Source organism: Astatotilapia calliptera, chromosome 10, assembly GCF_900246225.1.
Source record: "Astatotilapia calliptera chromosome 10, fAstCal1.2, whole genome shotgun sequence".
Lineage (NCBI taxonomy): Eukaryota > Metazoa > Chordata > Actinopteri > Cichliformes > Cichlidae > Astatotilapia > Astatotilapia calliptera.
The window spans coordinates 5,811,751-6,048,444 of record NC_039311.1 but is presented as its reverse complement, the minus strand read 5'-3'; the positions used below and the strand labels follow the sequence as shown (position 1 = coordinate 6,048,444).

The window sequence follows — 236,694 nt, the reverse complement described above, 5'->3', positions numbered from 1 at the left end:
AGTATTTCTTTAATTGTGTGGATGCTTAAAGCATCCACACTATTGAGTTCCTGTTTCTCTTTATTCTTTATTATTATTATTATTGTGTGGATGCTTTAAGCATCCACACTATTGAGTTCCTGTTTCTCTTTATTCTTTATTGTGTGGATGCTTTAAGCATCCACACTATTGAGTTCCTGTTTCTCTTTATTCTTTATTATTATTATTCTTCAAGTTGCTTCCGTACACTTTTCGCCGTAGAACTACTTCCACAATTTTCAGCCGATTTTCACCGTTCAAATTTTAAACTATTCTGCTATTTTTGCTCTTTCCGGCTATGACTTTTGCTATTTTTTGCTATTATACTTTTTAAAATATTAAGCTTTTTTCCTTTAATTTGTCCCATTGAAATGAATGGGAAACTTCTGCAATTCTGCTAAAATTTGCTTGTTTTTGAAACTTAACTACTTCCTCATACTTTCACCTAGAACAACCATTCAAATTTTAAAATGTTCACAAATTATTGGGCTATTCAGGTATGATTCAGCTTTTTCAAATCTTTTACTGTTTTACTTTTATGCCTCTTAAAGTTTTGAGTTGCAAAATTGTGATTTTTCACAAAATACATGTGTTGTTATGGTTGCTATGCTCTTGGCTTCCAGTGTGCCACTGAAGGTTTTGCAATTTTCACTTCATGTCCGAACAACTTCCTGCTACTTGCTCAATTTTCACTCAACTTCCACAAATTATACATCAAAACGTAGGTATTTTTGCTGGCTTTCAGAAAATGTCACCATCATTGTTGTGGGATTTATAGAATTTTGGCAAATCTCCTCAGACTAACACAAGGTCAGAAAACTCTCCATATAAAGTCAATGGAGAGTTTGTTCAAAATCACCGCTGCATTTCTGTAATGAGAGGCATATTCGAATCGTCATATCTCCTTAACGAAGCAAAGTTAAGACATGAGGCTTGTCCCGGTATATCTTCAGACACTCGTGACGCTCACAATTCAAGAATTATTTTCTCACCTATTACCGTTCTGAAATGAGTTGGACTTGTTTGAGGGTAGGAAATTTGTCCTTCGCTCAGATTTCTTCAGATTTCAAACTGTGGAAATGAACCACTTTTTTCTCTCGTCATAACTTTTTGTTGGATTTCCACAGAGACCTGAAAATTTCCATGATTGTTCACCAAAGCCTGCTGTCTCTTACGGTGAAAGAATGATATCGATACTCCAAATAGATTTAGAGTTAGAAAGCGTTGTTTGAGGGCAAGTCAAGGCAGTTTTTGCTTCGCTCTACTCAGTTATGGTGCATTAGAAGTCAAATATCTTTAATAATTCATATTTTAATGATAAATTGTAAACACTGGAAGATTCCCCCATCTCTTCTGAACAAAACGGTGTAAGAATGACCGCTCTAGCCCCTACGGTTAGGAAATTATTTTCATTTGTTTGAGGGGAGTCCTCACTATGAGAAATAGGCTGCAATAATCCTGTGCCTCTCTGTGCTGCGTGTGTAAAAAGAGGCACATGTTTTGGCGGGAAAAAGTACACAGGCTCTCTGATTGGTGGATTCAAATTCAGCAGCTCCCAGGCTGACCTAGAAACTTACTTCTCTCTCCCTGTGCATTTTTTTGCTGATTTTTTCATTTAACAAGTATATTTGAGGGACCCTCAGCATGTTCAGCATTTTTTCAGCTGTCCATTTTGCTTTTCCAATTTTTCTGTTTAACTTATTACTATTGTGCTAAATAATACTATTTCTGCTATTTTATAAGATTTGTGCCTAATATAGTATTTCTGCTAAATTACAATATTTCTGCTTTTTATACTATTTGTGCTAAAACATAGTATTTCTACTAAATGTAGTATTTATGCTTAATCATACTATTTCTGCTTTTTATGGGATTTGTGCCTAATATAGTATTTCTGCTTTTTATAGGATTTTTGCTCAAACATAGTATTTCTACTAAATGTAGTGTTTATGCTTAATCATCCTATTTCTGCTTTTTATAGGATTTGTGCTTAATATAGTATTTCTGCTAAATTATAGTATTTCTGCTTTTTATAGTATTTGTGCTAAAACATAGTATTTCTACTAAATGTAGTATTTATGCTTAATCATAGTATTTCTATATATTTCTGCCAGGTCCCCAGGCAGCCAATCCTCTGTGAGGACTGAGACATTCAAATTTTCAAATCAGGGCCTGCACGGCTTCCCAGCCAATCATATATGTGTCCTGAGGCATTCAAATTTGCATATTGGGGCCTTCATGGCTTCTAAGCCAGCCAATCATATCTGAGGGCTGAGGAATTCAAATCCACAAATCAGGGCCTGCACAGCTTCCCAGCCAGCCAATCATGTATGTGGGCTCCAGGTATTCAAATTTGCATATTGGGGAATTCGTGGCTTCTAAGTCAACAAGTCATCCATGTCATATATCTCTAAAAATTCATATTTTAATGATAAATTGTCAACACTTGAAGATTCCCCCATCTCTTCTGAACAAAACGGTGTAAGAATGACCGCTCTAGCCCCTATGGTTAGGAAATTATGGTCATTTGTTTGAGGGGAATCCTCACTATGTGAAATAAACTGAAAGAAGCAGGTCTATGTCTCTGTGCTGCGTGTGTAAAAAGATGCACCTGTTTTGGCGGGAAAACGTAAACAGCCTCTCTGATTGGTGGATTCAAATTCAGCAGCTCCCAGGCTGACCTAGAAACTTAGTCCTCTCTCCCTGTGTGTGTGTGTGTGTGTGTGTGTGTGTGTGTGTGTGTGTGTGTGTGTGTGTGTGTGTTTAGTGGGAGAGAGAGGACCCTGCCCTTATTTGACAGCATGTCATTGTAGGATTTAAATTGAACATAGTTAGACTGGTTGACTGGATTAGAGCCTGTGTTTGTGTGTCCCTCTGTGCATTTGTGTTTCAATAAGTTATTACTATTCTGCTAAATCATAGTATTTCTGGTACTTTTCGGTACTTGTGCTAAATACAGTATTTCTGCTAAATCATACTATTTCTGCTTTTCATAGGATTTATGCCTAATATAGTATTTCTGCTAAATTATAGTATTTCTGCTTTTTATAGGATTTGTGCCTAACATAGTATTTCTGCTAAATTATAGTATTTCTGCTTTTTATAGGATTTGTGCCTAACATAGTATTTCTGCTAAATTATAGTATTTCTGCTTTTTATACTATTTGTTCTAAATTATAGTATTTCTGCTTTTTATAGGATTTGTGCTTAATATAGTATTTCTGCTAAATTATAGTTTTTCTTCTTTTTATAATATTTGTGCTAAAACATAGTATTTCTACTAAATGTAGTATTTATGCTTAATAATAGTATTTCTATATATTTCTGCCAGGTCCCCAGGCAGCCAATCCTCTGTGAGGACTGAGACATTCAAATTTTCAAATCAGGGCCTGCACAGTTTCCCAGCCAATCAAATAAGTGTCCTGAGGCATTCAAATTTGCATATTGGGGCCTTCGTGGCTTCTAAGCCAGCCAATCATATCTGAGGGCTGAGGAATTCAAATCCACAAATCAGGGCCTGCACGGCTTCCCAGCCAGCCAATCACATATGTGGTCTCAGGCATTCAAATTTGCATATTGGGGAATTCGTGGCTTCTAAGTCAACAAGTCATCCATGTCATATATCTCTAAAAATTCATATTTTAATATTAAATTGTCAACACTTGAAGATTCCCCCATCTCTTCTGAACAAAACGGTGTAAGAATGACCGTTCTAGCCCCTACGGTTAGGAAATTACGGTCATTTGTTTGAGGGGAGTCGTCACTATGAGAAATAGACTGCAAAAATCCTGTGTCTCTCTGTGCTGCTGCGTGTGTAAACAGATGCACCTGTTTTGGTGGGGAAAAGTGCACAGCCTCTCTGATTGGTGGATTCAAATTCACCAGCTCCCAGGCTGACCTAGAAACTTACTTCTCTCTCCCTGTGTGTGTGTGTGTGTGTGTGTGTGTGTGTGTGTGTGTGTGTGTGTGTGTGTGTGTGTGTGTGTGTGTGTGTGTGACAGAGAGAGAGAGAGAGAGAGAGAGAGAGAGAAAGGCTTTTAATGGGATGATCTCATTCTAAGATTTAAATTCAATATATTTAGACTGGTTGACTGAATTGGATCTTGTGTGTGGGTCTCTCTGTGCATGTGTGTTTCCTCATGTGTACATATTTGTGATTGTGTGGCTGTAATAAATTTTTTTGCAGATTTTGTCATTTAACAAGTATATTTGAGGGACCCTCAGCATGTTCAGCATTTTTTCAGCTGTCCATTTTGCTTTTCCAATTTTTCTGTTTAACTTATTACTATTGTGCTAAATCATACTGTTTCTGCTATTTTATAAGATTTGTGCTTAATATACTATTTCTGCTTTTATAGGATTTGTGCTTAATATAGTATTTCTGCTAAATTTAGTATTTCTGATTAATTATAGTTTTTCTACTAAATCATAGTACAGTATTTCTGCTTTTTATGGGATTTGTGCTAAAACAAAGTATTTCTACTAAATGTAGTATTTGTGCTTAATCATACCATTTCTGCTTTTTATAGGATTTGTGCTTAATATAGTATTTCTGCTAAATTATAGTATTTCTGCCAAATTATAATATTTGTGCTAAAACATAGTCTCAATTTAAAATTACAATATTCATAGTTCATCACAGTGTCTCTGGTAAATCACAATATTTCTGCTCTGTTGTACTATTTTTCTAAATCATAGTGTTTCTGTAATGTTTAAGTATTTTTGGCTAAATATATTCTTTCTGTTATCTTATACTATTTCTCCTAAATTCTTGTATTTTTGAGAAGTTATCATGTTTCTGGTAAGTTACAATATTTCTGCTAAATTCTGCTATGCTATTGTATTTCTGCCAAGTATTATGTTTCCTCTAAGATATTGCAGTTCTGCTAAGTTATTCCATTTTAGCAAACTTCTTTTGCTTCTGCAAAGTTTTTACAATTTCTGCAACTTTTCAGCTTTTTCAGCTACTTTTTGCATACAGCTTCAGCTTTAAGCATCCACACTGCATTTTCGCAGGAAATGCAAATTTTTCTAGTTGTGTGGATGCTTTAAGCATCCACACTATTGAGTTCCTGTTTCTCTTTATTCTTTATTATTATTATTCTTCAAGTTGCTTCCGTACACTTTTCGCCGTAGAACTACTTCCACAATTTTCAGCCGATTTTCACCGTTCAAATTTTAAACTATTCTGCTATTTTTGCTCTTTCCGGCTATGACTTTTGCTATTTTTTGCTATTATACTTTTTAAAATATTAAGCTTTTTTCCTTTAATTTGTCCCATTGAAATGAATGGGAAACTTCAGCAATTCTGCTAAAATTTGCTTGTTTTTGAAACTTAACTACTTCCTCATACTTTCACCTAGAACAACCATTCAAATTTTAAAATGTTCACAAATTATTGGGCTATTCAGGTATGATTCAGCTTTTTCAAATCTTTTACTGTTTTACTTTTATGCCTCTTAAAGTTTTGAGTTGCAAAATTGTGATTTTTCACAAAATACATGTGTTGTTATGGTTGCTATGCTCTTGGCTTCCAGTGTGCCACTGAAGGTTTTGCAATTTTCACTTCATGTCCGAACAACTTCCTGCTACTTGCTCAATTTTCACTCAACTTCCACAAATTATACATCAAAACGTAGGTATTTTTGCTGGCTTTCAGAAAATGTCACCATCATTGTTGTGGGATTTATAGAATTTTGGCAAATCTCCTCAGACTAACACAAGGTCAGAAAACTCTCCATATAAAGTCAATGGAGAGTTTGTTCAAAATCACCGCTGCATTTCTGTAATGAGAGGCATATTCGAATCGTCATATCTCCTTAACGAAGCAAAGTTAAGACATGAGGCTTGTCCCGGTATATCTTCAGACACTCGTGACGCTCACAATTCAAGAATTATTTTCTCACCTATTACCGTTCTGAAATGAGTTGGACTTGTTTGAGGGTAGGAAATTTGTCCTTCGCTCAGATTTCTTCAGATTTCAAACTGTGGAAATGAACCACTTTTTTCTCTCGTCATAACTTTTTGTTGGATTTCCACAGAGACCTGAAAATTTCCATGATTGTTCACCAAAGCCTGCTGTCTCTTACGGTGAAAGAATGATATCGATACTCCAAATAGATTTAGAGTTAGAAAGCGTTGTTTGAGGGCAAGTCAAGGCAGTTTTTGCTTCGCTCTACTCAGTTATGGTGCATTAGAAGTCAAATATCTTTAATAATTCATATTTTAATGATAAATTGTAAACACTGGAAGATTCCCCCATCTCTTCTGAACAAAACGGTGTAAGAATGACCGCTCTAGCCCCTACGGTTAGGAAATTATTTTCATTTGTTTGAGGGGAGTCCTCACTATGAGAAATAGACTGCAATAATCCTGTGCCTCTCTGTGCTGCATGTGTAAAAAGAGGCACATGTTTTGGCGGGAAAAAGTACACAGGCTCTCTGATTGGTGGATTCAAATTCAGCAGCTCCCAGGCTGACCTAGAAACTTACTTCTCTCTCCCTGTGCATTTTTTTGCTGATTTTTTCATTTAACAAGTATATTTGAGGGACCCTCAGCATGTTCAGCATTTTTTCAGCTGTCCATTTTGCTTTTCCAATTTTTCTGTTTAACTTATTACTATTGTGCTAAATAATACTATTTCTGCTATTTTATAAGATTTGTGCCTAATATAGTATTTCTGCTAAATTACAATATTTCTGCTTTTTATACTATTTGTGCTAAAACATAGTATTTCTACTAAATGTAGTATTTATGCTTAATCATCCTATTTCTGCTTTTTATAGGATTTGTGCTTAATATAGTATTTCTGCTAAATTATAGTATTTCTGCTTTTTATAGTATTTGTGCTAAAACATAGTATTTCTACTAAATGTAGTATTTATGCTTAATCATAGTATTTCTATATATTTCTGCCAGGTCCCCAGGCAGCCAATCCTCTGTGAGGACTGAGAAATTCAAATTTTCAAATCAGGGCCTGCACGGTTTCCCAGCCAATCATATATGTGTCCTGAGGCATTCAAATTTGCATATTGGGGCCTTCATGGCTTCTAAGCCAGCCAATCATATCTGAGGGCTGAGGAATTCAAATCCACAAATCAGGGCCTGCACAGCTTCCCAGCCAGCCAATCATGTATGTGGGCTCCAGGTATTCAAATTTGCATATTGGGGAATTCGTGGCTTCTAAGTCAACAAGTCATCCATGTCATATATCTCTAAAAATTCATATTTTAATGAAAAATTGTCAACACTTGAAGATTCTCCCATCTCTTCTGAACAAAACGGTGTAAGAATGACCGCTCTAGCCCCTATGGTTAGGAAATTATGGTCATTTGTTTGAGGGGAATCCTCACTATGTGAAATAAACTGAAAGAAGCAGGTCTATGTCTCTGTGCTGCGTGTGTAAAAAGATGCACCTGTTTTGGCGGGAAAACGTAAACAGCCTCTCTGATTGGTGGATTCAAATTCAGCAGCTCCCAGGCTGACCTAGAAACTTAGTCCTCTCTCCCTGTGTGTGTGTGTGTGTGTGTGTGTGTGTGTGTGTGTGTGTGTGTGTGTGTGTGTGTGTGTGTGTGTGTTTAGTGGGAGAGAGAGGACCCTGCCCTTATTTGACAGCATGTCATTGTAGGATTTAAATTGAACATAGTTAGACTGGTTGACTGGATTAGAGCCTGTGTTTGTGTGTCCCTCTGTGCATTTGTGTTTCAATAAGTTATTACTATTCTGCTAAATCATAGTATTTCTGGTACTTTTCGGTACTTGTGCTAAATACAGTATTTCTGCTAAATCATACTATTTCTGCTTTTCATAGGATTTATGCCTTATATAGTATTTCTGCTAAATTATAGTATTTCTGCTTTTTATAGGATTTGTGCCTAACATAGTATTTCTGCTAAATTATAGTATTTCTGCTTTTTATAGGATTTGTGCCTAACATAGTATTTCTGCTAAATTATAGTATTTCTGCTTTTTATACTATTTGTTCTAAATTATAGTATTTCTGCTTTTATAGGATTTGTGCTTAATATAGTATTTCTGCTAAATTATAGTTTTTCTTCTTTTTATAATATTTGTGCTAAAACATAGTATTTCTACTAAATGTGGTATTTATGCTTAATAATAGTATTTCTATATATTTCTGCCAGGTCCCCAGGCAGCCAATCCTCTGTGAGGACTGAGACATTCAAATTTTCAAATCAGGGCCTGCACAGTTTCCCAGCCAATCAAATAAGTGTCCTGAGGCATTCAAATTTGCATATTGGGGCCTTCGTGGCTTCTAAGCCAGCCAATCATATCTGAGGGCTGAGGAATTCAAATCCACAAATCAGGGCCTGCACGGCTTCCCAGCCAGCCAATCACATATGTGGTCTCAGGCATTCAAATTTGCATATTGGGGAATTCGTGGCTTCTAAGTCAACAAGTCATCCATGTCATATATCTCTAAAAATTCATATTTTAATGATTAAATTGTCAACACTTGAAGATTCCCCCATCTCTTCTGAACAAAACGGTGTAAGAATGACCGCTCTAGCCCCTACGGTTAGGAAATTACGGTCATTTGTTTGAGGGGAGTCGTCACTATGAGAAATAGACTGCAATAATCCTGTGCCTCTCTGTGCTGCTGCGTGTGTAAACAGATGCACCTGTTTTGGTGGGGAAAAGTGCACAGCCTCTCTGATTGGTGGATTCAAATTCACCAGCTCCCAGGCTGACCTAGAAACTTACTTCTCTCTCCCTGTGTGTGTGTGTGTGTGTGTGTGTGTGTGTGTGTGTGTGTGTGTGTGTGTGTGTGTGTGTGTGCGCGTGTGTGAGAGAGAGAGAGAGAGAGAGAGAGAGAGAGAGAGAGAGAGAGAGAGAGAAAGGCTTTTAATGGGATGATCTCATTCTAAGATTTAAATTCAATATATTTAGACTGGTTGACTGAATTGGATCTTGTGTGTGGGTCTCTCTGTGCATGTGTGTTTCCTCATGTGTACATATTTGTGATTGTGTGGCTGTAATAAATTTTTTTGCAGATTTTTGTCATTTAACAAGTATATTTGAGGGACCCTCAGCATGTTCAGCATTTTTTCAGCTGTCCATTTTGCTTTTCCAATTTTTCTGTTTAACTTATTACTATTGTGCTAAATCATACTATTTCTGCTATTTTATAAGATTTGTGCTTAATATACTATTTCTGCTTTTATAGGATTTGTGCTTAATATAGTATTTCTGCTAAATGTAGTATTTATGCTTAATCATACTATTTCTGCTTTTCATAGTATTTGTGCTTAATATAGTATTTCTGCTAAATTTAGTATTTCTGATTAATTATAGTTTTTCTACTAAATCATAGTACAGTATTTCTGCTTTTTATGGGATTTGTGCTAAAACAAAGTATTTCTACTAAATGTAGTATTTGTGCTTAATCATACCATTTCTGCTTTTTATAGGATTTGTGCTTAATATAGTATTTCTGCCAAATTATAATATTTGTGCTAAAACATAGTCTCAATTTAAAATTACAATATTCATAGTTCATCACAGTGTCTCTGGTAAATCACAATATTTCTGCTCTGTTGTACTATTTTTCTAAATCATAGTGTTTCTGTAATGTTTAAGTATTTTTGGCTAAATATATTCTTTCTGTTATCTTATACTATTTCTCCTAAATTCTTGTATTTTTGAGAAGTTATCATGTTTCTGGTAAGTTACAATATTTCTGCTAAATTCTGCTATGCTATTGTATTTCTGCCAAGTATTATGTTTCCTCTAAGATATTGCAGTTCTGCTAAGTTATTCCATTTTAGCAAACTTCTTTTGCTTCTGCAAAGTTTTTACAATTTCTGCAACTTTTCAGCTTTTTCAGCTACTTTTTGCATACAGCTTCAGCTTTAAGCATCCACACTGCATTTTCGCAGGAAATGCAAATTTTTCTAGTTATTCTTCAAGTTGCTTCCGTACACTTTTCGCCGTAGAACTACTTCCACAATTTTCAGCCGATTTTCACCGTTCAAATTTTAAACTATTCTGCTATTTTTGCTCTTTCCGGCTATGACTTTTGCTATTTTTTGCTATTATACTTTTTAAAATATTAAGCTTTTTTCCTTTAATTTGTCCCATTGAAATGAATGGGAAACTTCAGCAATTCTGCTAAAATTTGCTTGTTTTTGAAACTTAACTACTTCCTCATACTTTCACCTAGAACAACCATTCAAATTTTAAAATGTTCACAAATTATTGGGCTATTCAGGTATGATTCAGCTTTTTCAAATCTTTTACTGTTTTACTTTTATGCCTCTTAAAGTTTTGAGTTGCAAAATTGTGATTTTTCACAAAATACATGTGTTGTTATGGTTGCTATGCTCTTGGCTTCCAGTGTGCCACTGAAGGTTTTGCAATTTTCACTTCATGTCCGAACAACTTCCTGCTACTTGCTCAATTTTCACTCAACTTCCACAAATTATACATCAAAACGTAGGTATTTTTGCTGGCTTTCAGAAAATGTCACCATCATTGTTGTGGGATTTATAGAATTTTGGCAAATCTCCTCAGACTAACACAAGGTCAGAAAACTCTCCATATAAAGTCAATGGAGAGTTTGTTCAAAATCACCGCTGCATTTCTGTAATGAGAGGCATATTCGAATCGTCATATCTCCTTAACGAAGCAAAGTTAAGACATGAGGCTTGTCCCGGTATATCTTCAGACACTCGTGACGCTCACAATTCAAGAATTATTTTCTCACCTATTACCGTTCTGAAATGAGTTGGACTTGTTTGAGGGTAGGAAATTTGTCCTTCGCTCAGATTTCTTCAGATTTCAAACTGTGGAAATGAACCACTTTTTTCTCTCGTCATAACTTTTTGTTGGATTTCCACAGAGACCTGAAAATTTCCATGATTGTTCACCAAAGCCTGCTGTCTCTTACGGTGAAAGAATGATATCGATACTCCAAATAGATTTCGAGTTAGAAAGCGTTGTTTGAGGGCAAGTCAAGGCAGTTTTTGCTTCGCTCTACTCAGTTATGGTGCATTACAAGTCAAATATCTTTAATAATTCATATTTTAATGATAAATTGTAAACACTGGAAGATTCCCCCATCTCTTCTGAACAAAACGGTGTAAGAATGACCGCTCTAGCCCCTACGGTTAGGAAATTATTTTCATTTGTTTGAGGGGAGTCCTCACTATGAGAAATAGGCTGCAATAATCCTGTGCCTCTCTGTGCTGCGTGTGTAAAAAGAGGCACATGTTTTGGCGGGAAAAAGTACACAGGCTCTCTGATTGGTGGATTCAAATTCAGCAGCTCCCAGGCTGACCTAGAAACTTACTTCTCTCTCCCTGTGCATTTTTTTGCTGATTTTTTCATTTAACAAGTATATTTGAGGGACCCTCAGCATGTTCAGCATTTTTTCAGCTGTCCATTTTGCTTTTCCAATTTTTCTGTTTAACTTATTACTATTGTGCTAAATAATACTATTTCTGCTATTTTATAAGATTTGTGCCTAATATAGTATTTCTGCTAAATTACAATATTTCTGCTTTTTATACTATTTGTGCTAAAACATAGTATTTCTACTAAATGTAGTATTTATGCTTAATCATACTATTTCTGCTTTTTATGGGATTTGTGCCTAATATAGTATTTCTGCTTTTTATAGGATTTTTGCTCAAACATAGTATTTCTACTAAATGTAGTGTTTATGCTTAATCATCCTATTTCTGCTTTTTATAGGATTTGTGCTTAATATAGTATTTCTGCTAAATTATAGTATTTCTGCTTTTTATAGTATTTGTGCTAAAACATAGTATTTCTACTAAATGTAGTATTTATGCTTAATCATAGTATTTCTATATATTTCTGCCAGGTCCCCAGGCAGCCAATCCTCTGTGAGGACTGAGAAATTCAAATTTTCAAATCAGGGCCTGCACGGTTTCCCAGCCAATCATATATGTGTCCTGAGGCATTCAAATTTGCATATTGGGGCCTTCATGGCTTCTAAGCCAGCCAATCATATCTGAGGGCTGAGGAATTCAAATCCACAAATCAGGGCCTGCACAGCTTCCCAGCCAGCCAATCATGTATGTGGGCTCCAGGTATTCAAATTTGCATATTGGGGAATTCGTGGCTTCTAAGTCAACAAGTCATCCATGTCATATATCTCTAAAAATTCATATTTTAATGATAAATTGTCAACACTTGAAGATTCCCCCATCTCTTCTGAACAAAACGGTGTAAGAATGACCGCTCTAGCCCCTATGGTTAGGAAATTATGGTCATTTGTTTGAGGGGAATCCTCACTATGTGAAATAAAATGAAAGAAGCAGGTCTATGTCTCAGTGCTGCGTGTGTAAAAAGATGCACCTTTTTTGGCGGGAAAACGTAAACAGCCTCTCTGATTGGTGGATTCAAATTCAGCAGCTCCCAGGCTGACCTAGAAACTTACTTCTCTCTCCCTGTGTGTGTGTGTGTGTGTGTGTGTGTGTGTGTGTGTGTGTGTGTGTGTGTGTGTGTGTGTGTGTGTGTGTGTGTGTGTGTGTGTGTGTGTGTGTGTGTGTGTTTAGTGGGAGAGAGAGGACCCTGCCCTTATTTGACAGCATGTCATTGTAGGATTTAAATTGAACATAGTTAGACTGGTTGACTGGATTAGAGCCTGTGTTTGTGTGTCCCTCTGTGCATTTGTGTTTCAATAAGTTATTACTATTCTGCTAAATCATAGTATTTCTGGTACTTTTCGGTACTTGTGCTAAATACAGTATTTCTGCTTTTCATAGGATTTATGCCTAATATAGTATTTCTGCTAAATTATAGTATTTCTGCTTTTTATAGGATTTGTGCTTAACATAGTATTTCTGCTAAATTATAGTATTTCTGCTTTTTATACTATTTGTTCTAAATTATAGTATTTCTGCTTTTTATAGGATTTGTGCTTAATATAGTATTTCTGCTAAATTATAGTTTTTCTTCTTTTTATAATATTTGTGCTAAAACATAGTATTTCTACTAAATGTAGTATTTATGCTTAATAATAGTATTTCTATATATTTCTGCCAGGTCCCCAGGCAGCCAATCCTCTGTGAGGACTGAGACATTCAAATTTTCAAATCAGGGCCTGCACAGTTTCCCAGCCAATCAAATAAGTGTCCTGAGGCATTCAAATTTGCATATTGGGGCCTTCGTGGCTTCTAAGCCAGCCAATCATATCTGAGGGCTGAGGAATTCAAACCCACAAATCAGGGCCTGCACGGCTTCCCAGCCAGCCAATCACATATGTGGTCTCAGGCATTCAAATTTGCATATTGGGGAATTCGTGGCTTCTAAGTCAACAAGTCATCCATGTCATATATCTCTAAAAATTCATATTTTAATATTAAATTGTCAACACTTGAAGATTCCCCCATCTCTTCTGAACAAAACGGTGTAAGAATGACCGTTCTAGCCCCTACGGTTAGGAAATTACGGTCATTTGTTTGAGGGGAGTCGTCACTATGAGAAATAGACTGCAAAAATCCTGTGTCTCTCTGTGCTGCTGCGTGTGTAAACAGATGCACCTGTTTTGGTGGGGAAAAGTGCACAGCCTCTCTGATTGGTGGATTCAAATTCACCAGCTCCCAGGCTGACCTAGAAACTTACTTCTCTCTCCCTGTGTGTGTGTGTGTGTGTGTGTGTGTGTGTGTGTGTGTGTGTGTGTGTGTGTGTGTGTGTGTGTGTGTGTGTGACAGAGAGAGAGAGAGAGAGAGAGAAAGGCTTTTAATGGGATGATCTCATTCTAAGATTTAAATTCAATATATTTAGACTGGTTGACTGAATTGGATCTTGTGTGTGGGTCTCTCTGTGCATGTGTGTTTCCTCATGTGTACATATTTGTGATTGTGTGGCTGTAATAAATTTTTTGCAGATTTTTGTCATTTAACAAGTATATTTGAGGGACCCTCAGCATGTTCAGCATTTTTTCAGCTGTCCATTTTGCTTTTCCAATTTTTCTGTTTAACTTATTACTATTGTGCTAAATCATACTATTTCTGCTATTTTATAAGATTTGTGCTTAATATACTATTTCTGCTTTTATAGGATTTGTGCTTAATATAGTATTTCTGCTAAATGTAGTATTTATGCTTAATCATACTATTTCTGCTTTTCATAGTATTTGTGCTTAATATAGTATTTCTGCTAAATTTAGTATTTCTGATTAATTATAGTTTTTCTACTAAATCATAGTACAGTATTTCTGCTTTTTATGGGATTTGTGCTAAAACAAAGTATTTCTACTAAATGTAGTATTTGTGCTTAATCATACCATTTCTGCTTTTTATAGGATTTGTGCTTAATATAGTATTTCTGCTAAATTATAGTATTTCTGCCAAATTATAATATTTGTGCTAAAACATAGTCTCAATTTAAAATTACAATATTCATAGTTCATCACAGTGTCTCTGGTAAATCACAATATTTCTGCTCTGTTGTACTATTTTTCTAAATCATAGTGTTTCTGTAATGTTTAAGTATTTTTGGCTAAATATATTCTTTCTGTTATCTTATACTATTTCTCCTAAATTCTTGTATTTTTGAGAAGTTATCATGTTTCTGGTAAGTTACAATATTTCTGCTAAATTCTGCTATACTATTGTATTTCTGCCAAGTATTATGTTTCCTCTAAGATATTGCAGTTCTGCTAAGTTATTCCATTTTAGCAAACTTCTTTTGCTTCTGCAAAGTTTTTACAATTTCTGCAACTTTTCAGCTTTTTCAGCTAGTTTTTGCATACAGCTTCAGCTTTAAGCATCCACACTGCATTTTCGCAGGAAATGCAAATTTTTCTAGTCTAAAATAACTATCTGATCAGACACCATGTTTTTAAAATTTTTAGGGCAAAACACAATAACCTCAGTTTTGTCTTTATTCAGAAGTAGCAACTTAGAGGTCATCTAATATAAAAATATTAATTAAAATATCATTTAAAACAGTATTTTCTATTCACCTGGGTTATGTTTGGTTCCTATGTTTTTTAACTGAATATAACTGAATACATAAACCTACATGAAAAAAGTTTTTTCATACCTTGATTACATTTTTTCTGCACTATTTGCTAAAAACAAGTGAAACACAGACATTTTTAAAAGTCTCAAAAAAACTGTTGAGTCTTTACACCAAACCCATTTTAAGTTAAGTATGTGGAAAATAAGAATGCATTTTCTTTGAGGACTTTAAAGCCAACTTACACAAATACATCCACTACCATCTGTTAAAGGGCTAAATCACTGGTTACTTTGGAATATACATACATGATTGCCAGTTAACAATATAATGTTAAATCTCACGTATCACCACAAATCATTTTAATAACAGGGAAGAAGCATAAAGTATGTGCCACCTATCAATGTGAACGTGTGCAGTTTTCCTGTGCAGTACATTACTGTATTACAGACTGTGTTACTTTATAATGTGCCCACACTGTGACTGTGTCTGTGAAAGTTCTCAGTCATCCAGGTCATCGTAGTCTAAGGAGCTTGGAAAGAAACACGTCTGGACAGCAACTTAAAGAAGTTCAGGTGCTTTTCTTTGTATAGTTTGCATACATAGACGTTTTTATGTATAGTTTGCAATTCATATGTCCATGCTTCATTAAAAAAAATCCTTCTCACTTACATGTTTTAAAAGCATAGATCTTAAGATTTTTCACTCCTAAGATTTTTGCACAGCAAACTTGTAACTTTGCAAACTTTTTTCTGCCTTGGTTTGCAATTGACCATTCCTGTGAAGTTATAAAGCAACCACTTAAACCACTGTACTTACCACACCTTTCAAATAACCCTGCATACCTCCATAGCTTAAATGGTTTGAAAAGTGCAGCCCATTGCTGCTCAGCTCCATGAAGCGCACAGGCTTTATCGCAGGCATTGATTTATGGCTTCACAAACATGTCAGATTTACTGCTGTGGTGTAAAGAGCATGAAGACTACAGCCTCGGACTCTCCCCGTCCATTCATTTTTGACAGGTGACAAGACACCAGTAATTATCAGCCACCGAGAATAAATCACAAGATTTTATCACGCCGCTCGCCGTGCCCTTGACAGAATAACAATTTTCAAGCAGGAGGAACCAGTCCAACGCTGCTGAACCTAAGATTTGTAAATCTCTTGCTCAAACCCCCATAATGACTGGTTGTTAGCCGTTTGTTATTAGAGGTCTGTGTGCCAAACATTATAGATGTATATTTCCTAAGGGATAGTTAGGGGTAATAAGTGAGTAAAGTCCAGGCTCGCTAACCTTGGCTTTGCAGTGGTATGTTAATGTATGTTTTTGGTGTCTGCCACAGAATTTTCTCACCTCAATAAAAAGCCTCCTCTCAGATAATAACTTTGTGGTTATCTCGGCCCCTCTGCTATTTCTCACACCACAACTTCTTTCTTTTCTTCATTTGTCTAAAAATCAGTGTGATCAGTGCCAATACTGCCAATCTGTGGTCATTCGTGGCAGTAATTTCATTTGCCACACACTAATCCCCTTTATTGCAAAAACGCTGCAATCCTTTGGAAATATTAGCAATTGGAAACATTAATTTTAAGTAACTGTACCAGAAATACAAGCCTATCAACTTATCCTTTGCAGTAACATCTTATTACACTTTAAACACAAAATAACCAAGTAACATAAGTCATAATCCAAGCATATTGTGGGTTTTATTGGTTTTAACAATACATTTTAGATGGGAGGAACATAGCAAAGTAACACCACGTGAAGGATAAGAAGTCAGGTTTTCCAGAAGAACAGCACATTGTAGCAAAGAGACCAATATTATTCACTTCGCTTCTCAATAGTTTTAACGTTGTGCAGCTGCACAACATGAAAACCAGCAGCTCACTTTTTTGATTTCTCTGTATATATTTTATATGTAAAATCTTCATTTCAAAGCAACTTGCAACTGGAGCTAAAAAGAAAGTGAGAAATTGTTTTTTTTTTAAACTACATTAATTGGTTAACTAATTTTAATATGTAAATATTTATGTGCCGATCAGTATATCTTTGTCATTTTTGCCCCTTGCAAAAGGAGATGATGAGCCTGCTTAGAGTCACAAAGTGAGACCTGACGTCTGTAGTCCGAGCTTCAGCCTGACCTGTGGTATAATCTGTCGGCACACGCTGAAGAAACATACCTGCGTGAAACACACATCCTTTGCTGATGTGATGTGATATTTTTCAAATATGTTAAAAACAGTAAACCAAATGACACAACAATTGTGAATCACTCTGTCTGAAATTACTGGCAGTTACGTGTAATGGGGTGCGGTAATCCCTTTCAGCATACACGTCTGCTATAAAATCTTAGTCGTCGGGTTGAAACGGGTTCGGGTTCTGCGTATTTCAGCACGCACAGCTCACCATTGAAAGTGTTATTCACTGGATATCTGTCACAGTGTTGGCTATTAATCATAGAGGCATGTTGAAGTTTACTCTGCAACATTAGAGACGTTTCCAGTGGTTTATCTCTCTCTCAAAACTTGAAAGTGTTTTGATTTATGAGGCGGAAAAATAACACTCGTAAAGTAGAAGGTTGCTTATCGAGAAGAGTGCGTAGTAACCGGGGTTAATAAATATGTTGTCATCACTTTTCAGTGCAGTTATTCATAACAGCTGAAAAATGAGTGAAAGATCTGAGCAGTTACTTACTTAGTTATCATCGTCCAGATATATACGTGATCAAGTGTTTGGCCTGCCTCTGAGATACGAGCAGCAGCCGATTGAGTTGTTTTTGTTAGAGTCGGGTCAGAAAGGCAGGCTGGTTGCCATGCCAGCACGTGTAATGTTTGGGCCACTAAAAAACATGCACTCTCTAATTTAGCCATAAGCAGAACATTTCTATAACCTTCCCTCAGTGATTTATGTCATGTAACAAAACCTTGCAGATCTGTCAGTACTGATGTCATGACATGTCTAACAGTTTCCTTCGCACAGGAATGTAGGAACACTTCCTCCCCTTTTCCTTGAATCATGATATGAATCACCGGCCTCGGTGTAAAACACTGATTAAAAAACACAATGCAATGAAATCATTGGATTTTTTGTTCTGCTAACTTATTTTCATTTGAAAGTCTGCTGCATGTTGAGTTGCTGCTTCTTTGAAACGCACTCTTAAGTGTTTTTGAGCCGAGGAGACTAATTTGCTGTTTTTGCTTGCTTTAAGATTTCAGCTGCTCAACAGTACGATACATTCTTTGTCACATATTTCATATGTGCAAACTGTTGTCATGTCTGGACCAAGAATCTTTCACTCTTCTGCCATGATGGTGAAATATCTGCAGTGTTTTGTTTGGCAGGCATTGTCTTGCTGAAAGCCTTACTTCAAAGCCTGCATACGTTGCTCAGCAATAATGGGACCTTGGCGGATGTAGAAGTTATTCGTGTAGTACACACAAGTGTGCATTTCCATCATGAATGAATGACTGAACTGTGTGCTAATGCTTACTCTCCTCTTTAGCCTATTAAACACATCGTCTATGATTTCCAGAGTCATTTTCAAATTTGGATATGTCAAAACAAGTGATACTAACCACTTCACCACAGTCCATTATAGTTTTCAGCAGTGTTCCCGAGCTCATGCAGTGATTTCTACTATTGAATTTTGTCTGTTATTAGTGCAGGCCCCTGGTCTACAGGTCTGGAAATCACAGCAAATCCATCCATTTCTTTATACTGTTTTCAATGAAATAAAGATTTGACCTGATTGATTTTACCCTTCAGTTTGCTCAGTTTATGTTTTATGCAGCATGCCAACTGCATTTGAAATGGAGCTGTAATACAAATTACATAAATTGCTACAAAAAATGTTACTTTCCAGGGCAGAAGACACTAAACTCTACACTTAACCGTGATTGATGTTCCTTAGTATTAGTAGTTTTTTTTGCACACAACAAAGATTCCAGGTTTTTAAAAAAAAAAGAAAAGAAAGAAAAAGCAGCGGCGTATGTTCATAGAGCATTCCTTCTAACAAGAAGTCAGTCATTATGCTGGGTTATCATTATAGGGTCCACTTGGAGTGTTGGAACATGTGGTCAAAGTTAAGAGTCTGAAGGATAGTTCCCACACAACCCACAGCAGTTAAAGTGGGGCTCTCTGACCACAGAGCATTGCTATAGCTAGCGAGTTGAACTTTACAAGACTTGGATAAGAGTTCGCAGAGAGCATAGTTGAATTCACCAGACTGATAGTATGAATCATAATCAACCCAGTGATGAGGGGGCGCAAGCCAGTGTACTTCTACTGCCTGTCCCAAGCCCAGATGAAATGGGAGGGTTGCATCAGATGGGTGAAAAAACTAAAAGCTAAATCAAACATGTGAATCACAAACGATAAGTTTTCCATCCTGGATTGGGTTAACAATGACTGTCTCTAATGCTGTTGACTATACAGGGTGCCGGAAGAAAACCCGTAGAAGACTGTTGCTTAGAGTTCAGGTAAGAGTTGAGACAGATTGCGGATGGTAAGGAAGAGTTACCAGATGAGATAGAACTGTGGTGGTGACAGAAACAGCCAAAGTGTTTGGTGTATCCTTTGGACAGGGAAAAGAAGACAGAAAAGAAGAGACTTGATGGTGGCATTGGAAGTACAAAAGTATGAAAGTATGCGAAGGAAGAAGTCAACAAAGAACTGAAGAGTTAGGGAAATGAAGAAAGTAGGCAGGAGTGTTAGGATGCAAGGTGTATACCAAAGAGATGAGAGGGCAGAAGAAAAGGTTTATAATGAGTTGTACCAGAATCAGAAAGACTTTTTTTATCACCAAGGGGCAATTAAGATACAACAGAGCAGCATGACGTTGAAGATAAGGACAGTGCATAAACAGGCAATAAGAGTGAGATAATAAACACACAGAATATACAGTATATATACAGTTTTAAAATTACACAGTTTTGCAGTGTTGGAAGATGACATTTTTAAATTTATTCCACTACAGATTACAGAATATATGGCTCAAAATGTAATTTGTAACGTATTCTGAATACGTTGGATTACTTGATATATTGTCATGCTTTTTATAACTATGTAATGTACTATTGCTGTGTGATTTATTACTATTACCAAGCTAATATTGTTAGCTGGTGTTAGCTGAGGTGCTGTTAGACTTGATGGATAGCATTAACAACCTGCTAGCTGCAAACAGTCATGTGTAGTTCTGAAAGCAGTACCAACTAGATTTTAAAATCTTAATATAAATGAGTAACAGTAGGGTGGACATTAGGTAAGGCTGCACTTTTCGCAGTGATCATCGTATAGAAAACTATTTCTCTGTTAGTAATATGTTTTCTTTCTGTCTACTTTAAGGAACTGCACATGATTATTTGCAGCTAGCAGGTGTAATGCAACCTTCAGTAATTTTAATAAATCACACAGCAATAGCAATAGTCTTTTGACGCTGAGTAGCTTGGTCGCACGGTCAGATTTGTCCCATCCCTTTCTTCTTTAAATGTGAAGTGGTGAAGAAATGTGTGCATTGAAAGGATGTGCAGCAGGTTAAAGTGATTAAAGACAGAAATGGAAACAAGGAAATGTAATAACGAGCGAAGTAAATGGAATGAGAAGATGTGAGAGTACTCACATGTGAGAGTTAAGAAGAGAGGTGACAATCAGTGAGCATCACAGATGTGATGTTTGCTTTGATTATAGAGGTCAGACAGAGGTGCACCGTGTCTTTGTGACTCTAGAGAGAGTATATGGGTACCAAGAGAGGAACTGTGGTGCTGCGTGAGGAAGTCAGGAGTGGCAGAGCAGTATGTGAGGGTGGTGCAGGACATATATGAGGACAGTGAGGCAGCGGTGAGGTAGGAGTGACAGATGGATTCAAAGTGGGGGTTAGATTACATCAGGGATCTTCTTGGTGATGGTGATGGACAGGTTGACAGATGAGGTCAAGTAGGAGTTTGTCAGGAGTTTCCGCGGGCTATGATGTTTGCAGATGACACTGTGGTCTACAGTGAGAGTAGAGAGTCTGGAGGTATGCTCTGAAGAGATAAGGAATAAAAGCTGGTCGAAACAAGACATGATACACTTGAGGTATACAAGAGAGAAGAAGAAGAGAGGGTAGGTAGGTTGGAGTGGGTGGAGAGAAGTGTCCAGGTGATTTGTGAAAGAGGGTCAACAGCAAGACTGAAAGTTCAGCTTTACAAGATGATAGTGACACCTGCTGTGATGTGCGGTTAGGAAACCAGTGGCACTGACAAAAAGACAGGAGGCCAAGCTGGGATTGGCAGAGATGAAGATGATTAGATTGTCACTGGGAGTGAGCAGGATGGACAGGATTAGAAAGGAGTACATCAGAGGGACAGCTCAGGTGGAGCAAAGTTAGAGATGGTTCGGACATGTACAGCGGAGGGACGGTGGATGTAGTGAGCAAAAGATGCTGAATATGGCGTAGCTGGGCAGGAGGAAAAGAGAAAGATGTCAGAGGAGGTTCATGGATGTAGTTTAAGAAGGCACGCAGTAGGGTTGGTGTGACAGAAGAGGATGCTAGAGATAGAGCGGCAGATGATCTGTTATGGCAAAGTGAAAATAATTTACATACAAATCTAAAAACAAATGCACAACAGCTGTCTTGTTGGCAGAGATTGTGCTTGTTTAAGAGCAAAGGAAAGTTAGCTAGACCTCGGAGTTTTGTCATTATGTGGTCACTGCTAATTGCTGCCTTGCAGCCCTGCCCTTCACTTCAGCCCAGCAGAGGTCATAACCTTGTCTCACCTCTGGCTGTTAATCACTCAGTGGAAAAAGCTGCTACATGCACTACAAGTCTCTCTTTTTTTTTAATCTTGAAACCTAATTTGTACCAGTAGTTCAAAAGTGTTTTTAATGTAAGCAAATGAAACATTTTGAAGCTTATAAAAATAATAAGATGCTCATTTGAACATTCAAATAGGACTTGCTGTAATTGTCACAAAAATCCACAGTGATGCTAAAATGAAGAAGTGAGAAGAAGTGAGAATTGTTTTCTAAAGGGTCACCACGAAGCGATCATTAGTGAAAATGAAGAATAAATACACTTTGACCATATTGTTAGAAAGAATGGGAAATTCTGTGTCACACACATATTTTCTTTGTTTGCAAAACATAAAGTCTCTCCAGTTGTTTCATGAGTTAAATATTAAGTACCATGAATGTGTATATTAGATGTGGAGAGCACTTGTACTTGTCTACATACACCACATCCTTACAGGAACAAGAGGTTTGAATGGGGAGGAGTATGAACTTATCTTTACATTGATACATTTTTCTGTTTTCTGGTATAAAGTAAATGTCAAAACACAGAACCTTGACTTGTAACAGACTACAGACCAGACAATGTCCCATACATGTTTGATAAATTTACTTTAATATATAAATATCTACATGCGGTCAGGAGCCAAGATCCTTGTCATTGCAGACGCTCCTCTCTTTTATGTTGTTTTGAACACTTCATTTACCCATTAACTTTTAAACAAAGTTTGCCCTCTAGTGGCAAAAAGACTGCACTGAGCATGAAGTCTTAGAATTATAGTTTCGTATCAACAACTGTTTAACAAACTAAAATCACTGCTTTGACCTACTTTACTTTACTTGGACTTACTCACTAAAAACAGCAACATGTACTAATCTAAATTCTGAAAAGAGAAATTCTCCCACATGTACTTTAAATAAAATAGTTGCTAATTTTATGTCAACTAATCCTGTAATCATCTTGTTTCTTTATGTGGTTTGTGTGCAAAGCTAAATTAACTTAAGCTTTTTAGGTAAATCTAGTGAAGTCAAAATGACAATATTTTACTCTAAGATCGAGCAGAGTACAGAAGCAGAAAGTGGCATGAAAAGAAAGACACAAGTAGTCAAACACATAAGGAAAGTACTTGAATAAACATACTCAGTTACATTCTACCACTTGGGTTTTAAACTGCCTTAAAATTTCTTCCCATTTTTAGATTAAACTCTATCACCTCTGTTTCTATATAGATATACAAACACATTACCTTCCTTAAATGTAAATCAGTGTACAAAGTCTGTATCTCCTTTCTTGAAAAGTTGTGTTGCTGCATTTTCTTTCTCCTACACATGAATTAAATGAAGAAAAAACATGTTCACTTAATGTTATTTTTTCTTTCTGTCCAGCAGCCGTTAAGATAAGTTAAGTTAAAGATAAGAATCTTTATAACGCAAGTAACAACATATTTGTACCTGTAATGTAATTAGACAAATTAGTATAGTAACATATTGCAAATGTTTTTCAAACTCTATAACTGAAAACTGTAATCTTACAGTAAGATGCTAGCGGGCAGAGCATACATGGAACGCCATAACCAAGTGGCATAGTATGCAGGAACACCCTTGATGACTATGGCCTAAGGTAAAAATGGGACACACCCCCTAGGATAAGAATGACCAACCTAAGATTCATTGTAACTTCCAGATACAAACGGACAAACTGGCAAAGGTTAAGCTGAGGAAGAAGGCCCCAGTGATGGGGAGCGATGTCAAGTGACAGCAAAATCAGGAAGAAGGAAGACAAGAAGCTTTACAAATACCAAGGGCTAAGAGAGTAGTTAGAGAAGATGTGGAGAGTGAAGGAAGTCCCTGAGGTAATCGAAGCACTCTGGGTCTCCCAAACTGGGCAGGTGGTTCCAACAGATCCCAGCAACGACACCCAAGATCTCTGTCCAGAAGAGTGCCGTCCTAGAAACAGCAAAGATACTGGGCCTCTTGGGCCTCTTGCTTAAAAGACAAACAAAAGACTATTTATTTATATTTTTATATTAGATATTTTCAGGTTCAGACATACAAACACAGTCACATTAACAGCTGTATTTTGATATATTTCAATATATGTCCCAGTTCAGTTTCACTCGATTTCAATAAATGAGACACAAATCCCCTTTGGAGTTGCGTCAGGAAGGACATCCTATGTAAATCTCTGCCAAATCAAACATGTAGAGCTACACTGTGGTCAGCAGCTGAAAGTAGTTTATTACTGATGAGGGGAAAGTGGCTCAGATCTGAAGGATGAGTGAAGAGTCAAGTGAGTTTTATGGTGTAGCAGAGGCAGTGCATTCACTGGCCCATCAGCCTGCAAAAAGCTCTTCTGTCAGCTGGATGCACAAAGTATGCTGTACAGCTGGTCTGCGGGCCACTCTTACCTTTGCTGTTGTTGGTGAGAGCCAACCATAGAGAAGAGCAAAAATGATCACATACAGAGAGCTGAAGTGAAACATTAAAAACAATGAAAAGTGTCTGCTGCAGCATAAATGGAACATCTGTGCTTTTCATGTTGAACTTTTTTGTTTTGCAGTATTCCCATTCCCAGTGATTGTGAACATGTCACCATTCATACGTTCCACAGATGCATAATCGGGTTGTTGGAAAACTGCAAGGGAGCCCTCTCCCCCTCTGTCCAACCGGAATTGTTTACACAGGTGGGACACGTTTGCAGGACCATAAAGCCAGCTTCACGGGACAAAGTAACAGGTTAAGCGCTGAGCTTTGAGCCATCATAGTTACACACTCTCACAAATAAAATAATGTGTTTTTTCAGGTAAAATTTAGCATTAAATCTTAGTTAGAAAATGTGCAGTAGTCATTTAATTGGCTCCCACTTCAATTCAAAATTGCCTTTAAAATCCTTTTATTAGATCATACAGCTCTCAGTGATTTGGTCTCCCAGTACATCTCTGACTTGCTCAGTGTCTAAGACCCAGTCAGACCTCTCAGGTCATCAAGTGCAGATCTTTTAATTGTCCCAAGAATTAGATGAAATGAGAGTCCAGGTCTTTGGAACAAGCCGCCTGCTGACCTGAGGTCAGCTAAAACTGTGTCTACACTCAAAAATAAATGTAACTTTTTATCTCACAGGCCTACACCCAGTAGCTGAGTGTTGTGTGTGTCTGTATAAACCTGTATTTTACTTCTTAGTAAAGTTTTATTTTGCAGTTTTCATGGTAAATTTACATTGTTTTTTTTTTTTTAATATATTCTGTGTTAAGTAACCATATGTAATAAGGTCAGGTACCAGAATACCTGCATTGTCAACGCCTGTCATGCACAAACTGACAATGAGCATCTTCATTAAGTCCCAACCCAATAGCAGCTTATTAATGCCAAAATAGGGGTTTCCTCTGGTGCAGCATGTTGGCCCATGGACAGTTATTTTTGCAGCTGACCTCATTAAATATGTATTTGTAGGAGTTTCCTTTTCAGACCCTTAAACAATACAAGATGCATGGAGACAACTGAGATATATTTTAAAGTGAGCTAAGTGAGCTTGCAGTGTTTAACTTTATTAGTCAAATTATAGAAATCAGTCCACAATGAACACAAGACCAATCATACAGCTCACACATTACTTTCATGTAGTGTGTTATTCTTCTTCACTCGGAGGTATACAACACTGCTGCACAACACTGGAGCAAGTTAATGTGTAACTTACATGCCTGGGCGGGTCAGGAAATGACGGTATACGTTGTTTTCATGTTCTTCTCTACACAGCGTACAGGCCAGCTGTTACACCGATTTCAGGTTTAGACAACAGAATGGTTTATAATAAAGCAGCTGCTCCTCTGGTCCAAAATGTGGATGAATTCTGTCTGCACTTAAACCGTCAGATAAAGCTATAACATTACCATTAATCTAACTGATTAATTAATTAAAAAGCAGCAGAATTGTAAAACAATCGCCTCAGAATAAGTGAGGGAGAGACGACATCAAAGTTGGGGGCGGGGTGTCGTGAAAGAATGAGAGAAGACACACCCTGTGTGAAAGTAAACTGATGAAGATGGTCAGACAGGTGAGTACTAAACATTTTTTTAAGCTGTAATTTTATAATTTATGTAAAGTTTCAAAAAAATTCACAAAAACTTTTTTTTAATTTTATTTAAAGTAAGCCTGCACACTTGCATGTGACTCAGCTCCAACTTGGCACCATTAAAAAAATAATATTAATATAAAATTGTTTTTGTCGCATTATCTGATGAATATTATGGTCTGCTATGTGATACAGACCTTGAATCAGTTTTTGTGAGTAAAGTTTTAGCGTTTTAGTAGTCCGTTACTTAGCACTAATTAGCTGTACGTTAGGAATGCAGCTTTCTAACTAAGCTAGCTGATAAACTAGCATGTTTTCTTCCATAAAAAGTAACTTACCAAAAACAAATAAATAATTAAAAAACAAAAGCATGATGTTTGCCAAAACACTACATGTGGAAGCTTCAAGGCTTTTCTATAATGCTGGTTTAATTGTCATGGTGCAGAGTGTGTGTTGAAGTGAGGACCCAAATGCAGATACACTGAAAGATGGAGTTTGAAGCAAAAGTCCAGCCATTTATTCGCTGATAAAGTCCAAAATAAAAGGTAACTAAAATACACCGAGGGCTAATTAGGGGTGTGGAAAGGCCAGGTAACAAGAAACTGGTGAAAGTAATCAGTGATAACAAGACCAGGAAGGTAAAATAATCACAAAACACACAATGACTACAGAAATAAAGTTTGGAACTCTATAACTACTTGTCGCATGAAGGAAGTTAAATATATTCAGTTAAAGAGCTCTCTCTGCCTTGTAAACTTTTTTTGTTTTGTTGTATGTTGTTTTTTGTTTTTTGGTTCTTGATACCTGATCAAAATTTTTGACTGTTAGGGTTCCTTTTGTGGACCTCAAATAGTGTTGTGCTTTTTGAAGTGGTGAGACTTTTTGTCTCTCATACAACTACTAACCAGAATCGTTTTTTTATTCTCAGTTAGTCATTGAGGTCTGCAGACGACAGTTTCGAATGTCCAGACTCTTTTCACTAAGGATGAATTCTTATGTTTACTTATGTGCTTTGTTGTTCTTGTGTTTACTTTTTGGATCACACATCAGTACATCCAGACCTGATATATTAATATATAATATTAATCCCCTCCACGAATCACTACCTTATGTGGTGTCCCTGGGATCCCAGGGGCTATGTTGTCCAGGGTCTTTTGCCCCCCAGTAGGGTCTCCCATGGCAAATTGGTCCTGGGTGAGGGACCAGACAAAGAGCGATTCAGACGACCCTATGAGTGAAAGACCAAGGGAACAGTTCACTTTGCCTGGGATAGGGTTACCGGGGCCCCGCACTGGCGCCAGGCTGGGGCAGGGTGCCCAAGCATCTGGTGGTCCATGGGGCCCGGCAGGGCACAGCCCGAAAGAGGGATATGGGCCCACCACCTGGAGGAGGTGCCGTAGGGGTTGGGTGCAATGTGTGCCAGGCGGCAGCCAGGAGCGGAGGCCCTGGCGGAATGATCCCCCGGCTACCAAGACTAGCAATTCTGACATGAAACATCACCTCTCTGATATAGTCAGGCTCACCTCAAACATGGCCTGGGCTCTGGAACCATTCTCCTGGAGAGGGGCTGGTCTCAGTCTGGAGTTCCCCTTGGTGAGAGGATCCCCTCGGCTTGCTGCCTGTACGTTGGACGTTTCTCCTGGTGAACGAGAGGGTTTGTTCCCTGCGCCTTCGGGTCGGGGAACGGGTCCTGACTGTCGTCTGCGCTTAGTGGTGGTTCAGAGTACCCAGCCTTTTTGGAGTCCCTGGGTGGGGTGCTTGAGGGTGCTCCACCTGGGGACTCTATTGTCCTACTCTGAGACTTCAATGCTCTTGTGGGCAACGACAGTGAGACCTGGAGTGGCGTGATTGGGAGGAACGGCCTGCCTGATCTGAACCTGAGCTGTGTTTTGTTGTTGGACTTCTGTGCAAACCACAGTTTGTCCATAACGAACACCATGTTAGAACATAAGAGTGTCCATAAGTGCATGTGGCACCAGGACACCCTAGGCCGCAAGTCGATGATAGATTTTGTAATAGTTTCACCAGACCTGCAGCCATATGTTCTGGAGACTCGTGTAAAGAGAGGGGCTGAGCTGTCAACTGACCACCACCTGGTGGTGAGTTGGATCAGGTGGTGGAGGAGGATACTGGACAGACCTGGCGCACCTAAACGTATAGTGAGGGTGCTCTGGGAACGCGTGGCAGAGGCCCCAGTCCGCAAGATCTTCAACAGCATTCAGAGGGAGAGTGGGGACATTGAGTCCGAATGGACCATGTTCTACACCTCCATTGCCGAAGCCACTGCACTGAGCTGCGGCCACAAGGTGGTTGGTGCCTGTCGTGGTGGTAACCCACAAACCAAATGGTGCCCACCAGGCTGAAGAAGGAGGCCGATCAAGCTTAGTTAGCCTGTAGGAGTTCGGAGGCTGCTGATAGCTACCGTTAGGCCAGGATGTTGTAGGGCTGTCTTGGTTGACATGCCTCTGTAGTGTTGCGTGGAGATCAGGGGCGGTACCTCTGGATTGGCAAACCGGGATGGTAGTTCCTATCTTTAAGAAAGTGGAGCAGAGGGTGTGTTCCAACTATAGGGGGATCACACTCCTCATCCTCCCTGGGAAAGTCTATGCCTGACGAGTTCCTGCCCCAAGTGGAGGAGTTCAAGTACCTCAGGGTCTTGTTCACAAGTGACGGGAGAAGGGAGATCGACAGAAGAATTGGTGCTGCTGCTGCTGCAGTGATGCGGTCGCTGTACCGGCCTGTCGTGGTAAAGAGAGAGCTGAGTATAAAAGTGAATCTCTCGATTTATCGGTCGATCTACGTCCCTACCCTCACATGGGGTCATGAGTCCAGAAGGTGGTTGCTGCCTGTCGTGGTGGTTACCCGCAAACCAAATGGTGGACACCAGAGGTGAAGGGAGCCACCAGGCTGAAGAAGGAGGCCTATCAGGCTTAGTTAGCCTGTAGGAGTTCGGAGGCCGCTGATAGGTACTGTCAGGCCAAGAGGGGCTCAGAGCAGAGCTGCTGTTCCTCCACATCGAAAGGAACCAGTTGAGGTGATTCAGGCATCTCATAAGGATGCCCCCTGGGTGCCTTCCGGGTGAGATGTTCCGGATACCTCCCACTGAGAGACGGCCCCAGGGCAGACCCAGGACACGCTGCTAAGGCTACTGCCCTCGCGACCTGGCCCCAGATAAGTGCAAGTATAAGTGCATGGATGGATAATATTTTTGTTTTTAATTTTGTTGCATTTTTAACTGCTGCAGCAAATGAATTTCCTAAATCTAGAAAAAATACAGTATATCTTATCTTATACAGAGATTACCATGGTTGACACTTTTCTCGTGCCAAAGTATAATGAAGATTGGTAGAACCGTTGGTTGCCCGAGGGACATAATCTTGAAGCCTTTTCCAAAAATCACTGGTAGGAAGCTAGTTTGATACTCCCTATAGAAAAAGTGATCATGTCCAGCTGCAGGTTTCGTCACTATCCGACCAAAATTACCTGAATCAGCAGCAAAAGAAGATCCAAACTACACTTCACGATTGAAAAACATCATCATTAATTCCCTCTTACTTTTGTTGTTTTGTTTCCACCATGATAAAAATCACACTTCCGGCACAGCTCTCTCTCCCTCAGTGTACTTCAAGACCAGTTGACCATCTCAAATCTCTGTTTTCTGCATTATTCACTTGCTTATTACGCACCAGTCTACCGTTGTGTACAGTGCTGTCGGCCGTTATTTTTGTTTGTTTGTTTTGTCAAAAATGACCTCCGACAAGAAAGATGTCTATGAAGGTTCTCAATCATCCAAGTCATTGTAGTCTAAGGAGCTTGGAAAGAAAAGCATCTGGACTTGGTGAAGAGTCCCAGATTTAAACCCTATGGGGGTGTCCCCAAGAGGGTCATGGACCCCTATTGATCCTCTACCTAATCACACGAGTCAAGGTGTGAAAATGGGTGTGGGCCACAATCAGCCAAGGTTTCGGGTGAACCCATTGTGAAACCTAGCCCCACCCTATTATGTGATTTACTGAGGTCAAATGGCCAAGGATTATGAGTAGACGTTAAGTCGTCTGGGAAGGCTCTCAAAACTGGATTATAGATGGCAGACAGTTGGTGTCGTAAGCAGTGTTTGTTAGGGTCCCTGGGTCGTTGACCCAGTGTTTTGTGTTTTTGGTTCTTTGATTTTGTTATTTCATTATATTCTAGCTTTGCTTTACAGGTTTTAGGATTATTCTTAGTTAAGGTTCTCTGGGTGGGGTTTGGTTAGAGTTTTAGTGTTTTGGTTTTCTGTCTGTTCCATAGTTGCTGTCTCCCCTGTCTGCTGTATTCCCACGTCAAGTCAGTGTCAGTGTCTGCCCTGGTCCCACGTCTCTGTTCCCTTTGTTATAGTGCCTGCCTGTGAGTCTGTGTTATGTTTCCTGTTTTACTTTGAAAGTCCATGTCTGATGTTAATGTGTCTGGTTTTGCTTCCCCTTGTCTCGTTAGGCCTGATTTGCCCCAGCTGTGTTTCCCTCCTGTTACCCATTCCCTGATTGCTCCCTCTATGTATTTAAGCCCTGTGTTTTTTTGTGTCTGTGTCGTGATCTACTCTCATTTATGCTGTGTTTTCTGTCTGTCTGGTCATGTAAGTTTATTTGGATTTTTGTTACGTTTTGCCACTTTTTGCCATCCAGCAATAAAAAGCTGAGTTTGAGTTACTTTCCGCCTCCGAGTGTCTGCACTTTGGGTCCTTCTACTTCCACTCCTACCTGCACACAGCCTTAACCTGACAGTGTTGGGGAGTAACGGAATACATGTACCAGCGTTACGTATTTAAAATACGAAATATGAGTAACTGAATTCCGTTACAGTTACCGTTTAAAAGGGTGGTATTCACAATACAGTTATTTTGTTGAAATAAATGGATTACACGGCAGTATTTTCCTGTTTCATATGTTAGGCTATGACATCTCTATTTTTGGTCATTCCACGCCGGTGGAAACCCAAACAAAACACGCATTAAGAGGCTCTAATGCCTGTGTCTCAATCTCGCGGCCCATGTCACCCCTACTTGCAGCCTGCATAATGACGTGAAGAAAATTTTTTTTTTAATTATTCACAAAAATGATTTAATATGAAGGCAATCGGCAGAGTGTTACAGGCATAGCCCTAAAGAATGTAGCCTCATGGGCAGTGTAGTCCGTGCTGCAGGGAGAATGGACTGCCATACCCGCTGTGTGTGTGTGAGCGCGAGGAAGGGAGAAAAAGGAGAGTGGAAAGTAGTTGTCACCACCTCTAATTTTTCATGTGTGTGAGCGAACACACAAACTCCCTGAGCGGTCCCTTGGACCACTGTGAGCAACATTAGACGTGTGCACTGTGGTCACGCCAGCATCGAATCCATCCAGGTTACATGGTTTATTAAAATAATCAAATTACAGCATTTACATTTATGTTAGACTACTTTTAATTAACTGCTTTAGCCCAATTACAATGAAAATGTAAAAAAATCTTGTTCATGACCTGTGTAGCATGTTAACACTATTGTAAGTAAAAATAACTTGAACTCCAATTTTGAAAACACAACTTTCTTTTTTTTTTTTTAATAAAGCTCTGACTTGTATTATGAGTATGAGTCTGTGGTCTGGGAGAGAGTATGTAACTCTCTGTCTGCAAAATACAGTATATGATGACCAATGTTGGGCAATTAATTATATAGTTACTTCTTCAAAAAAGTAACTGAGTTTTGCAAACAAAGTTTTGCAAGCAGCTGTTTACCTAAAAATGCAGCCAAGGCGTTTTTTTTAAATAAACATTTCAAACTATTTACAGAACAATCAGCTGTTCTGCATCACATTTGATGCCACACAAATTATTTGTGCCACTCCAAAATAATTTCTGTCCACTATGAGATGAAGGAGAACAACAGCCTGATACCTGCAGGCCTGACAACAGATGTATCACTGCTGTAACACCTGTAACATTCAGCAGTCGCCTCATTGTTCTGACACACACAACAAAACTATTGACTACACTACACACTAACTACACAAGATTTGCGCTAAACTTCGCAAATCTCTCAAAGTCAAAGTCAAAGTCAACTTTATTGTCAATTCTGCCACATGTACAGGACATAGAAACTACGTTACTCTCAATCCCTAGATAATCTCAAAACACCGCCGTCACTCTTAAAACTTCCCCCTTTCCTAAACAACTTGCCATATCATTTTTTGATTGGTGGACATGGTACTTTTTTTCGACCAATAGGAAAGGGTGGGGTTTTTTGGTTTTGTTTTTGCTCACTAGTGATGGGATTCCCAGCTCTTTTTAGAGAACCGGCTCTTTCGGCTCCCAACCGGCTCTTCAGGTTGTTTTGTTGCTTTAATTAATTTATTATTAACAACAATCTAAAATTATGCACAAAAGGAATTACTAATGTAAAAAAAAAGTGGTTTTATTTATATATGTTTATATATAAATATATACAGTGGCCCTTAGAGGCAAAGCACGTACAAACTCCAAAACACATTTCTAGCGTTAACTGAACTTCCAAAACAGAGCTACCTCGATCACTTAAATTACACAATTGAAAGCATAAGTGTATTGTTTGTGTATTTATACACATCGTTGGTACTTCCTGGCTTGTGTAGCCACTAGGTAACAAAAGCTCAGCACTGCGCCCTAGCATCCTGGAGCACTTCTGTTGTGTTTTGTACGTGCTATGGAGTTTTTACGTGTTTTGTGCTTTGTTTCTTGCGGCCACCGTAAATATACTTTGTTTACATAAAACCTCTTTCTGGAACAAATGGTAAGCATTTTAAATTGTTATGCAATATAATAAATATATTATCAAGAGCAGTTTGTCAAAATTTGTCAAGGCTAATTGGCAGGTGGACTCAAGCACAGGACTCTCAGAGATCACAGTTCAGTGCGTTTATTTACAATAAGAAAATATATTTGCAATAATCAGAGTGGAAAAGGGGGAATGGTTGCAGGGGGTTCCAGGGAGGAAGGGAATCCACACATCCAGTATTTACAGATTACACTTTCTCAGTTCACCGTTAGGTAGGGATGGGAATTGCTAAGATTTTCACAATTACGATTCCATTTTTGATTCTGTTTAACAATTAGATTCTTTATATCGATTCTCCTATCATATTCTTATTTTTTAAAAAGGAGAACACACAGGTCGATTAACTTAGAACTTTGTTTTATGTCTTCTCTTTGAACAAGATAAGAATTTAGGAGTAACATGGCCTTACAAACCCAACAGTGAGATCTTAAGAGATCCACAACCTACGGCTCTTTGATAGGGTGTCACGGTGTAAAATATTAATAAAATAAATATTCTTCTGTAGCAATAACAAAGTATAACATAAATTATTCTGTAGCAATTACACAAAAGTGTCCAATTAAACACATTCACTTACCGAAAATCGGGGGCATCTACTGTGGAAAATGGATGCAAGCCTTTAACCACAAACTTAGTCACTGCTTGGTGACATTCGTCTATCCTGGCCTGAAAGGAGACGCTACCGGTAGACTGCAGCGAGAACTGCCAGCATCTGAGCCAGACTCTGTCTGTCTCTCTCATCATGGTTATCTAAATGCACAGTAATGGCAGGTTTTGCAATAAGGCAGATCGCGCTAACATAATATGCAATGTTAGTTGATTATTTACCTGCCGTATTAACGGGAGAGGACGTGCAAACGTTACTGCTGCTGCTGGGTTGAGATTCACGAGTCCGGAGCGGAATTAAAAACACGACATTCATTTAAGGTTATCTTGTTGTTTCCTCCCTTTAATGAAATCTCTACTTTGCAAGTATTGCAAGTTGCACTGTTGTCATCCATTCTCGTAAATTATAACCAAACTTTTGAGCGTTTGTGCCGCTTAGGCACCATGTTTCCTGCCAGGTAAATGACGCTATGCAACGTGGTGACGTCATTCGAGGCTACTGGAATCGATAGGGGAATTGTGTGCAAAAATGGCAAACAATTCAATTTAATTGAAAGAGTAGGGACCCGGTCCCTAATCATGAGGACCAGGTGGTTGGTTAGCGCAGATGTGTTCGGCCAGAGGCAAGAACCCATGATGAGTCCCGCTCTCGAACACAGAGACAAACAAACAAGCCAAGAAGGACTGAAGGACCATGACAAACTTAGGTTACTCATATTGGTTTGCTTGTGATCGTTTGCAATAACATTAGTTCTTACTTCTTGGCTAATGCTAACTGAATGCTCAGTCAATGTAACTGGTCAGTTGCACCAACAATGTTACAATGGTGTCGGAACACCAACACAGGGATATCAGATCGTGCTCCTTCCTTAAACTGTTTTTTTAAAGATACAAAACTGCCTATTGTTCCTGTTAGAGGATGGGATTTTTAAACAATTTTGTGATATTCAGAGTATTGTAATAACATACTGTATATTGTGATTTATCAGCTTTTTTAATGGCAAATTTATTTTGCAGCAAAATGAGATTGTCAAGCATATCAACACTGCTACTAAAACCTGCCATATATGTTGCCAGGAGTCAGTCTGCTATCAGTCTGATATCTGTCTGCAATTAAATGGGGTCAAGTTGGCAATTACATGCAATGTGTTTCAGATAATACAGCAATTAGCTGTGATAAATCACCAAATGTTGCTTAAATGTTGCTGTCTGCATAGACAGAAGTTCACATTTAATTATTACCAGCTAGCAGTCAGTTAGGTTAAGTTCTACGACTAGTGCTCATTGACAAAACCTCATTCAGACTGTTGATTGTTGCCAATCTGTCTGGATTTATAAATTAGACTGTAGTTATTTGCAAACCTTCAACAATTCGATTGCAGTCATATTGCCATGCAAAATACTGCGATACTATGCTGTATCAATTTTTTTCATGCAGACTTTTTCATAATCATTATGTCAGCGTTGTCTCTTTGATATTTGATATCAAAGACATGCGACCTAATCCAAAATGGGTTAGTTTTAAATTCTTGAATTCAAATTCACTACATCACCAGCTGTTAGTACACTTAGAACAATAGTCTAAATTATTCATGTTTTATAATGCTGCAAATCTTAACAACAGTAAGGTTTGTAAATGCAAGTTTCACAAGTACTTTTTGTGTGGTCTGCTGAAATATGATGAAGTTGGCTTCATTGGTTCGTTGGTTCTTGTCCTCATGTACTGTGTTGTAGTATTCATTAGTTATGAAATATTCCCGGTCAGTTGGTTCAAGAAAATGAAGACAATCCATTGAACTAAACACAAAAACAAAATGCCAGCAGAACCACAGAACTTGGTAGATCGGGGCAGTGCTCCAGTTCAGCCTCCACTCATGAAACTTTAAATGCCACTGAATGCCATGGTGATTCGGTCGGACAAAAATGTTATCTTTAAATAACATTAAAAAGAAATCTAATGCTGCAGCAAAGATGAACTGTAATTGTGATAGCATGTAGCTATCTATAATTCAGAGCTGGGGCTGTGATATTAACTTAAGAGTGAACCCTTTGCATTTAAATGACATATTTGCAGGGGAAGTTTTGCATGTAGGTGCTCTTGCAGATAGTAAATGAACAGTGATGGGAATCAGTCAGCTGCACCGTGGACCATGTGTGCATGCGTCTTCCTTTCCTCTCATTCAGCTGTTTTAAAACGACACCTCCCCCCTCCTTCCCAAACCCTGCTCCCACTCCGAGTGCAGTCATTTCTAGTGCAGAGAAATGTCCCTGGTGACACAGAGGGATGACGCAGGCTCTCTCTTCTTTCTGTTTCACCTCTCCCCCCCACTAACATCATCTTTTTCCTCTTTTGACTCGCTCTCCCATGCTTTTTTTTTTTTGCTCTGGCGCTCCCTCTTTCTCCATTTCCTCTCACTGTCTCCCTTTCCTCCTCCCTCTCCTCCTCCCTCTCTCTCATTCTGGCTCTCTCTCTCTCTCTCTCTCTCTGCTCCGGCACTGCAGTGCTGATTGTGATTGCACAGACACTCACACACACACACACACTCATTCACGCACACACACACACAGAAGCGTAGCTGAGAGGCAAGGACTGCAGCAGCATGCACCAACCACGGCTGAGCTGTTCAGGGACTTGAGGAAGGAGAAGTGAGGAGAGAAAATAGTGGACTATCTCACACCAGCCTGCATGTGCATCTTGCAGCGGTAGGAACGATGCATTTCAAGAGCGGACACCTTATGTTATCCGGCCTCCTCTGCACTGCCTCTGCATCCCATTCACCCTGCTCCTCCCACTCCAACTCTTCCTCCTCCTTGTGTCTACAGCATCATTAGACAGGACTACAGATTGACCGGGACTGGCGAGTGGTGGATGGTCAGGTTTTGCCCCGGCTGAAGGATTCTGCTATGCTACACACACATCACTGATGGTTGGATTGTAACTGACATTTGGAGCTAGACGATAACACACGACCTGCGAGGAATCTTGGATGTGCGTGTCATTCTTTACCAGTGTTGTAATTGGCGCATTTCTTCTTTTTAGCCGGTTGTTTTTGCCATCTCTGAGACTGGCTAGCAGGCACTGCAGCATCAGGACCGCAACACCATGAATTGGTAGGGCATGAGGACCCAGGGGCAACCCGAAGGAAGGGCTTGAGTGTTTCCATTGCTACCATTGCTGCTGAGGTGCTTATCTTGATTTTTTTTTCCCAGAAAAGTGTGCCTGGTGGGGGCTGGGGTGGGTGGTGACAGCACAGGTACCTAGGCCCCTGCAGAGCAGAGCGGGTGGCTCTTGCGTAGAGGAGGTAGGCAGGACGTCCTGTGGAAAAGGGGGGAAGAAGGGCTGGCTCGAGCATTGGGCTCCTGATAGTGGCTATTTTTGTCTCCTCTAGTTCAGTGATTGGGACAGCGGGTGGAAGAGAAGATGCTTATGGCCCGAGACACAGCGCGGGATGAAGCTCAAAAGCTACACAGGAAGTGGCTGAAGCACCAGGCCTTTATGGCAGAACTGGCCCGCAATAAAGAATGGCTGGCCAAGATAGAACAGGTGAGTGGAGGTGATCGAGGGCTGTTTGTGGAAAAGTGGGGGAGGGATGGGGAGGTCAAAGAGGCAGAGCACGTGAGCCAAAGAGAGCACGTGACAAAGAAACGGTGTTGATGGTGGGTGTGGTGGCAGTAAAATCGAATAGGTGAAAGTGGGTGACATGTCATCACTCAGCTTGGGGACATCCTGAATTACAGTGTCAAGGTTACATTGCTACAGTAGCTGTGCTGTTTTCAGATTCACAGGTGGTGTGATCCCTGTGGTTCTTTTGCCTCTTGATGCAGACATTTGACCAGCCTGCTCAGTTATGGAGGTTACAGTGATTCATACAGAGGACATTTAAACATGTGCAGCAGTTATGGACACACATGCAGAAAGTGCAGACACTGTAACTTGCTTGTATGTACTAATTTTATGTGACACAAGTGATATAGGGTCAGTTCACATCATTTTTTTTGTTCTGCTTTCCCATAATGCTTTGCTTTCCTGAAATCCTGACAGAGCAACATCCCATCCATACACAATGTTTTTCAGCTTAGATGTGCTCTAGGCCTGCATTGAAATCTGCTGGTTTAAATCACCGGTACATTATATGTGACATTTTAAATGTTAGTAGTAAATACGAAAAAAGTTTGAATAAATTGCAGTTTTGCACATATTTTGGATACAGTTTTTGTCTTGAGTACAGTATAACACTGTTTGATACTTAAATTATTTTATTGACTCTGACTCCATATGCACTGTGCATGTGTAGTGATGTCATTTAATGCATTCAGATTGATGACCATCCACAAACACTGTGAACTGGTTGAATCAGGCAGTAGTTTGTCCCTCAAGCATCATATGAACATTAGCAAAATGTCATCCAGAAACTACTGCAGTCTTCTAAGGGCTCCATTTTAAGTACTTTAATCACTATTTTTTCCATATTCTGAAAAAAAGGAAGGTTAATGAGCGGATTTCTCATTTCCTATCATACAAAAACCATCATTACTTTGTCTCTTATTGTGTAACGGGTGTTCTGGCAGCAATGTTTTTGACTATTTGATGTCCACAGCAGATGAGTTGCTTCTATCAGATTATGTGAATATATTCATCTGCAGTAGAAATAAATAAATAAGAGAAATTCAGACATTTACCTTTCAGTATGTTTAAGTCATTCATTTTTATTGAATGCATAAAGAAATTAATTGCTTTTAAATTATTAGAGCTTTTTTGTAGGATATATTGAATTATTAGATATTCATAGGGTGACAGTGTAACCAATTGTAAGCACAACCCTTGCAGACAAATCTTACAATGGTATAATGAGGAAATCCTCATTAGCCATCTTGGTTGTCCATGTGTGAAATGCATTTTAAGGTTCATTGTGCTATAGTCTAGACCCTCAGACTGAGACAGACACCTTAGCGTAGTTCAATAACGATGCAAACTAACAAAAACATAGTAGGACTTACATTTCTAGTAATCAGGCTTTTTGGAGATGTTGTTGATGCTGTGGACCAGGGATAGTTGGAGAATCCAAGCAGCCACACTCACTTGTGTTCTCATTAGGGTTATGTACTGTGGTGTAGAAGTGCAGGACACTATTTTTTCTGATCTTACCAGTTGAGCAGTGAACTACTGTAAAAATGTATTTCTACAAAAAGACTCAATTAATGTCACAACACAACTCAAACGACCTAATGTTGTCAAATAGATACAACTTAGGAGTCGTTGTGGTATCTCTTTATTAGAAAGAAATTTGGTTAACAGATTACAAGACAGACGTTGGCAGCTACAGCTTAACTGAGATCTCCCCATAGAAACCCTGTGTTGGACCTTTTGCTCTGTCAAATCTGTTTTGACCTTCATATTTACCTTTTTGGTTTGTATATTGTTCTGCCAAAACTGTACATTCAATCTTGACTTAGTGGGTTTAACTCAGTGTCTCTAGCTAGTAGTGAATGGTTCCAGCTTCTGAACTGCAAACACCTTTCTGCCACACATCTCAATCTTTGAATTCAGGTGTTTTCAGTCCCATTTCCACAGCTGGAAGCACTTTGGCGACAGTGGGAAGGAAAAACTCTCTTTTAACAGGAAGAAACCTCCGGCTGAACCAGGCTCGGGGAGGGGCGGGGCCATCTGCCGCGAGCGGTTGCGGTGAGAGAAGGAAATTAGGAACCACATTTAATAACTCAGCCACAGAGCAGCAGACCATGAAGTTGCCAACTCTTTGCTGACTCAGAGCCCCAAATTGGTGCTGGCGTTAACATCAACACAAAAACTGTGTGCCGAGAGTTTCTATGGCAGAGCAGCACCTGTAGGTGTAATCCATAGGTACACACACAACAATTATTTGTATTTGTTGTATTTGTGCAGAAAACTTTGTAAACCTGTTAAAATTTAATGTCTCCTTTAATAACAATATTTGTCATATTTGGTGATATCTAGTACACATAGTTTTGATAACTAAGATAAGTCTTTTAATCAATCTTTATGTATTCAAATGTGTTATTTATTAGTGTAATGTCATTTGGCAGCTACACTGATAAATGATACAATTATAACACAATATATGTGTTCTGGTACTGCAGTAACTAGAATACAAATATTGTTTTAAAAACAGCACTGAGGCAGTTAAAGGATTAGGCTGGACATGTCTCAGGACCTGCCACTGCAATGTTTTTGTTCATTTTATTTATGCTTTCATGAGCTGCTTTACACAAGCTGGAGGTAGAACATAAAGTGAGACAGTTAAAACATACAGTAAAATCTTGAACCATTTGTGATCAGCTTACATTGCAGTTAAATTATATATTTCGTCCACCACTGGGATAGAAAACTGTTACATTAGAATGAAGGAATACACTTGATGTTCTGCCAACTGAGTTTATATAAGGATGGATATAATTATTAAGGCACAAGCACTGGTATACAATGTCCCTTTTTGAAGTCTTAATTTTAGCATTTTGGCTGTTGCCATCTTGTTTCTGTTGGAGCCAACAAGGGGCCATATTTGGACGAGAGGCATTCACGAACATTTGGTCTTCTTACTTGTATCTTTAATAAGACTGGTTTTTTGTACCGTTGAGCTTATTTTTGCTGTTAAGTTGAGTGTTTTTAACATAAGACTCAAAGGGGGTTGACTCATCTTTGGAGTTGGCTTCAAGTGGTTATTTGAAGAACTGCAGTTTATTAGCCTTGTAGATTGTTGCTTGGTTGTGCCTGTAATGTGAATCCACTTTTACCTCTAAAATGAAAACAGAATGAAATAGGATACTGCTTTTCTTCCAAATCAGTGCATTTGTTTTTAACCTTTCGTGCCAAACAGCAGAAAAACTGAAAGGACTGACACAGAGCGCAGAAGATGGCTACTCCATAAAAACTGTCTAACATGTGCTAACTGCCTTGATTTCCTGTGTTCCCGACAGTGACAGTTTAATCTACCTCTTAATCTACCCCAATGCTATCTCTGTCATTACCTGAGAGACACAGAAAAAAGATGTTGCTGTGCTGGGACCGGAGAACTCTGCGTCCTTTTGGAAGGGTTCCTGTATCAGGCCTTACCTCTGTTCTCTCACATTACTTAATCAGCAGAGCCACAAAGATCCATGTCGGCTCATATATGTGGAGGAACTGTGGGTGTTTCTCTCTTACAGTGGGTGGAATACTAGCTGACCTTGTGCTTTGTCTTGCTGTGGGCTCAGGGGTCAGTGGATTGTAAACAAACACTGTGGAAGTAACAAGCTGGAGAACATAGATCACTGAACGGACACAAATTAGGTAACTAAAAATGGATACCTAACAAATTGGTTATCTGTGTTTTGCTCAAGGTTGGTACCCAGTATATTTTTGCAGTGAGTTGAGATGAACATAGATTTGTTTATATGTCATATTCACAGACAGTGGACATTGATAATATACAAGTATTTCCAGCAGCTCCCCTTTTTTAACAATTGAGATCTAACAGGGGAAAAAACACTTGGACAAAACTGCTTCAGACATCTTAACATACATGATGGATCAATTTCATGTGCCTTCTTTACATTCAAGCTCCTTGGATTGTTTAATCCAACATGGCGTGCTCAGACACAATGCTGTTTTTATTAGTACGGCAAGTCAGAAGAACCAATAGTGTCCTTATCCTGCCTGTGGCTACTATTTTCAGGTATTGTGCACCTGTTGGGAACTGGATTCAGTGACAGATTACAGATTTTTAATGATACATGATGAAAGACTGTTTCCCACTGTGTGGACAGTAAGGTTTCTGACTGTAACAGGGGTATAAGCTACTATTCATCATTCATTGGTACACTGAAAAAAATCCATGTTGGATTTATTTAATTCAATAGTGGACATTGGTTGCACACAACTGTTTTGCTTTGGCAGAAACTTAAACAACTGAGTTAAATCAACACAACTTATTCATATTCAATAAACCTGTGCATTTTGTGTTGATAAAACGCGACTGAAACATGTTTAGATGAAGTAAGGTGAGCTCTTGGAATATTTTAATCCTTCGTAATTTTGACATTTTATCTCAACACTATTCAATAACTTTTAACCCAGTACTACTTGGTCACTCAAATACTACATGTTGTCTTCATATTACATAATGTTCAACAAAGTTTAGAGTCTGGTTAACATGAATGGATCTATTGAACAACTATCATCCTTCTATCTTTATCTAGGTTGCAGGAGGGGCTGGGGCATAACCCAGAAGTGATAGGGTAAGAGGCAGAGTACACCCTGGACAGCTTACCAGTCTATCACATAGAGACAAACAACCATTTGCACTTATATTCACAGGTAATTTAGAATCCAATTAACCTAACCCTAATTCTAACGACTGCATGACTTTTAACTGTGGGAGGAAACCAGAACACCCAGAGAGAAACCAATGCAAACTAGCCAGATTGTGGATTTGAACCCAGGCCCTTCTTCCTGTGAGGCAACAGCGCTAACCACCATGCCACCTGCTGCTTTAAAAAAAAAAAGCAGGAAAGCTATGATTTCAAGGCTTGATGCAGAATTTTCTGTGCCTTTTTGTCCTTGACAGGTTAAACCACAATAAATAGCAATAGCATACACGTGGTGTGTGTGTGTAGTTGTCTGCCTCTTATAACTCCAGTGATTTTCCTGCAGTTTGAAATCTCTTGCGATCTTGTGAATTTCTTACTAGATTATATCATGTTATCTCAACAAGAACAAATTAAGTTGTTGAATTTCATACAGATCCTACATGATTTAATTACATTCAAGACAGAAACATGAAATTTTTGTGTTCAATTTACAAGGTAGACTTTTTTAATGTAACAGCCACCCAAGAGGCGCCTTCCTCAAACCACGATCCAAAGCGCGTGAGACTGAAATCCTGTGCGGTGTCGTGAGATTTAACATTGCTATATTATTGACTTACTTCACTTGAACATGATATGGACAATTTAATCTACCCTCTCTGCATATCATGTAGTTTCTACACTATATAGTTACACTTAACTTGAACGCATGAGGCAATTGTGTTAAATACACTCAAGATGCTTACATAAATCCAAGAGATGGCCAATCCCTTTTTTTCAGTGTAGGATCAGTTTAATGCTCATTTTGAGTCAAAGTTGTTGATAATGAGAACATTTAAGTACTTTGCTTGACATTGTCAATACTCAACAACAAAAATCATAATTTAAAGAGCAGGTTCAACAGGAGTTTTGTGGAGATCATGGGAAATACTGTTTTTTGTTTGGACCATCCATTAATTAATTCCGGGGTTATATAAATAAATTTGGAATAATTTCATGAAGAGTTGGCTTTTTAACCTTAGCATAGATATTGTTATCTTATTTTGTTACTTACTTAACATATAAAGTAGTGGTGCTGATATATCATTGTGGCAGTGGCATGTGACTTTACAGAATGGCAAGCAGAGACAACTTGCACCAGCTCCCAAACAGACAAAAACATCTTCCACAACAATTTAAGTTGGATCAGATTCAAGCATACCATTTGTGCTGCCTGCCTTTCTGCAGTCCTTCCTCGCTGAAGAATTGTAAAGTGTTATTACTTATCTAGACAAATAAATATCTAGTATTTTATTAAAAATTGTACCCTATTGGCTGACAGCGACAATGGGTGGAAGAATTGCCTTCGATGCTTGTTGCCTCCTGGGAGCACGAGGCAGGTCTGGGCCCGCGCTGGAGAGTCGGCGCAGTGGCAGGATGGCTGCTGTGTTGCCTGGGATTACTCCTTATCCCCTACCCAACCCTGTTGCTGGTCATGTGCTCTATGTTGTGTGTGTTAGGTCGGGGGCGGGTTCATTCCACTGCAGGGTAACCTGCCACTGCATGTGGCGAATAAAATTTGAACTTGAACTTGAATTTTTCAAACAATCTATTTAGGAAAAGAAGCAATAAAAGATCATGACAACACCTCAGCAGTGTCGGGGAGTAACGGAATACATGTACTGGCATTACGTATTTAAAAGACAAAATATGAGTAACTGTATTAGATTACATTCTTTTCCTGTTTCACATGTTAGGCTGTGCCCTCTCTATTATTGGTAATTACACACTGGTGGAAACCCAAACAAAACACTAATAATAATAAGAGGCTCGAATGTCTGTGTTTCAATCTCGTGGCCCATGTCACCTTTAAAATTATTATTCAAAAAACAATTTAATATGAAGGCAATATGAGCAGAGTGTTACAGGCATAGCCCTATACCCGTTATGTGCAAAAAAAAAAAGGAGAGTTGAAAAATACGAGTTGGGAGCTGGAAGCATGTAAATATAATAATAACCACTGCAGCCAAAAAGAGAGCCTGACGAGCCCAGCTGAAGTAAGTCGTTAAGACTCGACTGTTGGCTGTGTTCGTGTTTTCCTCCGAAACAATAAGTTCCGTTGCAGCAGCCTTTCAACACCTCTCTCTGTCTCTTGCTAGCAAAGTTGACACAGACAACAAAGTAAAGCTCGTTTTCGGTTACGACACAAAACCCGACGTATTAGCCAGAGGTCCCTTTACTACGGTTCGGAGCCGCGGACCTGTTTTATATTTGCACGGAGTAGTTTTCTATATGAGATCACTGCAAAAAGTGCAGCCTTACCTAATGTCCACCCTACTGTTACTCATTTACAGTGGGGCAAAAAAGTATTTAGTCAGCCACCGATTGTGCAAGTTCCCCCACTTAAAATGATGACAGAAGTCAGTAATTTGCACCAGAGGTACACTTCAACTGTGAGAGACAGAATGTGAAAAAAAAATCCATGAATTCACATGGTAGGATTTGTAAAGAATTTATTCGTAAATTAGGGTGGAAAATAAGTATTTGGTCACCTCAAACAAGGAAAATCTCTGGCTCTCACAGACCTGTAACGTCTTCTGTAAGACGCTTTTCTGTCCCCCACTCGTTACCTGTATGAATGGCACCTGTTTGAACTCATCATCTGTATAAAAGACACCTGTCCACAGCCTCAAACAGTCAGACTCCAAACTCCGCCATGGCCAAGACCAAAGAGCTTTCGAAGGACACCAGGAAAAGTATTGTAGACCTGCACCAGACTGGGAAGAGTGAATCTACAATAGGCAAGCAGCTTGGTGTGAAAAAATCAACTGTGGGAGCAATCATCAGAAAATGGAAGACATACAAGACCACTGATAATCTCCCTCGATCTGGGGCTCCACGCAAGATCTCATCCCGTGGGGTCAAAATGATCATGAGAATGGTGAGCAAAGATCCCAGAACCACACGGGGGGACCTGGTGAATGACCTGCAGAGAGCTGGGACCAAAGTAACAAAGGTCACCATCAGTAACACACTACAACGGCAGGGAATCAAATCCTGCAGTGCCAGACGTGTTCCGCTGCTGAAGCCAGTGCATGTCCAGGCCCGTCTGAAGTTTGCCAGAGAGCACATGGATGATACAGCAGAGGATTGGGAGAATGTCATGTGGTCAGATGAAACCAAAGTAGAACTTTTTGGTATAAACTCAACTCGTCGTGTTTGGAGGAAGAAGAATACTGAGTTGCATCCCAAGAACACCATACCTACTGTGAAGCATGGGGGTGGAAACATCATGCTATGGGGCTGTTTTTCTGCCAAGGGGACAGGACGACTGATCCGTGTTAAGGACAGAATGAATGGGGCCATGTATCGTGAGATTTTGAGCCAAAACCTCCTTCCATCAGTGAGAACTTTGAAGATGAAACGAGGCTGGGTCTTCCAACATGACAATGATCCAAAACACACCGCCCGGGCAACAAAGGAGTGGCTCCGTAAGAAGCATTTGAAAGTCCTGGAGTGGCCTAGCCAGTCTCCAGACCTCAACCCCATAGAAAATCTGTGGCGGGAGTTGAAAGTCCGTGTTGCTCGGCGACAGCCCCAAAACATCACTGCTCTCGAGAAGATCTGCATGGAGGAATGGGCCAAAATACCAGCTACTGTGTGTGCAAACCTGGTAAAGACCTATAGTAAACGTTTGACCTCTGTTATTGCCAACAAAGGTTATGTTACAAAGTATTGAGTTGTATTTTTGTTATTGACCAAATACTTATTTTCCACCCTGATTTACGAATAAATTCTTTACAAATCCTACCATGTGAATTCATGGATTTTTTTTTCACATTCTGTCTCTCACAGTTGAAGTGTACCTCTGGTGCAAATTACTGACCTCTGTCATCATTTTAGGTGGGGGAACTTGCACAATCGGTGGCTGACTAAATACTTTTTTGCCCCACTGTATATTAAGATTTAAACATCTAGTTGGTGTTGGTATGGAGAGTAACCTTCAGTAATAGTAATAAATCACACAGCAATAGGACATTCATGTAGTTGTAAAAAGCATGATGATATATTAAGTAATCCAAAGTATTCAGAATACGTTACTCTCATTGAGTAACGTAACCGAATATGTTACAAAATACATTTTGGGGCATGTAATCTGTAATCTGTGGTGGAATACATTTTAAAAGTAGCCTTCCCAACACTGCACCTCCGTACACATAAAACTGTGTTATTGGAAAACTGTGCATAAAATATCAAAAGTAAAATAATTATTCTGCAGAAAAATGCTCCCCATCAGTGTTAAATGGAATACTGCTGCACATTTTAACTATTAATTAATTTGATATTTTTTAACTATGTTATATTCGTAATCATCATCAGCATATCAACATATGCGTACTGGTGGTGGTCAGAGGGCGTACCGGTGGCGCCAGTGTCCGGCAGCCTTGCCTCTGTAGGTGCGCCCCAGGGCAGCTGTGGCTACAATGTAGCTTGCCATTGCCAGTGTGTGAATGTGTGTGTGAATGGGTGGATGACTGAATGTAGTGTGAAGCGCTTTGGGGTCCTTAGGGACTGAGTAAAGCGCTATACAAATGCAGGCCATTTACCATTCACCATATCCTGTAAATCGTTTTTGTGGTTGGACCATATATCTCTAAAAAAGTTGTTAATTAGCTCAGAAGCAGATGATTTAAAAATAAAAGTGCATTAAGATATATTAAAAGAAAATCTGCTAATTAACAAGCTCGAGCAGTTTGTGACATGGTTTACTGTCAATATCTACAGGTGGATTAAAAATGAAGGTGGAGTGTTGGCAAAACAGCTGGTTAACTGCTTTACATTCAGTCAAGTGATTTCTCATAGATGTTAATCTGAAAGTGCTGCTGTGCCTGCACTGATTACCTTGCCCGTTTTTAGACCAGATGCCTTCCCCTCTTCATTATCGTCAGAAGTGTCTTAGCTAATGTACTGAATGGGTTAAATGCAGAGGAACTATTTCCCCATGGGGACTAACACGCACACTTTTTAAAGGAATTGCTAATCTCAGTCTTTACACGTGTTGGTCAAAGTGGTTAGCAAGAAGAAACTCATCTGTTACTATGCTAAGTAACAGAAGCTTGTTTACTTGCTAATGCTAGTTCTGTTTCAGCAAAAAAGTGCTGGTCATAGCTGATTTCAGAGCAGTGGAAACAGAGCCAGTGGCAGCTTCCAACTCATGATGATCTCCCATCAGTTTACCATGAAAGACTAGAGGTTTATCCAAAGTGCATCCGCAAACCACCAGAAAAGAGCTCATCTTACCCAGCTCATGTCACTGTTAAGGAGACTAACATGCCGGTGAAACAGAGACAGCCGCAGTTTCCTATGAGCACAACACAAGCCAAGTGCCGAGCTTTCCAACTGCAGCCATGAGATGGCAGTAATGTAAAGAATGGATCTAAACAGGACAGAAGTTTTATGAAAGCACTGCCTGAGGAGAAAGGAGAGACTGCAATACTTTCTTTTTAAATAATCTCTAATTTTAGATTTGACAAGTAAATACTGCTTGCCTTGATTGCCCTGAAGGACGGCTGCAGACCAAGAAACATTTTATCCAAATCAAGAGTTAAACAATATTTCATACGGATTTATTTAATAGCACAGTGTTCAATAACCAAATGTCAAGACTGTTTACTGACAGCTGGGCCGTCAAGTAGGTCTCATGCTGTACTACAATTTCGCCTCTGTCAGTGCGCCCCAGGGTGGCTGTGGCTACAATGTAGCTTGCCATCACCAGTGTGTGAATGTGTGCGTGAATGGGTGGATGACTGGATATGTAAAACGCTTTGGGGTCCTTAGGGACTAGTAAAAGCGCTATATAAATACAGGCCATTTACCATTTACTACAATTTAAATTTTTAACTGGGTGCCTATTGTGCTTTTCAGTAGAAACTGTGTGGCCAAAATGTTTCTGTCACTGCTAAAAACACCTGTTACCACTGAGTAACATGGTATCTTTGACAGTTTTGGTTATCTAGCTCTGTGAGATAGTTATATGAGGCCCTCCCACAGTGACAGCCTAGCACAGAAGCAACAAGTCTAGAAATTAAGTTAAGGTGCAATTTAAAAAAGAAAAAGACAAAACAAAACAACAAACACATGTCCTCTATTGGTCACAAGTTATTTTTGTCATCCTCCATCTGTTTTTACTGTTCTTGAATGTAGCAACAGAGTCCCTTCCAGCTTGTAATGTTTTTTTGGCAAGCTAGGATCACCCAACATCCTGTTTGGCCTTATACTTTTGTAAATATGCAAATATTCGATTTTCATTTTTCACAGATGTTTGTGTGTTGATGTCGTGAACTGTCACATTCTGTCTTCTGTTTGCTCAATGATATTTGAAAAAATGATATGCTTCCCAGCACTGTTACATGCTAGTATTTACTTTAGTATAGTCTTCATTAGCCTTAACACAACTTCAGATTTACTGCTATCTTAGCATTATGTCACTTTTTAATGAATTCATTCATTTTTTTAATCACATTTCAGTTTGACAGGTTCAACATAGCCATGCTTCTTGTTTCTGTAGCTGACTCAACAAAAACCTAAAAAACCCAGTCAGAGATGACTGGGATCACATTGGTGGTTATCAATATTCCTTGTTAAGCTAGGCTTCAGACTCTGCTAACTTAATCTATTTATTTTACTACTCATTGTGCACTCAGTTCTGCTGTTTTAGGGCTCTACAAACTATAAACGTGCTACAGATAATTATCAAAAACTACTAAGTCCATTGAGAATAACACTGTTACATGGCATAATGGAGAAGATTTGGAATAGCATACATTTTTGGTTACTGACTGAATATTCTTACTAATAAACAGCCTCCTAAAATCCATCCATTTACATATTGTTTTTTTTGGGCTACATGGGGGCTTCCTTAGGGATTATTAAAGTATTAATATTATTCTTAAAGTATTCTGATTCTGACTGAGCCTAAATGAGCCTTGACAGGTCACCAGTGTATATTTCAGACAGACACACACTCACAATCTGCTAAATCTAAAGACCCAGTGTAAACCAATTAAGAATCATCAGGTACCTTCAAAAGCTTGTCTGAACTGCATGAGGAGCCAGACTACTTGGAGAGAACCTGTGCAGGCAAAAGGGAGAAATTACAAACTCCATGCAGAAGACACACCGAGTCAAACAGGCGGTTTAAACCAGGAAGCTGGTTTAAAACTTTCTTTTATCAGTTGCATTTCAACCAAAGTAAAACACTCTTGGCTTACAGAGTTTGCACCGCATGGTATTATTCAGTGGTATTACCAACATACACCTCGATGAATGTATTAAATATACTCTCTCAGGAAAGAATATTTATTTTTCTTAGAACATATTTCCAGGATAAAAGTAGGTGCAAATGTGGTACTTATAGATTATTTTAAATTGAAACTCTGAATGGAACATCAGGGATTTTCCAGATGAGGTTGTGTTTTAAGCATAAGCTAATGAAAGCTCATCAAACTCACTGTATTGATTGGTTATTTTATGTGATAAAAAGCCTACCAATAGGCACTAATTCATTTTCTGGCTTCTGTTCTGTTTGCTCGCTATTTGTAAAATAGATTTGAGAGGCATGTATAATCTTGTGTCAACCCTACAGGCTCTTTACACTTTTATATCTGTACTACACTGGTTCATTTGATCCAAGTCAAAGGCTTGCACATGCAGGGAGCCGGTTTGGCCCTGTGGGTGAGCTGGGGACCATCTGCCACACAAATGGAGTGCAGCGGCCTGGGTTCGGGTTTAACGCGTGGCCCTTTTCTGCATGTCTTCCCCTTGTTTATCTCCCTGTTTTCCACCTGGTCAACATGGCCAAGCTTTCTTTGCTTTACCTGATTCACAAAACGTAAAAGTGGCTCAAAGCCATGCTTTTAAACCAGGCTGGCTGCCTCAGGATTTGCGCACTGTCACATATACAGTAAGTGGGCATTTGACATGTCATTTCACTCATGCTTTGCACAGAATGGACAGATTGAATGTTGTCTGCTGCACTGAGTGAAATCGTTAGAGAAATCGATGAGAAAGTTGAATAAAGAACGTAAAAAATAAAATGGCAAAAGGCGATAAGAGTTTTGTGCCTGCAATTACATCAGTTAGTGATGTTGCAAAAGAACCATTAATCTTCTGAATTATTGAGTTAATATATTTATTTTATGACTTGTGACTGCTGTTCACCAGTCCTTTACAGATCTGAAACTTGAAACATATTTAGACATTTAGGACATTCAGTCCATTCCTCTGTGGCATTTTCCTGTCTGTTGCCAGATTAAGGTGAAACTAATATTATTTATGTTCTTTGTCACAAGTAACCTACTAATAGACTAGTTAGCTACACTACAGGAAGCAGATTAGAGTTGTACATTAAGAAAACATACAGTTTCCATGTTGTAAAATTGCCGCATGGCTTTCTTCCTCCTCAGGTATGAAGCATATGAACCGACAGAAAACAGCAAAAATCCTGAACATAACCAGCTCCAGACGAGGTTGTGTGTTCAGCACAAGTTACTATGGTGATCTTGCTAGATTAAAAGAAATCACATATATGGCAAAGACAATTCTGGCTTTAGGGTCAACCTGAGCCAGTAACGTGTTCTTTTAGTACATCCATCAAACTGCTTTGTGTTAGCAACTCTAACTCTTTTACGGATACAGAGCTCACTTATTCTTATTATACACCTTTTTAGTTTGTATGGATACACATGTTCTATACATGCACAGCAGATTGCTTTCCAAAGGAAGACATGATCTTCTTTGCCCAATATTTGGACAAATTATTGCACATTTTTCTGTGTATTTGTGCTAACACAAATATTCAGATTAACTCAATCATTCTTCATATTGTATTCTCTAGCCAGATTTCTCCATATGGAAACTCCACTAGCCCCTTTAACTAAGTAATCATCCAAGTCTTGACCTTTTTTCTAATTGTTTACCTATTTTAGAGGTCAAGGGCGTCAAATTCAATTTTACAAATGGCAACAGTGGAAAGTGAAAATCACATTAAAGCCCATCTCAGCCTTGCCTCTCAAAGTTTATCTCAAAAGCCACTGAGCCATCAGTGTGATGTATTCATTTCTAACCTTGTCCATCCTGGTCACTCGCAGTGAAAATCTTAACATCTTCCACTCTGCCACCTCCAGTCTTTTAGTCAGTGCCACCATCTCCAAACCATACATTAGAGGAAGTCACACTGCCATCTTGTACCACATTAAAGGCTCAGCATATATAATTTCTTAATACATGTCCCATATGCTTATATAAGACTGAATAAAACTACTTAAGGGGCATTTACCCCGCCCCTCCCTGAGCCTGGTTCTGTCGGAGGTTCCTTCCTGTTAAAATGGAGTTTTTCCTTCCCACTGTTGCCAAAGTGCTTGCTCATAGGGGGTCATATGATTGTTGCTTTTCTCTCTGTATGTGTTATTGTAGGGTCTGCCTTACAATATAAAGTGATTTGAGGCAACTGTTGTTGTGATTTGGTGCTATAGAAATAAAACTGAATTGAATTGAATAGTGATGATTTGCCACACTATTAACAGTTAATAATGTAATCTCAAATTAAGCGCTTGAATTCAGTGAATTGCTGGAATTCACTGAATTTAAGCGCTTGTAGGGTCTACCTTGAGGTGACTGTTGAACAGAATAACAAATCTTTGTTTTTGTTCTCGCATATGTTTCTTCTAGTCTTACATAATCTGTTTTACTGGTCTGAACATGACATGTGGACTCTACAGTGGGTAAACTGGCCAAAATTCATGCACTTTTTAACCACAATTGTACAATAAGTAATTTTTTAAAGATTCATTAGCGGCAGGTGTTCAGCAGATAATAGTCCAAGTTGCAGAGCAGAAGAGTGTATTCACACCTACAGTGCATCGATCTGTGTGGTGTGAATACACTGTTGTTTTTGCAAGTGGAATGAAACAAGCTCTTTAATCCCACCCACTTTTGAATTATGCTGCATCAGCTTTAAATGGAAGCCTGCAGAATTTGGCAACACAATGCTGCCATAATGGCGTGATTTATTTGTGGTAGCCATTAAAATATGGTACTATGTCAGCTACGATGGCCTCCAAAAATTCCCTTCACAGATACCCTTTGGATCTGACTGTGCCTGGGCTGTATGCACCATAAACCTTTGATTCTTTCTCTTCTCGATTCCCTTCTTCCTTTAGTCTGCCTTTTCTCATCTCCTTTGTCCACCCCCTCTCTGATTTCTTCTCCTTCTGCCTCACTCTGTGTGTCAGTAAAGCCAAGAGAAAAGAGAGTGAGAAAGACCTGCTTTCTGCTGGCTCTGCATTATGAGAGGGAGAGCGAGGGATGTGAGCGAGTGAGCGCTAGCAGCAGTTTAGCAGACTGTGCCAAAAGAAGGAATGCAGCACTGCATTATGAAAGCCATAGGATATAGGTTCAACTCTGTGAAAGATAAATGAGAGAAGCAGGATTTAGAAGATGCACCCCACCATACACATGGCTGATGTGATAATAGGACGGAAGTAAATAAGCAATGCATCATCCAGAGCAAGCCAGAACAGGACGTTTCCTTAAAAAGTGCAGCATTTTCTGGTGCTTCAAATCACGAAGGAGTACCTTGTCATAGAAGGAAAACGCCTCCTACTCCCCTAAGTCTCACTGTAGTTGGAGACTGGTAATTATCTATTCTAGGGAAGAACTGACACAAAGGGAAGCACCACAAGCTTTGATCTCATCAAATCTCCTCATCCACATCATGTCATGAACAGAGCTCAAATATTTAGGGGAGAGAAGAGGAGTATGAGCGAAGGGCGGAACGGGGGTTTATCAGACTTGCCATATACCATTTTTAGGTCAGCCCAAGGCCAAACTTTGCTCCGTACACCTGCCTCTCTGCAAGCGGGGGGCTGCAGCCTTGGCGTGGAGCTCTGTCGTGCTGAGCTATTTTGGGGACAAAACCAAATTTAGCCACTCACTTTCTATCTGTTGTTCTCCCAGCTCCTTCCTGAAATACAAGAATGCATACAGACTTGGGAAAAGGATCTATAGGTTTGTGGCTTAGTGTGTTTATTCAATTCTAAATATTCATTTGGTGAAATGAATCAATAAAAGGTTCATGAAAAAAATGCTTTCAAAAGGAAAGTTGATTTACGATACATGTCAAGTCTGATGAATTTGGTGATTTGGTGACGTATAAATAAAATTGAACTGAATTGAATTGACAGTTGTTTGCAGCATCGTGCAACTTATAGATTTCTAGTAGCAAGCAAGGCGATCTGTAGGAGCCTTCCATTGAAGCAAAACCTGACATTAAAGGAGTGCAAGAGCGAGAAGCAACAAAATCACTTGGCCAGGAAGTGACAGTGCCACACATAATGTAATTTTAATAAAACTTCACGACTATGCACCATTCTCTAAAAACCTACCCTAACACTTGCACTTTCTTTCTGCAGGAAGGTCAGGAGCTGATCCAGGAGAAACCTGAGCTCCGTTCAGTGGTGCAGCAGAAGCTGGAGGAGATTAGGGAGTGCTGGTCTGACCTGGAGACCACGACCAAGGCCAAGGCCCGCCAGCTCTTTGAAAATAACAAACCCGAGCCAGCAGTGAAGAGCTACTCAGACCTCGACAATCAGCTCTCCCACCTGGAGCAGCAGCCCCCCCAGCTGGAACAGGCACACCACCTGCCAACCTTCAATGAACAGCTCCAGAAATTTCAGGCAAGTCCCAAGGCCCTCCTCTTGGTCTGAACTTGTCTCTTAAACCAGCGCAACATAAAATTCAACCAAATGTGTTTAACATATCAAGAAAGCTGTAATTAATTATTATTGGTTAACACCACCTTGGATGTAGGTGCATATTTCCACTGAAGTGTGGAGCCTTCTTGTATAGTTTGGCTTAAATTGCAACATTTTTCTGTATAGTTGAAAATTTTCAATAAATAGCCCACAGCGGCCCTTGTAGTGGCCTGCTCTCAAACATGGGGTTCAGAGGCATTCAAAAATGCACCTGTTATATAACCCTGAAATGTTCTGTTAGGGAAACAGCTGACGTGCTGTGTTTGTCCATCCTTCATATGGTTGTAACATGACCTTTCCTTTCTATCCGGTGAAGGCTATGGAGTCTCAGATAGGGGACTTTTACAAGGATGTGGGAGAGCTTGGAAGCTTGCAGGGGCTCTGCCTACCCCAGCGAGGGCTGATGGCAGGTGACAAGGAGGTCGGCGAGCAGTCAGGCGAAGTGGAGACCCGTATAGTCCGCCTCATCGAGCCCCTGAAGGAGCGACGCCGCATCCTGCTGGCTTCCAAAGAGATGCATCAAGTCGCCCAGGACCTGGAAGATGAGATAGTGAGTCCCTCCTCTTCTTGTTTCATATATTTTGTCTTAAATTTAAACACTGCTTATAAAATGTGCCAGTATGGTTGTTACAATATCATCACACATAATTGCTTTTTCATATTCAAAATTTGCAAAGTAAATATATCATGTCTTTGCCATCGCTTCCGTGTTTGGTCTACGTTTGATCGTAAACATGCCTTCTGAAATATTTAATAACCCCACTGTGGTTGTTTGGCAGCTGTGGATTCAGGAGAGGCTTCCTTTAGCTACTTGTAAGGATTATGGAAACAACCTCCAGAGCGTACAGCAGTATATCAAAAAGAACCAGGTAAGTCAGGGATGACTTTTGGCCATGGTCAGCTGAAATGTAATCCACATTCTGATAAGACTGAGAACTTTCTCATCGGTTCTGTAGGCAATCCAGAGGGAGCTGACAGGGCGGCGGGCTCGTATTGAGGAGGTTCTTGATCGGGCAGCAATCATTGCTTCACTGAGAACTCCTGAGGTGGAATTTGTACGTGAGGGGGCGGGACATGTACGCCAGCTGTGGGAGGTGCTGCAGCTGGAGACGGAGAGGAGGTCTGTGTTGCTGGAAGCTGCGCTACAGGCTCAGCAGTACTACAGCGAAGCAGCTAAAGTGGAATCCTGGCTGTCAGGACAGAAGCTCAACCTGGCCAGCGAAGAAAAAGGCACAGTATGTACCCCTGTAATATTCACACTGCTCTTTACAGCCATAGGTTATCATCAAAGTGATCATGGTGTTTTATTTTTCAGGATGAGGCGAGCACGCTACAACTTCTGAAGACCCACCTGGCTCTGGAGCAAACCGTGGAGACATATGCAGAGACCGTAGGCATGTTATCTCAGCAATGCCAACATCTACTAGAACTAGGACACCCAGACAGGTGTGCCATAATCCCTGCAGATTATCCTAAATTTGTTTTGCACATTCTAAGTACTAAAGTTTAACGGAAAATTGTTTTGAAATTGTAATTGTATTCTTTTGTTTTGTCTTAACTTTCAACAGTGAGCAGATCACCAAGCAGCAGTCCCACATAGACCGCCTCTATGTGTCTCTGAAGGACATGGTGGAACACAGAAAGATGAAGCTGGAACAGCAGTACTGGCTGTACCAGCTCAACAAGGAAGTAGAGGAGTTAGAGAAGTGGATCACTGAGCGTGAAGCAGTAGCCAGTTCCACTGAGCTAGGCCAGGACCTCGAGGATGTCACGGTCAGTATATCTACAAGGTTTTAGCATCTAGTCAAACAACAGGAACACATGAGGTGTTCTAGTCTCAGTCAATTCTGAGCCCAAACTGTGAACCGTGGCAAGGAAATTTCACGACTGCACAGGTGGCATCCTAATACAGTGCCACACCATTCTTTCTCAAATGTTTGTAGAAGCATGCTGCATGCCTGGTTGCTTAATCTTATACACCTGTGGCCATGACAGTTATTGGAACACCAGAATTCAATGATTTGGATGGGTGGGTGAATACTTATATAGTGTATACCATAAAGGAGACAGACGTATATTGTGTTTCAACTTTGATCTCTCTTGGCTGACTGCAACATGTTTGTTCCACCAACAGCCATGGCCATAGCTAGGATCATGTGCTTGAATTGGGAGGGGTAAGAAAGCAAACTCAGTGGACTTCAATCTGCAATATACTGACATCTTGTGGTGAAAACTTTACACCGTGTAACTTTTTTTTTTGAGATTGGAAAATTAATGAGCACAACAGCACCACCCACCTGTTTTTCATGTGTTCTTTCTGTCTGGGACAGCTGATCAGAGAAAAGTTGTTTTAAATGGGGTGAACTGCAGGGGGGCACCATGGCCTGCAAGGATTCACTGGAAGTGGTGCAATTTGGTCCAGTTTTAATCAGCTGCTCAGTCACTCAACAGATTTATTTAACAAACATCTTTTGCATTGATAGGATACATCTGACTTTCCTTTTACGTTCATTGGAGACATTTTTGACGAGGAACTTATTTGTCAGGACAGGAGAAAGCATTCTGTATTTGCAGGGTGGAAATCATCCACTGTGTTAAATTACATTACATTTATGAGAATAAAGAATGATTCATGTTTGTGTGAGTCTCTGTAGCGTTGCGTTGTTTATTTGCGTTTCAGGTCCTTCAGGAGAGGTTCACCAAGTTTGCATCAGAAACCAACAGCATTGGCCAGCAGCGCATGGAGCAAGTGAACAAAATGGTGAACGAGATGATAGACTGTGGCCACTCAGACGCGGCCACTATTGCTGAGTGGAAAGACGGACTGAACGAGTCGTGGGCTGACCTGCTGGAGCTGATGGAGACCCGCAGACAAATGCTGGCAGCATCGCACCAGCTGCACAAGTTTTTCACCGACTGCAAGGAGGTATGGTCACATCCGATATCAGACAGTGACTCAGGTGTGCCCTGTTCTTCCTCAACATTACAGGTAGACTGTCTGGGCGTGAGTTGCAGCTTCTATTTTTAAAGCACTCATGATGACAGCGTTGTCCTGTGTTGTAGGTCTTGGCTCAGATCGCAGGGAAGATGAAGCAGCTGCCAGAAGTGAGGGCGTGCCAAGCCAACATTACCAATCCAGCCACCCTGCAGAGACTCATGCACTCTTTTGAGCATGCCCTTCAACTTCTAGTTGCACAGGCAAGTGATATACTCACCAAACTTGTGTTTGTCACAAAATAGATTATACGTCATAGACAAAGCAAACTTTGACTAAAAACTAAGGCTAATCTTTTATTAATTAAACAGAGTGACGCATGTCTTTATGCAGGTGAGGCAGCTGCAGGAGAATGCTGCCCAGCTGAGGACCATCTATGCTGGTGAGAAGGCTGAGGCTATTATGGTCAAGGAACAAGAAGTGATGGATGCATGGAAAGAGCTGCTGAGCTCTTGTGAGGCCAGTCGTGTCCAAGTGACTTCAGTAACTGATAAGGTCCAGTTCTTCTCAGTGGTGCGTGAAAACCTAATGTGGATGGAAGGAATCATGGGCCAGATAGGATGGGATGAGCCAAGGTAAGGTAGCATATGCTTGTTAAGGTATGGCTCTCCTTTATTACAGTTTGGAAAAGATGAATTAGAGCTTTAGAGAGTGCATTTTGACCTGCAGGTTTCTGTGGTCTTATATGGTCAATGAAGACAAAATGTTAATATTGTCTTCTGTGCCGCTTTGACCTAATTTCATATGACACCTGCTATACCGTTTGTTTTTGTTTTTTGTTGGGGGCTTCTCAGGTTGACACTCTAATCACTGCCTTTATTTGTCATGTTCCCAACCAGTACCACCGTCCAACTTGCAGTATTTTCATATTTGGCCTGAAATCTTTCAGCAGATGTCCACATATCAGCATATGCATGAACATACAGCACTATGGGAGCCACAAAGATGGCGAAACATATGCACATGTAGTGTGTTTTGATGCAGCTAACATTTTTATGCCTCTACAAAAATTGAGCCTTCCTCAACTTTTGATCCCCACCATCCTTTTTTCTCATCACTTGCAGTGCCATCTTTTGGCACAAGCCCTTGAAAATTTTCTTTTTTTCATGTCTGGCTATAAGATTGTGTTCTTCTTATTCTTATTCCTTTTCTTCTTCTTCTTCTTCTTCATGCAGTCTGCTAGTTTTTTTAATATTAACTTTGACACCCAAATGTTTTCACTCAATCCATAGAGAATGTCTGGGGCAGGGTAAGAATGTTTTCACACTCGTCCAGGTAATAAATGAAGGCTGGTGTGATAAAGCCTGACAGTATTGTGTCCCTCCGTCCGGATCAGAGGTTTTTCTGAATTTGTTTGTATTATATATATTGTTATAATATGCTGACATAATATTGGTCAATCACTGATTTGTGTGTGAATCATTCATATACATGGCTGGTACATGAGGCCCTTTGGCAATCTTTTGCTCTTTGACAGATTTGCAAACTATTGCTGCCAATACAATCACATCGCTAATACTGCTAAATAAGGAGACTAATATGGCTGTTAAACAACTGTTTAAGAAGTAGAACTGTCAGGATTCCTTTTTTAAAATATTTTGTGAGGGGGTTAATGTAACCAGAAAAAAATGATCTGTGTTCCTCAGAGATCTGACAGCTCTGGAGGGAATGATGAGACAACACCAGGAGCTGAAAGCCAAAATAGATGGACGCAGCAAGACCATACAGCAGTGTGCAGATCTCGGCAAGATCCTGATTGCTGCTGGCAACCCTGCTTCAGAGGAGGTCTGACAAAAAATATTCACACTGTTAATATAAGAATACATTAAAATCATACAATTACTTTATGTAGTAATGAAACCAACCTGCCTGTCGCCGCAGATAAAAGAGAAGTTGGACAGTCTTCTGACTAAGCAGAAGGATCTTGTTGAAAAATGGGACAAACACCAGGAACGGCTGCAGCGCAGTGAGTAAATAGAATACTTAATAGATGAATACTTAACAAAACACTCTGTTAAATGTTAAATGGGCCTAAACTATAAATGTTTTTCCCTTTCATGCCACTATGTGCATTTAATATATCATGAATCATGTATGAATCTTACTGTTCTTTTCTGGTTGAGCTGACATTGCAGATTCACTCTCAACACAATTTAACCAAAAAGACTGAAATCCAAGCTGTAACATAAATGATAAAATTCCCTCATAATACATACACAAACATGTAAATAACAGATTCTACTGAGTATGCATTAAGCATGTAGTGAGTTGGTAATAGTGTGGCTGGTCTTCTGTCACTTCCAGAGCAAGAAAAATTCCAGTTTGCTCAGGAGACAGTAAAAGCAGAAGCCTGGCTAAAGGCCAAGGAGCCGCTGATCACTACCAGGCATCAAGAGGGAGGAGTAGCCCAAGCCCAAACTGATGAGGTTGAGCAGCTCATCCTTCGCCACGAGGCCTTCCGCAAGGCTGCTGTAACCTGGAAAGAACGCTTCAGCTCCCTGCGCCAGCTTTCTGCTGTAAGCTTGACTGTAGATAAATAATGAATCAGTTTGCCGGAGTCACAGTTTTTTTTTTAAAGTGACTACGTGTTGTGTTTGCTTAGCAGGCATGGGCGCATACCATGAGTTTGCATCATCACAGGCTTTAATCTGGCTCGTGACATTAAGTGCATGTGGTGTACCCTAATCCCACTGCACCCAATCTGCCTTCCGCGCTACATTGCTTAGTGTTTTGTCTGGCATATGTTTGAAATGAACAAATCACTAGCTTTACCTGCATCTTTTGGAACCATCGCATAAAATGTGGCGTTAATCAAGTTTATATGGTGCTATTAGTTATGTAGCTAACTCTCTCTCTAGGCTGAGAAGAAAAAAGAGGAGGAGAAAAGGACCCCACTCTCCAGCCGAAGGATGTTCCCATTATCTTGCCTGACTCCCAGTGTTCCCTCAACCAGTGCTACCTCTTCTTTCCTAAGGCAGACGGTACAGGCCCAAATTGAACCGAAGCCCTTGCAGCCCAGTTTGGATCTGGGTGCCACCTCTGCAAGCCAGAGACTGTCTTCAGCACTGGCCGGCTATAGTCCAGTTATAAATGGATCAGGCTACCACGGACTGGATCAGGGCAGCGGGAAGTTGATGGGTACTTCTTACCTTGGGATGAACCACCCGGCAGCCGGAGGTGGGAGTGACTCTGGTTTCTCAGCACTGACCTCTCAGAGTGGTGGAGTAGACACCTCCACCTATCTCGGTTTGAACCATCAAACTGCTTGTAGCGCAGAAAGCTCTGGGTACTTTGGACTAACTACTGGGAGCATGGGTGGGATGCAGAATCATCTGGGGAGTGGCAGGTTAGGAAGTTCAGGTAACCTAGCTCAGCAGCCAGGCAGTGGAGGTATGGGAAGCCCAGGCTTTCTGTCTCAGCAGAATATGGGCAGTTCTGGATATCTGGCGCAACCGCAAAACATCGGGACTTCCGGATATTTGGGACAGCAGCCAAATTTAGGGAGTTCAGGATATTTGGCACAACCGTCCAACATGGGGAGCTCTGGGTATTTGGCACAACAGCCCAATATGGGAAGTTCTGGGTTTTTGGCACAGCAGTCTAATATGGGGAGTTCTGGATACCTGGCACAGAATTATCAGAGCGCTGGCGGATTGGGTAGCTCAGGCTATCTGGCACAAAATCATTACAGCAGTGGAAGCCTGGGCAGCTCTGGATATCTGGCACAGAGTGGTGGCATCATGGACCCTAAAATGGCATATGCATGGCAGCACCTGAAAGCTGACTTCATGCAGCCTAGAATCAACCACATCCACAAGGCTGTAAACCCTCTTCTCGAAGCCAGCAGAGTGCAGCGTGAACAGTTTGGCGACATCCCGATGGCAGACATGATGGGGCCAGAGTCAGGGCTGGAGCTCCTCCACGGCCGCCTCCAGAGAGATCCCCGTGGCAGCCGCTCTGACCCTCAGATGGACCATCTGAGGAGAGAAAGGGAGTACAAGCTGGGCAGACAGACCTCCAGCGAACAGGAAATTCAAGCGAGGCTGAATGAGCTGCCGCTGATTGTGCGGCAAGAGCGTTACCGGAGGCGCCTGGAGAGGCAGTCGTCTAGTGAACAGGAGGGGAGCGGCAAGCAGAGGCTGCAGAGGCAGGACTCGAGTGACCTGGAGGGCTCTGCTAAGGAGGGCTCTGACAAGCGCTCAGGGTATGTGAATGAGTGGTTTCTTTACAGTTTGCCCAGTCAGCACAGTCCAGCATGATCGTTATCATTTGGAGGTTACGTAACGATTGTGTTTGCTGTGTGGGTGACTCATGTTTGCTGTCCATCCAGGGAGAAGAGAAATACCATGGCAGAGATTGTAGAGCAGGTCCAGGAGAGAGAGGCAGCACATGTGAGTTTACATACTGCACACCACAGTATTGTGGTGTCACTTTAGTTTAAATTATGTATAGATGCAATATTCTCTCTTTTGTTATCGGGTTTTTCAGGCACGAGGAGAGCCTTATCGACCTCCTAGCAGCCTCTCAGCACCCGTAACCCGTTTTGATGGACGTCCTCGTGCCCGAGACCGTCCCAAACCAAGGAGAAGGCCCCGTCCAAAAGAGCCTGAGGAGACTCGACGATCCCGCTCAGCCCCGGCAACTGGAGCCCCAACAACACCCCAGCCGCCTTCACACACTGCCCACAACGAAGGTTCCCTCTACCGAAAAAAGGCCACCAGCTCTGACCTTGAAGCTCAGCAGCGAAGCCCAAACAGGTAAAGAAGTCATGAACAAAAGACAAACACCACCCCAGCAATAACAACTGCCTCATTAAAGGTCTGATCAAAAATTTGCAAACTATGGAAAACTGTGCAAACCAGGTCAAATAGCTTATGGTTTCAGCCAGCAGGGTATTACTTTTGTGTTTGCGAAAAGAAAGCAGGTTGTCTAGAAGCAACCTTCACGCTCACTGTCGTTACTATCTTTGACCAGAGTGAGCTGACTGTCTTCATTGAAGACTAATTTATTAAACTGACCTCAGTCGGATCCAGCTATCATGTTATCAATGCTATCAATGTTAGCATGTGTCATGAACTTTGAAGAAACCATCGACGATTAGCTTTCAGTCCTGGTCAGTCACACTATATATGTGTTATGACACAGAGCGACAGTATAGTTAGATCTATATGTTTTTGGACAGTTAAATATTTTTGCCTCCAAAACCAGCAGAAAGGATTTTCCAAAGATTCATTTGCATGTTTGATTCAAGTGGTTTATCTCGGTTAACGGCATATTTGATTTGGGAAAACAGAGAGCTTGACAGGTTGATTGCAAATTTTCATTGATTTTTATTAGTTATTCTAAAATTTAAATGTGTATTGTTTGAAACAAAAATAACTGATGTGACCCAACTTATCTGCAGAAATGCATTACAAATCTGTTTGATGTCTCATTGTGATTTTCCAGCAAGTCCTGGGTGAACGTATATTGTGTGCTGAAAGATGGAAAGCTGACCTTCTATAAGGATGCCAGGAACCACAACACAACATACAACGGAGAGCCTCCTGTTGACCTTAGTAACTGCTCGTTTGATCCGTCGATGGGATACAAGAAGAAGAAAAATGTCTTCATCCTTCAGTAAGAATTATTCATATTATTATGGCAAATTTTATTGCCAGTAACTGTGATTTCAAATTGTGGTTTTACTGAGTTTATATTGAAAAGTGTAATATGTCTTTAAAGGTTATTGCCTATTAAAAGATTTTAAATTATTGATTAACCACATGGCTATAAAATACATGCAAATGCATAAAAACTGACAAGTCCCTATTGATTTTCTGTGCAACAGAGTGAACGATGGAAACAACTTCGTGTTTCATGCAAAAGATGAGGTAAGATACATTTGTAACTTGGTAAGGTCAATTAACTTACTGGTGTTAGTATGTTAGAACTTAAAGACATGGAGCATTCTGATCAGTCAGTACATTATCAAACTCATGAAAAGACAAAGATCATCAATAAATGTATTTGCTGCTCATTGTTCTGCAAAAACAATTTTGATTAAAGTAATAATCTACAGCATTACACCGGCTGGCTCCTTCCTTCATTATCTTGAACATTACCTTAAACGTGGGCACTGATCTGCACAGGTCGCCCTGCTACCAGACTCAAAATATGCCGAACAAATCAACTATTTACTCCAGTTTCAATAACATTTGTTTAAAAATACACTGTCAAGCTGTTTTAGGAAATCGCTTTTCAGGTAAATACTATATAAAGTATTGGCCAGAAATTTACATACCCTCACCTTGGGCATGAATGGCATGGTCATTTTGGGCTTTTAATTGTTTCTCTGGCTTTTTCTTGTTTCAGGGTGGAACGATTATACAGCATATGTCTTTAATGACATTAAAAGGCAAAAACTGGGAGCACAAGTTTGAATTCTTTTGGATTTTTATTTTCAAAATTGTCAAAATAATACATATAAGCTCACTTTAAACCTTTTAATAAGTGGTGCTAAAGGCTCTTCAATGTCTTAACTTGATAGGTCAAGGCCCTGTTAACTTCTTGTTAGTGATCATGACTGGTTGGTAGTTTCTCTTTACCAGCATAAAAAGGCATCACTCATTGGATTGACCGATACTTGCAACAAAGGGAACGTCCAAGGAACATGATGAATATCTAAAAATGAGGATTAAAGATTTACACAAGCATTTCTAAACAACAGCACATTCCAAGATCATCAGTTTAAACAATTGTACATAAATACCGTATTTCCCGGACTACAAAGCGCACCTAAATATTAGCCGCACGCAACAGGGAAATCTGTTTTGTACATACATAGCCGCACCTACAAGAGCCGCAGGTGTTCAATGTGACTTATCATATGTAAGAGAATATGCACAAAGGGAATTGTCAGGAAGAGATGGCTGTTTGACTCACTTTATTAATATTTGAAAAACAAGTTAGGTACATATTGACATGTAGTACATACAGTAGCCACAGCACACAAGAAATAGATCGGACACTTTAGGCTCAGGTGCGTGACACAGCTTAACAAGAAAAAAGTCAGCTTCACATTTTCTCTCTTCTGCGCATAAACCACCAAGCCCTTCTCCAGGTCGATAAACACGCTCGGATGGCTTCGTCATCCACATTCTCTCTCTTCGTGTCACTTCAAACAAAGAAATCCTCATTGTCAGTGTCAGAGTCGACCCCTCAGAGGGCGTGGGGTGTCCCCTCTCCATAATCAGCAGTCCAGCCCTTCAGAAATCGTTGTGATCGTGATGTTTTCACACTTTCCACGCTGTCAGAATCCCGGTGGATGGGCATAACTGCTTTTTCCAAACTGCAAGTTTATCGCCGCTCATCATCCAGACTCCCGCTGAATGTAGCGCTACTTGAAGTTGTTTTTCCCATCTCGTACGCACTACGTTGCCTGGCGGAACGGACATGTGATAACATACCACCTTGAACCCCGATCTTCGCCAGCAACGTAGTGCGTCAACGCGGAACACCAAAACAAATCGCTTACGAATGACAAAATCCGGACAATCGATAGAAAGCGACCTGACTAAAAGCCGCAGTTCAAGCTTGTGCAAAAAGAGCGGTATAGCCCGACATTTACGGTACAAGTAATTCAGATGTGTCACCACTGGACTAATAGGGTTCTGACCAAAAAAGAAGCCCCTGCTCCAAAATCAGCATCTTTAAACTCAACACCCCTGACCTCAACCATCATGTGTATGGATGGCTCAAAACAGGCCAGAAAACCACCATGATGAATTCTCAAATCTACAAGATGTCAAATGCCCAACCACAGTTCTGCTGGAAGCTTGTTGCTTGTTGATAGCGATCAAAACCCATCTGGTGTCCCTGCAGCTTGCTAAGAGATATTTCACCAAATAGTAGCAGGGTGTTTGAGCTTTATTAGCATTCTGGATCTTCTCATCAAAGATATTTGTCATCTGTGAACCTAGTTGTTGTTTTTAAAGTCAGTGAAGATGTTTGCTGTATAATCATTCCATTACCGTAACATTCATACCCATGATGAGTCTATGTAAACGTCTGGCCACATGTGTATGTGATATGTTACTATTGACAAGAGGGTACTGAAGATCTAGAACAACAGAAATGTTGGTTTTGGTTTGTTAATGGAACTTCACAGATAACAGAATGACGTTTCTTTAACTTGTATCCAACACATTTTCACACATTTTGATTATAATATTACCAGTTTGTCTCTTTTTAATGCCACTGGATTACTAAAATCACACAAGGACAGCATAGAGGAACATGTTGAGCAAGAGAATGATGTTACACAAATGCACCAGTGAGCGACACAGGAAATCATTCCTGCCTGTGGTTATCTCCTTGTACAACTCCTCCATCTAATACACAGTACACAGTGCAATAGTTACACCCTTTTGCACACGCTCTGTAGTGAAAATAACAAATAACAAAGTTTTACAGGTTAGAGTAAAATGTCAGTCATATATATCTAACCTCTGTAATATTCTGGAAATTTATAATTGAGCTATTTGTATATATATGAGCTATTCCTTATATTTTGTAAACTTTGTAATATATTGTGTTATTTAATTAGTTCAGTCTGTTACTGTTACTGTCTTGAAGCCACTGCAGCCACATAATTTCCTTAGGGAGTGTAGTATTCAGTGTAGTATTTATGTCAGCATTATGTTAAAAGTACACCGTTACTGCTTCCATATGAATTAAAGGGTAGGTTGCAGGCAGGTCCTGCTAATCAAATGTGTTAATAGATTAATAGATCTTGAGCAAGTGTGAACAGCTCTATAAATACTGACGTTTTGACTGTTTGGACCATTCAAGTGCATGTTAACACAAAAAGGGAAAGACATCAGCAATGATCTTAGTGAAATAATTACTGGTGCCCATCATTCTTGGAATGATTATGAAGCCATTTCCAAATGTTTTGAAGTTGTTTTGCAGTGATGTGAACACTTTGAGTTGCGTCGTATCCAGAAATATTCTAGGGTCAAATATGAGCTCATGTGTCCAACCACTAAAGCCTGACTCAAATAGGGTCATGCAACAGCACAATGATCCCAGCAGCAGCAGGAAACAATCCTCCACAACACATTAACCATCTCTCAGTCCCTTAGATCAAGTGCAATTTTAAGTAAATGAAATGAAAATACTTCATTTTACATTCTTGCAGTATTTGGCATGTACAGAACCTAAATACTTCTTCTACTCTTGGTTCTGTCTTTATAGTTTGAACTCTTTCCACTTAGTAATTGATGGGTTCGGTTTGTGTGAATGAGGTGCGGCACAAAGCCACAAACCACTGATGTAATAAGAAGAGGTGCAACCTTCAGTCAAAGGCAAATTTGATTACATTGTTTCCCACCTGAAGACACTTTATTCAAATAAAGAAAATGTAGCGTTTCAGCTGGATGGTTTGCATATATCTGCTGCAGGCTCAGATTTGGATGCGTAACAATGCGATGTGTAAATCCCAAACCACACAATGAATCAAATGCAAAGAGAAAAAAGCATTATATGATGAGCAGACTCCTTATATAAGCTCTCTGTCTGATCCTGGTCTCTGTAGGAGGACCTAAAGGCATGGACTTCCACTATCACCACCTGTATAGCTGAGCACGAGGCCATGGGCACGTGGGATAAGCCAGGCACCTCATCTATGGATCCTGACCGCTCTGAGAGGAAGGAGAAGTCGGAGGGAGATGCAGACGCCAGGTCAGAGAGGTCCGAGCTTGTAGAGGGGGAGGAGAGGTCTGAGAAGGAGAGATCAGAGAAAGGCGACGGCTCTGAGAAGTTAGACACATCTGAAATTGCTGACAAGCTGGAGGGTGGGGCGGGGGGCTCCAGCACGTCTGGAAAGAGCAAATGAGAAGCCCTTTTTTGTTTTACTGCTACTCACTGACAAACAGCATAGGAGGCAGGGATGGATGGAGAGCATGTGCAGTTAGGTTTGCAGGTCCTCGGTCACACAGCTGGAACACACCGAGGCCACGGTCCTTTGATTGACTATTGTAACTGTGACAGACTAATCTCTCAGCCTCTCCCCCTTCACCCAGGAAATACATCAGTGCTTGCGGTGGGCCACCTGCTGGTAGATAGGAGGCCGGCCGGGTGGACAAACAGGCAGACAGACTCCAACAAATGGTCCCAAGAATTAGTCACTGTCACTTCCTATTGTTGATCGTTTAATCTCTCGGATTCACAGCATCTTTGTTTATGTATCTTTGACTGATAATGTAATGCTCTGTCTATCTAGACAAACCTGAGAAGTGGCGAATGAAATGTTTCTCAATAGTAAAAAAAGAAAAATGTTTTTGAAGCAATATACTTTTTTATGTTTCCTCTTTGTCGGTGAGAGAAATGGGGGAAAGGAAATAAGAAGTAATGTAGAAGCAGCTGTAAATTCTCTCATTTTTTTGTCACCTCCACGTAAGCTTACTCCAGGCAGTTGTGCACCTTAAACACTTGACACATCTGTATACTAATCATAGTGACATTTAATCCCGACACATGGCTAGCTTTGACTCATCTTAATATAACGGAATGCTTGTGTTACCAACTGACTTCACTGGTGTCATTTCCACAGTTCTTTTCTTTTCACTTCTTCTGATTCTCATTATGATTTATCCGTAACGATCCGTGTCCAGAGAAGAGCATCCCTTCAAATTCTGATCCATCACCCCAAGGCATGTTCAAAGTGGCAACGCTCAAAGTAACACTAAGCCTGAGACGATCCCTTTGTGTACATGACAAAAAATCAGAACATTGCATGAAATAGTCTTAGTGCACCTGTTAAACTTGCCTTTATTTCTGTGTTCTTGGCATAAATCAGGCAGCACTGAAATTGCAATAATCTAATGTGAGCGGGTGGGTGGGTTGTATTTGCTGTCATAGACGACTTCTCAAAATCCCGAGGGTTGTTTGAAAAAGCAGAGTTGTGTTCTCTCTGCAGTAAGCATGAGAGGAAGAAGCCAAATGGCCCTGCTGCTGTTTGTACTGTATCACTGCTATTTCTTTTCCACAGAATGTACTGATTTCAGGTACCCCCCTCCCCATAATGTCAAAACCTGAGCAGGTGTGTGAGAGACGAGACCTCTCTGTGCCCTTTGTCCTTCGTTTGACCTTCAAAGCAATTGGAATCTATTTGTCAAAGACGAGTTACATGTAAGTCATGAAGTGTATAGACCTATCTTTGTATGTATACCAATAAAACCTGTGCTCTAATAAAACCATACTCTGAATCGGTAAAAATTAAAACATTTGTATTAATCCACAAATAAAATCAGTCATCACTCAAATATATTAATGTTTATTACATTTAAATACAAATTATGCAAATTAGGAGTCACTATTAATTATCACAGTGTATATACAAGTACACCAGTATCTAGATGTATTAAATACGTTGTACTGGGGAAGAGCAGCAGGTGTACTGTAGGTATGCTTGTTGTATTTTTATATGCATATATTTATTATATCAGACTGAAGAGTTGCCCCATGTAATATTAGCTGATTGAGTAGCCAGTGTTACTGTGGGAGGTGTGCTCAGTTTATGGATTACACACACAACAGGATCAACTAGCCTGGGCAGTTCACTACCTGCTGCTCAGGGAATAAAAGTATTTTGTCATCACAGTGATTATTTTGTTTTATAAAATAGTGCTCGTTTGTCGTATATGTGAGTTATTTTTCCACACATAGGTCCAAATAGTCTTTACAGTGCTTATTTTGGAGCTAATGAGAAACTGCGAATCTCCTGAAATTTGTGCTGTGAGAATGACTCGCAACACAAAGTTTTTCCATACTGTCGAATTGCACTTCTTCAGTTGTGTAAAATGACTTCTTAACAGTCTTCCTTTCTGAAAACACCAAAAGTCCACTTTCACATTACAAGATTGCGAACAGAGAAGTTTTGCTACAATGTGAATGTTCTTTTGTTTTTTATTTGTCACACACTGTTTGCTTTTACATAAGTGCCATGTCATGAAATCTGCTGGAACAGCGGGAAACAGTTGGTCCTTTAATCATGAATAATGTTTTGTTTGACCTGACACTCGTCTGCCGTTGCAATACATATTCTCAGTCATCTAATTAGATGCTTTGGTATTTTCATGTGGCTGTGATTGTTCTGATTCGTGGCAGATACTTAGCCTGCCTTACCATGTGCATTTGAAATGTTTGCTTCCCATTACTTTTATGAAACACATAGGGGGAGGGGGGTGGGGGGGTATTTTCCACTATGTTACAGCAGTCAACGAACTAAATAGGCAGCATAAACGTGACTGAAGAGAAAAAAAATGTGCAAAAATCTGTTTCCTTCATTGATTGATGGTCTTACATGTGTGTATGTCTTTGTTACCTTACATTAAAACTTGCTGCTATGACATTAAATAAACCTCCAAACTTGCTGATGCAAAACTTGACGTGGAATTGATGTGGACACACGCATACCTGCACACACCCACTGACACCACACACTGATTTCAACTACAAGATAAACGAGTGGTTTATTACCGTCTTTCTTCTCAGAGTTGAGCTGAAAAGCCAGAGCATTATCGTCACAAGGTAGCAGCAGCAGTAACAACTTCATATTCTCCATGCTGAAGCCTTCTAAGGTTGTGTAACAAATGTGGTGGTTGTAATTTGCATATAACAGTAACATACAATAAAGTATTTATGGATTATGTAAACATGGCCGAAACCTTCATTAAACATAGGGTTAGTCTTTGAGTGTACTGCGCTCCTCATGGGAATGAGCTGCAGGAGCCTTCATACTGACACTTTGCTGCAAGAAGGAATCGTTGCTGAAGGGCTCCAGACTGTATCCATACTGAGAAGTCATCCAAATGCTTTACATCTCCTTCTGTACACACAGTAACCAGAGTACCAACAACAACAAAAGATGTATACTGTATTCTTGGCTTTTTCTTAGAGCAACCAACTAAAGTTCTCCTATCCAAGCAGCATACGGTGCATCAAAAAAATTGGACAGATGTGAATAATTAATGTGAGTAAAAATAAAGGTTTGTGCAATTTTTTGGGGCACTCAAGTGCAGCCCTGTGCACGGTGAGAAAGAGCAGCAGTGATGCAGGATCTGTTCTAAAGACATCCATGTACACAGTGCGGCACAAAATCTGCACAAGTCGATGTATATTTGAAGAATGTAAAGCTACATCTGCCAGTATGTATCTGTGAAAATATGAAATGTGGTTTTGTCTCATAAAATCTGTTCATCCCTTCATTTTGCTATTGTCTTTTTTCCCCCTCTGTAGGTGTGAACACATTTTTTATAGATCTTCACGGCGCATTAATATGTTCCCGATAATCTTTTCTGGAATTCTGACACAGATTTGATGATTGCTTTCAAAAATAAATCCTGGACCTCTTCTTGTTCTAAGATACTTGATACATATTGACTCTGTTTGATAAATTGCACTAAAACAATGCATCTTTTCTCTTATATATTATTACAATGCAATTGTATTTTAAACCAAAACAAGACTACAGTAACAATTCAGCAGACACTGTTTCAGGTAGTCTAGTTTCACCAGAGAACATGCCCTCTGTGACATTATAGTCTAGGAATGAGGAGTGGTTAAATTAAATGGATCTTGACCTTTGCTCCACTCCTTCCTCTTCGGTCTGTACCTGGGTGATATACAGCCTGTGACAGGCAGCCTTCAGGCCTTGGAATCTTCTCTCTCTCTCTCTCTCTCTCTCTCTCTCTCTCTCTATATATATATATATATATATATATATATATATATATATATATATATATATATATATATATATATATATATATATATATATATATATATATATATATATATCTGATGTACCAGCAGGGCTTTGGCCAATCATGGGCCAGTATAGTGTTTATATAATCTGAATGTTGGACCTGAGGCCCCAAAAACTGAGACATGTTATATGTTTGATTATTTTTTGTTTACTTTTGAAATAAAAATGCATATTCGGTTATTTTAAAAACTCAATAAAGGCTATTTCGAGATTTTTAAGCTTGTTTATCTGACTTTTTAAAATAATATTAGGCATAAGCTACTTTTTCTATGTGTTGCCACAGCTCTGTAAACAATCCAGATGAAGTGTCTTTTACAATTATATATAATATTTTCTCAAAAGTGTTCTTCTAAAAAGGTGAACTCTACAATCCGGCGCTGACGGCTTCACGTCATCTAGTCCTTACCTATCACGGCTGGAGAGGGGGCGTGGCCTCGCTTTGCTAAGACGAACGCAGTTTAGCCAGCTAGCGAGTTAGCTTCCTGGAAATGGCCAGCTGGGGGAAAGTTACCGCTCTCCTGAGGGGTGTCTTGAGGAGCCCTCGATCTCTGAAAACCTTCGCACAGTACCGTACTGTCGGTCGCGGCATTGTGGCCTCTGTAATTGGCACCGGGGTTGTCTGTTATTACCGGTATCATGTAAACAACAGGACTCTGCCCTTCGCCGTTTATGCTAAGGAAGAAAAAGTAAGTAGACACTTCAGAAAGTTTCTGTCGTCAAAATTCACCGCAAACGAACAGTACCGCTCATATACTTGTCTGTGTTCCTTTAAAGTACGATGTTTCGTAATTACAAGTACAAGCGACACAATAATGTTAGTTGGATATCTACAAAAAGACCGTCCAAATTCATAGTGTCAATTAGTGCCCCCTAGCGGTGCTCACTGAAACTGTTTGTACTTATACACAGTGAATCTGTTCGTCTGACTTATTAGATATAATTTAATAAAATTAATTTTTAACTAACCACTCATTTGTCCATTTAATCATTAAACATATAAAGGGAGGTGCTGTCGAACATGTGTTCTGTAGCTTACATTGGTGTTTGTGCTCCTTGTGCTGTTGCAGGAAGATGCAGCTCCCCAGATGTCTGCAAGGAAAATCCGCTTCATCCAGTTTGCCTCAGTCGTCCATGAAGAGGAGCCCTACATGACCCCCAGAGACTTCCTATTCTCTGTGATGCTGGAGAAAGTTGATCGTAAGCAGCTCATACAGCGTACAACATGTCAAACAGCTCAAAGCCTTCCATAATCTACATCCCTGTTCTTTCTTAACTAAATATATATAGGATGTAATTTGCCAGGTCAAATGGTAGATTTAACTTTGCTAAATACTTTTTCATCCCCACTATGTGTCATGTATGTCAAAGAACAGTGCCCTTATTTTGTGAATCTTTCTAATGCGAATATAGTGAAACTTAAACTGCTCATGTTTACTGTGTTTAACTAATAAAAAAAATGCTGTGTGTGTGGGGATGGGTGAGTGTGGCCTATGGTGTACAGTGCTTTCATGTGTCAGTAAGACTGGACTAGACCATCTGTATGTAGTAGCAGTACGAGAAGACTGAGTGCAGTTCTGACTGGGAAGAGGAACCTCCATGTTCCCACAAAGCAAAACAGAGTAGTTTGTTGTGTGCATGGAACAACTTCACGTGCGCGGCTTGCCTCGTGCCTGTTATTGAATAATTTTGTGCTGTTCTGTTATCAACACATCTTCTCTGGTTTTTGCAGGAAAGCTGCAAAAGAAAATTTTAACCAAACAGGTACATTAACTTCCTAGCAGTGTGTAACCTGCACATGCAGACTTTTCTTTAGGCTAATGGTTCGTTTTATCCCGGCAGGATGTGAACGGTATGCTGGTGGCTGCCTCTAAAGCTCGTGCTGGTAATGATCTCTTCAGAAACTTGGGAGACAAAGGTAAGTTCTCAAAGGGGACTGCAATGCCATACCTTTTAATTGTCAGGTGGATCATCTGTTTAAATCCTCCCCCCAATTTCTCTATTCACTATAACACCAGAATGATCACCAGCTCCTTTTATCATTTTTTAAAGGTGTTGTTGAGCAGTAGTTCTCCAGGTTTTTCAGAAGTCTTTCAAAAGGTTTTCTTTGGACATTGGCTGCTTTTGTCAGTCATTTTCAGTCCAGGGCTCGTAGCTGATAATTTTTAGAGAAACGTTTTTACCCTCAGCTGTAAAAGAGTGATGGGGCATTGTCATGAGTGTGTGAATGCAATAACTCAAGAACAAGGCGTAGGATTTCAAAATTGATGCATCTATTAAAAACCTCAGGCGTTTTGGAGGATTTGTCACGTTTTGGGGCTGCATGTCAGCCGTGGTGTTCATTTCACTGACTGTTTTTCCTGATGACAACAGGACGATAACTAGATAAAAATGAATGCACAGTGATAAAATGTGTTGTCTATGATTAAAAACGAGATGTAAATGTTCTGGAGAGACGAGATCCAATCAGAAGTAATCCCGGGCATTAAGGTTACAATGTCTACAAACTCTGGTTTCATCTTATGTTCTGCATTTGCTTGCATGTTTGCACGTTTCAGTAAATGGCCTATTTCCCATTTTCCTTGCAAAATATAAAGAAAATGAGAGGTCCGCTTTAACCTGTCAGCAGACCATCAACAATCCACCTTTTCATGTTTAATGATAATCCTCTTTGTCAGTGTGTCCCCCTGTTTGTTATCTGAAATGCAGCACAGTGTATTTTATCTCTCACAGGTTTGATATCCTACACAGAGTATCTGTTCCTGCTGTCCATCCTGACCAGTAAGTCTCTCCAATAGTCCAAGCTCCTGCAGGAGATATTGTGCTGACTGGTTCACTCCATTCTGGACTGTTTATTTCTGATACTCTTTGTCTACATGACATAACTACATAACTGCCCTACATTGTTATTGCAGAGCCGCGCACTGGATTTGATATAGCCTTCAAAATGCTCGACATTGATGGCAACGAGCATGTGGACAAAAAGGAGTTTTTGAAAGTAAGAGCTGTGATGTGTTAGGATGTGTTGACAATAAAAGCAGAAGTAGATTATAACAGATCATAATGAAGCAGTAAATTCATGGGCGGACTTATTATACAGGAATATTTGTTCTAAATATCTGTGTGCACTTAATTTCAAACTGTCGCCACTTTTAACGCTTCCTCATGTGCTACAACTCCTGCAGTTGTAAGTATGAACCAAGGCACCACGTGAAGGTGAGGGAGAGCTGTAGCTGCTCGAGTCTTGTGTTTTATCTGTCGCTGCTTGAGTTTAGTGGATTTATTTAAAGTCACCTGACTTTTTTTTTTTTTTCTTTGACTTTTCAACCAGACAGAGAAGATTTGTGTAGCACTCAGGCTTAGAACGATGGGCTTTTGTTTTAGACTGCATGTTGGCACGTCCTTCACCTTGTTATAGTTTCATGTTATGACTTGGTGAACAAGCCAAAGGCATTTAGTGAAAAGTAGAAGTGCATGGATTCTCATCTGCTCTGGTTTCTATCATGTGATTACATGAAAGCCACATCTCTAACTTGATAAGTGAACTGTACCACAGCTTTATATTTGTTTGGACTTGTCTTGTGACTGTTGTAAAGAGAAACCCCTTTTCAAACATGCTGTTTTTTATTTGTTTGTTTTTTTTATTGTCTGTTTGATAATGTAGGATGTTGCTCACACTTGGACAGCCAAACATTTTCAGTACAACTAGTTATTTTGATTAACTGGTTAACTTAAATTTAATTTATTTCTTCTTTTTGTTGCTGAAGCTCAAGAAAATCATGGGAAAAACTAAACTGCGAGCCCCGATAGATACTACAGAGGTGAGTGTTCATTGGTTGATGGGCTAGTTGAAAACATACAGGCTGATAACACTGGCCGAGGACCAGAAAGAATCATCTGTTTTCAAAAGTTTGCAGAAAATTTTAAAATACATGGTTGATTTTACACTTTTACATGCAAAACTTATAATTTTCACAAGTGCTCAATGTGTTTCCCTCTGGATGCACGGCATATGTCCATTCAATATTCAAACACGTCAAATGTGTACAGCTATGTGATACTCACAAATCCTGTCTTTCCAACAGTATGTGCTTCCATTCTCACCAAAACACTATGAAATCAGATGACTCTTCTTGACACACTTTGTATATTACTCTAGTTCTACCTCAAACATTAGCATGTTTTGTTTTGGGGGTTTTCATCAGTATTATGGTGTCATTTCTGCCACTTCACTTTGAATGTTAACACACATGATGTTGTTGAACACTGTCTGCATGTTACCCAGAAAACCACAGAAGAAGGAGAAGGTGTGAACACAACACTACAGGCCTACTTCTTTGGAAGGAAAGGGGACAACAAGTTGCAGTATAAGGACTTCTGCCGGTAGGGATACCCCCTAATAATCACAGTCATGTACTACAGAGCACATGACATTTTCTTTTTCATAAGTAGCAGCTCTGTATACAAATTTTACAATGTAACATTTCTGTCTTTTTGAAATCTCAGACATTGTCAATATTTGAATCTCACCTGTAAGGGATGTAGACGCTCCCTAAATCCTTTGCATGTAGAAATACTGTTTGAACATGTCGTTAGGCAAAGGCAAGGAAAAGAACAGTAAAGCTCATATTAGGCTTGAACTGCTTTCTTAAAAAAAAAGGAGAGAGAAAGAAACTTAAGTTCTCCACGTGTTTCAGGAGCACACATTCTTTCTGCCCAATTTAACTCATCCAGCCAAAGGAGTGTTGAGCTCATACCATAGCGAGATAGTCGTCATCTTTCCATCTATTCGCAGTTCATAAGAATTTTTGCTTCTCCGATAGCTTTTGATCAGATTTTAGTGACACGTGCTAACAGTGATTACCTCATGGGTCTTCATTCAAACTGGGGTCAAGATCATATTTGTCATTTTCATAGTACAACTCTAATGCATACTACATAATGCTGGGGTCTTATTTTCTACAGTTGACAGGCTAACAAACCCTCCTGTGTCAGTGGCAGCTGAACTTCATTCGACCATGGCCTGCAATGACTTTGCCAAATTCTTCACTGAAAAAATCCAAAAAATTAGACAAGCAATTGGTACATCAACAGCAGATCCAGGATATGTACTGTGTCCACCAAAAAACTGTTTAAACACCATGAAACAGTTTCAACCTATTAACAGCAAAGACCTGGAGGACATCTTAGGTCAACTGAACTCCTCCTCCTGCTGTTTAGATGTCCTGCCAACAAGTTTTTTCAAAAAGGTCTCAAAGACTTTAGAGTCAGACCTGTTACAGATCGTCAACTTTTCTTTATTATCAGGTGTGTTTCCAGAATCACTAAAAACTGCTGTAATCAAACCTATACTGAAAAAGGACAATCTTGACAAGACACAAATGAACAACTACAGGCCGATCTCAAATCTCCCGTTTTTAAGTAAGATCATTGAAAAAGCAGTTTCTCAACAGCTCAGTTACTTCTTAAAACAGAATAATTGCTACGATGCCTTCCAGTCAGGTTTTAGACAGAACCACAGCACTGAAACCGCTCTGACCAAAGTGTTTAATGACATATGTCTGAATACAGACAGTGGAAAAATGTCAGTCCTAGTTTTACTGGATCTCAGTGCAGCATTTGATACAGTTGACCACAACATATTACTCAAACGACTGGAGAACTGGACAGGTCTTTCAGGAACTGTACTAAACTGGTTCAAAACATACGTAGAAAACAGGAAATACTTTGTATCAATAGGTAACTTCACATCTGAGCAGACAAGTATCACATGTGGAGTTCCCCAAGGTTCCATCTTGGGACCCCTTCTGTTTAACATCTACATGCTCCCACTGGCACAGATTATAAAGAACAACAAAATAAACTACCACAGCTATGCAGATGACACACAAATATATATCACAATGTCACCAGGAGACCGAGGCCCTGTACAGGCTCTTGGTAAATGCATTGAGGAAATCAATGACTGGTTGTACCACAATTTTCTCCAGCTAAACAAAAACAAAACTGAGGTAATAGTCTTTGGCGCCAAAGAAAAACGATTACAGGTCACCAGAGAACTTCAATCTATACATCTAAAAACCACAAACCAGGCGAGAAATTTGGGTGTAGTGATGGATGCAGACCTAAACTTAGAAAAACACATTAAGACAATAACAAAGTCAGCTTACTATCACCTCAAGAATATATCAAGGATAAAAGATCTGATGTCTCAACAGGACCTGGAAAAACTAGTCCATGCATTCATCTTTAGTAGGCTTGATTACTGTAACAGCATCTTTACAGGTCTACCTAAAAAATCAGTCAGACAACTACAGCTCATTCAGAACTCTGCTGCTCGAGTCCTCACTAAGACCAAAAAAGTGGACCACATCAGTCCAGCTCTGAGGTCCTTACACTGGCTGCCTGTCCGTCAGAGGATAGACTTTAAAGTTCTGATGCTGGCCTATAAAGCTCTGAATGGTTTAGGACCAAAATACATCAATGACCTCCTGACCCAGTATGAACCATCCAGATCCCTCAGGTCATCTGGATCCGGTCTTTTATCAGTTCCCAGAGTCAGAACCAGACATGGAGAAGCTGCATTCAGCTTTTATGCTCCTTATATCTGGAACAAACTCCCAGAAAGCCTCAGATCAGCTGAAACACTCAGTTTATTTAAATCCAGGTTGAAGACTCACCTGTTCTCAGCTGCATTTGAATAAAGCACCAAATCCACACTTTAAGCTTAAATTTCAAAACTTACATTTAACTACTGATTTTATCTACTGTTCTGATTTTATCTGTTTTGATTTTATATACTGTTGTTTGTTTGTTTGTTTGTTTGTTTGTTAATTAGTTAGTTAGTTTATTTGCTTGTTTTAATCAATTTTAAATCATGCTTTTTATTTGTTCTTGTTTCTAATGTCTCTGTAAAGCACTTTGAATCGCCTTGTTGTTGAATTGTGCTATACAAATAAACTTGCCTTGCCTTGCCTTACTTAAACTGACCAAATTCTAACTTCTGAACAATATTCAGTGGTTAACAGAAGATTCCTTATCCAGCTACCCATCTTCTTCCACTTATTAAGATTCTTCATGGTGATAAATCTTATGTGTTAACCTCCTAGGACCTGGTGTCCACATATGTGGACATCACATTTTGAGTTGTCTAAACCAGCGGTCCCCAACCTTTTTTGCACCACAAACCGGTTTAATGTCAGACAATATTTTCACGGACCGGCCTTTAAGGTGTCACGGATAAATACAACAAAATAAAATAATATGACTGAGACAAAAACTGTGGTATTTTGTAAATATAATAATAAACGTGAATTCACTGTGTAATTGTGTAACTTCATGAGCAGCGTCCTCCTGAAATGTGCCAATAACATCGAGAGTAACATCCTCATCTCTGCCCCTTAATGCTCTCTGGTCGCTATGGTGACGCGTAAATATTTCTTTCAAAATAAGACACACAGCTCCAACACGGGAAAAGACCCAGGGAAACAGAGTTAACGATAAAAAACACTGAAAACCATAAATTTCACGCCCGAGCCTCAAGTCTCACGGCCCGGTACCAAGTCTGTCTGGACCTTTCTGGCATGTTGTCATGTTACTTCTGACTAACTCAGATACTTTTATATGGTTGTGAAATACAGCCAACCAAATGACCAAAAGAATCTATACTTCACACATTACAATCACCTGTGAATTTTGATTAATTATGAGCCAGATGTGCTACTAAGCCACTGATGTTCTGATATAAATCTGTGTATTTTGTGGGGTTTTCCCTGTTGACCTTTTCAGTTTCTCTTTACTTGACCGGTCCACTGTGACTCCACTGTAGTCTGTGCTTTGAGTGGTCCATAACTAGAAAGGTGCTGTGACAGGCCAGCCAATCCCTAATGGAATAAGGATGTAGCAATTATGATTACCTAACTTTATGTAGCTGTACTTGAGGCTGAGGATACCAGAAGACCTCACTGTGCTGAATTTGTCTTTACTTTATCACTCCACTGTTACTTTTTGTGGAATTTCACCTTTTTATATAGTTGTTTTCTTTTTCTTTTCTTTTTTCCTTTCATTTGAATATAAAAATGTTGGACTTCACTGTGTGGTCTTCACCTGTGTCGCTGGCAAACCTCAGCAGGAGAACACTGGTGGGTCAGCCTTCTTTGTAATTAGTCTTTGTTGTTCAGGTTCATGGAGGACCTACAGGCTGAAGTCCAGGAGATGGAGTTTCTGCAGTTTTCCAAAGGTATGGACACCATGCGGAGGGAAGACTTTGCAGAATGGCTGCTACACTACACCAACGAAGAAGACAATGAAGTCTACTGGGAAAACATGAGGAAGAAGATACCGGCGGGTCAGGTACAAGCACGCTTCCTCCACTCGGTGCCGTCAGAATAGGATTTGCTGTGGCCTGAAAGTCAGCTGTCATGTTTTCTTTTGTAGAGTATCGCATTCGATGAGTTCAAAGCCTTCTGCCTGTTCACCAACAACCTGGAAGATTTTGCCTTCTCAATGAAAATGGTCACAGAAGCCAACCGTCCTGTGGGCATGGGTACGGTTTCTCTGTCGGTTAGATCAGTCTGTAGTTTTCTTCCAATCTTCCAGACATAGATTTATTTTTTTTTTTTCTTCTCCCTACAGCCCAGTTCAAGCGAGCTGTGACGATTGCCACAGGCCACGAACTCTCCGAGAACGTGCTGGACACAGTGTTTAAGCTTTTCGACATAGATGGAGACAACTGCCTGAGCCACAAGGAGTTCATTGGTGTGATGAATGACCGAGTACTGCGGGGTCTAAAGGTACTCTCCCCATCTTCTTAGACTGTTTTGTGTCCATAAAACACTGACTTTTCTACTTTGTCACCATGTTTAAGTGAAGTGAATGCCTCTCTCACCTCCATGTGTTAAATATAAAACTGTAAAAGCCTGATGTGTGGGTACAGATATAAGACACTTATCAAAGATCGTCAGTGCTCCTCTAACTGTAGTGTAGATCACACTGAAGTACACAAACACTAAGGCACATCGTTAACTCATGTCATCCATGTGCAACATTGTCTATCACTAAGAACTACTTACTTACACAAGTTTATTTAAAAAGGGCACATGAACATATTAGACTGGACTGTTAGCTTTTGGTTGCCAAGGTCCATCCATCTCAGGGTCTGTTCCAGTTGTTCATTTTGTTTAAGGAGTGAAGTGACGCTGACGTATCTGTGCAGCCATAAGAAGAAGTGTTTGAATTCTCTGAATACTAACCAAGGCGCTTCAGTGCTTACTTGCCGTCCCAGAATTTATAGCGACAAATCATCCGACCATTCCTGGAAACGATCAACTAAAACAATAGTGGCATACATCTGCAAATGTTCATTAGAAGCATAACCTGCTAAAATGTTTTGAATTTTCAGCAGCAGTCTGTTAACTCCACTGTCGAACTCTGAACGTCGCGCTGCTGTAAGAAAATCTGATTCTCGTCCAGTTGCTGCCTCGCATGAAAAACGTAGATTTACAAGCTTTCTGAATCCAGATGATGAGCTATGTTACTGATCTAATTCCGTTCAGGCTTCTGTAAAATTCAGTTAGTAAGCTTCATTTTCTATTGCTGTTTCAAGGATCATCATTAATCTTTTTTTTTTACTTTTATTGAGCCGGCCATAAATCTACTGAATAAAGCATCGTGTGAAATGGTGCTTAAGTCGATTAACTGCAGGATCTGCTTTCAAAATATTCTGGCTTCACTGTTGTACAGACAGCCGAGGAGACGGTGGAGCATTCCAGCTCTTCCGGCCAGCCTAGGTCAACTTTTATTTTTAGCAGACATGAGTGTGTCTCATTTAACTAAGAGTTGTATTTATTTTCCTTACATAAACTGATTCTTATTGCACTCTATACAACATGTCACATTTACACAAGCACTGTCTTCTATGCTTTTAAGTGCTTACTAACTATCATTCACACACCGATGGATGCCCAAGGATATTCGGCACACAGACTGGGGGAGCCAGGGATCGAACCTCCAACCTCCCGATCAGTAGAGGACCTGCTCTATCTCCTGAGCTACATCCACCCCTTAATTAGCTAACCAAAGCGAGTTAAAGTAGTGGGCACACTGCTCAACATGTCATATATTTACATCCTAATTGGTGTCGCTGGGATTACATGTACTGTAGAAACAACTGCCATCATTTGACTTTAATCATGGCAAAAATACAAATTGTTTATTAGCAATAGATATTTTACATATCACTCCTAGGCTGCATGCTAATGCTCGTCTCCCAGAACCGTTGGTGTGATGCACAGTGTCTTGCCCTCAGGTGCAGCCTCAAAATGGCATCTCTGGCTACTGGAAGTGTGTGAAGCGGGAGACCCTGAAGGCAGCCCAGGAGGCCCTGGTAGACGGCGGGTGTCCCATCTGAAGCACTGATATGCACCGTGATCATGCTCACAACTTCTGTCTTTCCTTCAGTTGTATGAATGAAATGAATATCCGCATGTAAATGAATATAGGTTTATACCACTGTCTTTGCAAAAGTATGTTTACAGCTAAACACATTTTGGTTTGATATTAGTTAAAGCTCTTTGGGTTTGCTTGTGGTGTTTACAATATTACATATAATTGTTTGGTCAAGCATTTTATCCTGTATGGCTGATCACTATTAAACATTCACATGCACTTAAGGAGCAGGACTGCAGTCAACATTTCCTGTAAAAGTGACTTATTCATGAAAGTGAGAATCCTGGTTGCACTGAACAGTGTAACAGATTAGAGGATCCTGCCATGAATACACACATTTCTCATTTTCTGTGCACACTAGTCAGAGTGATTTATTCTCATGGACACAAATGCAAATTTTTACCAGTGCCAAGAAGCTGGCTTGGTTTTTACATGTACTTCTTTTTTTACTCCTGAGCATTAATGTGGTTACCAGAGATCAGTCATGTGAGTCAATAGTGGGTAAACAGCAGTCTGGCATAAATCACTTCCAAGATGACAGACATGTGTAATCTGTCTAATGTCACATTCTCAACATGCTAAATAGCAGCAACTATTTGTTGTGACTGCTCATGCTGTTGTTTACCGGCGACTCACCAAAGCATTTTACAGCTGAGTGCGCACATCTCGAAATGAATGTCGGGCCTCCCACTTTCAACAGTAACAGAGCAGCTGCTATTTACTTAAATTCTGGAGTAACCAGCGGGGTGTACTGTGAAGTTAATGGTTTAGCTATGTTGAAACTCCGTTTTGTGTCACATAAATGGCTTTTTTACCTGGCTAAATCAGCAAGGTGTTATGTTTGGAGTTTCCATATGAAATGGGTTGGAAGCCAATATTACAGTATGTATTATTAAGCACAATATAGAACGTCTGCTGGAAAATGTTTTATATACGCAAATTGTATTTTGCTCGTTTGTGTTGTTGTGTTTGCACATCTCTGTTGCTTGTGGGGCTCGCACACAAGAATTTCACTCGCATGTGCTGTGCCAGTGTGCCTGCACATGTGATGTGACAATAAAAGTGATTTGATTTGTTGTACCTAACTAAAACCACTCAATGAAGCATAAACTATGCATTCCATTGTCATGGGAATGCGCATGTATTAATTTGGAGATTCAGAAAACATGTTTTGTTTATGGTATATATATATATATATATATACATACATACAATTCACTACTTTGATATTAAAATGTATACACTTTAAAGCTCCAGAACTCCAGCTGTCACCTTAGAAACGAACAGCACCAAAGAGCACACTTGGCAATTACAATTATTAGCTTAAATGGAAATTTTTTACCGCATCTATGCACTGAATTACCAGCAGTGTTTTAGTTTTTATATTCTTTATAGATTTTAAACAACCACTGTATTATTGGCTGATAATGTCTCTGTCACTCAGCGATCATTTTGTGGGGAAGAACAATCACATGGTACATAAAACACCCCCTTTTCTATGTGTGTGCCCACAGACCCTGAAGCAGAAAGCACAGCCCAACAGATAATACCACCATTGTGGTACCCAAAAGCCTGGACGTGTTGAATTTCATTCGTAGTACACCCCTCAGGCTGTTCATACTACTGCAGCCAGGTCACCTAAGTGCATGTAAATACACATTGTTCAGTTTGTTTACAACCCTGCTAATAGTGGTTTGTGGAAAAGATTCTAATCATGCCAGTGAGCTGGTGTGGGATTTCCCTATTTTTCCTGTCAAAAATATTTATCTAATAAAGTTTTATATAAATGCACAACTGAGGCTTCCAACGGTCATTAGTAGAAAAGCGGCAAAGTGACTAAGTTTTAACTACATTGTCATTTATTGTAGAATTGACCTGTTAAGATCACATGAGTATGTGGGTTACCCATTGAAGATTGTGATGCTAATAATTTTACCATACATAGACTTTAAAAAGTAAATAGACAAAACAAGCTTACTTGCATGATAGAAGAACTAATTAGTGACTGATGCCAGGGTTATCAGTGAATACAGCATACACAGCTACAATACAATAAAATTACATTGAGCATGAAGCCATCTTTGGTCTTCTCATCACTATAAACAAATACATAGAAATTTGTATTGTATCAAAAATAGAAATTACATAGCCATATTGAAAGAAAATTCACATTTTTGACACACAATATAAAGAGAATAACAAGTGACGTATTGTAAGGTTTACATTTTTCTCCCCTTGGCTTTAAGGACCCAATGGTTTTAACATTTTTTGAACATTCGTTTTTAAAGAATTGCATCATTCTGTCAAACCATGTAAAAAGTATCCTGCATCTGTGTCAGACAGGATGCAAAAACCAACAACAAAAAAAAGATCAGATTGTCATTGTTAGGGGGGGAAAAAAAAAGTGTGTGCTTTTAATCCTGGGCTTTTTGAAATGAGGCCTCTACCACACTAGGAAAAAAAATAAATAGATTTTTTTGGGGGTTTTTTTTGTTTTTTTAAAAGGATGGAGAGAGATTGGGTCGAGACTTGATTCGATCACGATGCAGCCCCGATGCTCAGACGTTTCCCTCCTCTCGTGAGTGAGTCTTGTCTCGAGTTACCGGTCTTTGTGTAGTGGTCCTCCTGGGCTTCAGAGTTATTTGGCTCTTGGAGGCACACATGATGAACTACAGCCAAAGTGGACCTCTGCTTGAGATTATAGGTAAGTGCTTTCACTGTGTTTTAATCCACTGTGGAAAAAGAAGAAAGCCATGTAAGAATATCAAACAGCAGAGTGACACAGGGATTCTTTGTCCCACAGCTCAGACCTGATATTGAGATGCATCTAATACATACAGGTAACTCCACATTCAAAAATATTCTCCTCACACAGTAACATCAAGAAGATATCTGATATCATTCTAAAAGAGAACAAAGAGGCTAAAAACATTACAAGGCTCATGTAGATGAATTTTTAAGAAACAAAGTTGTGCCACAGATTGTGTGCCCCCACAGAGCCCTGCTCACAGCATCATGAGATTACATGAAATCTCCAATGAGACATCAGGTTGTCTAATGCCTAACATACACTAACACTGAAATCTGGTGCCTTCTAACATCTAAAGACAACTTATCAGAAGTCAAAAGTTTTAGTCATGTATTATTCCATCACTTTTGATTCTGTCTGAGCTCTGGCCAAGTCATATGAGCACCTCAGACCTGATGATGGGAGTGTGCCACAACTTCAGCAAAACTATCAAGTCGTCATAAGGAGATTTCATCCATTTCTAACACTGAAATCACTAGTGTAGCAGTTTACACATTTGCTTAGTTCAATTCCAGCCAGAGACTAATACATTTTCGGGTTGCATGTGGCGTAGTGACCCCTCGTGACAAGGAAGAGTTGAAAGTAACTCAACAGTGTCACTGAAATCATCAGAGAAATTGGCTGGGCAAAGCTAGCACCTACAAATTATTTTTTTTCCCAAATTGGTCAAAAAAACAAAACAAAAACCTTGTCTGACATCTACCACCAAAGATATTCTAATTTCTAGAATAGTGTTGAAGAAATATTAACACACAAGTTGTTTAACAAATGTTTATATATAACATTTGTTAAACAATTTGGGCTGCAGTTACCCTATTTAATAAAAGCACATGTGAAACCATATGCCTGCACTTGTCTGCCATTTTTATTTATTTTTAACTGCTTTTGATAGTTGCTTTAACACTTGCTGATAAAGTTCTGCTATAAAACAAAGAGGCCTGCTCCTCTCAGGTTTTTCTCACCATTCACTGCCAAAGGGATGGAGGGTCAAGGGTCGTTCTCCTTCTTTACTGTCACATCTCCTTCTCCAGCTAGGATGGTTGAGATCTCACCCTGCATGAAGGCCCAAGGCACAGTGGATCCGGCCAGGGGGCAGCGTTCTCCGCTGGGGCAGTAAACCTCTCCTCCTTGACCTTGGCTGCGGATGAACCCTCGGGTGCAGGGGAAGCAGAACTTGTGGTGCGGGACTGAGGGACACTGGACAAAGTGAGTGTCCTCCAGGCGCTCTCTGCAGAGGGTGCAGCAAAGCAGGGTGCCTGGGGTGCTACTTGTAGACTCCCCAGTGTTTGTGTTGTTACTTTGTCCTCCAGTGCTCAGACCCTGCCCTACAGCTGCCTGAGAGACTGAGGTGGAGGGAGTCGAGGGGCTGCTGCTGCTGGGGCGCCCAGCTGAGGAGGAGTGGGCTGTGGACATACTGGGGCTCTCTCTGGCCATGTGACTGGAACTCAGGCCATCTGCCACTCCCATAAGTGCTGAGATGGGTGAAGGCTGGTTGTGTAGACGAGGTGGGCCCTCTTGAGGTACAGCCATGCCAGGAAGAGGTTCCATGCCTGAGTACGTGCCCCGGGGCCAGGGCTCCCTCACAGGGTGTTCGGCCCTTCCCTCACTCTCTCCGTTCTCAGAGCCTGGAGAAGCCTTTCGGCGCCTGGTGGTGCCCTTGGCTGGTCCGGGGCGTCCAGGAGCTGCCAAAGACAGCACTGGGTCTGGCTGTGGCAGAACCTCTGGGATTGGAGGCTCTTTAAACATACGCACACCATCATTCAACAGCTCAGACAGCCCACGCCAGTCTCCGGTGCCTTGCCGTTTCTCATATTCCACGTAGCGCAGCCCAGAGTTTACTGCCTTACCAGCATCTTTGGCGGAGTCACGGAACATCTGCCTGACCAGATCTGGAACTCCTGAGTAGATCATTCCAGAGCCAGAGGGATACTCCGCGAACACCCTCAGCTCAAACTCTGGAGTAGCGCTAGCATCAAAGGCCAAAACACGCCCCATCAGATTATGGTCTTTCCTGAAGCGCACATTGAAGGGGACACAGCTGCTGAGAGCTACCAGCACATCCCGAACTGCTTTGGGACGGTTAGGCCAGCCTTCCACTCTACTACGAGCCACCTCATTCAGTTCAGCCATTACTTCACTGTTCCTCCACACTGCCGGATCTATGCCCACTAGAGTAGAAGTGCTAGGTCCCATACCCAGGGACACAGCCTGTCTTCTGCCACTGTCGCTTATTATGGGGCCAGCTGAGACGGCAATAGGAGCGGCCCCAGCTCTCGTGCTTGTTAATGGGGTTAAAATCCCATGAGAAGCTGTTGCTACTAGCCCCTGAGCTATCAAGGCATGGGGTATGGTGTTATGAAGACTAGAAACTACCCCAGGCATAGCCCGACGAGTGTTCGGGCTCTGTCGGCTGCCCTCTGACAAAGCTACATCTTCAGCTCTATGCAGACCATTGGGGAGGCGAGAAGAAGCCCCATACTCACCCCTCCCCCGGTCTACACGCTCTCCGTGATGCCGCCCCGCTTCAAGGGGCCCAGCAGAGCTGGGTTTGCCCTGCTGTGGACCAGGGGACCTGCCGTCTAAAACTCCGTGAGTGCTCTTCAGCTGCCTGGCAGTTTCAATGAGGAGTTCTATCCGGTCTGCGCCGTCGTAGTTGACACAACCCCGGCATACAGCTTCGCTGAACTCCCACAGCATAGCCCAAGGCATCTTGGGCAGGTCGCAGAGGTAGCACCATTGCCGTCTCGAGGAAGACTGCGAGGCGGAGGACATGTTGTTTACAGGCCCTCGACCAAACTTTCTTCGGAGGCCTACACGTTACGGACTACGTTTTGCAGCGATTCTTCAGTCCTCCGACACCATTCGCCACATACTGCGGATTTTACAACAGAAAATAACAAAAAACTAAGTTCAAAATCCGACTACTGGCGGTAACATTCAAAACTTAACGACGTCTTCTTTCTCGTTTGTTCGTGTCAGCCTGTGTGGAAGGAAGTAAAATGTTATAAGACACCGGAAACACCTACGCGGCCAGGGCTCAGAGCACTATGGGAGACGTAGTTTCTCTTTAAAGCCATTGTTTCTTATTTTCTAGATTTTTAATATTAAATTTCTTTTGAGCAACAAAGTAATCAGACCACATAGAAACGGAACAGTTGTAAACAATTAGTAAAGGGAAAAATTCAGAGGGACTACTTTACTGGCGACAAGATACATAAGTAGCGGAGATACTGACGCTAGTCGGACGCGTTTTTCTGTGAAACCTCAGTTTAACTGGAGCTGTTTTGTTTTGGGATGGGAGACAGAAAACACGGCTTGTGTTGCGGTTACTTTGATTAACAGAGGACAGGCAGTCTTGGTGCTGTAATGCTGGAGACATATGAGAAATATTATATATATACTCCACTTCCTGCACAGACGTGACAGTTTCAAACTCAGCTTCACTGGGATGATGAGAGGTCACATAGTGAAAATCTCCAGTGGGAACGATGTACTTTGCATTAAGATTCGTCTCTCTCACAGTGGTAACAGGGAAACTGATTCTTCTACAACATATATGTATATGTATATATGTATATATATATATTTTTTTTTTTTAATAGAAGAATAACTCTGGAGAATAATCTTATAAGGACAATAGAAATAGGTTTGCATTGAACAAATCGCAGGGTATATTTTTCTATACCTATTTCTTGAGATGTATAAAAAGTTACAATAATTAATGTTCATATTATCTATGCTCAAAGTTCAAAAATTATGTCAGTAAATAATCCTTGTGAGCTGAAAGCTGATTGTTTTTTCTGTTGTCAGTGAGAGTGGATATTCATATGGTCTCAGGTACACAGCTCTGAGTAGCAACTTTGCCCACCTGCAGGGCAGTTAGGACAGGCAGTAAGAAAGATGCACTAGGTTCCTTCAACCTAGCTGTCTGAGGGAACATTACAGGAAGTCATTCCTTCCCACCGCTATCAGACTCTTTAATCATCCACTTGGGTCAGGTCCACACACACAGAACAGGATTAATCCAATTTATACCCATATCTCTTCATTTTATACAAGTGCTTGTATATTTGATGTTATGACAACTATCCCCTCCCTACAATCCCCAGCCAGCTGAAGCAGATCTCTTCCTGCCAGGTGTTTCTTCCTGTTAAAAGGGATTTCTTCCTTCCCAATATCATCAAGTGCTTTGCTACAAGAAATAGTCTGATTGTTGTAGTTTTCTCTATAATATTGTAGGGTATTTGACTTAGAGTCATCTCAAGGTGCTTTACACTGTAAGTTTGAACTGGAGCAATATGAATAAAACTGATTTGAGAGAATGCATTTTATTTTCAAGAATGGATTTGAAGAAATAATACAACACAATCTCTGATTATGTGACACTGGTTAAATTATTAGCAACATTATGGTTACTGTTGGCTTTATTTAATAACCAAAAGACAGAAGGTGGCGGGCGATCAAACGTAGTGTTGTGAACATACAAAATAAACAACAAGTTGAAGAACATGGTAAAAGTAAAATAAATTATTTTAAAAAATTATAATTTAAGTAACATTTTCTAAAGCACGTTAATCCTAATTATTGTCAACACAGCTTTAATGGTACGTGAAACAGAGCTGCAGTATACTCTATCCAAAGACAGAAAACATTACAAATGGTTTCAAGGAAGATTTAGTTGGCATGGTGTGTAGTCGAGAAACACAGCTTCAGTGTATAAGGGTAAGGCCCACCTAGAATATAGAAGCCAGAAGAAAACTTTCATCATAAAATGTAGAAAATGTCATTAAGGGTTCAAATGTACAACATACCAAGAACCACGTTGGTTTGTTGATCTACATGTTAAATACTTACTAGGGTTTTTCATCTGATAATGGTTCATCATAGCTAGTGCTTCCATGGCATCATTGATGGATTCCCACTCAAGCAGGCCAGATGAACTGCGCTCACCTGTCAAATCACATGACATTACCATGCTGAATAACACTTCTGTATTAAAAAGCCGTTAGTACACAACAGCACAACCAAATAATGAGATAATAACTTTAGTGACAACAAGTGTGGGGCGATCGTGGCTCAAGAGTTGGGCGTTCGTCTTGTAATCGGAAGGTTGCTGGTTCGAGCCCCGGTTCCGACAGTCTCGGTCGTTGTGTCCTTGGGCAAGACACTTCACCCGTTGCCTACTGGTGGTGGTCAGAGGGCCCGGTGGTGCCAGTGGCGCCTTAGTCAGTGCGCCCCAGGGCGGCTGTGGCTACACTGTAGCTTGCTATCACCAGTGTGTGAATGTGTGTGTGAATGGGTGGATGATTGTGTATAGTGTAAAGCGCTTTGGGGTACTTAGGACCAAGTAAAGCGCTATACAAATACAGACCATTTACAACATATTACTCACTCTTTCCAGTGAAAAGTTTCACACTTGTGGGCCTCTTGATTCCAAGTTCATCACAGACCTGAGCACAGAAACGCGATTCAGTGAAAATGTGAGATGGATGCAGTGTTGCCAACTCCTCAGCAAGGAAAATCGCTATTGGCTGTCCTAAGAGTCACTATAAGTCGCTAAATGACATCTTTGCATAATTGGTCCTACCGATGTAATTATAACAGACGCTGTAGGAGAGAGAAATAACATTGTGGAAGAGACAGAGTGAGTTAAAAAAAAAAAACCCTAAAAAAATTATTCCAACCCTCCTCCTTTATCCGGATTTTGGACCTGCAAAAGTGACCCGAAATAGGCACTCTGGTGGAGTTTAGGGATGGGTATCGAAAACCGGTTCTTGTTGAGAACCGGTTCCCACTGTTTCAATTCCTTGGAATCGTTTGCCATTTTTGCAAACGATTCCCTTATCGATTCCAGTCGCCCCGAATGACGTCACCACGTTGCGGAGCGTCATTTACCTGGCAGGAAACACGGCGCCTAAGCGGCTCAAACGCTCAAAAGTTTGATTATACTTTATGAGAACCGATGACAACAGGGCAACTTGCAAAGTAGATATTTCATTTAAGGGAGGAAACACTACGAATATGCAAAAGCATTTGCTCACAAAACACGCGATGACACGCGTTTTTAATTCCGCTCCGGACTCGTGACTCTCAACCCAGAAGCAGCGGTAACGTTTGCACGTCCTCTCCCGTTAATGCGGCAGGTAAATAATCAACTAACAGTGCATATTATGTTAGCGCAATCTGCCTTATTACAAGACCTGCCATTACTGTACATGTACATGTACTCTGTCTGTCTCTCTCATCATGGTCAGGTGACCATGATGAGAGAGACAGACAGAGTCTGGCTCAGATGCTGGCAGTTCTCGCTGCAGTCTACCCGTAGCGTCTCCTTTCAGGCCAGGATAGACGAATGTCACCGAGCAGTGACTAAGTTTGTGGTAAAAGGCTTGAACCCATTTGCCACAGCAGATGCCCCCGATTTTTGGTAAGTGAATGTGTTTAATTGTAGGCAGGGACATTACTGGATATTCTTGTGTAATTGCCACAGAACAATTTATGTTATACTTTGTTATTGCTACAGAAGAATATTTATTTTATTATTTTACATTTACAATTTTTTTTCCTGGGGACCCTGTGACACCCCATTGAAGAGCCATAGGCTGTGGATCTCTTAAGATCTCACTGCTGGGTTTGTAAGGCCATGTTACTCCTAAATTTCTATCTTGTTCAAAGAGAAGATATAAAACAAAGTTCTAAGCTAATCGACCTTAGTGTTCTCCTTTAAAAAAAAAAAAAAAAAAGAATCGATAAGAGAATCGATAAAGAATCGAATCGTTAAACAGAATCGAAAATGGAATCGGAATCGTTAAAATCTTATCAATACCCATCCCTAGTGGAGTTACTGTTTTGGTGTGTGTGTCTTTTTAACTAGTTTTAAACCTTTTGATCCACAAAAAGTAACAGTAAAAGAACATTTTTATAGGGGAATATCTCCTGCTCTGACATCAGCTCGGGGCGACTGCTGCGTGAGGACTACCTGCCGCTTGTGAGCATTTTCACATGGGCGAGTTGCCCACGGCAGCACCCGCTGCTTGTTGAGAGTAAGAGTGATACGTGCTTTCATGTGAAAAAGTCGTCATAAGTCTTCAATAACACCAGAAAAAGTCACTAGATTTGTCGCTAGTCGCTTTTTAAGAAAAAAGTCGCTAAGGGGTCTGAAAACTCGCTAAGTTGGCAACACTGGATGGATGCTTTTGGCCATCACAGATAGCAACCTTTGTTGCTTTTTTTTTTTTTTTTTTACCTGATTAAAGATCTCAGCAGAGATGTCGGGTTGTGCATTAAAGAAGTGTAAGACGTTGCTCGGATGCTGGATTCGGTTTTTAGCCGCCTGCTCTGGTGAGGTGAAGCGGTTGTTGCGTGATCCATGGAAATCTTTAAAGCTGCTTGTGTTGTCCTCTAACTGGTAGCACTGTCCCGGCACTATAGCCTGTTGCTTGGACACACTGAAAGAAATAAGGCCAGAGGTCTTGCATCTGTTGTTTATTTTTAAGGGAGAAATTTATCTCTAAAAGTCTGTGCTGATGTTTCTAAATTGTTTCTGTTCTTACCAAACATTGAGTTTCTGTCCAAAAAGGAAATTATTGTTCAGATGAGTAATGGCCCTGTCCACAGAGTAACAGTCTCCCATCTCCACCATTGCTGCTCCAGGTTTACTCTTCATGAACTTGACCTGAAAGAAAAATAGACTAAAACAATATTACCCAGCAGTACACACAGTATTTAAACATGAACTTTTTATGATGACTTTTGTGCCGACACCTCCTTGCAATTGGACTTTACCTTTCAAAACAAACAAAAAAGACCTTCAGATTGTCTGAAGGATGGACTTGTCTTTCTCCCACTTCCAGCATCAACAGTAAGCTACACCATCACATAGTAGCTCAGAAATGGAGCCCACTAACATCAACAACCAACAGGCTTTTTTTTTTTTGTTATTGTTAGCAATGTTAGCAATCAAGCACAAAAAGACTAGCCAGCTGGCTGGCTTTGGATAACAAGCGATCTGTCCCTCTTAGCAGGTAAGGTGTTACCTACCATCAGAGAAATGAAAGCTTTATCCAAAAAAGATCATCTGAGGAAACTGGAATTTGGCCCTCAGTGGAAAAAACAAAACAAAACACTGGCGGCATTCAGTGCTACCCCTCGGCCTCCTAGCAGATACAGCTAGAAGGATATATCAGTTTATATATCAGTTTCAAAATTCTGCATCGCCTTGTTCTCAAGTGATCATATTCAAAAAATGTTTCAACATTAGTACACGACCAAAATGGCTGACAAGTTAGTATCGCGTGCTAAGCTTTCACGTGTCTGCAAATCTTCTTTGCGCCCCTTTCAGTTGTTGGAAAGATGGCAAAATATTATAAATGTCCTTCACTTATGGGGTCTAACAGCAAAACAATGACTTGATGCTTCAGTCAGCTTTCACTTACCCTCTCTACATTGCCATACAGGCAAAAGATGTTGAAGACCTTGTCAGCATTGATCTTAGAGGGCTCCAGGCCATATACCATAAGAACTGGAGAGTCAGCGTGAGGACCGTACTCGGGCGGTGGCGGTCCATATCCAGGACCGTAGCGCTGGTTACCCCGACCACGCCCACCCATGCCTGGCCCCATGCGATGGGGAGGAGGGGGGCCATAGCTGTCATCGTTGTAGCCATGATAACCTCCCTGTGGTCCACCTTAAGATGGGGAAAAAACCCCAAAACAAACAAGCAAAACAAAAAAAACAAACATAATTGTAACAGATTTTGAGCAGTGTCCGTTTTTCTACATGTCACACTAATTTGATTATGCGATGTTTACCATAATCAGGTGGGTGATCGCCCAGAAGAGCAGGCTGCCTCTGCCGTTTGTTAGGATTGGCATTGGGATCTATAATAGATTAAAAAAAAAAAAAGTTGCCCATCAAACAGCTTCTTTACCACGTGTCTCAAAGGTACCTTGCATGGGCTACAACATGCTAAGGGACATGTTTGTGAATGGCATGCAACTGAAGGGCCTGAAATCTTTAAAAAGTGTTCAAACAGTCAGCAGGTTTTACAGGTGACATAATGGAGATTTTCTTTTTCCACAGTGACTTTGAAAGATAGCGTTCAAATTTTAAAGTCTTACATCTGCCATTCTACTACAAGCGCACACACCTTGTGAATTGTTCCAATTGCCTTCACCATCAGCATCTGTGCAGGTACACATGACACACGTCAAATCCAATAAAACATCATGAAAAAAAGTAGCAATCTGGCAACACTGTATAAACACATTTCATCACATGCTCAGTTGTTTCGAATAGAGACATTAAAACAGAAAATCAAAGAGTAAAATACGCAATGTGCTAAGAGCAGCACCTGCTGTTTTATTGAAAACTATTTGAATATCAGTATACATTTATTACAAGCCAGGACACAGATATAACATGAGTGAAAAAACATCAAGCACTGAAACTAATAACATGGTGAAAAATTAAACCAGCGACGTCGGCTGATTTAACTTCAACAAAAAGTACGAACAGATTTATTTTTGTTCAAAGAAGGCTTTCCTTCAGCTCAGTTCACCAAAACTCAGTAAATTAAACTCTTAAACCAGTATCTGTTTAGCAGGCACCTTCTCTGTAAGGTTAGGGTAGAACTTCTTTACTCCCTATGCAATCACTTATCTAAACCATCAAGTTCTCAGTAATAATTTTGTCACTATGTGCACATCATCCGTGGTAAACAATCATTTCCGCCACCTGTTTGTTTATTTACAGGCTGCAAATGAAGGTCTTCATGTGGAACCTCTATGTAAAATGCTTTCAATGGTGCATTTAAACCTAAACATCAGAACATCTGGCACGGCACTCAAGCACACCCATAATCCTAGTGTCATGGACAGTTTCACAATCACAGTGTTGGCCATGTTGGACAGCTACATTGGCCTGACAGAAATATTAAAACTAGCAATGCGAGTTGAGAAATCTGGAAGGAGTCACCAGATGTCAAGTCTTATTTTCCAAAAATATAAGCATCAATATCTCTCTCTCTCTATTTGATTTAAAAAAAGAAAGAAAAGAAAAACTTGGTTCCATTACATCCTTACAAACCATCTCCCATGTTGTTGTGTCATTATGCATGATAACCAAATTTCACATATATAAAAAAAAGAAGTTAAAGATCTGCCTTGTGACTCACATTTGAAATTTTTATCTCATACTACAGTCTAAAATGCTTTGAAATTGACTGGACTTTGTGAAGTTTTGTGAAAACTTTTAATCTCTCATCCAAAAAACAACTCTACACACACAGGTCAAGATCAAATATTCTTTACAACTGCTCGGTTCATGTGTTGTACTGCAGCAACCTATAATTGTACTCTTTAAAATGAATTACGTGACTATTACATAAAAGACATCTCCATCTCCCAATTTAAATCAACAGTACGCGATTTCTCCCCACAATACTTTTGAACTGTTAACCATGAAGTTAGATTATTCATTTATTTCAGTACTTACAGCACCATACATGGAGCATGGGACACAGTGAGAAGAAAGGGGGCAGTCTTCAGCAAGGATGCTACTCGCCAATCTCTGACTCCAGCCTCAACTCATTCTCCCTCTTCTTGTCTTTTCTTTCTTCTTTCCTTCCTTCCTTCCTTGCATCTCCACCACCAGAGAGAAAAGTACTTCCATGCGTCCATGTTGGGTTTTGACTTGCTGCCGCTCTGTTTTTGGAAATTGTGCTATTAGAGGCTCATTTCCAGCTTACCGTGCTCTGACCATAAAGCAGGACATATGCACCGATTGAGTGGGCTGTCAGTCCACAGACACACTGAGCCAAACCTGCATCACACGGGAGGCGTTAAAGGCATCACTATGGTCCAGTGCAAAAAAAAAAAAAAAAAAAAGGAAAAATGAAAACAATGCAGAAACAACACAAGAATAGCACAAAGAGGAGAAGGGAAATGGGAAGGAAGGTACAGGGGGAAAAAAACAAACAAAAAAAAAAAACAGAACACCAGAGTCCATAAATGCAGAAAGCTTTGGGAAAGATCTGTAATCTGTTTGCCTCTGTGCTTGTATGCTTGATAGGTGTCTGATGCTTGTGTCTTCATGGACCCCCCATGGATATTTCTTCTTGTGTAAAAATGGCACTCACTTGATGTCGTTTATTTGGTTTAATAGCTGTCAGCCACTTGCAAAGCTTGACAATAAGTCACTAGAAATATGATGTGCTGTCATAGCAGTTCAGCTGTATGTTGCCTTGGATATTCGGATCGCTGTGTTGTCATGTGGTGTTCGGCACAGGAAGGTAGAGATGAGGAGTATTAGCATGGCCTCTTTTTTGTATACCGCCCCCATATGTGGTGTCATCTGTTCCCTGGTCAGGCTGAGTGTGTCTGAAAACTCCTTTGTTGCTTCCTGTGGTTGTGTTAGGGTAAGCACATCCCAACAGTTGGGAGGTGTGGTCGCTATGGCCACACAGCTGACCCCCACCCTCATCATCAATGTGTTGTGTCAAAGTGGGGACTCCTCGGAGCTCTGCAGATGGCATGTACTGTAGTGGTAAAGTGATGGTAGTAGATGCTTATCAATCTACAACATCAGTCTGTAGTGGATATGCGGGGTGTCTGTTCGCATGGCCTTCGAGTATTTCTGTCCCTCAATCTGAAAATGGTGGCTACTGCCCACCATCAAAAATGAAATGGATTCCCATGTCAGGTGGTGGTGATGAGCTTGGAATAAGGAAGTACCGAGTTGAGGTTGTGTTCCGGTATTTGATGCCCCACTGTGTCCGACGTACAGTATGCCATAAAGCAGATTTACATTAGTTGTGGTTGCTGTTATGCTGTAGAAGCCGTTGTGTCTGCTTAGAGGTTGAGGTAAGCCTGTATGATTCTGCACCGTGAGGACACAAGGAGTACCTCTAGGTCGTAAGGCAGTGCAAGCTATGCAATATCAAAAACTTTCTTATGAGGACATGATGTCAAAAACCTGTATGAAACTTGCAATGTACATGTTGTGGTTCCGGCTGTGTGTCAGACAAGTAACTACACCTTTTACAGTGTCTAGTGAAAAATATAAATTCTCCATCAGACAACTGCACCAAAGTAAAGCATGTGCCTGTGATCAGGTTTTAAAAAAACAAACAAAAAACAACAACAAATGAACAAACAGCAGCAGTAGGGTCTTTGTGATCAAGTTAAATATTTCTTTTTCCAGCTACCGTGACATCTGAACAGCCAAGAGTATTAAACTGGTCACAGACTTGGCAGTGCAGCAACACTCATGTTTAAGCATAAAAATCTTATATAATTACCCAAAAAGGTAGCCATTTTCATTCTACACCAATTTTGCTAGAGCTGGTCCTAACATATCGTCAATACTCAAGGTACGCAAAACACATTAGGAACACTGAACTTTGGAGCTTTACTATTTATTTAATTTATTTCATGAAATGCTAATTACTTGGGTTCCACCAAGATTATAACACATGAAATCTGCATTTAACCCATCTTTAAGCTCACATCACTTTCCATATTGTTAACTTTCACTTTGTTTTTTTTGTTAAAAGTGATCATATACTTGACACGTGTGAAAACCATTCATCGAAAATTAATTAAAAAATTAAGTCTCACACTATGACACTAGGACTGTTCGATATCACGATATGAAAACGTCTATCGTTTCATTTTACGCTATCGTTTGTTTCGTGGTGTCACAAAATAAACTGTGGCAATATCTTTTCATCGTTTTGATGGTCACAGTAGAACTTCTTAAAGTTCTCTCTTTCTCTACACTATGGACGGACATGCGACTGTTTTTATGCGTTGTCGTTAGCAACAACAACGGTAAAACCATCGCATGGCTCTGCCGTCTGCTTGCTTATTTTCTACATAAACCTTTCACAATAAAGCTCAAGATCCTGTTGAGATTTTTCAAAATACAGTGAGTCACGTGAAAGATGCAGAGTGTTTACGGATGAGAAGCTAAAAAGAGCCGTCAGGTGCTAAAAAAACAAACCTTAGAACAGGCTTTTCCCTGCAGCACGCCGTGTAATAAATACTCACAAAGAAAAATTGCGTCTGTTTCAACTTATGTAACACTCGACTCCAGGTACACGACGCCGAGCTGAAAACACTTCACGCAAGTCGAGTTGAGCGAGATTCACAGAATTGACAGAAAATGTAATATTTTTGTGATAAATACTGTTGTCGCCACGATAAATGTTTTATATCAGGATATGAGATTTTGGTCATATCGCACAGCCCTATATGACACATACTGTCTCTGCTGTCAATGCTAACACCCAACAACCTTCCAGCCTGCAAAGTCTGGCCAACATTTGAAACCCATCATCACATGCCTTCTACAGGTCCAACAAGGACACTCAGTTGGAAAGCAGGAAGCCTGATTTAATTCTGACAAAATCTCCACTATGTTTTTAAGGTTAACTGGTGTAACAGCCTCTGCTGTGTTCACTGGATTACAGTTGGCAGAGATGTGAGATTGTGCAGCTGTGACATGCTCTACAGGGAATGTGAACCTATGTGAAGAATGGTGTGCCTGCTTATGCTGCTGTGATTAGTGCGATGGGCTTTTCACATGCACGAACCTATAATTTATGTCAGCTGCCCTGGAGGTTGCTCCTCATGCCCTTACATTGTGCCTGCTGTGTGGCGAGAAAATGCACGAAGACTGTGAAGGCATCGCAGGAATACTGCCTCTGACAGGGCTGAGCTGCATGGTCAAAGAAACCATTCGTCTGTGATCAAAGGCAATACCCCTGGAGGCAGAGAACCCTAACCATCCCATACAATGCCATGAGAGGAAAAGAGAAAGAAAAAAAAAGAGGGAGGGACAGGCAGGGGCTACACGTTACCTTGGCCACTCAGGTTGGGATTTGTGTAGTCCCATGTGTCCTGGTCATTCTTGAAGACATTGAGTCGCGCTGGCTATAGAAAGGATGGCAAGATGAAAATGATTTTCTTCTCACAAGCACCTGATATTAATAGTCGAGCTACAAAGGGTGGTTAGACACTTACCTTGGCATATTCAATCTTTAGGGTGCAACAGCCAGAGTAGATGTCTGCCCCGTTAAGAGAGGCTTTAGCCCTCTGGGCACTTTGGACCGAATCAAATGTGGAAGCAGTGAGTTAAGGGGAGGTCTGACTGCATAAAGGTTTAAATGCTCATGTAGAAACATACTGATGTTTCTGAGTGGGAGTAGTAAAAAAAAACATGATCTAAAAGGATATTCGACCATGGCCTGAACACCGTTTTTTCTGAAGATGACAATCCTCTGTACAGGGCCACAGTTGTTACAAATAGTGTAGAGTACATCCTGTAGGGTTACACACACAGATTGATACATCACTATCGTGAGAATACTTTATGTGACAACATACATTTCACCTTTAAAACACAAACACACAGTGCTTTGAAAGCTCTTACCCAAAGTCAAAAACTAGATTTTTTAAACGACATCAAAGGGGAAAAGATACTGATGATAGTAGTGACGAGTATTGTAGAGACCAGCAAAGATAAACAGTGAAGCAGGACCAGATGTATGAGACAAAACTCATACAGGTATTTTTAGGGTGGATAAGAACATACGACATATATCTCAGTATTTAATGAGGAATAGGAATAGATCACAGCACAACAAGTACTTTCATTAGAGCAGCTGGAATCATATAAAATAATAGAATTGGAAATACATTTCAGGAACGTTAATATAACTATTTCACATATCTCTTTCTGATGTTTGTTTTCACTAAGCTGGGGATAGTTAACATTCTTTAAGATGGAATCATGTGAAGTTCTGATTGGGTCTGTAGGATACAGGCAAGGAAACTAACCAGCACAGCTACCATATACAGCTGTAGACTGGTCAGCAGCGACTATGAGGCAACATCTAGAGCAGAAACATTACATTAATGCAAGGTTAACTGCATTTACTCTAGGTGCCACTGATTACAGACTCGGAAGTTAATAAATAAAGAAATATTTTTATAATTTTACAGCCCTGATTTCCATTACTTCAGGTCATGAATTTGGACTTTTCCACTGTGTGCTTCTTGTAACATTTTCAATGATTTCGGCTCCAGCTGATCCAGGAGAGAAGGACAACAGTTACCTAAGCAAAAACCTGTAGTGATCCCATATGTGTCAGGAGTATCAGAACAGCTGAAATGCATTTTTTCTAAACACCGCATCTCCGTGGCTTTCAAACCCCAAAACACGCTGCGCTAAAAAAATTAGTCCACCCCAAGGATCAGGTCCCCGAACACAAATATAGTAACATAGTGTACGCTGTTAAATACCAAGACGATTGCCATGATTTATACATCAGGGAAACCAAACAATCTCCTTTGAAACGGATGGCACAACACAGAAGAGCCACCTCGTCAGGCCAGGACTCTGCAGTCTACTTACACCTACAGGCCAGTGGACACTCTTTCAATGATGAGGATGTAACATCCTGGACAGGGAGGAACGCTGGTTTGAGTCAAAGAGGCCATTTACATGAAATGGGAAAGACGATCTCTGAATCGAGGAGGGGGCCTAACGGTACATCTTTCGCCATCTTACAATGCTGTGATTGCAGCGATTCCCCAACTCTCTGTGAATGGGACTCATGGCCATTGATCAGTGGTTGTTATTCAATGAGCTTGATCAGTGGTTACTGATCAATGGTCATGAGAATTTGTATATTAATAATCAAGGAACTGACCTCCCAGCCCATTGTTTCTTCATTGGTGATAGTTTCAGTCATTATGCAAATGTAGTGTTTATAAGATTGGGGAAACCTGCAGTCAGCTGAGACTGAAGAAGTCACTTGGATGAGTGACCAAACGTTTCTCCCACTGAAAACGCTGCGTCCAGATGAACAGAATCAACTTTTGGGGATTTTCAATGGATTATCTGACTAGCATTATCAGATACCTGATATCTAACAATGAATTCACTGAATGATCTGTGGGAATATACAATAATAAATTATAAGAAGATGTTTTTACATTACCGTGGTAATGGGATAGATGGGGTTTATAATTGTGAGCAGCAGAACATTGTTGACGCTCCGAGTGTCATCCGAGTCTCCTGGTCTGGAAATCTTCTGACTAGTTGAGTAGTTGATGAAGGCAGGGTGACCTGCAATGTAAACCTGGTTCTCTGCTGCATAAGTAACAGCATTGCAGGAGCCGTTCATGTCCTCATACTCCACCAGGGCCTGCCGCTTCTTGGGCATCATAACCACAAAACTAGACATTAAGCAAGAGAAAGATTTATAGTTCCCACACTGAACCATGTTTAATGAATAAAGGCACAATCAGCCTATTAATTTTAAAACTACACAACTTGAATTTAGTTACAAGCAAACTTACTTTGCCTATAACTTATCAAACCTAAACTAGTGTTATAAATTGAGTTAGGGGATATGAAATTAACAAGAACCAACATTTAAATCAGCTCAATACCTTTTTTTTGTTAGTTGTTAATATTCTGTGGAACATACGGGAGTGTATGGTTGACATCAGACATGTGCACCAATCTCAGTCCACTGAATGCGACAAACACGATAGAGAAGCTTCATTTTAAGTGTGTTCAGCTTTTACCTGATGGTCCCAAACTCTTGCAGGGCTTCCACCAGGTCAGCCTCCATGACACCGTCCACCAAACCCCTGATATGCACCACCGGGGAGGGGAGCGGTTTGTGAGGGTCATCGTAGCTCTCCTATTTTTTTTCATTTAAAAAAAAAAAAAAAGGAAACGCAAGATAATGTTTGCTGAGACATAAACAACACAAAAACAGCCAATCTGTGTCAATCAGCCCTTTAACAATAACTGCACTGGGGATTTGTGTTAGAAACTGACATTAAACTGCAACAGAGTTTTTTTGCAACACTGAAACTAAAACGTGTCTTCTATCTGTACACACAGTGAAATTGCGTGTCATTAAACAGCTATTTCATATTACACAATAAACATGCAATTACTGTTGCTTAAACGAAATCTGACCATACCATTGGCTTGTTTGGTTTGGCTCGCTAGTTAGCTACTTAATTTTAGCTAGCGGTGAGACAAGCACTACTTTTGCTATAAAGTATATTTGTTTCTTAGATAAACAAAACTGGCCCATTTAAGCATACTAAAACACCAACTACCGGAGTCAGAAGGAAACACTTACCGTTGTCATTCCTCCGTCTTCAGTTTTCTGTCTTTTCGTTGCTCTGCCACCTTCTCCGTAGTATCGGCCCGCAGAAGCAGCCATGTTGTCCTGTCCCCTGTGCCGGCCTATTGCTGCATTCCAGATACGTGGGAAAAAACGGGATGGTATTTCCATAACCATCAGCAACGGCTCTATTTTCAATAAACCACTCTAGACTTCCACGGTGTAAGACCGGTAACTTCCTTTTCCCATAAAAAAAGTCATATTTTATTCTGCATGTGAGACGATGATTCGAATGACTAACATTTTTCTCTCTGTGAATGTCCGTTCGACATTAAAAAAAAATGTCGTTTCGACTAATGTGCTATGAAGCTTCTTTTTCCCATGATGACCTTTGAATGCAACAAGAAAGTGGCTCGCGCTTAGCATGTTCCTATTGGTCACTTTTGCCTGTCAATTATTAATGTCATGACAGGAGGTGGAGTTGATCCCTTTGTTCATGTTTTAGAACCAATGATTGTATGAAAAACGCTTTAATTTAGTTTTAATCTACAATCAAAAAACAGTGAAAAACAGAACATTTAGAAACTTGAGCCTAAAAAGTTGTAATTTCACATCACTTCTTGCTTCCAGCACATATTTAATATGATGAAATAATGGTGATTGAACAAGAGCAAGACCAGAAAGAGAAGAAGAATTTTATCTGTCTGATTGTCTCCATCAAATAGATATTCTATTATACAAGGGGGCACTGGTCAACCCCCCAAATTTGCTGCCTACCCACCAGTGGCCCCTCCTGGCAAATCAAATCACTTTTATTGTCACGTCACATTAATGGTACACTGGTACAGCACATGAGAGTGAGATTCTTGTGTACAAGCTTCAAGCGAATATAAGGGCAGGAATGTGAGAATTATAAGAATAAATACATGTACAACTTTAAGGATGTATGCACATTACTAATATATATGACAAATATTTATGTGTGTGTGTGTGTGTGTGTGTGTGTGTGTGTGTGTGTGTCTGCACCAATTACTGTAGAAAACAGTCATTGGTCTGCGCATATATACATATATGTAAAATAGGCATAGTGTTGAAGTTCCGGTAAGTGAGAGTGAGGTGCCTATGAAGTGTCACTGTTCAGCAGTCTGGTGGCCTGATGGAAGAAGCTGTCCCTCAGTCTCCTAGTTTGGGCCCAGATATTGCAGTACCTCCATCAGGCAGATGGAGGTAGTTTGAACAGTTTATGACTGGGGTGGGTGGAGTCTTTGATCATCCTTGCACAGCTTCCTGAAGATGTCCTGGAGGGAGGACAGCTCACCTCCAATTATCCTTTCAGCACACCGCAGCACTTGCTGGAGAGCTTTGCGGTTGTAAGCGGTGCTGTTGCCACACCACGCGGTGATGCATCCAGTGAGGATGCTGTCAATGGCACCGCGGTAGAAGGTCCTGAGGATGCGGGGGCTCATGGCGAATCTCTTCAGTCTCCTGAGAAAGAGTCACTTCACTGTTTTGATGTTTGAACTGACCATGTGAGATCCTCCACCAGATGTACATACACCTAGGAAACGGAAGCTGCTCACTCTCTCCACAGCAGCACCGTTGATGGTGATGGAGGTACGTGCTTCTCTACACCTCCGGAAGTCCACTATCAACTCCTTTGTCTTTATGACGTTGAGAGTGAGATGGTTCTCTTGGCACCAGTGCGTCAGGGTGCTGACCTCCTCTCTTTGAGCCGTCTCATCACCTTTGGTGATAAGACCCACCACTGTTGTGTCGTCTGCAAACTTCACAATGATGTTGGAGTTGCTAGTTGCCGTGCAGTCATAGGTGTAGAGTGAGTACAGGAGAGGGCTCAGTGCACACCACTGTGGAGCACCAGTGTTCATTATGAAGGGGGATGAGGTGATGCTGCCCAGTCTGACCACTTGGTGTCTGTCAGACAGGAAGTTGAGGATCCAGCTGCAGAGAGAGCTGCTCAGTCCTAGATCCTGCAGTTTCCTTCAAGGGAACGATGGTATTGAATGCTGAGCTCTAATCTACAAACAGCCTTCTCACATATGTGTCTCTCTTCTCCAGGTGCGAGAGGGCAGTATGTAGTGTCGGGGCTATGGCATCATCAGATTTGGTCTATTTGGGATGTTTCTTGGGCCAATATTAGTGTAAGTATCTATCTAAATAATCGATCAAAATAATTCACATGTTCAGTACTAGAAGTTCCAGATGTGTGAATGTTGTAGCCACTGTTGAAAGTTCAGCAACAGTAAACTGTGTTGTGAAATGGAGACATTTATCTGAGCTACAGGACTCACATTCTCTGCTTTTACATACAAAGATGCCCTGAGGGAAAAAAGACAATACTCTAAGTCCAGCAGCAACATTTAAATTCAGCACATTAATGAAAAAAATGAATAGAAATAATCAAGCAATTATAAAATATATTAGTGGAAGGGTTAAATTTGCCCTTTTCACCAGTTAAGGTCTTGGATTTGGAATGAAAAGATGTGTGAATTGAAAAGAGCGTTTCCTTCATTAATATCTCTGGATGTTTGGTTGCAAAGTAACGTCCCCATCAGAAAAACAGAGACAGCAAAATAAAGTGAATGAAGGAGGATAACAAAATAAAAACAAATTAGGTGTGGGTTACAACAAAAATGCAATTAGAATTAGAATTGTACTGCAGCAAGCCACACCACGTTAATGTTATGGGAGAAAACCGAACTATATCATTCATGGAAATATGCATCCATGGAGCATATTCAGCCAATCACTGTGAAAACATCAGATTCAGCTGTAATATTACTGTTATGTATTATACATAACGTGCGTCCTCTAAGACCATGAAAATGGTTCTTTGCTAATCGCATGTATCATACTTATGGCACGTATTTGTAATTATAAAACACTTGTGTGGATACAGTGTTATGCAGCCTAATTGTCTTAATATTCATTTATTCTGACTCAAAATGGTCAGCAATGAAGGAGCTGTGAGTATTGGAAGCTGGGGAGGCTAATCCATGACTGATAATATTCCACTGTGCATTTTGTTCTCTCTAAGTATTGAGAGTGAGTATTAAAGTACTTACTGTTTTCCTTTCAGATTTAAAGTATGTGAGATTTGCATAGGTTGGCTCAGGGTGATGCTTTCTTTTTACAACCAGGACAGGAGAGAGAACAGGAGGAGAGTGCAGCTCTGATTAAGAGTGCAGCAGACTGATGAGACACCAGGAGAGCAGGAAAGGGGAAGAAGAGGAGAACAGATAAGACAGAGATGACAAAGTTTAATTATAACACAGTAAAAGCAGGAGCTGTGAGACAGTTTGACCTGATTTTACTATCAAATATACTAAACATCTTTAAAAAGGTATTTTTATCAAGTGAAAATCCAAACAATTACAGGGCTGGGCTAAGCTGCCAGTGTTTCAAGAGCAACGCCCCCTGATGACATCATTCCAAACATTACTGTAAATGATGGTGCCTGTAACTGTCCTCTGCCTACAAAACCGTGGGTTTAATTAGAAACATTAGAAAATAAAACAACAGGGTTTTTTTCTATTTCCAAAATGATAGAATCTGTGTTTCACCATTTCACAGGGCAGTGTCTCCGGCACTCCTGGAACAGCTGCGAGTGGACATCAGACAAATCTGTTCAGACAACCCAACTGCTCTCAGCGCGTCACACCCAGAGAACACAGTTATAACTGCCCTCCAACATACTCTTCAGCCACCAGGAGGAGCCTCCTGACCTTCACTGCACATACAAAGTTGTCACCATACGCTCCTTCTGTGCAGGTTGGTTTAGGGAGATGCTCTCTCTCTCACACACACACACACACACACACACACACACACACACACACACACACACACACACACACACACACACACACACACACACACACACAGATGTGGATTTTGCCTCTAAGCTCTGAAATAATTCCAGGCAAGACAGACAGGTTTTAAGCTAACATAAAAGAATGCTAACTGGGGGGTTATTATAGTAACTGAGGACTCCATGGGACAACCCTGCGGTGAATTTGATGAGACGTCCAGTCCTGGGAAGATTGGCAACTCTCTTAAATAATTTTCACTTGTGAATAATCTTAATAATAATGATGGACTTCGAATTGTCCATGTAACCCTTGCCAAACTGATGGGCAGCAACTAAGATTATTGATGAAGATTAATCAAGTGTATCTGATTAACAGCACTTAGGTGTTATTTACTCTCTTCTTCTTATAAAAGTAGCAAGGATGCACTTCCAAATGCTTCTTTGTTCTGCTTTAGTTCTTGACAAATGAATAATGAGTGATATATATTATGTCTTGTTATGTCTGAGGTTTTATTAGAATTTTAGGGCCTGCTGAATACCACATGATTTTAGTAGAATTCAAACAGGGTGTGAAACACCAAGTACAGTTTCCACTGGGGAATTTTGAGGATTAAACACTTATTTGCTCATTTCTGGCAATTTTCTATGTACCAATACCTACCAGCTTATGGTAGATTTGTCCTTATTACTGACCTGGAAAATAATTCTATGAAAATCTCAGGCATTCTGTATTTGCTTTGAAAATATTATTTCCACTTTTGTCATTTCATAATATCACTCACATAGACACACAAGAAGATATGATTTATTCTTCTGTCTTTTTTATGTTTATCTGGTTACAGATGTGAGAAACAAATCAGCTTAAATGTGCACGTTTCACCTATTAATTAAAACTTCTCACATCAAATGGATGTGCATTAAATATTTGAGGCTGTTGTTGAGCTATGGATAAAATGTACAATTTTGCACACTGTTCTCGTGGCACTCACAGACTGCACGAAACATTACTGTGGTTCCTTGCCTGCAGGCTACACAATGAGAACCCTTGCCTTGGATCATCGCAAGTAAGATTTTGTTGCAGCAATAATGTAACTCTCAACAGGAGTCCAGTGTTTAGGACAGTTACAAGACAGAAAAGATATACAGTAACAAGATAAACACATTTCCTTTAGTGTAAAATATTCAAATAAATAAAGTAAACAATCCACTATCAAATCCCAACTGGGATTCGATAGTATTTAAGTATTTAAGTATTTAAGTATTGCTAATAGCAGCTTGGAAGTCATCTCAAAACAGCCTCATGCATGTATACGGTCAGTTCAGCAGGTTGTCTACTAATTGGAAGGTCGGTGCATCAATCTTTGGGTATTCCAGTTTGCATTTTGAAGTATCCTTGGGCAGTTTTCCTTGAGTGCATGCGTGTTATAGCGGATCTGAACAATTCAAGAGCTTGACAATACAAGACACCAACCAGACTGAATGTTGCGCTGCACAAGGTTGCTGTGCATACAAGTGGAGTTGCATGTGCTGTCAAACTTAGTAGATGGTGCCGTTCAGTCATGGCTATATGTTTCGAAACATTTTCATATAGACATATGTTCATTCATTATAAATACATAGGAGCAGGTGCTGATTTGTGGCCATGTTGCTCTCCCATTTTGAATACTTTGATCATATTTTTTGTATGTGGCTAAATACTGAACATATGGCCAGTAAGAAATTGCACACGTTTGCATGCTGTGGAAGCAAATTTTAACATTTAAGATATGACGAACCATACCTTTATTATCTGAAAAAAAGAGTCCCTTCACCAAAGAAGTGAAAACGTGAAGAAAAGACAGAGCGTGATCTGGATAAAACATCATCCTCTTCCTGGAGTCAGGGCTCTAAGACATGAAAACGTCAATAAATATGGCTATGGTTTTATTCTCGACATCACAATTATCACTTATTATCAGCAGTTGAAGACAGCTGACAACAAGTCAGCTAAACAACAACAGCTGGTTATAAGCTAACATTAAGCCAGTGGGCTAATGTTGTACTCAAGTGTCCTAAAAATCAAACTTTCCCTCTGAACAGCTTGATCATTTTTACGTGTTTATCTCTCCTGTCTTTTCTCGCCCCAAACCCCTCGCTGCAGATGGAGTCCCCTCCCTGAGCCTAGTCCTGCCAGATGCTTCTTCCTGGGGAGTTATTCTTTCCCACATTTGATCCACTTCAAAGGAAGTTTCACCGTTGCTGGCTAACAGCAGCAAAAAAAGCAGAACTTACCAACAGGAAAGTTCAGGATATCCTTAACAACTCATGCCAGTATCGCAGTCATCAGTCAGAAGAGACTCGCACTGACTCACGTGTTCTGCACCGTCTTGAATCGCAGGTTGTAACTTGTGAATGATGCAGTGAGGAAAATGAGTCAGATAAAGGTTGGTCTTTTTACACCTTTTTCTGCACCATCACTTGCAAAGCCAATGAAGCGTGCACCTAGTTTCATCTGATACACCTGCCATAACTGCAGGATACAGCAAGCAGCAGCCCCTGTGCATAAGTGCAGTTAACAAGTTGTAAACAATCAGGAAAACATCTGATGCACAATGAATACTTCTATGATTTTTTTGTGAGTCTCCTGATGCTGTGAAGTTTAGATGCGATTTTTACTGTTGTTTGTGGTGTGGACTGCTTGAGAAAAAAAATCTTCATGTTTGGCTAAAGGTAATCGCAGCACATCACGAACATCTGCTCATTTGGGTTTGTTTTACAGTCCCAGGACCTGGGTACCTTGGGTAACAGTCAGTAATGATGAACTCTGCAGTCTAATGTGAGGCTCTCTGTAATACAGCTGAAGCTTGGCCCAAATTGGATCATGCAACAGCACAATGATCCCAAACACAGCAGCAAGGAAAAGAACCAAAGCTCAGTCAAAGTCTAGACCTCAACCCTGTTGAAATACTGCGGCACAAATGCCTGCAAGCATCAGTGAACTTAGGCAATACTTTAAAGAAGAGTGGGCTAAAACCACAACCACAACAAAGACTGATAAAGTCAGCTGCTTCAGGCTGCTATATATGGTTCTACAAGCTACTGAATCCTGGGTTGTAGAAAGTCTTTTATAAAGTGTTTTTATTTAAACATTTTCGTCTTCAAAGTCAACACCATCTTTAACTGACCCATGCCAAGGTAATATGTATTACTTGACGATTATTTGTCAACTCTTTGTCTTGTATAAGACGTGGTTTACACTGGATATTAGTGTCACTGGTCTTGGTCATGTGACCTATCGCAGGTGATTTAACCCCCCCATGTTTCACAGGTTCAATAAATAAGGACATTGTCGTTCTTCAGTGAGTGGATCATCCATTCTTTTCTATGTTTAATAAAAAAAGAACAATAGCGTAAAACAAACCTTCCCTCTAATCAATCAACAAAGAAAAAAGGAAACAAAATACGCTGACATTCCTCTTCACATACCATTTAATGCTATCAGTGACTTTTCTCTACAATAAGAGGTGTTATCAGTTGCTCCCCAGCAACAGCAACTCATCTTGCTCTGCTTAAAATCTCAGATAGTGAATTTTTTAGGCTTTAATTGAGGTCCGACCTGCATGACATGTTATTATATTATATTAAATTATATATTATGTACTGATTTTTCTTTCTTTTAAGAGAAAAATATTTTTTAACCTCACTTTCCATGTTTTTTGGGTGCACAAACTTAAAATGCATCTGTTAAACACAGAACAGGTAAGTGTATAACCCCAATAAGTCATACCATCATGCTTACTTACGTGGACTTGAAGACAAACCTCATCGAGACACATGCAGTTAAAATTTAAATGTAATTATGACAACTTACAATAAATTACAACGTGCTTTTGTCAATAACAGTCAAATTCATAAAATTAGAAATACAATAACATTACACCATTGATAAATAAACAGATAAGACTTCAGGGGTGAATGAATCGTTGTTTTCAAGGAGTCAAACTAAATGGCAGACACAAGGTGCTTATGAGAAATTCATCGTGTAACTTTTTATCAGTTTCACATTTCAATACTGGCTCCATGTAGTGTTGCTATTATCAATGCCTACAGTGGGATCAAACTAAGCAGGTGCAGAGCGCTAAACATCAAACAGTGCCTCATGTCACCTAACGCAACACAGACACACAACTGAGCAGTGGGAGATATTTCATAACAGCAGCTTATTGCTTCTCCTGTGGACTGTCAAAAAAGCTCACTTGCTACTGAGTGGCCTGCAGTCTTCCTTCAAATCACCTGGATTCATGAATACTGACAACAATGAACTAACAAACAAAGTTTCTCTTTTTGCGAGAGAAACATATGAAGCAAAGTAGTGTTCTTCCAACTGTTATGTATCTGAGCAGCTTACTGTATATAAACGCCTGAAATAGTCATCTTGTAAAATAAGCTCTGACCCAGACTCTACAGGTGTGGGGAGACATACGACCAAATCCTGGGCATCCAGGATGCGAGTCTCCAGGTATCAAGCAAAATCCAGCGACTTCACATCTATTCTGCTTTCTTAAAAAGCAGTCGCTGCACTTCATGAGGTGAAAATGAAGGAGTGCTGTCACAATAATTTCACAGTCCGGCAGCGGATGTTCCGTGGTTGAATCTGTGGTGTGTATACGTATGTTTCTAAACCGTGGCAGCAGATGTCAAATGATGACGGCAACTGTTTATCAGTGGGAGTTTTGTGTGTGTGTGTTATTGTGCAGGCATGACTCTCCACAGCTGTGCTCATTTAGAAGCCTTGTATATGGCAATAGGCCTCCAGGCTAGAGAAGAGGACGTAGAGGAACCAGAGTCCAAAGAACAGCAGTGAGGTAAGGACTTTGGGGACGCGTGGGCCTCCTAGTTCACCACCTATGGACGGCCTTCGGCGAAGCATTAACACTCCCATACACAAGAAGGCAAAAATGGTGAAAAGCGTGACAGAGAAGGCCAGTGATCCTGGGTCCACACGGAAAACCTTCCCTTTGACTTCCCAGTATATGGCAGACACAGACCAGGCCACACCTATGCCCAGAAACACATTAACTGCGTTACTTCCTGTCACGTTTCCCACAGACGCATCTGCGTACTGATCCTGCGTAGCAGCAACTTTACTAGCAAAGGTGTCTGGAAAAAAAAAAACAGTCAAGTTAGAGAATGAGGCTAATCAGCTGTACATTCTTACATTCACTTTCCTAATTCAAACTTCTGCAATACAAGAGTGTTTACAACAACAACTATGACAACAAGAACACCTCACTAACCAGGAAGAGAAGTCCCCAGTGCTACAAAGACCACTGCAGTGACAGTGTCTCTCAGGCCGACGGTGCACCCGAAATGGGAGGCTAGGTCTCCGATAATGGCTGTTAAAATACCAATGACAGTGATTGACACTATGAAGCACGCCCAGCCATTCCAGTACCCTGTGGGTGGGACGCAAGCAAACAGGATCTTCCAGAAGATACAAAATATGTGCATGAAATAGTCGAAGCAGTTGGGCACTCGCTGCTCCTCTCCCTCATCCTCATCACCTGTTTACCAAGACACAGAGAAAGTAAATCAAACACGGCAAAAAAAAGAGAAGACGTCAATACCTGCAATCACACTTTGGGCCAATCACAGACCGCTTCATAGTATCAGATGAAGCTTTAACCCTGTAAGACCCAACGCATCAAAAAATATTATCAGTATTTAAAGCATCTTAAATCTTTCACATCCATGAGCCAAGGCGACGTTTACTGTACACTAGTCAGTTTTAACCACCAAAAGTTTATTGTTGAAGTTAGAGTTCTGTTTGGGGGCGATCGTGGCTCAAGAGTTGGGAGTTCGTCTTGTAATCGGAAGGTTGCCGGTTCGAGCCCCGGCTTGGACAGTCTCGGTCGTTGTGTCCTTGGGCAAGACACTTCACCCGTTGCCTACTGGTGGTGGTCAGAGGGCCCGGTGGCGCCAGTGTCCGGCAGCCTCGCCTCTGTCAGTGCGCCCCAGGATGGCTGTGGCTACAATGTAGCTCCCATCACCAGTGGGTGACTGGGTGGGTGACTGGTTGTGTAAAAGTGCTTTGGGGTCCTTAGGGACCAGTAAAGCGCTATACAAATACAGGCCATTTACCATTTACAACACAGAGACATTACCACACTTCCCAGTCCACATTGTGTCCATACCTGGTTTCAAAAGTACAAGTCTTAATTATAACGTTCACAAAGTCTTGTAATAAAATTACATGCAGTGCAATAAATTTCATGCATAAAGATTCACAGGCAAACCTGAATTTCAGAAATTTACAAGTGAAGCTCCAAAAAAATGAGAAAAACACAAAACAATAAATAAATACAAAGATGCCACTGACCTGCACTGACTGTGACCGCCCCGATGAACTGCTCTTTCCATGAGCGCGTACCAATCACCACGGCCAGATTTGTATCCTTGAGCAGTTTGTCCACAGTGTTCTGTTGCAACAAATTAAATATGTTGGTAATCAAGCAGAAACAATCATTGCTTACATGGATGCATACACAACAGATGGGTTCACATTACACAGTTTCAAGACTTTTTTCAAACCACGTCTCAAATGTCTTTTCATTTTAACTTGTTTTGTTATTTAACACACACCCCGACACCAAAAAGAATAAATACTATTTAAATGATCATTCATCTATCTAATTGAGAATAAGAACACATATTGGCCACTTAATTAGGTATACCTGTTCAACTGCTCTTTAACATAAATATCTAATCAGCCAATCACACAGCAGCTTAAAGCGTTTAGGCATGTACGCAGAGTCAACACAACCTGCTCAAGTTCAAACAGAGCATCAGAATGTGGAAGAAAAGTGATTTAAGTGACTCTGAATGTGGTGTGGTTGTTTGAGAAACTGCTGATCCACTGGGATTTTCCTTCACACTAGAATTTAAGGAGAACGGTCAGAGAAAGACTGGTCAATGAGTGCCAGTTCTCTGGGTGAAACTGCCCTGGTGAAGTCAGAGCAGAAAAGCTAGACTGTTTCAAGCGGATAGGAAAGCAGCAGCAACTCACATTGTTGCCCGGTCTAATCAGTCTAATTAGTTCTGTTGCCACATTTGGATGGTCAGAATCTGGCAGGGTGGATCCATCCTACCCTGTATTAACAGTTTAGTTCTGCAGTAATGATATAATATTATGAGGCATTTTTTCTTGGCACACTTTCATCCCTTTATAATCCCAAGTGTTAGGATAGTGTGCCTTGTCACACAGCTCTAATCATCTCAAACTTGATTGTTAAACATAACGATGAGTTCAATGTACTCAAACGGTCTCCACAGTCAGCAGAGTACCTTTCAAGAGATTTGAAACTGAGAAATCTGCAGCAACTGAGTCATGCTGTCATGTTAACATGGACCAAACTGAGTAATGCGTCCAGCATCGTGCTAAATCTCTGCCATGAAGAATAAATGTATTTTTGAAGGCAAAAGGGGTTTGAACCTGGTATTATACAGGTATACCTAATATAGTGGCTGATGGGTATAAACACAGTACCAAATGAGATGGACTTAGTCAAGCAGTGCTTACACAATACACAATGTACACATACATTCCTTCTATGTATGGGAAATAAAGGTACATGGAATGAAATAAAATAGATAGATTGGAAGCAGATGAGTATCAAACAGCGCGTGAGTAGAAACTGTACCTGGTCTAGTACTCCATTGGGACTCTGACGCACAACAAGGCAGCAGGAGGTTAGTGAAGAAAACCACATACTTGTACAATCTTACACATTTATTTTTCAAAGTTTTTAAAGGAATTTGTCCAAATTTGCAAGTAAAGTTCTGGTTTAATTTGTCAATCTTCAGGCTGCATGTGTTTAACATAACTTCATGTCAGTAACTGCCACTTTACTTGCAGTGTAACACTTGTATGAGCATCATAATATAAGAAACAAACACCCCCCACTCACTCCACACACACCTTAAACTCACAGGACTCCTCTATGATGACCTCTAGCCTGCTGTGCTCTCCAAGAATGGGTTTTCCCATCTCAGAGATCCTCCTGGCCTGTTCCTCCTCAGGGGTGGGATTCACTGTGAGAGAGAGCAGACAGGAGATCACTATTCAAGCCTTAATGATATCTTACACACGTGCTCTTAACCTCAGTTGAAGCTAAGGTGAAGAAAAATAGCACACTAGCACAATGCAACATGTTATATAGTAGCTTCTGCATTTTTAACCATTTACAACTGGTTGTAAATTTTGCCATCAGAGTGGGAAGACAAGTGCACAGTACAGTGCATCAATTACATTATATTGCCAAAGGTATTCACTCACCCATCCAAATTATTATATTGAGGTGTTTCAATCGCCTCGGCAGGCAGACTGCTTCCACAAACACACTCAGGAGCTCAGTGTATTCTACTGTGGTATTGCAATGAGATGTCACCTGTCTAACAAGTTATGACATGTCCTCACTGATAAATATATCCACAGGCAACTGTTAGTGGTATTATAACAAAGTGAAAGCAATTGGGAACAACAGAAACTTGGACACTTAGATCGCTGAGGTGCATAGTGCACAGAGGTCATCAACTCTCTGCAGATTCAATCGCTACAGACCTCCAAACTTCATGTGGCCTTCAGATTAGCTCAACAACAGTGTGTAGAGAGCTTCATGGAATGGGTTTCCATGACCGAGCAGCCGCATTAGAGCCGTACATCACCCGGAGCAATGCAAAGCGTCAGACGCAGTGGTGTAAAGCACACCGCCACTGGACTCTGGAGCAGTGGAGACATGTTCTCTGGAGAGACAAATCATGCTTCTCTATCTAGCAAGTCTGGGTTTGGTGGTTGCCAGGAGAACGTTACTTGTCTGATGCTTTGTGCTAACTGTAAAGTTTGGTGGAGGGGTGATTATGGTGTGGGGTTGTTTTTCAGGAAATAGGCTTGGCCCCCATAGTTCCAATGAAAGGAGCTCTTAATGCTTGTGGTGGCAGATTTCTTTTGTATTAATCATATGTTTTAATCATATCACATTAGTAATAGTAATATCGCTTTCTCACTTTAGTATAGCAAGATCAGTCCTGTCACCAGTTGTATGCATGCATGTAGAATGTTATCACAAGTGGACCCCAAGTTTTATTACGCCTTCACAGTGGATCCATTGTAGACGGACATCCTGCTCAAGGGAGGTTTTAAGGATGGGGCTGAAGTTATAGCCCCCCCCACCCGTGACATGGGCCAACATGTAAGAGTTGTGGAAGCTGACATATCCATATTGCAATATGTTATTAAACCACTTCAAAATGCTCCCTGGGGGTGTTTGCAGGTTATTTAAAATTTCCACAACATGCTTCGGCATGTCCTGACCTCTACCTGAGGTCAACTGCCTACTTGTCTAATATCAGTGTCTGACCTCACAAATATGCTTCTGGAAGAATCGTCAAAAATTCCCATAAACCCATCAACACACTCCTAAACCTTGTGGAAAGCATTCCCAACAGAGTTGAAGCTTTTCCTGGCCCAAAGATGGTTTCTGCTTGCTTGAGTGAAATGTGCTCACCTGGGTTGCACATAAGCTAGCCAGGTTTTCCAGTCTTTCTACATGTACTTCCCGAGTGTTTGGCCCTCTTCACAAGCACATTTAGTGTTTCATCCTCTGGCCCTGCCACTATGTTTTTAATAAAAACACAAACCCGTGGAATAAATATTAATGTATTCATAAACGTTTTACAGACGTCTTCATGCCCATTGAGACAAACTCACAAATTGACAGTAAGGTATTAAAGTGAGTGTAAAAAGAAGCAAGAGCTTGGGCGTTCACTGAGCTCAAAACAAGAAATGCAAATTTCTGCTGATAGTGCAAAACGACCACTTCACACTGTCACATTTAGGGCCAAGGATTTGGAATTTCAAAATAATAGCCAGCTATTTTAAAATGCTGCACAGATCACATGCAAAACCACACCCAAACAATCTTACCCTGGTTTAGCAGCAGTGCTGTGAACAAAGACAGATAATGACTGAGTACAAGCAATATTTTCATGCTGTGATAAAACAGCCTTACACTCATTTCCCTTCTGAACTTCCACAAAAATTATTTTATACACGACTACTTCTTTCCCCTCCACTGGCATGCAAATATCCAATTTCTGCATCTTTTTGACACAATGAGGTTACACGAACAAATAATTACACCAGTAACTCATAATTAGCTGTAGCGTCTGTGCTGCAGTGAAACAGAGACAGTAGTGAACGCCTGCGTGTGAGGTTACTTGCAGCATTCAGCTGCGTGTGTTGTTGTTACTGTTTTGATACTTGATCTTGCACATTGATGCGATCTAATGCTTTCTATTAGTGTAGATGAGAAAGGAAAAACAGACTACAACTGTTATCTTATACTAATTTTTTTAAGTGACAGAGTCATGAGAAGTCACTTTAACATTAAAAATGAAATCTGAAATAATTACACACTCACAAGAGAGTCCTCGCTTTAGCCATTTGGGGTCGTCAAGCACAATGAAGAAGTTTTCCTGCTTTTCATACTCCTCCACGTTTATAATGCACACTCGCAATGTCTGACTGAAGACACAAGCACACACACAGACAAACACACACGCACTTATTTCTATACAGAACAGTTCTGTGATTTTACACAGGAAGAAAAACTCAGAAATACAACATAGTCTCTGCTTCTTAAGCATCTGCACCTATATATATGTAACATGCATAGGTAATGTCCAATGAACTGAATTTACCAGTTGACACACCTGAGCTCAATAGTGAATGAATAGGCTCATAGCAAAGACTGTGAATACTTTCATAAAATTGCAAAAATTTCAAGCAGACCTTTTTTTATTCGTCACTTTGTGTGACTTAAAGTGAAAAATAAATATAGGCTTAAGTTTTAGCACCGAAGCCAAAGTAGAGATGTCAGGAATGACAGCTTATAGCTAGATTAACAGTGTGCCCCTATCTCCCAGTCATTGCCTCTATGTTACTATACCTTACCTGGTCTGCTCATTGGTGAATTCCAGCTCCCCTCTGGTCTCCTCGTAGTCCACTCCTGCCTTGGCGCTGCCATCTTCCGTATGGTACGGCACAGCAACTGTGCCCCTGGACCCCGAGTTCCTCAACACAGTCACCGTCAGGATGCCTGTGCTCTCACTCACCCGCAGCACATGCTGCTCAAAGGTGAAGATGCCAGCATGATCGTCGTCCAAGATGGTGACCGTAGCAACCAGCGGCTCCACTAGTCTCCCTTTGGGTGGAGTCCCCATCCCTTCATTTCCACCCTCCTCTAACCTCAGGTTCTGAAGGCGCACAAAGAAATGCTCATCCTCTTCAAAGATGTCATCATCCAGGATCCTCACCTGGAGAGAGCAAAGTATTTTAAAGTTACATTCCTTCCAGATGCACGTGGTTGTTAACCATTTTATTGAACATTCACTACAATTAAATTCTCAGAATGACAGATTCTTTGATCCCACTGATGACAGACACCACAACTATAGGGGAGAAATCTAGATTCCTGGTCACCTCTCCAGAACAATTTTTGTGTTTGACACTTGACAGTGACGATAAACGTTAAACACTGACACTAACATTAGCTTTTTTTCCTTTCTTACCTTGATTTCTTTGTGGGTCTCCCCTGGTTTGAACACCAGGGTTCCCTCAGTAAATTCATAGTCTGCTCCAGCATTGGCAGAACCATTTTCTGTACAGTAGTCCACATAGAATGTATTCTGACCAGTTCCCCCATCGAGGATCACCCCCAGGGTCAGAGAGCCACAGTTCTCCGTGCACTGATACTGGGAGCTTTCAAAACAAATGTGCGAGCACGTGGCCTTATCAGTCTCGTGGCCTGAACGTCGCGCGTGCTCAACAGCATGTTTCTTTAATATGTTACCAGCACCGATCATCATGCGAGTCGCCTGGACACGGTAGAAGGCACGGCTCTTCTTCTGGTGAACCAGGGCAGAGTAGTTGGCCATCTCGATCAGCTGGTCCAAATCTTTGTCTGGGTGTTTCTCCTTAAGATCTTTCAAGATGCGGACAACCTATCAGAGCAGGAGAACTAGTAGTCAGACTAGGTCTTGTGTTTACACAGATATGTGTGTTGCTTAATGTTATGTAAAAACGCCCTTTAAAAACGATTTGCTCAACAGTGTCTTACAAGAAGAGATTTTATTGTAACTATCCAGACAGGGTTTGCAGTGGGGATGTGAAGAGGGATGCTCACACCAGAACAAAAATAAATATCTTAGTTTGCGATGACACAACATGTCGTTGTTTCTTTGACGACCTGTCTGCTCTTCTGCAATTCCCTTATTGAGACTCCAACTGAGATAAAATCTTATTTGCTTCAGGAAACGTGATAATGAACTGCCACTATTTAATATTACATGTACTTTGTATTTATTTTATTTGCTATGGACCCATGCGTATCTTTAATAAAGTGAAACTAAACTAAAAACTAATGTCTAGTGTGACCATTAAATATGACTGTTTATAAACTCACTGAGCTCTAAACAAAAATGAACTGATTGGAAATGTGTGCAGTAGCAGTAAGAACTTTACATGCATTCATCATGAGCATGAACATGAAAATACATACATACACCCCCACTAATATTTGGCTACATTTTAGTGGGTTTGCCATCAACGAGCTGTTAGCATAGTTTTGGCCACACTTCTTGGAAGAATTTGTAGTGTTCACTTAAATTAGTTGGTTTCTCGGCACAGATCTGGCTTTGGAGCAATTTTCAACATGGTTAAGGGGAGGAGCTTTGGTACTCAAAGATAACCAGTTTAAACAATGTACATAGCTGCAGATTATTTAGATGTGGGACCACTTTGCCACGATTTAGAAGAAGACATCGTGACATCACCACAGACTGAGAGGCTGCAGACCAAGAAAGAAGTCCATGCTCCTTCTCTAAAATGTGCAGCTGCCCACATGGACAAGCCAAATGCTTTCTGGGCAAAAATTTATGGTCAGATGAAACAAAGATTGAGATATTTGGTCACAATGACAAGACATATATTGGGAAGAGTAAAGGTAAGGCTTTCTGAAGATCGTATTAGCGGTCAAGAATTGTTGTGGCAGCATCACATTCAGTTCATGCAGCAAAGCATGAAGTGGATGGAATAATGAAGACTGAGGACTGCCTCCAAATTCTTCAGCTTCACCTTAATTCAACAGCTACACAGTTGAAACCTGGTCTCAGTTGGGTGTTTGAATAGAATAATGATTCCAAGCACACATCAAAACTGGTTTTGTAATGGGTAAAGTAAGCAAAGGTAACATCAGGTTACTGGAACGGCCTCCCCAAAATTCCGGCCTCAATCCTAATCAAAATTTGTTGACTTTGCTTGAAACTGGTCAAATATCCAGTCAGAATTACAGCAGTTGCTTGCTGATGGCTACCAAAAGTACCTGGTTGAGGTGGAACTTGTTGAGGAACATTTAACCATTAGTGTGGATACAAGCAAAGTTTTGACCCTGAGTGGATTAAAGTAAAACAAAATCAAACTTGTGCAACCCAATGCTTGTTTTTCAGTCATTCAAGATATATGCTGTGTAATTATTCCAGTCTGGATAAAGAACCGATCAAAGAAATCACTAGAAAATAAACTTATCATGACATTCATGTCATTGACGAGATATTTGGCCATAACTAAATGTATATCAGAGGGGCAGATCAGGCTAAGCGGTTAGCAGACAAAGTTAGAGGCAAGGTGGAGATGGTTCGGACAGGTGCCAAAGAGGCAAAGAAGGATATATTGGACAAAGGATTTTGAAGATGTAGCTGCCAGGCAGGAGGAAAAAAAGAAGACCACAGAGGAGATTCATGGATGTAGTGAAGGGGGGCATGCTGAGGGTTGGTGCTAGAAACAGGGTGAGATAGAGGACGATGATCAGCTGCGCTGACCCCTACAGGGAGCAGAGTTCTAATTAGCTAAAACAAAACAGATGTTAAACCTGAAATTAATGGAGAAAAAAAACGCTCTTTTAAAGCCTTCAGGCTGAGTGGCTCAATAAGACGTTTGCCTGAGTCTTACCTCATCTTTGTTCGGGTCTAGTTCATTGCCTGTCTGCACAGAGACCGTAACAGTGGAGGAGTTTCCAGGGCATGCACTGCTGTCTGACAGCTTTCCGTCCACGATCATGTCAATGCCTTTGGGAGCAAGGTCCCCTTCCATTTCCACCACGATGCCGTGCCTCTTGTCAGCACGGTAACGCTTGTGCATGTATTTGTAGAAGAGTAGGCGGCGGTCAGCGATCCAAGCCAAGATCACACACACCGGAAAATACAGCAGCGTCACTATGGCCTCCCACACCTGATTATGCAGGCAACATGAAAAATAATCAGTTACTCATTTGATATATTAAAAATAGAATAAAAGGTATGTGTATACCTTTTAGCTAATTAGATGTTTGGGTGAGTTTTAGAAACACAACATCTAAAAATACAGACTGTGGGTGTGCAAAGGGTTACCAAGTGAGGATTTACCAAACCTTGTAATACAGCTCGTAATATTTTGAATGTCATGTAAGATTCAGTATTTAAGATCCCCGCATCTGTTTGAAGATTCTTGCCACTTACATTTTCCACCGTTTCCTTTTGTTCTTTACAGCAGAATTCAGGTGTTGATTTAAATATTTGTTTTCTTGCTAATCTGTCGTCCGTACATGAACACTGCAAAGTGCAACAGTGAGCCACCACTTCTGTGTCTGCAGCTCAGTCATGTGATGCTTTGCTTTGCCCTTCTGCCATGCAGAGATGTAGTTTTTATGAGTATTATTGATCTTTCAGGTCTTCCACAGTTTCCTCTTACTGACATTTCAGGTTCTTTCAAACTAATTGATGCCAACGAAGCACATGGGCATAGGGAAGCTATAAAAAGATATTTTCAGATCTGCTGCTTAGGCATAAGATTGTTAGGATTGCCACATTTGGTAGAATTGGTATGATTATTACTTTCTGATGAAAGAAAGTAAATTTAGCAGAGAGTAAATTTGAACAAACATTTGAAAACAAATGGCACTAATGTCATACAAATAAAAGTAACAATGCATTAATATTTAAAGCTGCGGGGTGTGAATTCTCACCACTAGATCTCAGCAGACTGCAGATTGAAGTCAACTGAATCCTGTTTTCTTACCTCTCCTTACCTTGCCTCTGGAGGAGGCTGTAAAACTGTGTAAAAAGAGTCCAGTGTGAGCGTATGAGTCAATGACGCTTACTTCTGACTGACGACAGGGATACTGCAGTGAGTTGTTGAAGATATCCTCAACTCTTCCGTCCATAAGTACTGCTGTTTTTGCCACTGCTAGCTGCTTTTAGCCAGTGTTAGTGGAAGTTTCTTTGAAGTGGATCTACCGTTGCTGACTTGGACATTTAGGGAATTCTCTTGTATTATATGAGAATGTAACCAACCCGTGTGCTTTTTGTAATAATCTAGTCTATCATTAGCTGGGGTAATACTGGCTTATAACCAGCTGTTATTGTTGTTTAGCTGGACCGTTGTCAGCTGTACGGAGTCAGAAGCGTCGCACGTCTAATCTGCTGACAAAAGGTAACTGTGATAATATCCGGAATAAATGTGTTGGAGACTTGAATTCATTTCAGGAGATTCCACTCGCATTTATGTTTTTTCATAAAGGGGACCCCTTCTTAGATGAAAAAATATGGGTATGATCCTGTCCGCAAGTGCCGGCACAAACTACAAGTTTGCCTCCACAGAATGCAAACCCCTACGAGTCCTCTTCTCCTCCGCCTATGGCAGTGGTGTCCAAGCCCAGGCCTCGAAGGCCGGTGTTCTGCAGGTTTTAGATGTGTCCTTGATCCAACACAGCTGATTTAAATGGCTGAATTACCTCCTCAACATGTTTTGAAGTTCTCCAGAGGCCTGGTAATGAACTAATCATTTGATTCAGGTGTGTTGACCCAGGGAAGGCTCTATAACCTGCAGTACACCGGCCCTCGAGGCCTGGAGTTGGCCAAGCCTGGCCTATGGTGTACGGGCAGTCTCTAGCCATATTCATCCGGTCCTGTGTATTCCACGTGAAGGGCCAACATGGCATTTTCAATGAGTTTTCAATTTGTTGAAAGAAATAATAATACACTAGTCACTGTATATTTATGAGTACAACACATTTTTTCAAGAAAATAATCTCATAAAACCACAAACTTTAAAGAAATACTCATTTTAAAAGTGTGTTTAGTGCAGAGGCTGCATTTCCAAAAATCAACAATAGCACTGTGGCCAGAAGTACATATGTTTTTCAGTTAAAATGTATGCAACCATCAGAACATACCTCTACAATCCCAGGTGAGATGACAGCCAGTATGAGGTAGAGCCAAATGTAGGCATAGATACTCCAGAAAGCCGTTATGAAAAACACCCGGAGGTGTTTGATCTTACGAGACTCTCCGTCAGGGACCACCCACACACACAGACCAATTATCACAAACATATTGAAGGCAGCGCTGCCCACTATGGTGCCCGGGCCGATCTCCCCAGCATGGAAGTTGTGCCCACACACCTGTTAAAGTGAGAAAAAAAGAGTCAATCAAAGCTCATTTGTTAAGCTAACTAGAACCGAATAAGAGCCACGTAACAACTAGAATTCAAAACAGACTCCGAGTGCACATATAGCTCCAGCATTTGTTGTATATGTTACGCATATGTTGCTGCAAATGTAATGAGTTGTGCACCTCAATAACAGAAAGCAGGATCTCAGGTGCGGAGGAGCCCAGTGCCATGAGCGTGAGGTTGGATACAGTCTCATTCCAGATCCGTACCGTTGCGACTGTGGTTTCACCGTTGGGTTTGGTGACGGTCACCACTTTCTCCTGCAGTCACAGAAGTTTGGGAAAATGCCCAAAATGCTTAATTTCAGTTAAGACATATTTGAAATGCCCAAATACATCAGGTTGGAAATCTTGTTTACGGTCTGGTACAAAAAACAGCTCATTTGACTGTTGACAGTTTTACTCTTCATAATAACTGCACTGAGGACTGCTTCTCTAATTTCAAAATGCTGTTACATTGTGTAAAATGTAAACTCTAATCACAGTTTTTGAGTCTACTACGGTCCATTTTAAACAAGCTTTGCCACAGACAAGAATCCAGTACTGATTTTTGGCCCCATCCCTTGTGTACATGTATCAATCTTTTTATGATATTAGGTACTAAAGATGATGGATATTCAAAGCCTTCACAATTTTATGTTGAACAATATTCTATTTTTTAACAGATTGGCAAACCTTTATTTAAACTCTACTTCTCTAAAATAGTTTTTCTACACCCAGTCATGTTACTGACCTGTTGCTAGGTCATCTAATAAGTTTAAAACGTTTCTACTGGTTTTGCATGAAACTGTATTCTGCTGTGAACAAAATATGAATTTATAGGATTTGCAAAATCAGGCATTCTGCTTTTACATTTACATGGTGATCCAACATTTTTGGAAGAGGGTGGTAATTTAATTTGTGTAAGGCATAAATTTAGGGGTCTGGCTGCTTTGATTGACAGGTATGCCACCACTTATTTAATAGAATTATCTGTAAAATAATTATCTAGTTGTAGAACAGCCAAGAGATTTGTGCTTTGGTTTTGGTACTGAAATTTAAACTAGCCTGTTATTTAGCACTGATGAGCAGGTCTACAGCTTGCTAACCAGGATTACTACCTTTAGCGTCCATTTTTAGCTCCCAGAAAAACAAACAAACTAAGACTGTGATTCAAAAGTGGAATCCAGCAGCAATGGGTGAGGTGACAATGGCTTTGTCCATCTTATACTTACAGTCGATGCTTCAAACACAGTGGGCCTGATACTAGAACTACTTTTGTTTTTGCAACGAGTTAATGTGATAAAATTATTTTTTTAAATTGAAGATTGAAAATTTAAAAATTTATAGTAAATATTTTAAAACTGTTTCTCTTTATTACCTAATTCTCATATCTGTTAATTCATCTAAGGCGACATATACTGGCACTTTACTTTGATATTTAAAAAAATGCAAGCTCAAAGTGCAAACAAAATTTGCCTTTTCCTGATAAAAAGGAGCCAAAACACTCTTCAACTATGAGCAAACACAAAACCCTGATAGTAAAAAATTTAATGGTTGCATTTTTTAATTCCCAATTTTAAGTTCAATAATACCTGCGAGGTAATGACTTCTATAGATGCCATGAAGCGGTCTGCAATGATGGACACACCCAGGAACATGTACATGAGACAGAGGAAATAGATGATTGCCCTCCCTGCCTGCTCCCCCAGTGGAGGGTTGAGTGGTAGCCACACCGGCAGCAGGATGCCGGGTTTACAAACCACAGTGTCAGAACACGTCCGTTTTCCAGAGCCTGAGGTGTTACCAGAGGATTGCGGCAGCTCAGGGTCAGATGCTCGCTCCACAACCTGGGGCTTGAAGGAGGTCCCGGCGTAGCACAGGAGGAGGAACGAGAGGAAGAGGAGGCTGGAAAGGTAAACCGGAGGGGGTCCCATGGTATCCCTGAGTCAGGAAGGGCCTGGGGGTGGGGTTCACTGGGGGAACCGCTGGGTCAAAAGAAACTCCTAGTGAAGCAGAGGAACACACATTTTTTTGAGAAAGAGAAAATCTTTATCGTATACGATAGTTTACATATCTCACCATGTCTTAGATGGTACATGATAGGCTGGTTCTTATGCCCTGCTTTTCTATTCTGCTCGAGCACTCGAAGCGCTTTATATGACAACAAGCTTCGTACACCCACTAATACACCTTCATACAGACATGCCTAAGTGCTTTCTAGCCAACATTCTCACACACACACACACACACACACACACACACACACACACACACACACACACACACACACACACACACACACACACACACACACACACTACATTCATCAGGAGCAAGTAGTTTGTCTTTTCGTCCTCGAGTGTCGTGGTCTGGATGCACTATCCAAGAATGTGAACATCAGCATTTAAGGCAATTCTAATGTAAACTATAACAGCAATGGCATGCAAATAAGTACATTTTAAATATGCTCTACATCAGATTACCATAAAAACAACATAAAAACATGGATGCGGCTGTAAGAACAGTTCTGCAGTCTTCACACAAAATTCTAGACACGCTGCTTCATTTCTGGTATTATTATGATCTTTGTGAGCATTTTAAATATTAGACGTGTTTTAGTATCAACTGTCAAAGCTCCTCCCCTTCCCGCATGTTTACTACATGGATAAAAATTGAAGATATGTGCGTGTATCCAACTCTGGACTTTTTCTAAGATTATCCATCTGAATCCAGCACTTTATAGCAGGTCATATGGTCGATGTTGACCTACTAGCAACAGTTTCCTTGCTATCCTCTAAATAATTTGTAATTGAGCAGTAATGAAACTGGCTAGTTTTCAGCACTGATGTTTTGTCCAACATTGCGATTGAGAATTGGACTTTCATAACATTAGTTTAAAGCATATCCATATTTTAGTTAACATTTAGTTAGAATTAGGGACGTGTAATGTGGTTCAGACACCAAAAGTGGGGAGGATTTGTATTCAGGTAACCCTGGTCATGAGATTAAGGAGCCACCAGTTGTCTGGGTTCACAGCAATGATCCATTCATTTATTAGTAGAAATGACAGAACAGCATATTGTGAAACATAAAACCAACAGAACAGCAGTCACAAGAGATGTTAGTCTTCACCATCAGACTAGATAAGGACATTTTAATTGAACACATCCAGACTCCTGATGATTCCTGACATCCTGAAACAGCACTTCAGTGAATTCACCAACTCCCCCATGCTGACTTCCAAAACATCAAACCACAACAATACTAAGCACTGATGGAATATTGGATTTGGCTAAACAATGCTATTGACATTGCTGATAAGCGCTTAAGGAGGGAGTGCTGTTAACCCTTCCTGAGTTGCCTCATTGCCGTAATCATGTTCACCTAAAGTCTTGATCCACAACCTCACCAAATTCCTCTCAGACTTGAGTTTTTACTTCAGCCACTGCCTGAGCCACACTCCACTTGGCCTAATGGTTCCCATCAGCTGCTTCGGGAGTTCCACAAACTCAATAAGACTACAGTCCTCTCTTCACCTTAGTGCCCGAGAGATACTACCACAGTTCTAATGACTCAAAAGACTTGCTTTTAACAGGAAGAAAATCTCTGGCAAGAATCCACCAAAGAAAGGAGTCCCGTAAAGCTGTGTCCTCTGCAGCGTCATGCAAAGAAGAGTTAACATGTCATCCCCAAGCTGAAAGTGAAGGAAAGAAACCCTTTACTCCACCAAGGAAAACCCCAACATACAACTTCAGAGTGGACCAGAGTCCAGCTCCTTTTCAGGAAACAATGTCAAGAACCTGAGTTCTGTGTTGAGGTCAAGTCCAACTATTTCTAGCTCTCCACTTAATCAACTAGGTAATGCTTAAACTGCATTCACATTAACGATAAGCAGAATTTTTGACAACAACATATACCGGGCTTGTTTGTTTCCCAATAACCCCACCAATTACTATTGTGCTCTTCACTTACCTTCCATGTATTTCTATGCAGCCAGTAATGTCAGACTGCTGGTTTTCAGTAACTTCACTGATTTAAACCAGAAATAGGAACACAGGCAAAAATGTCACTAACTGTAAAGATGTGCTACCTTCACTTATTGATTGATCACTGAGTCATGATGTTGCAGTCAAGTATTCTAGAGCAGCGGTCCCCAACCTTTTTTGCACCACGGACCAGTTTAATGTCAGACAATATTTTCACGGACCGGCCATTAAGGTGTTGTGGATAAATACAACAAAACAAAATGATACAACTGAGACAAAAACTGTGGTATTTTGTAAGTATAATAATAAACACAAATTCACTGTGTAATTGTGTAACTTTATTAGCAGCGTCCTCCTGAAATGTGCCAACAACATTGAGAGTAACATCCTCCTCTCTGCTCCTTAATGCTCTCTGGTCGCTATGGTAACGCGCAAATATTTATTTCAAAATAAGACACACAACTACAACACGGGAAAAGACCCAGGGAAACAGAGTTAACGATAAAACCCCTGAAAACCATGAATTTCACATCCGAGCCTCAACTCTCGCGGCCCGGTACCAGTCCATGGCACAGGGATTGGAGACCGCTGTTCTAGAATTCTCAAGTTGAAAACAAGTATTTTGGCCATTTCCAACACGTGTTTTTGATTGAAAGGAAGATTAACAATATCAAGCACCACACAGACAAAGTGTAACAGGGAGATTTAGTGTAAGCAGTGAGTCTGAGGGTGTCATAGCAGGGTGGGAGAAAGATTTCAGCCTTTTTTCAGTGCTCCTCTTGATCCCAACGCCTCCACTGCTCTTGCACAGGTGACACTGCACTATTGTGCACTGTGACTTGAAACAGATACTAGGGTGCTGCATCTTTGATGCAGCCGGAGCTCTGCCAGCTCATTATGCAGTTGTGATTCAAAAACACAGCCCTGAGGGCCTGCAGCATCGCATTTCACTTTCCAAGGCCTGCTACGGTTACCTCGACCTCAGACAGAGGGCTACCTTACGCCAGTGGTTGTTGTGGGGGAAACAGGCTCACCAAAAATAACCTCCCCAATAATCATATTTGGACAATAGAACAAAGAACAAAACTGTTTGGCGCAAGTTTGAGCATGACGACAATAACACTACAAACACTCTTTATCTATTTGTTTTACTGTCACATAAAAATTATTTAAAAAAATAATAATCTGAATGCCAGCCCCTTTAAGAAGTCCACTAAATGTAAAAGTGAGAACCAAAGACTTCAATATTTTATATGACCTTTTTAACATTGTGACGAGACATGCTTAAAACATAAACTCAGATTTGTTCAGAATAGTACACGGTGAATTTTGATGATTGGTAGCATGCAACAAAGCCTCAGTGGATAATGAGTGCTAGCTAATCAAGAAGCTGGTACAGGATAAGCTGGATGCATTATTGATCAATGCATTCACCTAAATATAGAAGGATATCTCTTCCTTTCAATCACCTACTCTTTAAGGATCATTCATATGAAGAGCCAAGTGGATTTATGAGTCAGACATTAAGTGCGTGCTTCATAGTCTTTCCACTTCAGGGACTGGGTAAATAGGCAGATAAATTGGCAGACTACTGCTCCTCCCTTCGAGCTGTGCAGCTCTGCAGTGGCACTGATTCAGGTCAACTCTCTGATTTTTCTGGAGGACTGATGTTCACTGGGAACTTTATTGTCTTTTAAGGATTATAAAAAAAACAAGGATAGTGAACAACAAAAAGTGCAAAAAAAATGTGGCACTCTCTTCTTACAAGCCTCTCTAATGCCTGGAGTACAGGGGTCCCAGGGTGTTGACAACTCTGTGGTCTCTCTGTCCTCTTCACGCACAGGAACAGTGAGCTGGATGACAGCTCCTCTCCCCTTACGGCCTCCGACACGGCCACTATCTGTCAGCACCACCGATAAGTGATTGCCTGGGGTTATCTTACACTGATAGGAGAGCCAGCAGAAAAAAGAGTTAGCACCTTTAACAGTTTAATATTTCCCGCCTGTATCCTGGCCGTGGGGTATTGTCAGATAAAGGGATGCTCTTTCTGACATGTGGAGCAGTCGGGCATACAGGTGAGTTAAAGATGAATAATTAAAGCATCAATAATACGAAGAAAATGCAATCGGACTTACAGGAGTAATTTCACAGGTGTCCAAAGTCTTCCTGACCACTGGCTATTCTGTGTTAGCGCCAACAGCCAAGTGGATGACATGGCTTTCTGCTGTGACTCTAAACCAGTCAGACTCAGAGACAGTGAGGCAGATGGGCGTGTTACTTATTCACCAATGGATTATCTATTACAGTCAAGTTAAGTACTTTGATTACAGTGATCACAGAATTAACACATATATATATCAAATACTAAGCACTCTTGTCTAAACTAAAAAGAAAACCAAAGACACTTCCTGTCTTGGTCCCGTTTGACATATTCTCCAAAACAGAGACCTGAAACGCACACACAGACCTTCTAATCAGCGATCCATCACTGCAGGAAGAAACTGTGTTGCCCCAACAGCTCAAACATTAACCTATATGCAGATTGACACAGATCAATTTTCCAGGATGTAAGCTCTATGCACAGGTAAACCAATAACACACCGTGTATCAGTTTCACAGCCAGCCAATCATGGCCTGCGATTGCACACAGAGCACAAGCTTACACTCGTCTGTAAAGCGTTTCCTCTGCATTCTAACAACATCTACAGTGAATCACAGACGCACTCACCTGCCGTTCAAGAAAATATCATAATAACTCTCAATGTTAATAGGCAAAATTTACCACTAACAAATAACCAGTTAATACCACAAACATACATCAAAATATACTTTATCTGTAAAATGGTAAATGGCCTGTATTTGTATAGTTCTTTACTAGTCCCTAAGGACCCCAAAGCGCTTTACCTCTGCCCTCTGACCACCACCAGTAGTAGGCAATGGGTGAAGTGTCTTGCCCAAGGACACAACGACCGAGACAGTCCAAACCGGGGCTCAGACCAGCAACCTTCAGATTACAAGGCGAACTCCCAAATCTTTTTATTTATTATTATTATTATCTATTTTGGTTCTCTGTGGTTACAAATGATTTTTGAACATACTTAATATCTGATTCCCATCTGATTTTTCAAAGCAAACACTGACACCACCGGAGTTTTAATATTTTTCAAGTTTATCACGCAAACTGGGATAAGTAGATATTCAGACCAAAACAAGACCGGTGTTAAGAGACCTTGGAGTTTTATTATTTGCCTCAAGTACCAGTGAGACATTAAATATGATTCCCAAGATCCCCCAAAGGGAACCATTGCTTTAATGAGTAACACAGGGCTTTGGGGTTTTGTTATGAGCCTGCTGATGAACCAGAGTGTAAGATATCTAATAATAATAATAATCACACAGACAGATATATGCTGAGCCAAACCACTAACATGGCATTCAGCTATATTGTGGAGATTTCACTGTAAACATCTCATTTTTTACCAGTCAGTGCTGGACTGTGTTAACATGCATGCGTTGTGTCAGGTGTTGACTAGAATCTGTCAGTTTGGTAGGCCATTTTTCACATTTAAAATGGCCTGGTAAATGGCCTGTATTTATATAGCGCTTTACTTTTAATCAAAGAGAAACACCTCCTTTTACTTTATTACGCAATTAATTTTTGAATCTTATCACAAATTTAAAAAAAGACCGTGGCAGAGGCAGCGGAAAGCAGGCAGGGGTTTGTTAAAGAATCATCTACTTGTTTCCACTGCATCAGATTTTCCAAAGCGCCCTCAGCAAATGTTTAAGCCAGTTTAAAACATGTCACAAACACATTTAGTTATTATAGTCACTAAGTAAAGGACTGAAGAAAATAAGTTTAACACATCAAGTTTAACAGACTGAGCAAGCAGAATGTAGCAGAAAGGTGAGCATATCAGAATAAACTAGACAAAAAGTTCTACTTACTGTTATTAAAAATGTATTCGCCTTTTTGACAGCCACCTATTAACTGAGAACATTTCTAAACTTAAGATGAGATGTATTCTTGTGTCTCATGCCTTTCAAATATTAATCACCTGCTGCAGATGTTTTTAAGGCAGTTTCTTCTTTTATTGTCCACTTGGAACGTTGCACGAAAGGACTGAAAATGAGTGAGAACACAACCAAATAAAAACTTTCAGAAAGCCTACGAGAGTAATGTAGACAAACTTATACCATCAGGTGTGTCTTACAAAAATCTGCCACGTTTGCTCTAATTATGCATGTATAAATTAAGTACACCAGCTCAATCAGTACCGCTGAGGAATTAAATGTTTTCTGAGAAGTCCATGTGCACGCAGCAGGAGAAAGATAACCCAACTGCTTTACTGTCTTTGTTCCCCAGAAGTCCACCAGGTCAAAATGATCATCAATCTGGACGGCAGCAGTGCAAGCTCGGCTGAGCACAAGGTTTAGTTTACAACACGGCGGGCACACTGCCATGCTGTTCAGTTCCTCAAGTGTGGGGATCTACTTTCAACCACGACTCAACTGCATGTCTAACCCATAATGTACAGTCCCATACTGTATTACAACTGACTGCATAACGTCCAAATAATTTCTCATTCAATATCATTTTGGAACTGATTCTATTTCATCCCATTCACTAAATCCTGTAAATTTAGTCACTGAAATTTCACCATGGGGTGGGGTAGGGTGAGGTGGAGGCAGATGATCCGCTGTGCCGACACCTAACGAGAGCAGCCCGAAGAAGACGGCCACATAGCATTCCAGACTGACATCAGGTAACTTTTTATTGTACTTCAGAACGAGATCGCTGACTGATTTAAGAAATTAGCTCTACAGTTTTACAGGGTCTCTGTGCTTGATTGGGCAAACATATTTTTAACATCTTTTTAAAAATGTCTACATACTTAAACATAAAAAACCCCTAATACTTCAGTTCAGTTATATAATGGACATTTGACACTCTGGAGCAGGTAACACTGCCATCATTACTACATGGTTGTTATTCAGTTATATACGTGGCTTCACTAACTGTCAGCCAGACTCAGATATTTTGTAGGGTAAAGTTTCTTGTAGACACAAGAAACTTACAACTGGTAACTTGATGAGCTAATGATCTTTTTGTATATATCAGTGCCTGTGACACGGTTTGCATTCATTCACAGAAATTTTATGGAACCACTAGAATATTTTGGGCTGTGGGCATTTTCTGAAAGATAAGTCAGTAAAGATGTACTTCTACTGGCGGCTTTAACACAAATTAAAATGTACTCAACTCTGTAACTCTAATTTATTATTCGTCAAATAATTTAGCTTCTTCTAACACAGACTTGAAGTTGCCATGGTGTGTGTGTGTGTGTGTGTGTGTGTGTGTGTGTGTGTGTGTGTGTGTGTGTGTGTGTGTGTTTATGATAGAAAGAAAGCAGTGAAAGCCAGATACACAGACTGGGTTAAAACTGTGTTTTGTGAATTTTTGAGACAACTTTCAAGCACAACATGAACCGATATCAAAACCAGCTCTGCCTTTGATGATGCACAAGTTTAGTTTTGAGTTGTCTGAAATCAAGATCATGAAAATTATACATGTAGCATATCTTGTAAACTGCCTATTTGGGACAAGGTGCATTCTGAACAAGTGCTTTAACTATATCTGATATCTGACTTAGAAATAGCAGAGATCAATTAAATCTGTTAATGGATAATTTTATATGAAGTTGTGTTGCTTCCCCTGCACAATCTCCAACTTTAGTTAAGCTTGAACGTGTTAGCTTTGGAGTTGGAGCTTGGTTCTTACACAACACAGTGACACTGACTCGGGCTTTGGTGGTTCCTCGCAGTTTGGGCCAATTTAATCTCTGCTGAGGACGACAGTTTGGATCTTTTTCAGACCGTGGCAATGTGGCTACACTTTCTAATAACTTGTACTGTTTGTGTCAATCTGTCATCTTCTCAGATCTGCACTGAGCTCTTTGGGATGCCCACTTTTACTGTGTGTTGCTCGGTCCAACAAATGCTGTCACAAAAGCCTTGCGTCGGCAAGAAGAAGCAATCTTCTGCAGTCAGACGAAATTAAGTGGTCTTGACAAACTGAAAGACATTTCGAGCTTTAATCCTGCAGCTGAATGAATAACTTAAATGAGAATATGTGTATTTTAAATCAGTGTGTATAAATTTCATCCTTCATTAAAAAAAGCACCAAATCCAAGGGGTTTTTTTTTGTTCTTTTACACTTACACATTATATTTATTATTATTCAGCTGCAGAAAAAAAACAGTTCACAGACATTACTGAATGTCCTATATTACTTCAACATGATGATTGCAAATAAAGTTTGGAATTTTAGTACCCAGACAGTATTATAACGACAAATTAAAATTAACTGATCTGCTACACTGTCTTTATTAATTCTAATCCCTGTGTAAACACCATGCCACAATTTCAACTGACAAAAAAAACCCAAGAAAAAAAAAAAATTATATATATATATATATATATTAGGGGTGCAACGACACAACCGTTCGATACAGTGCTTTCGGTTCGGTACGCATATGTATCGAACAATACAAAATGTTTTATTTATTTTATCAACTTTTCTTCTGCCGATGCTGTCTGTGTTGAGCGCTCAGTGGATCTGCACTGTCGAGCACAGATCCACTGAGCACAGCACAAGCTAGTAACACAGAAGTTAAGCTTGTTGCAACATGGCAACTGCCTCAACGCTAACCAAAATTGAACCTCCCCCACCCTCATTCAGATCTGGCGTTTGGAACTATCTTGGTTTTCATGTGAAGCATGACCCTGATGGTAAGCGCGTCATGGACAAAAGTAAAACAGTATGTCAGATGTGCCACGTAATGCTCAATTGGTGGGAACTAGTGCGTTAGCTCAGTTAGCTTGTTAACGTGTTGACGGCATCCAGCCCCACGTACGGGGCGATCCGCGGTAACTCGTTAACGGAGATTTGCTGTGTTGTGGCGTTAACGTCATTTCAGATTAATGCTGACAGCACTAGTGGGAACACAACGAATATGACTGCACATTTACATCCTAGAGCAAAGACAAGTGGAAGCAGACAAAAACAACAAGCACGCATGCTACAAACTTTACCCGAGTCATTTAGACAGCCGTTAGCACAGGATTCGCCTCATGGGGAACTGATATGTTTAATATGCTGCTGAGAGTATAGCCCAGAAGAAGCGTATAGTATAGCTTTTATTTTGGAAAGAGACATTTCTCTGTAATAAACTCTCTTTTCCAAAGATGAGGGATTCCTCGATCAGATAGATTAATTTTTTACTATTATTTTGTTGTTTCAGCAACATTAAATTTAAAAACTGTTCTTTTGAGTTAAAATATAAATTTATAATTTTAATAAATGACAAATTAAAAAGGGATGAACATTTTTTTGCATCGAAAAAATATCAAACCGTGACACCAAAGTATCGAACCGAACCGTGAATTTTGTGTATCGTTGTACCCCTAATATCTATCTATCTATCTATCTATCTATCTATCTATATATATATATATATATATATATATATATATATATATATATATATATATATATATATATATATACACACATACACAGACACATACACACACATATATGTATGTATATACATATATACATACATATATGTGTGTGTACACATGCAGAGCAGCTTTAGTTGCATACTGTCAGACTAAAGAAGGGTTACAGATAGAGCTGGGCGATAGAACGATAACGATATGTATCGCGATATAACTTTTACTCGATAGAGAAATTAAGCTATCGCGATAGACCTCGCCGCTCTTGTCCTCAAAAAAAAAAAAAAAAAAAGGTCAGCCAATCCAAATTAAGTAGCGCAGAGCCGAACCAATCACAGCCGCAGCGTCACGTCGCGTGACTTGTTACATACAGCACAAGTGCCAAGCCGCACGTGTGTTTGTTTGGGAAGCAGCCAGCGGTAATGGCCAGCGCGTAATGGAGGAAATGAGTGTGCCGACTAGAAAAAATCAACCGAGCGTGACCGAAGAGAAAACAGATGATGGTGCCGGAGAGATTGTCGAACGGAAGAGCCATAGAAGTTCCGTAGTGTGACGGTATTTCGGCTATTTCAAGTCTGACAAAAAACAGAGTAGCGTGCACTGTAAATTGTGCCGAAAGCAAGTCTGGAAATACAATAAACTGGTGCATGCGTCACACTGTGCGCCACGTTATTGTTTCGGTGAAATGAATTTCTACAATACTGTTACTGTTAATTCTACTCTCTGCAGTGTTTAAATGCTTACATATACACACAGTTACTGTCCCTCCACACATACGACTCGGTTCTGCTTCTAGGCCCCAGCTTTGTTTACTTTTTCCCACCGAGGCTTCTAGACTTCTGATTGGCCAACATTTCTGCACGGTTAGGAATCTAGTGCCACCTGCTGCTTTGGCATGTTCATAGCAGCGTTTTCCTTCATTTCTGCCTTTACGTGTGGACGGGATTATTTTTTAAAACGAAAATGGAAAATCTCAGTTTTCAAAAATACCCGTGTACGTGTGGACGTAGCCTCAGTCTCTGACTGGAAGCGCTAATTCGTCATTCGGCTTTTGTCAGACTAAAGTAACTGTTAAAACTGTTTGAAAAGCTAAGCTATACAACAAGGAGAGATTGAGAATTTCCTTTTAGTTCTCGGTTTAGCCCAGCTCTAGTTACAGAGTTTAACGTCTCTCTTCCTCTCTAATCAGTTTGACTCTGACATAAACAATTCATTCGACATCTCTAAACTATTTCCGTCTCTTGTTTCTCGCTCTAGACTCATTGTGCCTGTGTTTAAAAAAAAAAAAAAAGAAACGTACACAGCTGCTTTTCCTGGGACTTCCACGTGTACCTCACTGTAAAAAGATAAGGCAGGTGGACAGAGAAAGTCAGCATGGGGCCGGAGGTGAGGGCGGACAGAAAGGAGGTCGGGAGACAAGCGGCTGACAGCCAGCAGACAGCGGCTCCTGAGGTTTCCATTACCTGAGACAGCCTGCTCAGCCACTGGCTCTGTCACCTTAGAAGGAACAGCACTCTCAGCTTCAGTATGAACCCAGACAGGGACACCTGTTATGCAATATTCAGGAAACTGTCATAAACATAAACAGTGGACTGAATATACAAATACATACTGATGGCTGTGCAAAATAATAGCTCAGATACATACGATCAGCACCTTACCCCTGTAAGCCATCTCTACTCCTTTCCCCCCCTTTGCTGTAACTCATTCAAGAGAGAATCTCTACTTATTACCCAGTATAAGTGAATACGTTACTTGTACTGTTCATTAACTGGGTGACATCACACAGTCGCCTGAAGTCTAACATAGATTATGAGAATGGAAACACAGCAAGCTACAAACTTATTTTTTTTGTTTGAAAGGTGACTTTTATCCTTCACACAGTGAAGGATAAAAGTCACAACATGTTAATTCAGGAAAACAACCTAGTTCAGATCAACAAAATGTGCAGAGGCAGCCAGCAGGCTGGCAAACACAATAGACCAGCGAGTCAATGAAAACAAAACAGACCCTGATACGCACCGACTCTCCTTTTCCCATTAATCACACGAACTCACAGAGAAACTGATAAATACTATACATCACAGCAAGCTTAACAAGTTCAAAATAAACAGAAATTGTTCACTTGTGATTTATGTGACAGAGGTTTTCTGGGCTCATTAATACTGTTGCACTATTCAACAACTGATATCCAAACAAAGTAAGCCAATCTAATTCAAAAAGAAGTATCATCCATAAGACCCTGACCCTGGTTTTCCTTAATCCTGGAGATTAACATGCAGGGGAATCGCATGTGAAATATGAGAGAAATGTAAGGTGTAGTATAGCCCATTGTCCCTTGGCACTCACGAATGGTGCACATATGGGTGACTGCACCTAATGCTGCCGCATTGGTTTACTTGAGCGCTCACATACGTGTGAGTCTGTGGGAAGGAGCTTGCATTTCAGGATAAGTGTCAGTGAGCTTTAGTGGTAGACTACTTAGATTTACCTCCTGAACCCCCAACACATATTGTCTTCCCTGTGCTTAGATATCACACATAAGCAAGACAGCAACGGTCTGTCTGCAAACAACATGAAAACTGGGCTTTAACTAAAACAATTGTTTAAAAAATATAGAACTGACAAAGAATGAAAAAGCATGAGACCATACCACTTTTAATCCAGGTGTTTCTCATCGCACATGTGTATGGACTCAAGCACCTAATTGTGCAATCTGCTTGAATAAACACTTGTGAATGAACAGGTCTATAGAGTTCACTGAATTTGAACATGGCACTGTAACAGGGTGCCACAGTTGCAACAGGTCTGTTAAATAAATGTCTTACTTCATATGCATTCATAATCAACTCTTACCATAGCAACAAGTTACAGAGCAGGGACCCCGAGTGCTGAGGTGGGTAGTCGTCAACGCTCTAACTGTGAGGCTAATATAAAATAAAAATTTCGACAATAGTTGATGCTGATGAGGATATTTTTGGTTGTCTGTTCTCATAACAGGGTCATTCGGCTCATCGTCACACTATTTTTGAATGTTCAGACAGAAAGACAAAGCAACAACAGATAGACATTAGCCACTAGCACTGATATATGTCGTGGTACTGATATTCAATATCTATATGTCATCATGCCTCAAATAAATAATCATCCCTAATATTGAATTCCTCATTACAAAGACTCTTTAAATGTGACATTGCATCATAATATTTAATTGTTTCAAATACACCCAAAGTGTAACATCAACCTTTTTTGCATTCCTAGTTGATTGGAGTGGATTTAAGCTCTATAGATATTACAACAGAAGAGATAAGTGTATGCCAAAAAACTACAAAGAGAAAATGAATAATCATAGTGCTTTTTTGGATCCTCGTCTGAAAAGTGATATAACTGATATAATCTCTCTAAGCAAATATAATGAACCAGCACTGGGGATGTATCTGCAGTCAGCGCCTCCTGTCTCACACATCAGCAACTCTTAACACACCGATGGCCAGCCAGGGCTGTGGCGGACACAAGAGATGAGTGAGTGGGGATACTGTGTGAAGCCAATCTGCTAAATGAACAGTGTTTATCTGTCAGTTAAATGTCAGCTCTGAAGTCCAGCCCTTATCAGAATTAAATGTCAGGGACGAAGCTGGGCGATCTTTCTGAATAAAACATATAAAACCTCTGAATGTCCAGCGGGAACACACAAACACACATTCTCTGAGCATCCTGGACTCATGGGACAGTAAAGGAGAGTAAGTAGGTTCTGGTATGAATTATAATGCACACATGTGGTGGAGCTGTAGCAGATTAGATTTCGTTTTCAAGCACTCATCAAACATTTACTTGCAGCTACCAGTGATGATCCATCTAGATGTTTTTCCAGTTGTACTATATAACGCAAATATACGGTAAAGATTATGGGCTTAAAAATACGGACTAGAGGTACTTGTTTAGAGGTATAATGTTTATATTCCTGTTTTTACCGGCCACACACCGCTTACTATTTCCTTCCCGAACCCATTCCTTTTTGACGCAAGATTGCTTTTAAATTTTAAAAATCCCGGTCAACTTTTAACCTCACTTTTTTTCTATAATAGAAAATAATTACATAGATAAATAATTCACTGGTGTGACTGACAGCTTAACCACAAAAGTCATTAGGTTTGTAACAGCGTAGTGACCCCGGCCCTATTTAATGTTAGCTATCAAAACTGTACATGGATCGCGAGGGCGTAGCCTCTAGCAGCCCGCCACAACCGCGGTTTGTCCGCCGCACCTGTTCGCTGGCCATTCCTTCCCTTCGTGTCTTACCTTTTGCTTTATGGGACTTCTCCACCACAGGCTGCCATTGCTTCAGAAAGTCTAGAAACGCGTCCTGGTTAAACTTTCCCGGCGTCGACAGCAGGCTGAACTCTCAAAGTGAACTTTGTCGTTAACTCACATTGTGGCTAACAGAGGTGGTGATGCTGCGAGCCCACGCGGCTCGTGACGTGCTGCCTTCAGGGTCTCCTCCCGAGATCGTGTTTTGGACTGTACGCTTTTAAAGTGGATCAAGAGCAAAGGTTTCTGAGACTGGAAATAATATATATTAATCACGACCTCAAACGTCAAAGAGACTTTGTTCCCGCCACATAAATCTGGTTAACGTCGTTGTTTATGTAATAATTTTTGAGAGCGCCTGAACGCATCTTAAGCAGATTAAAATGCACAAATGAGACGTTGATGTTACCGTGCTCTCCTGAAGGCTTGCTTCAAGGCTTGCTTGCTTGTAAACATTTAAATATAAATTAGTTTATTTGTACTTAACCTTTGCATTACTTCTAATATGACAGTCTGATCACAAAGGTGATGTTATATCTTCAGTGATAGGTGTTATGTGGAACAGATATTTATGATGTGGCATAAAAATAACTAATGAATCTTAAATATACTGCCTTTATCATGAATGAATGAATGAATGAATAACAGATTTTTAGAAAATGTTGGACTATGTTTGTCCTTATCCTTGAAGACCTGCCCCGAGCTGTAAGGAGATAAGTGGTTAAAAAAAACCCTGATGGATGACATTATTAAAACATTGTAATTTCAAGAAACATTTGGGAAAAATAATTCTTACCTGAACCTGCAATGAACACGTTTTACATTCAAATATGATCATAAATCATATTTATAAATCATACATATAAGCTCTTCATCAAGAAGAATTTCATAAAACCTCCTGACATAGTAAAAATAGTGAGTGCATGGTTAGTGTTTTACACACACAGCACAAACATATCTAATATTTTAAATACCCAAATATGTAAATACTTAAAAGAAACGATCAACTCTCAAACCAGAAAACTGTATGTTTTATTATTGCATCATATCAGAATCTTCAGAAAAAACTGTGAATTACACCTCCTGGCCCACCTCCATGCCTCCCATAAAACCAGTAATCAAATATTGATGATTGTGTCCATCATTATATTATTGTCATGACAACCTTTGTAAATGCAGTTACATATTGCTGAAACTGATTACACTGAGTGCATTATCAGATATGGCTGCACTGTAAGATTTAGCCTACGGGCTGCTTTTGCTTGGTCGTACAATCACTGCACTGCCAGTGAACTGTGTATTGTGGAAACCATTTAGGAAGCTGTTCTTCAGTCGGTGCAAGAAGTGGACATATCTCACGCCGGGTCCATAACCGGAGAACACATGTGACACCTGCAGGCCAAGACAGATGTGTACATTGAAATGCAGGAATACAGCACTGTGCACTGTAGTGGCAAAGAAATGAGAGTCTCACCTCTTTCCATTCGTGAGAGTAAACCAGTCGCTGCTCGGTGGGGTTGACTGTGTGCTCTGAGATCACTGTGTTTTTATCCGCACCCAGTAACTTCACATGCAGCTGGTAGATTGAGTCATGCAGCTGACTCTCCTCATACCTGATAACATGACACACTTAGATTTTCCTAAAAACTTCAAAGACATTTTCTGTATGTGATGTGATTAAATTGTTCAGAGCAGATTACTATACACTCATATACACTCCAGGCTTGTGGAATGTCTTTATATTCACAAATAGTATAAATATCTGGGACCTTTGGGGGAATGAGTGCTATTATGCTGGCACCAGGATGTCTGTAGTGTAAGGGGACAAAGGGGGCCTTAATCTAGCTCAGTCACTTAAGTGGAAACACATCTATATATGTGAAGTTAGGAGAGTCTGTTTGTTCTTCCTTTTTGGCATGCAAACAGAAGCCACGCATGTGTCAATTCAAGCATTTTAAACTTGGAGTTCATCTCTTTATTGTCTCAACTTGTACAACAATCACTGCATACACATTGCTAGTACTGCATAAGAACCCCTTTTGCTTCCAGAACCAACTTAAGTCTGTGTGGTAATTCAACAAGATTCTGGGAAAACATTCCTAGAGGTTTTAGTCCACACTGACATGACAGCATTACGCAGTGGCTGCAGATTTGTTGGCTCTACATATACGATGCAAAACATCTGTTTTACAACATTACTTAACTGGATTTGAACTCTGGTAACTGTGGAGGCCATTTGATTACAGATAACTCATTGTCATGTTCAAGAAACCAGATTGAGGGATGAAAGCAGCTGTCAGAAGATGGGTACAACACACATAAAAATGTTAGACATGGTCAGTGACAATACTTGGGTAGGTTGTAGAATTTTAATTATGTTTAGTGTGGGGGGGAAAAGGGCTCCAAAGTGTGGCAAGAAAATATTCCCTACACCATTACACCACTGTCCATCTCGACTGTTGATATAAGACAGGATGAATCAATGCTTTTATTTTGTTAATGCCAAATTCTGATCCTAAAGACTATGACCCTGAAGAGTCTTAAGAGAACTGTAGCACATTGTACGTTCAGAGATGCTCTTCTGCATACCTTGGTTTTAAAAACTGGTTAATCGACTTACTGTAGTTCCTAACAGCTCGAAGCATTATGTCCATCTCCTCACCTTTGACATCAACCCAGAGACTTGCTGCTTGCTGGATATTTCGTTATTCTCTGTAAAACCTACCGCTGGTTGTGTGGGAAACCCAGGGGATCAGCGGTTTGTGAAATTCTTAAAACAGCATGCCGAGGACCATAAACCATTCCGTGCTCAAAATTACTTGAATCCCCCCCCCTCCCCCTGCACTGATTTACTGCCGTGTGACTGGCTTGATTACGTATTTGCGTTAATATGAAGTTTGGCCAGTGCACTTAAAGTGGCTGGTGAGGGTAGGTTGATCTGAAAGGTGCACAATGACCATGTTGATGGTTTTAGCTAGGACTAGCACTTGGTATTGTCCAATAACCTTTGTGACTGAGACTTCCAGTTTAATAGGGGGTGTTCAAGAGAGACCAAAATATACATGTCATGGGATGAGCTTTTCTTCCTGTCAGTTTTTAATCACATTGCTAACAGAAGGGGTCGTAAGAATGCATATAGTTCAGTTTCGTTTAGCTTTTTTACTTTTATGGGTTTTGACTGTAGTAAAAAAGCATCTACAGTGTTGACTTCATGCATGAAACAAGCAGCAGTAGGGAATTTCTAGCAGCAGATTGTTGAAACACACACACAAACACACAGGTCTCTGTTGACCAATAACCATTTGGAAATGAATGCTATTAATTGAGGAGATCAGATCAATAAGTAGCCAGTGTGTGTACATTAAGTGTCCTTTTATTACAGTTTTTGCTAAAAGTAACATAATGTGTGATCTTTTTGTCTAGAAGCAGTTGTGCATCCTTAGTTTAGCTGTTCAGTTTCATTCATTTTTATTCACTGAGGACTAGCCTGCAAGCGCCCTCTGCTGTGTTCCTGAAGGAACTGCTGACATTTTTTGTAGAAGAGGTAAAGGCTCATATGGATTGGCTCTGGTATTGGTACACTGCTCCTGTTTAACTTGTTTGACAATGTAAACTCTGTTAGCATTATTAGGCCCTTTTACACTTTACTCACTCGGTGCAAAGGTTCTATCGTTTCACTTTGAACTAAACCAAAATGATGCAGTCACAACTATAACTAATTTATTTACATTTTTTGTTTGTATTTATGTTTATTTACCCACCAGTCTTGGATGGCAATTTCAGGCTGAAACTCATCCAGCAGCTCGTCCCACAGTCCTTCTGCTTTCAGGTCCACAACCTGCTCCATGGTGAACCAGCTGGGAACACCACCACAAACAAGAGTTATACTTACTACCACTGTAATTATACAACTAGAGGTTATATAGCAACCCACTCTTTAAATGTCATTTCTACAAGTATGTTTGCAGATAATCCCGGTTATACCCAGCATCGTGGTAATGTCTAACCCAAGTAACACCTACCTGTAACGAGGCAATGCACACACCACAACACCTTCAGGTATGCCGCTTGTATCATAGGGCAGGACCTCCGAATTCGTGGTCCAACCAGTGAAGTTGCCTGGGGATTCAGAGATTAGTCATGAAACCACATTGATTTGATTCATTTTTTGGCTAACGTCACTCCTGTCCCTCACCATCAGGCTGAAATCGTGGAGGTCCGCGGTCAGGCACGGCAGGCAGTTCGGGTTCAGGTGGTGGGATGTCTTTACTCAACCCTGTGTAGGGAATAAGAGACAATGTTGGCCACTGTAATCCCAGTATACACAGCTCACAGACAAAGAGTTATCTTTCTGACAAGCACTGGGCGTGCCTCTTTGTAAAAACACACTAAGTCAGCATTCTGAGTCACACCTCAGTTTCCAGTTGTCTTAGGGTCATAAAAGCTTTTTCACATCTAATCTTTATGGTAAATGGACAGATTCTTATATAGCGCTTTTCTACGCTCCCGGAGTACTCAAAGCGCTCTATACAACAAGACAAAAAAACAAAAACAGCAGCCGTTTTAGTTGATCTGTTTTCTTTCTTTCTTAAAAACAGCATACTGCACGGTTTAAATGACGAGGAGGTTTAACTCAATGCTTAATGTTTTCAGCAAAGTTATGTCTCACATAACTATCAAAAGTACAGCTGCTGAAGCGTCAGGCACTTTTGTTCCGTCTGTATATGAAGCTGAATGTGGCCGCAGTTTCGAGGAGATAACACAAGATTCCATTTCTGACCGTTGGATTTGTGTCTATTGGCATCGTTTCATAAACTTTGTATGCTTTGATGGGTTTGTGTTTTCATTTACTTGTTAGCAATGCATTTCACAAACTAGTTTAGTTGTTGTGTGCAGCAGAATACTGGCTTAGCGGGCTTAAAGTCACAGTGTCTCCGATGTCTATACCCAAAGCATCTATTTGTTTGTAAACATATCGCTACATAACCAACAGTATATATGCTGAATGCTAAACACCCAAACAGCACCAGTTAAAGTATGAAGACATCAACTTCCTGAAGATCAGGTTTTTTTTTTCCCTTCTCCACTTCTGCATTAGTCAGATTGCACACAGGTACTCAAAAACAAGTTAGGGGAGGGGTCTGTGCATTCAGGATCCATTTTTCCGTAAATGACCAAAGACAATGAATTAATTATTAACTTAATCCCGCTAATACTGGAGGGATGAATTCACACCAGCATAAATGTGTGCAACACATGCCATCTGTCTGTAATCCAAACTTTCTGTGGATAAGGGAGAGACAGCAAAACAACAAGCGTAGCGTGTGTAACAGTGATATGGTACCGTATGGCGCAGGGTTCATCAGTAAATTTCTTCCGAAGGGCTTGGCTTCATACACGGACTTCCAGTCCAGGCCATCGGGCATCGGTGCACTCTGCAGGCTCCACTCTTCCTCGCACTTCTTCTTCCACTCGGCAGCAGACATGGTGCAAATAGCGTGACAGGGCACTACAGCTGTTTCCGAGTTCCCAGTCGGTAGTTTTATCTGGAACGCCCCCTCCTCCCACTCGAGCACAAACCACCAATAGAGGCAGTGTACGTAAACAGTAGCAAATTTTCTGTGACTAACTAAAGGAGGTCTGCCTGTGACACACCCCGGTGTTGCAAGCCAACATGCTGCTCCTCCCTGGCCTCTTAAAGTCACAGCAGTTTAAAAGAATTTCCATCATCACATGATTTATTGATGACATATGTCTGAATACAGATAGTGGAAAAATGTCAGTTTTAGTTTTGCTGGATCTCAGTGCAGCATTTGATACAGTTGACCACAACATATTACTCAAACGACTGGAGAATTGGGCAGGTCTTTCAGGAACTCTACTAAACTGGTTCAAAACATACTTAGAAAACAGGAAATACTTTGTATCAATAGATAACTTCACATCTGAGCAGACAAGTATCACATGTGGAGTTCCCCAAGGTTCCATCTTGGGGCCCCTTCTGTTTAACATTTACATGCTCCCACTGGCACAGATTATAAACAACAACAAAATAAACTATCACAGCTATGCAGATGACACACAAATATATATCACAATGTCACCAGGAGACCAAGGCCCTGTACAGGCTCTTGGTAAATGCATTGAGGAAATTAATGACTGGTTGTGCCCAATTTTCTCCAGCTAAACAAAAACAAAACTGAAGTAATAGTCTTTGGTGCCAAAGAAAAACGATTACAGGTCACCAGAGAACTTCAATCTATACACCTAAAAACCACAAACCAGGCGAGAAATTTGGGTGTAGTGATGGATGCAGACCTAAACTTAGAAAAACACATTAAGACAATAACAAAATCAGCTTACTATCACCTCATTTATATTAAATATACATTAATATATAATATAAGCCCTCATATTATATATTATTTATTCATATGAAGTTTTGATGAATCTCGTTTAACGTATAATCCTTTATCTAAACAAGCTACAGAAACCTCACTACTGAAAGTGTGTTTAAAATGAACTATAAGGTGAATATAATAATATCATTTCGCTGTATCCTCCAGTAGCCTCTAGTTTTTTCTGTGTGCATAATTCTTTGATAAATATATTAAATCTTTTGTTAGGTTCAGTAGCTTGTACTTATTTATTCATGTATTTAAATCTCAGGGAAATATAAAAATGCTTAATCTTAACAGCAGTCTGCCAGTCTTGTATTAATCTTCTAATATTATTCTAATATTATTACTTATTCGAATGTATTTTTTTCAAAAATGTATTTTAAGTCAAAGTAAGCACTTTGAAAATACCACAAAATAAATCACTTATTAATTAAAAAACATTCTATTTGTAAAGTTGTCTATTTAGCTCATTTGAAAAAATATGGAATTGTTTTATTTGCAGTACGGTTTAAACATTTCTGCAATAAAAAAAACACCTTTCCCAGAAGGTTTCGTCAGTAAGCAGTGTCTGATGATTCTGATGCAAGGAGCACTTTGCACTTTTAGGATATTGCATGATAACTGCACTCTTGCACATTGATTTTTGCAATGCTTAGAAGTCTGTATCTTGGCCAAGTTAAAGTTAAGCTTGTTTAGTTACAGAAATCAAAAGGCTCAGTCTGCATCTTAAGCGCTAAATGCATTTTGCATCATTTTTCTATTGGAGGTGTTAAATGCAGTTAAGTGCAGTAAGAGTTTAATGTTGACTGCAGTGTTAAACATCCACAAGGTGGAGACATTTGTATGTATTTAGTGAGGACACCTAATTTCATCCACAACTGTGCTGCACTAAAGCTTTTTCAAAGCATGCGCAACTCACTGAAAGTAAAGTCAGCAACCAGAAACACTCCTCAGGGAATTATCAAACAACAGGGCCTCGCACATTTTTAGATCATGCCTAAAATTAAATAAGAAAGTCTGACATTTATCATTAATGTAATTAATGTGTGAGAGTCTAAAGGGATTTATATTCCATGTTTTTTATCCTTCTACCTCAGTTTTGCATGTCTTTATGTAAATAAAGACATTTCCACCTTAAATTCATGTAGAAATTGCAAATATGTGCCTAAAAAATTACCCAGCCTGATCATTGTTTGTTCATTTATAGTATTCTCTAAGTGCTTCATAGTATAACACAAATAGATGTTGGGAACCAGTTGAAATCAGTATATTTATAGCCTAAAACTTATAAAATGTAATGTCATTTAGGTTAATTTACAGGCTACATGCTAATGACATAAGGAAGACCCTGAGTCGACAGGGTGTGTGTGGCTGGCGGAAAGCCACAGACACACAGGTTGCAGCAGATGCTGGGTTGGCAGCTTGAGCTGCAGGGCAACATGCTGTGCTGTAATATGGCTCTGACACACATAGTTACTCATAGCATACAGAACTGTGAGGAGAAGCAGTGTGCACAGATCAGCCGCAACAGCACTGTGGCTTGCTTTGTATTGTAGGGATGCCTTGTGTTGTTAAAACAGCTTAGATGTGGCAGAGGCCTGCGTCTTGTACTATTAGGCAGTTTCACCATATCCAGGGTATCTTTTCATTATCTGGATTCACTTACGTTCTAATGTTCAGGACAGTTTTGTTGTTTCTATGGCTGCACATTAAGCATTTAAGATATGTCAAGTGATAAAAACCCAAACACCAGTTACAGAATGAAGACATCAACTTCCTGAAGATTAGTTTTTTCCACTTGTCCATCAGTCAGATTGCACAAATTTCCAAATTTCACAAGACAGTGTTTGTTTGTTTTTTCTTTCAGCTGCCACCCTGATGGTTTTTAATTATGTAAGAGCAAATAAAGAATTAATTCAACCTTCAGTATATGAGCAGAGCCCTCAGATAGCCATATGAAAAAGGTTTTTCATAGTTTTCCTCTTAATAAGAAGTGTGTGGTGGTTGATCTTGTCTCCTAATTCGTCCTGGAGATGTGTTAATACTGCAGTAATTGTGTTTCTACTTCCCTGTGCCATTCTAGAAATCCAACAAAGCATCGACACAGCCTCCAACTGTGACTGGCCAATTGTTACCCATTTCAAGCTACTTCTTCATCTGCCACCATTTCTCAAATCATAAGTAACAGCTAATCAAATGCACACGATTATTTGATTGTCAGCAAATGTGTGAGACCTCTATAAAGATAGACATTTTGGCAGTTTGTTGGTCTGAACCATTCAGGTGTGTGTTAACATAATGGCATTATAACCCAACATGCTAGAGTTAACTGATAAATGAGAATCTGGGGTGCAAGGTTAAGTATATTCACTGCAAACCAATGGATGACATCGTGGCGGGGATGTCCATCTTTTCTATGCCATCTATAAGTAATTCTTGCTGTTGATTTAGTGAGAGCTCCAGGCCAAGAAACCATATTCCTCTGTAAAGCTACAATCACTTGTTCTACACTTTGATCGAGCATTTCCTGTAAATGTAAGTTTGGTGATTCGTTTTATGTTTTCCTCTTTCTAACAGGTGTAAAATTTGTCAGAAGCTCTTGTGTCTTAAGTTTTCATTTCCTGTTTGGACATCCCAGATCTACATAAATGATATATGTTTCTTCCTGCAGCAAACAGTCCTAGTTGTCCCTCTTGCTGTTTATGAAATCACAATCAAATGCAATTTAAAAGAAATGAGAAAATGCAATTATCACACACTGTAACACACCTCAAATTGAATTCACGATCTGATATCACATGGATTCGCAAGCGTAATCTGCTTTGATTTGGCAAGTTATTCCATTAAGCTGTGGCTACATGGGCTGAAATAATTGCATTCTGCCTCTCTCTCTCTCTCTCTCTCTCACACACACACACACACACACACACACACAGAAAGCGTGGAAAGAATAACCTGTCTCATTTGAGGCTCATTCATCCATAAGAAGCAGCAGATTGAGCCAGACTGAAAGTGAATAACACCAGTGTTAATTCTCCGAATAATAATTTCAGGAGGAAAATGTGGACAGGAAAGAATTTTTGAATCAGCACAAAGGTGTTTTTAAAGTAGTAACTGAGTAAGTATGAAAGTAATCAGGGCTGGTAATCCAGCTTGTCAGAAGACGGAGGAATGACTCAGAGGTTTTTTTGGTCAGGTGATGAGAATAGCAACCTCTCAAAGGGAGAAGAGGGTAGTATGAGCTGTAATTATGCACAAATCTACACATTAATAGGATATAAAAGAATGATGAACTCCAAAGTTGCCCTTACTTTGGAATACTATTCTTGATTACTTTTAATGCCATAATTGTTGATACAAGACCCAACCCACACTTCCAGTTTGTTTTCTTTGTAGTCTTTGTTCTCACTTGTTGTGACCATACTAACAAACTGTAGGTATGGTGTAGGTTAGTGATGGGTCGGTCGCGAACGAAATGGCTCTTAGAGCCGGCTCTTTGACGTGAACGACGCGAGCCGGCTCCTTATCGCCAGCCGTGGGTTTTTCTTTGGCTGTATCCCAATTCAGGATCTGCAGCCTTAAAGGCCGCATTTTAAGGCCGATTACATCACAGCGACACGACGAAGGCTGTCCCAATTCGAAGGCTGCTCGAAATGCGGCCCTCAAATGCGTCCTTCATTTCCCTGAATTTTAAGGATGTGGTGGTGTAGACTTCGTGGCCCAACATATCCCAGGATGCATAGCGCAGCGGTGGGTGTGGATAAATTTGCAGAAAAAAACGGCAGATGAGGGGCGCCCGAAGAGTAAACTTTAAGTAAGTGCTGAATATTATGTCACTTATTTATGTGCAAATGTTTAATAATGAAGAACATTAAAACATTACTGTTGGCCACATGCCGGCAAAGTTATGTGACATTAGTGACGTTTGTACTAACTTGGTTTAAAAGCCTTTACTTTAAAATATACGGCGTTCAATAGCTGAGCTTAATCTTGCAGAGAATGATCAAAGCTCATGTAGAAACAAACAAACAAATGAACAAAAGAGTTTCTCCTTCATTTCTGTCAAACAATGCTGAAAAGTTTCCAGCTGTTAGTATCATGGTTGCTAGGCAACCTGGGCAGAGGATAGACGTCCCATTTCACAAGCCTCGCACTTCCGGCCTTAGCTGTCTTTGATTACACGGCCCTTGTGGATCGTTAAGGCTGCGTACTTTAAGGCTGCAGACCCTGAATTGGGATACAGCCTTTTTCTTTCTCTCACCCTCTCTCTCGCACTTTTCTTCCGCTTCACTCTGCACGTGAGCCTTGTGCTTTACGCTGGGCAGAGGGGGGAGGGGCGGTAGTTACACTCAGTATCACAGGAACAGAGCGGGAGGGAGAGAAAGAGAGCCAGGGACAACAACGTATAGTAATCATCCACAACTATCTTCAGTTGCGGATGATAAAGGATTCAGAAAGTTAATTCATGCAGGTCCATATGACAGAGAATGTGCATGTTCTTTTTGTTTTCATATTATAATTTATATTTAATTGTGTTGTGGTTTGCAGTGTTTTGTGTTGTTTCAGTTTAAATTTGTAAAAGGAAAAAGCTGAAAATTTAAATAGTTAACAGTTGAAATGTGACTAGTTGGTTTTTGTATTATATGATTTATTTATTACATTTTATGTGGAGTGAATAAATAAAAGTATATTTACGGTGGCCCCTACAGACAAAGCACGTACAAACTTTAAATCACATACGAACTCTGAAGCACGTACAAACTCCGAAACATGTAAAAACTCCAAAACACGTAAAAACACGTACAAACTCCGAAGCACGTACAAACTCAGAAGCACATAAAAACTCAAAACACGTACAAAAGACAACAGAAGTGCTCCAGGATGCTAGGCGCAGTGTTGAACTTTTGTTACCTAGTGGCTACACAAGCCACCAAGTACCAACGACCGGATTTGGTGTGTGGTAGTAACAGGTAAATGAACATTTTTTATTGTTATTTTTACATTTTTATTATTTGACTATATATGAATGCTTGTGTATAAATACACAAACAATACACATATGCTTTCATGCTTTCAATTGTGTAATTTAAGTGATCTAGGTAGCTCTGTTTTGGAAGTTCAGTTCATGCTAGAAAAGTGTTTTGGAGTTTGTACGTGCTTTGTCTCTAGGTGCCACCACATATATTTATATATAAACATATATAAATAAAACCAGGCAGCACGGTGGCACGGTGGTTAGCACTGTTGCCACACAGCAAGAAGGTCCTGAGTTCAATTCCACCATCAGGCCAGGGGTCTTTCTGTGTGGAGTTTGCATGTTCTCCCCGTGTTTGCGTGGGTTCTCTCCGGGTACTCCGGCTTCCTCCCACCATCCAAAGACTTGCAGCTTGTGGGGATAGGTTAATTGGATAATTCAAATTGTCACTAGGTGCGAATGAATGTGAGTGCGAATGGTTGTCTGTCCCTATGTGTTAGCCCTGCGACAGACTGGCGACCTGTCCAGGTTGTACCCCACCTTTCGCCCTATGACAGCTGGGATAGGCTCCAGCGCCCCTCGCGACCCTGAAAAGGATAAGCGGATGGATGGATAAATAAAACCACTTTTTTTTTTTTTACATTAGTAATTCCTTTAGTGCATAATTTTATATTATTGTTAATAATTAATTAATTAATTAAAGCAACAAAACAACCTGAAGAGCCGGTTCAGAGCCGAAAGAGCCGGCTCTTTTTAGTGAGCCGAACCGAAAGAGCCGGTTCTCTAAAAAGAGCCGGAAATCCCATCACTAGTGTAGGTGAATGGTAATCGGTAACTGGCCTGTATTTGTATAGCGCTTTACTAGTCCCTAAGGACCCCAAAGCGCTTTACACATCCAGTCATCCACCCATTCACACACACATTCACACACTGGTGATGGCAAGCAGGTGAAAGTCACAGTGACTTAATAGATTCACCTCACAGGTACAAAAAAGGCCTCGTGGGAGATTTAACTGTCATATACACTAGACCTGGGCAGAGCAGCAGACCTGTAAAGCACATTCAGCCCAGCCAGTGGGCTAGTTAGTGTTTACCCTTTTCAGCTTGACTGTGAAAGCACTTAAACAAGTGTTGTAAGATTTCAATACAGCGTAGTGTGTTACCAGTGGTGTTTCTGGTGACTGTGGTCTCAGGTGCCTTCAGATCATTAACAAGCTCCTCCTGTGTAATTTTGTAAAATTCCTCCACCTTTCTCATGATCATTTTAACTATGGGCTCAAAATGTGGTCATAAATATTTTGTACTTGTAAATCGGTTTTGTACTTGTAATAAAGATTTGTATGTGTAAAAAAGATTTGTGCGTGCGTAAAAAAGATTTGTATGTGTAAAAAAGATTTGTATAGAGATGGCCCAGATATTTATATAGAGATTACCCTTCAAGGACCTGCAGTTCAAAAAAGTGCCCCTCCGACAGCCAAACCCATCTGTTCTCTGATTGGATTGGGGCACTTTTTATCCGATAGCAGTTAGGTCCCCTTATTTTCAGCAGCTGTTGAAAGGATAAAGTTGTGGTATATCAGTGGTTAGAAATACCATTATTACTTTAGGATTAGTTTAACACAATGGTCAGGGCTGACCCGGGACCATTGCTGTGAGTCACAGTGCGCAGCATAAAAGTCCTTTCACATCGGACGCAGGATGTGCTGCTAATGCTAATTGCTAACTAAAAGCAAAGGATCCAGAATTTGTTGCTGGCTGCTGAGCTCCGTGGGTTTTTGCAGCAGCTCTACCAGCAGCTCTTTGGTCTTGCCCATGATGGTGGAAAGGTTAGAATGGAAGAAACTGATTCTGTGGATAAAATCAGTGCTTCATGATTGATCGATTGCAGTCTATGTGCCACATGGGCACAAAACACATCTGTGGCAGCCAGTATTCTTGTTGGGTTGTAGGGGATCAAACCCTTATTTCACTCAGTGACATGGGGATCAGTTTATAACTTTTATGTTTGGACCCTGTCTCAATGCTATGAGCTCAGTTGTTATGTTCCAGCATTTTAACATTGTATTTGAACAAGTTTATCAATTTTAGAAATGTCACCCGTCCATGGTTTCATTGTTATTGGGTGACTGGTGTAAGTGCCTTGAGGAAAACATCTTACTTCAACAGTTCAACAGCACTGCAAACTTAAGCCTTTCCAATTACTGTGGAGTTAAATCAGGGTCTTCCTAACAACATTTTCTGCCACGTACAACAATAACATACAGCCTAACGATCTGGCCCAACCCTGACTTACTTGTGTTCCACTCTAAAATGTCTGTGCAGCAACACAATCCATTGTGGAACAAATCATCTTGCAAATAATAATTCACTTTATTACAGGAGGGACTAATAAAGTTGTGGCACATGGCACATTGCACACAGGCACACTGACTGGGTTCAGTGTGTTTGGCATTTGCACCAGTACTGTGTCCTGAATGGTTAGGGTGTTAACACGTGTCTGTGGCTGGCACACCCAGACTCTATCCAGCTGATGTGGTTCCTTTATAGCTGAAGAAGACGGCTCTGCTTGACCTGGCCTCACACAACGTGTTTTGGCCTGCTGAGCGTCCTCTTCAGGTTCAGAAGACACAAACAAAAACACAACGGGTTTTTTTTCTAATAGATTTTTGACTTTTTTCATCACATTTGACATGAAAACGATTCCCCGGAATATTCTCTCACCTTTGGTGCAGTTACGATCTCTGACCCTCTTCCTCTTTTTGCCCTAAAAACAAACACATCAGAATTTTCCTGAGCTGATACAAACTCTCTGCAGTGACTGTTTCATCATTCAGTGCAGTGAAAGGCACATGGATGAACTGTATGTTGGCACTTTGGACATACATAGTTCTCTTTGGTTGACCAATTCGGATGTTCTGTGGCGTGATGACATCTTTGTGTTTCCGCCTCGTCAAAATATTTTTTCTGCTCCTTCTTTGAGAGCGACCTCCACTGTGGATAGAAGATCACAAGAACACACTGTCAGCTCGTATAAATACACAGCCACACTGCTACTACACATAACTACAGGACAGCTGGTGCACATGCACAAACAAGATGATAGAGCATTAACAGATGCATAAATATATTCAGAGTTACACTTACTCTCTCTCCCACAGCTGCACTGTCACTAATACTTAGTTCTGCTTTCACCTTTGGCCTCTGCTCTTTAAGGTACAGCATGAAGGCATTTGGGGGCTTCTTAATGTACAGGGAGTGCAGAATTATTAGGCAAATGAGTATTTTGTCCACATCATCTTCTTCATGCATGTTGTCTTACTCCAAGCTGTATAGGCTCGAAAGCCTACTACCGATTAAGCATATTAGGTGATGTATCTCTGTAATGAGAAGGGGTGTGGTCTAATGACATCAACACCCTATATCAGGTGTGCATAATTATTAGGCAACGTCCTTTCCTTTGGCAAAATGGGTCAAAAGAAGGACTTGACAGGCTCAGAAAAGTCAAAAATAGTGAGATATCTTGCAGAGGGATGCAGCAGTCTCAAATTTGCAAAGCTTCTGAAACGTGATCATCGAACAATCAAGCGTTTCATTCAAAATAGTCAACAGGGTCGCAAGAAGCGTGTGGAAAAACCAAGGCGCAAAATAACTGCCCATGAACTGAGAAAAGTCAAGCGTGCAGCTGCCAAGATGCCACTTGCCACCAGTTTGGCCATATTTCAGAGCTGCAACATCACTGGAGTGCCCAAAAGCACAAGGTGTGCAATACTCAGAGACATGGCCAAGGTAAGAAAGGCTGAAAGACGACCACCACTGAACAAGACACACAAGCTGAAACGTCAAGACTGGGCCAAGAAATATCTCAAGACTGATTTTTCTAAGGTTTTATGGACTGATGAAATGAGAGTGAGTCTTGATGGGCCAGATGGATGAGCCCGTGGCTGGATTGGTAAAGGGCAGAGAGCTCCAGTCCGACTCAGACGCCAGCAAGGTGGAGGTGGAGTACTGGTTTGGGCTGGTATCATCAAAGATGAGCTTGTGGGGCCTTTTCGGGTTGAGGATGGAGTCAAGCTCAACTCCCAGTCCTACTGCCAGTTTCTGGAAGACACCTTCTTCAAGCAGTGGTACAGGAAGAAGTCTGCATCCTTCAAGAAAAACATGATTTTCATGCAGGACAATGCTCCATCACACGCGTCCAAGTACTCCACAGCGTGGCTGGCAAGAAAGGGTATAAAAGAAGAAAAACTAATGACATGGCCTCCTTGTTCACCTGATCTGAACCCATTGAGAACCTGTGGTCCATCATCAAATGTGAGATTTACAAGGAGGGAAAACAGTACACCTCTCTGAACAGTGTCTGGGAGGCTGTGGTTGCTGCTGCACGCAATGTTGATGGTGAACAGATCAAAACACTGACAGAATCCATGGATGGCAGGCTTTTCATAACCAAACCATGTCCATGCTACAGAGGTAGTAGCCCCTCGTTTAGCAATAACTCGACTTGTTTTGACTGGTTCTTCTGTTTGGAGCTACCTGGTTCTGCCTCATCCTCGCTGGCCATGCTGGTATTCTCTGTGCCTTCATGCGCATGGTGACTATAAGCGCCAATTTATAGTTACTTCATGTTTTAATTTGAGGTCATTTGTTTGATGCATATTCTGAAATTTGAAGTTTGAGAATAATGTAAGAGAGTGATATTATACCCCTTTCGTCAAAAAAAGTGACAGGTTACTTCCGGAGCTCATTAATTATTCATGAGCTCCGGAAGTCCGGAAGTAGGAAGTAATTAAATTATCCCCTAATTAAATTAGTCCCTAATTAAATTAGCTCCGGAAGTCCGGAAGTAGGAAGTAATTAAATAATAAAAATATGATATTCATAAGTGATATTATACCCCTTATGTCAAACTGAGTGATTTATGACCCCCTTAATTGATTTATGACCCCTAATTAAATTATCCCCTAATTAAATTAGCTCCGGAAGTCCGGAAGTAGGAAGTAATTAAATTATCCCCTAATTAAATTAGCCCCTAATTAAATTAGCTCCGGAAGTCCGGAAGTAGGAAGTAATTAAATAATAAAAATATGATATTCATAAAAATATGATATTCATAAAAATATGATATTCATAAAAATATAATTGATTATTTAGAAAGTTTCTTATATATCAAAAAATAGCATTCTTTTATTTCTTTAAGCAATTAAAAAATTTATTTTAATTTTTTTATGCTCAAAAAACGCCATCTGGTGGCGGGTCAGTGTGTGTGCGTGCGCCCGCGCGCGCCCGAGGCTGTGTGTCTGGGCGCGCGGGGGCGCGCCCGTGTCTCCGGACCGTGCTCTCTCGGGCTCCGTGCTCATGTGTTTAAAAATGTATTAAACCATATTAAAATTGTTTAGTTAAACTTGTGCTTTTGTAACGTTCAGTATCGCCACAAACACATGCTGCATGCCTTGGGGGAAAACTTTATTTCGATTTATATGCATTTGTAGATTTAGAATAAAACTCATACTCAGAAAAAACAACTCGCGATCCCCGCAGCCCCCTTAACCTAATCCTTAGATACATAAGCAGGGAAATCTCCTTAAAAAACCCTCCGCGATTTCTCCAAAACCCTACAATAACTTGTTAGGGTACCCCCTCTATTCCCAAAACCTTATATTCGATAACAGGGAAAATCCTGAAAAAATCCTTAGTCTTTTTTTCTCAAATTCAGCGCCCCGCGGCTCCCTTCATGCTCAGCCAAACAAAGCCAAAACTCCTTTTAAAAATTTCTCAGCGATTTCTCCAAAACCCCTAGAATAACTTGTTAGCTACCCCTCTATTCCCCAAAAAAAAGCGCTATAATCCAAAAACATTGGGAAAGCTCCTTACTCTTTTTTTCTTCAAAAACTTGCCTCTTGCTAGCTACCTCTAAAATTCTACGCAGAGTCTAAGTTCTACCTCGCTCTTAATCGCACCGACCCGCAACAGCTTCCAGAGCACAATTTTTTCCTGCTTGTTCGCTCCCCGCTCTGGTCCCGAATGCGCTGCTTACCTCGTTTGAAAATTCCCCCCTTAGACCAACTCCGCCTCACTGCGCCCCGCTGCCAATCACATAACCCTTGCACCGCTCCCTTCGCACCCCGGTTAGCCAATCCGCTCCAGGTCTGATTTTACGATCTCCCGCTGATGTTAAGACTATCTTCGAACCCCCAGAAGAGATCTGACTTCAGACATATCAACAACTGGCGCCGCTCAGACTGCTTGCGAGCTCAACAGCCATGAAACCAGGGATCAACAACTACCTTCGCGTGCCCTATGTGTATATCACTCGGTAAGTGTTAATCTTGCTCTCTAACTACATTTTCGCATTTTCCTTTTTACCATTCTGTCAATCCTTTCATCTTCAAAAAAGCCATGCAAATAGGCTCTGTTACACTTGGAATACACTTTTTAAAACATATATAAGCTCCCCTCTAACACTCAGAGCTAAAAAGTGCGTTTGTAAGTTAAACTATAGCAGCGATCATGGCCTCATCAGGTACCTCATTTTTTCTCACTCTTGTTCATATAATGTTTATATTTTTACTGTTTTTTCCCCGTTTGTAAATACTCGATGTTATTTCTTTTCAGACTCTGAGATAAACCTGCTCAACTCCTCTTTTTTTGAGTCTCTCGATCGAATTGGTAGGTTTGGTTCATTCTTGTTCCCCTTCTTAACAGCTAATTGTACAAGAAAAACAAAACATTTACCCTCTTTTTTTCATTTTTATCAAACTTTCTAGATATCTCTGACTTGGACACCTTTATTTTTTAGACCCAGATGTGTTAACCTGATCCCTGCGAAACACCAGCTCTGCGTGGATTTTGACCGCGAGTGACCGGATGTTGTTTCCGGCCTGAGGTTGCCTGAAATGCCGTGAGGCTCGTTTGAAAGATTGCGCCCGAGACCAACTCCGCCTCCAAGGCATGCCTACCTTTAGCTGCCACCAGTGAGATATCAGAGCCGGGCTCCACATATCCAATCAGGAGCACGAGCAAGACAGCTTTTGCAGACTCTCCAGAAATATACAAGTCCTTACCAACTGCTCTGCAACCCAGTGTTTCTGGTCCCCTCACTAACATCGCTTTTTGAGATATTTTTTATGAACCACCAAAAAAGCAATTTTACCCCACAGACTGGGTCTGAGGGCAGCAGCGGGGACAAATGATTGTAATGAAGCGACGGACATTTCATGGCTGGTCTTGCATAATCGTGAGTTATTATGTCATATGGTGATAAGTACATAGTTTTGCAAGAGGCATACAAGCACTGTGGAAAAAGTAATCATAAAACTGTTTTTGTGAACACCCTACGTTATGCTTTAAAAAATGTGATACATGTAATGTGATCATCAAAGAACATGATTTTTAAAAAAAAAAAAAACTTTTATTCTTATGCTTTTAAAGTATGTCAGATTATCTTAAAACACTTATGTGTATGTTATAATGTTTTTCTTACACCATGTGTAATTTTTATAGACACCTTATTCATTGTATCAATGTGTAATTATGTATCTTTGATAAATAAATAAAATATTTAATCTTGTATTTGTGTACTTTCTGGTGATTCAATAAAAAATTAGTCACATATCGCTCTGATAAACACAGATGGCTGAAAGAAATGTTTGATGGAACAAAGGAAACAAGTGTCTTGCTGCTAAACTTTTAAGTCACCATGGTTTAAATGAGAAAGTCTGTATGTAAAACATGAAAAACTCCATATCAGTGATATCTACAAAGGTGTACTCATTTCTTTGTAATGGTACTTTACTGTTCCAATGAAACAAAAAGAAAATCTCATTTTTAAAGTACATTTTTCGGCCATCCTGACCTATTTTCAGGGGCAAGAATGTTGATGTTAGACTGTGTTTTAAATCAGGTTGTGATCTTAAACTAACTATCACAGCACTGATTTCAGTTGTAATGTCAATTAGAATCCCAATTTGGCTTTTCTCCAGTCAGTGTTATGGTGAAATTTAACTTGTTCTTTTGTGTAATTGCACATGGCCCAGCAAAGGACCCCTTAGTAAGCTGTACAGCATAAGTTTTCAATTCACTTTTGTCAGAAAACTTCACAGTATGAGAAGTTACAGCACAGTTTCTCCAAACGTGTGGTTCTTTTTCAGCCAGTGTGCTTTTAGAGCATCTACATTAGCTCATGTAGTAAAAGTACAATCAGTAAGTGTACTTTAACATTTGAGATTCCGAGTCACTCTTGCTTAGATCATGTGAACTATATCATGAACCTTTTTTTGTATAATGCATCAAACGTGTTCAAATCAGTTTATTTTCAATTTATTTTAACTAATCTAGAGACAAGCAACTCCTTTTTAGCTTCTGTTATGTATTTACCTCTCACACCTTAATCTAGATGTTAGTGTTCTCAGAGTTAACATGTCTCATGTTGCCATGTTGTATTTCTAATACCCAGCCTCAGTGTTCGCCCTGTTCACCCTCAAATCCAAACACCAATGATCTAGATATTCACAAAATTCATAAGGAGATTCTTAAGGTCTTAAGTTTTGTTGTTTTTATGTTTTACAAAAAAAAAAAAAAAAAAAAAAACTTCACATTTTTTATATTTTTAAACGAAAGTGACATGCAAGGATATTTTTCTTTAGTGATGTTGCTTCAGCAATCTCAAATACTAATTATTCTGGGAATTTTTAGGGTCAAACTATGTGATTTTCCAAATGTGTGTGTGTGTGTGGAGTAAAATGACCTTGTTCTTATGATGTTGTCACCGTGAATCATTTAGGATTAACAACACAAATTGTATCGATAGCAGAAACAGTCTTATAACTTATAATTCTCACACGTTACCGCTAGTTTTACAAACGCAGTCTTCTTCAGCTCTGTTTATGTAGCTTTTATGAAACTGATTTTCCATAGTACAAGTAGAATTTAATTTTTCTTTGCTCTCCAGTATAAATGCAATAATTTGCAGGCTTTTTACTGAAACTCTCACAATGCAACACTCAATGCTCAGAGCTTCATATATCAACAGCTCTGAAAATATCTTCTTTTTTAAAGTAATGTAGGACAGGATCTCTCACTCTCTGTGTCTCAAAAAAACCCAACTAAACTGGCAATCACCACTAAACAAATGAAAGTAGTTTATGGCTTTTTTATCAGCTGCATTTCTTTCATTTATGTATTGATCCCATTGTTTATTGGTAATGCTTTTAGGTCACTGTTTTAGCATGTCTGCCTCACACTCCATTTAAACAGTTTAACAGATAGTGGGGTCTGGTAAGGAAGTTGGGGGGAAGCAGACAACTCCACAGGAAGAGTCTTTTTGTCTTTTCTCCACTGTAAAAGATAGCAAGGCAGTGTGAAACTTTCTTTGCGGGAAAGACAAAACTGAGAGCCATGCTAGGCTCAGTGAGAGACTCTGCTCACCCTCTGCCCCAGCGATGGCAGTCCCTCACCAAGCTCGATTTCTGTTCTTTGTCTTGATTAAAGAATGTTAGCTACCGCTCATCGCTTGTCTGCAGGCTTTATTAAATGGAAAACTTCCACAACAACCTCTAAACAGTGGTTTATGGCTTTTTGTCACCTGCAACACCATGTAACACTTGGATGTTAGATTCTTTTACCAGTCAGTGTTGTTAGCCCCAACCCCCAGGCTCCAGCTGTCTGAGCTCTAACCCTGGCTGCCAAATGTCCCCCTGAGGCCTTTGTGCCTTTTACCACCAGACTAAGTTTGTAGTCCTATCTACTAATATTATTTTATTTTTTTATTATAGCACAAGGTTCAGTTAGGTTACTACTTTGACTTCCTCAATTTGAGCACATTTCTGACCCGATACTTTATCAAGCTTTTACTCGAGTGTTTTTGACACTAGCAGCTGTACTTCTACTTAAGTGAAAATTGCCTGCAATTTTGCCACCTCAGTTGCCACTTTTCTGGAGTTTGTACACTTTTTATATTGAAACGTTCAACGTTTTACGTGTTATCCTTGATCACAGTTCTAAACAAGTTAACTTTCTTCACTTCAAAGTAACCCAAAAAAGAAACTATATGTCCAGTTCTCTTTACTCCAAACCTGGTTTAAGGCTATGCTGTTGTTGTGATATGGCCATACAAATAATATTAAGTTTAATTAATCTTAAAAAAAAAATGGCTGCTTCATGGCTACCTGTTCAGAGAATTTGCAGACTTTTATGGAAACTGTCACAATGTAACACTCTCACTGTCAAAACATGGTTGATCCATGTTTCTATGAACACTGATTAATATATCAACAGCTCTGAAAATCCTTTTTTTTTTTTAAAGTAAAGCAGAACAGGATCTCTGTATCTCTAAAAATCCCAACAAAACTGGCAATCACCTCTAAACAAATGGAAGTAGTTTATGGATCTTTATCACCTGCAACACCATGTAACACCTAGATGTTAGACTCTTTTACCATCACATTTGCAAGGGTTTATGTGTTATCCTTGATCACAGTTCTAAATAAGTTAACTTTGCTTCACATAAAAGTAGCCCAAAGAAGACAAATATATGTCCAGTTCTTTTTTACTCCAAACCTACTGATCGGAAAACATTATGTGATGCTGGAAGTTTTCATCCTATCCATCTGCAAAACAAGTTTACCTGTAAGCCAACACATTAGACGTAAGCAAATTTGTGAAATTCCTGAACAATGTGCTTTGTGGAGTAGCAGTAGTACTAGAACTAGTACTAGTAGTCCTAGTATTCTGCAGCAACCAGGCTTCAAGAGTGATCACTCTTCTGGCTTTCAAATGGTGAAAACATGTCACAGTCTTAACCGCAAATCAGAAATGTTGGTAAATTTAAAAAGGAATTTAAACGTCAGCTTTGACATAGACACAGACTTTATTAATGCCACACTCAGGAAATTCACATGTTACACATGATTTAGCTCACCTGCTAAATCCCCAGAGCAATAACCCCATCAGCATCATTAGCCTGAGTGTTGATCCTCCAGGTGAGTGAGTGGAGTTGAGTGTGTGTGTGTGTGTGTGTGTGTGTGTGTGTGTGTGTGTGTGTGTGTGTGTGTGTGTGTGTGTGTGTGTGTGTGTGTGTGTGTGTGATCAGAGGTGAAGCTGCTTTCTGCAAAGTCTCATCAACAACCAGGAAGAGTCTAAAAGCACTAAATATGAAACAGACCATTTACCATACCCAACACTGAGCTCCTGCACAGTCAGATGGAGTGAAACATAATGTCCCAGTGGTGTTCTGTTGGATTTAGCAGGTGAGCGTTGTTGCCAGTCAAAACCTTTTTGGAAACTCTTTACAAGAATCAATGTAATTATTTGTTTTACTTGAATCAAATGTATTGGTTTATATACCTGAAATAAAACTTTTTTTTGGAAACCCGTTACATCAAATAAAACTTTCTTGGAAAAACTTTACAAGAATCAATGTAATTATTTGTTTTACTTGAATCAAATGTAATGGTTTATATACCTGAAATAAAACTTTTTTGGAAACCCTGTACATGAAGTAAAAGGTTTTTGATCTTGTAAGTTCTGGCTTTAATATTTTCTGCTGATAAAGTGAACTTCATACAAACTCTGTGTTAGAAAAATCAAACTGTGTCTCGTGCGGGTGTATTGTGACTGCTCCATCACAATGTATAATTTGACTTGTGAGGTACACACAACAAGGCCAACAAGAAAAAGTGAATTAGAGATTCATTACAAAATACAAAAAATAAAAATAAATAGTGCACAAATTTAAAACAAGCAAAACACCTATGCAAGAGTAACTACTAATGATTTACAAATACTTGTCATATACAACCAATACACTCAGAGAATTTTACCATATCAGTATAAAGCTCTCTGTAATTCCTGGACAGTTCGTGAAATAATTTAAAATTAAATCTGCACTTCAGTTAACTATTCTTTTTTAACAACAGGTTTATGTCTTAGATCTACGGATACAGCTAAAACACTCTGCTTGTATAATGCTGTATTCTCTCCCAGCTTATCCTTTTCTCACAACAGGGTGTTTTGCTTGTTTTAAATTTGTGCACTATTTATTTTTTGTATTTTGTAATGAATCTCTAATTCACTTTTTCTTGTTGGCCTTGTTGTGTGTACCTCACAAGTCAAATTATACATTGTGATGGAGCAGTCACAATACACCCGCACGAGACACAGTTTGATTTTTCTAACACAGAGTTTGTATGAAGTTCACTTTATCAGCTGAAAATATTAAAGCCAGAACTTACAAGATCAAAAACCTTTTACTTCATGTACAGGGTTTCCAAAAAAGTTTTATTTCAGGTATATAAACCATTACATTTGATTCAAGTAAAACAAATAATTACATTGATTCTTGTAAAGTTTTTCCAAGAAAGTTTTATTTGATGTAACGGGTTTCCAAAAAAAAGTTTTATTTCAGGTATATAAACCAATACATTTGATTCAAGTAAAACAAATAATTACATTGATTCTTGTAAAGAGTTTCCAAAAAGGTTTTGACTGGCAACAACGCTCACCTGCTAAATCCAACAGAACACCACTGGGACATTATGTTTCACTCCATCTGACTGTGCAGGAGCTCAGTGTTGGGTATGGTAAATGGTCTGTTTCATATTTAGTGCTTTTAGACTCTTCCTGGTTGTTGATGAGACTTTGCAGAAAGCAGCTTCACCTCTGATCACACACACACACACACACACACACACACACACACACACACACACACACACACACACACACACACACACACACACACACACACACACACACACACACACTCAACTCCACTCACTCACCTGGAGGATCAACACTCAGGCTAATGATGCTGATGGGGTTATTGCTCTGGGGATTTAGCAGGTGAGCTAAATCATGTGTAACATGTGAATTTCCTGAGTGTGGCATTAATAAAGTCTGTGTCTATGTCAAAGCTGACGTTTAAATTCCTTTTTAAATTTACCAACATTTCTGATTTGCGGTTAAGACTGTGACATGTTTTCACCATTTGAAAGCCAGAAGAGTGATCACTCTTGAAGCCTGGTTGCTGCAGAATACTAGGACTACTAGTACTAGTTCTAGTACTACTGCTACTCCACAAAGCACATTGTTCAGGAATTTCACAAATTTGCTTACGTCTAATGTGTTGGCTTACAGGTAAACTTGTTTTGCAGATGGATAGGATGAAAACTTCCAGCATCACATAATGTTTTCCGATCAGTAGGTTTGGAGTAAAAAAGAACTGGACATATATTTGTCTTCTTTGGGCTACTTTTATGTGAAGCAAAGTTAACTTATTTAGAACTGTGATCAAGGATAACACATAAACCCTTGCAAATGTGATGGTAAAAGAGTCTAACATCTAGGTGTTACATGGTGTTGCAGGTGATAAAGATCCATAAACTACTTCCATTTGTTTAGAGGTGATTGCCAGTTTTGTTGGGATTTTTAGAGATACAGAGATCCTGTTCTGCTTTACTTTAAAAAAAAAAAAGGATTTTCAGAGCTGTTGATATATTAATCAGTGTTCATAGAAACATGGATCAACCATGTTTTGACAGTGAGAGTGTTACATTGTGACAGTTTCCATAAAAGTCTGCAAATTCTCTGAACAGGTAGCCATGAAGCAGCCATTTTTTTTTTTAAGATTAATTAAACTTAATATTATTTGTATGGCCATATCACAACAACAGCATAGCCTTAAACCAGGTTTGGAGTAAAGAGAACTGGACATATAGTTTCTTTTTTGGGTTACTTTGAAGTGAAGAAAGTTAACTTGTTTAGAACTGTGATCAAGGATAACACGTAAAACGTTGAACGTTTCAATATAAAAAGTGTACAAACTCCAGAAAAGTGGCAACTGAGGTGGCAAAATTGCAGGCAATTTTCACTTAAGTAGAAGTACAGCTGCTAGTGTCAAAAACACTCGAGTAAAAGCTTGATAAAGTATCGGGTCAGAAATGTGCTCAAATTGAGGAAGTCAAAGTAGTAACCTAACTGAACCTTGTGCTATAATAAAAAAATAAAATAATATTAGTAGATAGGACTACAAACTTAGTCTGGTGGTAAAAGGCACAAAGGCCTCAGGGGGACATTTGGCAGCCAGGGTTAGAGCTCAGACAGCTGGAGCCTGGGGGTTGGGGCTAACAACACTGACTGGTAAAAGAATCTAACATCCAAGTGTTACATGGTGTTGCAGGTGACAAAAAGCCATAAACCACTGTTTAGAGGTTGTTGTGGAAGTTTTCCATTTAATAAAGCCTGCAGACAAGCGATGAGCGGTAGCTAACATTCTTTAATCAAGACAAAGAACAGAAATCGAGCTTGGTGAGGGACTGCCATCGCTGGGGCAGAGGGTGAGCAGAGTCTCTCACTGAGCCTAGCATGGCTCTCAGTTTTGTCTTTCCCGCAAAGAAAGTTTCACACTGCCTTGCTATCTTTTACAGTGGAGAAAAGACAAAAAGACTCTTCCTGTGGAGTTGTCTGCTTCCCCCCAACTTCCTTACCAGACCCCACTATCTGTTAAACTGTTTAAATGGAGTGTGAGGCAGACATGCTAAAACAGTGACCTAAAAGCATTACCAATAAACAATGGGATCAATACATAAATGAAAGAAATGCAGCTGATAAAAAAGCCATAAACTACTTTCATTTGTTTAGTGGTGATTGCCAGTTTAGTTGGGTTTTTTTGAGACACAGAGAGTGAGAGATCCTGTCCTACATTACTTTAAAAAAGAAGATATTTTCAGAGCTGTTGATATATGAAGCTCTGAGCATTGAGTGTTGCATTGTGAGAGTTTCAGTAAAAAGCCTGCAAATTATTGCATTTATACTGGAGAGCAAAGAAAAATTAAATTCTACTTGTACTATGGAAAATCAGTTTCATAAAAGCTACATAAACAGAGCTGAAGAAGACTGCGTTTGTAAAACTAGCGGTAACGTGTGAGAATTATAAGTTATAAGACTGTTTCTGCTATCGATACAATTTGTGTTGTTAATCCTAAATGATTCACGGTGACAACATCATAAGAACAAGGTCATTTTACTCCACACACACACACACATTTGGAAAATCACATAGTTTGACCCTAAAAATTCCCAGAATAATTAGTATTTGAGATTGCTGAAGCAACATCACTAAAGAAAAATATCCTTGCATGTCACTTTCGTTTAAAAATATAAAAAATGTGAAGGTTTTTTTTTTTTTTTTTTTTGTAAAACATAAAAACAACAAAACTTAAGACCTTAAGAATCTCCTTATGAATTTTGTGAATATCTAGATCATTGGTGTTTGGATTTGAGGGTGAACAGGGCGAACACTGAGGCTGGGTATTAGAAATACAACATGGCAACATGAGACATGTTAACTCTGAGAACACTAACATCTAGATTAAGGTGTGAGAGGTAAATACATAACAGAAGCTAAAAAGGAGTTGCTTGTCTCTAGATTAGTTAAAATAAATTGAAAATAAACTGATTTGAACACGTTTGATGCATTATACAAAAAAAGGTTCATGATATAGTTCACATGATCTAAGCAAGAGTGACTCGGAATCTCAAATGTTAAAGTACACTTACTGATTGTACTTTTACTACATGAGCTAATGTAGATGCTCTAAAAGCACACTGGCTGAAAAAGAACCACACGTTTGGAGAAACTGTGCTGTAACTTCTCATACTGTGAAGTTTTCTGACAAAAGTGAATTGAAAACTTATGCTGTACAGCTTACTAAGGGGTCCTTTGCTGGGCCATGTGCAATTACACAAAAGAACAAGTTAAATTTCACCATAACACTGACTGGAGAAAAGCCAAATTGGGATTCTAATTGACATTACAACTGAAATCAGTGCTGTGATAGTTAGTTTAAGATCACAACCTGATTTAAAACACAGTCTAACATCAACATTCTTGCCCCTGAAAATAGGTCAGGATGGCCGAAAAATGTACTTTAAAAATGAGATTTTCTTTTTGTTTCATTGGAACAGTAAAGTACCATTACAAAGAAATGAGTACACCTTTGTAGATATCACTGATATGGAGTTTTTCATGTTTTACATACAGACTTTCTCATTTAAACCATGGTGACTTAAAAGTTTAGCAGCAAGACACTTGTTTCCTTTGTTCCATCAAACATTTCTTTCAGCCATCTGTGTTTATCAGAGCGATATGTGACTAATTTTTTATTGAATCACCAGAAAGTACACAAATACAAGATTAAATATTTTATTTATTTATCAAAGATACATAATTACACATTGATACAATGAATAAGGTGTCTATAAAAATTACACATGGTGTAAGAAAAACATTATAACATACACATAAGTGTTTTAAGATAATCTGACATACTTTAAAAGCATAAGAATAAAAGTTTTTTTTTTTTTTAAAAATCATGTTCTTTGATGATCACATTACATGTATCACATTTTTTAAAGCATAACGTAGGGTGTTCACAAAAACAGTTTTATGATTACTTTTTCCACAGTGCTTGTATGCCTCTTGCAAAACTATGTACTTATCACCATATGACATAATAACTCACGATTATGCAAGACCAGCCATGAAATGTCCGTCGCTTCATTACAATCATTTGTCCCCGCTGCTGCCCTCAGACCCAGTCTGTGGGGTAAAATTGCTTTTTTGGTGGTTCATAAAAAATATCTCAAAAAGCGATGTTAGTGAGGGGACCAGAAACACTGGGTTGCAGAGCAGTTGGTAAGGACTTGTATATTTCTGGAGAGTCTGCAAAAGCTGTCTTGCTCGTGCTCCTGATTGGATATGTGGAGCCCGGCTCTGATATCTCACTGGTGGCAGCTAAAGGTAGGCATGCCTTGGAGGCGGAGTTGGTCTCGGGCGCAATCTTTCAAACGAGCCTCACGGCATTTCAGGCAACCTCAGGCCGGAAACAACATCCGGTCACTCGCGGTCAAAATCCACGCAGAGCTGGTGTTTCGCAGGGATCAGGTTAACACAGCTGGGTCTAAAAATATAAAGAAAAACAAAAAGAGTTTTAAAACACGCAAACTAGCAAAATATCAAAGGAGCATAACATAACAATAACAAGATGATATGAGATACCTGATGAGGCCATGATAGGTGATGTAGACATGTAATGTATAAACTTTTACGGGAGTTAAAAGTGGAGCTTATATATATTTTAAAGTGTATTGTACGTGGGATAGGCTCCAGCGCACCGCGCGAGCCTGAGAAAAGGATAAGTGGAGGCGAATGGATGGATGGATGGTGTATTGTACCTGTTACAAACCATTGTGATATTTATTTATTTTTTTAAATGAAAGGATTGACAGAATGGTAAAAAGGAAAATGCAAAAATGTAGTTAGAGAGGAAGATTAACACTTACCGAATGATATGCGGATAAGGAAAGAGACGCAAGTTGCTGTTGAAATCGGTCGCTCCCTATGCGAACTCGCAAGCAGTCTGAGCGGTTCCAGTTGTTGATACGTCTGAAGTCAGATCTCTTCTGGGGTTCGAAGATAGTCTTAACATCAGCGGGAGATCGTAAAATCAGACCTGGAGCGGATTGGCTAACCGGGGTGCGAAGGGAGCGGTGCAAGGGTTATGTGATTGGCAGCGGGGCGCAGTGAGGCGGAGTTGGTCTAAGGGGGGAATTTTCAAACGAGGTAAGCAGCGCATTCGGGAGCAGAGCGGGGAGCGAACAAGCAGGAAAAAATTGTGCTCTGCAAGAAGTTGTGGATCGGAGATTAAGAGCGAGGTAGAACTTAGAGTGTGGGTTGAATTTTAGAGCTTGCTAGTAAGAGGGAAGTTTTTGAAGGAAAAAAGAATAAGGATTTTCCCTGTTATCGAATATAAGGTTTTTGGGAATAGAGGGGTAGCTAACAAGTTATTCTAGGGGTTTTGGAGAAATCGCGGAGAAATTTTTAAAAGGAGTTTTGGCTTTGTTTGGCTGAGCATGAAGGGAGCCGCGGGGCGCTGAATTTGAAAAAAAAGACTAAGGATTTTTTCAGGATTTTCCCTGTTATCGAATATAAGGTTTTGGGAATAGAGGGGGTACCCTAACAAGTTATTGTAGGGTTTTGGAGAAATAGCGGAGGGTTTTTTAAGGAGTTTTCCCTGCTTATGTATCTAAGGAGGGTTAGGGGATCGCGAATTTTTTCTGAGTATGAGTTTTATTCTAAATCTACAAATGCATATAAATCGAAATAAAGTTTTCCCCCAAGGCATGCAGCATGTGTTTGTGGCCATACTGAACGTTACAAAAGCACAAGTTTAACTAAACAATTTTAATATGGTTTAATACATTTTTAAACACATGAGCACGGAGCCCGAGAGAGCACGGTCCGGAGACACGGGCGCGCCCCCGCGCGCCCAGACACACAGCCTCGGGCGCGCGCGGGCGCGCGCACACACACTGACCCGCCACCAGATGGCGTTTTTTGAGCATAAAAAAATAAAAATAAAAATTTAATTGCTTAAAGAAATAAAAGAATGCTATTTTGATATATAAGAAACTTTCTAAATAATCAATTATATTTTTATGAATATCATATTTTTATGAATATCATATTTTTATGAATATCATATTTTTATTACTTAATTACTTCCTACTTCCGGACTTCCGGAGCTCATGAATAATTTAATTACTTCCGGACTTCCGGAGCTCATGAATAATTTAATTAGGGGATAATTTAATTAGGGGTCATAAATCAATTAAGGGGGTCATAAATCACTGCGTTTGACGAAAGGGGTATAATATCACTCTCTAATGTATATCATTTCAGTTTACTTTGAAAAGTCTCAGCAGGATCTTGAGCTTTCTTGTGAAAGGTTTATGTGAAAAATGAACAAGTGGACGGCGGAGCCACACGATGGTTTTACCGTCATTGTTGGTAACAAAAGTATGAAACAGTCGCTTGTTCATCCATAGCGTGGTTATTTTAAGTATAAGAGATAGATAGAAGTTTAAGAAATTAATATAGCCACTACAGTGACCATCAAAACCATGAAAAAATATTGCCGTAAACAGTTTATTTTGCAACATCACGAAACAAACGATAGTGTATAATATGAAACAATACACATTTTTATATCGTCATTCGATATATATCGTCATATCGCACAGCCATAATCCTTTGTTTTTTGTTGCTGTTGTTTATGTTCAAGGTAAAAAAAAGAATAAAAATATAAACTTTTTAAAATATCTTTTTGTGTCTCTTGTTTTCCTCAGAATAAATTGCGACTAGTCTCAATGGCTGAGATGGAGGAGCAACACAGCGACACATTAACCCCGACTGCTGCAGTTCCTGTATGAACTGAGCAACTCTGAAAATCCAAGGAAAAGCTGAGTGTATTTTATTTAAAGCTCAGATGGAACTTGATGGACTAGCATGCAGGCTGCATTCAGGACTTTGACACACTGGTATGTGAAGAGTGGTACCAAGAGAAAGTGTGTGCACACAACGTGTCACTTTATGCTTGCTCCTCTCCAGCCTCTGGTGTCACTTTGTAGTCATTTGTCTTATTATTGTCTTATTTGATGCAATTTAGGTTATGTGCCCACAAGCAGAGGTTTTTGCTCCAGAAGTAACCATGACCTCGTTTTGAGAGCCATGTTTAACGTTTAATGGCCGTGAAATATGTCTGAAATATGACTTTTTCCTCTACTTAAACAGTTAAGAGCATTTGAACACAGTGGAGAAAAAGGTGTGCATTAAGGATTTTGAAACTATGATGTTTAAGTGTTGTCACTGTTGAGCAGTGTTGGTTAAGTTACTTGAAAAAAGTAATCAGTAACTAATTACCGATTACTCCCCCAAAAAAGTAATCCCGTTACTTTACTGATTACTTATTTTCAAAAGTAATTAATTACTTAGTTACTTTTTAAAAACACGATTTACAACCTGAAGAGGTGATAAAGCGATAGATCTTTCAGCCCAATTCTACTTTTTCTGCATAATCCATCATACAAAATGTAATCAGATGGAAAATTATCTTTTTAAAACTTGTTTTATTAGTTTTAATCTTTTAACTTTATGCATCAAGCAAAAATTTTATTATATGCAACATTCTCTGACTGGAAGAAATTTGTTTAACATTTAAACTTATTTTCTGCACATTTCAGCACATAAAATAATTTTTTTTGTGTGTGTTTACACTCAGTCTTTCAAATAGATGCAAGTAAAACACAGCAGAAAATAAATAACATCAAAGACTCAGCGGTCTTGTTGCTCTATTTTCACCTGTAAAGCAGGAGTGGGGTAGGCGGAGGTTTACCCTGGTGCAGGTGAGCCGCAGCGGTCAGTGGAAGAATCCGCGAGTTTCTCTGTGAGTTTCCCATTACGTCGTAGCTACTCGGTGCTTGCTTGGAAGTTTAGGGTTTTTTTCACTGTAAAAAGAAGTTTTCTTCCCACGCACAGCGGACACTAATGTTTTTGTCACTTTTTATGGAATCAAACTCAAAGTAATGTCAGTACTTCCACGCTTTAAACGCTGCACGCTCACACTCTCTCCCGCACTCGATATACGATCCATTGTTGATCTGCACACAGCTGTTGTCACGAACGTCGCACTCGCTTACGTCACTGTCATGAGACATTCTTGCAAAAAAATCACGGTTTTAGTAACGCAGTAACGCAGCGTTACTACGGGAAAGTAACGGTAATCTAATTACCGTTTTCGCAATAGTAATCCCTTACTTTAATCGCTACCTGAAAAAGTAATCAGATTACGCGTTACTGCCCATCTCTGCTGTTGAGGATTCGTGGACACAGATCCTTATTCACCACGCTGCTGTTTACAGTTTAACTCTTCATCAGAAAAAGCACTTCTATTGTACTTTGCTCCTCACTGTCTTTGAAAAGCAAGAGCTGACAAAACAAGTCCGGTAAATGCACTTTTATCTTTAAGTTTGGAACAGTAATCTGTCTAATCTATTTTGTGTTTTAGTTATTATATGGGGAAAAGTCCTTTGGGTCATCCATCCTTCCTGTTCTAATAAACCCAAATTTCAGGAACACCTTCTTTAGATCTGTTCAGTTTTAGCACCACTTAAACGGTCAAACTTTTTTGACTCAAAGTATGTTATATTGCAAGGTAAAGACCCCAAAGAGTTCAGACAAACGTTCAAAAAAATGTGAATTACATTCACTTCATTAATGAGGTGAATGTATTCAGTCATCAAAGGTGAGTGGCTATAACTGACTACATGTGTATACTGTATCATAAGTGGACAGACATGGATGTAAACCAAACTCTGGATATTATTAAATGTGAACATATCGTTAAATATTACATTTTTTGTTTGTCAGGTGTCTTGCTTGAAGAAAACACTTGGAATGTAAACACATTTACATGAGGGCAAACAGATTTCAAGGAAAATAAAAATGCTCAAATTTGAAAGCTTGTGAGTTACTTTGTTCATGTATCAGCTGTTTAGTTGTTTATGACGAGATGGATGCTGTCGTTATATTTTAGAATAGTTTTTGAGTTGAGGAGAATAAAAGAATATTTAACATTAATTGTATGTTGTTGTGTACTAAGCACAGATTAATTTAAAAAGTTTTAATTTATGAATTTTTTGAGCACAGGGTGTACTACGTTGTAGTTGCATAGAAATGTACGTTTAAGGATATAAAGAACTTTATTTAATGAGTTACAGTGAAAAGAAGTGCTTGGAAATAGTAATATAAACAGAAATTTGCATTTTTCTATTAATGGAAAATATCAGTTCATGATACAGAAAATATACTGTAAATCTACAGAATTTTATGTTTTATCATTATCATTTACAGAAAAGTCCGTCAAACTTCCGTAGAAAAAACAGAAAGTGGAATGACAGAAAATTACCTCATTTGCACCAAGTGCAAATAAGTATCCTAATTTATATATTATTGCTCATAGAACAACAACATTATTGTCAATTTCACTAACTTCACACTGTCATGGGCTGGTGTCATGATGTTCTTGTTTGTATAGTTTAGACTTCAGTTCTGTTGATAGTGAGTTCTGCTTCCCTATTTAGTTCTCGTCTGTCTAGGTTCGTCCCGCGTCTGTGTCTTCCCCACTATGTTGGTTATGGTGTGTCTTCAGTGTGTGAGTCTGTCAAGTCCCCTGTGTATCAGTCTCCCTCGCGCTTTGTATGTTTCTGTCATGATCCTGGGTCCTTTTCTCTTCGCGATTTTGGTTCTGTTCTCTAATTGGTGTTTACACTGTTCCCCCCCCCCGTGTGTTCCTGTTTTATTGTGAAGGTCTGCGTCTTATGTGAGTGTTTTCAGTTTGCCTCCCTGGTCTCGTCATGTTAATCACTCCCAGCTGTGTCTCCCACCTGTGTGTAATCTCCCTGTGTTCTCTGAGTATATTTAAGTTGTATTTTCTGTCTTGGTAATCGCTGGTTCGTCTGTGTTGTTTCCCCTCGGTCTCCCTGCGTCTCCCCGTATGTATTTCTCCGGACCTCCCTGCAGCTTCATTCTGGTTTGTCTTATTAGTTTACCCAGTTTAGGTTTCCGGTTTCATGTTTTGTCGCCACCGCTGTTTGTACTCACACCCCTGTAAATAAACACTCATCTGCACCAGAGCTGCCGCATTTTGGGTCCTATTTCATATTCCACACGGCTTGCCCCGGCAAACCGTGACAGTACGAACCAGCCACCATGGACCCAGCGGCAGTGAATTCATCCGAGGAGCTCCAGAACGACATTGCGTACAATGTGGAGATTCTCCTCGGGCTATGGCTGGAGAACCCTCCAGAGGAGCTTCGTCGTGCCGTGGAAGGTCGGCTACAACGGCTCTTTTCTGGCCTGCCATGGCTTCTGCAGTCGCTTCCTCCGACCATGCAGGCTTTTCTCCGGCTCACACCGCACCTTCTCTCAGCCACTCCTGCCTCGCTGCCCGACTTGCCGGATGTGATCTTGCCCGGCCCGTCGGAGCCGTCTGCGGGGAGGAAACGCCGATCGCGCCGCAAGCGCGCCACCCCACAGCCGGACGTTCGGGCTTCTAAATCGCCGGCTGTGGTGAGTGAGGACTCTTTTTCATTTTCGGACTGCATGACTGTTCATTCAGGGGCTGCGTTTTGTGTGGCGGATGTCAACGCGAGCTGCTTATCGCCTGTGCAGCTACCGGCAGCTAAGTTAGCTCCCCCGCAGCCACTCTCAGCTCGGTTAGCTCCCCCGCAGCCACTCTCAGCTCGGTTAGCTCCCCCGCAGCCACTCTCAGCTCGGTTAGCTCCCCCGCAGCCACTCTCAGCTCGGTTAGCTCCCCCGCAGCCACTCTCAGCTCAGTTAGCTCCCCCGCAGCCACTCTCAGCTCGGTTAGCTCCCCCGCAGCCACTCTCAGCTCGGTTAGCTCCTCCGCAGCCAGTGCTCCTCTCAGCTCAGTCTCCTGTGCCTCCTTCAGTTCAGTCTCCTGTGCCTCCTTCAGTTCAGTCTCCTGTGCCTCCTTCAGTTCAGTCTCCAGTGTCCCCTTCAGTTCAGTCTCCAGTGTCCCCCTCAGTTCAGTCTCCAGTGCCGCCCTCAGTCCAGGCCCCAGTGCCGCCCTCAGTCCAGGCCCCAGTGCCGCCCTCAGTCCAGGCCCCAGTGCCGCCCTCAGTTCAGTCTCCAGTGCCACCCTCAGTTCAGTCTCCAGTGCCGCCTGTAGCGCAGGCCCCAGTAGCTCCAGTGCCCCCGCTACCCGTAGCTCTGGCTCCAGTATCACCGGTTTCACTCATTCACTCCATGCAGGGAGAAAGTCTAATTTCACCTCAAGGTGCTTTTCATGGTTCAGCCGCCATTGGCACAGTTTGCCGCTCCAGGGCTTCCCCAGAGGCTAGGTCTCAGTCCCCGGCTGATTCTGGACCCCTGAAGTTTATGGAGCCACCTGAGAACTGCACCATGTCAGCGTTGCCTGGGCAGAGCCAGTGCTCAGTGCATCGCCAGTTGCCTTCGTGTTTGCCAGAGGACTCCATGACTGCTGGCTTAGTGGTGACTTCTGCTGGAGGGTCCGTAGGACCGCTCCGGCCTTCGTCTCTAGTCTCCGCTGGGGGGTCCGAGAGACCGCTCCGGCCTTTGTCTCCTGTCTCCGCTGGAGGGTCCGAGGGACCGCTCCGGCCTTCGTCTCCTGCTTCCGCTGGGGGGTCCGAGGGGCCCGTTCAGCCTCCTGCCTCCGCTGGAGGGTCCGAGGGGCCCGTTCAGCCTCCTGCCTCCGCTGGAGGGTCCGAGGGGCCCGTCCAGCCGCCTGCTGTAGCTCCATCATCATCCTCGCCTGCTGCAGCTCCAGGGCCTTCAGCCTCACCTGGTCCAGCCTCCGTGTCTTCAGCCTCGCCTGGCCCGGCCTCCGTGTCTTCAGCCTCGCCTGGCCCGGCCTCCGTGTCTTCAGCCTCGCCTGGCCCGGCCTCCGTGTCTTCAGCCTCGCCTGGCCCGGCCTCCGCCTGTGCTTCGCCTGGTCCGGCCTCTGCCTGTGCTTCGCCTGGTCCGGCCTCTGCCTGTGCTTCGCCTAGTCCAGCCTCTGCAGCCTCGCCTGAGTGCCTTCCGCACGGCCGGCCCCCGGACCGCCATCGCCTGAGTGGCCGCCATTGCCGTCCGCACGGTTGGCCCCCCGAACTGTGTCCACGTCGCCGCCGTTGCCGTCCGCACGGTCGGTCCCCCGAACTGTGTCCACGTCGCCGCCGTTGCCGTCCGCATGGTCGGCCCCCTGAACTGTTTGGACTCCTGTGCTGTCGGCCCCCTGAACTGTTTGGACTCCTGTGCTGTCGGCCCCCTGGCCGGCCCCCTGAACTGTTTTGGACTCCTGTGCTGTCGGCCCCCTGAACTCTTCTGTTTTGGACTCTGTTTTTTCCTGTGTTCTGGTGTGCTTCGTTTCTTTTGGTTTTGGACTCGTTTTTTGTTTTTGTCTTTTGGCCTTCCGGTGCTCCGGTTTTGTTTTGCTTCGAGCCCTCCTTCCTGGGCCCCCGCCGCCCGCCCTGGTCGGGTTGTTTTCTGTTTTTTCTGGCTGTTTTGTTTCTTGTTGGGCTGTCTGGGGCCAGCCTTTGAGGGGGGGTGCTGTCATGATCCTGGGTCCTTTTGACCCAGCGTTTTGTGTTTTCTCTTCGCGATTTTGGTTCTGTTCTCTAATTGGTGTTTACACTGTTCCCCCCCGTGTGTTCCTGTTTTATTGTGAAGGTCTGCGTCTTATGTGAGTGTTTTCAGTTTGCCTCCCTGGTCTCGTCATGTTAATCACTCCCAGCTGTGTCTCCCACCTGTGTGTAATCTCCCTGTGTTCTCTGAGTATATTTAAGTTGTATTTTCTGTCTTGGTAATCGCTGGTTCGTCTGTGTTGTTTCCCCTCGGTCTCCCTGTATGTATTTCTCCGGACCTCCCTGCATCCTCATTCTGGTTTGTCTTATTAGTTTACCCAGTTTAGGTTTCCGGTTTCATGTTTTGTCGCCACCGCTGTTTGTACTCACACCCCTGTAAATAAACACTCATCTGCACCAGAGCTGCCGCATTTTGGGTCCTATTTCATATTCCACACGGCTTGCCCCGGAAAACCGTGACAGTTTCAGTGTCTTTGTATCCTGTCGTCTCCCCTGTTTGTCATGTGTAATCTCGTCCATTTAAGTTCCCTTTGTGTCTCTGTCCTCTGTGTCGTGTGATGTGTGGGAAAGAGGACTCGAATGCAGCACTTACTGAGATGCGATGGTGGTTTATTATAAATGACAAAGAGGGTATGGCAAAACAGAAACTAAACTGGGAGAAACTAAACTACAAAATGGCAAACCTGAACACGAAAGGAGGACAGCAGGGAGAGCACACAGTGGATTCACGGAGAGGTTCACAGACAGTTTCTAGGAGACGAACACAGAGTAATGCAGAGTACACGGAGTAACACAGACGACGCAACGAGGAACACAGGCAGACACACACTATAAATACACAGAGGGACACTGGGAAATCACACACAGGTGGGAGACACAACTGGGCCTGATTAACCTTGCTCTTTGTTAAATTATAGTTTTGTTCCAAGTGTCTGCATTTGGGTCCTCCTCCTCTCTCCACATGGTCTGCTAGCATAGACCCTGACACAGACACTATTAAAAAAACAACAACAACTTTAGACCCACCTATCTGCCCAGGTCTCAGAGATCTTCCAGGAATGGTGACACTGTTTTCCAGGGACTTGGCTGGTCAGTAGAAGTGATTTCACCTTTTCACCTCTAATCTGGTTTGCAGCATAAGTTACCATGGCAATAGGATCTCTGGCTGTGCACCGTGGCATCTGTTACTAGCATTGTAAGGGAAAAGGGCCTTTGGTGGGGCTCCCAAAGGAAAAACAAACAGAAAATAAAAATTCCAACAAAAATAAAAGCCAAATCTCTCTCTAAGGCTCGACGCACACAGGGAGATCAGACAGGCAAGGAACACAGACACAGTGACAAAGGTCAAAGAGAAATTTGAAGTTTTATATATCACACCCAGAAACAAGAGGGGCAATCAGAGGGAGTGGAAACACCTGGCAAACAAAAGATAGGCGACGACATTCCATACAATGAGACGCGAGGAAGATGCATAAGGATGGATGCCACTTTGCCACATTTGGAAGGTATCATTTGTGAAACCTGGAGCTCAGCATTTGCCAGCTTAGCATTTTAATACCAGACAACAGGGCCCTATACTACAAAGTTAATCATACCCAAGTAATCTGCTACTGACCAAGTTATGTGTTCAGCATAGGTGTTAGGAGACCTTGGTCGTTGACCCAGAGTTTTGAGTTTTCTTTACTATTGTACTTTAATTTTGCCTTTATTTATCATTTATAGTCTTTTCGTTTGTTTGTGAGAGTTCTGCCTTCTGGTTTCTGTTCTGTGTTCCTTAGTTGCTCTTTCTCCCCTGTCTGCTGTATCCCCTTGGCATGTCCGCATCTGTGTTATTTTTTTCTGTTTTACTTTGAAAGTCCGCGTCTCATGTCAATGTATCTGGTTTTGCTTCCCTTGTCTCGTTAGGTCTGATTTGTCCCAGTCGTGTTTCCCTCCTCTTTCCCATTCCCTGATTGCTCCCTTTGTGTATTTAAGCCCTGTGTTTTCCTTTGTCGGTGTTGTGATCTCCCTCATCCCACGCTGTGGGTTCTGTCCATCTGCCTGCCAGTTTAAGTTTCTGTATTCCCAGTTCAGCCAGTTTTCTGTTTTTTCTTTGCCATCCACCATTAAAGTTGCATTTGAGTTCACCTTTTTGCTCTGTGTGTCTGCACTTTGGGTCCTCCACGCCTGCCTGCACGCAGCCACACATGACAATAGGAGACATTAAGCTGGACATTCAATTCAATTTTATTTATATAGCGCCAAATCACAACAAAAGTCGCCTCAAGGCGCTTCATAGATACAGAGAAAAACCCAACAATCATATGACCCCCTATGAGCAAGCACTTTAGTGACAGTGGGAAGGAAAAACTCCCTTTTAACAGGAAGAAACCTCCGGCAGAACCAGGCTCAGGGAGGGGCGGGGCCATCTGCTGCGACTGGTTGGGCTGAGAGAAGGAAGACAGGATAAAGACATGCTGTGGAAGAGAGACAGAGGTTAATAACAGATATGATTCAATGCAGAGAGGTCTATTAACACATAGTGAGTGAGAAAGTTGACTGGAAAGGAAAAACTCAATGCATCATGGGAATCCCCGGCAGCCTACGTCTATTGCAGCATAACTAAGGGAGGATTCAGGGTCACCTGGTCCAGCCCTAACTATATGCTTTAGCAAAAAGGAAAGTTTGAAGCCTAATCTTAAAAGTAGAGATAGTGTCTGTCTCCTGAATCCAAACTGGAAGCTGGTTCCACAGAAGAGGGGCCTGAAAACTGAAGGCTCTGCCTCCCATTCTACTTTTAAATACTCTAGGAACAACAAGTAGGCCTGCAGTGCGAGAGCGAAGTGCTCTAATAGGGTGATATGGTACTACAAGGTCATTAAGATAAGATGCCATACATATGACATACATCACGTCATGAGTGTATACCCTGGTAGGAAGTGAACCACCTTTGTGCCACTGTATTTAGTAAGGCTTGAAACTAATGACTGCATTTAAGAATTTTAGTACAGGTGGACTTCTTTTGGCACGAGTACCTTGGTGGTCAGTAGAGCAAATGCAGATTTAAGGTTTTATTCTCTAGACCCAACCTATGACCCATCTTTGAAATAAAGCACATGGCTTCCCTACTTACCTCTCTTTTGTGAAAACAAAAGGTAGAAAGGACATACCTCCGCCACGATGGTCCTGGACTAGGTGTGGATTCATGTTGGACAGCACACTCTTTCATTTGGGATCATTAAACATGCAAAGGTCCATGGTCACGAATTGTACTGGAAGGTTCTGGGATCCTACTGACAGGCTCATTTGTTTAGAACAGAACCTGGAAGACTCAGTTGTAAATGCTTTGGTGAGCAAATGGAATAACTCTCTCGCTTCGCCCACTTCCATGGACGTTTGGTACACTTATTCATACTGCTTATTGCAGTCAGTGTTTGGGGTGTTTAGCCAAAGCAAAGGGACCTCGAGTCCTGTCTGTGATGGACAGACAACTGACTCAATGAAATTGAATCAGGGTTCTGGGTGTACACATGCTGCTCTACCAGGATAGACCCAGCAAACCTGGTATAATTATAGCCTCACCCATGCACGTGACGCAAATGGTTAGAATTTAAATGAAGAAAGGCCAACCAGAAACCAAGCGCTGCAACAACTGCGATACCTCAAACCTGGCTTCCATAAAATCTAATTTTTCCAGTTGATAATTTGCATAATCGTCAATCAAAATAATTATTTTTTAAAAATGGTGCAATTTGGGTTTTCTTTTGTGAAATCAGGAAAGTATAGTATAAAACACATTCGTAACAATGTAGATATCTGGAAATTAAGTAATTAAGAACAAACACATTACATATTACATGCAGCTCATACTGTGGGCATGAGCCTGCTGGTTCTGGCCAGACAGGTGCTGAGGTTAATGTGTGAAAGAAGCTTTATATATAGCCTGCCATAAAGGTGCTATTCTTAGCTGCTTGCTCCATCATTGTATTTGGTTGCAAAGCATCAGAAGTTACTTTTCCAATCATGATTTCTTGAAACTGTTTTATTATGAATGAACTGCAGATAAGCGTCGACACTGGAATTAAAATGACCCATTTCCCATTCCTAGACCAAGTGACACAATTTGCCTCACCAATACTGAGAGTGTAGCATTACACGCAGCTGCAGCTTGACACTGTGCTGTTCTGACATGGGTCAGTGCAGCCAGCACAGATTCCTTTCAAAGGCTCACGCTGTTTCAAAAGTGTGTGCGAGCCTGCAGATTAATGCTCACTTGTTTGGACGTATTGAAAGAACAAAACACCAAAATTCCAGAGAAATGTAAGCAGCCATAACCGGTGAGCCCAAATCATAAAACATCTTGAAATTCTCATAACTATAATTTTGGACTAGAAACATACTTCCCTTCGGTTAGCATGTGCCCAAACACAATAGGTGACTATTTCTGTAATATGATGGTGATTCCAACTTGTTGTGACGCTGGAGGAACTCCATGAGCACCGTTTGTAGAAGGCAGCTTATGTGATGTAACCGCCCTGTTGCATAGCTGCTGTAGACCAGTATTATCCAGTAGCTGTGTGTAGAAGCAGCTAGGGTCTGCTCATACTGCTTCCTCCTGAAAATTAAATGCTAAAACCTGTTCTAAGTTTTACTAACACACCCCCACACACATATATATATATATTATATATGCCAAAAATATATTTTTTTTACCTGAGGGAAAAAACAAACAACAAAACAACCCCAGCCACTTACAAAGTACCTAAATATTCTGCACAGACAAAAGTAGCTGCTCTAGTTAACAGGGACAGATTGGTATGTGGAGAGATAGAAGAAACCTGCACTAATTTGGTAACATCTGACTTGTTGAAGGACAGGCAGGGGACAGCTGAGAAACATGAGAAGTGGTTTCAATTCAGGGCAAGGGCACGGTGACCCTCCTCTACAATACAACAGCAGGCGAATTAGAGTGCAAAAATGAGAGGGGAGCTAGGAAAGCACGCATGCAAGCCTAAGGAATCTGGGATGGTTGAATTGGATAGCTGGATATGTCCTTTCTGTGCTGTGGTTCACAGACATGGTGACATTGAAAGAGCAGCTGTGAACTGTCAGTTGCCAGTCAAAGATGGGTGGGCCATCCCACAGAAAGAGCTGCATTCTGGGATGCTCCTCTCTCTTGGAAAGATGCCGGTGTTATAGCTATGATGGATTCTCTAAGTCACAGGTGGCATCGATTTTCTTCCTCAACATTCCATCGCTCAGTATTCCCATCAAAGATTCAGCATCTGATAATTATCATATCAGTTTTGAGTCAAGGGTTTCAGATGTCTGTGGTGTGGGGCAGCACTGGTACCAACAACATCTCAAAACATACGTGAGAATCTTTCTCCCTTCGGTCTTCAGAGAAATCATGAAGATTGGGCTGTCACAGAAAATATTAACACACTCCCTTAAATACATGCACAGCATATTTGAACTACCCTCATTTTTTGGACTCTTGGGTCTTTAAGTTTCTAGACAGTGACACAGTTGTTGTAGGTTTTCCTCTGTACACCATTTTACCTGAAATATGACTGAAGTGCAAATTTTCATCATCATTTCATGGCCAGGTGAGACCTGTACCCTTGTTATTTCATGAAATAATAAGCCGATAAAGAATATAGAGTTAATTCCAAGTGTTAAGTTTGCATTTGCATTGTTTTGCTGAAGAGCAAAACAAAAACAAGATCATAAAGATAGCAAAAAAGTTTAGAAGTGACCAAATCAACAATCTGATGACTTAAGAAAATAGTCATTAGGAAGAGATAGGCGCATCACTGTCAGACTCTGCAAACCACTGGCTCCAAGACAAGAAGAGAAAATTAGACTTGTGGAAAACATCTATAATAGGATACAAAGACCTGGAAAATGTATTGACATGAATATTTGAAATTATTTGTCTACCGAAATATCTGTACATAAGGGTAAAAGCTGGAAATCAATATTAGATGGTTGTGATCTTTGCAGCCCAACACGACACTGCAATAAAAGCAGGTGTTACTCTGTCATGGACATCAATGCATGGGCTCAGGAACAGTTCCATACATTGGAACACAGTTCATCATGCCATCCACAAATCAGGGAAAAGTTTTGTATTTTTTTCTACATGATGAAGAAATACTGTGTTGCACATAAACTGCACGAAATAAAAGTGTAGAATTACAGAAAATGTTCTGTTGGCTCATTGTGCACACAGTCCTATACTGCGAACCCACCGTAGAAATCATACATTTCTACAGTAGTTATTGAAAAGGGAAAAAATGGGAACATTCTGTAATTTAATTTTTTAAAATCTATTACTTAATTACTTTGGTTAGTATGAATGGCCATGGAGGAGGATCTTCATCGGCAGGAAAAGATACAGGAGTTGTTAAAATACAGTGAAAAGTTTATCAATTGTCTTCTCCTTCACATTTTCCAAAGCCACACTGCGGGCCAGTTACAGTCTTTGGGGGGCCTGTTCTGGCCCCCAGGCATTATGTTTGACACCCCTGGTGTAGATCAAAGAAATGGTAAATGGCCTGCATTTGTATAGCGCTTTTCTAGTCCCTAAGGACCCCAAAGCGCTTTACACTACATTCAGTCATTCACCCATTCACACACACATTCACACACTGGTGATGGCAAGCTACATTGTAGCCACAGCCACCCTGGGGCGCACTGACAGAGGCGAGGCTGCCGGACACTGGCGCCACCGGGCCCTCTGACCACCACCAGTAGGCAAACATGGGGTTAGTATCTTGCCCAAGGATATTTGGCATGCAGCGAGGAGGCAGCCTGGGATCAAACCACCTACCTTCTGATTAGTAACTGTCCTGCTCTGCCACCTGAGCTACAGCCACCCCAGAAGAAGTGCAATGATCGAAACCTGACCAATCACTCTGTTTGATTCAGTGTGTTTATGCCTTCCATAGCATAAACCAGCTTCGGTGGGTGGTGGGACATTGCTCACCATTAAGATGCGAGGAGCATTTCTAGATAACAGCCATTTGATAAGTGAAGAAAATACCAACTCTTTCTAACCTTCACACCTACAGTAAGGAACCCTGACCTCCAAAGTGTGTTTGACAAAAGTGAAACTCAGCTTATTTCAGTGGCCTTTCCCCATTACCACCCCAGCCTCACTCATGTGACCTCCTCCTCCCCTTTCACATGCTCCCACACTCCAACTACAGCTATGTATGGGCCAAGGGTTGGTGGGGGGGTGTGCGGAGGCTGACGGGGGTGAGGTTACAGCTGCAGCACCCGTCTTGAATGACTGAGCTGTAAATGTGTCTCTTTCATAAACTGTGCAGTATCAGTGCAGAGGCTCTGGCCAATGAGGCTGCAGTAGGCACTAAAATGGCCAAGCCAATGGCTAGTGTCTGTGTGGTATATAAAGAGGGGCCAGAGACCTCCAGAGTTGGGTGACCCCTATTTTGGCTGTGGTGAACAGGATCTGATCCCAAGGACTGTTACCTCTGTACTTGTCTGGTGTGCAGGTAAAGAAATGATTAGTTTTGTGGGGTTAAAGAAGAGTAGACGTGGAGATATGGATTGGGAGAACAAGCAAAGCATTTAAAATAGCACAAACAATTAGTTCTGGCTACTTTTTCTTTTAATGAAAAGCTGTGGACATGAAGTCCATGATGAAATCAAAGGATAATTGTGCAACAAATCTGGTACATTTGCATCCATATGATGCATTAAAAAAAGAGCTAATTTCATTGAATTGTTCTCCGTTAAGATTAAGCTTAAAGATCATGCTTTAACAGACAGGCTGTGGTTCCAGTGATAACTTGTGTCACTCCACTCTTTATTCTCGCTCTCTGCATATGATTTTCTTTTGGACAGTGATTTATGTGGACAGGTGCTTCGCAGTTTGATACATGTAGGAGAGACAGACTGAAGTCCCCCATGTGTCATCTGCGACTTTTGCTGTTTCAAAGTTACACTTTTGGAGCTTTTTGGCTGTAAACTAATCAGAAAATTGTCACATTGAAAGGGATTACTGATTTAAAGAACGGCTAATTTTGTAAATCAGTTTGGGACTGAGGTGCAGATCATATTTCATGTGATGTAACGAGTGCGTCATTGCATGCATCATGTACGTACTCATGTTGAACAGCTTATCAGGTAATGAGAGTAAGAAGAGTATATATTGTTGGATCGCAGTAGCTGGACAAGTGTGCTGCTAATCAGGCTTCTTTCAGCATTGTGACAATTATACTGTTGCAGTAATCCTGTACAGTGACACAAAGACCTTGTAGTGCTTTCAGTGAAAACACGCCTGTGCTGGAACTGACCAGTCAAGTTTTCATTTATGTGCATTTATGTGTCAATGTGCAATCAGGACAGTTGTGATTGTACGTATAAAGCTTTGCTTGTAGATACTGAGGACATAAAGGGTACACATTCAGATGTACTTGTGCTAAAAATACCCAGCCAACAGGCACTCCTCCCTGTACTCTGTTTCAAAGTGACATCTGAGCTGCTGGAAATTGAGTGACACTTGTTACCAAGATTCCTCTGCCGACACCGCTTAAAACTTGCAGCTGTCACACAGAATATACCGTATCTCCAAATGCTGCAGAAATTTTGTGACTATTTCGATCACCTCCACAATCTCCAGATGAAACAGTTTATTATCGTTCCAAGATTTAGTCAAAGGCTTTTCCCTCATTTTGCAGTGTTAGAAAGCAATCATGCCTTTCGGAAACACCCACAACAACTTCAAGCTCAACTACAAAGTTGAGGAGGAGTTCCCAGATCTGTCCAAGCACAACAACCATATGGCCAAGGTTCTGACCAAGGAGATATATGGCAAGCTGAGGGACAAACAGACACCCAGTGGCTACACTCTGGATGATGTCATCCAGACTGGTGTAGACAACCCTGGTGAGATATGTTTCATATCAGATAAAGAAATCTGTTTCATTCCTGATTAACATTAGCCATAAAAACTAATTCTTTCATTTCTGTTCCCCCTCCGAACACACACTTCTTACTTACATTCTTCAGGTCACCCCTTCATCATGACTGTTGGCTGTGTTGCTGGTGATGAGGAGTCCTATGAGGTCTTCAAGGATCTGCTTGACCCTGTCATCTCTGACCGTCATGGTGGATACAAGCCCACTGACAAGCACAAGACTGACCTCAACCATGAGAACCTGAAGGTACCGCAGATTTCATGGAGAAGTACCTTAACAAAAGACTTACTGCACAAGTCTTCAGATGTTGAACTGATTTAATGGTTTAGCACATCTGTGCATTGCTCCAGGAACTCTGTTATTTATTTATCTTTTTTCACCTGGGACTCAAAGTTTATTTGTCTTTAGGGTGGTGACGACTTGGACCCCAACTACGTTCTGTCTAGCCGTGTTCGTACTGGTCGCAGCATCAAGGGATTCACCCTGCCCCCCCACAACAGCCGTGGAGAGCGCAGAATTATTGAGAGGCTGTCCATTGAGGGTAAGTATTCAAAGGAAAAGGACTGCGTCTTTGAATTTAAGCATCCAGTGTCAGTATGGACAATATTATCCCTGCTTTGCTCCTAACTGCAGCTCTGAACAGCCTGGATGGTGAGTTCAAGGGAAAGTACTACCCCCTGAACACCATGACTGATGCTGAGCAGGAGCAGCTGATCGCTGATCACTTCCTGTTTGACAAGCCCGTGTCTCCCCTGCTGACCTGCGCTGGTATGGCCCGTGACTGGCCTGATGGCAGAGGCATCTGGTGAGCACTGTCATTAAGTGTTAATAGGCGGAATGTGAAACATTTTCCTTAGAAATCTTTTGTCTGCATTATCTGTGTGTTCCCCTAAATGTGAAACTATATCTGCTCAGGCACAACGAAAACAAGACCTTCTTGGTCTGGGTGAATGAGGAGGATCACCTTCGTGTCATCTCCATGCAGAAGGGTGGCAACATGAGGGAGGTGTTCAGGCGTTTCTGCGTTGGCCTGCAGAAGGTATACAGATATAACAGGCCTCGGAAAGCCAGGATGAAATGAAAACAATTGTTCAGGATGTTTCCACGACTCTTCTTCTTTCAAACCTGCCAGATTGAGGAGATCTTCAAGAAGCACAACCGTGGCTTCATGTGGAATGAGCATCTCGGGTACATCCTGACCTGCCCCTCCAACCTGGGCACTGGCCTGCGTGGTGGCGTCCATGTCAAACTGTCCAAGCTGAGCACACATCCCAAGTTTGAGGAGATCCTCACCAGGCTGCGTCTGCAGAAGCGTGGCACAGGTAAACACTCATATGCTTGTGGACCAGCTTGAACAGCCCAGTGAAATCTCCACTGCGACTCTGACTTTTGCCCTTTCTCTTTAGGTGGTGTGGACACTGCCTCTGTGGGTGGTGTGTTTGACATCTCCAACGCCGACCGTCTGGGCTCCTCTGAAGTGGAGCAGGTCCAACTGGTGGTTGACGGTGTCAAGCTGATGGTTGAGATGGAGAAGAAGCTGGAGAAGGGAGAGAGCATTGACAGCATGATCCCAGCCCAGAAGTAGAGAGGGACAATCTTCCGTTTTTCTCGTGACCGTTCATGTGTAATCGAGCCAACTGATGGACACGCAGAGGAAACAGCCGCTCAACTAGAGACTCTTGACTCTGAAAACTTCTTTCTCTTCTTTCCTGCTTTTTCTTTTCTCTGTCCTCTTTTTTTTTTTTTAAGTTCTCCCGTGTTGGTTGGTAACATCCTGGGATCAGCCTCCACTGAGCTGGGCTTGCCTGGCGAATGTGGCATCACCTACTTTTTGTTATAAAAAGTAAAGATTATTGAAGCTGCTCATACTGCTCAATAATAAAGTGCCCTGTAAAACAACTAAACGAGTCGTTTTTGTCTTGTTGCAGTATAATCGACAGATAGAGGTTTTGGAAAGTAGTAGCTTTGAAAACAAGATGGCAAAATGACGGAAAAAATTGCCAACATCAGTGAATTTTATTCATCTTCAGCTCCATGTTCTCCTTACGCATCACACCCACTCATTTCAGGTTACAGTTTGCTTCTGATGGGAGGAATTAAACAGTAGAAGAGAGTAAAATTACTCATACAGGTCAAACTGTGTGTGTTCTTAAGTCTCTTTTGCATGTAACATTAACTGTATCCAAAATCAGTTTTGAAATGACAGTGAATGTTAAATACTGAGCCCCTCGGGTTTCTAATACTGTCATCATCCACCATTTAAACCATTTAGACCAGTGATACACCTTTTCCGAGCAGGTATACAAGCATTTACCCAAACGCTCACGTCACCAAAACCTCTTTTTGAGAATTCTTCACAGTAGAATCCCCCTGATTCATCCATCTTATACTATGAGTGAGTTGTTTAACCATAAGTTATTTGCTTTTCTCTTTTTTTCAACCCATTTAGTTCAAAAGTTCCAGCTGAAATGCTCAGCAAACAACCTGAAACGTTTCTATGGCTTGAATGCAGACAGGGACTTGGAAATTCAAGTTAAAACTGCACAATTTATTCCAACTGCAGCTGTCCTCGTGCAGGATCTAAATCATTTTTCTTATGTACGAGGTGCACTCAAAGAGTTCACAGACTCCTGTTGTGCAGCATGGTACGGTCATGTGTACGTAAAAGATGTCAAGTAGGACTTTAAGAGACGTGATTCCACATTTTGTCACTCTATCAACATGAAAACCTGTGATAGACAAAGTTCTGTAGATAGGCTTTTGCACTTTGTACCATGGAGCTGAGGCAGCATGTGGGCATCTTTGACCCAACATTCAGACCCAGGATCTGGCATGAATTTGTCCCTCGGTGTCATATTATTGTTGGGTTTTTACCTCACAACATAAAGAGGCGAATTTGTTGTGATCTGGTGCTATATAAATAAAATCAAACTGCACTGAGTATTTCCAATGTAGAGTTCTATAGTAGCAGCCTACTACAGAACAATCAGCTCAAATGCACGTGCAAGTGTTTGGACCATACCAGCTCACCGCCTGCTCTGCTACACAGAGGTGCGTCTCTGCGACCTTGTCTTCTTCGCCGCAACAAGTCTTGTAATTCTTTGACTGCACCTCATACTCTACGCTGTGGTATGTTTTACGGCATATCCAAAGGCTTCTATAAACTCAAGATGCCCTCTTGAATGAGTGCTGAAGCTATCCTGTTGCAACAAGGTGGAGTAAAGTTACTGTGTCTCACATGAGCCCTTCTGTTACTTTTTGTGAAGGGGGGTGGGGGATATTCTGGCATTTCATTTAGCAACTCATATCTGAAAAGTGACTGTGTGTGTCTGCATTTCACAAAGCTTCCAGTCCAAGGTGTGCATCACATTTCATTTTTTCCAGTATAACCCAAACTCTGAACTCATGCAAGATTGCAGCTTGGTTTTGTTCCCCATTATCACTGACAGAAACTGCTTTAATCTAGAATTACTTCCCTTGCTCTAGCTATAAATAAACCTTGAGCTCTAAGATATATACTATATTCATATATTTTATATACAGCCATCAACTGACTGATATAAATCCTGTTTTTTTTTAATGATATTATTCTAAAAAATAAATAAAGTACCTGTGCAAATATCCACAAATCGAAGTGTTTCACATTTAAGACATTGGCGCCTTCCAGTGGCTAGTTCTGGGTATTACCTATACAGGTACACTGGAAGGAGCTGATTCAAGTCAAAGCAAAGTGCATTGAGGTCTATATTACCTAATGCTAATATACACCACAATGAAAAACGTCCAGGGAGAGGACAAGGACAGACTCCTGATGTCCACTCTGGTGTCTGCTTCTCACCCTGAGGGGGAGGGCAGGTCAACATCGACTTCCCCTGCTGGGCTACGTGAAACAGCAAACACCATACTGGACTGAAAATGTAGAACAATGTGAGAGAGTGGATGATGGCTGACCATTTCCCTGCAATAAAGAAAGACGAATGCTCGACCGGATAAAGTTGGCGGTACGTATGGAGGCGGCGAACAGAAGGTCAGCGATCCCTGTAAAATGTAGGGGTGGGAATGGAATGGGGTGGGGCTGGGTGGTGGGGGTAGGTCACCATGAGCAAAGCCACAACTGAGAGACAGTATTAACAGTAAATCAGCAGCCAAACAATATGATCTCTGTAGCCTACGCAAATATCACAGTACATTATTCACTAAAAACAGGGAGGGAGAATAGAAAGCTCTCGCACTTTTCTCTCTCTCTTTTTTTTGTTTTTTACTTTTTTACATTAAATGTGTATTTTATGAAGGCGCTGGGAGTAGTTCACTTTAAAGGCAACTGGACTAACAAGAAGAAAACACTGTCCACACTGCCTTCGTCGTGCCTTTCCGAATACAGAGCGCTCCCCCCTCCCCTGATCCCCACGGTCATCAGTAATGGACAGAGCAGTTAATACACGTACCACAAGAAAAAGAAAAGAAGAAAGAAAAAGGGCGGGCGTTAGAGGAGTGCACGCCGCCTCTGTGTGTGTGACGGCGAGTGTGTAATCCAAGCGCTTGCGCTGCTGCTTGGCCGATCCACTTTTTGGCGTTTCCCACCGACAGAACTGAGGCGACGACTAAAGTGAGATCACGACTGAGGTGAGATCGCACGGCACAGAATAGAAGCGGCAGAAGAGCTGCCCTGCACTGAAAATACACCAGAAATACTGAATCTCTCTAAGTCTGTGGTGGGGTGAGTGACGGCCCACCTCTGCTAATGACAACTGACTTATTACAAGGCTGCTAAAGAAAAGTGAAGGTTGGTGAAATCTAAATGACTCGGTTGGGGGTCGGTCACAAATACTGAAGGACGTTGATTTTAGCCAATTTTAGCTCCTGTATTTATTATAGAGGGTCATTAAGGACAACTTACTGCACCGAATTATCATATGTAATAATTTAAGAGCGTTATCCCAGCAAACATAGTGAAATATAAATGATGGACATAGCCAGAGTGAAATCAGCAAATGGTTTTTAGCTTTGCATTCTGAAGCCTCAATGGTAGCTTTGTGGCAGCTGCCTTAATAGAATCTTTTTGCCCACACATTATTGCAGTGGACTGCATACAGGTCATACAGACTAACACATGGATACAGCCTCTGTGGCTGACCTATTGGTTTTTGGATTATTCGGGCAATTCTATATTATTTGCCAGATTATTTCTTTATAAATTATCCAAAAGGTACCAATACCACAAACATAGTTCAAAGATCCAGTTCAGTAGCTCATATTAACAAAGATTGGCAGACACCAATGAGCTACAGTTGCACATCTGTTAACACATCTGTAAAGGGACTGTAAAGGCCAACACTGTTTCTGTACCACAGTGCAAGCATGCTATTAAGTGCTGTGAAGAAGATGAGAGTCTATGGAGATTGATTCACATTTGGAGCCTGCCTCAAGTGGCCACTAGAAGAACTGCAGTGTTTGGCACTTGAACTTTTTTTCATTACTGGAGGTTATAACTCGGTTACTACCGGTAATGGGAAAAGAGCACCATCTGTCTTCCCTTTTTTCAACCCACGTGATTGACAGCTTAATTTTGACAGTAACTGTTGGCCTTTTGACTTAAGCATAACGTAGTTTGAGTCATAATTTAGGTGTCATAAATTGGTTTAGATTTAGTTTTGACTGGTAACAGTTGCTCCACACCATTTCCAAAGGATTTTTTTCTTTGACATCAAATGCAAAATGTGTCCACATGTCTGATCTTCTCTTCCTCCCAAGTGCTGGATATTTTGATTCTCACATAAGAAACAGGGAGCATGACAGCTAGCTGTGACGTAGTTGTACCATTTCACAGTGGCAGATCATATATGCGCATCTAACCTTTCTACACTTCTACACAACTTCATTAGTTCTGATTGGATCTCATCTCTCCAGGATGTTTTCATATCAGTTTTATCTGTGGATGAAAGTGCATTTCATCACACTTTTTGTCCTCCTGCATTAGCTTTTATTTAGTTATCGCCTTGTTTATGTCTGAAAAAGCATTTTGTTGATGACTCTCTGTGATAAATGATCAGCTGATCAGGATAAGAAATGTTTCCCTCGTGGTGAGAATGTTTTGTCCTCTCTTTGTAATCAGCACATTTTTCCCTTTGGAACTATTTTTCAACCCATGTTGGATGTTTAGAATGAGCACTGATCTAACTCACCACTGAAATGTTTGCTGGGATAATAAAAGGAGGAAATCAGCTGGACTGATTTAGCGTTAAAGAAGGCTGAAAAATGGAGCTTGACCTTACAGTTACTACTGACCGACATTAGCTAAATTTGAAGCGTCTGCTCTCGTCACTCAGAGAAACTAATGTGACTGAGAGGCCATAACTCCGTGCTGCACTCAAGCTTCTGACTGGCTGTTTCAACGGCCCGTCAACCCCATCCCCTGACCTTAATCCGGCGTGTTTGTCACTGCTGTATTTACCCGACTCAAAGCAACGTAACACTGCGGCTGCTCGTCTGATTGCTGAGTTGGACCATTTCCTTGTTTGTGCATGTTACTATTTCAGCAGGATAACTATCGGTGAGGGGGGAATATTAAAAATTTTAAAAACAAAACAGTAACACAATGTAAAGGTGACATATAAAAAAAAAGTGTTAAAAAAAGGATGGATGAGGATGTCAGACAGACAGGAGGTGATTTTCTGCAGTGGTGAAAGTGACAGTGAGTAAAAACAATGACCAGAACAATAAATAACAAAATAAAGAGTCATTATGGCTAGGAGTAGCAATAAAAAATATTCAACTTATTCCATCTGATCCAGGTCCAGTGGGAGCAGTAGCTCAGGGAAGGGAAAGCTGAGCTGTGTTGGGTAGGGTGGAGAGAGAAGGGGGCAGGGGGTAGGAGGGTGGATGTTTTAGTCTGTATGACTTTACGGATCAGGTGTGTGTCTATCAGTGTGTGTGTGTGTGTGTGTGTGTGTGTGCGTGTGTGCGTGCAGGGGGGAGGTTAGTCTTGAAAGAGACAGAAGGAGACATCTTTTCTTTCGGGTCCAGCCCCTCACCTCTTCTCTGTTTTTTTGTTTTCCTTTTTTGATTTCCTTTGCGCACATACATCAACAACACTCACACGGAACCACGCACTCGTATGCAAACGCACCCTCTCGATCAAAGTTCAAGGTCCTTAGAGATTTGGGTGGCAATGTCCCGAAAAGCTAGCGGCGCCCCCCAGAGTCGCGTGTAGCGCACCCCGTTAGAAGTCTCAGAGGTGCCTGTGGAAAGATGGCACACCTCGGCCTCGAAAGCCACGCGGCCCCCTGCCACGCCGTGGGTGCAGGAGAGCAGAAAGGGGCCGGCGTGGTGGACCTGGCAGCCACATCCGAGAGCTGCCTCCCGCAGAGCCAATACCACCTCCGCAGGGTCCCGCCGCCCGCCGCCTCTCAGATCCCAGCCACGTCCGACGGCCCGGGGCTCGGACGCTTTTTGATACCCAGGTAGATGGCAACTGAGGAGAGGGAGGGAAGAACAGGAAGAAAAAGGTCAGACATCTGACATCCTCTCTGTTTCTAAACGCTATCGACACAGGCAGAACTTATGTACTTACCTTGTGACCGCAAATCTCCTGATTCCCTCAGATTCATTTGTGACCCTGTTGGACAAACAGGCATCGTAAGAGGTAATCCACCAGAGCACAACGAGCCTCATGATGAGACGGCATTAACAAGTGGATATTAAATGTGGAACTGAGCAAGCATCAGCAACAACAAGCATGTGATGTTGCAAAACAACTTGTCCTGACAAAGGCACTCCTCACTCACTCACGACTTCTAAAGCATGCAGATATAAACAGTTTCCTTCAGCTTCTGTGTTACGACGTTTTCATTTTACTTACTTTCATTTACTCAACTTCACATGGAGAAAACATTAAATGATTTTTACCCCACCAACCACAAACTGGAAACACTATTCCTACAGGTATACACGGGATGCTAGTGGATAGTCTTTATAGACGATGACACTGATTCTTCCTTGATTGCAACCATGCTTGAAAACAAGTGTGTGGGACCTGGACAGAATGAAGACCATTCACGAGGCATGCAGACAAGCAGTATGAAAAAACATCAGGCATTTCTGAACTTGAGCAAATTCCAGTGTGAGCAGGCAGACAGGAAATGGGCGGCACAGGCAGACAAGAAAGAAGAGCGAGACATGGAAACTTACTAACTGTTTTTGATCCTTGTGGAAGAGTACAACCCGAGACTGATTTGTTTGAGCCCTGGCGCTTGGACGGGTCAAGATTGACCCTGATGCCATGACACGGAGAAAAGAGAACGAGATAAAGATGGAGAAAAAAGAGGGAGTAAAGGGTAAGAGCAGGGGATTTGGGGGAGGAGTAAGAGAGAGTATAAGTGAATCACAGGAAAGCAAGTGGTGGAAAAAGAGTGCAGCGCTGCAGCTGATTGGCAAGGATGAAGCTGAGGTTTGATAAGATTAGACATGTGTGATTATGATGACTGGGAGGGAGAGGGGATAATCCGGGGCCGCAGCAGGGCTTGCTGAAAGGCCTGGGTGGATAAAATGTTTTGATAAGCATGGATCCATCCCAGGCTGTGCTCAAGATGAAACACAGAACTTTACATCAACTCTACATGACTTTGTTTCATGCATTTGACGTCCTTGGTTTGAGTTCATAAGAATCTTACACCAACTGGAACAGCAAAGAAAGCCATAAACAAAAATCAAAAAACAAAAACATGTGAGAGACACTTGTGTCCTTTTTTCAATAACCATATAAGAATATGGAAATTGAATAAAAGCTATGTACATGTAGCAAGGGCTACACTATGAGGTAGTGTAACAGATTCATTATTAAGACTGTTTCCTACTGTGCTCAAAATTAATAAGATCAAGTAAAATGGATGTCTCATGTCAAGCTCTGTAGTGAGCCAGCACAGAGGTTTTATCCTTTTTTGTTCTTCTGCATGTTTATGGATTAACACAACTTCAGTCACGAGTGAGAAGCAGCAGTCCAAGACAAACGGCAGCAGCTGTCTTGAGAAGTGAAATTTCCCAAGAAGTACTCTCACCCAACGTCACATTAACACAACATAATACCAACATAGCGTTAGCTTAGCATACAAACACGTGTATATTGGGGGTGTCCAAATTCATAGGCTGCATCCTCCCGAGGGCCCGGCCTTCACAGTCTAAGTGGGCCGGGTCCTCCGAAGGCCAGGTAGGCAGAAGTGAGCAGCTGTGAAACTGGACGGTCTAGCCTTCAGTTTTGCGTCATCGCTGCCTCGGTGGAGTTTAATAAACTTGGCCGTCTGCTCCTTGCTATCTAAAATATAACAGGACCCTGGTGTAAATTCTCGATCATCTCACACTTCTGTTTAATCAGTTTTTCCTTTGACATTTATTCAGCTGTAATCTCAGCCAAACCGATTTACTCATGAACAAATAAAACACTGAAAGCCAAACAATAACATCCTTCAACTCTGGGGAAAAGGAGCACGCATTTGGAGGAGTCTATGAATTTGGACAGCCTTCGTCGCGTTGCTGTGACGTAATCGGCCTACAAATGTGGCCTCAGGAGGATGCAGCCTATGAATATGGACACCCCTATTATCTTCTTAATAAGTAGTAACTGCTAATGTTATAGCAAGTGGTTTCCACAAATGTATGATGCAGGGAGAAGCTGTGAGTCTGCTTCTGTTAAAAGTAAAAAAAACAAAAACAAAACAGCTCCAGCTTTCTTAAAAAGACTACAGCTTTTGTAGAGTATAGCTTATGTCAGTGCTTAAGGATACAGGTAACAGAACTACACTCACATACTACAAGCTACTGTGTTCAAAGCCTAACCAATGAAAATTTCAAGTCATTCAGGAAACAACCAGCTGGTTGATTTTACTTGAATTTGTAATATTTAAAAAACTTGAAGGCGTTTGGAGGTGAACTGGAGCACAGCTTTTATAACGTGCTTCTAGTCTTTATGCTAAGGTAAGCTAATGTCTCATAGCCCATTTATATTGAAGGAATACATAAGCCATACTATTAAATGTTCTCATCTCGAGCCATTACTTTAAACAATATCATTCTATTGATTATTTATTATCCTATCACTTGCAGAAGAGGCGGCTTGTACAAAGAGCAGTTTTCCCAGGCTGTAAATACTTTCCTGGTTAAATCAAAGAAGTTTTGATTTCATCGCCTAATGAAGACCTACAAAGCTACAGAAACTGTCATGTTTCTTGTATTCAGCAGTACTACTATACAGATCACACGTAGTGCAAGTCTACCTGCGAGTGAGTTTCGAGGTCAGCTTGGTGAAAAGGTTGGAGGTGGCCCTGGTGCGGGCATGGGTCAATGGGCTGGTGTCGTGGTGCGACAGAGTGGGTGAAGTGGGCGGGGCCGAGTAGACCGGGGGACCACGATCCCTCAGCTGTCCCCCGTGAAAGGTGCTGCGGATTGTGGAGCCTCGAGTCAGGCGGCATCGGTCTGAGGAGGAAGATGAGCCTGTAGCTCCAGCTGCAGAAATGCTGAGCGTGGAGGGAGACGCTGCCGGCATGCGGTGGCCCAGAGAACTGGAGCGAGGAAGAAAAATAAACAGGATTTAGTCTTTAGTCTTATTGACTTATAATTTTTGATAATCTGGCCTTTGAGTCTGACGTCATTAGCCGTTTCCGGGTCCAAACTCCGCCTCTAGTCCCAAAATCAAACAAACACTGACAAACTGTCTAAATTCATCTTTAATAAAATGATCAGTGTAGCTTCTTCACAAGGTGTAACAATTAAGTTTAACATCCAGGCATCCATGAAAGCAGGATTTATGGAGTTTAACGGCGTTGGGAGTTAGCTCGCTAGTTTCCATCTAAAGACGACATAACATGTTCTGACTCAGGGATTTCTGAAAAAATTACACAATTAGAAAGTACAGCAGTGATGTTTGTAAGGTTACTGAGGGGGGACTAGCTGGTATATAATGATGTGCTACGTAGTGGCTAGCTACACGGCTATGGTTAGCATAACATAAACACATTAGCACAGTGAAGCTGGAGGATGAATGCTAACTTTTTTCCACTTGATAAAAGTTAACGTGAGGGTTCCTGATGGTTAAGGACAAACGCAATCGCATTTCAGGATGCTGTAAACGGAACAAACTCCAGTCAGGAGAACAACTGAGATAATCCATCCACAACACAAGGTTAGTCATTAATACAGTGGTTTGCAAAAGTATTCGGCCCCCTTGAACTTTTCCACATTTTGTCAAATTACAGCCACAAACATGAATCAATTTTATTGCAATTCCATGTGAAAGACCAACACAAAGGGGTGTACACCTGAGAAGTGAAACGAAAATCATACATGATTCCAAACATTTTTTTTACAAATAAATAACTGCAAAGTGGGGTGTGCGTAATTATTCAGCCCCCTTTGGTCTGAGTGCAGTCAGTTGCCCATAGACATTGCCTGATGAGTGCTAATAACTAAATAGAGTGCACCTATCGCTTACGGATATTTGCCATGTTAATGCAGTTATGGCGTTAAGGTCATTTTAAAGAGATTAACGCTGACAGCACTAATTGTAAGGTTTTAAAAACTGAGCTTTAAAACATGCTGTTGATGAATAGTGGTAAAAAAAAAAAATCACAGTTAATTTTGCAAATTGGCCACATTATCAACAAGACAACCACGTCATGGTTAAAAGGATGTTGTATTCTTTTCAGAACGTACCAATATGTTGGCATCTTCAACTCCGTCTCCACCATCTCCAAACCATACATCACAGCAGGTCATTACCATCTTCTAAACCTTTTTACTCTTGCTGCTGTCCCACCACACACCTCACTGTCCTCATACATGTCCTGCACCACCCACATACTTTTCTGCCACTCCTGAGTTCCTCATGCTGTACCACAGTTCCTCTCTTGGCACCCTATCACATGCTTTCTCTAGATCCACAAAGACACAGTGAAGCTCATTCTGACCTTCTCTATACTATATCCCAAACCAAACATCCCATCTGTAGTGCTCACTGTTCGTCACCTGTCTTCTTAACCTAGCTTCAACAACCATAGTTTCATGGTCGACCTTTTCCCTCTACAGTTATTACAGCTCTGTACATGACCCTTGTTCTAAAAAAAGCATACCAGCACACACTTCATTCCTCGAGGATCCTTTCACTCAGACTGTGTTAAACAATCTGGTCTCTGCTAGACGTTTTCATATCTCCGCAGGTATGTTGCTTAGACTGATCCCCTTTTCATTTTTCATCCCCTTCAAGCTGCCCTCCTTGCTAACCCCCTTCATTTCTTATTTCACTAATTTTCCTCCATCCTCTCTCTCCCATTTTCTACATACATCAGCTCCTCAATATACTCTTTCCATCTTCTCAACACACTCTTGTCACTTGTTAGCCCATTTCCATCTCTATCCTTAATTCCAGCTCTGTCTCACTGCATAGCCGATTGATACAAGTCTTTTTCTCCGTCCTTAGTGTCCAGCCTCGCATGCAGCTAACTATAAGCCTCATCCTTTGCCACCTCTCTCTTTGCCTCTCAGTGCACCTGTCTACTTTCTTCTTCTTCCTGACTACCTACTTTTTCTTTGCTAACCTCTTCTTTTAAATATTGTCCTGTACTTCATCCTGAACCATCTCAATCCTTCTTGAACTCTGCGAAACGCTCTTCCTTCATCAACTTCCACCACTTAATCCTTGCCTCTGCCTTTACGCACTTCCTCTTCTTGGCCAAAGCGATCCTATAGACCTCCATCCTGACACAGATACAGTATCAGCCAGCTCTCTCCCTTTACATTTACAGCCCTCTCACCTCCACATTCCTGCCTTCTTTTTTCCTATTGCTGCCTACCAACATGCCTTCCACCTCTCCTCTTCCTTTGTCTTTGGTCAACAGCACCACATTGACTGATAGCCTACTGATTTGGTATGGTAATCTCTTGCTTTAGGATCTGCATATTTGATTCAGCCGAGATTTTATGCTGGATGCCCTCCCTGGCATAACCCTCACCCTCACCAGGACACTGACTTGTGGTGCCCTGTGACTCAGTTCGTAAATATTATCAGAACAAAGGACTAAAAACCCCAATCCAATCCACCTTCCTTTGAAGGTTAATGATACCAAATATCTGCTACCCGCTTAAAGTCTCTGTGAATCTGTACGACTACTGACGACACAAAGTGGTACCTGTTGTCTTTGCCGTTCTGCAGAAGAGAGTGTCTATCAGTTCCTGAACGGTCGGTGCACACATATGTATTCCGGCGTGTCATGGCGCTTCCGGGGATGTTATTCTATCCGAGGAGAAGAGTAATTTCAGAACACATATTAGCTTAGAGAGTTGTTGAGGAAATTAAACTGTGATTCATACAGTGAAGCTGTACTGTAATGCAAATCCATGACCTGTACTGAACTTTGACATTTTACAAAGATATCTGTTGGAGCTACATTGGAAGCAGACAGGACCACGGCTGAGTGAATATAAAACACCTAGAATGCATTTTTTAAATGTTACAATATTTATTACAATGTTACAATATTTATTACAATTTACAGACCTCCAACAAACCATTTTAACCTTTTAACAACATGAAAACAAGATTTGTATCTAAAAATCTACCTTAAAAAAAGGTAGACAAAAAATATATATATAGTTTTAAGGATAAAAAAGCCATAGCTTCGCGATTATGTAAATAATTATTTTAGGCCTTTCCTTATTTTCCATTATATATACACATCTATACATATATATACATATAGACATATATATGTCCTTCTGACTATACACAGCACAAGGTTTGTGTTTTTTTAACTTGTCTAAGAAGCTATACAACCTTAATGACTACTTATGTGAGTGCTAACAGTAGTAAAACTATACTTGCTGAGGAGTAGTGAAGACCAACTTTCCGATTCTTGCAGTAAAACCTATGCTCTTGGTTCGATGCCCAGCTTTCTGCTTCTTGAAGAGTAAATGTGTCACTTACCGTGGTGGCAGTCATGTCTTTGCGACGGTCTGGGATTTCAGACTTGTTGGGGTTGTTGGCACTGCTAACCATTGGACTAGAGGGAGGCAGGCTGCGGCTCCCCATCACACTGCAGCTAGCCTTGCGCGGAGGCATCCTTCCCTCCCGCAGTTCTCGGTCGCCCGTGCTGGTTGGGCTCCGCTTGGGGTGCATGACGGGCATGGAGGGCCCGCCTTTGTTGTGGAGGACAGCAGAGCACAGACACATAGGAATTCATATAAGGAATATTCTGTGGATGACTGGGTGAAAGCAGAGCTGTCACAACAGTGCTCACAGACCTAAATAAGACCCTCATTTGAATAACTGCCAATTAGAAAACCTTCCTTGTCATATCAGCCGAGACCCAATGACAGTTTGTGGTCACTGGACAAGGAGGAAGTTCGTGGTTCCAGATTTCATCACAGCTCAGAAAGAGTTTAGAAAAGAGACTCACAGAAGTCACTGTGTCGTCGCTGCCTGTGGTAGGTGGAGGCACTACGCTGAGTCTTGCTATGTGACGAAGAGGTGGAGGAGGAGGAGGAGCCAGTGGCTGAGGAGTGCTTGTTGGTCCCGTTGGTGATAGGGCTGGGTCGTACCCTCGCCAGGGACAGGCTACTAGCAGTGCGGGCGTCACTGCCGTCCTATAATGTCCCAGTGATATTGGACAGAATGATATTAGAAAGTGTGACAGTGCAGAGGGTTTGAAGAGATAAGGAGATGGTATGTAGTGATTTCAGACACAAAGATTGGAGTCAGAATTTGGAATAAGGGCTCTGAGAAGAGATATGAAAAAAGAGATTTTTGAAAACACACAACAAACAATTAAATAATATTAATTTTGTCCCATTGGACCCATTGATCCTTGCCAGATACGGTCTGCATCGATATGCACTGCAACATTGACTGAGCTAAGTAGAATGTGTGGCTATCTGGCTTTATGTTGTTTATCTACAAGCCTGGTAAAGGCATCATACTATTCTAAACTAGGCAAACTTAAACACTGATGCAAACGATTCCAATTTCTGCTGATCCAGCACTAACATCTGCACCACCGTACTGGCTGGAAAGGCGGTGCAGTGGTTAGCACTGTTTCCTCACAGTCCAAAGGTTCTTGGTCCAGTGTCTTGCATCCAGTGTGCATGTTCTCTGTGTGCGTTTAAACCAGAAACTTCATCCTCAAGTTCAAAGGTAAACTGTTGATTCTAAACTGGTTATGTGTGAAGATGGAAGGTAGATAAAGCACTGAAGCGCTGTGTGGAAAAGGTTAATGTACCTTATAGTCAAATATGCATAAATAAATAATACAGGTAAGATACATCTACAGAACTCACATCGCCTTTGCGGCCAAGCAGTAGGTAGGTAGCGGTGACCTCGTTATATTTTTGATTAAGCAGAGAGTCCTTGATTTCCTCTGGAGTGAAGCCCATCCCGACCATAACCTCTGAACCAAAAAAATAAACAAAGATGAAGGTAAGAAAACACAGATGACCTTGTATCCTAATTACATAGAGCTCAGTGGACAGGCTGACAGCCCACTGACTCACCGATGCGAGCTGGATCACTGTAGTCCTCAACAGGTTCTATATGAGGCTTCAGTTCATCCCCCTCGTACCCTGCATTTATCCACTTGTCCTTCATGACTTGCTGTAGAAGCGGAAAGACAGAAGAGCTTCACATTAGCGGGAATTTCACAACACGTCTGCTCTGTTAATTGTGCGACGCTCACCTCAAGTGTGCAGCGTTTGGCGGGATTGAGCACCAGGAATCGGCGAAGGATGCCTTCACAGTCTGTGGACATATAGAAGGGCACGCGGTACTTTCCCCTCAGCACGCGCTCCCTCAGTTCCTGTTGGCCACATCAAATACATGTTTTTCCATATTTCCTTCAGCATAATACGAGAAGAACAAGACCAGGTCATTCATGTTCATTACCAATAGTGACATATGTGACAAATGAAATATACATCGGTCTCTACCATTCCTTTAGTGGAGCTCTGGGAGGAGGGAGGCATTCATTCATTGCCAACTATTAAATTTGAGATAAACGTTCTATTCTTCATTTTTTATTCAGCATGGCCGACTGCACGGAGTAATGATATTACAAACAGAAGACTGATGATGATGCCTTAGTGTACAAACCATCTGAATGGAGTCCTTCCATGCTGCCGAAAGTCTAGCTACATTTGCCACATCCTTTCCTCTGACAGCTGTTTACTTTGATTCTCCAGGCATTATGGTATGTCAAAAAAGATGTTGCTGAAACGGTAATGGCTGTGAACGGCTAAAATCTGCAAACATACACTAAATGAAACAGTAGATAAAATCACATAAATGAGAAGAATTTTGAACAGCAGTCTTGAACTCAGCAACTTTGTACTATTGTTCAAACTCTTTTTAATTTTAGCAGTATGTACATATTTTTGGACATATTAAATAACTAGCCTGCTTTCTGAGAAATGCATCACCAACAAGAAGCACTCTGAGAGCCCAAACCTCCGCCAAGGCAGCTCTCTGTCTGGGCAGTATTTTAATGAAATGGAAATAGAAATGGAATTGGTGAGGTCAGAGGTCAAATGTGACATCATATTTGGATGCAAACTACAAGGTGAAGGCCTGTTGAAATCATGTGTGACATCTCCAGAACATAATGTCAGCATAAGCAAATATGCACATTTGTTTTAACATTTATGATTCTTTTATTTTTATCACTTAGAGAAATTAGAAAACGTCTGAAATGCAAAACGCAAGAAAGATAATCGTGTGCTTGTTGTTGCTGCAATGTGGAAACTGCACAGAGTACAGCGCTCCACTTGCTGCATGATGGACAGACCAGATATCTACAACAGTTGTCAGCATTTTACAGCATGCAACAGTTTTTAGAGGCCTCAGTAGCTGAATGGCAACATTTATATTTGTCTATTAGCTGATTAAATATGGCCTGAATACACCACCATTTTAAATCCTATCAGTTCAGTAGTTTGATGGCTTCCTAATCAATCCTAACTTTTGTAATTAAATGCATTTTGACTGTTTTGGCATTTATGTCTGATATGTATGTGCCACCCACACTGTCTACATTTTAATAAACATGCACCAATCAGCCACAACACGGCTGACTGGTGTGCCTTGTGCTGCCAAAACCTCTGACATGTCAGGGGATGGATACAGGACCTCTGCGGGAGTCCTTTGGTTTCTGGCACTGGAATGCTACTTGGGCATCCTTTGTGGATCCTCCAAACAAGCATCTGTGGTTCAGGATTATTTGGTGCATTCAGAGGATGCTTGGCCAAATTTGAATCAGAGGATATTGCATGTTCAGTCAGCAGCTAATTGTCCTGTTTTTGAGTTATGTTTGAGGTATGGGAGGTGGTGTGGGATTTGGAAGTGCCAGGAGGGCTGTTTGGTCTGCAAATAACCCACTTCCTACCCATTTAGGTGGGTGGTACTAGTCAAAGTTACTTTCACATAAATGCTGTGATGCAAGGTTTCCCAGCCCAACATTGCATTGTAACTAGCAGTGTTGGGTAAGTTACTTTAAATTAGTAACTTAGTTACATTACTAGTTACTTCTATCAAAAGTAACTCAGTTACTTCAAGTTACTTGTTACTTTCAAAGTAACTAGTTACTAGGGAAAGTAACTTTGTTTTTACTCAGAATTCTCTTGTTAATGTTGCTTCCATAACTGGATACCCAGCAAGATTGCCAGTCTTCTAGCTTGTTTACTTGCCACAGTGCACTGTGCCACCTACCAACAGAAAGGAAAAGATAATGTGCATATTTCCACGAGAGAAATCCCACGCCTGGACCGTTGTTGCCCGCCGCCATGACTCTAGCCTACATCACAGCGTCACGTGCGCTTTTTACATCCAACACGAAAACTGCAGTCGTGGTGCTTTCGATTGTACTCAGAACTCGGAAATTCTGCCTTCTGAATAGGAAGATGTAGGTAACACCAGACTGCAGATGAGCTGCATACACCATTATAGGAAAATCATAAAGCCTTTGAATGAAAACAAACGCTATTGTGACAGTGATGTTCACTGTGTTGATGGTATATATGCATCAATCTATCAATCGTTTGTAGGAAGATTCAGATAATTATTTTTTTAAAAGCTAGACATTTTAAATGAGAATAAGAAAGAAAAGTATTTCTTTGTGCCCCCCTTTCCCTGTTAATGCCCTACCGGCCCCCCTGGCAACACTTTGCTAGACCCGCCCCTGCACAGTTACCAGCTGTCAGCTACCTAAAAAAGGATCCTGGTGTTATTTGTCTCTCAGAAACAGTTCATAACTTCCCTTCAACTCATTCATGTCACCTAAAAGGTAAACCTGTTTCTCCATCACCTGTTCAGCTCTGATGATTCAGTAAGGACATCTCCTGGTTTTATCTTCATGTTTCCCTCTCACCAGATAACCAAACCGACATCATGACCAGCAGCTTTACAGCTGTGGCTCCAGCAAACATCAGCTGATACTAGAAATTAATATTAAATAAATTCTAACAACAGCTGATCAAGCTTAAACGTGCTGCTGTTGTTTAACGCGACCTCCGCTGGTTTCCTCTTTCTGGCGCAAAGTGAGCGATAAACAAACAAGAGAGCCGATCAGCTGATCATTGATCAGTTTCATGACTGAAGTAGAAACAGGAGAGGGAGGGTGAGAGAAGAAGAGGCAGCTGTGCAGCACAGACACAGAATAACTCCAGCTTTGTGTCTTTTTCCATTCTAGCTGAAGTCTGGGACAAACTGTTCCTTTTCACCTCAATACGAAACGCATGATATTTTCCCTGGATACGAGACGATTCTGTTTTTTTACGGGATGGTTGGCAACTCTACTAACTAACCTTATGAATAAAATAAAGTTCAACATCAGTAACATCATAGCACCCGCCCAGCTGTATATAAACTCTGTCAAGCTAGCTAGTACGCAGTACGAGTTATTGTAACTGACTGTAAAAAGTCAGCACAACGAAAATAAACTCCACCTAAACTTGGTTTATATCTGACCCAGATAGACTGCAGGTCATAACTTCTTACCTGAAGTTCAGTTCACCTGACACTCGGACCGGCGGCCGCCTCAGGTCTTTCCTCCTCCTGCGTCCCCTTTCCCTCATCCACCTGGTTGCCTCCACCACTTGCTAATGTTACTGAATCTGTGGAAGCTCCGCGATAGCCACCACACGAAGTAACGAATAACGAGCCTATCTAAATCCCAGTAACCATTAACGCGTTCCTGATTTTGGCATAATAACTAGTTACCGTGCGCGTTACCACAATAAAAACGTAGTTACTGTAACGCGTTACTTAATAACGCGTTAGTCCCAACACTGGTAACTAGAAGATCAAAGCTATTGAATAAATCAGTGATTTTAATGTTGTTGCGTACTAATGCATGAAAACCTATTGCTGCTACAATAAACCACCAAGGAAAACTCAAGTATCCCCAGACAGACAAACAGACGGATAGTTTCCTCCAGCCTTCCACTTGCCTTCAGATTCTGCCCATCAAAGGGCAGCGAGCCGCTGACCAGCGTGTAGAGGATGACTCCCAGACTCCAGACGTCTACCTCAGGCCCGTCATACTTCTTTCCTTGGAAAAGCTCAGGCGCAGCATAGGGCGGTGAGCCACAGAACGTGTCCAGCTTGTTGCCCAGGGTGAACTCATTGCTGAAGCCGAAGTCGGCAATCTTGATGTTGGCATCGGCATCCAGCAGGAGGTTCTCTGCCTGACTCACACATCCATTCACGCAGAGGAGGAAGCAGAGACGGACAGCAGGATGGAAAGGACAAGGAAGAACAGGAAAGATGGATGGGAGAGAAAAGAGAGTACAATGAGAACAAAGTTGTACTGAATACAAAGAGTGCAAACAAGGAGAGGGAAGTTGCACTTGTGTGTTATCCACTAATGCACAAGTTCAACTGGGCATGACTTATAGTGTATATATGTCACTGTGCCCACTGTGCATTTGCACATTCTACCCTCCCATACACTCATCAGTGTGATTAAAAACCCTTTACAGAGACATAGATTAAGACTTGTCAGAGATTACAACTTTGAGTTCAGGGTAATCTGTCAGTGAAATAAATTTTCTAGTCCTAGACTAGCCTTAATCCCCCTCTGAAAGTTGCCCCAGACATTCCTCTGAGGTTCCTCACCTTCAAATCTCTATGGACAATGTTCTTCGTGTGGCAGTAGTGGACAGCAGAAACAATCTGTGGACATAGAAAGACAGACACCCTTAAAGTACCGACAAGAAAATGCAACAACTGGTGTAACGTTGACACCGAGAGGTAACGTATTCATACTTGTCGAAATTTGGCTCTTGCTTCAACTTCCTTCATTCTCCCATGAGACACGAGGTAGTCAAAAACTTCACCTGTGAGGAGCATATCAGCACATCAGTCAGGTAACAAAGCCAGAAGCTTTATGCTGTTAGCTAAGTAAACACTGCTGACGTACACAGTCAATTTTAATCACATCAGCAGCTTTTAATATTTAATAAGATGCAAGCACTGTAAGTTAATTTTAATATCCACAAATCATGTAATTGCATGAAAACATATAATAAACAAATAATACATGCAGACCAAAGGAACAGTTTGATATTTTAGGAAATGAACGACTGAGGCATAACAGAAGAGGGTAGCAGCGACCTTGGCTCCATCCGAAGGTGATGAAAATCCATGTGAGAATAGTTTTAAGGTTTATCTTGTTTGATAAGACCAGACTACAACTTTGGAAAGACTAAATAATACTTCCTTCTGTATGCTGAGGCGTTGCGATGCTACAGTACTAATAGGCCTGGTATGCACATTAGCTTAAAGTGGCTAAAATTAGCACATCCTCCTAAAAAGATGGCTGTCTGTAACAATGACTGGATATTTCTCAAAGATATTTTAAAATATAAAATGCATATACGTGTCTTGTTTCATGGTCAAACTGACACAAATTCACTGAAATGTATTTAATATTTCTGTTAGGCGTTCCCATTTGCTTGTGTGACCTGTATTCACATGGCTGCCATCTATGGCAGCCTCCAACTACTAACAACACGAAGGAACATCCATAACTACTGAAGCCATACAGGTCTGGTTATGTGGGCCATAAAAACTTGATAAAAGTCTTTTCTGCACCCTACTTCAATATCACAATTATCTCACTTCCCTTTTTTAGAGACAGAATACCTCCTGACGCCTTCTAACATATAATGAAATAACATAACAAACTGCTTAATCCTCAAAACAATCAAAACATTCAGTTTTAATACTTTCTAAGCTCTTTTGTGTGTGACCACATCTATGAAAGCAGAAGGTTTGGCCACTTTTTACGTGATATAAAAATGCCACATCGTGATATCATTGCTATAGTTAACACCATGTGTATATCTTCAGTAGTGTGCATGGTAACAAGGTAAATCTGGGAATATCTTTTTAATACCTAAAAAAAGGAGCTACTTCAACAAATCTGAAAGAAAGCACAGTACTTGGCAAAATATCCAAGAAAACTGTCCCTGCAGTGGAAAAAAACAAACATATTTTACCACTTGAGGCAAAAACACACCATAAAGTACAACCAGGCTATGAAGGAGGAAATACTAGCAGCTGGTGATGTGTCACCCAAAGTAAACATATGACTCCACTGAGCGTCCCTGGAGCACTCTCTAGGTGCGCCCCATACGACAGGAAGAGCAAACAGTGGATGGAAATTACTGATGCGGTGAGATGGAGGAAAAACAGGGCTTTATGCAAATTGTTAAAAAGCTTGACCGAGGATACAACATCAGCTGGCAGACAATACTTGTCAGTTCTAGGTGACAAAATTAAGCAACTCCTGAGGAGTTACAGGGTTTACTTGTTAAGTGTTAAGCAGTTATTTTATCATTTTTTACACATTTTACTAAGGAAAAATCATTTGACGGAACTGAACGTGCTTTATTGATGCACAGAATTCAATGAAGCTATTTGCCGATTAGACTGATGAAATCCCAGCGGTGACAGGGATTAGGGCCCCGTTCCCTGGAGTCTACACGCTGGTGGTGGAAATGAAGATGGATGCTTTGATAGAGTCTGAGTAACATGGGAGATGCAGAGATGGCAAGAAAGGTGAATTGCATGAAGGCCTCTGCGAGGGAGAACGATCGGTGAGATTTAAAGTAAGCAGAGCGGAGGCTGATTCGGCTGAAGAAGGCAGGCAGAAAGATGATTGGACTGGACCACAGCTGCTGCAATGAGCTTGAAAGCGTGGGAAAGTGGAAGTGATGCAATGCTTAGATTAGCCACCAAACACCTGGGAAGCAGACAGATGTGTGACTACAGAGCTTCCTTACTGAACGCATAAGCTTCATTTCTATTGGAAACACCACTTTTACACTTCCATTTGACTTATGCTGTGTCACAGGCAATAATACTATGTTACTACTATTACATTGCTCCTGCTGCAGTATTTCAGTAGATTTACACTTAAAATGAGTAATTATGTAATCAATGTCAGCAGGGAAAGGATGGAAAATGGATTGCTAGATGCAAGCAACAAAAATGTTCACCGTTTTCTTTCAATATTGTAAAAAAAAAAAAAAAAAATCTGATCATATATTTTATTGACATACTGTGATATCATTTTGAATTTATATCATCTACCCCTTTTCCCAGGAGTGCATGCCCCAGCAAATTCCCCACCAGTGTTAGACAGTACAAGGCTGAGAGAAATGTGAAAAACAAGACCAACAGATTCTACAGGACTCAGTTAGCATTTTAAATGTTAAAGTTCAGTCCCAAAAAGAATGAACGCATGGCTTGTTTGGAAGGGTTGGCAAGAGAAAGCCTCTTTATTATAAAAAGACCATAGGACTTCTGGAACAATGTCCTTTGTACAGATGAGACCAAAGTGAAGATGTTTGGCCTGTCGCTACATTTGGAGAAAACCAAACAGCATATCAGCAAAAACACACTGCATCAGCTGTTAAGCCTGATGGTGGAGGGTTGATGATCTGTGCTTGTTCTGCAGCCACAGGACCTGAACAACTTGCAGTCACCAAGTCAACCACGAAATCCTCTGAATGCCAGAATTTTAGAGTCAAAGGTCAGTTTGTCTGACAGTTAACGTTAAAAGTGAGTCATGCAACAGAATAATGATCTCAAGCAGAAAATCTACAAAAGATTCAAAATGTTGCAATGGCTCAAAGTTCAGATCACAACCTGACTGAAATGCCCGAAAAAATCCAACATTTTTAAGAAGCGTGCACCAAAAATCCTCCACAAACATGTAAGAGATTTATAAAAAAGTCCTGCAGACAATGATTCATGAGAATTATTGCAGCAAAAATTGATTCTACAAGCTACTGAATCATGGGGTTTATCATGGGTTTTTCACAGGACTCCACATCTGCTTTCCTATATCTGCTCGAAAAACTAGCTGTAAATCTGTAAATATGCATCATAAAAATACTGAAAAACATAACCCAAGTCTGACCACTAATATTTCTCTACAGTAGCTTAGCTGTTGTTTTAATACTATCGTGTTTGTGCACTATTATGTACTCTTAAACATGCTGCAGGAAAAAGCATATTATGGCCTTCACAGGCATTTTACACCACTACGACTCCGTAATACTTGTTTTTTACCCCCTGACTTAAAGGCTTGTAAAAAAAACAAAACAAAACCCCACAATGCCTCTGACATTCGCCAAGGTCACAGTAAAAAAATGATATGGTCTCAGACACAACACAGAAAAATGGGATTGGTGACGAGAAATTGACACAAATAGAAACCAATGGACGCAAACAGGAAAGGGATAGTGTACAGATACGTGTGCTGGCGGGTATTAATGTGTCTAAAGTCTGTTTAAAAGCAACATTATTACTGCACTGAGGCTGCTCACTTATTTATGTTGAGGTCCCATATGCTATTAACTTTAAATACAGAGCAGCTATTAGCGCATAGCCCACAGCCATCTTTTTAAAGAGTCTGTCTATCACATATAGCCATAAAAAGGTTTAGGCACACTATATTCCAATATGTCATAGTGCCTGAACATGACATATGCATTTCTGGACAGCTATCACTTGAGTTCAATCGCCCACCAAAATTATTATATTTCACAATTTTAGATTAAAAGATGTGATACTGTAGTTTTGGTTATTTAGATGTTATTTAGGCTTCTTTAAATTAGCTTTGTTACAGAAGGAACGTTTCCTTTCATTTCTTTTGAGTTCAAGATCGACAACACTGCCATTTGTACTATACGTATAAGGTTACAGCCTTATAGAATAGGCTGCTTTGTTCTGCTAAGGTAAGCTAACTGACAACTGGGTCTCATAAGATACTGTGGAGATGAGAGTGGAACAGACTTTCTCACCCTAAGAATAACATCTGTTTTCAATTTTTTGAGGGTGTTAATGCAATAGCATTGAGGCACATTATTTATTGCTCATCAGATGTATTATTCTTATTGGGTGTGCCAGTGCATCAGCATGAAGGCACACTATTATTAGTCAGATTTACTGTTGAGTATGTCAGAACACTGAAACACTGAGGCACATTAGATATTAATAAGTCAGACTTATTTTTATTATTCTCCTTCTTCAGCCTAACTTTTTTTATGCGTGTCTCTATATCAGGATGGGAATGTAACGACAAATTTTTGCAAATTTGATAATAATAATTATTATCATTATAATGGGAGAGGATACTGAAAACGCAGAAACCCAGGCCCAGTAGTTTAAGTTTATAAACAATTTTTTTTTTTTTCTGGTGTTTTCCTGCCACAGTGTGATGATGCCATCCACTGTAAATAAATAACCAGAAAAAAATGCTTTCTTTCTTTCTTTCTTTTTATTATACTTATATAAAATATTTTTTAATGTGAAGGTGTTTTTGTCCTCTTTTATCTAGTGTTTTTCCCATTATGGTTGGACTTCTCTGGTTCTCCCACCAAAGTCCAGCCTCCTGCAACTGCCTTGCTCATTAAGAGCGATTCGATTAATAGCAAATTCTAGCTGAAAACTCGGAAGTGCAGGGTGTCTTTAATCATAACTAAACATAAGCAAACATGCACTTTCATTGAATTTCTGCATGTAGCGACATTTTTCTAGTCAGGAATTTATTTTCTTTTAATATGACACCAATGCAGAGAGTGTCTACCAGGCACTGGAAATACCCCAGGAGCTATTGATTATTTTGTACATATTTTTACATATGTAGTGTACATAAATTCTCTGAATGATGAGAGACAACGTCAAAGCGATTTTTCAAATAGTGAAGAACAAATCCAGCCGAAGTGAATGAGTGTTTGGAAGGACTTAAACCCGTTGACACTGTGTTTCTATAATGGATCAATTAACTGAGTCTGACAGATCTCAGTCTTGCTATTGATATTTCTCAATGACCAACTTCAACTACATCCCAACAACATTTTTATCAAAAATACAACATAACATTGCCAAAACACAAGGTTATGATTTACTCTTTCTATTGTGAAAATGTATTATCGGCTTTCATGTTTGTAAAATTGGTTGTGCGCAAGCAAGAAAACAACAACTGTGTGGATGTAGCGCGCCACATAATATTAAAGCAAACCAGGAAGCTATTGTTTTCAGACTCATAAGGCATGAAAGCAGTTCTCACAGATGGAAAAAGTATAAATATTCCTCAATTAAGTAGAAGTACAAATACTTGTAAAGTTAAAGTAGCAATTGAACTTAAAAAGTGAAAAAGTAAAAGCTCTGAAATGTACTTGAAGTATAAAAGAAGGCGCACTGACATTTCATACTATGAAGCATCATAATAGCTACAGATCCATGGATTGCACTAGTGTGTTGCTAAAAAAAAACCTAAAACCTAAAAAGTTCAGCAGTGCCCGCACCAAGACTGAAGCTATTGTCAATGGTGTGATACTGCTACATTCAGTGGAAGTCACTCTTGAAGCTCTTAATGAAATCCAGTACGGTGGCATTTCTCCGACTTAAGTAACCATGGAACAGGGAAAATATTCCCAATCATACTTTGACTGGAAGAATGGTGGCGTGCAAACAAAATTAACTGAGGTTAGAAACGCCAAATGAGACAGCAGAAACCATTGCACAATACCTCCCTGGTACCTCACTATAATTTTTCTTATACAGATGAGACATTATTTCTGTAACATTATTTAATTCCAGAGGTTTTTAAGTTATTTTTTTTGCATTTGTTGACTTGTAAAAGCCTATATGACATTTTCTATTTCACCATTCATTAATCGCACAAAGAAGGCATCTTTTAAATATGTTAAAATTTTCTTTAAACAAACAGTATTATTAAAATTCTTCATGACTGGGCCAAATGTCCTCTTTTTGGAAATCAAAATATGGTCACCCTACACTACTGACACACCTGAATCAACAAGACATAAGTTATTGATATTACATGAGCTATCAAGGATGATTACGGTCAATGAATCTAATCAACATTCTCATCTTAAATTGAATTTGATGTCTGATACCTGCGATATAACCTAACATTGACCATGAACACTAGCTGCTCCAGTCCAATATGGTACATTACTATAAACCTCACCACAGTTAGCAGCTAGCTTCAAGTTTCCAGTCTATAAAATGTCACTGAGCACTCCTTATCTTTAAAAATATTCTCTCTTCTTCCTCTCCTGCCCTTTCATTGTTACACATTTTTCTGTCTCTGCGTAAAGTTGTTTCACATTCTGTCTTTCCTGGGAAATACAGCCTCTGTACCGTTAGCTAACACACACCCTGTGTGACTAGCCAAACAGACACACAGAAAGCTAGCTTAGCTTTGTGTAAATACTAGAAAGGGGAAAGAGCCACTCTGGCTCTGTAGAACATACCAGCCATTGATTATATCTTTGAGAAAAATCCCTTTTTTGTGCATATATTAGATACATGAAGTCAAATAAGAAGGAAAACCAGGGTATTCTTTCAATTCCATCTGCTAAATAAGGCTAACTGGCTGCTTCCACTATATATGTATATATATATATATATATATATATATATATATATATATATATATATATATATATATATATATTTCCTCTATTTACATGAGAGTGAAAATCAATCTTATTAAGCTAATATTAAACTGAACCCTTTTTTAACCTGTTCTGTGGATATGGATGAAAAAAGGAATCAGTGTTTTTAAAAAATTGTACCACTTTTATTTTGTTTTATTGCACATCCTAAAGAAAGACCGCATCTGTAAAATCAGCCACATAGTGCTCTCACAAACAGTTTTCATTTTGGAGCTTAGATGCCAAATCTGCAACCCTATACATCATTTGGGCTCCATCATAGCTTTCCTGGACATGATGGTTGATGTACCTACCTCCACTGGCATATTCCATGACTAGGTAAAGGGTCTTATCCGTCTCAATCACCTCGAAAAGCTGCACTGTAGCCCAAAACAGAACCAGATCAACATCAAAACACAAAACAAAAGCTGTTAATGTTATAAAAAATGCACAGGTATCTGTCTGGCTCTCTTAATATGGAGGAAAGTCATTAGTGCAATGGGAGGTATTGATACATGTGAGATGTCACTCTGCACTTCAGTCAGTGACTGCTTAAGAGCTCAAACCTTTTTACTACTGGCTGCGCCCACACCTTGTGACAAAGTATGGTAATGTGTACATTAACTTACCTATGTTTGGGTGATTTAAGCCTTTCATTATCCGTACCTCCCGAAAAAGCTGGAAGAAGAAACAAAATTTACATTTCATGATAAATAAAACCTCAGTGGAATTAGGTGCTCAGGAGAACTGGTTTCAACTATGGAACCAGTCTCTATACAGTGGTGGAGAGGGCATTTCTGCATTCACTTTGTAGAGATCCATGTCAGTTAAACTAGAGTTTCCCAGAAGTTTTATGATCCCAGAGAACCATGAAAATGTCAAGCAATTATAAGTAGGCTGAGCTTCTCATTTGAAGCATGTTGCTGTTAATTCCCACATGTGACACTGAATACTAAAATAGTTGAAATGTCAGTAGAAACTGAGCACAGTTAAACACTTCATGTAAACTATTTTCTCCATTTCATTTAATTCACTTTTAAATTAAAATAACAAATCTGTCATTTTCTAATTGCACAATTTAGAACTTTTTAAAGATAAATTCCAGTTAGGGGCTCACATTTGTCCATTGCATGTTGCTCTTTGTATATACATATACATATCATGCTCATTTCCAGCCATACACTTTATTCTTGGACATCTCTAAAGTAGCTCATCATGATTCACATTAACAAATTTTTTTTTTAATCTAATACTGTATGTTATGAAGGTGAGGCTCTCCCTAAAGTGTGCAATATTAGCTGCATACATCTTAATGACCCTTACCTAAAACCACGATTTCGTTTCACATGCAGATTTAGTAAGTCTGTCGAAGGGCAGCATCCAGTGCTTGCGAGCACTTGCCTTGACAATTCGCCAGTTTAAAGGTTCCAGAAAATTTTAAGTAACATCATTGTCAGGAGAGCCCGAGACAAACCTTTCTCAACAAACGGGGAGCAAGTGAAGCAACTACAAATGAGGATTGCAAGATACTGTAGAACTGTTGACTGACATATTACCTGGTAGTGAATACATTGATGGGTTATCTAGGTAATCACAAACAGGCAGGAGTTAGCTTTAAAGCAACAGGCAATGAGTGTGAGCGTTAGAAATGTGTTTACTGAGAACTCAGCATCTATGCAACCAGAAACCCTTTATAAAACAGAGGTGCTGCCCAGCTGGTCAGTGGCATGAAAAAAATTGCCTCACTTTTCAAAATTGGAAATTATAGCCCTTTTGTACAGTACATGTACAGTCTGTGATGTAAATAACGGTGTGCCCTATAATGCCCACAACGCTTTTATAACAAAGAATTTATAACTTATCTTGTAATGCATCTCTTCTGACGTGAACAGAGTACACATATAGTCATTCGTCTTTATAGTACAGTAATGTGCAATTCATTTTACCACAAAAAACCAAAGAGGAGCAGACAAATGTATAACAATCCTGATAATAAAATGATTTTCATTTTAAGAGCAAGCAAAGCCCACACAGCAGTGTGATGAATGGAGCCAAATTCAGACCAACATCTACTCTGACCCCCCCTCCTGTCTGTGATACTGTGAGGCACATATTTGTACACTTCAGTCAGGGGCTTTAAAATTGATGCCAGCTCTCCCAGTTCCATGAACATACAGTAACAGTACCACTGTCATAACAAAAGGCAGTTGGTGGCAACTCTCTTCCATGATGTCAACTACAAAAAAAAGGAAGAAGAAAAAAACGATGGTGCGATAAGCAATTCTATTCTTTTTTTTCTCACTCCCCTTTCCCACATCTCCCTCCATCCCCTCCTCCTCCTCCTCCTTCTCCATTCAATTCCTTCAGCAGTGCCCCAATATCACTGTTGCCATAGCAACCTAGGTATTAAGACCAAGCTCCTTCCCAGCTTCTCCAGCTGTGCTAGAGGGAATCTTGGGATGCGTAGCGCTTAAGTGTCTTATCATCCAGGCCATCCCATTAATTCCTTGCTCATCACAACGAGGCTGAGAAGAGTCAGATCCATCAAAACAATAAACAAACCCCCAACACTGCAAAGAAACAGCAGGTCTATGTCAGGATGCATGTGAACAGTGGTTATAAGCTTCCTGGCCGTAGCTAGGACAGAGCAGAAACGCGCTGAAATAGAAATTTCTGCTTGGATGTGATGTGTCTTTAACACACACTTCATTTCAGACAGGACTGTCGTATAAAGAGAAGACAATTACTTCCATCTGCAGCAATTTATATTTGGCGGCAAGGCTCTGTTCTGTGGCCTCTCCACCAATTCTATGCACATGTATGGAAGGCAGGGAGAGCAATAAGACCCCATAGCATTGTAAAGTAGACGATGGATGGCACTGATGAAGTCAGAAATAGCCAGAACAAGAGGAACTGGAATGGTGGTGAGCTGCAAAGTGGCACGCACCTGTAGCAAGTGCGGACAGGTTGAAGCAGCTCGAATATCTAAACGAGATTGACCAGTTACATACATACAAAGGTGTCAATGATGTGGGATGTCACTGTTAGCTTTTGTATTCTGCCTGAATTAACATGCTTAAGTTCGGACTTTGTTATCTTTCAACTAATCTCTACAAAACCATCCACATTGTGTTAATATGGCCTCTTTTGTGTGTTTAAATCTAAGGACTTTCACTAGCCCACAGGTATGTGAAAAACTATAACCAGTGGCCAGGTGTTGAGTTTTCTCCCTAATTGGTGAAAATTCCTTCACCTCTCTCGTCTCCCACAATCCAATCCAAAAAAAGGTGCACCCAGGAAGATGGCATGACATGGAAGTTAGGATTACAGCTCCTGAACCGGATGCCATGAAATAAGCACCAGAAATATGATTTTAAGAATGAGGATTGCAGGAAGTCAGTGATCAAAATCTTCCAGGACATTTTTGCAATGGTGTTACCCTCCACATTAATGTAAACAAGGGGTCCTATCCTATAGAAGTAGTGTCTTGTTGACTGCATCAAGCCAGACATGCAGATGTCTTCAGTCAAATGAAATCACACACATACTACACACAAATAAAACTGGATTATTTCGCCCCTGATTTGATTTTCCCTGGTCTGTTCACGTCTTGTGCACAGGCAGAGGAGCTTGTGCATGTTGTGATGTTGAGACTTTGGCATTATGTGGATATTATAGGATGCAGCACATGTCACATGCATTTTCTGAGCTTCTATAGACATTTTATTTTTCTACATCACACAGCTACATGAGGCGCACATTTTGAGACACAACAGCTTTTAATTAATAAAATAATGAAATCTTCAATCCATGTCTCCAGCTCCAAGTGTCTATAAACCCAGCTCCTGCTCCATCTATACCAGACATCCATGTATAACAAGCCATACAAGTATCTACAGTTCAGACTCACATCTCAACATTCTGCCCAGCAGGAACAAGAAACCAGACTGTGCCATGCACCCGACAGACACCAAGGACAGCTGATTTTGTTCCAGTCCACCTCTGAACTGCTACAAAATCTTCTGTTTTCTTTGTTATGCATAGAAACAAGCTTTTCATGGCAATCTAAGAAGGTATAGGTTGCGTGACTGTGGTTTATGAAATAACTCAGTCCCTCTCAGGCCGGTGATTAGCCCGGAGAGAGACAAGAGTTGATCGCTGGAACAGAGGTCTCCTCTCACTCCCATCCAGTCCCTAGCACCTGTCAAACAGCATCACATCCCATGAGCCCTCTCTCTATCAGATGCTGTCTCATTCCTGTCCCTTGTGAGAGGGTGGAAGCAGCTGAGGACAAACCTGACCAGCCTCTAAACCCCCAACAGAATCCACCTCACTTGAATGCTTTGTTTCTGCTTATGAAGACAAATAACATCAAACCAGTGTGCGTTTCTATTTTGTACCTGAGCACATAACACATATATTCCCTCGTCTCATTAGTATCAAAAGGAAAAACTCACCTTTTGTAGGCTGGTTGGGTTCAACTGAGTTTTGTCAATGATTTTTATTGCAACCTGGAAGAGACATCAAGGAATTTTTGATGAGTGAAAAAAAGATAGCACCACTCTTATATGATGCTGTGAAGCCTTTCCTACTGATATAACTGACTCATATCTAAGAATTCTTTTCTCAGCACTCAAGAAATGCAGAAAAATCTCATTTTGAGAGGCATATTTAAATCGTCTTCTACAGCAAGTAAACATGGACTGAGGCCACTCGGAACATTTACTTCCACAAGCTGTTGTCACGCGAATTTGAGCGGATTTAATCCCTACTGACTAGAACTGGTGCTGCTAAACCAGGCGCTGCTAAGTAGATGATGAAAGTTCTTTCCGAGCTTTGTTAAATACATAATTAATCATAAAGTGTCATAAAGAAAACATGTACTACAAATTATAAAAACATGTATTAAAAGTTATTATTCTCTGTCTCTCTTCCACAGCATGTCTTTATCCTGTCTTCCTTCTCTCACCCCAACCGGTCGCAGCAGATGGCCCCGCCCCTCCCTGAGCATGGTTCTGCCGGAGGTTTCTTCCTGTTAAAAGGGAGTTTTTCCTTCCCACTGTCGCCAAAGTGCTTGCTCATAGGAGGTCATATGATTGTTGGGTTTTTCTCTGTATGTATTATTTTAGGGTCTACCTTACAATATAAAGCGCCTTGAGGTGACTGTTGTTGCTGTATAAATAAAATGGAACTGAATTGAAAAACTTGTTAACTCTTATCTTATTAGACGTAATGCAATTATTTAGTCGTGTGTTTAGATTAGGTTGTTTTTACCCACAGTTTGAAATAATTTCACTTCATAGTTTCCCAGTTTCCCTTAAAAGGACCTCGTATGTGTTTCCTTATTTCCTGTCATACATGTAGTATTGCAGTGGTGCATGCTCATGTTAAACATGGCTATAGTTTAATATAATGAGTCCACTGTATCCACAACTAACGCCTTGTGAGCACATTAGCCCCTCCTCTCTGTTTGTGAGTGGCAGCCGATGAGAAGAAAGGTGGCTTAAACTGAAGGACTTCGCTGAGGCACATGCAGTATATATGGACTATTTTGAACTTTGAGTCATCCAAAGAAATTCTACTTGAGTCCAAGAATAAAATATGGAGCTTGAAGCTCAGCATTAAAGATACAGAAGATAAGTCAATCTATTTGTGTTAAAATAGCTGGCTCAAAGAAAAGTACACAAATACATTTTAGAGAAGGACTAATTAGGAGGCAAGGAAAATTTACTTTTTAGAAAATATAATTAAAAGGAGGGCTCTCATGAAGACATACTACTGGATTCTTAAGATAATATTAAGGACACCAGCACATCGGCCAAGTGTTAGCTTTCATTTTTTACAGTTATATCCATCACTCACTCCCACCTTTGATGTCTGTTTCTCTTGTAACTCACCTCCCTGCCCGTCAAAATGTGGCGGGCCAGCTTGACCTTGGCAAAGTTTCCTTTGCCGATGGTCTTGAGCAGGCGGTAGTTGCCTATGTGCGGCTGTTCGTCAGAGCAAGAGGCAATCGAGTTCCTGCACCGGGCACCCAGAGAGCGGCTGGACTGGCTGGTGGCCTTATCTGAGCGGCTGGCCCCCAGTGACACATGCTGGAGGAAAATGAAGGGGAAGAGGTTAGGTCACTGTGCCAACAGCAATATCACACAGAGCAGCAGCAGCAGGCTGGAAAAGGACTTAAAGGATGATCTACAACCTCAAACGACTGATGGGCCTCCAGAAGTAAAATAGCATGCATTAGTTAGTGCCTGCAGCCTCTTCAAGCTACTCATAAACTCTGTCTCCAAACAATAAGACACCTCTCTCTTTTAGTAGCTAAAGTGTTTGTCACATTGATCGCTGCACAGTGTAACACATACTGTGTAAGTGACAAAAAACACATTGGTGACAACACTTACAATAACCAACCCAGCTTTGTATATCAAATACTGCTAAGCTCATAATGACAAGTTGGTGCCATATCCCATAATCATTCCAACAGATGTTTGACCCGTAATGACAAAGAGCAACAACCTGGAGCTGATCTGCATGTGACTACATGTCCCTCGTTCCTGGGCTAACAGCTGTATTCCAACACAACATACTGTTTCCATTTTGGGCTCAGCATCATCTTCTTCAGAGGTCTGCTACTTCACTGCTGAGAGATGTCTTCATCCATTTTGACAGGGGATACAGGTAACGCTGTTGCTAGAATATGTGGTGGCCCTGAAGCTTTCACAACCCTGTAAACAGTTGATCCTGGACCCCAACACTTTAGAGCATTGCTGTGCAGTTCTGATAGTCTCAAGCTTGAGTCACAGATAATTTTCAAGCGGAAAACGACAACATGCAATCACACAAGCAAAGCCTGATGCAGCACAGTATGAAACAGCTACTTGTCATGTGACAAACAAAGGGAAGATATTAAAGAGGGAAACATAAGAACAGGTGGTAGTGAGTGGGGCAATAAAGAGGTATCACCTTTCACTGTTTGTAAGAGGAAGAAGTAAAAAAACAACAACACAAAAACAAAAAAATAGGGAGCAGATGCCGACACAGTGGTCCCTGGCCAGCCCTGGGCCCTGAGGCATCACACTTCCATTCCCCCCCAGCATGTCATCTTGCTCTTAGTTTCACACGCAAACACAACCACTCATAGCCTTAACCCCCACCTTCCGTTATTCCTTCTCTTGCTTCCAGTCATGTTCCTATGCCCCACCTTGGTGCCAGTCGGGATCCAAACTCCACAATCAAACATCTCCAACCAATACCACGGGCAGCACAAACATGCATGCGTGGCGAGCAAGCGAGTGCATTAATCCCCCTGCGCTGTTCGTTGCACATCAAGCCAAGCCTCACCTGTGACTGCCAATATGGCAAGACACCGCTTCATCCGCTCCATCCACTCATCTGTCATCATCGTATAATCGAGATGCAACAGTAACAGCTCCAGATCACTTCTAATAGATGAATCTCCATTCACAATCAATCATACACCTCGTAAAGTCACACACTCCTGCACATTCACTTCCACACACACACACATCCACACATCTATTGGCTTACCCATCCTTCTGTGCTGAAAGCTCTGCTAACAAACAGATGGGGTTGGGGTGGGGGGAGGGGGTGCAAAAGTGTTGAGGGCAATGAAATGACATAATGCAACATAAATCAGTCATGCGCCCATTTAGATATTAGATGGATGGATTCCACATATGCAGAACCTGTTCGGTGTCAGCTTGCTTCTTTTCTGCAGGCCGTTTCTGTTTTCCACAGCATACAATGTATGGCGCTGTCTGACACCCACTGGCTCTGGGGTTGATCGCTTTGTAGGCTGCGCAGCAATGGACTGCACATCATTTTACGCAGTAATCCCCTGGCTTCAGCCGAACAGTCCAGATATTCTCTCTACGTTTATTTTGGCCTCTTGTGCTGCTCTCGTCCCACCCATCCAATTTCTAGGGAACACACACACACACACACACACACACACACACACACACACACACACACACACACACACACACACACACACACACACACACACACACACAACAGCAGCAGCAGCAGCAAGGAGTATAATGTGACATCACTATCTCTCCAAGCCTTATAATAAGAGGTGACGGCTGGTCTTCAGGCTTTCTGCGCATATCCGCTGAGCGTTATCGTATGCGGATGGACTCATTCCGGGCTGTTTGCCTGCCATCAGCTCTTTCCCTGCACAGACACCCAAGGTTAGCCTTTTTTTTTCAAAGAGCCTGCTCTGTTTAAATATCCGTCCAATATCAGGACAGCAGAGCCTCAAACGGGAAAAACATCACCATCTACGATCCCCCTCCCCTCAACCACCCGCACAATGAATAAAACCACAAACTGCCCAAAGCCACACATATGCAGATATCTTTTTTTCTTCTTTTTTTAAGGGATGCACGATCTATCGTCTGCAGGCACACAAACACAGGCTGCAGACTGGAATTGCACTTACATGGTCTCCACTACTCCTGTCGTTTCCAGACGGTAATGCAGATCGAGAAGACATGTTGTTTTCTTTCTCCTTTTTTTCCCTGAGTAAGAATCACGGTGTGCGCGCGCGGATGAGATTTACAGGCTCCACAGACGGAATAACATCCGCAGATATGACCCACCGTCCCAAATCAATCTGCCTCTTCTCCAACCGGCCGAGCCACGGTCGAGAGGAGACCTCTGCCTATCATGGCAGCAATGGGTATGTGGAAGGGGGGTGTCCTCAAACAAGCTGCATGTTCCACCATGCACTGTCAAGAAAGGGAAAAAATGAGCGGTGCAGCAGATGCCGTGTAACGCAAATCCCGAGCACTGAAGAAGTGCTAAAATGCGGTGATGTTTGGACGGAACCCAGCGTCTCTGTGGCGACTCTCCACCCCCTGCCTCATCCTCATTTCGCCATACAAAACAAACACAGCTCCCTCTGGATGTGTGTCATCTCCCTCTGTCATAATACCGACCGACAGAGCCCGTCCTTAACCCCACAACGCCAATGCAAGCCGCAGCACGAAAACGCGGCTTTACGGTGCAGCGGAGGGAAAAGGCCGAAATGTTCGGAAATCGGTATTCCAGGTCGGTGAGATGCGCACCACCGTAAAGTCAGGAAGAAGACACAGGGACGAGACTTCCGGTCGGTTTGGGGGACTGACAATATGAAAGTTATGTTTGATGTTCGAGACAAAACGACTCAAATATCTATTATCTGATCTATCAGGTGATCACTTTCAGCCTTTGTGTATGAGGGTAAGAACCAGGGCCCCTCCCTCCGGGGGCTTTAATCTGAATGCACACTAAACCTATATTGTGGTCAGTTGTTACGCTCCATTAAATACCTTTGTGTTGTGTCTTTATGTAAAGGAACACACAAAACAGCATCAACACAAGGAACATATGCTATAATGCAGTAATGCTCTCATATTGTGTATCGTTTCCAAACAATTATCTCCTCCTAATGTTAATGATGGTGAGATTAAAATAACAATGATGACGATAAAAGAGGTTGCTTGGGTCAGGCGGAGGCCGATGATTCCCTAAAACATGTTGTTACATATTTACATTTTTCTTTTTGCTTTCTTCTGGCACCTGGATGTTGTTTTTACTCAGAGTTTCAATGAGTGGTTAATTCATTTTAAACCTTTTTTATTTTCACGTGTGTATCTTAATCGGTCTCCATAAAGAGCATTAATGTAGCTACAAATTAACCAATAATAAAGCAGGCCGTAGAAGTATCACCCTCTCGTTGTGCTAACTGGGGGTCAGACCGAAGCGCTCCACACATCGACCAACTTCACCATTTTATTTTGGAAACTCAATTTCCTAACTTCCTGCCTGAGCTGTCTAACCGTATTGCGTTTGATGCGACTTAGATGCGCCACATCAAAGATGCTGACAGGTCCAGCACAACACAACCCACTACCGGTTATACCAGCGTAGTTTTGTGCGTAAATGAGCATAAACTATCCAAAGATGGCCGAAGTGCAAGGCTTCTCCATCCAAAACAGTGATTCATAAAGCGGTTCTCTGCCTTTATAAGACCTGGTGTCTGGCTGGGGCCTGCACAGGGAGAGAGATAGTGTTTGCTGTGGGAGCTGAGGCTCTTCTCTCTGTTAGAGCGAATGCCTTAAAAGGCAGAGGCATCACAGAGTTAAAACGTGAATCCCTTTGTGTATAATGTAATGAAATCCCCTGAAACTTAACATAATGGGTGGAAAACTGTTTTGAAATTGTAACCAGGCAAATGTTGTCCCCCCCCCCCCAATAAACCTCTACACAACACTCCTAAAATTACACATTCTAAACATTTTAGGGATCCAGAAATAAAAGTGCCAAGCTACTTCATATCCACTCATCAACTCTGGAATAATGATACTTTATTCTTCACATTGTCAGTGAGGTGCTTCCTGGTTCCCTCTAGGCTACTGGCTTCATATGAGCACGTGTGTATATGTGAGTGTCTGCACACACACACACACATATACATGCTTTGCATTCTGTCTGATGGCCAGCAGGAGGTGACATTTATGGTTGCAGAACATGTCTGACTATATAGAAGTCTGTGATTAAATGGCCCTCAGCTCCCTTCATCTATCACCTCAGTCAAAGCTTTTCTGACTAGTTTTTTGGTCTCAGTTGCTGGTTTCAGTTCTTACTGAATACAGTATGATGTTTATTTTGTAAATTATTGCCTCCATTAATTTCCAGAAGGATGATAAAGAAGAATACATTTTGCCTGCTGTGTGAACAGAGTGCCTCAGTTTAACACTTGCTCACGACACACTGTTTCAAAACATATGGAATATAACGACGATGCTCCACTCAAGGCTTTAAAAAAAGAAGTTCACAAAGCAGCAATGTTTAATGTCTATTCTATGGTCCACACTGGGTTTGTGGTGGAACACACCAACACACAGTCATGACACTACGACCTGTGCAGAGGTACTGTGACTGATGCCTTATCTATCTGTCTGTCTTGTCTTGCACTTAGTAAAAGATGCACATGTGCATGTCTACAGCTCCCTAAAACTAGGAATTAAGAAGCTATGGCTAGTTAGCCTGATTGTCTCTTTTGCTGTGCTTTAATGGCATTCTGTTATTTGCTTAGGTAGAGATGCCTTTTCTGTACTCACCAAAGAACTCTATAATAAGTAACTTTTGCATCCGTTGTCATTCAAACGATCTCCTTGTCGTTACTCAAATTCCAGCTTTATTTAAGTGTGAGGCAAAATCAGGTTTTCTGAAACACAAGGCTTTTCCCTCTATTTCCTCCACCTCAGATGCTTTATTACACATCTGTCAAGTTGTTTTTTGTGTGGCTCATGCCTGATGGCTTATCTTATGTTTCTAAGAATGAAGGCCCCTGTTAAAGGTGCCATCCAGACTTTAATTAAATTGTGCTTGCCCTATTTTTGTTAAGCATATAGCCATTCCTGAGAAACCAATTTATGTCGTTTCCACTGACCCTCCTACAACTACACTGCGCTCTTCCTAATAGTAGGCTACTTTCACAAGATGACTTCTTACACACTCTCCCCAGACTTCCAACAGAGAGGGTCTTCATGCAGCATTGCATTAGGTTTAAACTTTAGGGAAAAATGTCAGTGTTGAACAAGTGCTGCTGGTTTCTCCAGGTGTAAATTCATTTAAGATGGAGCGATGCAAAGGAGAAAAATGTACTAGATAATCAGTTTTTTCTGTCTGTGCAGTCATATCGTTATAAAATATCAGACTGAAGCACTTAAATGAGCTTTGAAAATTTTGTCTGTGAATCTGCCACTTCTGGCATCAGTTTCCCTCTACTTTCTTTGAACTTGATTCACAGCGATAGGAGCTCATTGTTAAATTAAAAGGTAAATGTTACTGTGGACTACACTGATTTAAGAATGTGAACACCTAACCGCTGTGCTAGGACCTGTATGAGACTGTAATTGGACACAAGACTGCTTGGAACTCAGTGCTAATGTCAGCATGCTAACAGTGAAAATGCTGAAATGCTGATCAGTCTAATGTCTAATGTTTGTGTGTTGTGCCATCTAAGATTAGTATGTTAGCATACTAACACTGGCCCATGTACACATGTAGATGCTACACTGGTCACTGGAATTATGTCAACGCAGCCACCATGTTGTTACAGAGCCTTGTAATGCATGCTAATCTAGAGAGGCAGAAATGTGTAATTAAAATTATTATAACTCACTCACTGAATTTTCAAACAAATTTCAAGCATTGTTTTTCTTTTTAAATATTAAAAAATGCTTATATTATGTTGATAGTAATCATAATGGTTCTTTAGTGTAATGTTTAAAATTAACATTACAGTTCTTCCCAATTTATAACTGAGCAACAGGCAGTATTAATCCATCATTTAAATGGCTTTATGGTCCAGTCCTGTCAAAGTTTAGCTTAAACGAGAGCTCCAGACAAATCATTCAGTCTCCTTTCCTCAGTGGCTCTTTCAATCTGTGTCTGTTTGGGAACCTGCACACAAAATAAATCCAGTCTGTGCTGCGCTGCATGTTTTGCTTGAAACAATCTACAGGGTGGGCCATTTATATGGATACACCGTAATAACATGGGAATGGTTGGTGATATTAAAGTCCTGTCTGTGGCACATTAGTATATGTGAGGGGCAAACTCCTCAAGATGGGTGGTGACCATGGTGACCATTTAGAAGTCGGCCATCTTGGATACAACTTTTGTTTTTTCAATAGGAAGAGGGCCATGTGACGCATCAAACTTATTGGTAATGTCACAAGAAAAACAATGGTGTGCTTGATTTCAACGTAACTTTATTCTTTCATGAGTTATTTACAAGTTTCTGAACACTTATAAAATGTGTTCAATGTGCTGCCCATTGTGTTGGATTGTCAATGCAACCCTCTTCTCCCACTCTTCACACACTCATAGCAACACCGCAGGAGAAATGCCAGCACAGGCATCCAGTATCCGTAGTTTCAGGTGCTGCACATCTCGCATCTTCACACCATAGACAGTTGCCTTCAGATGACCCCAAAGATAAAAGTCTATGGGGGTCAGATCGGGAGACCTTGGGGGCCATTCAACTGGCCCACGACGACCAATCCACTTTCCAGGAAACTGTTCATCTAGGAATGCTCGGACCTGGCACCCATAATGAGGTGGTGCACCATCTTGCTGGAAAAACTCAGGGAACGTGCCAGCTTCAGTGCACAAAGAGGGAAACACATCATCATGTAGCAGTTTCAAATATCCAGTGGCCTTGAGGTTTCCATTGATGAAGAATGGACCCACTATCGTTCTACCCCATATGCCACACCAAACCATCACTTTTGCTGTTCCAACTGTCTTGGAGGGATCCGTCCAATGTGGGTTAGTGTCAGACCAAGAGCGGTGGTTTTGTTTGTTAACTTCACCATTCACATAAAAGTTTGCCTCATCACTGAACAAAATCTTCTGCGTGAACTGAGGGTCCTGTTCCAATTTTTTCGTTTTGCCCATTCTGCAAATTCCATGGTCACCACCCATCTTAAGGAGTTTGCCCCCTCACATATACTAATGTGCCACAAACAGGACTTTAATATCACCAACCATTCCCATGTTATTACGCTGTATCCATATAAATGGCCCACCCTGTAGGTATATATATATATATATATATATATATATATATATATATATATATATATATATATATATATATATATATATATATTTTTTTTTTTTTTTTTTTTTTTTTTTTTAATTTTTTTTTTTTTTAAATGTTAACTGTCACTGCACGCTGTGTTAGTGCCATAAAAAGATAATAAAACATAAAAACAGATAGCAGGATAGTGTCCTAACAAACACCATTTTCACAACTTATTATTAATGTAGCACTTTAATTAAAATATTCTTTTTTTTTTTATACTTTACCCATGATAACTAACTTTAGCTTGATTTAATGTCAGGACAGTCACTTAATATTAGGTCAGAGTAAAAGAAGTTATTATATATTCTATTATATTAAGTTGAACAAACTAAATTACACATGTTCATAATCATAAAATGTTATAAACAACTTCCCCTCTAAGAAACCTGCTTAATTTAGTCAGTTTTGTCACCTGAACAATAGAACAAACTTTTATATAATCCAAAGACATGCATGTTAGGTTAAACTGGTGATTCTAAACTCCATGGTGATGTAGACAGAGTTGATAAAGTGCATAGAATAAAGCCCTGCAAGAATTTGTGGTTAAATGGGACTTATTTCACTCTAAAATTCAGTTTTTAAATTATAATTTCTTTGTTTCTGGGGAAAACAAACTACAAGTTGTTGTGTTTAGATCGCTGTCTTGCCTCTCACTCTATGGTAGCTGGGATAGGCTGAAGCTATCCTGGTATAGGTACCACATGAAGTAAGGACTAACAGACAGTATCACAAGTCATCATGTCTTCATCAAGTTTCATGGTACTCACCATGAGTTGTAATTTTGCATCTGTACACTGCAACAGTGAATCAAACAATCAGAAAAAATGAAAAGTGCAGGCTTTCAGCTTTAATACAAGGAGTTTAACAAAACTTTACATTAACTAATATATCCATTTATACATAGCAGCCTATTTCGTTATTTTGTTCTACTGAGTTGAGATCAGGTGACTGACTTGACCATTTAAAAATATCCCATTTGTTTCCTTAAAAAACTCTTAGATTACTTTTGCAGTGTGCTTTAAGTAATTATCTGTTTGTGCTGTTAATTAGTGCCTGACCTGTTTTTACAGTAGCTGATTGAATCTGCACAGAAAGCAAGTCTCACTTCAGCGTTCATACTCCTTCTATTCACAGTAACATCATCAATAAACACCAGTGACCCAACTCCACTGGCAGCCATACATGTTATAACACTGCCTCTACCGTATCTGACAGATGAGCGGTTGAACATGGTCAAACATGAGCTGTTTCTCTGCTTCAATCATGACTTTTTATCATTACCAGTTCATCTGGATTTCATCGGTACAAAGAATTTGTTTTCAGAACTGTGCAGATGCTTTCTGCAAAGTTTTCTGTTGAACTCTAATCTGCTCTTCCTGTTCTTGAGTGTAACCAGTGGTTTTCAGCTTGGCTTGGTTAAATATTGTGGAGTTCACCATGGAAATAATTCTGTTTTCATGTCCTTTATTTGCCTTTTGTAGGCTTCCATCCGTTTGGTATTGCTGGTCTGGCCAAAGCATTCTTTCTTTTTAAGAATGTTCACAATTTTTGATTTGACCACTCTGAAAGTTTTTGCTGTCTCTCAGATTGTATTTTTCTTAATGGTGGTCTCCTGGGCTTGCACTGGCATCTCCTTGGGCTTCATAATTAAAATTACAGTTCAAAGCTATAAAATTCAAATTCGATGCGTCAGATATTATGTTATTAGGAGGCTTAGATAAATGTCACTAGAATGAATGCTTTAGGGACTAGTTATTTTAATTGTCAAGAAATAACAAGGGAACTGGTCTTACCTGTCCATCAAAGTGCTTGTAAATCAGTTCTCCCATCACTTTTGAATCTCTCAAAATAGGGGATTATGTATGAAAATGTCAGTAATTAACAGTTAACACTTGTTTTTGTACCATCCTTTGAATTAAGGCTGAAAGTCTGCACTTCAATCACATATTGACTGATTGATTAAAAATACGTTTGGTGGTGCAGAGAAGCAAAAGTACTACAATTATCCAGGAAATTCTGAGCCTAAATGTGTTTGACTCAAAATCACAAAATCTCATGACACTGCAGGAAAAGTGAGGGGATTATAGACGTCCCTAGAATGAATAATCTGGGGGAACTTTGACTGTTTATACAAAATTACAAGAGAGTCAAGCCAAGTGTGGACAGATGACTGGTGGAACAAGCTTGGCATCCTCAGAGCTTTGCCACTAGCTTGGCTAAAATTCAAGATGAATTGTGTAAATCCATTAGGTATACCCAATATACTCACTCACATTGAAGGAAAGAATACATTTAGATAAACACTATAGAGTGCTTGACTCATCATGGAATGATATCCAGATCGCCCAGTCCTGGGAATGCAGATGGCACAGAATAGCACAGCTATGACCTCTGTAAAGACCATTAAGTTCACAGGCTCATTTGGACTGATGACAGATATTACTGTTTGATATTAGTCCATCACAGCTATATCAATAGTGATGCATACGATCCCCAATATAATCCAACATGAAAACTGTTTTTCTTACAGAGCATCATGAATAAAAAGATGTGTGAGGTACTTTAGAAATGTTTCCAGAGTTTGTCCAGCTGTCTTAAACTTGAAATGTCTCCATGTTCAAAATGTGCCATAGATTAAAAAAAAAAAAGTCACATCAGCTTTGTGAAGTCTTCTAGTTTGGTCAGGCGATGCTTTGCAATAGCCACCAGAGGGAGACAATGTGTAGCTAATGTTGTTGCCAATAGCATGATATGATACACTGTAAAAAAAATCCTAATATAAAAGTATTTTACTGTGTATTTTACAGTTTTGTACTGTTCTTCTAGAATATCATTAAATTCACATCAATAGACTGTGATTTCACATTTCAAATGTAAATTAACGTAAAATCACTGTAATGTAATAAAACATAATTTTCTTGTTTTTTAAATGTATCTGTCTTAGATTGTTAAAATACTTTCACAAATGCATCATGATTTCACAAATATTTGTTCGTTATTTGAAAGATTGAACTGTTAAATTCAAATGTAATGCTATGGAAAAATATATAAAATAATTCTCATAAACTTTTTTTACATCAAATAATTATTATCATTTTCATTATTTAGGGTGATCGTGGCTCAAGAGTTGGCAGTTCGCCTTGTAATCCGAAGGTTGCCGGTTCGAGCCCCAGCTCGGACACTCTCGGTCGTTGTGTCCTTGGGCAAGACACTTCACCTACTGGTGATGGCCAGACGGGAATTATAAAGAGGAATTGTAAAGCGCTTTGAGGGTCTCAAAGAGCGCTATATGAATGCAATCTGTTATTATTTAAGTTAACTGTATATTTCTGTGCATTTAAGCATTATTATACATATTGCCGCATTCATTGACCTTGTTTATAGGTAATTTCATTGTTTAATCACATTAAATTGTTCCTAATTTAATGTTTAAAAGCACTTGAAAAAGGCAAAATCCCATGTAAAATTAGGGCAACAAATTGTATTTTCATTACTGGAAATAACCATATTTTTATGAGTAAGTTATTTTCTGTTATTTTACGGTATTATTTTGGTGCCCCAGCTGCCGGAATATTACTGTTTTTTTAAGATGTTTTTTCTAACAGTGTATGGCTGTTAAAAGATATATAACAATATGTGGACAAATCAGTTTAAACTTAATGACAATGATGTTTCATGATTCACTGATATTTAATATATGCTTTAGAATAATCATTAGTTAGAATTGCTGAGGTTATGACATAAGATTTATAGGTATGGAGTCAAGAACTGTTGAACATATTTAACTTAACATCATTCTGCTGACTGGACACAAGAAACATACAAAGTTATAATCAAACTGTGTCCACAGGGTTCACACATGGTATCTATGCTAACCTGGCATCTGTCTCGCTCCCCCTCAACTGTTTTTTTCTTTTCTTTTCCAAGATCCACAGACAGCGACCTGTTGTGCAACAATGACGTTGTTACACAACAGATTTACTGATGAGCATGAAAAAGATATGGTTCTTATGTCAGAGGTCACAAGTGCGAGTGGGAAGGGAGAAGCAGCGTCAGCAGGAGACAGGAGAGGATGTGGAATCATTAGACTCAAGTTTTACGTCTCTGTTGATGAATGATGGTGCTGAGTGAGGTCAGGAAGAGGTGACGCTGGCTGATATAGCCTCATGTGCACTCACAAGACACCCGGATTTTTTATTTTATTTTATTTTTTTAATTTAAGGTGCTTAATTTTTAAACATGTGTTTGGGATGTGTATTACTGGAGCTGACAAGTATAAAGGATACTTACTCATATTCAGAGTAACCACATTACTGTTGACCCGTATGCTCAGAGAAGAACTTCTACAGGCCAAAAACTGCTACTGATCGAGAGTAGGACGCAGCCTTATTATGAGTCAGGCAAACAATGATGATACTTTGATAAAAAACAAACAAACAAACAAACAAACAAACAAACAAAACAAAACTGCAGCCCCACCAAAAAGCCCTTAAGATAGTTTAGGTAACATCATGCACACGGACTTGCCTCGCTCTTCTCATGTCATATACCACAAGCCTTCTCAGCTTGGTTGTATTGTTAAGCATCTCTGCCTGCTCTTTCAAGCCCATCATCCTACTAGAATCAGATCATCATGAAGTCAGGATATAAGGTCCTATGTATAGGGACATAAAAGTGATCTAGTCCTTACCGGGTCTTAAAATTAGGCAAAAAAGCTAAATAAGCTGAGATGAGCACAATTAGATGCAATACCTTGAAGTATTTGTTTACTGTATAACTTTATCAGCGTCTCACATTATTGTTGAAGAATTTAGACTCACTCTTTTTTTAATATTATTTCAATTTGTTGAGGTTTTACAGGCATTTGTTTATGTACAACTCTCTTAAGGACTTTGGCTGGACCATTGCAGCATGTTGACTCTTTTTCAGCTATTCTGTTATTGCTGTGCTTGGAATCTTTAGTCTTTGGAAAGACGTTCCCACATTCGACTCTAGAATACTTTGGTATTCAGAGAAATTGATGGTTGAATCAGTGAGTGAAAGCTCCTATAGCTGCAAAACAAGCCCAAATCATCATCCCTTCACCACCATGCTTTATAGCCATCAAGGTGTTTGTGCTGATATGCTGTGTTTGGTTTTTAGTAAGCGTGGCTCTGTGCACTATGGCCACACATCTCTACTTTGGTGTAGTCTGCCCAAAGGACACTGTTCCTGAAATCTTCTGGGTTGTTCAGATTTAAGTTACAATTGTAAGATCAGTGCTGATGTCTTTCATCCTTGACACTGTGTTAACACACACCTTAATATTCCAGACCAACAAACTGCCAAAACATCTGTTTTTATAGAGGTGCTCACACATGCTCATAATCTGTTAATCAATAAGCAGTAGATCCTATTCTCTTAAGTTTCTCACACAATGCTTTTGCATTTTCACTCAGTTTTTGCTTTGTTGCAGTCTCCTAATTTTAAGCCCTGAGAATGGGCAGAGCTTCTGGGGTGGAGCCAGGGTACGCCCTGGACACGTCGCCAGTGGAGACAGTCAACCATTTGCATTTACATCCACAATTTAGACTTACTAACTGACCTAACCGCATGTCTTTGGAATGTGGGAGAAGGCCGGAGTATCCGGAGAGAACCCACGCAGACTCAGGGAGGACATGCAAACTCCACCCAGAAAGGGTGGAACTCAGGACCTTCTTGCTGTGAGTCAACAGTGCTAATCACCGCACCACCGTGCTGCTTCTTTTGACCATGACTGCATTTATGAAATGAGCTGTTCAAATGTAACCTGCTTTATTTTCAGCATACTTCATTGTCTTTTCAATGCTCTGCAAGGGACATTGGAGGGAAAAAAATGAAGATGTTTTGTGAGATCCTGCAGAGAAAGACTTTTCCCTGCATTTACCAAACTTTCATTGGTACCTGTGAAGCTGTCCAGAGTACTGCAGTTGGTTGTTAGTGGATTCAACTAACATTGCACTAAGAACTCTCTTCAGATGTCTCTCACTTGCATAAAAACTGTGTCTGCAGCCAAGCACAGGTTTAATTTCATAGTTCAGGCCAAATCTATGAATCTCTCCCACGGGTGTGTGTCCTCCATTACTGTGATTGTATCCAAGGTTTCAATACTGACATGGAAGTGCATGGACTTCAATCAAAGGCTTTTGCAGGATCTTCAGGGGTATTCTTTTCTTTTTTTTCTCCAATTTAATTTTGTTTGTTTTTAGTTAAAGTCCACGTCTATTTTATAGCATTTTTATTGTTTTGTCACTGGAGCTGAAAAGCTTTTCATATTTCAATCATTTTAATGATTTAATTAAATCTGACATGTGTAGCCTCACCAATCAAATTAACATTTAAAATGTGCTTGAAAAAAAGTTCAGACTTTTTAAACTGTCTTTTGGAAACATTGTTTTTTTTTAAAAAGGCCGTCATTTAATTTAGTGAAAATAAACATTGTGCATGCAGAAATCTTGGTAACATTAATTTCTTCTTTAAATGTTTCTGAAATGTTCTTGTTTCATTCTTCTTTGGGTTATCACATTTTTAGCTTCTGCTTTTCAAAGTTTATTGTGCACCAAAAAAACATCTTAATGATAATCAGTATTGCTGGAATCAAATACAATGAACAGGTTGGACTATAAGTCAACATAAATAACTCCCCATGAATGTGAAAACATTACACCCAGTGAGTTCTGGTGCACAGGTCACGCTCATGTTTACCCTTTTTTTCCACCTCCATCTGGGATCAGATAAGCTGTCTTTTGGGGTCTAATGTTGTGAGTTTGCGCTAATTCCTACCTCAGTTTTGGGTTTCCTGCAACACCTCTTCCTGATGGGGTACAGGACACAACGTGCTTACGTAAATAAGCCGGGGGAGAAGGCACAAGGAGCCAAAGGTGAGACCCTGTTGCCATATTTCACAAGAGTAACCATTGTTTAGTTCCAGAGTTACTCCTCGCCATGTAAAGCAGTTTCCGTTGTTGCAAATGGCCCGAGCCAATAAATTTGTTGTTAACAGCAGGAACAGGCAACTTACTGGCAGGTACAGGACAAAACAAACTGGGAGTCTATCACCTCTGTTTGTGGGCAGAAACACCAGCAGACACAAACAAGCCTTCATCGGGAAACTGCTCCAGAATGTGTTAAAGTTTAAGTGACCGTTTCAGTTTTTTGATGTTTCCCAAATGGTGAATTTGGAGCAGAACATAACAGAAACACAAACAGTCCAAACATTTGAATTTCTTACAGTTGTGTGTTATGTTTCCAGAGACTAAAGGTGAGGCTTTCCTCATAAATACAGCCTTTAAGGATGTCCGTTTGTCCACCCTGTTTTCCATGAAAAGAGCCTCACAGTCACTCACTGTCATATCCACTCTCTCTTCTATCTTTTGCCTTCCACCTATTTTTACCCTCTTGTGAGTGTCAAGTTCCAAAATCGCTGCAAATGTCAACTAGCAGATAACAAGGGAGAAGGCTAATGAGTAATTCTGCCAAGGAATAATTAACACATGAAAACAATCGTTATTTTTATGAGAGTTTTGTGTCTGAGAAAAACTAAATGTGCATGGTACCTCGGGGGAATGTTTCGGATCATCAGTCTAAATGTTTCTCTAAATTAAACAGTGCATTTGAATTATTTTAAGCTTGCCCTTTAATTTTACTTCCTTACACTGACTTTTCTGCACTTTTTAATATATCCTTGCGTGTAGAGACTCCGGGTACTGTTATTGTCTAAGCTGAAATCATTAGTTCATATTGCAGGACTACAGACGTTGATTTTGCCATGGCTGTGTGATGTGGGTTTCCACCACACTGACTGAGACTCTTGTAATGTTTAATAACTTCCGGCCAGTGTTCACGACTGAGGCTGTTCTATAAATGTGAAATAAGCTGGTGCAGCTGTGAAGTGTACAGCTCTCAGCCTCCTGACAGGTAATGTTGTGTACAAGCAGAGCAGAATTTATGGAAAAATATCTGATTAATAAAAGAAATACAGCTGGAGATTGGCTGCTAACATGGAGGGTGCATGTACTTGTGCGTTTATTGGTATTTCAGTCTCCTGTGAACTTCCAGATACAGATTGGGTCTATAAGCAGTGGTTGAGCCTAACTTTTATCACAGGTGTGGTGAGCCTGAGACCATTAATTACATTTGCATGGCACAGAAGCAAAATCATTATTATATTCGTTTTATTTTCTGCATGGCAAATCACTGCATGCTGAACAGTCAGCTAATCTTGTACAGGGTTGATTGCAATGTAAAGGTACACTATGAGGACTCACAGTGAAACAGCTGTGACTGTCAGTGGACTATAAAACATGGAATGAGTGTAAATGTGTTTCATCAGCCTGTCAATATGTTATGTTATATATATTCAATTTAATTCAATTTTATTTATACAGCGCCAAATCACAACAGCAGTCGCCTCAAGGTGCTTTATATTGTAAGGCAGACCCTAAAATAATACATACAGAGAAAAACCCAACAATCATATGACCCCCTATGAGCAAGCACTTTGGCGACAGTGGGAAGGAAAAACTCCCTTTTAACAGGAAGAAACCTCCAGCAGAACCAGGCTCAGGGAGGGGCGGGGCCATCTGCTGCGATATGTATATATATACATATACAAATTTAACAGTTTATTTTCATATGCCCTCTTTGCATCTCAGTGCAACATTTTCTTATTGATGCTAGTCACAGAACAGACTAGCAGAGGTAGCTGGAGGCTGTTTTCCAGATCTCTTCATCCACCTGCAAAGTCCTTCTGCAAGTTAGTCTTGCCATTCTGTGGCCACTTTGAATATCCATCCATCCATCCATCCATTCGCTTCCGCTTATCCTTTTCAGGGTCGCAGGGGGCGCTGGAGCCTATCCCAGCTGTCATAGAGCGAGAGGCGGGGTACACCCTGGACAGGTCGCCAGTCTGTCGCAGGGCTAACACACAGGGACAGACAACCATTCACACTCACATTCACTCGCACATTCACACCTAGTGTCAATTTGGATTATCCAATTAACCTATCCCCACAAGTTGCATGTCTTTGGACGGTGGGAGGAAGCCGGAGTACCCAGAGAGAACCCACGCAAACACGGGGAGAACATGCAAACTCCACACAGGAAGACCCCGGCCTGATGGTGGAATTGAACTCAGGACCTTCTTGCTGTGCGGCAACAGTGCTAACCACCGTGCCACCGTGCTGCCCACTTTGAATAATCATTTTTAAATACACTATCATTTCTATGGTCTCCCTCTGAGGCATAAGATCTGTATTTTTTTAGATGCACTTGTGAAATATGAAAAAAGAAAAAGTTTGGGAAGATAATGTTTAAGTTGAAAAAAAAAAAGCTTTTGAAAATGCTCTTTTTTGCTGTTTGCACAATTCTCCCATAGATCACAATTTGGGATTTTTGGACTTATTACACAGCAAGCAGCTGTGCGCTCTTTGTTTTTTACACCTTACCTTTTTATGCCAATTGTTTTTGGAAGACATACCGACACATATTAGAGCGGAGGAATATCCCAACTTTGGGATAAATAAAAGTTGACACTTCCAACCACCATTTGTCGACACGTTTTGCCTGTGCATCTGTAACTAGTCAGACAAAACAATACACATCTAGAGCCGCACTTATAGCACTGCCAAAACACAGTCTCGTAGTTTTTGAGGCTTATAATTCACTTTCATTACTTCTGTTATTATGATCATTACCTGGAGGGCAGAGGTCTTCCTTCTGCTTATTTACTCAAGTATCACTGCTCGACTGGCGGTGATGCTGAGCATCCTGCCAGGTCTGTGAGGTTAGGGGATGTGCTTGCATAAATACAGACAATCGGGGCGAAAAAAGCATCCCCTTGTTTTTTTTTCTCACTATTATATGGACGTCAAAATGGTTTAAACAAAGGAAAACAAATAACTCTACAGGTTGGGATGTTTACAGTGTAAGTGGCTTCAGGCCAAAGCTAAATATTTATATCCATGGATCCACCCAGTGTCACTTTTAACACTGATCACATGGCTCAAGAGTAAACGGAATGAATTCTCATGCTTGTGTAAGGACTGTTGACTAATTTTAAGAAAAATACTTTAAGATATAGTCAGAGTTTATTTTAGATAACGTCCCCGCTTTGAACAAAGGTGAACTTCCTCTGAGTCCTGAGAACGATGATTTAATATGACCGCTGCGAAACAAACAGGCTGGTGTGCCGCTTCAGCGCAGCGTGGATTGAACGGGCACACACAGGCAGGGTCCTGCATTCCCCCCATCGCTAAATAAAGATCCACTTGATGGATAAACTCTGATAACATAAATCAGGATATCCCAAGAGGAGTGACGAAGTGCACCATTGTTTTGGTTCAAGTGGGCAGCCATCCTGACAGACGGTGTACACTGGACACGGGAGAGGACAGGAGGTTCTCTCTATTGAGTTTTCCTTGATGGGTCAGGTCAGAGGCAGTTTTTCACACGTAGTTATGAAATCTTCTGACGACAGAACTGTCTTTTGTGTTCCGTTTGAAGGAACAGATGTTTTATAATCTTCATAAACAGGTATATGAATATGCAGAATGTGTAGGCGCTGGGTAAGGTAAATGTTTGCGTTTGCAGGCCGCATCTCACTGACACTCGAGCAGACTTTGTTTGCGCAAACGGTCTGAATGCAGAGCAGTCTTTACATTTTTGGATGTGATCATGATATTTAGATTGAAATATAGAAAGCTTGTTTAGAAGTAAAAGTGACTGAATTCACATTTTTACACCCAAATTTGAGAAATTAGTCGAGCATAACATTTGCACAATAAAACAGATTTTTCTGTTCAGGGATGCAAGTAAATATATGTATTTTTGGCAGCTTAACGAAAAATGAGCAAACCAGTAAACATATAATTATTTCTAAATAATTAAATATGATTAATAAATATGATTATTGATAATAAATATGATTATTTGTCCACACTGATGGATTAAATACTACAGAAACATTAAAAAAGGATTTCTTTATTTTTGTTTTTGTAAAATGACACCCAGGAGTTTTTGAAAGTTTGTCTTCTCACCACAAACAAGAGAATTTCCTAAATGTTGAACTATTCCTGTTAATTGTTGACTAAATGTTGAAGAAAAGTATGATTTTTGTGTGCTGCTATACAATATCACCTACATGCATCTGCTGTTGGTTCATTCCATGTCTGGCTCATTTGGCCAGTGTTAAACATGATAACTTGACAATTTCTTAAATAGCGCTTTTCTACCCCTGCATGATTTCTCATTTTGCAAATCGAGCTCAACACTGCCCCTAGCGTCCTGGAGCACCTCTGTTGTGTTTGTATGTGCTTTGTCTCCAGGGGCCACTGCAGACAGTAAATAACTACTTGTTACAACAAAGTCATGCAGAAGAGCAACTGTGATTGACCCTTGAAGCAGACAACCACATCAGGTGCTGCTACAAACAGGAAACTAAGGCTACGATTTGCACAGGCTCGCCTAACTGCACCATCTCAATCATCATGTCAACATGGACCAAATCTCTGAGCAGTGTTTCCAGCGTGTTGAATCTATGCCCCGAAGAACTCAGAGAGTTCTGAGAAATGGGTCGAAGCGACCGAGAGAAACTACAGTGGTGCCTTGGAGTTGGTGCAAGTAGAACTTTACTGCCATCGCCTGCTTTTTTACAGCGTTCAGAAAGAATGACACCAATAAAGGAAAACAAAGTGGAGCTTTCTTCTCTTTAATCCTTTTTAGACTCTAGTTCCTGAGGGCCGAGAGCAGGAAATGTAATAAAAAGTCACCTGATGACGGATTCAAGGATGATCTGACACTCGAGAGTTGACCATTTTCTGCGGAAATTCATGAGATTCTTGAGATGTTCTGTTGAACAGTCAAATCCAGAGTAGACACTATAAATTGACATGGCTATTGTAAAACGGTCTGTGTTAATTCAGTTGTTTCCTGCGTTTAAAGGATGCTGTTTGCACAAGTGCATTAGCACGTGTCAAGGAGAAAGTCTGCATCTACAACAGCAGGAAAAAAAAAAACCAGTACTTCACGGTTAAGGCTGCCCCAAATTCTGTTCCTGAAAGTTCATTTAAAGCTTTCTGAAAGCTAAATAATATCTATGGAAGCTATTTGGTTTCGTGTTAAACATGCTGTTAAAACTTTTGCCCTCTGAGCAGAAACAAATCAAGATTTATTTCCGCGGATCAGACCAGCACTTCAGTAAGCAGTCATATCAGTCCAGACTGAGTTATGAGCACTCATTTAGAGAGGAAAAAACAAACACTGGAATGAATTGTCTAGACTAAACCAAACCCAGTGCCCGGAGCTGAGCCAAAACAAATGCCATTCTTGACATCAACACAATCTTAAGGGGTGTTTTTTCTTCTTTTGCTTCTTTTTTAATAGAAACCAAACAGAGTGCTGCTTGAGAAACAAAAAGAAAAACTTCTAACTGTCAAAAGTGCATGACAGTGTGAACAAAGACAGGGTACAGCTTGCTTCCAAAAACAAACAGCAAATACAGCCAGATGGATTTTCCATTGCAGAGCTGTGTTAATGAGAGGAAGCAGAGGAGTGCTTCCCAGGGATTGCATTGTGAACCCGTGCACCACTCCACCTTAACTGCTTGATCGAGGGAAACCTCCTAGAGTTTGGCCCTCATTTTTACCTGCCCTTCTCAGTCAGAGATGGTAATCCCCACATGGGATCACTTGAAAACAGCCGTCCAGCATCCGCTTTCAGCCTGCTATATAATAGGATGTCTGATAATGCTCTTAGGTATATGTATGACTCAAAAGCTGAACTGCCAAACTTAACAGTTAGTTGATGCCAACTCCACTTAATGTTCTTCCTGTTCTGGCCTACAAATTCGTGGAACATATTTAAAAAAAAAAATGCACAGTGCAGTCCAAGGTCAGAAATATCCGAGAGCTATTGTGGGTAAACATCTTGAAGAAATATTTAGATATGTCTGAAATCTTTTTTTAACACATGTATGAGTCTTTGTTGCATTCGCAGTCTTGGAACTGATCATACAAAGTCTTAAATCAAACACATGTCGTTAGCTTGAAGGTGGTACACCTCTCTCCGGCTGGTCACACACACACACACTGGAAACCAATAAAAGTGGGGCAAAGGAGATAAACAGCCCACTGTTTATCTTCCATCTGCAATAGAGTCTGTTGTCTATCCCAACTCTTATGAACGCAGAGGCGGGGTACACCCTGGAGAAGTTTGCTAGTGTGTCAGAGGGATAATGCATACAGACACACAACCGTTTGTGCTCACAGTTACACTGACAGCAAATTTAGAATCATCATTTAAACTCACATTCATGTCTTTGAAATGCGGGAGGAAGCTAGAATGTCCGCAGGGCTCTCTCCTAAAGACCAATAACAGGAAGAAAAAAGGACCGCATCCAAAACTTGTTCGCACTTTGACTCTGTTTTGATAGAAAGGTGAAAACCCAGTGAAATCCTAACTCTAACAGGTTGTCTAAAGAAATAAAAAGGACAAAGACGTGTGTTCAGAGTTTCATTTTTACATTTGTTAACTGATGGGGAACATTTCTCTAGACTCACCTTTAATCGGGATTTCTTTGTTTTTTTGACATAGCTGCTTTGAAATCCAGTGATGATGTTTCTTTCGTAAATTCTATGTGTAAAAGACATTCTGCATATGAAAAAAAGTATCTCTGGCTCTCTTCCACAGTTTGTCTTTCTTCCCATTTCCCTCCTCTCATCCTCAGCAGGTTGTAACCAGGGTCTGGTTATGCTGGAGGTTTCTTCCTGTTAAAAAGGAGTTTTTCCTTCCCATTGTCGCTAAGTGAGTGCTCGGAGGAGGTCATGGGATTGTTGGGCTTTTCTCTGTATTATAGTAGAGTCTTTACCATATAAAGCGTCCTGGGGAGACAGTTTTTGTGTTTGGAAAAGCACAAAAACTGTGCTATAGAAATTGAATGGA

The 236,694-nt window shown here is 40.6% G+C and overlaps 8 protein-coding genes and 2 long non-coding RNA genes across 20 annotated transcripts; 4 read left to right on the top strand and 6 right to left on the bottom strand.

The window, feature by feature from the left end:
* The first annotated feature begins 35,692 nt into the window (after positions 1-35,692).
* Positions 35,693-68,766, top strand: sptbn4a (spectrin, beta, non-erythrocytic 4a). Of its 5 annotated transcripts, none has more exons than XM_026182272.1 (20): positions 35,695-36,342; positions 36,442-36,775; positions 53,004-53,267; positions 53,662-53,895; positions 54,125-54,214; positions 54,302-54,580; positions 54,661-54,791; positions 54,914-55,118; positions 56,026-56,271; positions 56,409-56,543; positions 56,674-56,915; positions 57,987-58,125; positions 58,222-58,306; positions 58,645-58,856; positions 59,199-60,544; positions 60,671-60,731; positions 60,829-61,097; positions 61,789-61,959; positions 62,171-62,213; positions 65,918-68,766. In XM_026182272.1, exons 2-20 carry the CDS (start codon positions 36,653-36,655, stop codon positions 66,215-66,217), a joined length of 4,575 nt encoding a protein of 1,524 aa, XP_026038057.1. In that variant the 5' UTR covers positions 35,695-36,342; positions 36,442-36,652; the 3' UTR covers positions 66,218-68,766. The 5 variants fall into 5 exon arrangements, with proteins under 5 accessions (XP_026038059.1, XP_026038057.1, XP_026038058.1 ...); XM_026182273.1 differs by having other exon boundaries at positions 35,695-36,414; positions 36,621-36,775; XM_026182271.1 differs by having other exon boundaries at positions 35,695-36,533; positions 36,621-36,775.
* Positions 68,767-70,556: 1,790 nt separating this feature from the next.
* micu2 (mitochondrial calcium uptake 2) lies at positions 70,557-80,820 on the top strand. Its single transcript, XM_026181070.1, has 12 exons — positions 70,557-70,836; positions 71,218-71,347; positions 71,880-71,911; positions 71,990-72,065; positions 72,881-72,928; positions 73,063-73,145; positions 73,915-73,968; positions 74,433-74,530; positions 78,328-78,499; positions 78,584-78,692; positions 78,782-78,939; positions 80,454-80,820. Exons 1-12 carry the CDS (start codon positions 70,639-70,641, stop codon positions 80,553-80,555), a joined length of 1,260 nt encoding a protein of 419 aa, XP_026036855.1. The 5' UTR covers positions 70,557-70,638; the 3' UTR covers positions 80,556-80,820.
* A 1,610-nt stretch (positions 80,821-82,430) lies between these two features.
* Positions 82,431-86,649, bottom strand: LOC113030025 (interferon regulatory factor 2-binding protein 1-like). The gene is made up of 2 exons (XM_026181068.1): positions 84,365-86,649; positions 82,431-83,325 (listed from the first exon to the last, which is right to left on the bottom strand). Exon 1 carries the CDS (start codon positions 86,172-86,174, stop codon positions 84,390-84,392), a length of 1,785 nt encoding a protein of 594 aa, XP_026036853.1. The 5' UTR covers positions 86,175-86,649; the 3' UTR covers positions 82,431-83,325; positions 84,365-84,389.
* A 1,061-nt stretch (positions 86,650-87,710) lies between these two features.
* On the bottom strand, positions 87,711-100,915 carry hnrnpl (heterogeneous nuclear ribonucleoprotein L). The gene is made up of 14 exons (XM_026181069.1): positions 100,573-100,915; positions 100,001-100,119; positions 99,409-99,646; positions 97,640-97,725; positions 97,427-97,523; positions 97,264-97,336; positions 92,551-92,586; positions 92,213-92,281; positions 91,838-92,088; positions 90,956-91,077; positions 90,649-90,850; positions 88,795-88,852; positions 88,257-88,352; positions 87,711-88,135 (listed from the first exon to the last, which is right to left on the bottom strand). The coding sequence occupies exons 1-14, from the start codon at positions 100,732-100,734 to the stop codon at positions 88,077-88,079; spliced, it is 1,668 nt and encodes a 555-aa protein (XP_026036854.1). The 5' UTR covers positions 100,735-100,915; the 3' UTR covers positions 87,711-88,076.
* Positions 100,916-108,202: 7,287 nt separating this feature from the next.
* On the bottom strand, positions 108,203-137,047 carry slc8a2a (solute carrier family 8 member 2a). 2 transcript variants are annotated; one of them, XM_026181059.1, is made up of 13 exons: positions 136,756-137,047; positions 122,542-122,952; positions 121,091-121,228; positions 120,691-120,918; positions 118,431-118,709; positions 115,994-116,425; positions 115,377-115,738; positions 114,844-114,947; positions 112,344-112,456; positions 112,066-112,089; positions 110,745-110,844; positions 109,663-109,929; positions 108,203-109,525 (listed from the first exon to the last, which is right to left on the bottom strand). In XM_026181059.1, the coding sequence occupies exons 2-13, from the start codon at positions 122,881-122,883 to the stop codon at positions 109,149-109,151; spliced, it is 2,766 nt and encodes a 921-aa protein (XP_026036844.1). In that variant the 5' UTR covers positions 122,884-122,952; positions 136,756-137,047; the 3' UTR covers positions 108,203-109,148. The 2 variants fall into 2 exon arrangements, with proteins under 2 accessions (XP_026036844.1, XP_026036845.1); XM_026181060.1 differs by lacking the exon at positions 112,066-112,089.
* Positions 137,048-137,772: 725 nt separating this feature from the next.
* Positions 137,773-142,348, bottom strand: nccrp1 (P1, F-box associated domain containing). Its single transcript, XM_026181072.1, has 6 exons — positions 142,109-142,348; positions 140,960-141,040; positions 140,787-140,883; positions 140,526-140,621; positions 138,239-138,377; positions 137,773-138,156 (listed from the first exon to the last, which is right to left on the bottom strand). Exons 1-6 carry the CDS (start codon positions 142,248-142,250, stop codon positions 138,010-138,012), a joined length of 702 nt encoding a protein of 233 aa, XP_026036857.1. The 5' UTR covers positions 142,251-142,348; the 3' UTR covers positions 137,773-138,009.
* An 8,139-nt stretch (positions 142,349-150,487) lies between these two features.
* On the bottom strand, positions 150,488-151,387 carry LOC113030032 (uncharacterized). Its single transcript, XR_003273535.1, has 3 exons — positions 151,024-151,387; positions 150,862-150,904; positions 150,488-150,750 (listed from the first exon to the last, which is right to left on the bottom strand). It is a non-coding gene; the product is annotated as an uncharacterized LOC113030032 (long non-coding RNA).
* Positions 151,388-153,900: 2,513 nt separating this feature from the next.
* Positions 153,901-155,474, top strand: LOC113030033 (uncharacterized). The gene is made up of 3 exons (XR_003273536.1): positions 153,901-154,453; positions 154,753-154,806; positions 154,905-155,474. It is a non-coding gene; the product is annotated as an uncharacterized LOC113030033 (long non-coding RNA).
* A 25,070-nt stretch (positions 155,475-180,544) lies between these two features.
* ckma (creatine kinase, muscle a) lies at positions 180,545-183,965 on the top strand. The gene is made up of 8 exons (XM_026181071.1): positions 180,545-180,638; positions 181,827-182,034; positions 182,158-182,312; positions 182,475-182,607; positions 182,700-182,871; positions 182,982-183,105; positions 183,199-183,388; positions 183,473-183,965. Exons 2-8 carry the CDS (start codon positions 181,842-181,844, stop codon positions 183,649-183,651), a joined length of 1,146 nt encoding a protein of 381 aa, XP_026036856.1. The 5' UTR covers positions 180,545-180,638; positions 181,827-181,841; the 3' UTR covers positions 183,652-183,965.
* Positions 183,966-184,059: 94 nt separating this feature from the next.
* On the bottom strand, positions 184,060-218,189 carry mark4a (MAP/microtubule affinity-regulating kinase 4a). Of its 6 annotated transcripts, none has more exons than XM_026181064.1 (19): positions 216,776-217,049; positions 216,618-216,642; positions 215,657-215,810; positions 214,967-215,164; positions 213,527-213,580; positions 209,699-209,747; positions 209,384-209,449; positions 202,357-202,427; positions 202,207-202,263; positions 201,540-201,776; positions 197,777-197,896; positions 197,595-197,694; positions 197,382-197,491; positions 196,505-196,691; positions 196,033-196,259; positions 195,239-195,342; positions 192,332-192,616; positions 189,637-189,681; positions 184,060-189,537 (listed from the first exon to the last, which is right to left on the bottom strand). In XM_026181064.1, the coding sequence occupies exons 3-19, from the start codon at positions 215,663-215,665 to the stop codon at positions 189,201-189,203; spliced, it is 2,256 nt and encodes a 751-aa protein (XP_026036849.1). In that variant the 5' UTR covers positions 215,666-215,810; positions 216,618-216,642; positions 216,776-217,049; the 3' UTR covers positions 184,060-189,200. The 6 variants fall into 6 exon arrangements, with proteins under 6 accessions (XP_026036849.1, XP_026036850.1, XP_026036846.1 ...); XM_026181065.1 differs by having other exon boundaries at positions 216,618-216,639; XM_026181066.1 differs by lacking the exons at positions 215,657-215,810; positions 216,618-216,642; positions 216,776-217,049 and adding exons at positions 190,254-190,336; positions 217,537-218,189 and having other exon boundaries at positions 189,406-189,537.
* Positions 218,190-236,694: the final 18,505 nt, after the last annotated feature.

Excerpts from the sequence above, each read along its gene's own strand:
- sptbn4a (XM_026182272.1), top strand. The coding sequence starts at position 36,653 with ATGCTTATGGCCCGAGACACAGCGCGGGATGAAGCTCAAAAGCTACAC. Across the intron at positions 36,776-53,003 it reads GGCTGGCCAAGATAGAACAG|GAAGGTCAGGAGCTGATCCA; the intron begins GTGAGTGGAGGT and ends TTCTTTCTGCAG. Across the intron at positions 60,732-60,828 it reads AGGAGAGAGAGGCAGCACAT|GCACGAGGAGAGCCTTATCG; the intron begins GTGAGTTTACAT and ends CGGGTTTTTCAG.
- micu2 (XM_026181070.1), top strand. The coding sequence starts at position 70,639 with ATGGCCAGCTGGGGGAAAGTTACCGCTCTCCTGAGGGGTGTCTTGAGG. Across the intron at positions 71,348-71,879 it reads GATGCTGGAGAAAGTTGATC|GAAAGCTGCAAAAGAAAATT; the intron begins GTAAGCAGCTCA and ends TGGTTTTTGCAG. Across the intron at positions 73,969-74,432 it reads CCCCGATAGATACTACAGAG|AAAACCACAGAAGAAGGAGA; the intron begins GTGAGTGTTCAT and ends CATGTTACCCAG.
- LOC113030025 (XM_026181068.1), bottom strand. The coding sequence starts at position 86,174 with ATGTCCTCCGCCTCGCAGTCTTCCTCGAGACGGCAATGGTGCTACCTC.
- hnrnpl (XM_026181069.1), bottom strand. The coding sequence starts at position 100,734 with ATGGTTATGGAAATACCATCCCGTTTTTTCCCACGTATCTGGAATGCA. Across the intron at positions 88,353-88,794 it reads GAAACTTTTCACTGGAAAGA|GTGAGCGCAGTTCATCTGGC; the intron begins GTGAGTAATATG and ends GTGATTTGACAG. Across the intron at positions 88,136-88,256 it reads TTATCAGATGAAAAACCCTA|GTGGGCCTTACCCTTATACA; the intron begins GTAAGTATTTAA and ends TCTATATTCTAG.
- slc8a2a (XM_026181059.1), bottom strand. The coding sequence starts at position 122,883 with ATGGGACCCCCTCCGGTTTACCTTTCCAGCCTCCTCTTCCTCTCGTTC. Across the intron at positions 115,739-115,993 it reads AGACCCACAAAGAAATCAAG|GTGAGGATCCTGGATGATGA; the intron begins GTAAGAAAGGAA and ends TGCTCTCTCCAG. Across the intron at positions 109,526-109,662 it reads ACTGGGGACTTCTCTTCCTG|ACACCTTTGCTAGTAAAGTT; the intron begins GTTAGTGAGGTG and ends TTTTTTTTCCAG.
- nccrp1 (XM_026181072.1), bottom strand. The coding sequence starts at position 142,250 with ATGTCTGCTGCCGAGTGGAAGAAGAAGTGCGAGGAAGAGTGGAGCCTG. Across the intron at positions 140,622-140,786 it reads TGTGCATTGCCTCGTTACAG|CTGGTTCACCATGGAGCAGG; the intron begins GTAGGTGTTACT and ends TGGTGTTCCCAG. Across the intron at positions 138,157-138,238 it reads ACTCTCACGAATGGAAAGAG|GTGTCACATGTGTTCTCCGG; the intron begins GTGAGACTCTCA and ends CTTGGCCTGCAG.
- ckma (XM_026181071.1), top strand. The coding sequence starts at position 181,842 with ATGCCTTTCGGAAACACCCACAACAACTTCAAGCTCAACTACAAAGTT. Across the intron at positions 182,608-182,699 it reads TGAGAGGCTGTCCATTGAGG|CTCTGAACAGCCTGGATGGT; the intron begins GTAAGTATTCAA and ends TCCTAACTGCAG. Across the intron at positions 182,872-182,981 it reads CCTGATGGCAGAGGCATCTG|GCACAACGAAAACAAGACCT; the intron begins GTGAGCACTGTC and ends ATATCTGCTCAG.
- mark4a (XM_026181061.1), bottom strand. The coding sequence starts at position 217,590 with ATGTCTTCTCGATCTGCATTACCGTCTGGAAACGACAGGAGTAGTGGA. Across the intron at positions 202,264-202,356 it reads CAAGAGCCAAATTTCGACAA|ATTGTTTCTGCTGTCCACTA; the intron begins GTATGAATACGT and ends CTATGTCCACAG. Across the intron at positions 189,682-192,331 it reads ACCTCGAAACTCACTCGCAG|GGTCACAAATGAATCTGAGG; the intron begins GTAGACTTGCAC and ends TTTGTCCAACAG.